The sequence below is a fragment of the Ammodytes marinus genome, assembly GCF_949987685.1.
Source record: "Ammodytes marinus genome assembly, chromosome: 9".
NCBI lineage: Eukaryota > Metazoa > Chordata > Actinopteri > Uranoscopiformes > Ammodytidae > Ammodytes > Ammodytes marinus.
The window spans coordinates 24,628,137-24,873,228 of NC_137213.1; the positions used below are offsets into that span (position 1 = coordinate 24,628,137).

The following is a 245,092-nucleotide window of genomic DNA, read 5'->3' on the forward strand; positions in this document are numbered from 1 at the left end:
CAGTCATTCACTAGGATTAATGGTATCTCGTGCATGATGTAATGCATGAACAACACATTAGTTGATGCATCAGCTAAGGGTCATTCATCATGATCTTTGAGTTATTACTGATGATCATGCCTAACTAGTAACACCAATAGACAAGTGTTTTGTTAAAGTGTTGACATCATGATGAACTAAGCATAGCCTACATACATCACTTATGAAGTGCAGACCTTGAGATAGTGGTGAAATTGAATTTAATTAAATGGTTTTTAATAACACAAACCTGGTCATCACTTTATTTGAAGGGCCACAAACATGATTAAGTAATGCAAAATAAATGCTTAGTTCTTCATGATTTCAACACTTGGTATTTCAAAAAAACACATGTGAATTTGTGTGACTAAACAGACATGATCATCAGTAATAACAAGGATCATGATGATTGGTGTACCTTAGCTGATGCATCAATACATTTATTTTTCCTGTGTTAAATCATGAATGAGAAACTATTAATCCTAGTGATTTACTGATAGTTCATGAAGTACTACATGAATGAATTCATGCATTTTCAAGCATTCATTAAGACGTTAATTCATGATGATTCATGTGCCATAAATATAAAGTCTAACCACAAATACGTATAGGGGAGGACGGGGAATGTGAGACATCGGGTAATGTGAGACATCCCCTGTATCTAGGACACAGAACACATTTTTGGTCATGTGAGATATTTGTTTTCAAGCCCCTGTCATTTCCCCTTGGCCATGAAAGAGAGGACCTCATGGTAATGTTGTAAGCATGTTTTTTTCACCAAAAATGTCTTTTTTGCATGTAAAAGTAAATTTTCTTGCTGTCAACTTAATTGATTGTTGTGCCTAATCAAATTGATTCAGGTAGAAAAACTTCTATCACACATGTTGATGAACTACCAACATATGAAACCATGTGATGATGAAAACTGAAGATCAGCCTGAATTGCTGAGAGAGGTAGTTTTTTCTCAAATTGTGGCAGTGGGGATAAAGTGAGACAAATGGTGTGCGGTAAAGTGAGACAGTGTCTGTGCCCTCTTTTAATTAATCCATTATACTTTAGGTAGAAAGGAGACTAGTTTGAAAAGACAATGTGGGCTGGAGGTGGGGGTTGATGGTTGACGGGGTGTCAGCAAGGGCATGGTTTGGCACGTATGTATGTGGGGGACAGGAGAGTGACCTATAACATCAATAGACTCTGTAGAAATATGTTTTTATTCAATGAATGATCCCAATAAAACAAATGCATAAAAAAGACTCAAAAGATAAAGAAAACGACAGCTGGGTCTAGTCCTGTGTTCTGAGTTCTGATTGTTCTTTGCTCTGACCCCAAGACATTAGCTGGCTCCTCTGTTCTGACCCCCAGAGATTGTGTTTTAATCTAACTGGTTCTATCTGTCATTTGAATGTTAATTATTGAATATGAATTATATGTTGTATTTGATCAGAATTACTTTCAAGTGTTTAGAAAAATGTTTTGCTTAATTGACCAAACCCCATGATTCTGTTACTAGTAAGACATTAGTTTTGTAATATTTGGTTTTCAAGCTAGCTGTCAGGATTCTAACTGTTACAATTTGTGTTGTTATGGTAGTTTCAGAGTGGAAAAAGTAAGTGGATCAGTTTACCCCGTTGATTTTTCTGGTCTGTCTCAGTTTACCCCACAGCTGGGGTAAAGTGAGACACATGACAACTTTTTTTAAAACAATCATATTTTCACTGCCCTTTGTCTTGAATAAATTCTGGGGAAACACCCTGAATTAATGAGAAATGTGTAAATGTGAGTGATGAATCATTTTAGCTCGCTTAGAGGGGAGCAAATGTAAAAAGTTTCTCAGATTACCCCGTTCTCCCCTATTTCAGTTATAAGCTACTGTAAAAAACAACATTGGGGTTGGGTTTTGACAACTTACCCGTTCTAAAATCACTTAAATTGAAGCCTGAAGAATTATTATTAGAAACCCACCCATAGTATTTATTAAATTATTATATATTACCAAAAGTTATTACTGCATTAATACCTAATTAAAAAATGGAGGGGATTTAAAAAACTTGCCCAAAAGGGTTTTTGCACAACCTGGAGATCTGACAGTGGTTTTTAATATGGCTCATTACTGGTTTCTAAAGCATTAGGAATCTGCTTTGGTCTCTTTTACCCCTACTTCACCAGATTTAGGATTGTCCAGTCTTGATCATATTCTAAATTGACATCCTAATTCCGAATCAGAACAAACAAGTTCAAACAAACTCCTCATAGCCAGACATTCAGCCCGGTAAAGGACAGAACTGAAGAATATTTCATCACTTCCCTTTATGCATTATAAACCCAGAATAAAATGTACACCAATCTGGTATTTCTTTCCCTGAATATAAAAGAGTGACAAAATGAGATGATTAAAATTGTTTCCAAGTCTTTTTGAAATATGGTGGTTGAGCTTCAGTGTCGATCCTCCTGTCTGTATAAACCTCACACCTCTTTCGTGTGTGATTTCCATTTAAGGATGCAGATGAATCCAGCAAGAACCACAGTTTAATCTAATTCTCGGAGCTTGGATTTTTGGGGTTTTATTGTTCAAAATGTCTGATGCTGCGCGATCAAAACAAGATATGGAATTTTTGCAAAGTGAAGGGCATACTTGATGAGCAAGATATTTAATTTCTTTCCTGTTGCTGACACATAATGGCCTTGTTTTTCCTCTGCTATGCCTTCCCATTACTTTTCAACATAATAGAGTAATGAAAGTCTGTGCTGATTGCAACCACACTGGTCGTTCCTCTGCTCATAGTAACACATTAACATAGTTTGCAACAACTAGATGAGCTCTTGATGAAAGGGATCTGATTAGAGAATGGAAGGCGGTTATGAAATGAATGCTAGATCACCTCAGTTAATTTAACTTAGAAATGTTTTATTCCATATTCACTGATTGAACTTCTCCTACAAAAGCCCCTTTGAAAACTGATGACCAACAAATGAAACTCCTCGCATTACTGTCAATTTTGCAAACCTGAAAATAATGTTGGTGTTATGACAAAAATGTTAATGTAAGAAGGATGTCAACAGTCTGTGAACTTGATGGCTGATTTTTCAGGAAATGTGTTATTATAATCAATATAATATAATCCAATTGATGACACATGGACCTTGAAGAGCCGTATTCAAATGCCTTTTGAAAACCCTGAGTCCAAATACACTCATATCTGTGTGGAGAGGGGTTGAAAGTGAGATCATCTAACATTAATACCTCTAAGTGACCCTCACTGACAAAAAACAAATCAACCTTAAACACGTATTAGGAATCCGCTGATAAAGTTTGATCCTGGTTTTGAACACAACAAAGATGTATCAGGTTTTTTTTCTTCTATATCTTTAATATTTTCAATTGCGCGAATACATTAAAAAAAAAAGTGTCTCGTCAAATAATTCATCAAATGACAAGTCTGGATATAATTATTTATTTGTGTGACTGTCAACAAATCCAATAAAAAGATCAAAACCAATAATGCATTAAGCCGTCCTTAAAAGCTTTCCAACTTCCCAACCCTTTCAGCCCCGAGCCCATTGGTTCCTTCTGAAGGCGTAAACCTTTAAAAATGGGTCACAAATATATTGTTTCATTTATTAGTCACGCTAGCTTTGTGGATGGCAGTGTTGGTCTGTTGGACGTTCCAACACTTTGGCCCTGACTGAAATATTCCAACATATTATGGATGGATTACCATATCATTTTGTACTATGGCTCCCAACGGATGAAGCCTGATGACTTCAGTGATCCCTAGCACAACCATGATAAACTTTTAAAAATGGTTTACATTTCTAGGAAATTTGGTTTCCCTTCAGGATGAATTGCAACAATTTCAGCGATTCCTTAACTTTTCTTTGAAGCGCCATCATCGGGTCAAATTGAATTGTCCAATACATTTGTTACATCAAATGACCTAAATAGCTAGCATGCTGATACGCTGAACTAAGATATGAACATGGTGAGCATTGTCCCTGTCACTCACACATCGGCATGTTAGCTTTGTCAGTGTGAGCAGGTTAGCATTGCTGGCATTAGCATAAAGCACATTTTAGGCAGTGTACAGCTACGCAGAGACACTATGGCTGAAGACTTTTGTTTTATAGACTTATTTGGGCTTTTCTTAACACAAAAAGTGGCAGAAATAGTTTTGTCAAAGGTGAAAAAGGAGAATTATAGGAAGAAGTTCAGACCCTGGCTGGCTACCTTCTCACCTCTGCACAGTTGACCCAAAACGGCCTGAAGTGGGTGTGAACGTTGAATTGTCGGTTTTGGAAAGTTACAGTAATGTCGGACACAGTTCCAGCTTGGGTCAGAAAGGTGTGAGGGGGAGGGTTTTTCCGTGGCTATTCAACCATCTGACAAGCAATCCTGCGAGAGTTTACTAGCCCCTTTAGTCTTGTATCTAGAGGTTCAACGATGTTCAAAAACTGCTGGAAACTGTAGTTTTTTAGAAAATGTTACTTTAGCAAGAGAAAATAGCATTTACAGGTCAATAGCTCATGGATCTGTTTTAATGTTTTTTTGAACCATGAAGAAGGCTTGAGCTGCACATACACTAGGCTGTTAGATTTGTTAACAGAAACAAAAAAAAATTGAATATCAACACATTTATCTCTTAAGCTTGCTGAGTTTCTTATACCTAAATCCTCTTAATGATCAATATTTCTTTTTGTTCTTTGCAGGCAAAAGGCAACCTATTTTCACTCTTTCCTGAGAGTGAATTTATGATTCACCATTACTTCTTTATGAATCCCAACCGGAGACTAAAAACGCCCTCAGGGCCTGCAAACATGGAAACGGCAAGGTCAGTATATTTACTCTGCCGTTGGTAAAACATAGCTCATTTTAGCGCTGTAGTAGTGTCTCCCAATTACAGACAGAGCACTGAGCCTTTCCTTAATAGCTTCCACCGTATCTGACACTCTACGTTTGGCGTAATGAGAGTCTTCAAGATGTGAATAAAGGTATGCATATGATTTGGTACGAGGGCCCGAAAATGAGATATGCCTCGGGGCTCACTTCAAACAAGACGGGAATTACAGCTCCGGAGAAAAGTCTGTGGTCGGTTTTTAAAGCCCAGACATCTGTTCTTCGTCCCTCATTGGGGGCTGAAAGGAAGCAGCCATGGGCCTTCGGTGCCAAGGAGCCTCTTGTCTGAATCGTTGCCAACTTATTTGTTACCGTAGCCCCATTGACCAGAGAAGCAGCCAGCCACTCAGCGTAATGGCGCAGTCATCTGTCAGTTCGCTCCACAAACTCACAGCTAAACCCTTATGACACACCACATCAGAGGGCAGTGGAGGAGGGAGACAACAGGAGAGTGAAACCAAAAACCCCCTGACTGGATTCACTCCTTATACTGCTCACACCGTAAAGTCACCTAAAGTTTATTGCCCTGTCCATTTGCAGGCCCTCCAATGTGGGGGCCTTTTTTTTTACTCTCCCAGGAAGCCCCTCAGAAAGCTCTTTAACTGCCTGACCTTCCTGTGTTTTTTATTGAGCCGGCAGAGCAATTTAACATGTTTTAGTTTCTCTGCTGGACCAGCTTTAGATGCAAGCAAGTGATAGGAGGCAGGAAATCACCATTAGCTATCTGACCGGGGGAGAAGGGTGCCATTGCGAAAGCCTCCTATCTGAAACATCTCCACGTTGTTCGTCAGTCGGCTCGACCCCAGCTGGCCTTGTCTCTCGTGCATGGAAGTCTGTTCGGCTATATAGCGTTTATCATAAAACTGGCTTTACAGTGCATTATGCGATTACCTTGAGATCCGAAGGGGCCTGTAATGGAGCTGTTTAAGTGCACAATGAAGCCAAGGCTGCAAGGGGACATCTGAAGGCATAGACAATTGACAAAGAATGTATAGGGTCAGAGAAAAAGAATCCTCTAGAAAGCCAGCCGACTCCCACACAAAGAAACTGCCATCATCTTTTAATTAACATGTCATCAGCCGGGCCTAACACACACAAACAATAATGCAACATGTTGCATGCGCTACAATATCAACGTCAGATGAAACGAGCTAATTAGACGGAGGAACTGTTTTAAGCACATGTCCGCACCCCAAATGATTCAGTGAGAAAGACAAAACAAAGGGATCACGCTTAGATAGAGCCATGAGAAGAGGAGAGCAGCTGATTCCATGTGTGACTGTGGCCAAAACGGGAGGGGAGCGAGGGCCCAACATTTTGTTTGTCAGGACGAACAAATGGTGACAAACGATGGCAAATTGCAGTGAAAGCCCCCTGCTGAGCTATGGTCTAGCCACCGGGGTCCCATTGGAGCAGAGGTGCTAGCTCGGGAGAATAGACACACACACACACACACACACACACACACACACACACACACACACACACACACACACACACGTACAAAGTTATCGAAATGTAATAAAGTTCAAGGCGTGGCGTTGCATACAGAAATCTTCTAAAAGAAATAATAATAAGATGCCAGAGAATGGAGCCATTGGAAGAGCGGTGACGACACACACACATTGACACAAAAGGCTCCCCGAACTATCTAATCCAATGCCTCACATGAAGGAGTTGAGCTGAGGACTAAAACAGCATTTGGCCTAATCCTATAAATCTATATGATCGAGACAGATGGAAAGTAAGTTCTCCGTGTCTCTGCCTCTGGGAAAAAGAGGAAGAGAGAGAGAGAGAGAGAGAGAGAGAGAGAGAAATAGAGAGAGAGAAAAAAAAACACCTCTCAGCCCACACGCCTGATTTCCAGCCGGAATCCAGCAGGGGCTGAGTGAAGTGAAGGTCTCTGAGGTGAGCAGCCGAACGTAGTCCAAGTTTTCACCCACAACACTTTGCTCATAAATAGATTGCAGGGGCTAAGGCTCCAGCCATGTACAAAAAAGGTGTATTTCATTTAATTGGCTGGATAAGACAAATATTTTTTAATTTCCCCTGGGATATGGAACGCCAACTTTTGTTTTTTACACACCGCCGAGAAGAAGCGCTTGCACTCCGAGCAGTGCCAAGAATTTACAATGTTTCTTTTTTTTTCCTTCGGGCGTTGCTGTGTTTCCTTTTGCTCCGTCTCTCTTCAGAGACCTCCACAGATATTGGATTAATTATGCAGATGTTTAAATATCAAACCCCCACCCCTCCCCCCCCCCCCCACCGGATGAAAGAACGCTCTCACTAGTCTGTCAACCTTAGTGTGTCATGTGCGTCAGACCTATCGTGGCATATGCTTTGGCACAGAGGACACACACTTACAGCTTTCTCTCTCTCTCTCTCTCTCTCTCTCTCTCTCTCTCCGTGCTTCCCTTTCCCTTCCTCCCCCCTTCACACAGACAGGCCATTGTGTGCGGGCACAGATGAGATTTGCATGCATGTTAGACTGGATTACACATGCAGGCTCTGGGAACCTGGACCCCCGTGGTCTCCCTTTACTGTTTGGGCTTCGGCACGGCAAGCTCTCTTTTCAATCTGCAACTTCAAATAGATCTCACAGCTTAATTAGCTCAGGAACAAACAAACTTAAGAGGTTAAATTCCTTGATTTGGGTGAGAAGATGGGAGAGAAAAAAAGTTTTCAGAGTTTCTTCGCAGCTGCCCGCTGAAATTTGCCTCAAAATCAATCTCTCAAAAGCCGGCCCTCTAATCGAAATGTTACATCCATCAGCGGGTCAGATACATAACTTGGGGGAAGATGAGAGTGTGCGAGGGGGTTAATCCTCTAAGTGATATGTACAATGAGATGCTTAATCCTGGATCTGGAGATGCCTTGTCTTAAGAGGGTGGAGATAGCAGATAAGAGCAGCCAAATCTCCTTAAAAATAGCCGAGGAGGAGGCAGCACCAATCTGCCAGGAGATAGAACAAACAGCGGATGAATTGATGCTTATTTCATATTAATTCTTCGTCAATACATTCCTTGATCGTGTGTGTGTGTGTGTGAGAGAGCGTCTTTCGGTCAAGCCTCTCCATCATCCATCACTGTATTTATAGTGCATTTGTTGACAGCGAGAAAGTACTCAAGTGTCAGCAAACAGACAATAAAATAAAACATCTCAAAGCCTGTCATTTACATATATTCAAATGCAGCATTGAAGTAAACTGTCAGACGTCATCTTCTTTAAGCAGCTAAGTCCCGCCGAGCCCCTCTGCTCAGCAGGATAATAAATGAGATAGGATTTGATATTGATCCCCGGGCTGACCTCCTATGAAGTTCTCATCATTCTATCATATTCTCCACACCCAGCGTTAATGAGATCAATGGGCTCCCACATGCCCACGCGAGAAGATAAACCTTGACCTTAACGCTGTCAGACAACAAGGAGGAGCTGGATTTTTGTTGCCGCCATATAGGAAGACAAGGGAAGGTGAACATGAAACGTGAGGATTGGCGGAGCATAATGGACAGTGGATAAGAAGAGCTTCTTATTTCTCATCCCGTCTTCTTCTTCTTCTTCCTGCAATAGGTTGGACAGGGCCCATGTGAATATGCAGCGTGAGTTTGAACACTATTGCATTTGGGCTCCGTGGCACAATCTGCTTTGCTGAGTAACGCCACCTTCAAAGGGCCAGACCGTGAAATATTGGATAATTTTTACCTCACAGTGGAACGAAAGTAGTTGATGAGCAAATTTACTGTCAGGCTCTGAGGCTCTGTGGTGCCTGCTGTGTGGGGAAGGAGAGGGGGAGGGGGCTCTCTCTCCCTTTACAAAAGCACCACCAGGTTCATAAGCAAAGCCACATACCTAAATGAGCCTGATAATTATCTGAATATATTCCATTGCTATCACAATGGACTCCAATCAATGAGCGAGGCTGCCTCAAATTCAGCGCTCGTGTCTGTCCCCAAGCGAGGCATTCATTTCACTAAGGCTCATGTATGAGTGTGGGGGTGGGTTGGTTCGGCGTGGGTGGAGGCAATTGATTCAATGTATCTGAGGCGATGCCAGCCGCACAGAATACAAACGCACAGCCAAGGGAGCTGGAAGAAATGCAAAAAAGGGGGGCAGTCTACCTGAGTGACTGTGGCCTGGCCTATGCACATATGCATAGGCTATATACCCCCTCGAACACCTGCGTCACATGTAATAAATCAAACCATTTGCCCTCCCGCCAGCTAGTCCCAGTCCTGGAATCTAAAAGCTGCTCACGAGGGAAGGCGACTTGAAAAAAAGAAAAGAAAATGCTATTCATCGATTCATAGGCCACGAGCACACTGCGCCCCCCCCCCCCCCCTTCTCTTTTCCCACTCCCATATCAGCTCATTAGTCGCCCATCTCGATGAAGCTTAACGGTGTAAATTCAAACTGTCTGTATTGCACCTTCTGAAACACATAGTACAGCGAATTAGATAAAGAAAAAAACTTGCACATAATTGGTAGCAAATGTTTTCATATTGTGTGTGTGTGTGTGTGTGTGTGTGTGTGTGTGTGTGTGTGTGTGTGTGTGTGTGTGTGTGTGTGTGTGTGTGTGTGTGTGTGTGTGTGTGTGTGTGTGTGTGTCTGTGTCTGTGTCTGTGTCTGTGTGTGTGCGTGCGTGCCTGTGCATGTGCTTGTGCTAGTGCTTGTGTGTGCATGTGTGTCTCTGTGTGTGCTTGTCTGTGTGTGTGACAAGCAGTTCCTCTAAATCCCCCCTGCCCCCAACACCAGCACAGTGCGTTGGACTTGAGCCACACTTCAGCAATGACATCCAGAAGTCAGGTTCCCTAACTCAGCAACAATAACGGTGAAACAGTAAATCTTTAGCCAGGCTGGCTGGCAAGAGACCCAGCCCTTCACATCTATTTTAAAAGATTTTTTAATGAATGGCTTCCACCGAGGAAAGAAAATGACGTCCTGTATGGATATATTCCCGTAAAAATTAAACCTCTTAATAAATGATTTGTAGGGAGAGAGCGGAGGGGATCTTTCTGCATAGAATATGGATGGCAGTGTTGGGGCGTGGGGTTGGTTGGCAGGGAGTTGAATCATGGAAGGAATATTGCCCGGGCCTGATTTCATCCCCGCTTCGTCGTCTTTTTTTTTTTCTGACGATAAGTCATCTATCATCTGCGACTCATTAACAACCATCCTTCAATCGGCTTAATACCATCAGGAAAGAGAAGAGCCACTCTTTGGCCCTCTGCTGCCACTGACATAATTGCTATACTCTGGCTCCAGTCAAAATGCTGTTTCCATCTTTGAGACCAATTACCTTTATCTTTGCTAGATGACCGTGTCAATTTGCCTTCAATGCTGGTCGATGCAAAAGTGAAAGCAGGCTCTGGTACATTTCTCGTTGATTAAAAAAAAAATTGGATATATTATTATATTATATTAAATCTCTGCTGCCTTCATTTTGTTCTTTTGCATTCTGGTCTGGGATCAGTAGAAACATCTCTCCCATCCCACGCCCAAAATACTTCTTTGTTCCTCAAGATCAGCAATGTGTCATATGGGTAGAAGAGGGTTTGGATTTCTGTGTAACAATTTGTACAATTAGTAAACAAGAAGCACACATTTGATTTGATTTCGTATTAGAACATACATGTATGTACAACAGGATGTATTGTGGGAGATCAAGTTGTGAATCATCTCATGTATGCTGATGACCTGGTTTTACTTTGTCCATATTCTGCTGGGTTATAAGAGCTGTTGAGGATATGCACACAATATGGAAGAGAATTTGACATCAACTATAATGCCAAAAAGAGTAAGGTCGTTGTTGTGAGATCTAGAGAGGACAACAAATCCTCTTTTCCTGCTTTCCACCTCTCAGATGGTCTCTTAGAAATATCCAGGGAAATATCTAGGACATGTCTTCTCAGATGATCTCATGGATGACAGTGACATTCGTCGTCAATGGTGTAAAATATATGCACAGGCCAATATGATGATGAGGAAATTTTCCATGTGTTCCACAGACGTTAAGTGTGCTCTGTTTAGGGCTTATGTCACGCCGCTGTATACAGCTCATCTCTGGTCCTCTTACAGAGTGAAAAATATGCAGAGGCTTAGAGTGGCATATAATGATGCCATGAGGTTGTTGCTCCGTGTTCCTAGGTGGCACAGTGCTAGCCAGTTATTTGTGTCCTCTAATGTACCTACATGTCAGGCACTGTTACGAAAGTTAATGTTCAATTTCATGTGTCGATTGGATTTATCAGAAAATAGCATCATTATAGCCTTAACCAACCCTATAATGGGCTATCGGTTCACATCCAGGCTTTGAAAGCATTGGCATGATAGCTTGCACCTATTTTAGTACAGTATTTTATTGAGTAATGTATTTTAATTAATGTGTTCTATGTGTGTGTGTATGTTGGATGTGAGTGGACCATCTGAGTCTATAACAAAGATTATATATACATATGGTGCCTTGTTTTTTAATGTAATAATTCATTTCCTCAGTATAACACAATCTTTTAGTCACGAAAAAGAGATTTGAAAAAAATGTATTTTTGCTGTACTCTGCCTTTGCTGAAGAAAAACAGTGCATGTGTACAGTTGCATGTTTTTCTGTCCTTTTGAATACTAAATAGCCAATATGGATCATTTTGGTTAAAGGAGAATAAGAAACAAGAATGTGTGTATGTGTGTATTACCTTATACAGTATGTCTGGTTCCTTTCGCCCTTTAGATTGTAAAAAGTACATATGTCCATATCAGGGTTTAGAATAAAACTAGGAGATGTCTTTAAACCACCAATTAGGCCTCTAAAAATGAATGTGTATGCATGTATAATTTAGGCTGTTTATTGCATAATTTAAGTTGTGATAAGTATTGTATAGCTGTATTGCTCATTATCATAGCTAAGATACCAACAGTACAATCTTTCTAAAAATCGTGTATATTATTCATGCAACTTCTGCTCCTCATTTGATTCATCAGAAGCATGTCATCAATGTGTAAACGTATATATAATATTACAATGGAGTGGAATGGGGGAAAAGCCTTGCTGTTGTACCTCAAAGTCCAGGATGGGACTAGAAGGATGTAACAGACTATAAAATGTAGTTCACACTTTAGTTCATTGCACTGCAGAAAAACACACACACACACACACACACACACACACACACATACACACACACACACACACACACACACACACACACACACACACACACACACACACACACACACACACACACACACACAAAGTACTTAACAATAACTCCACCATAAAACAACTCCACATAGCCTCTTTGGAGACGTGGCAGGAAAACAGTTAGAACAGCAGACTCGGCCATTACAGTCACAAAGTAGTACAACATGCACATGCTTCCTGTGAAACTCTACTATGCCTTCAACTGCTCCAAAACCATTTCACCCAGTGCACCAGAGTTTCTACTCTCACATTACGTAATATTATTTTATCATGCCCCCCCCCCCCTTCTTCCAGCCCTCCCCTACCCACTAAAAAATCCATCTCCATAGCGACACATTCTCATCCATGCTTCACAGAAAATGATTGGCTACTGAATCAAATGGTTGTTCTGTGTATCTTTAACATTTTATAACTTCTGCATCCATGTCTACCTTTGGTATATCTTACATAAAAGCCCAAGGCCTCTGACTCTTCTATTTATGTCCTTATGTGATGTCTTCCGCCTCTGTAGGCTGTTACAGAGGCTGAGAGTCGAGGGATCGTTGACTACAGCGATCCAGACAGTTTTTGAAAGCAAGATTATGACAATGTAGAGCGGAAGTTCTTTGTTTTGGTTTGTTCTGCATTCTGTACAATATAAAAACCTTTTATTAGTCTAATTTCTTAAAAAACATAATGAGAGTCAATCTGTATCATGTGCAATCTCTCCAAATGCCTTAAAAAACACCTTCTCTCATTCAGTCTTTTAGCATTAGCGATGGGTTCCCACATGAACACGCTATTTTCTGCCAAGGTTTTTTTTTTTGTATTACACCATGGAGGTATGTATTGTTTGTTTTCTCTGTGCACTTCCCACTGATTTGAAGTGGGCAAGAATTGGTAAGAAAAAGGTGATGTCATTTACTTTGGTGCACCAATCACAGCATTTGAATCAGAATCTTATGGTTAATCAAATCCATCCCACACAGTTCAGAGGAAGCAGATTAACTGGGTATATAACAATTACACCCTGCATAAAGAAATGTTCGCAACATTGGTTTCTTCTCATTTTGTCATGAATATTTAATGTTATGGAGAAATACTTGAAGTCAAGTTTCCTGGGGCTTTAAGAAACCATCCATGTAATTGCAGAGGCCATCTGTGGACCCCTGCTGCGTCGCCTCTGTCCCTCATGTGCTGTCAGCTCTTTACTGTACTGTATACTTTCTGAACAGGCAGAAGAACCAAAAATCTACAAAACATCATCATCGGGGCATGTTTATGACAACGATGTATTCGCTTGGTGAGGTACGGTGTGTTTACTTCTTGTTTTATCTTTGTAATTAAACCATTGTGTGACATTTGCAAATGTCATAAAGTCAGCAGACAATGTTAGTGATATAATTTATACAGCAGTAATATCAATCAAAGGTTAGCTAACTAAAAACTAGCTTACATTGGCCATACATCACTGAACATGCCAGACCAGGTTGAAATGAGAAAAGGGTGCATTTAGTGTTTATGATTTAAAGCTATAGTGTGTAATTTGTGTTGGCCCCATGAGTAATTCTGAGTAATAACAACAACGCTGTCGGTACATCTACATGATGTAAGCCTGTTGTGATCGCGCATGGATTTTATACCTTCTGCTGTAAATCCTTTTTTTTTCTTATCAGTAAAATCTTGGATTTTTCTGATCTCCTACGCCAGTGTCGGGGGCAACACCACTTGTAAACGCTGCCATACTGAGAAATACAGATACTTATGTGGAAGTGATAAGCTTAATCAAATTTGTGTCAACTCATTTGGCGATGGCTTGAATGTAACCGACATTCATTTATATGAAAAAGCTATGCACTATAGCTTTAAGTTTTTGATTTTTGAGTTAAGTTATGTGCTATTTTTTTCCTCATGTTTGCATTTATGACCTAGAAAATGTTTCCTAAAACTCAAAGTTTGACTAATGCTTATAGAGCTACTTGTTTTCACAGGGGCTTTAAGATAATAGCAGATATTTAGTTGTGTGGTTAGCCGGGAGTTTTTTCCAGAACACAAGACAGCACAAGAACACAAGACAGCACTTATCATGCAAAAAAGTGAGTTAGTTCAAAGAGAGTAAATTCAGCCTTGACCTGATTCTAAGCACCCTGTTATCTCCCTTCAAAATGTCAAGTTACTGAACACACTGATCAGGGCATGAAAGTACTTATATGTATATTATGTCCTTCAGTCCCAGAGATTAGAATTTCCATTTTGGGCAAAAGGGCCTCTGAAAAGCCAAACAACACATACTGAGTGTAGAAAACTGTAAAGGTTACTGAGCCTTATCTGCAATTATGCAAAAAAAACACAGATTGGCCAAACCCATGTTCATTGATACAAAGGGCATCTGCAATGCCTTGATGTTGCTTCCTCTCCGACCTGCAGAAGCGTAGCATGCAGCACATCCTAGAGGAAAATATAGGCAAGAACGGCTGACTTTACACAAGTCACACCTCGACATGCATTTGAATAATGAATACAGGCAATTAAACTTTAAATCCCCCGCAATCCTAAAATAATTCAAATGGCTAATTAACGAGTCGTTTTTTTCAAATGTGGTTTTAATTCAGGAGCTTCTCATTTGCACTTAAGACATAGAGAGGAATAGTTTTGGATAACATCTTTCTGGTTTAGTCACATCCAAGACTTTGTATTTAATTTTAACACTTAAAAAAATAAGTTGTATTCCAACACTAGAAATAAATATAAAGAAATCTGTAAAGCTCCCCACTCTTTGACCCTCTCCTTCTTTCAATCAGCTCCACTGGCAGGGAGATGCTAAGATGTTGACAACCCCATTGTGTCAACCGTTTGGTTTTCAGCGACAGGTTTCTTTTTTCTTTTTTTTTTAAGAGGAAGAAAGTCTCTGGATTTGAGATGAGTATTTTGAACAGGGGTCACGAGGAGAGAAAAAAACGGTATCTCTTATCTTTTCATCGACACCTGGTCACATAAATAGTTCTGTTTAAAAAGAATGGCTTTCATCTTCAGTCCCATCTCTGAATATTTAATGTGAGAGCAATGGTGCCCCCTTGTGTAAAATGTCATTTATAGTCCGATGGTGATCTGCATGTGAAGTTGATTCTAATAGGAGTTGGATCACCTCTACACCGGGTACTGAGGTGTGTTTTAAAAAAATAAATATTATTCCACACTCATACAGTTCCCACTGCGGTACATTTCTACTGATTGTCTCAGAAGTGTAGGGCATTCCGTCTGTTGGTCTTTAGCCTCTCGTGCTCCTGAGACATAGGCCTACTGTAGCTCTATCCTCCACAGTCAGAGCTTTGGGCACACTGCACTGTCCTGGGTTCAACCAGGCGCTTGTAGGACAGCGCTGTCATAATCTGCAAAAAAATTAACAAGGTGGTATGGCTTTAAAAGAAAATACAGAGCAGCGGGGGATGAGCAGAGGTTATCAAATACATGCTGAGTGATATGGACTTTACTGGAAAATAGCTAGCCTACTGTTTTTCAATCCTATGTGGAACAAAATGTGTTTTCTTAAACCACAGCTTTTAATGTTTTTTATAATGGAGAATGTTGGCTACATACAGGTTAAGGATCAAATATGAAAAATAAAAATAAATGAGAGGCAGCACTTGTTTAAAGCAATAACCATGTCGATTCCATCTCCATGAGTAGGCCTAATTCAATTAAAAGTTAAGCTATTGGTAAACATTTTGGTCAATACATACAGTCTGTGGCCAACTGTGGTCATTTTTTTCAGCCATTTTTTTATATTCGAGAGATCATTGAGGGGCGACCTCATTTCCAGTCAAGTATGATATGATTCCAGCACCAGCAGCCGGTTAGCTTAGCTTAAGATGTAGTCTAAAGTCAAACCCTAACTAACACTCTTTTAAAATCACAAATTGTCCTCTTTACATAAAATGTAACATGTTTATTCATGAGCGTTAGATGTGCTGGTAGGTGGATTTGAAATAAGAAGCTACAGCCAGAGACACTTAGCTTAGCATAAAGACAGCGAGAAAGAGAACGATTTACAAAATCCATTACATCCATTACCTTTTGACTTAGACTAGCTGTTTCCTGTCCTTATTCAAAGCTAAACTATTTGGCTGCTGACTCTTGGTTTCATATTTAGCAGATGGATATTGGAGGAATCAATCTAAAAGAAAAACTTGATCAAGCTTAATATTTACACACATTAGCGTCCTAGGGTTAGGGTTATTCATGGGCTATATTACTTACTGAGATCATTATGAGGAGCGCTAGCATCATGCCCAGCATTATGTACAAATTATTGGTCAATCCTCCAGCCCACAATGGACCCAAGATGGTGGCCAGCCCCCCAACTGAGCGTCTGACACCTTGGCTGAATCCTTTTGGTGAAGCATCAAAAAAGTATCAAAGGTTATTTCTTTCATCTACAAACATTACAATATGGCTCAAAAGCTGAAGCATGTGTAGACTGTGTCCACGCATCACATATGCGGAGCGGCAATCTGTTGTTTTAATATGTCAAACCGTGCAAATGGCGCCAAAGTAGAAGGAGCCAACCTTGTGTTTTCTCTGCTGTGACTTTGGAGAAGAGAGACACCTGAGACACAGCCACGAATGGCAGCCCCAGCAACTGCAGAAACACTCCAATGATGAAGGCTGTCATCTCCCATCCATAACCACCTGCAAGATATAACCCTGGATTAATGCACCGCAGTTGTTTGCCCCCAAACATAAAATCAAACAATTACCTGTACTGACTGTCATTTAACACAAACGCATAACCGAAATCTATGTATATTTATCAATCTATTAGCTACCTCTTTTTTTGCCATTTCAGGGATTAAAAGTGTGCAACAGATCGTTAGCAATCTCTATTTATCCCGTTTCCTTCAATTCCTTCCACAAATGGGTTGGCACCACCAGAGATACCTCTCTCTCTCTCTCTGAAAACCAAACCACCGCCAAGCTGGCAGCCGCTACATTTTTGTTCTCTGCTGCCTTGCATCATGCACATGTTGGTGTGAATTTGTGCCCACTCAAACTGTTGGATGTTCCTGTTTAGGCTGAAATAGCTCTGTAATCCTAAAATCTAAATAAAATATCAAATATGTTTCTTAGTAGTGGTTTCAGAAGAAAAATAAGACAGATATTTCTTCAGGTATGTGCCTTCAGATTTATTTCTTTGTTCGGTTGCTTGAACCGTAACTCTAACAAATGGCAAACAAATGTAGGGTATTGCCTTAACGAACAGCATGTTTACCCAATTAGATTACTGTAATCCTTTTATATGTACTCAGCCCACCCCCAGCACCTGTCACTTGCAATCAGAGCGATAAACGCGGCAAGATGCAACAGACGCAGGCCAACATGAGAGGAACCAGTTTGCCTGTATATGATCTCCCGCTGGCCTGCCAGAGCCTTTGAGTGATATCATTTACAAAGCACATTCAATTCAGCCCAGTGTGTAACCCAGTACGGCTCAGCACACCGGCACAAGTCACACAGAGAGAACCTGCAACGGAACAGGAGGCATTTTTATAGGTAGAGTCAGCGATCCTGGAGAACGCTTGTTGTCAAAATCACTTTATTTCAGAAATCAGTGAATATTTCTTCCTGATCCGCTCCCATGTGCGCTGGAAAAATCTAGTGTTAATACACAGCGTATGCTCTGTAAACTGGTATGTAAACAAAGGGTATTTAAACAAAGGGGCACCAGAGTAGCTAGCACTGAATTTGTATTCAGTGCACACACAGTGTAGGAACAGGTAGCGGATCATGAGCAGATATTCATTGATTTAGATTTAGAGTGCTTTAAAAAACAAGCACTCTCTAGAATCGCAGAATGCACCTTTAAAGGAGAAGTAAGTGATATTTGTTTGTTAATATAGGTGTTAAATCACTCTATATTCATACAGCAATCACTTAAAAAGTATGTGCAGTTCATAACAGAGGGCTCCAAGTTATTCAGTTTTGCAGTAATTGCCAGATACATTTTTGAGTATCCCGCTCGTTTTTTATCCAACAGAGCGCTATAAAGAGGCGGGTCTCTGTGCCCGTGAACGACGACTCTACTGCTACTCTCCATTGCAGCACTATCTGACGGCTGCACGTTCATGTGGTGGTGACGTAGGGACAAAGGAGAGGACTGCTAACTGCAGTCGCTGACAGGAAGTTAGCTAAAACGACCATATCACTTACTTCTCCTTTAAGTATGTACTTGCCTTTTTGCATGTGTGTGTGTCTTTGGCATGTGTGTTTGTGTATGTTTGCTTTTTTTCCCAGACAGGTTATAGCACCTCGGGGGTTGCTGAGGAAGGCCAGGCACCATACACAGGCGGTGCAGCAGATGCCAAGGCCCACAGCTAGCACGGCGCGGTCAGCCACCTTCCTGCTCAGCCAGCGCACGAAGAAGAAGCCCAGGATGACCTCCACCCCGCACAGGCTGTACATCAGGCTGTTGCCCAGCTCACCAAAGCTGAAGTAGCGCTGGGTCATAGGAGTCACCATGGTCTGGGGAGTTTTTTTTTATTTTTTTTAAGAAAAGATGTTTTTCGCAAGGTCAGTGAGTCAGACAAAAAAATGATTCAGACACAGCTGGAGGTGGAGATTTCTTATTAGAGGTGAACCGAGGAACCTTTTAAGTCCTGCAAAAGGCATTTCGTTTAGTCCCAGCTCAAAAGAAAAATCGTTCTGTTTTGATATTAAAATGATTATACGGGGTCAGGTGGTCAGCACAGTGTGTGACTACAGTTTAATGAGAGAGAGAGAGAGAGGAGGGCCCTCTTCATAATTCAGCTCACAATGTTGATTAGGTGCACCTGTTCTATCACTTTTACTTAGAGCGATAAGCGACACTTGATTATTTTCTCGAAGTGAGAGAGGGCCAGGTCTTTCCAGGTAAGGTTGAGATTGATGCAGTTTGGACGAAGACCCGGGGTAAAATAGTGTGACATTGTGTTGAAATGCTTGGGAAAACTCGGGCTGATGGATCTCAACGGTAGCTGCTCTCACCTCCAGCGCTGTCTGATTGAAGAGAGTGATGAACTGAGCCGTAAGGAGAACAACCACCTCTTCTCGCAGGAACTCTGCAGAGTGAAAAACAGACAGATAAACGGAGAGGGGGCAAAAAAAAAAAAAAACAGGCAAACCAAAGAGAGATAGTCATAAAACAGGCTCAAGTGGTGCCATCGAATTGAAAGTTTCGACTGGCAAGTTAGGCTGTGGGAAAAAGTAAGTTTAGAGAGAAAAAGAAAATTTAGGACTATCTGAAATAATGCTAAGAATCCTGGCTGGTCGGTCATATGTTGATCCTCCAGACCAACAAACTGTCTATTTCTATTTCTATTTCAACATAGTTAAGTGAGAGCTTTGTTTTTTGTTTTTTTGTCATTATCATCAAAACATACAAGAAGAACATTTTATTAGAATACATTTTGAGACCAGCTTTTCCTGGAACAGAAACTCCCTCATGGTCTTGGAGAGGATGCAAAATGAATTGGGCTTGCTGCTAAATTTGGAGGAACGTGCCAGATGGCTTGAGGAATGGCTTGATATTACAATGTGTGATCTACTGTGGTCCAGTTCCCTCTGTTCAGTGTTTTCTCGATTATTTATCTGATTTCCTTTTTGTGCATGTTGTGTATGTGTACTGAACGGTATGGTGGATATTGTCTTTGATAACAACTATGTTATAATGTAATATAAAACATTAATTCCAAGACATTTAGGGGGAAATGGGATTATTCCCTGCCTTGGTGATGGATAAAACATTGATACAACTTTCTTGTCTTTACATTCAATATAAAGCTAAGGCCAGAAACTAGTTAGCATAGCTCCGCATAAAGACTACAAACAGGTTTTATATGTATTGTATTAATAAGTGAGCTTTAGAGGTGTTGTAAGGCATCTCTTTGAATCTCTTTGAGGCAGACTAGCTGTTTCCCTTTTCTTTCATTCTCTATGCTTTGTCAAGTTAACCAGCCGCATGCTGTAGCTACATATTTAGCACACAAACATAAGAACGATATACATTTTCTCATCTAACTTTCAGCAAAAAAGTGTTCAAGCGTATTTCCCAAACTATTCCTCCTAACCCTTATTCATTGTTTATATACTGCTTATCAATTTTAAATAGTTAACTCTCTCCAAAAGCTTAAGCTTCCACAGGGTTACTCTGGCCGTTTGTGATGCACAACCCCAACCAGAAATCAAAAGACTTGATGAAACAATGTGAAAGGTCTGCCTGAGTTTCAAAGATTCCTTGCTCATACACAAAAAGTCAGGGGAGGATCAATAATTCAGGGGAGCGGCGAACACTAACACTCCTGCGGTATGTGCAGGAGCTGCACACATCCTCCAGTTTTGCTCCCCCACTTTCTGCCGTTGTAGATTTTCTTCTTCAAAACAAAAAAATAAATCAATAAGAAGAATGTTGGCCACGTTTCCAATTCTGTCTCCATTTCATCCACAAGTCAACCACAGCAAACCAGTCAATAAAAAAGGAAGTCTGCTATCCATCCCTTTGCCACATCTTCAAAGAGTGAGAGAATCGATGCAGAGGTTTGACACACACACACACACACACACACACACACACACACACACACACACACACACATACACTCACAGACTAGCAAAGTACAGAAAAAGGTAATCGATAGCGACACACAATCACTGCTTGCATCCTATGTAAACGTACTATGACACTGATCCAATAGGACACCCAACATCATTTATATACATTCACACATACACCCTCTGACATGAAGCAGGCACATACCCACGCAAGTCCAATCAATACACAGTGAATTTGAACCGACATGTCACAAATAATTCCTCAGAGACACCTGGAGAGTGTGTGTAGTTATGTTGTTAGTAATTTGTGTGTGTGTGTGCACGCTTCAGATACCAAACAAGGGGCATTGGCAGTGACACCTCTTCCTACCTGAACCCACCACAAGCTAGGGGCAAAGGGAGCATTGACTATCATTGCTAGGGACAGACAGGCACTCAAAAGCTGCTCCGCTCACCGTTGCTGGCGCTGAAGTTTTTGAAGGGGTTGGAGACAGCTGCCTGTGCACTGTTGACTTGCAGCACCTCGGAGGCGGTGGAGGAAGCTGTCTCCGATTGGTCAGAGTTGACGGCTCTGTAGGTGTGAACTGGCTCCTCGTCAAACCCCACCAGCGGTACCTCCTCCTCATCGCTACCTTCCTCTTGCTTCATCTCCACCATCACTGCCCCCCCCTCCGAACTGATGGGCGGTACATCCCAGTACATCGTCAGGACAACAAACTGGACCAGCACCCACAACAGGCACATGAAGATCTGAGAATATACGGATATAAAAAAGAATATCCTGATATGTGTTATGCATACCCTCATTTTCAGGTTCAAGTTGGGTTATCTACTAGAAACTCTTTTCATAGTGTAGTGTCCGGTCTCCTCTTTTCAGCCTTTGTCTGAAATGCTCCGTTTTATAGCCTGTCATAGCTTCTCCCTTTATGACATCATAAGAGGAAAAGCCACTGGGGTTTTTGAACACAGGTTTTCAGAAAGGTAAAGAAAAAGAAACAGAGCTTTTTTCTCATACTTTGGGAGTCTTTCATCGCAACCGGGGCCCCAAATAAATGTTGAAAAAAAAATTTTTGAAGTGCATTTTGCATAATAGGTGACCTTTAACTGCCAAATTATATTCTTCTGCCAGCATCAAGATGCTTGAAAACCATCAGGAGAGATTAAGTATTTGACATGCGGAGGAGAGCGATCAAAACACAAAGCATGTCTGGCACGCTGAAATAAAGGGAGATGTGCTGTCGAATTATGTGGAAAAATGGATGTGGGCGTATGGAGCTTTGTTATATCTCACTTAAGCTGCATCCATTCTACAGGTGTTTAATTCAGAGACTCTTGAGACGGAAATAGATCGATACGGGTTGTTACAGGCCTGAGTTTCGCTGCAAGCGTTTTGTATTCTCCAACCTCAGAGGAGAACAAAGCAGGCAAGAAAAAAAAAACTTGCGAGCCAGTAGGAATGCACAATGTTAGAGCCACTATTTCTCAAGATTGTTTCTGTATTCATGAGTTTTTTTTTCTGGTGGAGCTTAGATTACTCATTATTCCGAATGCTGTTACCCCGGGAGACGTGTATTTGTTCACAACGAAGGGCCCCAGTTTGAAATCACACAGTCGCAGGAACAGGTTGAACGCCGGGCCTGGAGAGAGACAGGGAGGAAGAGATGGAATAAAAAAATAGAGGATGTTTGGAGACAGCAGCAGCCTACACCTCAGTGTTTCCAGTGGGAGACTGACCGACAAGGAGGCCAGCTTGACGACAGGCCATGATGGCTGCAAAGATGCCGGCGCGCTCCTCAGGCCGAGTGCTCCGAGTCAGGAAACCAAAGATGGAGGAGCCGGCTCCTGCACCGACACCTGAGAGGAAGACAGCCTCCTTCTGTTACGTCTCCACAACGCACACACATACACACACTCACACTCACACACACACACACACACACACACACACCTGCTGATACAGTCTAAATGCTTTGGGTGTTATTTCATAACACGCATGCATGTGTGTGTGTGAGTGAGTGTGTTACCTGCTACAAGTCGACTGCTTAACAACAGCCACTTTGAATATCCAATGAAGTACATAAAGTTGCCTGAGAACATAAACAAATATATGAATTAATTAATAATTATAATAGAAAATCATGCTTGGCAACCAAAAGCTCATATCTAGTGTGAAACAAATGCTTTACATGGAGGTTGTGTCCAAAACATTGCTAGCAACATAGTCAAGACTGAAATAGTTTAACAATTTGATTGATTAATGGTTCCCGGAGGATGAAACCTATTTACCTTTGTAATACCTGACTTTACCTGAAGAACCAACACCAGGTTGATATTTCTGATTTTGTGTAAAATTAAATATGATAGGGTACTAGCGAATGTTAGCATTCTAACTTGCTAAGCTGAAGAGTGAGCATTGTTGCATTGTCACTGCGAGCATGTTAGCATGCTGGCATTCATTTTAGCTATTGTGTAGTAGTGGGCGAGTATTTTTTAAACATTGTTAGCCTAGTCACTAGGCTAACAATGTTTAAAAAATAGAATAGAATATTTAATTAATTAATAGAAGGCTGATTACACTAGGCCCTAGTGTAATCAGCCTTCTATTAATCCAACTACATTGGAGGAGTGGAGGGGTACACTATGGACAAGTCGCCATGCATACACATGAAGAGAGACAACCATTCATGCTCAAATTAATTTTCTAATTACCAGTCTAACTACCGAACCAGCCAGCATTATATCCTATACATATAGTCAAATTATCCTCACAATAGGCTACATTGTAAAATGGTAGTGCACAACTTTTGTTTGCTAACTGAGAGTTAACAATCATGCATTGTGCAGACGGGGAAATACTCATTCAAATGGCTTCCAAATTAAAGGAATGACTTAAGAGACATTGTCCTCTAGTATATCCTTTACAGAGTGTATGGTCCAGTGGCTTCTTAAATCTGACTCTCTTTTTTAATCATGTGATTTGTCTCGTGTTTTGATGACTCACCAGCAATCTCAAAAAGATTGGAGAAAAGGATGATGGACTTTGTAGTTTTGCTCCGGTCTGACCAAAACCCAAAGAGCGGGCCTGTGAGCAGCCCCGACAGACTGAAGGCAGACAGACCCAGACCCAGGAAGTAAGGAGGGGCCTCTAAAATCTGGAGGTACCTCCATATCGTAGGCAAAATGACGGCTACCACCACCAGAGATGGATATTCGAGTAGGCATGTGGAGGAAAAGGACGGAGACATGTAAAGCTCTATTGCAGGGGTGGCCAACCAGTCAGAGACAAAGAGCCACATTTTTTACTGTGTTACTGCAAAGAGCCACATCGTACACACGGGTACACACAGTGGCGATTCCAGGACATTTTGACTGGGGGTGGCCAAGGTGGGCCACAGAGTTAGAGTGGGGTGGCCATCGCACCCCTGAATGAATAGCATGTGATATGCTGTACAACCAATTCAAAGATGATTTATAATCCCAAATGCCCAAATCATGTTAGTATCCATTGTAATGTTTGTCAGAAAACTAAACCCCTGAAGGGGGGTCTGGGGGCATCCCCCTCAGAAGATTTTTTTGTGTTTTTAACATGTAATCTAAGCATTCTGGTGCATTCTGGCGAAGATAATAAAGGAAAAAGTCAATATTTATTTCAGCTCAGATGAATAGTAAAATTAGCAAGACAACATAACTTGCTAGCAGACAGATGCCTAACAACTGCACAGAGGGACGGATGACCACTAGCTTTTGACCAAATATCTTGCTAAAAAAATAAACCTTTATTTATGAAAGTCTGCCCTTGCTAAGAACATGTTACACTCGCTAACTACAAACTTTAATTTTTGTATTCAGATTTAAAAAATCTGTGCCTATACACATGCATGCGTGGCGCGCATGTCACAAGCACACTTATGCTGTTTTCAAGACCTTTGCTGACCAGAGACCAGTTCTAGTGGCCACAGTCCTACCATTAATTTAGTAATTGAAAATTGCAAACTGATCTCATATCAGTGGATTGGAGTGTTTGTGTGATGAACTACCTATCAAAAAAAGTTAAGAAAGAAAAAAAATACACATCATCTCTGAACTAGGATACATATCAGGAAAAAAATGTAATTAAAAAAATAAAATTAAAATAAAAAATAATTAAGATTTCAAGGGGGGGGGGGGCGTTTTTTTTTCGCGGGGAGCTTGCACATGCATGCACAAGCATTATTTATTAAAAAAAAAAAAAAAAAAAAAAAAAAACAGGGGGCCCCACACTAGGACTTAAAACGGGCCCCCAGATCGTTAAAGCCGCCCCTGTGATAATGACAGGACTGGACTCCTACAGTACTAAAGACGACAGGGCAGTCATTTTCAACAATGAACATTGTGTGCACTGCCTCACACACAAACTCTCAGTTCAACCAAGTCCACAAACAAAAATATAACAATTTAAAATAGCGTTTTTCTCTTACTATGCATGTTGCTTTGTGGGACTTACTTTTAGCATGGAGAGAGCTGAAGTGGCGCCGAAGATTTGAAGCCTTGAAATGCGCAAATGACACCTGGCATATAAGGCAGAATGGCCTGCCATAACGTTCAACAAAAAATATGAACTCTAGTTTACTCACGGAAAACCTCCCTCCAAGCTGAGCGGGCAGTTTTATGTTGCGTCCGCACCAAACGTTTGCGAACGTTATGTTGCGTTGCGAACAGGCATACACATAGGGCCTACACATTAATAAAATAAAAAATGAAATAATAGACAACATGTAAAACGAACGTAAGAGCCGCATGAAACGTTTGCGAACATGCACACACATAGGCCCACACAAAAAAAAAGTATAAAAAAAAAAAAAATTATAATCACATAATTTGATATGAACTGAAGAGCCGCACGAAGCTGGGCAAAGAGCCGCATGCGGCTCGCGAGCCGCGGGTTGGCCACCCCTGCTCTATTGACACCATTACCACATGTATTCAAGTCCATAAAGCATGTCATAATGACCTTACCGTACTCAATGCCGCTCAACATAAATATCAGTCCAAGGGTAAAAAAAGTTAGATTTCTCTTTTGGTGGTTATCCATAGTGGTCGTTGACTTGCTGCCTTTTTTATATGGCGACCTCTGTCAGCGTATGTTGTCCAGAAATGTTGTTCAGTGGCATAATCACATAACAGGAGACGCTGTGATTCCAATTTACAACTGCTGGCCAGGATAATCAAAAGGAATTCGACAAAGAGTTGTATGGGGTCATTTCAGAACTTTCTCAGAGACAGAAAGCAGGGCCCGTATGAGGTTTTAGGAGAGACTCAAACGGGGGCCCAGACCATGCAGGAGAGAATATATCAAAATCATCAAGCAAAAAAATCCAGTTTGAAATGTTTGTAGTAGTCCATTTCCATTATGCCCTTATGTTAAAGATGGAATTCTCTCTGAGACCCATCTGAAGTGCAGCACCAAACTGTGAGCCTCATGGTCAAGGCAATGTCTCGTGTTACCCGGTGAGGTAAAGTACACCGAGCCTGCTTTATACATTTTTAATCTTGTTTTCTTCAGTTTCATCAAAAGCACTTCATTCTCCCCCAACTATGTGAAGAAATGGGCCCTCTTGTAGCATATGGATATAAATAACTTTGCTGTGTTTCAGACGTTTATTTGCCAGCTCGCAAATACAATACAACCCCACACAGTAATAAAAACACATACAGGTGATGTACAATATATCACATAAAGCACATCTACATCCCAGAATATGAACGATTACCAACAGAGCGTGTGAAAATAGGGTTGAGGAAAATATCCCACCAAATAACACTCCATTATGTTCAATACTGACTAAATTAGGTATGACAATGCTGCGTGTTACATTGAATAGTTGGCCCCATTTTCAAGCTGCCGTGGTGTTCCTGGCCTTGGGCTTGTTATATTAAACAGAACTGTCACCAAGTTAATACCTCCATATGTTTTTCCAGAAACTCATGAATAATACAATGAGTTCTGATTGTTTGAATAACACATATAAACTTGGTCAGTGTCATGCAGTCAAAGCACACAGAGTTGGAGACAATCCGGTGGGTTTCGAGACCGTCAGGCCTACAGGACAATGAAAGGTCGCAGGACACATGTGTTTGGGTCAGGAGCTCTTCTGTGTTTGTGTTCACATGTGGGTAAAGGTGGGTGATCTGGCATATAATCGTATCTTCATGCCTTTTCTTTCCTGCTCTCAAACATGACCTCATGGAGAGTGTGTACTCAACGGTGCAGTGTTGCCGTGCTGTTTCTTTCTGTGTAAAAAGGGGAATAATCAATAAGGGATTCATTCAGCTCTTGCATGACAAATTGCTGCATCCAGCTGAGCCACACGGGCCCACCGAGAGGCCATTAGCATCCTACCTGCCTTACCTGTGGTGGTTTCTATAGAAACACACATGAGAGTGGAAGGTGTTGCCGCACTCACCTTTGAGCCTTGGCAAACAACAGGGGGGTTCCCCGGTGAATAAACGGCAATCTCTTCCACTCAGTGACTCAGGCAGCGCACTGCATCAGAGCCTGTTGGAGCCGCCAGATGATCAGCAGAACATTTGACTTTCAGATACAGGGGCGCTTGTTAGGTGGATAAAGATACTTAGAGGCTGGGAGGTGGCAGAGGCTGAGATAGGAGTGGGCATGTTCTTGAGCACAGCCGCTCCCCGGAGGTCGCTCAGCATCCCCATCAACATCAACCTGCAGGGTGCTCGCAGGCGGCAGACGCGGTAAGGGCCAAGCAGCAAGGCTTCGAAAACACTGTTAGGAGTTCATTATGCGGGTAAACACAGGTGAAGTTGTCTAAAACTACATATTCAGACTTCCACCTCTGGAACTGGGCATATAAATACACAAAGGTTGAATAGCTGGTTGCAAAGATCTGATAGGTTTGAATTGACTGAAACGTATTAATGTTGCATTAAAGGGGTACCCGTGTAATTTCTCATTTCTAGGACAGTTTACAAGGAGTTCTATTCATCCTTTATAAACACTTGAATGATGCCCTATGTGGCTATGGAGGAGCTATCAGACAAAATAACGCTTGATGAGGTCTTCAATGTTCTGTACCACAATGCCTGTTAAGAACTAGGGGTGTGACTTTAAAAGACATTGGTTTTTACAGGCTTACAATGCTATTATATTGTATTTCAGTGTATGATACGTGTTTGTAGAACGAACAGGATATCTCAACCTCTGATGTCAAAATGTTGATAGTAAGGGTTTGGTACACACATTCATGTCCCTGTTACGTTGGACTATTATGACTTGATTGGTGATTCCCTGACTTGTCATCATGAGTTCAAACTAGCATGGTCAACAATCTACATGGTAAGCAAAATGTATCTTGTCATTGAAACATTAACTACAGACTTTGTTTATATAGATATAGATGTAGTTGAAGCACTAAATCTTTATGAGCTTTGCGTGTGTGTGTGTGTGTGTGTGTGTGTGTGTGTGTGCGTGCGTGCGTGCGTGCGTGCGTGCGTGCGTGCGTGCGTGCGTGCGTGTGTGTGTGTGTGTGTGTGTGTGTGTGTGTGTGGGACACAGGGAGATTTTCCACACAGCGACGGATCAAAAGCAGGAGTGGGGCAGAGGGGTGGATGGGCGTGGAGAGCAGCGAGCTCGGAGCCAAATGACAGTGCCTAGTGTTGGGGAGGACAGAGCCACCCTGCTGGGCTTCACCATGATGGCCTTCTCGGTGCTCATGTTCTTTGTGGTCGGCATCACTGTGGTCAAACCCTATGTTAACAGGTACACTGTCGCTGGTTGATGGTAAAAGATAATATCACATATTGCTTTAGTGTGTTTGCATGCTAACGTTTGCTAATTAGTGTGAGAAACCCTCTTAATCCAAAATCTGGAGAATATTTAAAAAAATCAGCCAAGGGATTACAATTCACCATTAAAGTTGGATGTGTCTATAAAAGGTTGTGGAAGGGGGCGCCCTTAGCTCAGTTGGTAGGGCGTCCCAGCCCATGGGCCTCGGCCAGCAGCGGACCCGGGTTCGATTCCAGCCCGCGGTCGTTCTCTGCATGTCACTCCCCTCTCTGCCCCATTTCAACTCTGTCTCTACACTATCAATAAAGCATAAAAATGCCAAAAAAAAATATATCTTTGAAAGGTTGTGGCAAATCAGCTCCATGGTTGTCAAGACATTTTACTCTGAATCAAAGATGTTAACACGGGGGATCAACTTGGTCATGAAGATCCATCCTGGGTAGGCCTACTATAAACATCTGAAGAAAGCTAACGGCAAATCATCCAGTCATTGAGCTGTCTCAGTCTGGAACAAAGTGATACTTACGGTATATTCAAATTTTGACTCACAAGTCAAGTTAACAAAATCAGTAGGATATCTCATAATTTTTTAAATCTTGATTTGAATCATGCATTTCATTTATTTTTTTCTTGTTCTGGAAGAAATGGTCTTCCATAGGCCTACTACCCTCTGCAACGTGAAGGGAAAAAAGTTCAAAAGGGGTCTACTCCCCTCTCACATCAGAGATCTAATAGGAAGCTATATTAATGATTGTAGTAACGTGTGTTGGAAGGCCTGGCTTGTGTATACGCCAACATTTTCCTCTCGTTTTTCCAGTAACTGGGAGGAGGCCAGCTGTGTTCTGTTGCAGACTGAAATCCTGGAGGAGTGGGTGGACTGCAGAGGCGTGAGCACTGTGCCTTGCCTGGTGGTGAAGGTTAACCTCACGGGCTCCAATCAGACGTTTTTTCTACACTTTGATGAGGAATCAGTCTTCCTCGCTCCCCAGGTAAGGATTTAAAGCAGTAAATTTCAGGTTTGAAGTACATCCTTCAAGCTTTTTTCAGCCTCGATTTGGTTCAGACACAAACCAAGTGTGTCTTGTCAACTGTAAGGGAGGAACACCTGCGGGATACTGGCCCTCGAGGGGGTTGGATTTGAACATTAGAGCTTAATGTCTGTGTACTACATCTGACATGAAGGACCAGTCTTTGTAAAATATCTTAATTTAGCTTCTAAGGACTCAAGAGTTATTGTAGTTTTCATTGAAGCCATCTAGGCAGGGAGTTGAGAAAGCACCTGAGGAAGTGGTAGAAGCAAAAACAAGAAAAAAGAAAGCGTGCTGAATAAGCTGACAGGATGGAACAACTAGCACTCCCCTAAATGCTGGACCCTTGTGGATAAGCCAGAAGACATCATTAGGAGATGCTCTCACGCTGCACTTCTGCTCTATTCACAGGAATTGTATGAAATATCTTTCAGTACAAGTGTGGCACTTGGAGGCAAGAAAATATATACTCTTTTTTGTTTTTTACCAACACAAAACTGAATAAAAAAAATAACTTTGCAGTGCTTCTTCTACAGTATCTGATCGTAGTCAGCCCTGCCAACTCCACCAAGCAGGTTACATTTTAATGTCTTTTCTTTTCCCAGTGTTTCTACATACCCAAATGTCTGATGGACAGAATAGAACTTCAGGAGGAAGCAGAGAAAGTGAAAAGCAACTTGGATCCTCGGCTGGGGACTTCCTCTTTGTGCCTCACCGATCGAAAGAGGCATCCCGGCGACGCCATTTTGAACAGGAAGTACACCCATAAGAAGGCCCTGTTTGGACTGCTGTGGCCCGGGCTGCTGCTGGCTGGGGGAGCTCTACTGGTGGGCCTGGTGAAGCTGACTCAGTACTTAGCCCATCTCTCCTCCGAGGTGTGCAGAGAGACCGCAGAGGGCAGGCTCACAACAAGACACACTCAGGACAAACTGTACAGTCTTCTCCGCAGTTCCAGCTTGCGCTCTCCTTCATGACATCCAGTTTTCACGCTGCAGGTCACATGCCAAACATATCATCTGTAAACATGGCGATGATGGTGCATTATGTGAACAGATCAAAGTAAATTGTTGTCATATCAAGTGCCATGCAGAAACCTCCTTTTTTTTCTCCAGTGTAGCTCCCAAATTATTTATCAGGACTCAAGAGGCCTCAGTCTGAACCCAAATTGTGACAAGCAGATGGCTGTGGTTCAGAGTGTGTTAAAGTATTGATGGCAATTTAAAAAGAAGTACATAAAGTGTCCCTTGTGCTGTTTTTTTTTTCTTTTTAATATTTAACACAAAAATCTCACCCAGATGGTTTTAACCTCAGCCTGCTACATCCTTCTTGTTGTGACATCTTTTCAGAGCAACTTAACACCATCTGACAGTCTTGTTCCGCTAACCGCCAGCAGTTTAACTTTTCACCTTGCCGCAGCGATTCAGAGTGTACCCCTGGGTGCTTCAGTTCCCTGTCACATCACTGTAGGGTGTGCTCAGAGATACAACAGAGCACCTTTTTGAACAACTTTCAACCAGAGAGGGCTGTTTAAAACTCTGCTTTCTTTAGCCACGTTCACTGACTATATTTACTGTATGAAAACCGCTGATTGGCTGATTCCGTGCCTGAGGGACGGCAGTTTGATTGATGATTGCAATACTTTACATCACTTAAAGGAGCCCCTGCAGTCATCACTTAAAAAATCACTCTTTGACTTGTTAAATGGTCATTTTTTTCTCAATTTTCCTGCTTCTTTTTTTCATAGTTTAGTAGACTATTAATTCAAAGAACTCAAATGTATATTTAGCAGTCGGGTTCATCCGGAAAGCTTTGTGCAAAGTGCCTTGTAAAGAACACATATGAATGAAAACCTCTTAAGAATAGAATTTATTTAGATAGGGAGAAATGTTTTTATTTGACAGTACAATAAATGAATGCATACAGTTTTCTTATCAGACATGGTCATATGAGGATGACTAAAACAAGTATTTGAAGAGGTTTTTTTATGATATATATATATATATATACAGATGAATAGATAACTAACATGAGTCTGGTTCTTTTTAAAACATGCAGGGTAGCTTCTTCCTCCTTATTGTGCTTACAGACTTCCCCTTAGGGCAAGAGATCTCCACTTGACATGAAGGCTGCGCTCCGACAAACAGCATCAAGTCCTTGTCCTTCATTCTACAATGCACCTCTGCTCCGTCATTCATATCGTTTCAACAACTAGAAGCTGTCTACTGGGTTTCATTTTTGAGGATGGTTGCACGACGTTGTGCATTATCCCTCCCTCCCTCCCTCCCTTTTTTTTTTTTTTTTTTTTTGGTTAGCAGTTACATATATACTTGTTTGCTTACATTTAAAAATACAAAAATATATTACCTCTGTAGTTATTCAAGGAAAGCGTTTGCACATGTAGTAGCAGTTATCAGTATCTGTTACCTTCATTGTGACTATGTTGTACCTCACACAAGTAACAAGGTCATTTCTATACATGAAATTCAAGTAAACATCATCAGGTCAAAGTAAAAACAAAAAAATAAGTAGATATTGGAGGACCTCATGCATAATGCAGTTGCGAGAAATAGAAGAAGAAAAAAAAAACATAAAGTACAAAGGGAAAGCAGCATCATTTAGATAGCTCTTCCATAACGTATATGAGCTTTAGTTTTCTCAAGTTTGGGTCCGGCCCACTGCTCTGTGCACTGTAGCCTGTACAGAAGCACATGCATCTCAGTAGGATCGGTTTCCTGAGCATTTTGCAAGTCCTAACCCATGTACAGAAAACAAAGATTGGGACTCGAGTGTCCAGGAAACCGCCCTGTATGGTGTATCATTTGGTAAAGCTGGAACATTAACTGACTTCTTACGTATGTGTGTCTGTGCAGCGAGCGAACCTGCAAAGACCTTTTTTTTTTTTAACTTCCACACATAAGGGTGACAATCATAGGGGAGGAGGAGGAGGAGGAGGAGGAGGAGGAGGAGGAGGAGGGGAAGAAGACACTTGGAAGGTTCAAAAGAAATTCACTTCGGATACTTTCTCTTTACCTGGATGTCACAATCTGGGACCATATGGCAAACCGCGAGAGAAGATAGAAGAGAGTCTTAAAATGATCCGGCGACGGTGTCATCGAGAACGAGAGGAGAAGAGCTAAAAAAAACTCCCTAACAGCTCAAACATTTTACAGATGGCTTAGATTGGAGCTAAGAATAGAAACCTGGTAAGAAGAAGAAGAAGAAGCGAAAAAGGCAGGGTCCAAAGGCAGTGTCTCTCACAGTTCTTTTTGTAGGGAAGAAGCAGACAATTTCTGTTACAGTGCAGCTTGGGGTTTTTTTTTTTCTTCCATGTACTCTGTACAAAGGTCCATTGATGCACCTCCTCTGTGTGAGAATGTCGGGGGAGATGTACTTCTCTCTTTCCGCCTACGTCTGACATCAACTTTTTTTTTCTTTTTTTTTGTTGCAGTATACAGTACATATTAGGACCACAACTTTGCATAGTGTAACAGCACAGCACACACAAAAAGGGAACACGGCACATCCTTTTCCCCTGCGTGTCTCGCCCTTTATCAGCTGAATAACAAAAACCGATTCATAACATCTCATACAGCTGACAATCAGGGAAAGTGTTTCCTCCGGTCCATCTGTGTTCCGAATGCGTTAGGAGGAAGAGGAGGAGGAGGAGGAGGGACACTTGTGCCTCAACATCTGACAGAATAATACTGATAGACAAAACAAAAACAAATACTGCAGAGATCAGTGCTATGTGTACACATGAAACATGGAATAGTAGTGACTCTTTTTCTTCTCTTTTTTTTATAACGATAAGACTGCTGAGTAGTGGGGTTTACACAATCTAGTACTTTGGCTCAGTAGAAAATAGACTAAAAAAAAAAAGGAATATGTGCACCGAATGCATACAAGTCTATGGATATCATATATCGCTGTACAAAAAGTCAGTTCATCAGACGCGACATGAGTTCTAAAATGAGGACACGTCATCGGTAAGGGCTACAAATAAGTTGTTATTTCAGTTTCTCCAAAAGAGTTCAATGCTAGCTAAGTGTTCAATAACACATACAGTATGTCCTCTGTCAGTCCTGCATCATGGGGTGTTGATGATAGTTTTTTTTTTTCTATGACCTTAAGGGGGTAAACGTGATTTCTGCGCACAAGCCTGGGTTCTAAATTGTCTATTCCATTTTGTCTCGGCTGCCCCTGGTCATGTGCAGCGAGCGACCTCTCCCCGCAGTCTTTACAAGTTCAAAATAGGTAGTGAAAATAATGTAGTAACGCTGACAGTTCATCATTAGAAAAAAAAGCCAGCTGTGCTAACGGTATATAACTTCATGATGTCCCTTTTCTTAATGCTGATGGTAGATGGACTGAAAGGATTTCTTTTAAAAAGACAAGAAAATAAAAATGTTGTCAATAGTTTGTTCACAGGCCAAGTCGAAGTCCATTCCACTTGTTTTTAGTTCCTATGAAGAAGACTGATGAGATATAACTCCACCCTGCCTCCTTAATGGTGGTAAGTGCAGGGAGGACAAAATGGAGGAAAAAAATCTGGAGGAAAAACAGAAGCATTTCAGGCATCAGGTCCCTGAAACAGGCCCTTCTGAGCAGCATTATATTTTATAGTTGCACTGGCAGGTTGAGGGTTTCAGAAGCACACGCTGGCAGACCAGTCCTTCTAACCAGGGCCTTAAGTGTGAAGAGAACACTTTGCTCTCTTCTCACCATTCTTTTGGTTCTGAGAGTGTGCTGTCGTTTCCACAGTCTCTCTCTCTCTCTCTCTTCCTCTCTTCTTCACATGTCTTCCTTTCAGTTCATGGCGTGCTGGCGGATTGTGTGGAAGATCCAGTCCATCTTGGTGGTCCAGCCGCCGTGGTGAGCGTCGTTCATCTGCTTCATGAAGTAGTCCAGGGCCTCCTGCTCCGTCTTGTCCAGGGCCAGGGTCTTCCGGATGTACGCGATGTCATCAAAGGACTGCAGCTCGGGCATCCCGGAGCCCAGCATCATGGAGAAGAGGTTGATGAAGAGGTTGGCGTGCTGTCGGATGGCCAGGTACGCCTTGTAACACATCTCCTGGAACCTAAGGAATTCAAATTAGACACAAGCGAGGAAGAAAAGTGGAGGAAAGAAGTACAGGATTTTTTTTTTTTTGATTTTATGCAGAGAATAGTTAAAGCTCAGTCGACCATAGAAACAGCTCATGGTGGTAGTAATTGCTTTTTTTTTTTGAACACTGAACTGGTACGACGTGAGTATGTTTCATTACAGTTGCAATGGACGATGTTCTGACTGCAGCATACTAGTTTTTGTACTTGAGCAATAGAAGCATTTCTAAATCGATAAAACCAAGTGAACCTTCCAAGTGGTAGTTCTCTGCATGTCATTCCCCTCTCTGACCAATTTCTTCTCTGTCTCTCCACAACTGTCTAATAAAGTATAAAATGCCAAAAAATTATATGTATATATATTAAAAAAAATAAGTTAATAGCCGTGCAATAAGCACTGCTCATCCAGCTACTGTTTCACGTTGTCGGCCTTAATTTCTCAAGAGTGACCCGATCCCTTGAAACAAACTGCTGGCGTTACCTTTCAAACTCCCTTGTCTTGGTGCACTCTTGAGTTCCTTTGCTAATAACGATCAGGAAGTCCTGCGTGAGCACAAAGGGCACGCGTTCTCTCTTGTACCCAAACTTCTTCTTCTTGTGGTCGAGGAAATGGCCAAAGTCTATGTGGAACAGCTGCAAAAACACAAGAAATTATTTAGAAATTAAACGATTATTTCAGAAATAAACATATATAGCAGAGAGAGCATTTTCAAAATGTAATGTTTACCTGTCCATCATCTTTAACCATAATGTTGCTATTGTGTCTGTCCCCTATGCCCAGGATAAATGTGGCTACACAGTAGCCTGCACACGACCGTGTGAACAGATCTATGGCCTGGTCATACCTAGGGAAATCATACAAATGGAAAAAAGGCTTTTCATTTCAGGGTGGATTCAGTGATTGTGTGCAACTATTACCTAAAAATGTAGAAAAGGTCATTGTAAACGTCATAATAGTATTCATATTATCACACACACCACACCACCTCTATACCCTAAAGAAGACTAGAGAAGCTGTATAAATGCCACTCACATCTCTCCCTTGTTCTTATCCTTGAGCCACTGGTGCAGTGTGTGGCTGTTGAACTGCAGTGCCCCCTTCAGGCCGCCTTTGCACTGGATCTGCATGATGGTGTGAGAGTTCCTCACCACCTCGATCAAACCCACGCAGTCACCGATGGACAGACAACCGTACGGCAGCATCCTGCGAGAGGAAGGATGCGACACATAAGGTGAGGCGGTAAAAAACTGAGGACAGCAGTGATGGGGCTTCATATTAAAATAGCTTGAGGTGGCTGGCAGGGGTTGCCACTAATCTGCATTCAGGTACGGAGGGGCCAAAACATGAAAGTATCCAGCGCCTGTTAGCGTGCACCTGCATCCTTGCTGTCATGGTGACGCTGAGGAGCCTACCTGAGATCAAGGCCTTGGTTCTGCCAGATGTTCTCCATTATCCTAATGATCTGCAACGTCAGCATGTCCTGCCTCAGATCTGCAGAGGGAGGGAGGGGAGGGGTGGAGAGAGAGAGAGAGAGAGAGAGAGAGAGAGAGGAGGTGGATGACAGTCAGGTGATTATTAGCTGCTCGGCTGCTCTTTGATCAACTCCACGATGCATTATGGAGCAGAGCTGTCAAAGTCTCTTTGGTCACAGATGGCACAGCAAAATGCCCAGGTAGCTGCAGTAAAGTGTGATTCAAATGACGTGACTTGTTCTCTTTGAATTCAGTGTGCCATGATAAGTCCCGCAGGCTTAAAATGAATTACGCTGCATGCATGCATTGCTCAGTAAGAGTATTTTAAAGTGTGTGTGTGTGTGTGTGTGTGTGTGTGTGTGTGTGTGTACAGCTATTTTTGTCTGAACCAATTAGAGTTTTAGACCTCTGAGTGAGGACACTTTTGGAAAATGAGGACATTTTGGCCGGTTCTCACTTTGGGACAGGCGTTCAAAGGGCAGTTTAAGGGTTAAGACTAGGTTTTAAGGTTCAGGTATGAATTTGGTTTAGGATAGGGTTGATTTAAGGGTTGGGATTAGGCATTTATTTTTGATGTTTAGGGTAAGGGGCTAAAGAATGTATTATGTCAACGAGTGTCCTCACAAGTATAGACGTACGAAAATGTGTGTGTGTCTGCTGATACACAGAGGCAAGGATGGACAAATTAAACAGAAGATGGAGCTATAGAGATATAAGTGACAAAACTCACCGTCTCCATTTTTGAAAATGATTTCGTTGTTCTGAAAGAGCAGCTCTGACATCATATCTGGGTTTTCCCAGTTCAGCCACAGCGGTCGCTTTGCTGATGACATCATCCTGCATTCCTCCAGGCTGGAACAGAGACGGAGATAAGTTTAAAGATGGAAGAAAAACTACATTTCTAGGAAAAAGACACCAAGTTCTAAGCTAAAAGTGCCTGTGCCAACTTGCCCTCACTCAAAATAATACATGCAGTGTTTCATCTCAACCGAGAGCAGTGCGTGTAGTACAATACGTCCCTTTAGTGACTTCCAGGGACATATTGTGCTAAACACTGACATGTCTTAACATAAAATATTGATTTAAGCCTTGAAGAGGGAAAGGCAAAAAGCCCAGTCATTTCAGAGGAGAGGGTTAGATAAGGGGAGTGCTGCAGTACCGGAGGTTTCCCAGCTGATGTGCTGGATTCAGAGGGGAGGTGAAGCTCTGCAGGGCGTCCATGTAATCAGGCCGTCTCATCTGCTCCACCAGGAACTTCATTTGAACCTTGAAGCGGAGAGACATGTTTTATCAGTTGATAAAACACTAGGCACGGCACAGTCTGCTTCCCTCAGTAACTCTATTTACATTCACAGTGAGATAATAAATGCAGCCATTTTTGTTCCGTGTGGCTGATCACTGGTAATTTCATCAAGAATAGTGGGCAATTACTGTTAATCATTTTACGTTTCTTAGGAGCCAGATCACGCAGTACATAAATATATAGTACTGGGATAACTACAAATAAGACTGTTTACCATGTCACACGTTTAGACGTTGTAGTGGCCTTTTTAAATTAGTTTGTAGATTTTAGAGTGAAGACATTTATTTGAGCACAATTATAAGTGATGGTCTTTTTTCTTTCTGTTAATGCTTTTTTTAAATCATTAGACAGTATGGAGAGACAGAGATGAAATGGGGCAGAGAGTGGAATGACATGCAGAGAACGACCACGGACCGGATTCTAACCTTTGGTCTGCTGCTTCTGAGGACTGAGCCTCTATGAGCGGGCGCTCCTAACCACTACACCACGGGCGACCCTGTGATGGTCTTTTTTTTCAAGTTGACCTTGTATAATAATTCATCCGACTGTAGTAAGGAAAACCCCCTGCACTCTTCATCTGCATTCATTTGAAATCTTAGAGCAACGATTCTGATACTGATTAATAATGTTGTGGAAATATTGCCTTTGTTTGGTACCGACATTCATTTAAAGTACCAGCTGTTATTGAAGAATGGTCTTCATCAATCTATGGCTGTTATTGTAAGGAATATCTCAGTAGTCTCTTAGAAATGTCTCTTCACATCTAGCCCTGCTGAAATATATACAGTATATATATATATATAGCTAAAAGCAGACTAAAGAAAAGAAACTGTCCAAACTGTCACTCTAACTGTATCGTGGCATCTCTATGAAGCAGATTGGCACAGATGTTGTCAAGATTAAACGCTACCATCCGGGCAGATTGCTATCAACAGCTGTCAACTGTCGGATTACCTTCTGCGCCTCATCCTTTTTCTCCTGTTTGAGAAGGTCGGTGAGATTGATGAGCTTCTCCATGGCCTCCACCTGTCTGCTCAGGTGCTTCAGATACATGCCACACGCCCGGCAGTACGACTCCAGCAGCAGGCCAAAGCGCTGGCTCACCGTCTTGTTGTGCATCTCGGACCTGCAAAAGAAACACACAGAGATTGTGTACGTCCTAAGGGGAAATGATTCTGGTAAAATACACATACACACAGTATCTCCGAAACATGGGAGCTGTTTTGACAGAACTGTCTTGAATTAAACATGCTTTGGGGACAGAACAGTTTAGGTGGCACACACAATAGTTTGACCTTTTCTAGTCACATCCAAACAGCATCAAATTTCTGAAGAAAAAAAAAAAGACCTTGCTCAATGAACTCACTTTAAATGCCAGAAGAAGAAATGTCCTATCCTCTGATTGGTTAACGCCTTTTTCAGCAGGAAGCGCGCAAGTGGGTTGTCAAGGTACTGCTCATACTTTAGAACCTGGACACAGGCACAGAAATCGTTAGAAAAAAGAAAAAAAACGTATAATACAGTATAAAAACTTGAACATCTACTGTATTTGTTTCTTATCGGAATAGCATGCCACGATGAAAAGCTGCTCACACAGTTTATTGCTTAAATTATATTTAGAGCCAGGTGAAGGATGAAACGCACCTGAACCAGTTGAATGAGGTACTGTGAGAGTTTGTCATCAGTTAGGTATTTCTCAAGGCACTTTACAGCAAACTCTCTGATCGAAGGATCTGGGAAGTTACAGTCAAGCAACTCCATGGCTTGTTCTGGCTTGATAGTCGGCCAGTCCTTCAGCAGGCAATACATCTAGAAAAAAATAATAATTAAAAAAATTCATTAAATGGAATGAAAAATGAAAATCATACACTGAGCACAGATATGTATTTACTAATTTATTTATTTTGAGCCATTTTTAACAATCCTACAATGGATGAGACAATGCGTTAGCGTGTGCATTATCTGTTAAAAAAAATCATCTTGGTTAGCATTAGTATAACGATTAAGCTAAGCTATGCACATTCCTGTTTTCTCACGGGAAGTCCTTCAAAATGAAAAGGTGTGTCAGCAGTAGAAACCTGAGCTTACCTGGGCTATCTCATCTCGGGAGTTCCATTTCACAGCAAGGAGCATCTTGGGTAGGATCTCTGGAATACTGACACAGTCTTGTCTAAAATAGTTTGAGGGGAGAGAACAATATACAGTATTTGTTATGACTATTAGGACTTTAATATAACATTTCATCATTTTGAACCTGTTTGCACATTACCTGTGTCTCCATACAAAGTCTTTCTCCTGCTCAGTGATTTCAGACAGCGGGTCTCTGTTGCACACCTGACGAAGCTGCTCACGAAGCGCCTCATTGTCGATGTCGGTCAGGGCGTTGTCACGCGCCAGTCTGTTACTCTATGACAAATGGAGTAATAAAATAAAGCCAACAACTTACAGCAGGGTCTATGGGGAGTTCTTCCACATAAAGCTGGTATTAGGTTTCTGTTCACACGTGGCAGCTGCTCTGAATGGAAATGAGCTCTCATGATTAGGGCTGGGTTTCGAGGGTCAATACTTGTTGAAAACTATTGATTCATTGTATTGTTTCCATTTTGTTTTGTTTTTTCCCGTATATTTTGTTGGAACTGCAGAGGCTCAGGAGATGGGACTTTGTGCTAATTTGAAGGCAGATACAGTAGTTCCATTTTAGCTTATTTAAAGTTTTATTTATTAAAAAAAAATTACCATTTATGTGTAATGTCATCTTGTTCAAAAAGGATTTCATAATGCTTAAATGCAATCGAAAAAAAAGCATTGTTCAATAACTGGTTTAGAAGTCAGGGTATTCAGTATCTGTAACAATATCGAAATATTTTGAACGATTCCCAGCCCTACTCATAATGAATATGAAACAAAACCCCTAGCAAAATGAAGTAAATAAATAAAACATTTGCTTGTTATCTTACCAAACCGGTGTGGCAGTAATTGAAGCCCAGCTCTCTGGATATATTCCAGGTTGCATGTTCCTCAATGACGGTCATTTCTGGGTACTTGACAGGGCAACTGAAATGGTCAAACTCCAGCTCCAGACAAGGGGTTTCCTGGGTGCATAGAAGATGAAGGAGGAAGAGGAAGAGGAAAGGTCATTCAAGGTGTTTGTTTACTGTAATAAAAGAAAGGTGTCTGTGACAATGAGTCATTTTTTCAGTCGGATGAAAGGCTTGGTTGATTAAGTCATGGCGGCTTTAATCCAGCTCTGAAACGTCTACAGCATGTCACCAGCTCCATTTAAACCGGGTCATAAGGGCTTAGAGGTCACTCGCACACATAAGCATAATATCTATTTGAAAAGCTTAACATTTTTGGAAAAAGATGATGTTCTTTGCCACGTTATTTTATCTTCTTAGTGTTTCTATATTATCTTTGCTATTTAATACAAGAAATCTGCTTCGACAACCGGTTCACTTAAAAAAGAAAATTCAGCTCTGTATTGTCTTGTATTTAAGCATACTTCCTTTTTCAGTAAAAAAAAAAACATTGCATTGACAAACAGTGAGCATTATGTTGTTGTTCACCTTGTTGGGGTTAGAGCCTGTGACTCCGATGGCATTGAGCAGGTCTTCCAAGCCATGTGGGACAGGCCATAGGTTGAGTGCCATCTTCCCTGCTACTAGTGTGTGGGTGTAGTCAAACAGGTTGATGTTGCCCCAGGCAAGAGGACAGTGCTCCTACAAGGAAAATACCAGTAAGATGATACATAGGAAAATGATTAGCGAGACAACACCCCGGAGCTATGGAACAGACAGGTGCCGTGCAGAACAAAGGGAAGTCATTTATTTCCCATGCCTACACTAACCGACCTTTGTTTACTGCTTTGACTGTAGTAATAAATCAACAACTACAGTTTTGAATATGAATTTGAGCACATTTGAATATGAATTTGACATAACATAAAATACAAGTTATTATATTTACTGTTTGACTTCCTTATTTAAACAATGCATCTTTGTTCAGCTGCACTGTAAGTAGATGCAACGGTTGTCCCTTTGATATGTTTCTGACTAGAGGTGTTTGCCGAAGGATTTAAACACACAAAGCATCAAGGCTGAAATCGTAAGCATTATAGCTTTGATGTAGCATTCACTGCTAACCTCTTTAGCTCCCTTCCTTCCCTTCACAGAGCAGATGGAGAGGCAGAGTCGGGCAGCACGGGGGATGTCTGGAATGTACATGTCATAGTTCAGCCACTCGTTCCACCTGGAGTCAAACAGGGAATAGAACCATTGACGTAAACAGTCACGTTAGTGAGTCAGGTCACAGAGTGCTACTCTTCAACGGTTACTACCTGCAAAATCTAAATCAAACACTTTGTTAAAGGCCATTGAACGGTTACTACCTGGGGTTGGAGCAGGGCACGCGCTGGGTGTTGACATTGTCACACAACTGCTCACCACCGTGGTATATCCCAGTCCTGACGTAGATCTAGAGTAGCCACGGAAGAACAACAGGTTTTTATACTAACCATCGAGTGATAAAGACAATCTTTTACTGCATTTCTGGCTGCATGAAGTGAGAGACACCGTGAACCATCCTTTAATAACATCCAAAAGGTACTGGAGATGAAAGCTTGCAGTCAGAATATATTTTAGTCAAACCAGAACAAAGCAGACAGAAGAAAGAAAAAGAACACAGTGAAGTCGTCACAGCACCGCACCAGTGTAATGTACCTTGTCAATGTCTCTGATGTTGACGTTGACGTAAGTAGCGCACAGTATCCTGATCCTCAGCGTTCCGTTGATAGTCCAGAGAGACTTGGTGGCTGTCTCCCCGTTCATGTAGGGCGTAGCCGTGGATATTCGCCTCGCATAGGACGGCATGGTGAAGTTGTCTATGGGGAGCTGGGAATACAGGCTGTCTTTGGCCATTAGCATCAGGTTGGGCATCCGTCCCAGCATGATACAGCTGCGCACGTACTGTCGAAGACAAAGTGACATTTTGAAGAAAAATGACAGTGACATTTTGAAAGCTATTCATACCATTTGACATTTTGAAGCAAAAGAATATTTCTCCGTTTTATCAACATGCGCATGTTTGGATTTTACAAATCACAGCAGCAATAACTGAAACATTCAGTCCTCTATTCTTATGGACAGTGATGTATTGAATCAGTGCATTTTAAAAAGGCAGCATATTAACTGGTAAATTTCATTTCATGCCATAAATGCCAAACCCATTTGTGGCGGATGGTAATTTGATGTGAAGTGGATCTGTGGCCCTCTAAAAACAATAACTTCAGATGCAGCCAGCCTGGGATGAAATTAGATTACCTTGTACTGACTCAGAGGGTATTTCTCCAGTAAGTACTCGTCACAGCCGCAGACTTTGAGGATGTATTTTCCCTGATACTCCTGCACACACATCTTCAACTGCTCCTGAGAGAGCAGCATGCTACGCGTCTTCTTACGGATGGCTTCGGCTATCACCTGCTCCGGCACATAGTCGTGGTTGATCTTCAGGGTGTACTTCTGCTTGTCATTGCTGGGTGACACAATAACCCATATGACCACAATGATTTGCCCTGAGAAAAGAAAAAAACGAGAGATGAAATTGAAGAATTATAGCATCGTTTTTTTAGAGCTTTTGCATGAAATATTTGTGTTTAGTTTTTTGAAACTGAACTAATGTAAAAAAAAAGAGGTCTTACCTTTATCTAACTTGTTATAGATGTGCTTGGGGAGTTCTGCACAGGATTCTACATTGGGGGGATATACATACAAAGCTCTACTGATGGCTCCATTACTGTCTCTGAGGTCCACAGCCTCTTTGCAAACATTTAAAATGTTCCTTCTGAAGTCCTGCACTTCTGGGTCTTTCACCAAATCGAACTCACATATAGGCATTCCAATAGCAAAACCTAAAAGGAAAAAAGTAGGAGCTTAGTAATAATTGTGTCATGTGCTTAAACAATATCTTGTTATGTTCTATTTTGTATTTGAATAACCTGAAACGTGAGTCTTGGCATTATAAAGCACTGCAACACATGACACAATATATATACAGTCAAGTGCGAAAGTTTGTGAACCCCTTGAACATTTTGGAATTTTATTTATTGTAACCATCATTAATTCATTTTTATCAATACCAGTATTTTTTATATGAAATAACAGATGTTTGTTTATCAATTCAACATTTTTCTTTTCCAGAAATCAATTGTTAAAACAGATAAAACAAATTATTTGACGAATGTTGTATGTGCAAAAGTTTGTGAACCCTGAGCTGCATTGCTTAAATGGAGCAGGTAAACACAATCAGATGGGCCAAATTGAGTCATGAAATGGACCAATGTAGTGAGAGATCTTTAGGGAAGAAATTGGGCGGCACTAGATACAACAGAGATAAAACCAGGTCAGTTTAGGCTCACCAAAGTGAACCCATACAGGTCAGACATGCTAAAAGGGGAAACAATCTCAGAGGATCTCAGGAATAGAGTTGTGATGCTGCACATTTGTCTGGGGACAGCTATAAATTATTTAAAAAAAAGTTTGAGCTCCATCGGTCCACCGTGAGGCAAATCATCTACAAATGAAGAGCTTTAAGAGTGACTGAACATCTGCCTAGAAGTGGACTTCCTTCAAAAATATCCACAAGCGCCACAAGATAAGTGATTTTTCAGTTAAAAGCCAACCCAAACATTACATCTGGTGATTTGCAGACCTCTCTTGCAGCATCTGGGACAGATGTGCATGGTTCCACAATAAGAAGAAAACTCAGTCAACATGGCTTTCATGGGATGGTTGCTGAAGAAGCCTCTGCTCTCAAAAAAGAACAAAACTGCTTGTCACAACTTTGCCAGAGAGCACCTGGAGATACCTGAAGTCTTATTCTGTGGACAGATTAGTCAAAAATTGAACTGTTTGGTCATAACCAAAACCGCCATGTTTGGGCAAAAACGCAATTCTGCCTACCACCTAGAGAACCTTCTCCCAAGTGAATAATGGTGGTTTCAAATTGTCTGCAAATCTCCAGGTGTAATGTTTGGGTTGGCTTTTACCTGAAAAATCACTTTTCTTGTGGCGCTTGAGGATATTTTTGAAGGAAGTCCACTTCTAGGCAGATGTTAAGTCACTCTTAAAGCTCTCCATTTGTAGATGATTTGCCTCACGGTGGACCGATTGAGCTCAAATTTTTTTTTATGAATTTATAACTGTCCCCAGACAAATGTGTAACATCAAAACTCTATTCCTGAGATCCTCTGAGATTTGTTTCCCTTTTAGCATGTCTGACCTGTATGGGTTCACTTTGGTGAGCCTAAACTGACCTGGTTTTATCTCTGTTTTATCTAGTGCCACCCAATTTCTTTCCTAAAGATCTCTCATTACATTGGTCTATTTCATCAACCAATTTGGCCAACCTGATTGTGTTTACCTTGCTCGATTTAAGCAATGCAGCTCAGGGTTCACAAACTTTTGCACATACAACATTCGTCAAATAATTTGTTTTATCTGTTTTAACAATTGATTTCTGGAAAATAAAAATGTTGAATTGATAAACAAACATCTGTTATTTCATATAAAAAATACTGGTATTGATAAAAATGAATTAATAATGGTTAAAATAAATAAAATTCCAAAAGGCTCAAGGGGTTCACAAACTTTCGCACTTGACTGTATGTATAGAAAACATTGCTGGGGCCAACCATGGTTGTTTGTTGTAACTGCATAGTATTTCAAGAACCATACCTATCTCTCTGTTGAGAATCTTTTCTTCTCTGTTGCCTACTGGCTCGATAACTTTGAGGAACGCCTGGAAGAGCCTGAGATCACACAGCCTCCTGGTCTCGTCGTAGAACTCCTCGCGCTCTGCGTCCTGGGTGACACTGACAAAGATGTAGGAGCTCTCCTCCTGCAGCAGATTGTACAGCGGGTACTTCCTGGCCTCTTTGAAGAGCTCATGCTTGACTGTGATCAGCGTGGCCTCCCGGAGGCACTCCAACGTGAGAATCATTCCGTTTGGCAGAAGGCAGTCCACTAGGATGCTGGGGGGCATCAAGTGCATCCCCCATAGTTCTCCTGAGGAGGGCCTGGGAGGCATGGTCGTGCCAGAAAAGCCGCTCTTTTCAGAGCCTGGTAATTATCAGATGAGTGTGTCAACCAACTGTGTGAAAGGAGGAAACAGGATTATATAAAGAACCGCTGACCTGTGCGCAATTGTAAAAAACGCTTGTGGTATATGTGGGTTAAGTAAGCAAATGTCCTTGCTTAGTGACAGTTTATAAAAATGCTTAATACTCACTCCTTGGGGATTCAATTCACATGAATAATTTATATTTACATAACTGTGTAATACATACAGGAACACTGTATATGGCTTCAGTGTTTTGGAGATCACCATATTGCACATAATCATAATGTAAAGTGAGTTCAGTTTGACGGACGAGTGGTAACAACACATTTAAGACTAACTAGCTTTCTAACTTTAACAATTAAGCACGCAGTAATTACAGATGTTGATTTACTCTTAAGTTGACAATGTAACTAGCGATACAATATCTCGGCATCAGATACTTAGAATCTAACAAGGAAAAACTCTTATATTTGCGGTGTAAAAATAAGTCATGCAAACTGAAAGAGGGCAGCAGTGTCCCGATGCATATCAAGTGGTGTCGAATGAAAGGACTTCCAAAACCATGTCAACAAACTTAGCCTATTAGATACCGAGTATTACTAACACATTAGTCATGTGTAGCCAACACTGCTAACGTTTAGCTTTTAGCCTGGGCTTGACAGTCACCTCGACTAGTTGTGTTGTGTAGCTGCTTGTTGGGTTAACGTTAGGTGTTGTTTCTTAGCTCGCTAGCTAACCATGGTAGCCAGGTTCATCAATGTCATTTACAACATGAAAACCTCGACTGATACCTTAGTCTGACTGTACTACATTAAAGGGATGCGACCAGAACATGTTTCGTGTGAGTAGCTGTGTGGCTTTTGTGATTAACAGTCAAAGCGAACATACAACAAAACAGGAAAAAACAAACACAAAGCTACCTGAGTCAGATAGCTAACGCCGACCGGGTAGCCGCGAAGCTAGTCATTAGCAGCGGCTAGCGGAGTGAGTCCCATTCGTGCCTGTTCGGGAAGTCTCAAGCAGCGGCTGCTAGCTCTAGCGTAAGTCCATCCAAACAATGACACTGCGGGGTCGTCACAGACCCGCTATAGTGAAGAAAAGACGCCCCTAGCTCCAGGCGATGTTGTCAATACGCTGTATTGAAATAAGTCTATAATACTTCATGATGTTCTTCATCGTGCTGCCCCGAAAATAAACGGCACAGGTTGGTAGCACACTAGCTCCACACACAGCTAGCCTGCTCGAGGGCTGCTAGCACAGCTGTCTCATCATCGTGGACCGCCCTCCCACACAGAGTTGCTGCTGCCTGGGAGCAGTTTGTCATCAGATAAAGTTTGAGAATTCAGGGAAAAGCCGCTTGTTTACTGTTTTATTGGATAGGACATAACATGCCTTCCAAAGAACACACGATAACAACAGTGCCAAAGTGGTTTTATTTTCTATGAGCAGAGCCCACAGCAGATTCTTTCAGCAGCATGTGCGTGGATGGAGCCCCGAGAGAAAACTTAAGAGTGAAGAAAAGTATGACTCATTAATTCCCCATTTCATATTGCCGTGTATTTCCTCGCTTATTGAGTATGTTTTAAACTGTAATTGAACATGTCAGTGCTACTCAGAGGAATACATCATTGCACAACATTTTATTTATTTATTCCATTGTTGAGTGCTTACAGTCAGAAACAAAAATTGTGCACACACCATAGATCAGGGGTCTCCAACAGGTCGATCGCGAGCTACCGGTAGCTCGCGGGCGGGCTTTCAGTAGCTCGCCTGATAGGTTGACCGACTTGTAAAAAAAAAAAAAAAAATTTTTTTTTTTTTTTTTTTTACAAGTTAAAAATCTGATGAAGGTAAATGCACCTCTTCCCATGGTCAAAACTTGCGATTTGCGGTAAATACATGTTCATGTGTCTCAAAGCGTTTCTCTATCAGCTGGTGTGTGTGCTGCTCTGCGGCTCTGCATGCGGCCATGCATGACTACGGCATGCACTGTCTTTGACCTTTGCATAAATGTATTTAATAATTTTAAGGGGAAAAGACATTGTATTTATTATTTCAACTATTGAGTTATTTGTAAAACAGCCTGCTAGTGCAGCCATACAAGATTTATTTTCTGAATGTTCAATGCTGCTTTATTTTTATGTTTTAAATTGGGAAATACATGTTCCAAAACGACCAATAACCTCTGTATTTAAAAAGAAATCAAGCAAGTAGGCTAATAATAACCATTAATGAATTATAAGCTATCGCATCACAGTAGGCCTAATTGTCCACAATAATCTCACAACAGCCCCTATCTAAAAAGGAACTTTAAAAATGTACAACTGTAAGGTCAGTTGTCTGTTTTATTCAAATAAGCAGTTGTTTATTTCTGTAGTGCGTATTGGCATCTTTGAGCAAAATACCCCCAACATTTTCGGCGCGCCGCGTTGCGCCGCGCCTCCTCCACACCTGCGTGGTGACCACCTTGACTAAGACATTTCCTGGGGGAAACACTGTTGCGTCACAAATAAGAAGTGTAGTAGACATTGATGTCAATTTTCAGTGATATGTGGCCCACAAAAAGTGTAAAGTAATGTGTTGGACCTTTGATGGGAAATTATTTATGATAAGCATTGGGTATTGCAATTTCACACGTGTACAAACAGAAGCTTGATTCATTTGATGTGTGCTATGTAAACAAATATAAGCGATTTGATACAAGTAGCTCTTGGCCACTTTAATTTTTTCAAAGTAGCTCTCAGTTGAAAAAAGGTTGGAGACCCCTGCCATAGATAGTGGCACACACCTATCATTTTACAAAGAGACATTTTGTGAGACTGGGATAGCCTATGCTCCATAAAGCATGGCCACCCTCAGCCCACTCGCATTATCTGGTTGCAGGTCTGGAAGTATGAGGGGAACAAAGTAAAACCTTCGCTATATTAAAAATTATTAAATAACCTGGAGGATGATAAAGCATGCAATGAATAGTTGTTGAGTTGAAGAGTGATTTTGTGATCCTGGAATTTGGAACTGCGTTTTTCATTTTCTGAATAATTTTCCCACAATCATAACAGTCCAAAATATATTATGTCATCATGTTATGTTATGTTATTTTCATTCATGAAAAAATTATTATGAGAGATCTACACTTATGCCTAGTATATGGTCCCTGAGATAGCATAGTGAATATCAAATGAGAACATATTATCCTTTCAGAAAACAATCCCATAGGATTATCAATAATAAAAGGAAAGTTCTCAAAATAGCAACATCCATAGCGTATAGCCTAGCCTACCATTTAATATTACATATTTTTTTTAAAACATATAAAAAAAAACTCTTGTAAACCAACAATCCATAAATCATTTTACAATGTAACACCATGCATCAAGTCACAGTTTTCCTTGTGCGACAGCCAGTTTGTACAGTTTCCGGCTTGGAACATTCTGTTCACTTGTATAAACAGTCACATCCTTGATCCAGAGTCAGCTGTGCCAAATGTCTCAGCCGAGGAGGAGGAAAGTTTGCGAGAGGTCACGGCAAGGTCGTTTTTTTTGGTTCAAACGCTAACCCTCTCTTCGTCGTGACATATGTCCATCATCACCATACCAGCCGCATGCTTTGGCTCACAGCTGCTGCTTTGTGTGTACTTTCACCTCTTGATCTTCCCTATCTCCTCGCACAGCTGGGAGAGGTACTGTGTGAGCCTCACCATGACGATGATGAGGGCCCCTCCGCTCAGCATGCAGGAGGGCCACAGCAGCGAGTGGAAGACTACTCTGTGGTCGTACAGCCGCGTCAGGAGAATGGTCTCGTGCTGCTCGCTGGGGTCGTAGAAACAGGCCACTTGCTGGTTGACTTTGAGGCGCTCGGAGATGTTCATAATCATGACGTGCATGGCCCCGCTGTCCTTCTGGCACCGGGGCACATAGAAACACTGCAGGAAAGAGAGGGATTTAAGTCATCCCTGTAAGAAGAAGTCATCTTAATCAGTCACATATAGGCTACTTTTTGTTATATGACGCTGTGGGAAGTTTCATCTAGCCTTAAAGGCAGCTATAGTGTGTCATTTCTGTCGCCCCCGTGAGGAGTTCTGAGTAATTACAACACCACTGTAACCCTTCAGTCATCACGCACGGATTTAATTCCTTCTGCTTGGATTTTTCCGAGCGGTAGAATACAACATCTGAAACATTTCTTTGGCGCTTCTTGGGATTTTTCCGAGTGCTTGCACAAGTGTCAGGGTGAAACCCGTTTGGAAACACTGCCATACGAGAAGCAGTAGCGGCCATAGCTATGTTTCAACCCATTCAATTGAATGGGGCCCCGCTCTCTGGGGGCATGTGTAAATGATATGCTGTTCATAAAAAGTAGCTATCCACCCTGTATCTGTTGAAATGAGTCTCTCCATCATAGAACATGAGTTTGCAGACCAATCTACTGTACTGTTTTTACAGTTGAAGAGTAAAGAGTGCTGCCTGATTAAGAAAAATCTGAAAAATAATGTTCCTTCTGCATCTCAGGATTTGATATAGCCTCTAAATGTTCCCCCCAAAGTGCACCAGATTGATGCATTTTAATTCAAAAGGCACCCCCCAACAAGGACCAGGGTCCCTCCCCACAGTATCCCTAAATCATGTGGGAAACACTGACTTCCTTAATATGTTTTTACCATTAATTGTATATGTGCGGAAAAGCAGTGTACCTGACTGGATAGGTAGGAGTGGGGCGGCCCTTTAAGAGTCTGCACCCAGTGGCCCATCATCTCATAAACCGTCTACGAACCAACTGGATTATACTGTACAATCTGTTTTCTTTTTGCGGGCAGCATGCAGATCGTTAAGGCCGCCACTGCTGAGAAGTATAGAGTTTTGTGGCGCTGATAGGCTTAATCAACTTTGAGTTAGTACATTTAGCGATGACTTGAATGCAACCCAACTTTCATTCATATGAAAAAGTTACGCACTGTAGCTTTAGCAATTTTGAGTACATCGCCCTTCATTTATCCTCTTTCAGCTTGACCGGGAAATATTCCAAATATCCTTTTGACTAACAACTTTTTTTGTTGTTGATTTAGTTGCAGAGTAACTCTATGATCATGCCAACATCTGACAGCCTGCTGTAAACATTTGAAACAGTTCGGTAATTCTCAGTATTTTCCCCCCTGGCACCGTACTCACGTCAGAGCTGATGTCCTGGGTCTCTTCATTGTGAGATAAGCGGCTGACCCGGCCCGTGTTATTGACGCTCACGTAGACCTGCAGACAGGGGTATTTGGAGACTCTCCAGCACTCTGAGCCACAGTTGTAGGAACAGTTCATGTCTGCTGTGACCGTGGAGTTGAGCACAACACACACACCCTCTTCTGTCCACACACTGTGTTGACATTTAGATGGAGATCCAATTGAATTGCAAGGAAGGCAGAAAACATTTCGGGGATATCATGGTATGAAATCAACTTGGCCTAGGGGGTACAATTTCATAAAGTATTCATGTTTGCAATTTTCAGGCTGAGAGAGCACTGAAGCAACAAGCATATCTTATGAATAAAACATGTTCCTGACAGAAATATCACTTCACTACTTTTTTGAGGGTTTAAAAAAAAAGACAATTCTACCAACAGACCTGCATGTACCTGTCTGCATAGGAGCGCAATATAGTGATGCCAAGGACAAAGTACATCATGACGGAGGAGAGGATCATTCCCAGGCCCAGGAACATGGCGCGATCTTCACCCGGCTTTAGCGCTGTCACTGTCTTCTTCTTGTCCAATACATCTACATTACGGAATTTCTGGTAGATGGACCTTGACGATTGTAAAACAAGGTGCATGGAGTCATTATTTCAAGCTACAGTGAAAATAGTTCACGTAAAAATCCAAAGACATAGGTAAGATTGTCCCTGGCCTGGATTTGAAGTTTTTTTTTAACCCTGGTTTGGTATGAGCTTCATACTTCTTCTCATTGCCTCCGCCTGATCTCGCTGTGTTCTTAGCCCCAGCCACAAAGAACATCTTCCCCGATGAAGTGCGTCCTCCTTTGCTCGCCGAAGTGGAACGGAAAGATTGCTGAAAAGACCTGTGAGGTACGGACAGATTTGCATGTTTGTTCAGCTTTTCTGAAGCATAACAAAAAGCATATAACGACAATTTCAGGATCATAAAAACATAAACGTAAGTCACTGACTACGAAGAAAAAATGTGTCAAGCACCAAACACAGTACTACCTTTGTTGCATATTTTCTTTCAGACTCACTACTTTAGTACATGTGTCCACAGTTTGTATAAAATGTTGAGTGTATGCCTCTCCTAACAACCCTGCAAATGACAGTCCCTGATTATCCCAATGCTGTATAGTACACACACAGCGTTGGGACAGGAAGCCCCTGTGATATATAGTTGACTCCACCAGGTAAACATCATGGTGAACACAAAGAAAGGCCACAAAGGGTAATCAAGTTGACAGGTAGCCACAGATGAAAGGTGTTAATGCTGATGAGGCACTCGTGAAAAACCTACCTGCCTTATCCTGAGGACTTCTGCTGTCAACACAAAGTCATTAGGTCCTCAACAACACCTTGCATGGGGCTCTTCTTACTCTCTGCTCCTGTTTTTTGCAGAAAAGACAGCATTCAATAAATGCAGGCAGCTCTGGTTTCCTAAATAACATTATCCTTGATTCAGATGTAAATGAATGGGCAAGGGAGACATTATGAGTTACTAGATGGGTCGCCCAAGGGGTGAGGGTCGATGCAAACCCACTCTTGAGATGACAATATTTATTCAAAGAGGCAACAAATGTGTATACATGGCTGCTTTATCTATTATAAGTAGTCATTTGCTGTGTTGTCAATGCCTTGTCAAACTCGGTGTTCCAGCACAAGTAAAAAAAAACAAGAGAAAAACTGACTGATCAAGTTGCAAAAATCAACAATTGAATCATATTTTTCATTCTTCTCAGAAATGTAAGCACAATAGCCAGGCTGTTTTCATTTTGCGGAGGGATCGCAGTGAAATGAGCAGAATAGAAGAGAAACCAGCCAACAAGTTCCTTTTGGATGAGTAATTTCCTCATTGTGTTACATTCCCAGCTGCTTAAGGGAAATGTTGCTGAGAGACAACCCCAGGGTGACCAACCAAATCTGAAGGAAACCAAAAATGTTAATGTTTTTTCTCAAAAACACTCCACACAGTTTGGCATGCATACCCACGGCAGCGGGTCCCACTTACATGAATCTTTATGCTCTGTCTGTCTGACAATGTCTTCTCCTTGTGAAAAGCACGCTTAACATTGCCTCACCAGTGCCTTAAGTTCCAAACATAACTGTATTGATTTCAGCTAAACATGGACACACACACACACTTTCAGAAAGGCTGCCTTACTCCTAGTAACTTTACAGCCAGACTGGAGCTTCTAACGGGGGGTTTGGAGAGCAGTGTATTTGTTGGTAGCTGGGTCTTGTGCTCCTGGAATAACAGTGGCAGGTGACTTCCTACCTAATAACTTACAAGGAATGGACACTGCCCCGCCCGCTATGACATACGGTACAGGCAGTGTCTGGGTGTTGAGTTGACCTTGCAGGGCCTTCCAAGCAGGATTAAATCAAGGAAACAAATTGTGAAAGGAAATGTTTAAAATGTAAAACACATATTTTCCATTTCCCGCAGAGTGTTTTACTGTGATTTTCTTACAGAATAAAATGGATAAATGGGCAGAATGATCCGAATTGACCAAGGTGAACACATTGTATCTACTCGAAGGCAACAAATGAAGTAGGTTCAACCCAGTGTTGTGTAAAAGAGACCATCTGAAACTATAGAAGAGAAATGGTTTACAACCTACCTTGAAAAAGAAATAATGTCATAGTTTTTGTGTGATTCTGAATGACAATCACTGACTTGAAAGATTTATCTGTGACACATTTGCGTCCTGCTGAGTATGTAATGTCACCACCACATGAAACACTGTAGGTAGGCCGTGAATAAGTCTGTCTGAGGGGGTGCTCTAACCACCAAAGTCAAACTACTAATTGTTCAAATGTTCCTATTATCAGTATAATGAACTACATGTCCTGAGCCAGAGGCAGATAGTGCCTGCTGACCTCACCATATAGTCCTTAGGTGGGTTTGTCCGATTGGGTAATATTTCTCCCAGCTGCCACTCTCCCATCTTGTGAGACTGAAGACATGACTGAAAAATGAGTGATGAACCGAAGTGACATGCGGTGGAAGACTTTGAGCAGGTGTGATCTTTTACATGCATGGATTAGGCCACTGAACAGGCTTACTGGTAGCAGGCCCTGGTGCCCTGTACAAGTCACAGAGATACACATACTGAGATACAAGAGAGGTGAAACAACCCAAAATCAAAACAAACTAACGGCATGCACTGATTCTTTAAGGTGCAATGGCTAAAAATGAAAAAAGGGCATCTCCTCGATTACCCCTTTTCCACCAAGGCAGTTTGAGGGCTGGTTCAGAGCTGGTGACAAATTGCGAACCAGTCCTTTGTGTTATCACTGTGTGAAAAAACTGAAAATCTGCAGTAAAACTGTTCCAGAGCGGCACCATATCTTTGCTGGTCTAGAACCAAGAACCGCTTATGTCACTGGTTGGGATTATCATGACAGACCAGACCAACTAAAACTTTGTGACCAACATAAAAAAGAGAGATATGAGATGTAACTGAAACATAATCGCCATAGTAAATATAGCAACGAGCAGCACAAATACGCTGGACCGTGTTTAGATGCCAATGTAGGCAATTGCCAGAAGCAACACTACTAAAAAATAGGATTTTACATGTCAGTGCCTAGGGGCCCATAATCCCATTTGATCTTATATGACTATTTGTGACTGCCAGGATATGTATTGAGCTCCTATTGCATGATAGAAGCGTAATTATGTTTAGAGGAACACACAGGGACCAGGTCGGAAGGCTCAGCTTTGATCCATAAAATTTAGTAGGTGTTTACTCAACTTGCATGTTTCACTGCTCTGGGGAATTCAAAGCCTGTCCTGCTGTCAACACGCTCTTTGGAGGAGAATGTCTCACGCTGTATTTTCTGCTTCGTCCTTCCAGTGATTATTGCTGCTTCTCTTTCATGCGTCCTGTAGTGTTTGGTTCCTTTAAAAAAGTCACATGCTTCACTTGCACAGCCGCCCACAGAGGCAAAACGGAGCAGTAAACACTCACCTGAGTCGCACACTGAGGCAACTGGTCTGGAAAGTGTGAAACAGTGAGAGGCATCATCAACTTCTCAAGAATATTGTAGGCCACATGCACATCATCCATTCGGAATTGTATGGAGTGTGCAGTTGTTTACTGCTCTTCCAACACAGCGTGCTCCTATCATGACTGTCCAGTTAGGATGAATGCTTGATAAAGAGGAGGCTGTATGCGGTGACATTTCCTAACCCTATAACCCTAACCTGTATATCAGTCTAAAAAGCCTGCATTACCCCTCATCGTGAGCCCTTAGAAATACATTTCACATGTATGAGATTTCATTTGTTCTGTATTCCCAGCTGCAACAACTTGTATATTTTGTACTATATTTTGTTATATTTTATAAGTTTAGTCTTGTGTGTAAGATAAACATAGTTTTACTGTACACATGAAGATACATATCTTGAATCTTGACGACCATAGTGGGCTGGATGGCTTTTGAGCACATGGGTCTGTGCTTTCCCTGTTCACAGCAGTCTCGAGTGTTTCTCCGCGTTGCCTATTCTAATCTCTCGTCTTTGCACATTCAAATTACAATAAGCCCCAGCTTGTGCGTGTGCCTAGCCGTGTGCTAGGGGTGAAATAGCAGTGGTAATGTGTGCAGTCAATGAGGACCTACCTCTGGTCGCGGTGGTGTTATGATAATCCAGACTTTGGGCTACAACTGTCAGCAGTGGCTCTCCGACATGGTGTGGGCTCCCAGGGACGGCAGCTGCCTACCTCTCTTACTCTTAAACTCTTACCCCAAGTGAACAGAATGCCTGCCATACCTGTGCCCGTAACATGAGTTGCCTATACAATGCCGTCATGCTTAAAATGAGTTGGTGGGACACAATGACTCCAAATAACTGTGTCTGACTGTCTGCACTGTGGGCCCGTCGCTATGTTTGTCACAGGTTTTTGCTGGAAATCCATAGGGAAATTCAGGAGCAGTTATTTCAAACACCCCTGCCATTCCATGTTACAAATATGTGGTCAACTTGAAGGCCATCCGCTTCAAACCTTTGCCGACTCCTGCCACAAGGTGTCTCTGCAACATCAGAAACTGCAGAAAGATACATTTGGGGTGGTTTCCTCTGACTGATAACCAGCAACAGATCACATGGGTGCCTGTGATTTGTATTGGAGGGATGCTTTTATTTTGGTAAAAAAAAAAATTTACCAAAATAAAATAAAAGTGAAAATGGTTGGAATGTATGAACAAATACTGCTGAGGACCGGTTTAATCAGTGAGTTGGTAATACACATGTAAAGTTGTATTACATTTATTTATGTACAGTATTTGCTTCTTCTGTGAACTACAAACAGCTATTTCTGATTCATGTTTTCCCCTTCAAGATGTACATTAAAGCCTGAGAGCCATATATTGGTTCATTTTTTGAATATAAGTTATTCAATTATCATTGTTTCTTTTTTATAGGCTTTTGTACATGAAAGAATTCTGCTCAGCTCGCTAGATCCCCTCTGAAAACTGATTATTTTGAAGGCTTTTTTTCAATGTACCATGTGGATCTGCTGCAGGGTTTGCTCAAAAAGACTGCCTGTGTGTTCTGCTCGCTATACTTTCCATTCATGGCCTCTTACCAGAGAGTACAGTACTATGCTTGAAAATCTCCCCAAGAGAACCCTCGAGCTCCATTCTTTTCTCATAGCTGAGATGCTTTCCCCTTCAATTATATCCCCGGCCTTGGTTTGAGCCTTGAAAAAATAACTACCCCCCTCTGCATACAGTAGGACGGCAGGAAAACATGTGCACAAATATAGCAGGATGAGGAAAAAAAGACTCAAGGGCAATTGGGAAGGCATTTGTATGTATTTGAGGTGAGGCCTATACATAGCTGCAGTGCAGAGTGCAGACTGTCTTCAAGCGCCACATTCGGATGTGAAACAACACAGTTACAGGAGGGGGGGGATGAAAGGCGATTCTGCTTCTTTGTTTCTCAGGATCTAAATATAGCTCTTGCTGAGCAGGCAGTGGAGCTGAGCTGCAGTGAATTGTCTTGCTCCCTTTTCCTCTTTTTCCATCGCTCACTCTCTTTCAGACATAATTCACCGGTTAATGACGCATGTGTGGTAGCTATTAGGGTCCAGTGGGTCTGGTCCTATATTTGAATTTGCAGGTAGTTAACATGTAGCATATGTACTCAAATACTTGAGTGTAACCTCTGTTGTTTTGCATCCTGCTGCTTCTTTAAGAAACAACAAACATCTGTAGCTACAAAAGAAGAAAACAACAACAACAGATCAAGCGTGTCAGATTTCCTAGTAGGTATAGGCCTATAATATATGTTTAGGGCCTTGAAGGGGAAAAAATAGCTGTTGATTTCTATTGATTTATTTATAGCTTGAAATATTTTTTAAGATAAAAAGACAATTTTTCATTGTCAGTCTTTACACACACACAAACAAACAAAGAGAGGCAATGCTGCTGTTGCTAAGGCAGTCGATAAGGCCCGCTGCCACTTGTGCTGCAGTATCTAGGCAATTACACAACGCCAACAGGTCCGGCACATATTTATCAGTGTTGCCGCTGTGCTCACATCCCTAGCAACCTTGTGTTATTGTCCTGCAGAATAGCTCCCCGCCCCCACACAGACACTGTACCGCTGCTATTCCTTCTAGTCTTGCATTAATGGAGGGAATCAGGGGCTTCTGTATACTATGCAGGCACACACAGAAATTGATTCAGAGGGTTTCACAAATGTATGTCAGAATGCATTGTTTATATGTATGTACAGTATACAGCATGTGCATGTACTGTATGTAAAAGGAAGAAAAAAGTAGGATTTATAGTCACAGAAAAGACATAGGCCTAAGTCAATTCACCTTATTTTCCCGTATGAGTGAATCATACATTGCGTATATGCTTGGCATTGGAGAGGAGGAATTTGCCTCACATTTCTTCACCAGCAGCCAAAACAGCCCTCAGACAGTGGGAGTGATGGAGTACATGCTGTATTTCTGTTTCTCCTGGCTGGATCAGAAAGAAGCAAGAGGAAGAATATGAGAAAACACCAGTAAAATGACCCAATAGAGAGGAACGGCACTGAAACTGAATCCTGTTTGCATAATTTTGTTGCACAGTCTGTGTGTAGCACAAATGCAAAAAATACATTTGTGATTTTATAGGAATTTGGTACTGTCATATGTTTTTGACATTATTTAGGACAATTCTCCCAGCTTTGCCCTGTGTGTATAAAATTCCACCAAGAATCAACCATCCATATTGGGAAATGTGTGGCACAGGATATTAGACAGGGAAGTCTCTGGTGGACGTGTTGAATGGATGTTGACAATTTGCCAGATGAGAACTGAGATAATTAGGCCTATGTGGGAGGTACAGTATAGCAAAAAAAAAAGGGGGGGGGGGGGGGGGATCAGTGGACTGTAATATGCAGTGTCTTCTGCAGCCAAGTTCATCACTCAACATGACATCAGATATACAAATAAATACTTATCTTTTAGACATTAACCATCTGATTCAGTATAAATGCTGGACCTCTGTCATATTACCACTATTGAAGATTAGTCATATTTGCAAAGATGACTTATTTGTGACACACGTATTATGACACCTTCATTTAAAATTGCGGTTGTAAATTGATTTCCTAGTGTTAGTGAGGAGGAGGCACAGAGTGTGAAAAAGGAAGGAGGAGTGTTGAACGTGAATTTGTGTTCCCAGCGGAGAGGAGTACATTTGTGGTAACGAGAAGAAGAAAAAAACGCAACAAAGGATGTACTGAATATGCTGATCTTTGTTGCCATAATTGTATGGTTCCCAATTCAGTATTTCATGATATGTCATCATCTCACCTATGTTTAAAAAAGGCAGAGGCATTGCAGCCACTTTAAAGGGGAAAGCCACTAATTACAGTCAAACAAGCTACTTAGTGATACAAGATACATTATTCTGAATTATGAAGGTCAGGACCCAATTTCTTACCCTTTAATACATCTTAAATGATTAGGGTATAGCATGGCAGGCTTTCCTCCTCGTTGGGGACATTGGGGAAATTGATATTATTAAGGATTATGTATACAGACAAAAAAAAAAATTAAAACACAGATTGCAACGATGATGTAAGCTTGTTGTTGACTTTCCCAGTCTGAATGACTGAGCAAAGGATAGGGGGTGGGGTGTCATTAATCCAAGGCTAGTGATGACCCGACAGGCGGAAAAGAGGCGTAGTGGGGGATGGGCGAGGACACCGTTGTTATGACTGGTGCTTGGCTGCGGGACAAACTTCCAGAGGCCTCGGCATTTTTTCTAGTTTCATCTCATTGGTCAGTTTCAACGAGGAAACGTGGCTCCATTTTGCCGTGGACCTGTCAAACGGACCGAGAGGTGGCCGAATGTTTGATCAACGCTTGAGGACCGACCTTCAGCTTTCGAAAGCCACGAGGTGTTGTTTGATGCTTATGGAAAATAGGTTAGTTGCATTATATCGTCGTTATACATTTAGTAACACAAGACTGTTGATAGGCCTACATATTTCTTATGCGTTAACGTGTAGGCTATTCTTATATAAATAACCCACCCAACGTTGCCGTATTGGATCGAGGAGACGGTGAATATGAGTTTACAGCCGTCGTCGTCACGGGTTAATCGTTATATTGAGCTTTAGAGAGTGGCTCTTTTAAACAACAGTAGTTACAGCAGCTCATTTTTGCATGTCGGGTCACTCCGCTGTGTCGAGTGTCTGAAGCCGTTGCTGGCCCCTTACCGCCTGGCTGTAGTTTAAATATTATAACCTAAGTAAAGCTAATATAAGTGTGCGAAAACGGCCTTTATTGCCAAAGAAATAACACGGTCTGAACTTGGCCACCCGAGCTGTGGAAGATCTCGCCAATTGAACGGTTTAATCCAAGTAGGTACGAGATAACAGCAACACTGTCATTAGCATAGCACGCTAGTGTTAGCCACCTAGCTAGCATGTTAGCAGGTTCGGAGGGATCGCGAGCTGACGGTCTGCGCTACTCTTCCGAGAATTCCATTTCAGAGGGGCTAATATTACGTTATCGGTCTCAAGTGACAATTAAAAACAACGCCAACATATAAAGTGTGAGCCGCATTGGTCTGATATCTTACATTTGGTGACCTGCGTCAAATTAATCAAACGTTAGACTGGTATGTGTGGTGACGGGTATGGCGAGGCTAAACTAATGTTAACTCGCATGTTAGCCGGCGAGCTAACGTGACCTAGCTCATGGCAATGCAGGTTGTGCACTGCTTTAAAAGAGGCTGCAATTCATAAACTGCAATTGCATTAGTGAGCGAGGTCAATTAAAAGAAGGCGTAAGTAATATTTACTTGGCAAGTACGTTAAAATGTAGCGACTCTAAAGCCCCGTTTCCATTTCCCCCGCACATCCACTTACTGACCCATGACATGTGGACAATTGTCAGCCTTTACATTACAACAGCAATGAGTTAAATAGTTACTCATTAGGAATATGGTGCTACAATATGTTTTAGCTTTAAACCGGAGATCGACGGAGCTTGCCTTATTATAAAAAAGTGCATTTTTAATCATTTATTGGCACAGATTGGTGACTTTCAGCCTCACACAGCGTGTCGGTTTAACGTACACACTGTATTTCATTCAGCCGCGTGTGAGCGGGGGGGGGGGGGATTTCCGCTAGTAGTCTGCCACGCTATCTTGTTAGTTTAGCCACCGGCAGATTAGCACGGTGACATAACTTGGATGTTGAACTTGCACGAAAACAGTCTGACTCTTCACCTGAGCAGGAGCAGCTGGACAAGGCCCAATTGTTACACACAGTGCTGTACTTCTGAAATGGCGGCAAAACAAAACCTGAACTGCGCAGTTGAATGTAGAAACACGCAATTCATTAAAACACAATAGTTTTTGGCCCTAGAAATGAGATGCTGGTTAACGTTGACTGCATGTTTATATTAAAAATGAAATGTCAATGTCTTTGGTTCATATACATTCGCGTCCATCCCCAGTTGGACCACATATTCACTGGTTGTTTGGGCTCTTTACATTGCCGACCCAGTTTCTCTCATTGTTTGGTGACACACCCCTCGATCATAAGACTTTCTTCTGGCTGCCTTTTTTCCCCACTCTGTCACACTGCTGCGAAAATGCCCAGTCTAATTATGTAATTTTTCACAGCAATGATAGAAAAACACAATTATCTCTGAGTATCTGGCCTGGCTGCGTTTGCTGTTAACCAAGCTGCAAACACATAAGAATGAACAGTACATTTAAAAGAAGGCATCTCCTGGAAGGGTTGCACATTACTCCAAAACACTTGAATTAATTAACCATTGTTTGTGGAATGAATGATAGTAATACTACCATTGACGTGCTTCACACTGAAGATTTTTTTAAAGCCAAGGGATAGTTCAGTATTTTTGAAGTGGGGTTGTATGAGGCATAGTTTGTGTGCAGAAGTAATCATTGTACTGTTGCAGAGCGGGCCAGCTGAAAAACGGGTTTTCTCCACATACAGAAATGCCTACATAACAAATTAATATCCGTTCAATTGGACAATAAATTTAGGATTTGTTTACTGCTGATTTGTGGACTTATAGCCTACGCTGAACCAGTAGACAGCAGTTTATTTTTGCACTTTTTTTCAAGCGTAGTTGGGCCATGAATTAATACGCCCACTCGCACCAGTGCAGTGCAGCATATCAGTCCGCAAACCTCAGTGAAAATATCCTACATTAATAGTACAAATGAAGGGATATTTATTTTGTTGGTAAGCATTAATATATACGAATTTTTTTAATTAAAAAAAAACTTGGTCTGGCCTCATCTGCTACGGCGACGTCTCTCCAAAACTCCTTATAGTGGCTGTGCTGACTGACTGCCATCTCCATTAGGTAACAGTCAGACTAACTATGGATAAGCACTTCATACAACCCCACTTCAAAAATACCGAACTATTCCTTTAATATGATGTAGATTTGATGTTGCTTGAATGTGTAATTCACGAAGTTGTAAAGGGACATTTCATTTATTTTCTTTTTTTCCTTTCAGGGGCTGAGAATTCTTGCTGAGGACAACGCTATGATGCGCATCTAAAGACTTCTCGATCTCATGGGTATTGTATATCTCACTATTTATTGGTACCATTGTTTTTTCCCCACATGTGTGGATTTTTATGCTTCTTCTTTCTATTTCTCCACGCCTATTTTGTGTTCTTTAACATGGCATTGCTAAATGACAGGAGTCATATAAAGAATGGCTTGGCTGTAATTAAGCTTTGTAACCTGTGGGAAGATATAACACAGGAATGATTCATTCAAGACAAACATTTGGTATAAGACATGACACCAAAAAGCACCATAACATGCATAACTACTACTGACAAAAATTTGAACCTCAAAAAATGAATATAACCTGCTTGTTTACATAACTCTTGCGGTAATTGAGGGCTTTATTTGGTGAAACAGTAAGAGAAGTGGTCGTTGTGGTTTCAGTAAGGAGAGGGGGAACTCTTTGAAAGAATGGTTTGTGTGTTCAGTACTCTGGTTTTCTGTTCACATGGGATACTGTTCCAAACAATGTATGTTGGTTAAGGAATGTTTTTTAATTTTAATTTAATTTTGATATAAATATTCATGAATCTTTTAGCTGCTGTTGAAAACTAGTGAAGCTTTGTTTTCTACTGCTAACTCCTTTTTGTATGTTTTTATTTTACACCTGTTTTGAACTATTTAGAAATATTTGGCAAGTGGTCATTGTAACTCAAAGTCCAAATGTGAATGTTTGATTGAACATTAAATATTAGTTTTTAGGACTGCGATTTATAATTTCATAGAACACCGTACCTAGAGCTGCAAGTTTATGGTTTTTCCATGGTTTTCCAAAATTCCTGCTGCTGGCAAAATCACATATTGAAATGTTAAATGTAAAAAATTAATTCATATTCACACGTTCAAATAAAAATGTAAAACTATTATGAGACTTGACGCTTAAACATGACCGTAAAAAAGTGGGTTTCTAAGTCAGTTGTACAAGAACTGCAGACTCATTTAGTGGGAGGCCTACACTGACACACTAATGAATGCAGTCTGGACTTCTCGGGTAATGTCAGTTAGTGTAAATGGCTTTATATGTCTTCAGAGCAATCCACTCTAGCTGCTTGAGCCAATCTTAGTTTGACTGATTTGCCACTTCATAGCCCTAAATGATACGGAACTATAATGTTTGTAAAGCTATGAATGTTATCTTGAAAATTAACTGAGAATTTCTGATTACAATTTGGGTTGTTGATTAGGCCCAACTGGTACTTCGCTATCTGCTATTTAAGCTGTCAATGGCATTTTTACCACATCTACAACTGAACATAACATGATTCACTGAGGCAAGGAAGATACGTCATTTGCAAGTGTATCTCCTGTTATCAGTTTGCCGTTGTTTGTCTTTCCTGAGAGGCAATAACGATCTAGATATCGAATCGATGGCCTCTTTATTGAGCTATTGTTCATAAAACAAATATTATACGCCATGTCATCCGGTTGAATTGGGCCGGCCTATTCTCGTGAAGGGAGCTCTGACCCCGTTCACTGCTCCTGCGTCACTAACACGGTGATGACATTTACCGGCACCCTTTGAAAAACAGACTCGTGTCAGATATGCAAGAGTGTTAGATCAACAATTTTTTGCACAAGATGTAATGGAAAAACACAACACACTGTAGGAACACGAATACAGTACTGGTGCAGCGAAGCCGATTTCTTTGAAAGATTCTTATTTTATCAAGCCATTTTTTTTTTGGGCTGTTGCTGTGTTACAGTTGTGTAGTGCTTCAGTGTGAGACACGTCAGCCATGGAGACTTTGTGACCACCTTGTTAGGGGGAGAGCTGAAGGGCTTCTACCAGGTTCCAGGCCTCTGGGTTCAGTTGCTCTTGGATCTGGGATGCGGCAGGGAGGCGTGTTGACTTTTTTTTCGGCACGGCAAGCATGATGGAAACAGTAGATGTTCTGTGCCCCGCTCCAGACCCCCTTGTTTATTTCCACAGTCCCCCGTTTAAACAGTGCGGGTTCTGCATGAATAAATACGGAGCCAGGAACTTAAGCGCTGTAAGGATCTGTTTTTTTGCTGGTGGTTTAAAAGCTCTCTATTCCAGACATTTTCAGGCCAAAGTATCCCGCCTGCGTTCTCGTGAACACGGCCACTAATTATTTCCAGTTGTAGGTTAATGAATGGAAACTGGTTCCCTGCCTAGAGCCACAGACGTAGGGAGGAAAGAAACATGGTTATTTATCAAATGGCAGATCGCGGCGTGCCTTTGCCTTTACTCTCTTTGTTGTGAAGTTGCAAAATATCTAGGTCAATCGAGGTGATGTTTTTTTTAACCTCTTCCTCTTCTCAGTTTTCAGCGTGTGTGTGTCAGTCTGGTAGTGAGCCATGTAGTTAAACTCTAGTGTAACACCATCCACGGTGTGTGTGTCGGTGTGGGTGCGCGTGCATGTGTGTGCTTCTTCGACGGCTCTATTTTCTTCCTGGCACAGTGCCCCTTAATGTCATCTCTCCTTTAACTATCCATTTATGTTATGGGATGTTTATGCATTTGAGTGACACAGATGTGACTAAAACCTCCTTCCAGCTCGGTTATGTGGTGTGTGTGTGGAAAAACTCTTAGTGAAACAAGACTCTCTATCGTGTGGTTTTACTTTTCCAGGCTCCTATCCTGTGCTGACCCAATGGTTTAATCACCACCAGGACTAAAAATGAGCATAAGCAGTGATGAGGTTAATTTCCTGGTGTACAGATACCTGCAAGAGTCAGGTAAGTCCAACAAAGAATTTGTATTGGTAAATACCTGTTCTGCATGCATTTGCTTTGAAAAGCACTTTTTTTCATACGTATGAAAGCAATATTTTAAAGTAATATTATACCTGGCTGCTCTCTGCGATTGAACTTTGACCTCTTTGCAAATGATCCATGCCCCTTCCAGGCTTCTCCCACTCAGCGTTCACCTTTGGCATAGAGAGCCACATCAGCCAGTCCAACATCAATGGAGCCCTGGTGCCCCCTGCTGCCCTCATCTCCATCATCCAGAAGGGCCTACAGTATGTGGAGGCTGAAGTCAGCATCAATGAGGTCAGGCACCACCTTTTTAACTGTCAACCACTGCTTTGCTTGACTCAACTTAAAGCAGTTCGGATGGATTTGAGTTTGAGCATTTCAGCACAATCATAATATCCCGCCTTCCTCCAATGCAGCCCCACCCCCTCATTCCTATCCCCGTTGTTTTTGTTTTGTTTTTGAAGAAACTTAATTTAGGCTACACAAGCAGACTTACTTGCTTAATACTGTCTCCGTGCACAAAGTGAGTTATATTGTGGCTGAAGAAACTGGTGGCTGTAGTAGGCTACCGGTACCGCGCTGATCTGCTTGTATCACTGGTTTCACTTCAGATATGTCGGCCAGAACACCACTTATGCTTATAATGACACTAGGAGAGGAGGAGTAGGGTTTTATCCGCTCTTTATTTTCCTTCTTTCACAGGCACAGCCGCATATAGATCGCGGAAAAAGAACAAAGGCTTAAACTCCGCTCGTGAGGAGACGTTTGAACAGCTGTTGCGACTCGCGAATCGCAGCCGCTAATAACATGCACAAACTATAACTTATAACAGCGATCGGGACTACATGTACATACTCACACACGGGTGATTCACATTTACACTCAGATAAACACGAATGATGGCTTACTGTGGCAACTTGCTCACACACATCTCACCGAGGGAGAAGCGAAAGGAAACTTACTGAACTGGCTCTCTGGCCGACTGACGTCACGGCCCAACACTAAAACACAGCTTAACACACTGTAAAAAATAACAAGAAATAACAACACTGTAACCTTTTCTACAATGGTCGCTACTCGCTAGGCTACTGTCTGCCGTGGAATCAAAACAAACCCTTTCGTTGAGGACGCGCGTGCACGAATGCGCGGTACACAAGCAGACGGCAAACAGACAGGTCTGTCGGCCAATTAAATCGTTCGGTTCCGAACGATTTGATTGGTTGTAGTTTTCACCTAATATTATGAGACTGAAATAATTGTTTCTTTTTATTCCTGGTGGGTCTACCATGCATTTTAGAGTGTAAAAACCTTATTTATACCATTTTAAAGTCATTTAAAATAAGTGTAAAAACTCTACAAAGGTAAGAATAGCTTTAATAGGAATAGTTAAAACATTTTTTTTTTACCATGTTAACTTGGCCTCACTCTCAGGTTCAACACTAGGCGACAAAAACCATTCATTTAACTGTGCGTGTACTTATGAAGAAGAAATAAGCAACTGTTGCTCATCGCTTATTATCCTTTCACAAATACTGGTAGTCAATGGGAAACATTATCCTGTCTCCACCTACAGTCAGAAGATACCCTTTACACTAAACACTCCTGTGTGGTTGTTGTTTATTTAACACGTTATGTTGCGCTCTTTATTTTTGCACTTTATGTCATTTTAGAATCAATTACATACTGGGAGGAAACAGCACAGGGCAAATGTGCAAACCACCATGGATGTGTTTGTCAGTGGGTTAACAACACAAAACGTCTGTGTTTACAAGTATATGAGCAACATGGAGAACATAGCGTGGTAAATAAAAAAGTCCCAAAAGCACACAGGGCCATTTAGTGATGTTGTAAAGTTTATCTTTATCTTCTGACTTTCTGCGCAAGCAGGCTAACGCTACCCATTGACTACCAGTATTTGTGCTCAGCTAACTAGCGATTAGCGACCTTTCAGGATTTCTTCTTGAAAAATGCACACACAGTTAAAGGAATGGTTTCTGTCGCCTTGTCTTGAACCCGAGGGTGAGGCAACATGTTGAGAATAAAAGATGTTGGAACAATTCCTTTAATGCTGAAAGTGCACTTATTCTCTTCTGTTGGTTTATGCATTTCAGTGAATTTTGGAGATTGTTTTGAAGGATATGAAGTGAACATATGAATTTGCTGTGTTGTCCCTGTAGGACGGCACTCTGTTTGACGGGCGGCCCATCGAGTCTCTGTCCCTGATCGATGCGGTGATGCCAGACGTGGTCCAGACGAGGCAGCAGGCCTACAGGGAGAAGCTGGCCCAGCAGCAGCAGCAGCAGGCAGCGGGCAGTGGCAGCAGCTCAGGCCTCCAGGGAAACACCAAGAACGGAGAGGGTGCCGCCAACGGGGAGGAAAATGGATCCCACGCCTTAGCCAGTAAGACAGCTCATGGATGTAAACATATTCTTAATCAACTCCTTTTGCAAACACATGTCAGGGTTCCTCTTGAAAGTTTATGAATTGGTGGGGGGAAAAAGAAATCGATAGTTTTTAAAACATATGCGGAAATAGACATGGGTCATGAAAAGTGCTTGAAATGATATATTGTTTGCAAAAATAGAAGATTTCGCTTCTTTTTATTGTGTAATTTATTTAACGGTTAGTGAATAGACTACATTCCGCTCTTGGCATGAGGCCGTCTGCGTCCTTGTTTCATTCGCAACCTGCCTCGAGCCGTCACGTGTGTGCATGAGAGATTGAAGTTAAATGATGTAATCTCTGAGCATCTGTACAGCTGCTAATTCTCAATTGAAAAATTCTCAGTGTTGTGACAGTAATCAACTTCGATCCATGTCGCACACTGTCATGTTTGATACTTTATTTGAGAGAATATGGCCTGCAAAGTCCTTGTTCATTTGTTGACTTTGATGTTTTAAGAAGAACCTTGAGATGCGTTTTCTTGTGCTTTGGTGATAATTATGTTCACCCCAAATATCTCAAGATATTTTCATATGCCTCGACATCCATTCATTTTTATCTGGTTCTTGATTTATCACTGTATGTTTGTCCCGTGTGTGTGTGTGTCATGTGAATTTGGATTAATGGTGCAGACAGATAGATAAAAGGTGTGAGGTTAGATAATACCCCACACCTTTTTTATCTAGGTTGAAAATATGAGTATTGCTGGGCGGTATGACCTGAATGTACTAGATCTATGTTTTGGTAAGGGCAGGATTCCATTTTCTTTTTTTAAATAATCCCTTATCCCAAAGCTACTTCTCTCTTTGAATTCTTCGTTTTGTTTTTAATGGCTCAACTCAATATAGGCCCTTGATCTGCGTTGCCCCAAACAATGTTATTTAAAAATAATAATAATAATAAATTATCTTCATAGGCCAAAAATAATGTGATTTCTTTCCTTTTTCTTTACTGGCTCATGATAGGCCCCTGATCTCCGTACCCCCTCCCCCCCCCCCCCCCCCCGCCCCCTACGAAGATTAGGGGCCTATCATGAGCCAGTGAATAATGTATTGTTTTAAATGACAATGTTCGGGGCCTTCTTAGATCAGGGGCCTATATTGAGCCAGTAAAAAAAAATTATCTATTTTTTTTACATTTTGACAGGCCCCTTTGTAGGCCCTGGGGCTTCAGCCGAGGTACGCCCGTGCATTAAGGCGGCCCAGGGTAAGGGGTGTCTGGCTTGTTTGACATACATAGAGCTACTCTGTTGTTTTCCTCACATCCGCTCATGTGTCCTTGTGGTGTTGCACCGTCTCTCTTTACTCACCATTGTCTGTTTTAGTGTAAAAGGTCAAATGTGTTGTCTTCCCTCAAAACCTTTTAATTTTTCCAACTCGAGGGCTTGATTTCAGGTTCTTCCATGGGGCCCGACAACTCGTGATTAGCACAGGGCCTACATTCGGACAAGCTGTGGTTTTTGCTCCAAACCCCATTGGTCATTCAACAGCAGCACAGCCCTGTTCCTTAATTCCACAGCTGTCAGCTGTTCAGGCTGGTGTTTATCCAGTGCAGCACAGTTGACTCGGGTCGTGTCGAGAAAACAGCGGCGTTGCCATTCAGTTTGAATTAACAAGATCAGACGGTGACGTCAATGTGCACTGCTGTGGGACGGGTCTGGTTTCATAGAGAATTAGATGATGTCAGGCTGTCCCCAGGAACCTCTTCCATTATCAAACGGAGGTAGTTTGCTTTGTCTAGTTGTGTCACTAGAATTAGTTTGGGGTTTGCTTTCTTAACTAGAAGCAGTAGTGTAGTTGGAATTGTGACATTAGTTAATAAATCTTGTTGTGTGAACTTGTAGTAAAGTTGTGTGTGTCACTGCTTCCTGTAGATCACAACTCTGAGATGATGGAGGTGGACAGAGATGTGGAGATCCCCCAGAGTAAAGCCATGGTTCTTCGGGGCCATGAATCAGAAGTCTTTATCTGTGCCTGGAACCCAGTCAACGATCTCCTCGCCTCAGGGTTAGTATCTCCTCTTCTTCTCTCTCTTCCCATTGGCTGTCTCTGGTCTTACAGTGTCTGGAATAGCCTGAAAAAGCATTGCTCTTACAAGGACTATAAATCAATAAATCACATTTTTGGTGCAATTATTCATGATTTCAACGTACACAGCAGCAACTGTTTTTAAGTTGACCCTCCGGTCCTGTTTTGGGACAAAAGAAGGTCTAGTTGTTTAACCTACATTCATTTAAATTAGTTATATTTAAGTAAAATCAATATTTCTTATTGGTCAGCTATCTAATCGTCAAAACAGGTTAATAAAACAAGTTTTTCATAAGGTTAAAAAAACAGAATTACCTGGGTAATACATATTTGTTTTACTTCAACTGTAGCCTTTTTGTTTTAGCTTCTAGACTCACACTACTGATCTTTTCATCACTGTAGTTATAGGAATATCGGCGGTCGACGTCAGTTTGTGTTTATTATAAGGCAAATCATATTTTACAGTATTACTGCGATTCTGTGACAGATATTCTAGAAATAACCACTAAAGTAAAACTGATCAAGTGGTCAGTTATAAGTCAACCAAGACTCTGATAATTGATGAGTTGACTAACGCCTCAAACACACTGGATGGGAAGCGCAGGCAGTTTGACTTGGGCGCCCTCTTGACAGATCTGTCCGGTCAGACCAGACGAGCAGCACCGATCGTTTTGGCGTCTGGTCTATTTTGTCTGCTTGCCACGAGCCAATCGGACAGAAACCACATTGAAAACCCCATTCTACTGGATACAAAAAGACGTTATTAAGCTTTTTATGTGTTTATTGAAGCAGGGAGAGAGCAGGGGCTCTCCTCCTCTCCTCCAACTCTCACTGGGAGACGCTGAGAAAAAAAAAACGATTAAAAAATATCACAACTAGGTGCTATGGGTGTGGACATACATGCACAGTAGTTAGAAATACATACACACATGGTATATATATATATTAATGAGGTTGTTACTAACACATGGTAAGACTCGCTCTTTCAGAGCAGACCGGCACAGGGAGAGTCACTCCTGGCCTGGTCAAACAAATGATTCTCGGCTCGCGGCGCGCAGCTCTGCGCTTGGGGGCAATTCAGTGTCCTGTGTGTTTGAGGTGTAAGGAGACTGCCTCAGAGTTATGCCGGTTGTTCATAGCGACCTCATCTTCTCATCCACCAACTTGGTATGTTAATGCTGGGCTTGAACTGATATATGTCTGTTGCCTTTTCACCAGCTTTAGCAGTCTGCACAACTTGTTTCCTGTCTTTACGGAAAACCAGAGAGATAGCCTCAAGAGTAGGGTTGGGTTCTTTTAACACTTTGCAACTCTTACATGATTGGGCCAAAACCACAAGCATTGCATTTCACTGTGTTCTCATTATGAGGGCCAGAGAAAGCAAAACCCACAGCTGTGTTTGCCTCCACCTCAAACAAGTCCTCTCATTGAAACAACTGTCTCCTCCAACGATGTCATACATCCACGTCCAACTGTACTTCCCAGTGTGTTTGGTTAACATGGCTCAGGGGAGCTCCCCTAATATCTGAGCAGTCAGGCTGATAGAAAAGAAGCAAGATACATGTGATTGGACAAGATACCCAAGCTATTTGACCTTTAAGACAATTAGATCTCACAGAAATAAAGTTTTAGATTTGTGGGATATTTGTCTAACTGAAAGGGCCCTTACACATAATAACAGTTGAGTGAAACTCCATTGCAATAATGTCCTTCACAGCACATAGGTGGAAAGCCTTTTGTCAGTAGCAAAATGTGATTTAACTTTACTTAGGCATAACAAAATGAAGGACCAGCAACAATTTCTCATTTGTCAAGTGTCTTTACGCCTCCTTCTGCCTAAATCAACAGTTTAGTTCTCATTTAGAAGTAGGCAGCCCCAACAGAGGTGAGTGGACAACAGCTTACATGAAGTGTATACTCAGTAGTCGTCTTCCTGAGCATGGGCAAACCTCTCAAAATGGAAATGTAGAAAAATCCAATTACTTGTGGTGGCAAAGTCCTGTCATTTTAAAGAGGGGCGGCATAAAGGGGCAAAATGTCCTCGCAAACCACTTAAAGTTAATGAGTTTTGTGCCTGTCAAATTTCTGTTTACTCTTTCCCCTCACCAGATGATGTGAAAAAGTTTGATAGGGATTTATAAAGATTTTGGATTTGATACTGGGTTCAGGTTCCATAAAATTATTTCAAAAGCCCGACCCTACTCAAGAGCAGCGATGGTCAGTTTTATTCCATTTTCAGTACCGATTTTATCAATGGAAACTGTCTGACGTGCCTAATGCTAGATGTTGTGTGTTTTTGTTTGTGTGTGTGTGTATTTGCTCGGGCAGATCTGGGGACTCGACAGCACGGATCTGGAACCTGAGTGAGAACAGCACAAGCGGATCCACCCAGCTGGTTCTGAGGCATTGCATACGAGAAGGGGGCCAGGACGTACCCAGCAACAAAGACGTCACCTCACTAGACTGGAATGTGAGTGTGTGTGTGTGTGTGTGTGTGTGTCTGAGTTTGTATTTGAACGCTATGATATGTGTGTCTGTTCCACTGAGTGTGGTTTTTAGTAATCTAATCTAATCTAGTGTGTGTGTGTGTGTGTGTGTGTGTGTGTGTGTGTGTGTGTGTGTGTGTGTGTGTGTGTGTGTGTGTGTGTGTGTGTGTGTGTGTGTGTGTGTGTGTGTGTGTGTGTGTGTGTGTGTGTGTGTGTGTGTGTGTGTGTGTGTGTGTGTGTGTGTGTGTGTGTGTGTGTGTCATGTGAATACTACTTCTGCTATAGGCATTCCTTCCAAACAGATATACGAGGCCTAGTCCCTCCCACAGAGGCAAAGGCCTTTTATGCTGCTCGGCTGCAAACAATTTTTTCCCCTGAGTAGTAGTAATCAGTGCACAACGTCAAATCAGCACAAACATTTTAGCTGTCATCAACGTTAGCATCTTTGATAAACAAAGATGCATTTGCCTTTTTAAAATCAGGCACATATTTGCATATTCTTAGTCGGGTAGAATAACTGACTAAGAATATGCAATACTATAATGAGATTGAATTCAACTGACTTTAAACTAACAACAATCTTCTTTCTCTTTCTTCAGAGTGAGGGAACATTGCTAGCAACGGGCTCATATGATGGCTTTGCTAGAATATGGACAAAAGACGGTAAGATTCTCACCTTGTACCACATCATGGCTTTGCAGGGATGCAGGGACGGTGAACTGTTTCTACTCTTCCTCTAAATTGGGTATTGTATGTTTTTCAGGTAACCTGGCCAGTACTCTGGGTCAGCATAAAGGTCCTATATTTGCACTCAAGTGGAATAAGAAAGGAAACTTCATCCTCAGTGCTGGTGTAGACAAGGTAAGGCCCATTGATTTTTCAAGTTTGTTAAATGCCTGGGAGAGAGACCTTGCAAGCATCGCAGCTTAGTCCTCATTCACAGTTGCCGTATTAAAGCTTCCATCTAATGAAATGTGACATTTAAAAGCACACGATATGGCCGGCATGCATGGAGCTCTGTGCTGATATTGTTCACTGTCCCTCAGTATATATCTCTCTGTCAGGTTGTGCTTAACACTTACCAAAGGACTGACTGAAGAGAGAGTCACACAGTCATGTACTCTCCCGCCACAAAGTGACAAACAGAATTGGTGGATATTGTTCAACACTGCCACCTAGCGTACTGAAGTATAATGACACACACAGTCATCTTCAACATACAAAGGCTTTAGGTGCCCGTAAGAAATGAACTGTATATTTCCTCCTTCACTTTTGCTAAGTATTCAGGTCATCCGAGCGTGAGCTAAATTTCCTGTGACGCTTTTATTGATTTCCTAACAGACCACAATTATTTGGGACGCTCACACGGGAGAGGCAAAGCAGCAATTTCCTTTCCACTCGGGTGAGTGACAGTCTTTGTCTTTTTAGAGAGATGTCATATTTTCAAAATGTTTCTGTCATCAAGTACTTTTACACATTGTGACATCCTAGACCGCCTTGTTCAACAAAACCTCTCTTTGCAATTAGAAATATTACACCCCAAATGAACGTGATACGTGATGATATATTAAAAGCATTGTTTAAATGAATTATCAGATCCAATGTTGCTATTGTGAATACATATATAGAGCATCTGTTCATACTATCTTGGCCCTAAGCTCTGTCTCTGCCTCCCTACAGCACCTGCTCTGGACGTGGACTGGCAGAGTAACAACACGTTTGCCTCCTGCAGCACAGACATGTGCATCCATGTGTGTAAGCTGGGACAGGACAGACCTGTCAAGACCTTCCAGGGACACACGGTGAGACGGGACTGCTTTCTGACTGGCAGGGAAATACAAAACCCTTCCGATACACAATGTGCCTAAAGCGCTGGAGTATAGCCGATTGCTATTCTGGCTCGGAATCACTGTAGCTCCTGATAAAAGTTAGCATCCACAACTCTTAAAAGGACTTATTTTGAGGCCTTGAGATAAATTGGCCTTGACATTAAAGCTATAGTGTGTAACTTCTGTTGTCTGCATGTGGAATTCTGAGTTATTACACTGTTAGCACACCTACATGAGGTGATCAAGCATGGATGTTATTCCTTCTGCTGTACATCCAGGTTTTTTCTGAGCAGTAGGATCAGTAACTGAAACATTTCGTGGACGCTTGTTGAGCTCCTGCGCCTGTGTCGGGGTGACACCAGTTTGTAAACATTGCCATACCGAGAGATTCAGAGTTTTGTGGAGCTCATGTGGAGGTTTAATCAACTATGTGTCAACTCATTTGGGCAATGGCTTGAATGTAACAGACATTCATTAATATGAAAAAGTTGTGCACTATAGCTTTAAGTATATATTACTTCTATTTTGTACCTGGTTTCCCATACATCCTTCAAGTATGCATTGTGTTTGTGTTGTTCTCTAACACTCCTCTTATTTTGTGTAGAATGAGGTGAACGCCATCAAGTGGGATCCCACTGGCAGCTTGCTGGCCTCCTGCTCGGATGACATGACACTGAAGGTCAGTCCACAATAACACACAGATGTGGTGCATGTCACTTAATGAGTGCCTTCATCAGACAGGATCCTGGTGGAATGTGTTGATGTACTTGCGTGTGATAACAGTCCATATTAACAGCAGGATGCTTCTTTTTCTTCTTCTTCTTCTATGGTATAGATCTGGAGTATGAAGCAGGACACGTGCGTCCATGACCTCCAGGCTCACAGTAAAGAAATCTACACCATCAAGTGGAGCCCCACAGGCCCCGGGACCAACAACCCTAGCGCCAACCTCATGCTGGCCAGGTCAGACCACACACTCTCTGCACATTATCATTCGTCATTTGATCCCATGTTTGAATTTCCCTGATTGGTTCAAAATACTTATTGTGTCATAAGAGCCAGAGCACAGCCCGTCTCACCTAAACCAAATCTCTGTCAAGTTTATCAATCTCGTACAACAATATCTTTCATTTAGATCGATAAATATGCCAAACTCTTTTCAGATGCTCACTATCATGCAACTAACTCCCCAAATGACATAGGCCCTCATTTATCAAACTTGCGTGGAAACTGGTGCAGATTCTGGCGCAAATACCTCCCTACGCCAGGTATCCCGTGGGATTTATCAAACAGTCGTATCTCGCCAATCTCAGTGTACGCCAGGCCATTATTGATAAATGCGGCGGCTGAAAACAATCGTATCACGCCCCTATATTTTCTCAGTTTAGAGGCCTCGCCCAGAGGTTTTACGACATGGATATGCGCATTACTGCACAGAAGAGGGACTTCTCTGAAGTAGAAATTGACAGAATAACAGCGAAAGTAGAAGAAAAAAAAGAGTTTCATTTCGGAGCATTACAAGAGGCATCAAAGAACGACAGAAGGCAGCAGTTGGGAAGGAAATAACTGCTGCGGTCAACAGCGTTGGTGTTGACAACAAACGATCTCCAGCTGAGGATTTTGCATTTGAGGTTTACATCAGTAGGCTACTATCGCTCAAATGCTATAAAACAGCATGTATATGTCGCCATTTCTTTACATGAAAAAGTGGTCTGACTCAAAAATCGGCACTAAAAAAAGCGTGTTGCTGTTCTGAAATGAAACCAACTGGGGGTGCGGGCATAATATAGCCTAAGTGGTAGAGGAGAAAAAGACGCACCAACTGTCCGATAATAGTTCCCATAAAAGAAATACACGTCTGCAGAGATTAGAATGTATTGGCCCTTTTAGATAGCACTAGCATACTCAAAAGGGTTTTAAAAGCTAAAAATAACACATTTTGCGTTTTACTGTATGACAGCATGCGCTTGGCACGAGTGGTCAGCCCGGCCGTCAGCTGCACAAGCCGACCCGGAAACGATCAGCTGTGAGAGCGCCCACTGTCCTGCTCCACCAGCAGATCGAAAAAACGTGCCGGTTAACGGTGGAAATAAATCGCTCGCTTAAGCGATCAATGACACATTAAAAGAGGAACTAACATCTAAAAAGTGCGTCAAATAAATAAAATGTTAAGCTGAATGTTGTGCCGTGTATTTTTTATCATAAAGAGCAGTGTAGGCTTACTACATATTTAATACTTAGGCTAACATTTTGAATGAATGCAGCCCCCGTGCCTCAGTGTCCCCCCAGCTGCTCCAAGACGGAGACAACTGCCCTTACGCAGTCCCATTCAGCGCTCCTAAGTGGCCGGTGTGTGCACTATTGAATCAGCTCTCCTACTCAGTTGCACACCATAAGCTGCACATTTTTAAGTGATTAATATCTTTATTTCGGTCTGAGCAAACACTGCATTTGTATTATCTTCTAATAATTGGCCAACTAAGTCATCGGCTACCCGGCACAGCCTGCACTGCGAGTCCATGCTGTTTACAAACTTGCGTACACGAGCTGAGAGCTGGCGTGGGATTTGAGCGTATCCTACGCTCACGTCCATATTGATAAATGCCGAGATTTGCGTGGAAATGTGCGTACACCCACTTTTCTGGTCTACGCACGGTTGATAAATGAGGGCCATTGAGAGAAGGATTTTGTGGTTTGAATTCCCAAAATGATGATGAGATATCAGGATACCAAGATAATCTCGATACATCTGTATTTGCTAAATTGTTAATAACTTGCACAAGTTATCTGTCCAGTTTGCTGATTGGCTCTTGGTAGCTGTCCCATTACTTGATAGAACCTCATTAATAAAATATTTGACAGTGACCTCAGGGATGCTGCTGCTCATATAACATTCAGGTTGTTTTTGCCATAATAAGTTTGACTTGGATGCAGATGCTAACATCTGTAGGGCCAATTCTGCCTCAGTAAGACTCTGTTATGTCTTCAGCTATTGGCGACTGTTGTGAGTCATCACCACACAGCCATGTTGATTGCTTTTCAGATGTACCTGTGAAAGATGCCACCGTGGCTCAGCTGGCCCTGTGGAAATAACACGGAATCAAGCAGCGCATTTTCCAAACCAACATCCACAATATATTAATGAAAGACAGTAGTATCTCTAGATAAATCAGGAGGAAATGGCACTTTTGGATTTTTTTATAAGCAGTACTCAGACTTTACAAATCTGTGAATGTGAGTTTATAATGTTTTTTTATATAAAATAAACGTTATGTGCATACAGATTTTCCATTAGGGGAGAACGGGGTAACCTGAGCCACTTTTTACATTTGCTCCCCTCTAAGCGAGCTAAAAGGATTTATCACTCAAATTTACACATTTCACATTAATTCGGGATGTTTCCTAGAAATGGGCATTAGCAGATTTTTTTCAAGACAAAGGGCAGTGAAAATATGAAAGCTTAAATTTTACTTGGAAATTCCTTGCTCACTTTTTTTTTGTCTCCCCCTCTCTCCCTGCAGCGCATCATTTGACTCAACGGTTCGCCTGTGGGACGTGGAGCGCGGGGTGTGTATCCACACTCTGACACGCCACCAGGAGCCCGTCTACAGCGTGGCCTTCAGCCCCGACGGCAGGCACCTCGCCAGTGGCTCCTTCGACAAGTGTGTCCACATCTGGAACACTCAGGTCGGGGCACAATATTTGAAAATTACAACAACGATACATGTGCCATTAATATTGGACGTGGATGACAATAATATATGATAATACACAGGATGAAAATGTTGACTGTGTGTGTGTGTGTGTGTGTGTGTGTGTGTGTGTGTGTGTGTGTGTGTGTGTGTGTGTGTGTGTGTGTGTGTGTGTGTGTGTGTTGGTTCCTCCAGACTGGTGCTTTAGTCCACAGCTACCGGGGGACAGGGGGAATCTTTGAGGTGTGCTGGAATGCCACAGGGGACAAAGTAGGAGCCAGTGCATCAGATGGATCGGTGAGTTTCCCCGCCTGCGTCACACCCATCATACACTGAAACACTTAAGCCTGTTACTTCCAGACTCTGACTAAGCTCCAGGATGTTTGCTGGTGAGCCGTGGGTATATAAGGCTGATTCCTGATGTTCTTCTTTTGACAGAAGTTGTTTGACGTGGTTGGGTGTCCTTGTTTAATATATCGGGCGTGTGGGAGGAGCGCGCCTACTCACATGAGCTTTGTTGCACAATGCAGGCAACAGTGTGTTTTGGTGTAGCTAACAAGGTTGACCGATTTAGCATTATAACTCAGCTGGGATGACCGTGGGAAATGAACGCGAGCTTGACGGTTTGAAACTGTGGCCTCAAAAATGTGAGACGACAGTTGATGTTGCAGTGCCGTTAGTTGACTAGATAGATTATTACATTATTATTATTTCTATTTAATTACAGGCTCTGTGATTAATTAATCTAAATTAATCGCATTCCTAAATGAGAATTTTATGCCTGTTTATAAACAGCGGTGTAGCCTACCGTTTGTGTGTGTCTCTCTCTCTCTCTCTTTCTCTGCGCTATCATCGCACCCCTTTTGCACCGGGTCAAAGGGCACTATAGAAGCGCGATTAGTCTGCGTTCATTTATATATAATATATCACATGTTTTTCTACTTAAAAATCCACATTGACTCAGCCTACCAAACTCTTAACAACGGTTTCCAAGCTGGTGCAAGACAAATATGAAAGACTGGTTCATTAATCCCTTGGAACAGGTTTGAAGAATTAACCTGAGGAGTGACACAACGCAGTAGACAGACAAGAAGGGCCGCGATCAGGGAGGTGACTTCAGCACTCTGGTGTTTATAGTTTTAAAGAGATATTAAAAGTCATCTGGTTATGTGCCAAGTAATATTAAATATCTGTGTAAAGGGGAACTTGAGGGACATAATTGAACCTGATGTGACAAAAATTTAAAATTTTGGCCTTAACGTTCCTGAAAGTAAAAAGCCTGAGGTGAAAAGGAAAAACCAAATAGTTATTACTGACTGACTGGTTAATTAGATACCATTGAGAATAGTTTGCTACCAGAATGTTTTTTTTTAGCATCAGGGACTAAGAGACCGGCCAGGATGAGAGAATGAATCACCCTTGGAAAAAAAACATACAATTAAATCACAACAGCACACAGCCAAGGCACGCCGAGATGCTAGGACAAGCATCTGAATGGCATTAGGCCTGTTGAAGCCCACGGACCAAGCCCCAGAGGTTTTGAAATGGAAAATTCGGGGAAAATGTGTGTAACCAATATAAAAGTAATCTCCCCAAGAGGAGTCCACACTGAACTCACTGCCTGCCTCCTTTCTCTCTTCCAATGGGCTGTGGACATCCAAAAGAACAGAATGTAGTTAGGTTTATAACACGTCAAAATGGCTGGCAAAGCCATAAGGATTTAATACTATGTTAAACCATTGGGAGGTGCGAGCCGAGGCCTGGTAGCTGTGGGTCTGGTGTTCGAATGTTAAAACTCTGCTCTGCCAAAACACATTTTCCATGAGATGGCCCTGCGCATTTGTGCTAAACCCAGTAACCTCCTCTCTTTTGTTCACACTAGCGTTAAGCAGGAACGATAGCAATCATTTCACCTGGCCCAAAATGAACTTTTCTTGATGGTTTAAATGGTAGTGGAAATTGACGTGTGACTCACAATTCAGAATTTCCTGCAGGTGCCAGAAAGAGGCCAGTCCTGGTTGAAAGTGAAACTTGAGGCGGAGAAAGTAGAATTGGGTCTTAACCGTCACTGCCTTCCTGTGTTTTCTTTTTTTACAGGTTTGTGTATTAGACCTGAGGAAATGACCCTCGTCTGGGGGGAGCCATGGACCGACTACGAATGTGTACATAGCCAAAATGACTGACTGTCCCTGCCTGTCCGCCACACTGCTGTAGTCCCATCAGCCGCCATGGCCCGCCGCTCCAGCCAAACGGAGCGCTCCCATCCATTCATATGTGCACACATGGACCACACCTTCGCCACTCACTGTTTGTCACGCACACGCGTCAGACATACAACAGGTCTGTACGGAGACTTCGCAGGAAGAAACATTTCACTGTCATCACACAGTTAAAAAAAAAAAACTCTTTGGACCCATCACATCCGAACGAAAACCGCGGGATTCTTCTTGTTTTCCTCTTTTAATCCTTTGAACCAGAATTCTAAAGAATTTTTTGTTTTTCGTTAGCGTGTGCATATTGCATATGTCAGCATTTGCTGTCCTGTGGACATTTGTTGTTTTTGAATTTGGATTTTACTGATCTCTGTGGGTTTTATATACATGTTGGGTGGGAGAGAGGGAGAGGGGGGTTGAAGAAGTAGTCTTGTTTTTTACAATGGGTGTTCAAAGCTGTTCATTGGGAGATCCTTTCATCCAGGTCTAGGCACTCTTTAAGGGTTAAAAAGAAAATGCAGATGTATAGCTTAGAAGGTGAAATCGGTGCATCATTTTGTCAACTCTATTTTTATCCAATAGGTTTTTTCCATTCTTGCCATGTTTTAACAAAGTATGAAGCAGTTAATCAAAGGACGAAGTATTCTTTGTTTTTGCAACTTTTATCCTCAGAAATGGTTTTCAGGTGTTCACGGTTCATCAGGTTAATATAGAGCTCTAAAGAATTCAAAACCTCTAGGCTGAAAGATAATCTCTGTAGCTGTTAAAACACCGTGTCCATCCCATGTTCTAACCGTGTGTTGTGCAGAAAAGACGTCAACGCTGATGGCCGCTCGGCTTCGGATCTCCGTCAGCGTTGATCTGTGTCTGAAGCGGCTGTGCTTAAAGCCTGGTTTCCACTGAGTGGTTTGGTTCGGCACGCTCTTATTTGCATTTCCACTGTCAAAAGTTGTGAACGTTCCCAAAATAGGCGAGTCGAGCTGCACCTCTTTTTGTTGGGGTATCAATCCGTCCCAAAGGGCTGGAGCTACACACTGCAGTCTAATGATTGGTCGATAAACGGTGCGCACCCGAACCGCACCGCTCAGTGTAAGCGAGGCATTAGTGTCAGCAGTAAAGTAACGTGGCACAGGAATAGCTCACTCTCTGCCGGCGGCGCAGCGTCTGGGATCTGTCGCGGGGGAGCGAGAGAGAGATACGGGAAAACAGGCCCATGACCGCTCGCATGCACCTGACGTAAACAATTAATAGTCATAATCGTGCTTGTTTCCTCAATTAATGGCTGGTTGCTATCCAATGCTGAATGATAATCAGACTAAGCCGTTGTAATTGTGTCCTGTTTCCCCTGCTCGGTCATTAAACATCAGGAAATCGTCTGGAGTATCACTTCCTCTGCGGGCACAGAGCCGTTTTATCACGCTATTATAAAAACATGTCTCAACATACACAAACGCAACCCAAACAGCTAATTGACGATGCCTGAGATCATATCAGTTTTTGTGTTGTTTTGTCTGCTAAAGAGATCCTGACTTTCACTTTGTAACTTGTGCAGCTTTTCATGTCCAGCACTGACCTGAGTACACAGTACAGTCCCTGCTTGGTTTGCTGTTGTCAGGCAGTTGTTGTTGTTGTCCAGCATTAACACACACACACACACAGTCTCTAGAGACGGGCTCTGTTCAGGCCTATGCACCGATAGCTGGCGCTTTTGTTTGTAGTGTTCAGAGTTGGCGTTTTGAGACAAGTCCGTGCTTGTTGTTAAAAAGCAGACTCGCAGCGTATGATTTGATTTAACATGGTATCTGCATATAATATATAAATATATATATATATAAATATATATCTGTGCTATCACAGGGGATTCTTTGCTATGCCACTCGTACGCTAAGGGTGGATTTTAAAGTTACTTTTTTGAAGACGCTTGAAATACAGTTATGTGATGTTCTTGTACATCACCACAGGTCTTGACCATGAGAAATGTTTTTTTTTTTTTAAATAAAATACCATGAAACAGTCATAGCTAAATAAAAAGAGCAGTCCCTTGTTTTTTTGTTTTTTTCACTTGCTACTCTTTGGACAAAAAAAGTTGAGAAACGGGGATGTGTGTTTATTCAAGCCATCATCAAAGACATCTAATTTTTTAATCGGAATTTCTGCAGAAAGTGTGCAGTGTACACTGGGCCAATAGTGTCCCATCTGACTCCTCGATGGATACGTCAAACCAAGCCAACTTCATGGCATTCCAGATCTCATCTCGCTAACGGATTGATTCTCACAAACACAAGTCGTCGGACATTTCAGAGGTTTAGTACTGAATTTGTACTGAAGCTAAAGACTATTTTGAAGTTTGCTTTAATACAGTCGGCAGTGATTGGACTGTACGACAAAGACACTATTTCGAATGATGTCTATGACAGTGGAATGGTATTTTATAATGTTTCGTTTTTAGATGATAAGCTTTATACACTGCATTCAAGTGTTTTTTTTTTTTGTTCCTACCGAAAGTACTAACGTTAATTCTATCTTTGCTATGTCGGAGAGCCCTTGAAGGTTTTGTACTTCTCAAAACTTTTGTAATTCTGAATTATTTGTAGCTATACGTACACAAATTGAACAAAAAAATACATAAAATTTGAATTTAATTTTTGATGTATTGTAACACAACCTGTAAATACCAGTTTGCATTTTTTTTTTTTTGTCTTTGCCCTCACATATGTTGTACTCTCTTTCTCTCTCACTCACATGGCTGCAGTCCGCAGCCTCCTGATCTGACTGTTGTAATATCACTCAGATTTCAAGGTCTAGAATAAAATCTATTTTGATAATATCAACGTGTTTGTGTTTAATTTCCACGCCGCTGCACTGACGCTGTACACACAATGATAACACAATTAATGTTTTGTGTGGAAAGCATAAAGAGGTGATAAGTTATGCAAACACAGAAGAACAACCCAAAGCACAAATCACTTTGAAGGATTTAACCTTCATTAAAAAGTGTAACGCATATTTGAAAGTTCAGTGGTTTGAAAAGCACAGGTCTTAAGAGGTTAGGAGACGAGGCCAGATGAGTCATGCATCACCATGTTATCCACAAGTGATAGAGTGCATGTGGGGTTACTCCAAATCCACTGGAAACGTGGTCTTAAATAGTCAAATTCAGTGTATAATATCAAAGTTGGGTGTCTCAATAAGCTGTTGCAAAAATCGTATTGAAAATGAATGTTCATAAATATTATAAAACGTTTTTTACTGTCTATATAGTTTGACAGGAAAGTGTGGGCATGGCCGCATCAGATCGTCTCCATGGCAACAGTCATTGTTTTTATAGAACATTCGGGCAAAAAACTATTCCAAACACTCATTGTGTAATAAGAAAGAAAGAATTACATTTTCGCTTCAGGAAAAGGTAGGGAAAACAGTTTTTTGAGGTTTATTTGAAAATAATTTACATGAAGTGCGTCATCATTGTGCAACCGGAACATATCTGGCAGCCGAACAATCTGGTAGCCTACTCACATCCTCATCTTTGCCGAAATTATGTAATGATTATCCAACTCAAATGACAATAATTTTGTATTTGGTTTGATGAATATGCCTAACTCTTTTCTACGGTGGCGCTGAGCATTCAACAAATAAAAAAAAGTTTCACAGCAGGATCTCGTAATTACGAGATAAGTATCTCGTAATTACGAGATAAAGATCTCGTAATTACGAGATAAGGATCTCGTAATTACGAGATAAGGATCACCCTCTCATTCATCAATAACGATGTGTGTGTGTGTGTGTGTGTGTGTGTGTGTGTGTGTGTGTGTGTGTGTGTGTGTGTGTGTGTGTGTGTGTGTGTGTGTGTGTGTGTGTGTGTGTGTGTGTGTGTGTGTGTGTGTGTGTGTGTGTGTGCGTGTGCAGACGAGGTGAACCTAGCCATAGGAAAACGTAGGCAATAGCCTTGGTTTCCGGACTACAATGGGCCCCATAATCAATAAACTTATTTTAAATATTTGTTTACTGTTCATTCATTAATCAGCGATCGCATCGGGTACTGAGGGACACACTTTCGGCTTTACGCCCGTGATCAGCTGCTGAGGTCCGACTGGGCTTTTCTCCTGAATAGTCCCAGTGACTGCATATCTGCACAAAGTTGACATGGCTATACTCATTGTCATGCCCTCCTTGTAGAAAGTTCTTATGTGTTTGTATGAGTCAAGGATTACACCGAGTTTAACGACTGCATTTAATCAAAGCATTCAATAAAACTGCGTTCCGGTACAGTAACAAACAGGAGGTAAAAGTGAACTAGCCCACCGGGCATTCTGATTGGATGAGGCAACACAGTACGGTGGCTCCGGTGGCTCATAATGAACAAACTGCATATAAAAAGTGAAAGTGTGTCCCTCATTTCCCGATGCGATCGCTGATTAATGAATGAACAGTAAACAAATATTTAAAATAATTGTATTGATTATGGGGCCCATTGTAGTCCGGAAACCAAGGCTATTGCCTACGTTTTCCTATGGCTAGGTTCACCTCGTCTGCACACAAACACACACACACACACACACACACACACACACACACACACACACACACACACACACACACACACACAGACAGACATCGTTATTGATGAATGAGAGGGTGATCCTTATCTCGTAATGACGAGATCCTTATCTCGTCATGACGAGATCCTTATCTCGTCATGACGAGATCCTTATCTCGTAATTACGAGATCCTGCTGTGAAACTTTTTTTTATTTGGTGAATGCTCAGCGCCACCGTACTTTTCAGATGCTTACTATCATGCAACTAACTCCCCAAATTACATAAATGGAAGAATGTTGTGGTTTTGGGTTTTCAGAGGCTTTTAGAGAACCCCCAGTTTAGGACAGACTGTTGGACCCATTCAGGAAGTTCGTCTGGTCGCTCTGTTATGCTGTGCGGAGCCTTTTGCTGCCATGTCTTGGATTCACTTGTCTCCTTAGAGGGCAGACAATCAATTCAAAATCATTCTGAGTGACATCTGTGTTGGCTGAAGGTAGCATCTAATAACATGGTGAACATTATGCCTGCATGTTGGCATTGCCACTGTAAACATGTGGAAACGCTGATGTCATCATTTTGCTCAAAGCCATGCTGGGCCCTGCGTTCAGCCTCACAGAGTTGCTAGCGTGGCTGTAGAATTTTAGTTTTATTCAAATGATGTGGAACTGGCAACAACAACATGGTGTGCTGGTAAACACCGTGGCATGAGCTGCTGACAAGGTTCGGTGGGATAATGGAGGAGCTTTTAGCAAGCCTTTTTCGAAAGTCATTCAGATTATAAAGCATTTAGAAGAGAGATATTGGAGAGGAGGTCATTTCCCTTTATCGCACGTTCCCCCCAGATTTCTCACTTGACCGCACATTACTGCTGCTGCTGTCCCTCTCCAGAGATTAGGAATTTCTGCGTGGATAGTTAGCCCCAGGAAGGCTCTCCCTTACTTTAAATAGAAAGCCCGCTGGTACCATGGTTCACAAGGAGTAGCCTATATTTATCATGGGAGACTGAGAGGCCGGTTTAAAGAGGAAACCCCACAGCAATCCGCTGAGTTCGCACAATCCTTTTGAGCAATTCTGAGTCTGAATGTGCCACATGTTTTCATAAGTTCATGTAGGCTACACTATGCAAGATGAACAAAGGTTTCATATCCAAACGCTGTTATTTCTGTCTCTTTCAGCTGTGCCGTGGAGCATTAATGTAATAACACTAATAAAAGATGGAGTCCGTGATTCTGGAGGATGCTTGTTGTCAAAATCAATTTGTCAAAATCTATGAATATAGATCTTCACAATCCGCTACCTGTCTGTGTGTGCTAAAAACAAACACGTTAATACACAGTCCGGCTCTGTAAATGGGTATGTAAACAAAAGGGGCCCACCATATCAACATGCCCATTTATGGAGCCTAGGATGTCTATTTATTTACACTGGATTTTTCCCCCAGCGCACACACACACACACACACAGTAGGCCTAGGCTACGGGTAGCAGATCGTGAGGAGATATTCGCTGATTCCTCCAGAATCTTTCTATGTATTTGGTATCTTGGGAAAGTTTGGGACATTCCCCTATAGTAAGACAGATGATAGGTAACATTTCTCCTAAGTATAAATTTTACCTTATTTGCTGACTTGTGGAACCCCCTTTAGGTCTGTAGGCTACGTGCGGCCAATAGGTTTCATTAGTGACCCGTGCATGGAAACTACGCTACTTTCACTATCAAAACAGTTCTGTTGGTGTGTTCGCAGTGGAAAAAATGCAGTGTGTCCTCCTGATTTACATGTCATGGTGGATCAAATGGAGGAAGAGCTGAACATGCATTTTGTTAATTTCTGGGAAGTGTTGGAATCTGACAGTTAAACTGTAGCTTTGAGGTCTGAGGTTTTCAGTAGTGCAAAAAAAAACAGTTGTAATCAACGGTTCTGCTTTTGAGACAAAGAAGTATGTGTAGTATTTTTTGTAAAAAGTATGAGACAGTGTGCGCACAAGCTTCACAGTCCTCTTCTTTTTTCCTTAACAATTTCCTTGAAACATCCCATGATCCATCATGTCATGTGCTCAGCATGACCCGACTGTGTTGTACTGTAGTTTTTTTTGTGTGACCTCCTGACAAGCATTTATTCAAATCAGGTCATTAAGTGTATTTTTAGAAATCCATCTACTGTACAAGTCAGTTGCTAAACTCTCAGGTGAAAACCCTAGGCAGCAGCATTGAATGAGGTTTGATTGTTTGGAGACTTGCTTGTGTGTCTCTCCGTCTGCACTGAAGGGACAACCATTTCTGATGCAAACCAATTACCCCAGTTGATCTTTGGAGGGAACATTGTAAACCACTGTTTGAATCTGAAAGCAGCCTCTGTCAGGTGATGAAAACATTCACAAGTTAAAATGGAAATAGTTACTTATAGATGGAATATAGTTTGTTGTGTTCATTTTGGTATGTTTATAGTTGTTTTCCTTTTTTTTTGAAAAATGCTTACTTGCTATCGTTTCGTCACATTTCATGCTGACATGATGTCTATAACCACGTTATGGCATACAAATGCATTAACTGGGTTGACGGGTCAGTGCACAGATGGTCAGCAGAACATGCAAAAAAGTCAAATGTAAAAATAAGCCCTAGAGTCTACAACCATAATAGCTAACCTATATGGGGCTGTTCTTTGTGCTAAATGCCAACACCCTCTTGCTTTACATGCTCACAATGAGAATGCTAACAAGATGTTGTTTAGAAGGTAATATGTTTACCGTGGTCACCATCTTCAGTTTGGCATGTTTGCTTGCTAACATTTGCCAATTATCATTAAACACAATATCTGAGCATGATCTAAATATTTTTCATTTAATAAGTATTTGCTCATGAACAAAAACACTGGACTAATAAATAAAAAATGTATGACGGGGCATGAAAGTGTGAAAATATCATGCTGAGACATTCTAAAGTTTTAGAGATGTTTCACTTAGAACCGCAAACTTCAACCACCTTATGATGGCATTTGAAATGACAATCAATCTTGATTGTTGTTGCGCTAATTTTCAATCTGAACCAAAATGGAAGACCGTTAGACCAATTTTTGTCTTTATATAATTTCCTTGTTGTTTCTCAAACACTAGAAATTAATATATGAGCATGTTCTCAGTTGAATCTTGTTGACGAAATCTATCTCTCTATGATTGTATAACATATTAATGCTAGTCATTGTATTCACCTCACATTGAACTATGGTGTACAATGCTGTGGTAAACATGTTTTTCACAAAGCAAGATATGAGAACACACATTATGTTCAGTACAATTGTATCACTCATCCCACAATCTTTTCCAGACACTCAGATAAGGGTCATCAGCACCTGGTCAGACAAATACGTGCCAGTATGGGTATAAAAGTTGTAACATCCCTCCTGACTTTAGTCATTTCTCTGTTATGCTACATGTGTGTACATGATAACTGACTCAACTTGCAAGTTTTTAACTAAAGTCTCTGCGGATGATGAAATCTGACTCCTGACTCTTTGTGCATTATTTCATACTTATATTGAAATTAGAAAAGTTTAGTAACAAACCTATAGTTGCACAAAGTTCCCCAGTTCTTACAGGAATGTTTGAAATTAAGTATTTCCTAATAAATATTAATCATTTTATTAAAAGAAAAATGAAACAGAGCATGTCCATTCACAATACTTCCTGTACCAAAACAATCTCTCATGAAGCGTCAAACTAAACCATATCAGTTACAGGAAAGGGAGATTTTGGCCAGCTTTTATAACTAAAAGTGTCCAAGGTGAGCTTAATCAGCTAACGACTCTCCCATTCCAGCCAATCTGTGGAGAGGACAACCTCCAGGACAAAACAAGGAAGTTCAGTACAGGGAAGTGAAGAATGCTTTAAAAATCTATGCTGCCATCTAAGGAAGTCACATTTTTGTTTTGTAGAAAGGCTATGATTTGAACAGAGAAAAAAAGGGGCTGTTGCAGAGAGATAGGATTGCATACTGCTGTACCACACTACGAACACCGCTTTGTGGATCGTTCGGAAAAAGTAATTCTTCTCAGACAGACTTTTTGATTGGGTCTGATATCCCCTCTGTCTATTCTGCCATCAACTTCAAATTTACTCACAAGAAAACACAGATAAACAGGACAAGATACATACAAAAAAGTCAGTCTGTCACCGAGGCAGTTCACACATATGAGGCCTTCTTCCTGCTCATTATTCCCTCCCACCTCCTCTCTTTAACACTACCACCCACATGTGCTGCTGGCCACCCCCACAGTGGAACAGAGAGGGTGGGGAGAAGCCAAGGCAACCAACACTTTTTACAAGCACCTACAGTCTACACACCAAGAGGGCAGGGGGAGGAGGGACCAGGGGGGAAAAAAACACTCACTCATACATATTGCTCACACAGACATGAGACAGAGAGCGCCGGGTGTCTGTTTAACTAAGGATGGACGCCTGTGTCTGAAAAGCCCTTCCAACGCCGGCCGTCTAAGGGGAAAAGTAAACGTGAAGTAGATTAAGAACATCTGTGCAGTAGCAGAAGACGGCTCAGTGGGGAGGAGACTGTTGCTACTGCCTCTGGCTTGGATTCCACACACAGATCTTTTCCTTTGCCGGTGAGTTTTGAAAGGGACTAGTCCAGCAATGGTGTGTTTTTTTTTACCACACCCTTTGCTCCCTCTTTGTATGTAGGCCTATATAATCTATTTATACAAACGGTGACTTTGGTGACTTGTTTTAGAAGCAGCCTAGACGAGGAGTGAGGATCAACACTTTTTTTTTTTTTTTTTTTTTTGTGCTCGGTAAAAGGATCTCATTGCTGTGTATAGAGCACAGTACCACACCCGGATAGAGAGTGAAAGGAGAACAGCAGTCACTAGTAGAACTACCGGTTTCAAGGACAAGACTTATTGATTTAACACCTTAATTAGTCAATAAACAAAACAAAAAAAAAGTAACTCAAAGTAAACATTGTGCACTGCAGCTATGACTAGACCACTGAAAAAACATCAACTCTGTGGAAAACTGTAAAGGAGTTTTACAAATAGGGCAATGATCCAAGAAGTAAAGAGCGTCCCACATTATCCTATGCTGAGAAAATATTATATATTATAATGAATGAATTAATCACAGTCACATTGTTGGACATGCCCATAGGACATGCCCCTTTCACTCTAGCGTTGTCTCTTTTCAGTTTTCTATCTATTGTTGTTTTTTTTTATTCTCTTATTCAGCAAATAAGAGTGTGGGCCTTTTGCAGTTATTTTTAGGAAGTTCCATTTCTTCTCCCCCAGACCATGGTTTTTTTTTTTTGTAAGTGTTGTATTATTGAAAAATTAATGGACAATATGTGATTTTTCTACAATGCTTATAGCTGGCGCTTACAGGTGCATCTCAAGAAATTTGAATATCATGGAAAAGTTCATTCAAAATGTGAAACTTTCATATATTCTAGATTCATTACACAAAGTGAAATATGTCAGTACTTCCTTTTGTTTTAATTTTGATGATTATACGGCTTACAGCTCCTGGAATAAAAAAATCAAGTAGGCCTATCTTCAAATATATGAACATTACATTAAGACCAATCAGAAAATAGGATTTATAATTCAGAAATGTCTACCATCTGAAAAGTATGTTTATTCTAGAATATATGAAAGCTTTACTTTTTTAATTAAATTACGGGAGAAAAATTAACTTTTCATTGATTTTCAAACTTTTTTTAGATGCTCTTGTATATGAAAAAAATATGTAATTTTTTTTAATATATATATAAATATATGTATATTGTATGTACTTTGAGCGGTATTTCACCATTCTGATCGTGTTGGGTTTCATTTACCCTAGATTTGGGGATGTTTGTCTACTGAGGTTTCTACCGCAACCCCGATACAATAAAGGTCAATACGACATGTGCTTAAAAGCTATTCACATTCACATATTAAACATTCCACAGTGACTGGTTTATCAAGAGGTAATGTCTCTGTGAACAGCTTTGGACTACTTTCCAAACGCACCATGTCCCTAGAAAAAGGTGTTGCCATTGAATGCTTTTTAAATGTATTGTATAAGTCTTTAACATTGTGTTGAGGAAGAGGTAGACATCTCTTGAGCAGATATCTCAAAATCTATACATAAATAAAAAACACAAATATATGTTTGTTTTTTATGTGGGTGAGTTAATGAGCAGTTGTCTCGTTCCATTCCATGCCAAGCAATCCTCCCTTATACTTTGACATTCAAATGTAACACGTGTAGTCCACAGTTTAGCTTTTTAATCTTATCTCCTAAAACCACAACGCTCTGCAAAACCCCTGTAGAGTATGATCAAATATATCTGACATGTGCTTTACAACAGGCAGGTTGTACATTAAGCCAGGCAAAGTGTTTTATAACAAAACTAGTTTGGTGCCACAGTAAGTTTCTTATGTGAGCCAGAGGTGAAGTAGAGTTTCTCATTACCAGGCAGAGAGAAAAGAGAGCCATTCTGAGCCAGTGACCCCATTAGGCACAGGCCATCCAATGATGTTTAAAAAGCTCTTGGGGTGCGTTGGGAGTCCCAGGCCCCCTGGCCCATCATGATCCCCCCCTTGGTTTCAGCCCAGGCCCGGCCGGAAGCACACTATTCTCGTCCCGCATTCTGCTGCCGAGCTATTCTGACGCCGTCCATTGTGTCAGAATGCTTTCCATGACTCTCAGCGATTTCGATGGGGCTGCACCGTAAACCCCTCCATTATGGACCGGCTTGCATTGCCACATTTGCTGTGTTGGCTTTTGCATTCAGTGCCCCCCCTCCCCAATAACAACCCCTTCACAACACCACCACTACCTTTGACTTTTCAGCTAACGTTACTGCTCTTGCACAGAAACACTGCATACACAGTTACGACAAAGTCTCTCACAGTTTAACCTACTCTTTATTCTTGCTGTTTTGAAACACTGTCAAAAAACAGGAAGTGCCAAAAGAAGTTAAAGCTAAAAAGGATACATTTATTTGCAATAACCCAAAAACTCAACATGCAATGGCGTATGGAATCAGGAAGTCAGTAGTGTTTCATGTGGGGGTCAGGTGACAGGGATAAATAGTGAATAAGTGTTTTGTGGGAAAGGAAAAGCCAAATAAGGTTGTGGCTGGGGCATGGATAGCAGAGAGTCCACTTCCTCTATGTCTCTCTCAAACAGAAGCCTTAATGCTATCGGGAAACACCGGGCCCAGGTGTTCCCGATAGCCTAACGACCCCGACCACACCGTCTGGGTCTTTGCAATGCAAAAACATACAAGGCAAACAACCAGACAATATGGGTGGGGTCATAACACCTTTTACTTCTTTAAACGCACTGCCTTCAATTCCAATCAAAATGTTCATCGTATCTATCTGGTATTGACATAGTAAGGGGATTATTAGCCGGAATGGATGGTAGTTTATCAAAAAACCGCTCACGCAAACACATCATGAAGAAATAAGTGAATACGTGCTTCTAAAATATGACACTGGAACAGAACAGTGTCACACTCCCAAATAGGGAACATGTTGACCAAGCAGTTATTGAGAAAACTTGGTATTTTTACATTTCAAACTCATCATTTTGAAACAAAGAGGAAGCAACAAGTTTTGAGTTTCTGTTTCAACAAATTATTCGTCAAACTCTCACCGTGGTATATAACTATTCTCTCTGTGCTTTAGGACGGCAGCTTCATGGATGAATGATGACGAGTCACTGTTCCGCGACGAAGAGCGTCTTCCAGCAGACTCAGTGACCCACCACCCCCAATCGCTGCCTATGTGGAACGCCTAGGATGGAAGACCCACCAATTGCTGCTCTGAGGCACCGGAACGACACTCTCATCCTCCCCAACCTCAACCTTCTCACCTCCTCCTCCTCCTCTTCCTCCTCCTCTTCCTCCTCCTCCTCCTCCTCCTCCTCCTCCTCCACACACACTAGCTGCTTCGCCGCCACCCACACAGGGACCACAGCCGGTTGACAAGTTTCCAGGATGTTTGTGAATTTCCGCCGGATACGAAAATGCCAGTGCGTGCAGCTGATGACCACCTGCCTGGTGCTGTCGGTGGTGATGGTTTGCTGGGAGCAGCTAGACAACAGCGTCGTCAGCCACGTCAAGTCCTACTCCTACCGCTACCTGGTCAACCGCTTCTCCTACATCAACAAGAGCCTCACCATCCCGCGCGAGCAGGCCAGGAGCTTCAGCAACTTCCGCTATCTGCTGGACCATCCCGATAAGTGCTCAGGTAAGGACGTCCTCCTCCTCCTCTTTGTCAAGACGTCCCCCGAGAACATTGAGAGGCGAAATGCCATCAGGTCCACCTGGGGCAATGAGACCTACATCCAAGGTGCCCTGGGAGTGACAGTCAAAGTGGTGTTCGCCTTAGGAGCGCTTCAAACTAACAGTGAGGAGCCCTCATGGAGCAAGAGGAGCAGGGTCGGTTTTCAGGCAGAGCTTATCCAAGAGGACCGTCTCCACGGAGATTTGATCCAACAGGACTTTCTAGACTCCTTCCACAACCTGACCCTGAAGCTGATCATGCAGTTCCGCTGGACGCACAGCCACTGCGCACACGCACGCTTCTTCATGACCGCCGACGACGACATCTTTGTCCACATGCCCAACCTGGTGAGCTACCTGCTGGACCTGAGCAGCAGGGGCATTACAGACTTTTGGATCGGTCGGGTGCACAGGGGGGCGCCGCCCATCCGCAGCAAAGACAGCAAGTACTATGTGTCCCACGAGATGTACCAGTGGTTATCGTACCCGGACTACACAGCTGGGGCCGGGTACGTTGTCTCCGGAGACGTGGCGGACAAAATCTACCACGCCACACTGACCCTGAACGCCTCCATTTACATAGACGATGTGTTCATGGGCATCTGCGCCAACGCCATTGGCGTGTCGCCCCAGGAGCATGTCTATTTCTCAGGTGAGGGCAAAGCGCCTTACCACTGGTGTATCTATGAGCGGATGATGACCTCACATGGTCATGTAGAGGATATCCACGACCTTTGGGAGGCAGCGACCAATCCGGAGGTGAAACAGAGTGCCTCTGGACTCATGGGGAGGCTTTACTGCACAGCTGTGAAGATGGCTCTCCTTTGTAAACCTTACTCTTACAACACCTACCCTTGCAAAGCTGCCTTTTCTTAGTATGACTTCAGGTTTTTGTGTGTGTGTGTCAGCGTGCTACAGAGAGAGAGAGAGGGAGAGAGAGTGAGCGTGTTATCGCTCATAATGAAAGGAGGATCATCGCTGCAAATATTACCTCAGTCCTTTCAGTCGGACACCCATGATAAAACACTGAAGTCTGCGTTCTGTGTTCTGAGCGGTTTGTCATTAAGTGTGTGATCACCAACATGTAAGTGACCTCTAGTCTTGAAAGTTTACTAATGTGAAAATACTGGTTCGAGGTCCTCAAGAGGTGTCGCTGACCCACCTCAAACCCACTGTGCTCACAAATGGGATTTCAATTGATGAACACATCTCATGACCATCTCAGCCGGTTGATATTGAGAGTACTCCCCTCCTGTCTTGCATTTCACACCCTTCCACTGCTGTGATACAGACATTGGTTGCCAAAATACTTTAACGTCTACCCAATTCAATACCAAAATAGAAAAAAGGTCCAAATCTTTTCCAACTTTTAGATCTAAAGTAAGTCAGTGTTCTCTAAAATAACAAAGTGAAGCAGAAGCAGCACATGTGGGATTTCCTGATGTGTGAGTCAATGTACGAGAAATGCAAAGTAGGTCAGTGATATGTCAGAGCATGGAATGTCTCTGTGACTTGAAGTGCAAACTCTTCACACTACAGTGAAACAAATGTGTAACTTCATAGACTATACAAACCTGTGTTTCTATGCAGCAAATAATGATGAAGAAACTATGAGCTAGAAAGTGGGGGTTCTAAATTGACTATTTTCTTGCTTTTTTGTAATTAAATTTGTGAAAAAAAAAAAGTTTTTCAAAGAAATAAAACCTAAAAAGTGTTTTATTAATGTTGTTAGAAGAGGTCATGCATAAGATCAGTTTGTTGTTCCGAAAACATCTACAAGGAACACAATGGAACATTTTTGGATTTCAATGGTTTGACTGCACCCCTTTTACCTGTTACACCTGTTACAACAAGGGCACCAGTACAGTTCAGAGCAACTACAATACATTTTGGTACAAGAGAAAACTTGTTGTGAAGCCTGGCCCAGATTTTTTAAAAGGTTTATCATAATTATAAACTAAATTTGATAAACAAAATGGTTCAACATAGGCAACGCAATGTTTTTACGGTCTCCCTTGGTTAAAGGTGCAGTGTGTAATATGACATCATCAAGAAAGTTCTACAAAGTTCTAGAATGCAATGCTCCCTGGGTAACCCCAACCCTTTCGAATAATAACACAAGCTACAGTGGCCTTCAAGGACAAGAACAATTCTAAATGTTAAACAATGCACCTGATGACATTCCAACTATGCCACTTTCAAGATGGCGGCACTAGGCCTTGGTCCAAAATATGCAGAAATATGGACATATATGAGACCCTTTCTAAGGGGGAAAAAAATAATTAAAACATTTTTTTTCAGCTATTATGCACTAAATTAAATGTACTTATGGATATTATAATTACTTTCTACAAAATCTGCTAGGAAATAAAACCCAAAATTCTACACACTGCAGGTTTAATTATGTCCATTTGTGCCTGAAGAATATGTGAGGTTACAGTCAGGGGGAAGTAAGCTAAGCTTGGAAGCAAACTCTTGAATCAGGGGGAAACAGCTATCCTCACCCTGTCCAAAGATAACAAAGTCCAACTAGCAGCCTCCAAGCCCCTAAAGCTCAATATTCAAAAGGTTTGATCTTATCTTTACAATACCTACAAAGTCCGAAGCATATAAGTGTAGGCTTATTTAGCAGGAAAGTTCACTTTTTTCTAGGTGAAAAAAAGAAGAGTGATATCATAATGAGTCATAATCAGTTCAGTTTAAAAATGATTCAATTTGTCGAACAGGTTCAGTGCTCTTGTGACACCTGTGACATTTACCACATTCTGGTTCAGGCAGGAAGTATTTAACCACAATGCAACAAAGAATAGTCATGCAAAAAGAGCAATACATCGAAACCATGTGTGTAAGGCGCCAACACAGACTACTACTACTCAAATGTGCCAAAGGCCTCAGCCCTCCATGTGTTTCCCATATCTCTCTCCATAGCAACAAGTAGGGGCAGGTGTATTAGGTGCTGCACAGAGGCCATAAGAGACCAAGTGCAAACATTTAGCGGGAAAGTATAGGCCTACTCCAACTATCACAAGCCACGTCTTGTTGCCGTGAAGGAATGCACTTTTTTTCTGAGCGTGCGCTTGGCAATGTGTGTGTACTATGATTTTGATATGGACATTTTTTCCGTCTGACATTTGATACGTTGAGCCAAAAATACCCCCCCCCCCCCCCCCCCTCCCCGGCACCGGCCCAGAAAGCCATCAGTGTGCTCACTGCGTCTGATCCAGGGAGACATCTGGCAAACTGCTAACAGTGATAAATGAGGCTGGCCCTGGTGTCAGTGCTCAGCAGACACCAGATAAACATCATAAACCTTCCCACACAAACAAAACATGGAGGCCATTTTTCCGTTGTTTGACTGAAAGAATTACGCTGGCAAAGAAACTCAACCTGAACCACCGTCTCAGAGTTAAAACTTGAGGCTGAAGGTTTGTGATGAAGTAGCCTAGTTATTTATATCCACTGAATTATTCTAAATTTAAGACGAGACATTGCATGTGAATAGGCTAACATTTTAAACTTGTATATATCATCATGAAACTTTTCAAGTTGATAACTTACATTGTATTATTTTATGTATTACATATTACAATTGTTTCAGAAATCTTTAAATAAATATGCAAATTTGGCCATATCTAACTAATTATGCATACAGTTGCATCTCTTTACCAAAACAAATCTAGATGTTGGATGAAACCAGGGTTAAAATCTTATTTCTTTTTTAAAACATAATAGTGTCCAAAGTTGTGAAAGAACAGACTTTGGGTAGCCCTACAGCCTTTTTTTCATTGTATACATCTATGCACAGGTCTTCAAAATACATTTTTCCTTTAATATTACTGAGTATAGGCCTCTACATCTCAGTGTAAGCAAAATGTCGCCCTATCCTCGTGTCATGTCTATATGTTTATATATATGGCAGCACATCCTGAAATGTGATGTTGCTTGGATTAGCTGTACTCCAAACAGCTGCTCTGTTCCCACGGCAACGCATACAGAAGAATAATTCACACAGAGGATTAAGCTGGGGCCTAAAAACACATCCAGCTGCCCAGATCCGTTTTACCAAACTGCTGAGACTGACTGGTGTTCATATTAAGGCATGGACTTAAAAACATTAAACATGCAGTTATCTTCATTCAGAGGTGTTAGCTGTTTGGTCTGATGTTCTGGGAAATAGAACTGGTTTATTATTGTTAGATTTACTCAATTTATCATTACAAGGTGTCGGCCCATGAGGAATCAGACTACTTTAGTCATCTGAAAAATAAAGCTTGTCTATTGTCACTTCCCAAGAAGTGTCTTTGCAAAATAACTGTGCTGACAAAGTTGTTTTCCAAATATAGCTTAGTTTAAAAAATGCATCGAAGCGGATTGAAAAACGTTAGGAAATCTGTCCGTTCTTTGGTTGGGGTGAACAAGCTTGCTCAATATGAACATGCTTCCTTCTTTGTTGTACCGTTTGCCCATGTTGCCAAATTTTCATTTGCCAATTCCAGCATGGTGTTGACACAATTGTAATCTGTAAAGGTAAAGTAACGTCCCAAAGGTCAACCTGGGTGACTTAAATCAGTTTGACCTTTTGGGAAATGCCCTTCGTCAAGTAAAGTAGATAAATTAGACAGATTAGACGAGAAGAGTGATGCCAATCTCCAGGTGGTATTATTGGTAAACTAACTGTTAGTTTACAAAAAAAAAAAAATCCAAACTGTTGGCAATATGTTTTGAACCTGTGGAGCCTTGCTAGCTTTTCCCCCCATATACAGCCGTTATGCTAAACTAAGCTAATACGATATGAGAGAGGTATTGTCCTTGTACTCCAACTCAAGAAAGCAAATAGGCTAAGTGTTTAAGGATGAACAGGGGTTTGGACCAGCTCCATCAACACTATGACATAGGCCTATGTTTAGGGTTTGAAGAGTAGGTTTTTTTCCAACCACTTGCAAATAGACCAAGTATTCAATAACACTTATGGATTCAAACATATCATTCTTAAAATAAAAATTCACAGCAACTAGATGTACTTGTTGATTTTTCTAGAGATCACAGTAAGAAGAAACACAAATTAAAACACTAGACAGGCTGCTCTCTTCAGCAAGGCACAAAGCTCAAACAAGAAGACACCGTGCAGGTGAAGAAATACTGGATTAAGTTTCTGGATGTGCGCAGTGTGTGTTCTCGCAGATCAAATTTCCTTTATTCATAGAATCCTAACAATACGGAAGAAACACAACACCAATTTAAACCAGGTAATACAGGCTGTCCACTGACACTACCAAGGGAAATGTGTCATTTCAGAACTGATCAAGATACTTTTTTTTAAAACAAGTAGTAGGCCTACAGCTGTTTGAAAGGTTGAAGGATACTACTTGAGATTTATATGTTAAATATGCATAAAACAACATTAGTATGTAAAACCTCATCAATTCGCCACATCTTGCTTCACAAGCTTAAAAGCCACCCTTGTAAGGTGTGATGGCCTTGCACGTACTGCCACGTACTGGTGAAACAATTTGCACCTGTATCCTAACCTTTATTATACTATCTATGATCCTAACTTACATTCTTTGAAAACATTTGTCAAGACAACAGGTTCGTGAGAGATAGTTAAATTTGCTTTAATTTCAGCTCCGGTTGATAAACCTTTTGCTCTCAGCATATCCGCTGTGTGTATCGATGCAACTATAAATAATGAAACAGACAACTTCCCCAGGACTTCAACGCAGGTGTGAACAAAAACAGCCACACAATAACAAGACATAGGCATACAAATACTACAAACTTTGATTCACACGAAAACACCTCATGTAAGCTGAAAGTAGCTTTGGGTCTGAAAATATTAGGCTATGTTTTGCCAAAGCTGATGATATAGTTCCGGGTGGATGGTACTGGAAACAGCAGAGGACTAGAGTTTACACAATGTTTCTGGGAACACACTGGTGGTGATGAGGTCATACTCATTCTCCCATAGACTTGAATGCCATCTTTTGCTGACCATTTTTCATATTTCCATCCTGCTTAAAGGGGAACTCCACCAATTTCACACATAAAGCATTTTCAACTCCAGTGGGTTATGAAAAGTGAAAATTAAATTGTGAAAATAAGAAAATAAATATGGGTGTGTGGAGTTAGATATAAATGAGCTCTGCCACTGCTACAATATCCGACAGAGCTGTTGGCAGTCGAGTGGAGTTGTGGGTAACGTAGGAGTCGGGGAGAAACCGCTTTATCTATTAAAGGTGGAGTCAGCAACTCTGGAAAAAGCTTGTAAAAATCACTTTGTCAAAATCAGTGAATATCTCCTCATGATCTGGACAGCTCCACAAAGTCCAGACTATCATGAATTCTGAGGAATATTGTAATATCCTGGAACAGAACCTCAAGCCATCAGTTATGAAGTTAAAGCTTGTCTGAAAATGGATCATGTAACATGATAATAATCTGAAGCATTCCAGCAAAACAAAAGTAGGCTAGAAGAAGATAATTGATTGGATTTGTATAGTGCTTTTCAAGGTACTCAAAGTGCTTTACAGGGTTCCAGGTTCAATTCGTTCACACACAGTCATACCGGTGGTGGTAAACTACGATAGTAGCCACAGTTGCCCTGGGGCAGACTGACAGAAGCGAGGCTGCCATTCCGCGCCATCGGCCCCTCCGACCACCACCTCAAACATACAGCAGTCAGTCATACACATTCACACGAGGCAAGGTGGGTGAAGTGTCTTGCCCAGGGACACAACGACCATGACACAAGTGGCCGGGCGGGGAACGAACCGCCAACCCTAGGATCGTTGGCCAACCACCTGAGCCACAGTCGCCCCTACGTTATACGTTTTTTGGATTGGCCAAGTGAAAGTCAAGATCTTAATCCAATTGAAATGCTGTTGCTGGCCCTGAAGCAGGCAGTTCATGACAGAATCCCATCCAACTGGCTGCATTTTGTAAGGAGGGCAAAAATCCCCCAAAAACAGATGTGAGACTGATTAGTCGTTACAGAAACCGTTTGGTTGAGGTTATTGCAGCAAGGAGGCAAAATATCATATTAACTGAAGGGGTTCACATACTTTTGCACCCATGAAATTTGACTTCGTATTGATCTTTCATAAAATTAATGACAATTTTTTGTACATGATTCCATTACACAGTAATATGCAATTGTATGCTCAGTAGAGTAGCCTATATTTAGACAGCTGGATTGCCAGTAGGTGGTGCTGTAAGCAAATTTGACCAACTATATTCAGACTACCCCTGCTGCTTCATGCCCTACACACCATGTTAAGGCATACTAGTCTATCAATTCTGGTAAATGTTTGACAAAGGGCATGTAACCAGTTTAGTCTAGTCTCAGACTTTTTTGTTAGGAGATATTCACTGATTTTGACAGGGTCCAGAATTACCTAGTATATGCGTGTACACAACTAAAGCTGGCTTGTCCATGCCTACCTCTTTTGATTGCATTTTTCAAAATGGCAGGTTCATTTATGCCCACCAAAACTGCAACCCATCTTATGATGACCTGATTAATATTAGGACTTCTTCAAAATAAACACAATTTTCTTTTACAGCAAGTTTATTAAGATATTCGTACAATCCTGGGGGGTGGGGGGAATCTGAACAATAGTGTGGAGGGAGGGTAATAATAGCAATATACTCTGAAAAGGGTAACATAACATGTCAGCACATTATAGCCAGTGAGGAATTCTGAAAGTGAACAAGTGGGATAAAAAAAAAAGCACATTTAAATGAACACTCATAAAAGATCTACATTTTAACATGAAGTGCCTCCATTAAGGAGGCCCACAATACGTCGCACATATGTTAGCATAACATAATTTGCAGACTTAATACAGCACTTATACCTTTTAGTCCACAAGTAAGTTACTAAACGGTGGAGTACATCAAATACACACATCTCAATAGAACATGGAAAGTAATACCTGATAAGGACTTTTATGTTAACAGACCCCATAGCTTTGTAGCTCCAACCAGCTGACTGTCAAGGTTAGAATCTACAGCTGTCCGATAGGGCCCAATGTAGAAGTCACCTCACTTTTAACACGCACCAAAATTCTGATCCAAGGTTTAGCATTGAGAAATGTTCTCCCTCGAATAATATAAGCAAAATGCAAGTGGAAGATAGCTATCACTGCGTTTTTTTTTAAAGAAATAATCTCAGGCCTCAAATCAGATCAGCCACATTCATAGGCATCTCATCCACGGTTGTATTGTAAAACGTCTCAATGTCCCGAAGAATCCTCTTGTCCTCCTCAGTGACGAAGTTGATAGCAACTCCTTTTCTGCCAAAACGGCCACCACGTCCAATTCTGAAAGTAAGATTAGACATGTTAGACCCACAGGAGACTGAAGTGCATTATACCGTGCTATATTATATACATGTATGAGGCAACTTACCTATGGATGTAGTTCTCTCGGTTTGTAGGAAGGTCATAGTTAATTACCAGGGAAACCTGCTGGACGTCAATCCCACGAGCCTGAGATAACAGGGGGGGGGGGGGGGGGATGTTACATTTAAAATATATACACAAACGATGATGATGCATATTTCTATAACACTGCACATGTTCTTGTCGCTCGTGTTAAAAGTAATAAATTCCTACTGGAGAGGTACCCATTGTGGAGACAGAGCCATTTATCTCCCAAAAGATTTGACTGCTTGGTCATTTCAGGACTGTTGCAGGATAATCATCATTTGGGTTTTCAATTGACAGATCATTTGACATTTCATACTAACCAGAAGATCAGTAGTGATCAAGACTCTGCTTGAGCCAGATCGGAATTCCCTCATAATGACATCACGCTCCTTCTGGTCCATATCACCATGCTGTGAAAGGGACAATTCATTTAGGAATATGTACAACATTTACACTGATGAGCCTTTAGGTATACAGTTGCCTACTGATCTAAAACGACATTTGCCAAATACAACATATCATACCAGAGCAGAGACAGTGAAGTCTCGAGCATGCATCTTCTCGGTCAACCAGTCGACTTTTCTTCTAGTGTTGAGGAAGATGACAGCCTGGGTGATAGTCAGTGTTTCATACAGATCACACAAGGTATCCAGTTTCCACTCCTAGAGACGTTAAAGAAAAAAAAAAAGTTCCATCAATGCAATGTCTTCTGAACAAAGTTAGTCTAACAAGTCATAATGCAAGCCGACAACCAGCCATTTATGAATCTCCATATTAGGAGATCAGCTTATGTGTAACACAGCATCTTGAGACAAGGACACTGGACATTAAGAAAGAGGTCCCTCCGAGCCTCATTTCAGATACTGTGCCTTCAATATCCTTCCCTGGTGTACCCATGCTTACACGGCCACATGCGCTAAACCTGAGAGGCTTGGCTCTTGCAGTTCTAGCAGGGTGCTTTAATGAGAAGGGGCAATTCAAATATGTAGCAGCTTTAATGTTACTGAATAGAATGCTTTAGTGTCAGGGATAAGAAGACCAACCTCTCGCTCCACATTTATGTAGAACTGCTTGATACCCTCAAGGGTAAGCTCTTCTTTCTTCACCAATATGCGAATGGGCTCTCGCATGAACTTCTTGGTGACCTCCAGAACCTCTGCTGGCATAGTGGCAGAGAGCAGGACCACCTGAAGAAGTCACATAACATGTTACCATAGGTTCAAACAATTGAGTCAAAAGAAAAACCATCTATTGCAGCGCTAATTGTAGCAATGCACCTTGAGACAGAGGCCAATGAACATTAAGAAAGCGGTTCGACAACATCTCATTTTCAGTACAATGCAAAAATAATCTGCTTCCACGCAATAGTCTGCTAGCATTATTACATGAACCAAATAGAATCTGGATCACACAATTATAGCAGACTTCTGTTAATGCAGAAGGGTGCCATATTAAAACGTATTGGTTGTCAGTGTAGTGCCTGTACCCGGAGGATACTTACTTGAATGTTTGTGCTGAGTTTCTGGAAGATCTCATAGATCTGATCTTTGAACCCCCGACTCAACATCTCATCAGCTTCATCCAGAACAAACATCTTGATCAACTTTGCAGCTGTGCAGAAAGGTGGCATTAACGATCAGGCCTTATATGCGAGATACATCTCAACAGTATGAGAAGAAGGACCTGCGACACTTACACAGGTGTCCCCTGTTAAGCATGTCAAACACACGTCCTGGTGTGCCCACCACTATGTGAGGAGCCTCAGCCTGGAGCTTCTGTATTTCACTACGGAGATTTGTCCCTCCGATGCAGGCATGGCAGGCTGCCCCCATGTAGTCACCCAACGCCAGAATGACCTTCTGGATCTAATAAGGGGAGTCAGAAGAAAACAAAAACAACTCATTTAGATTAATGTAGTACAGATGACGTAGGAAATTAACACAAATGTAGAATAACTGTTCAATGTGATCAGTGAAATAAAAAGGAAGTCTCCATTGCATGAGTCAGTCCCGAAAGATGGTATGCCATCATATCACCCAGTCTTCCACAGCAACATGAATATGTACACAATCAATTTAGCCAGATCACCTTTAAGACCAATGCAGCCATGGACAGAGACTACACCAATCTTAGGAGGATATTTTGGGTTCACATTTTCAGAATTTTGAAAGGAATTAAAAAAATGGTACCTTTGTACTTGAATCAGTGTCCTCAATGTGCTGTCTAGGTCTGAGATACTGAGGTTATCTTGACCTCAGAAACAGCATACCTGCTGAGCCAGCTCTCTGGTGGGAGCCAGCACCAGAGCCTGAGTCTCCTTCTGTTCAATGTCCAGCTGCTGCAAGATAGAGATGGCAAACGTGGCCGTCTTGCCAGTGCCTGACTGGGCCTGGGCAATGACATCATAGCCTAGTGGCAAGGACACAGGTATTTTAGGTAAGCGCGTATTTCTTCCAATTTTCAAAAATAAATCTAACAAGATTGTGTTAACTGCGGTTACTTACTGCAGTTTACACAATACATTTGAGTGATCAGTAAGAAAAAAGTTATCACCATGATTTGGTAAGCCCCGAAAGATGGTAAGCATCACTTCACTCAATTAAAAAACGAACTTATCAGTTATAGTTAATGTACCTTTGATGCAAGGGATGATTGCCCTTTGTTGAATGGCAGATGGCTTTTCAAAGCCATATGCATATATTCCCCTGAGAAGAGTCTCCTTCAGGCTCATATCGTCAAAGTTGTCCGTGATCTCGGTCCAGTTGCTCTGAATTTAAAAAGAAAATTGATATTAGTGAAAAGAAATTTACACAAACCCCATGCTGAGTCATTTAAAAGAAACCAATTGTCCTTTGGTCATTCCCCCACCTCGATGACACCATCAGGCTCCATTCCATCGGGTCCCCCATTGTCCCTCTCGTTTGAGCTGTTAAAAATAAGTGCGACAGAAGTCAAATTAGTACTCAAAATCAACTTTTACGTCACCTGAACAAAGGATAACTAGAGGAAACAATGCCAAACAGGCTACTTCAACGAGAAGGCTTTCCGAACACGTGACATGTAGCTGCTAATGTAAAACCGAATTAAATTCGTCAACTTGAGACAAGAAAACTAAAATAGGTAACCGGCTGCGTCAGATGTGAAGCAATAGGGACTTTTGTTGTTTGGGTTACGCCCAGAGCGTCTCATTACATGGTCCGGGGCTTCGCCATGCGCACGTGTCAAATTCCACCACCAAAGTTCCCGCTAATGTAACCGATAAAAGGTTCCGGCCATCTCACACGCAATTTGTGGTTTCTTTAAGTCCATGGTTTGTTTGTACTAATTGAGTGCATCAAAGGCGATTAAGCAATGCATGTAGACGCTTTGCATATTTCAATATGGAGCTCTACTTTCACTCAATGATCGCGAACATGTCGGCCAGTTAGGCCTTTGCTGACAACCGTGGCTTCTGCTGCAGAACAAGGCCCAAGCTGTAGCCTGCCCCACGGCTCATGTCACCGGGCAAGACATGAATTGCTTTAATAATACACACCTTTCTGCACGCGTTTTGTATTACACATTATAAAAACAGCAGCTTTGAGCCACATTGCCTTTAACGGTACTGTGGAACTGTTGTGTAACTGGACAGCTAGTTTTAGAAATGCTAACGGCTAACAACCACGTCGCTTTCACAGTGGTTGGGGCCAAAATAACTATATAATTACTAATTCGGTATGATAGAGCGTACCCTGCATTGTAGCATCCTTCAGGAAAAGTTAAAAATGGAGTAATATCTACCAGAAGGTGACCGAATCTATGAGTTTACCTTTTGTAATCAGGAGAATCGCTAGACATGGTCCGTTCCCAACTTCAGCATGCGAATGGAAAGATCGCTGATGGCGATGCCAGCTGAATATATGCAGCCGGACTACTTTCGCTAAAGAACCTAATGCTCACTTTGGTTGACAGTATAGTCTCAGCCGACTAACCTAATGTTCGGATTACAGTACATTGTATTTATTATATTCTATATACAAAGATATAAGTCAATAACCGATAAAAATTTGAGATTATACTACACTACATTTCTAAGCGGAAGGATATTGCAGTAATAGGTTGTACTTGGGCTTCTATGGCGTCCCTGACAGGTCAAAATACGCAAGACAAGAATGCGCAACATTTTTGGATAAGCTTTGCATGAGGCCTAAATGCAATTTATTTCATTTAACCGTTATATACTCGTGGGATCAATTGAGGGGTGACCACAATAAATAAATGTAATTATTTAGTCCATCGCTAAATTAGCTCACAAGTTGTTGTGCTAAGTCTGTACTGTTCTTTAACACTTAAATAGTTTAAATCTGTATTGCTCAGTGTTCTCTGTGTCTGGTATAGTCTCTCTCCCTTAGCCTATACCTCGCCTCTGTTGCCATCATTTGTCAACATGTTTGTATAAAGGACTATTAATCATGATACTTAGAGGACCTGCACCGTGGTCTGTTTTAAAACCGACAGCCAATTTTCACTCCTGTTTATTTTACCCCTACTTGTGGATGTGCTTGATTTAAAAGTTTGCACACTAGAGCCTTTTGGATCTGAGCATTGTATTTAATGAATACCAAAACATTCTGGCTGTATCACCGTCTGGTACGGCAGCACTTCTGCTTTGGACCACAGACGACTGCAGAGAGTGGTAAAAAGATCATCAGAACTCCATGGAGAGCACCATACCACCGCAGAGTCCACAGGAGAGCTGCCTCCTCAAGGACGCCACCCAGCATGGACTGTTTACACTCAGGACGGAGGTACAAATGTGAAGTCCAAAACAACCAGACTAAAGAACTCTTTCTTCCCCACTGCCCTCAGACTCCTAAACAACAGATAGGAGTCTGTTGTTACAGTTGTTATTGTTATTATTCTACCTCAGGACTGCCACCACTGTTTACATTTTGGCTATGCACAACGGCACACCTTCTTGGATTTGCACTATTCCGTTTTATTTTATTTTAACTTAAATGTGTTGTTTTACCTAGTCGCTGCTCTTCTATTTGCCGTGTAAACAGTATATTCTGTATTGTTGCTGCTTTTCTCTATTTTACTTGTATATTGCATATTTTCATGTTTCTTTCTTGGCATTCAGCCTGTGGAAAACAAAGGAATAATTTCATTGTATGACTGAGCACGTTTCTAATTGTGCACATGACAATAAACACTTTGAATCATGAATCTTCTAAAACCAGCAAACGTAAATGTAGGACCTTAGCTTTTTTTTTAAGATTATTTTTGCCATTTTCAAGCTTTATTAGACAGTCCAGAGGTGAAATGGGGAGACAGAGAGACCTGCAGTAAAGGTCCACAGGTCGGACTTGAACCTGCGACCACTGCAACGAAGGCCGGAGCCAATATGGTACGCGCTATATCCACTACGCCACCGGAGCGCCCGAGGACCTTAGCTTTTAATGGAGTGGCTAGCTTTAAATTTGTTGATTGCTACTTTTAAAGTAAAAGCAAAGGCCTCTTCCACTTATAAAAGGTCCATGCTTCCACCTCTATCCTCGGGTTTTAACGTGCAGATCCTATAAGGCCTGTTTCACCTTGTCCATCTTGGATCTTTCTGAGCATTCCTGCAAACAGCAACACACATCAGATAAGCAGTTTTGTTTATTACAAAATAGGCTACAATACAAGATATGTTTTGCCTTTATTCCAGTGCACTGCTGACTGAGACTGCTGTCTTTTTGGAAGACAGGCAAAAACATTGAACGAACTTGGAGGGGAAAAAGTACGTTTCTTTAGTTCTGAAACCAAAGCAGAACAGTGGAGTGCACTTTGACTCTAATGCACAATGGTGAAGTAGTTGGAGAAGAGTTCCTCCCCTGCTGTGATGTCTCTGAGTGATACAAGGACAACACAGCGTAGAGGTCTCTGTGTGGCCATGCTGTAGTTGACATTGGGCAGAAACTGGCGGAGCTCAATGGGAAATTTTTCCGGCACGTCGTATTCCTGGTAGCACACGTTAGCAGGCCAGTCGTTGGAGCAGTTGTTCACGTACTGACCAACAGCAAGAGGGTTTTGTGGAGTGGCATTACTAGTAAGCCAGCTGGTGTCACTCATCATGAAAGGCCCTACTATGTCCCTGCCACTGCATGACCTGAACACCATTTTGGAGATGCCTTTGTCATTTCCATCGATCAAAACGCCATCAATACACCTAAATACAAAAGGGTTTCTGATGGACTGGAGGAGAATTGGCTCATAGGCTTGATAGACTGTACCAGGGTACATGGCAACTGTTGTTCCTTTGGGCACAACCCCCTTGGTGACAAACACTCCAGTTCCTGCAAAGGGCAAAGTGCTAGGCTTCCTGTCAACACAGAATCCCAGAGACTGTAACATGGCATCATCTCCACACATTGGAATACCTCCACATTGGTCTTCTTCACTTGTGTCCTGTCTGAGAAAGGGCAGTTGTGCGGCTCGGAGCTCCCCATGGTTAGCCCAGTGCATCCTTAGCAGGACTCTGAAGAGCTTCAGCAGACTCTGTGAAACCTCGGAATCAGGAACTAGTTTGTCTTTCGACCGCTCCGTCACCTTCCGCAGAGTTTTCTCATTTTTAGACAGGTTAAGTGCAACCCAAGGCACAAACCTGTGTCGGTACGATTTCCATATGGCCTGATATCGTTTTAGAGCAGTTTTCAACATCCAGAGCGACGTCTGTGAGGTCTGGCATGGGCGAAATGAGCTTATTTCGAGCAAATCTCAAGTTTCTTCCGACAAGCTGCTTCAAAATAAAAGGCACGCACGTTAATATTTTCACATTCGTATCTGAACTCTCGAACTTTAATGCAGTGTTTTTCAATTAGGCTAATGATTAATGGGTATAATATTTTGGTTAATTACTCAAAAATGTAAACATTTAGGACGTGTCATAAAATAACGCTGTACTTTAATTTTGAATTGGCGATGTTTCAACCGGAAAAAGTTTTGACGTGACTTGTGAAAACCAACTTGACACGCATTAGCAGCTGGATGGGAGGAGAGGGAGTCTGGAAAAGACAAACATGGTAAGAAATGACTCTTTTTATCTTGGTGCCGTGATGTAAACATAAACCGTGATCGCACACATCATGTATTACTTCGGGGTGATTAATACAGATTAAATGATGCGACAATTACCTTATATACCCGTTATATTACGAAAACAAACGTAGCCCTCGACGTTAGCATTAGCTAACTAGCTCACGGTGGGACTAGCCTAGTTAGCTAGTTAAGCTGTCTAGCTTTTAAGCAAACTGAACAAAAAAATGATTCACACACTGCGACAATGAATTCTTGTGAACAGGATTTTTGGACTAAATTACTTGCTCCGTGTTTTTTTTAAAACGTTATAAGATCTGCTAGCTGACAGTCAACACAGTCACTGCTGTCAGGATAGCAGCATGTTGTTGCTAGATTTCTTCTTGCTGTAATTCAGCAAAGTGTTTTAACCTTCTACCACAGTTCACAACTAGCCTACCGTTCCTGGTGTGAATGTTAGGAGTCCATCTGTAATATGATGTGATGATGAAGAAATTAGTTTCTGACAGTTGAGAAATGTACTTTTTTTCAGTACAGTAACATTGTGGGCGATTTCACTATTCCTGTTTTCCTATATTGATCTAATCATGTATTTACTGCAACACCAGGTGTTTTGTCTGTTTTTGGGGTCTTTGTGCAGAACAAGCTGAAGTCCTCACAGAAGGATAAAGTTCGTCAGTTCATGATTTTCACGCAGTCCAACGAGAAGACCGCACTGACCTGTCTGTCACAGAACGACTGGAAACTAGATGTTGCCACCGACAAGTTTTTCCAAAATCCAGAGCTGTACGTTTCAAATCTAAAGGGCGCCCTAGACCGGAAGAAGCTTGACCAGCTATACAACAGATACAGAGGTATGAATGCAAAAAAATAAAGCACCATTACATTACTTAATGCAATATTCAGCTTGTTACTGATTTTAGAGACAGTAGCGAATAAATCAGCTGGAAAATCAGAACATATTTTTAGTTAATCCCTGAAAACTTTTTTTAAAACTTTTTTTCTTACTTGGTTGTGACTTGATATTTCATAAATAAACTCTTGGCATTCTTATGCTAAGATCCTCATGATGACAACAAGATTGGCATTGACGGGATCCAGCAGTTCTGTGACGACCTGGGTCTGGATCCAGCCAGTATAAGTGTCCTCCTCATAGCCTGGAAGTTCAGGGCAGCCACGCAGTGCGAGTTCTCAAAACAGGAGTTCATGGATGGCATGGCAGAACAGGGGTGAGAATGTATTTCCAGATGGTACAAACAATCCATAAAATTCTAAAAAGCCCTTTTTTTAATTCTGTTTGTAAAATTGGAAGACCTCACTTGCATTAATTACAAAATTAGGGATGGGCACGATAAGTGTAATTCAAGATCGAGGGATCAAATTATTTTTCAGAGGATCGATCGAGTAATCTTTTATCTATTATCTATTTTGAGAACCCAAAGCATCTGTCTTCAACAATAACGATGCACAGCACTATTGCGTACTCAAGGCTTCATGCTTGTTCTCAACCGAAACAGTTGCAGTTAACAAACTATATTAAGGATGTATTTTTCACAAGTTCAAAACACTGTTTTCCAACAAAGAAGTTAATAAATAGGCGATTCACAATTTACCAGACTTAGCGTCGAACAAAGGGTGTAGGTGTATTGATAAAAAAGCAATGGTATTTCTTTGTATTTATTCATGCATTTTTATTTCCTCTGGGACTAATGAGAACAGTGTATCTTTTAAAAAGACCTCACTCCATTGCAATCTAAATATAGGCATCTACCAAACGGTTTACTGAACATGAAATGATTAATGTGACATCAATGCTGCCTTTGTAGATATACAGTGCTGCTTGAAAGTATGTGAACCCCTTGAGCCTTTTGGAATTTTATTTAGTTACAACCATCATTATTTCATTTTGATCATTACCAGTATTTTTTTTATATTAAATAACAGGTGTTTGTTTATCAATTCAAAACTATTTTTTTCCGGAAATCAATTGTGTAGTCAAAAGACTCAAATAAAACAAACTATTTGCCAACTTTTGTACGTGCAAAAGTTTGTGAACCCTGAGCTGCATTGCTTAAATCGAGCAGTTAAACACAATCAGGTGGGCCAAATTGAGTGATGAAATGGAATGAGAAACCTTTAGGGAAGAAATTGGGCGGCACTAGATAAAATAGAGATCAAACCAGGTAAATTTAGGCTCACCAAAGTGAACCTATTCAGGTCAGACATGCCAAGATGAAGGACATCTCAGGAAGAGAGTTGTAATGTTGCACATTTGTCTGGGGACAGCTACTGTATAAATTCATTTAAAAAAAGTTTGAGTTTCATCGGTTCACCATGAGGCAAATTATCTACAAATGGAGAGCTCTAATGCCTCGTTTCCACCGAGTAGATCGGAGCGGTTCGGTCCGGGTAGTTTGGCTTTTCATTTGCCAAAAGTTGGGTAGGGTACGGTTTAAGCGCACCTAACCGCTCTGAGCCGCTCCAAATCTCAGTACTCCTCCGTAGGGGTACTAGCCGCCTGAAAGGGTGCCGAAAATGCGGAGCTACACACTGCCATCATTTGATTGGCCGAAAGAATCATTTCCGCCATGTGTAGGCCTAATCATCTCAGCAAGATTGAAGAGGGTATTGTGTTTTGGCGAAAATGTGAGCACAGCACTGTTTATTGTGTGGTGTTTTTCCTCATCAATAAATTAATCAGTTGGTTACACTGTGTCCCACTGCTAGTCACGGAGCTGCCGCAGCGAGCACTGTTTGCTCACTGTCTCTGAGTTGCACCGAGCCGTCTCTGTGTGTTTACGCCATATCCTAGATAGTAGTAAATACACGCTCACAACAACACGGGGGGAATAAATAAAAAAGCGGCTGGTTTGACCGAGCAAAAACGAGAGACCGCTGGCTTGACCACAGTTGGTCGAAAGAATCATTTCCGCCTTGTGTAGTCACCTCGGCTAGAGTGAAGAGAGTCAGTGTGTTTTGGCGAAAATGTGAGCGCGGCACTGTTTATTGTGTGGTGTTTTTCCTCGTCATTAAAAGAATCAGTTGGCTACACTGTGTCCCACTGCTACGATGTCACGTAGCTGCCGCAGCCAGCGCTGTTCGCTCACTGTCTCTATCAGTTGCACCGAGCCGTCTCTGTGCTCACAACAACACGGGGGGAATAAATAAAGAAGCGGCTGGTTTGACCATGCAAAAACAAGAGACCGCTGGCTTGACTACAGTTGTTCCACAGCCCGATAGTTTGACCCACATTCTGGCGGCGGCTATCGCAGTTCAGCCTAAACCCCGCCCTAAGAGTAAGGGTAGGATCGGCGGTGGAAACAACACCGAGATTCTTAAAAGTGAGCTGTCCCGCTCTGAGCCGCTCCGACCCGCTCTACTCGGTGGAAACGAGGCATAAGAGTGACTGAACATCTGCCTAGAAGTGGACTTCCTTTATAAATGTCCACAAGCGCCAAAAGAAAAGTGATTTTTCAGGTAAAAGCCAACCCAAACATTACATCTGGAGATTTGCAATAAAATTCCAAAAGGCTCAAGGGGTTCACATACTTCAAGCAGCACTGTAGTTGCTCTACGCTGCCTGCTTATCAGTGCAGTGGTTCCAGGCTCTGTTTGGAAGATGTCAAATCCAGTTAGTTTTCTGTTTGACAAAGTTACTGTTATACAGTTCTCTGTGATCTCATTAGTTGGTTGGTTTGACAACAAACGCAGATGAATGTAGGTCATTGAAGAAAACCTTTCTCTTGTCCTCTTTGCTTTATGTTTCCCCAGTTGTGACAACATAGACAAGCTAAAAGCTCAGCTGCCAAAGATGGAGCAAGAGCTTAAGGACCAAGGGAAATTTAAGGACTTTTACCAGTTTACATTTAATTTTGCAAAGAATCCTGGCCAGAAAGGTTTGGGTAAGAACCCCTTCATGCTCATCCTATCAACTGTTTTTGTGTGTTGAATGTGAATTGACCGATTTCTGGTTTTCTTACAGATTTAGAAATGGCAATTGCATATTGGAATTTAGTACTGAGTGGAAGGTTCAAGTTCCTGGGCCTGTGGAACAAATTTTTAGTTGTAAGTTGATAGTCACTCAAAATAACAATTATTATAATTTGAAATTCTATTGCTTTAACTTTGCCCAACGTCTTTTGCAGGAGCACCACAAACGATCCATTCCTAAGGACACTTGGAACCTCTTACTAGACTTCAGCACAATGATCACAGATGACATGTCCAATTATGATGAGGAAGGTTTGTACAGTGTTTAAACTCGGAACTACAACCTGTCCCTTCAGAATCTGTTTGAGGAATCGTATCATCATCACCCATGGTGGAGTCAATGCATTGAGTTAGTTCTGTTTTGTTTGTTCAACAGGAGCATGGCCTGTCCTTATTGATGACTTTGTGGAGTTTGCACGGCCACACATCGGGACCAAGAGCACGGCAGTTTAAGTGCTGCTCTCGCCTGAAGGAACGTCAATTGTGAGGTTTCTACACAAACAGAGAGCGCAGTGAACGGAGGACAAGGGGACCGCACTGAGCTGAGAACTATGTTGCCTTTTCAACCCTCAGGACTGAAATATTTTACACAGCAGAGACTTTATATATGTGTGTGTGTATTTACATATATAAAAAAAGGCATATCTCTTTGTTGGTCAACTTGTGGTGGTTTGGAACTTTTATCTAAAGTATTGGGCTTTTTTGTGTGCGCTCAAGCCAACTAGAGAGGAGTCACCATCTTGGCCCACATGGTTCATTGATGTGGTTGGGCTCCACTCGAAAGCGGGTAGATAGACACACTTTTGAATTGTAATCTGAACACGAGGGGTTCGCCAGGGGGAGGACGTTCTTTAAATATGGAATTTTAATACTTTTGTGTGCATTGCTGATTTTGTTTCTGTTTTATGACACATTTGTGTGACAAGTCAGTACAAAACATTGATTGTAATTTTTTTTAGGCATAATACTGTTTGTTTAAACACAAATGTATAAAGATAAAATAAATGTTTCAATTTGGTATCTTTAAAGCTGCCAGTCCTCTGTGCATATCTATCTGGGTTATGTTTTATATATTTAAAAAGAATAGTTCAACCAAAGTAATTCTCAATACAACCCTGGTTAGTTAATACTGTAGATTGAATTGTATGCGGTCAAATTGAAGAGGTGAATGTTCCCCTCAGTCTGATACAAATGCTCTTTTGATTTATAGTAAAGCTCATGGTTTATGATTGGCAGGTCATTTGTCCTTATCTATTACTATCACATATCTGGCATAGAAAGCAGCTATGTAAAGATAGTACACAGTGTATATCCTTTGAAGGATACACTAAACTTGAGTTTACTTGGGTTCGTTATAGATGAAGATTCAGTAAAAATTCAGTTAAGTTAGGTAAGGATAAAGGAATGGAAATGTCAAACTAAATTAAATGTTTGAAAAAAATACAACAGATTGATTTATACTTTTAGGGAGTTACCTTGCAAACAAGTTGAGATGAGTGACATTCTTTTCAACATAGTCCTGCGTCTTTGGCTAATATTCACTAACATCTGTTTTCTTGTAATGTAATGTTTCGGTCAAAAGCTCCCATTGCATGTTGAAATGTGTTATGTACATTGAGATGTAGCACAATGTAGCCTACATTACTCTATTGTTTGCATAATTTCTGTCCCTGCCTCGCGCTGCCTCCCCTGTGGTGACCATGGACATATAACCAAAGGTGGTGACGGCAGATAAGAGTCACGTGCTGTTGCTAAGGGCGACTGACAACAGACAGCGGTCGCAACAGTTACAGCAAACTGGAGAAAGAAACACTTGGCATTTTATTATAACGAAGCAGAAAATATATTTTTTAACTGAATTATTCTTTAGGTACTTTGTAGGGACCTCGTAGAGCAGTGCTGGAACATGTCGAACATGATTAATACAGTTTTATTGGACGTAGGCTGGGACGAGCGCTTTGCTATCCCCGAACCAAACGCTGAAAACAAGGCTTTGATAGAAGAGGTGAGTGTGGGAAAGTTAGCCTATATTTATCAATTTAAAAAAAAAAAAATTTTATTTAGTAAAAATAATTGAGTAACTGATAAAGCTGTTAATTAACATCCGTGGTCAAAGGGTCAAACTAGTTTCATCTTTGACATTTGAGAGACAGACTCAAACGATGACGTAAGGAAGCCTACGTAGCCTTCATAAATTACACATGCGCCTCAAAGCAGAACCGGGTTGTATGAATGTTTTTATTTATTAAAAATGAATAAATATTAATAGTCATGGGGCAGAATAAATGCTAGATAGTAGGCCTACGCATGCTTAATGTTAACATATTTGCCAAGTGATTTTCTCTTTTCTCAGTCTACTAATGACATGGTAAGAAATGTTTCTTTTTAATTATGGATTTATAGATCCAAGGTCATGTGCCCATAGGTATTATTCAAAGCTTTACTATTTATTACACTTGATTTTTTATTTCACAAAAACCTGCACCCCACCATGTTTCAATTGTTTTTGTTAGTCAGCATCTAGACCACAGTGCCCAAATACCATGATGGGCAACTGACAGTGTTCTAGGTAAATAATCGGTCCATCACAACGCAAGTGTTTACAACTGCATGTAGCCTACCGACCAAAGCATTCGAGACAGCTCCCAAGAACAAAATGCTTTGTATGTCCTACATTGTTGTCTTTTTAATCTGTCGACTTACCCAACAACAGATTCGTAAAAAAGAGTCTCAGTCAGTGCATCTGGAAAACAACCTCGAGAGAAACAAGGATCAGAAGCAGTTGATGCTTGAATTCATCAAAAATGCTCAACAAGAGCTGGAATATTCTGAGGTAGGTGTATCGGAATACAATGTTAATGATATGTGGCAGAGAGGTGTTGGGGTTCGTTGACTTTCTGATTTTTAAAATATTTTTCTGCACATAGGCTTTGTGCAAGGCAAAGGAAAGAGACGAAGAGATGGAGAAACACCTCACAGCCCTGGCAGAAAGGGAGAGCGGTCGCCTTGGGCAGGACATTGCCAAGATGGAGAACGAGCATAGGTCTTTAGCAGAGAGGAGGAACATGCTAGAGGTCTATACCACCCATAACATGTACACCTTTAACCTAGAAAAAACTATAGCTTTCTTTAGGTTAAAATGTGTAACTCATCTTTTGTCCATATCACCAGAACCATATCTTCAAGGCAACCCAGAAGCTAGAGGAGTTTAGGAACCAGATGAACTGGGACCAGCAGACCTTGGAGGCCTTTTTAGAGGAGTCGGCACGCAAAGATGAGGACACAATGGCCATCATCAAGTACGCCCAGCAAGATGAGCAGAGGATCAAGGTAAGGAGAAAAAGGCTGTGAGAAATATACCTCAATGGCTTGTACATGTGTTTGGTTTTTTTCAGCAGCAGTCACATCTCAACTAAACTGCTGTTCGAAACTGTGAATCATCCCGAGCTAAACGCTTTATAATCTCTCCTGATAACAGTCACTCACTCTGGCTATCGAGAAGAAGACACTGGAGGCAAATGAAAAGCGCAAAGCACTTGACAAAGAATTGACTGAGACTATATCTGCACAGGTACTGTAAGAAAACACTACACACACCCTGTTTATATGGCTTAATATGGTTTTTGCCATCATGTGACAAATGATCTTTGCCAGAAAGGACATTACAGACACCATACTGGTAACCATACAGACCAAGTCCATTTGGGTTTTTAGTTTGAGAGATGGAGCACATCATGGATATTTTACAGAAGGCCATTCTACTATGTTCAGAGAGAAAAGGGAAGAGGAAAACATGGTCATCCTGTATAGTGAGCAGAACAAAGAAGTGAAAAAACGGCATGATTGTGAGGTACATCACAGAAATCGATGTTTAAAACTGAAACCAAAAGTTCCCTCGGGATGCCATACACCAATCAGAATTGGGGCGACTGTGGCTCAGTTGGCAGAGCTGGTCGGCCGATGATCAAAGGGTTGGAGGTTCGATCCCCGCCCTGCCACCTGTATCAGAGTTGTTGTGTCCTTGGGCAAGACACTTCACCCACCTTGCCTCGTGTGAATGTCGATAGTTAGCCTGCTATCGGTGTATGAATGTGTGTGTGAATGGTAACGTGGGAAAGGAAAACAGGTCTCCCTTGCAAAAGAGTCTTCGGTCTCAATGGGATTTACCTGTATAAATAAAGGTTAAAAAAAAAAAAATGCCATTGGCCCCTGGCAGATGGTTGTTTATGAAGAAAAAGACTTTAAAGTTTGTGTTTGCATGTCTCTGATCATGTAAGATAATCCTTAAGTATTAAATATAACTCCCATTGGATCTTTAAGCTACAGACTGTCACAGTTTATTTGCTAAAAGAAAAAAATAAGTTTTCTTCCACTTTCCGAACAGATTGCTTTGGATAAAACTACAGGAAATCTGCAGCAGGCCCACCTGGAGACACAGCAGCTCATCCACCAATGGGAAAACACGATTAAGCAGATGAAGCAACGAGACACTGAGATGCAGCAGTGTGCACAGGTAATAGATAGATAGATAGATAGATAGATAGATAGATAGATAGATAGATAGATAGATAGATAGATAGATAGATAGATAGATAGATAGATAGATAGATAGATAGAAACACTGATATTATACAATACTATAAAATTATGAATTAAATGTAAAATGCACATTGCCAATCAGAGGAGGAGTGTCCTCTCTAAGCACATACATTTCTGAGCACAAAAAGCCAACAGAATGTGAACACAAACTGATTGGTACACTGGAGTAACAAGTGTTTGTGTTCCTGTCTTACTCCTTAATCCATCCAGCAACTTGCCCAAGCCAACCAGGACATCAGGGAACGGAACGCCACCATTACAGAGAGGAAGCACTTGCTGGACACTCAGAGGAACAACAACAAGGAAACCGAGAGGAAGATATCCGAAGCCAAGCACCATGCTGTAAGACTGCGTCAGGATTTGAAGGAGCAGGAGAATAACTGCAGAAGGCTACAGGATGAGGTCAGCCTTCCTTCAAAGCAGTGTGACATAGAACAAAATAAGTTTATCCTGTTGACAAATATTTTCAGTTGTGGGCACAGCTGAATGTGACAGCTCAAAGAATGTGACATTTGTATCAGAAACATCATCTGTATTCTAGCCTCATATTTGTAAGAGCCAACGAAATGATTCTAATGTGTCCTGCAGCTGGATACCTGCAAAGGCACAATGGACAAAGCAACCTCCGACGTGGTCTCTGAGACGTCCCACATATCCAGAATAAGGAAAAATATCCAGCATAACAATGAGAAGTCAGTGAAATCTCATAGCACAAATGACTATTCCAGCTTTAGTACACAAACTCTGTCTGTATCATGTGTCTGGGTTGTTGCTGTAGACTCAAGGAGGCCAAGGCCCTCAGTGCTGCGCTGGAAGAGAAGCTGAGAGTTGTGAGACAGACTGCCCTTAGCGAGGAGGAGAAGGCTGCACAGATGGACCAGTACCTTAAAGATGAGGAAGAGGAAATCAAGGTAAGCAGTGTCGAGAAGTGGTGTTGTGCATGTTATAACTGAGCCTTTTTGTATCTCAACACGTTTTATGTCATTTTTGCTGATTTTTGCTTTTGGACACAATCAAAATATCAAGGACTGTATGTTGGTGTTGTCTCACACCACACAGGAACAGCAACATGCATGGCAAAACAATAACAGTGAGGTTGTTAGGGCTGCACATGACACCACAAAAAGAGCCACAGACACTGCTATACAAACACAAATAAACAGACCATTTCATTTATTTAACAATTAACAGTTTATATTCTCCTAAACAGCAGTATAGGACTAAACTAGGACAGAACAAACTGACACTCAATGCAAATACGACTGGTGATAGTCATATTCATTATATACAATAGCAATTGTGATTACCACAGATCATGTGTGAGCTGTGATTTATGAAAAATAGCAGCTTATTTTTTGTTGGCTCCAAATGAATACAGTTTTGTGTTTTAGGAATCAGTGTACGTTGCATTTAAAAAAAAAGTGTGTTGTTGCTGTAACCCTGTTTTGGTCTTTGATGTAGGAGTTGGACATCCAGCTACGCGACTGCAGGCACCAGCTGTTTTGTCGTAAAGAGCATTTGCATGCAGTCAACACAAAGGAGAAGGATTATATCGCCGAGGTTGCCAGGACCAAATCCTCCATCGTCTCTATGGAAAGCCAGCTCAGAAAGCTGGAGAAGGAATTGATGAAACAGCGGATGACCATGAACGAACAGGCACGCTTACACACACACACACACACACACACACACACACACACACACACACACACACACACACACACACACACACACACACGACCTTCCACAATCACACTGCCTAGCTTTTCCTAGTCTGGTGTTGGAGTGTGTCAAACCAACACATATATTAATTTTTTCCTTTTCATTTCCTGCGTTGTGTAGGACTCCATGATTGTCACCCTGGGCAGAAAACTGGCAAAGCTGCAAGGCGACATTAGCGCAGATGAAAAGGAAGCGCTGGAAACCAAGATCGCCGATCTGACCGAAACACTAGAGAAGAAGAAAAAGACAGCGAACATGCTAACCAGCACGCTCAAGGACTCCGAGGTCAGTCTGAATGTCTTTTTTTAACCTCGCCATGGCTATTCAGGCATTTTCAGGCACCACAGAACACAGTGAAATAAATTCACCTCACACATGTCTTTGTCTGTGACAGGATGATATTCGCTATTTGAGGAAGGAGATGGAGAAGTCAGAAGTTCAAAAGAGAGATCTGACCGACAAGGTAGAGACGCTCATGCTGCTCCGGAACACAAATGAAAAGGAGCTGAAGAGACTCCGGCTCAGGAAACAGGTAACAGACTGATAGGCTAGAGTTTATATAAAAAAATAAATAAATTTGACATTCAAAACAGCCATCATTACGCTAAGTCATTGATCCAGAGGAATGTCCAAACTTTTATTAATTACAACTTTTCAACTGTGAAAATCTGTTTTGGTCAACTGGTTGCAGACTTCAACATGATATTTAGTGTACAACTTGTGAATGGAATCCAACATCTCATTTAACTCTGGATAAGCCGAAAAGCACTTTTCTCAAAATGAGTAGTCATTGTCATCCATCTGAAAAGTAGAACCATCCGCATGCATTATGTGGTTGACCTCATGTGTTTCTCACCAGGACAACATGGTGGAGCACAACGTCATTAAGATGGAGGTGAAGCGCATGAGGGATCTGCTGTACAACAAGGCGGACAGCGTGCTGTCTCTAGAGAAGAGGAGGCTGGATCTACAGAAAGCCATAAAGGAGCGAGAGGATGAGATCAAAGTCTACAGAGAAATGGTCGGCCAGCAGATCAAGATCAGTGAGCAGGAGAGACAGAGACTCAGGTAGAAAAAAAGAAAAAAAAAACATAGCTGTGACCCCAAAAATCTCACTTTCCTGCAGCCTTTTGCTCATCTAGCTGGTTATTGTCTATTGGGTCAAACAGATTGCTGTACTTGTATTATTTTATACCTAGCTACATTAGCAACCCTTTTTACCAATAGAGATCACCTTAATGTAGTGATTGATTCTGTTGCAGTGCCGAACTCAATGAGAAACTGTCCAAAGTTGACATGATGAAGAAACGCTATGAGGTTGTGACTCTTTCAACGGCCGCTCCTGAGGGAGAAGAGGAAAGGTCGCAGGCTTATTACATCACAAAGGTGAGAGGTCTTTAAGCACACCGTCGTGTTCACTTCTGTTTCTTTATCATCTTACCGACTTACAGCAAATAACAATGCAACAATGATGAATAAAAACTAAAAGTCTCATGATACTTACAAGTGTTCTGTTGAATGTTAAGGTTAGACTTGCTCCCGCAGTGCACCCTCAACACTTTGAATCACTGCTGTGTCCTTTTTAACCAGGCCGCACAAGAGAAGGAGGAGCTGAAGCGGAAGGGAGACGGTCTGGATGCTAAAATCCGCAAGATGGAGCTGGAGAATCGAGCTCTGGACAACACCATTCAATTGTTCAATAACAGTAACTCATCGTTTCGCAAATCCCTCAGCAAAGCCAATGAATCCAGTACGTATGAGCAGGTAGACTGAGTGAAACTAAACCAACTCTTTTACCAGGGATAATCAGCAGGGCGTTATGTGGTTTTGTCTATATCTAGTTGTGTTTATTAAAATCACCAGGGCAACCATAACCGATTCACAAAGCAATTTAGACTGTCTTTTGTGTTTAGGTCCAGAGTACCAGGAAAGACTGAAGCTGGCTGAGCAGCTCAGGGCGGCAGAAAAGACGCTGAGGTATAAGAAAAAACAGGTCCATGAGTTCCAACAGGACATACAGGTTAGTCCTCTTTATAGCATGTGAATACCCAATTCATTATCCTTAATCAGCAACATATCCCATTACAATTCCCACAGAGGTAACTTGTTTGTGTTTCATTCACAAAAACAGCCTCCAAAAGTCTGCCTATATTTTAAACATGCTATTGTCAAACAATTTGTATGTGAAATGTGTTGCCTATTCCCCATTTAAGACTAGTATATTATATTCAACACGCTGATGCTCATTATATTTATTAATTAAAATATTAATAATAAAAGATTATAAAGGGCTTATATGTAGGGAACACAAAGTCTATAAGAATTATAATTAAGTCAATAATAATAATAATTGCTGTGTTTATGTCCATGACGAAGAACCCTACTTGTGTAACGTTGTATTATTGTGTGTGTGTGTGTGTGTGTGTGTGTGTGTGTGTGTTTGTGTGTGTGTGTGTGTGTGTGTGTGTGTGTGTGTGTGTGTGTGTGTGTGTGTGTGTGTGTGTGTGTGTGTGTGTGTGTGTGTGTGTGTGTGTGTGTGTGTGTGTGTGTGTGTGTGTGTGTGTGTGTGTGTGTGTGTGTGTGTGTGTGTTGGTGTATCGTTCCACATTTCCAGGACATGAACGATACCGTGGAGAGTCTGCTGCAAGAAGAGCAGGCGGAGAAAGAAAAGATAGAGCTCAAACAATCATCTATCAGTAAACTGAACAAAGACATCGCTTCCCAGCAAGAGAAGATCGACAGAGCCACCAAGCAGGTCCGATGTCTCTGTGTATCCCTTTCTCTAAACTCGTTCAAACATCTTTCACCTACACAAAGCTGTGTACAATATCCACTGGGAGTGAACAGCAAACAAAGTGGGAATGTTGTGTGTGTGTATATATATATATATACACTCACCGGCCACTTTATTAGGTACAGCAGTTCATTTTCTTGTTAACACATATAACTAATCAGCCAATCACATGTCAGCAACTCAATGCATTTAGGCATGTAGGCAACTTATTGAGGTTGAAACCGAGCAACAAAATAGGGAAGAAAGGGGTGAAAAGTGACTTTGAACATGGCAATGTTGAGGGTGCCAGGAGGGCTGGTATGAGTATTTCAGAAACTGCTGATCTACTGGGATTTTCACTCTAAACCATCTCTAGGGTTTACAGAGAATGGTCTGAAAAAGAAAAAATATCCAGTGAGCGGCATTTGTGTGGACGTAAAATGCCTTGTTGAAGTCAGAGGTCAGTGAAGGATGGGCATACTGGTTCGAGATGATAGAAAGGCACCAGTAACTCAAATAACCACTCGTTAAAACCAGGGTAGGAGAGAGTGACCTAAGTTGTGCAACTTTTTACTCAAAGTGATTTTAAAGTGAGGCCTTGACAGTTATGTCTCCAACTCCAATATGTACATATATTTCAGGATGTTGTGCATCCCTGGCAATAAAAACTTTGGATCTGGAATAAACTGTTTAAGAAATATAGCTTTCGGAAAAAAAGTTGTCTTGTGGCACAACTTGCCCCCGGTGTGGTGTACGTTGTGCCACAAGAGAGAATAGAATACCATGGGGTAAATTGTGCCATTGATATATATCTCATAAACTGTAATGCAAGACAAATCCATAAGACAATCACTTATTTAAGGTTTATTTAAAGTAAATATTTTACAAAGATTGAAGGTCAATTTTCTTTAACAAGGCCTAGCAGATCTAGGTGGTTTTGCCTGCAAAGCTCACAATGACAAAGTCACCATTATCATCTTTCTGGCCATCTGAACTCTCATCAGTGTTGTCGTTACGTGGAATGGAGATGTCAGTCTCTTCTGAGCTACTGTAGACAATCACTTTCTTTTTGGTGACCAGCGTATACAGCCATGCCACTGGCACAACTCTCAGAAATGTACTTCGCACTAGTTGCTCCGTGCTTGTGACTGCCACCTGACAAATGTGATTCCCCCTCCATTTTTGCCTTTAAATCAAGGCTCAAAACCCATGTTTATATTTGTGGATGTATGGGCTTTATGTCTTTTTATTTTTGTTTTTGTTATTTTACCTCCATTGTTTATCTAACTGAATGCACTATGTACAGCACTTTGGACAGTGCAAACTGTCATAAATGTGCTTTTATAAGTATATTTTACTTACTTACTTACTTATAACTCACATAGGCCCTTTGGCACAAATCACCCCAACCCCAGAATTTTGGATAATAGGCATGATGCAGCAGTTTAGGGCTGACATTGTGCTAACTGTATAGACACAAAGTGTAGCATACTAAAGCACTAAAACATGTGTCAAACGTTTTCAAACGTGTCTATAATTGTTCATACACAATAATCAAAAAACCATGATCATGGAAATTTTACTTTGAAAAGCAAAACACAGTTTTTTGAGCTTAAATGTGCTTATATCTTATTCCATGGTTCTCCCTTCTTTACAGGATGAGTCAAATGGATGGCTCTTCTTAAATATGTGGTCACATTTCCAATTTCTTCTATGGTTTTCTAGAAACAAGGGATGGCACACTTCCCCAACCGCACAACTTAGGCCACTCTCCCCTATACAGAATACCATCGCTGAACACAAAACACGACCAACCTTGAAGAAGATGGGCTACAGCAGCAGAAGACCCCACCGGGTGCCACTCCGGTCAGCTAAAAACAGGAAAATTAGGCTACAATTCTCGCAGGATCACCAATATTGGACATTAGAAGATTGAAAAATCATGCCTGGTCTGATGAGTCTCGATTTCAGTTGCGACATTCAGATGGCAGGTTCAGAATTTGGCGTAAACAACATGAAAGTATGGATCCATCCTGCCGTTAACCATCAACCATGCCATGTTCAAAGTCACCTAAACCCCTTTCTTCCCCATTCTTTTTGACTTCAGTACATTGACTTGACTTCCCCATTCATTTTGACTTCAGTACATTGACTTGACCACGTCTAAATGCCTTAATGCTTTAAATTGCTGCCATGTGATTGGCTGATTAGCTTTGTTTTTATAAGCCATTGAACAGGTGTACCTAATAAAGTGGCCGGTGAGTGTATACAGTGCAGGTATCCTGAAATTAAAAACATACACACCATATTAATATGTATAATTTTTCCTGCTGGTTGCTAGTGCGCTAGGCTAACCAGAGACATCCGCGCAGCACAAAACACCAGGACAGAGACTTTTGAGGAGAAGGACATCAAGCTGAGGGAGCTGAAAGAATTCAACAAGACTATCAACAAGATGCTGAATGAGGCCATGGAGGACAGAGCTGACCTCAGATCAGCCTTGGAGAAATACTTCCTGCAGGTATAAAAACAATTGACACTGTTGCACATTAATGAATAATTAGGTCATGATAAGCTGTGTTGTCTTTGTTGTGGTTAACTTAACATTCATATTTTTCCCACTTTCTTTCTCTCAGGCCAATCTGCCTCTTCCGTCTCCGTCTTCCACTCCTACCAGCCAACAAAGCTCCAGGACTAGCTCTGCCCGCAGCTAGCTCGGCTTCTCTCAGGTCAGACTAACTGATCAATCTTTTTCCCCCAGTGAAGGTGATAGTAGAGGTTGAATAGTGAAAGACTGTGCCCGAACTAAGATGTTCACTTGTCTTTATTATGACATTGTTATGTTTATACAGTCCCCACAAATATAACAATGTTGTCGCCCTATCATTCAAGAGATCGTTGTCCTTTTTTTTCTTTAAAGACCCCGTAAAAACCTAAATCCACAAAATCGTTCTAACTATGTAATTTGGGAAATTAGTTGCATGATGGTAAGCACCTGAAAAGAGTTAGGCATATTTATCATTCCAAATGAAAGATATTGTTATTGAAGCTTGGTACACTACAGGAATTCGGTTAAGATAAAGGCGGGCTATGGCCTGGTTCTTATTACACAATAAGTATTTTTCTTCTCTGCCCAAATGGTTCTATAAAAACAATGACTGTTGCCATGTTTACCTTTTATACGGTCCACGGTCCTGTCAAACGGTCTAGACAGTAAAAAGGTTTTATAATATTTATGAAAATGTATTTTCAATAATATTTTTGCAAAAGCTTATTGAGACACTCAACTTTCATATCATATATTGAATTTTAATATTTAAGACCAGGTTTCCAAAGGCTTTAAGATTTGAATATGCTGCTCTCCCTCTGTATATTTATGTTTTTCTCTCTTTGTTCCGTAGGTCTCCTGCGTCCTCAGCCAGCGGCAGCCCCAGGGCCTCATCACTTGTCTCCCCCGTACTGAAGACTCTGGAACTGGGCTTGGATCTGAGTGTGACCTCCCCTCCTCCCACTGTCTCCAGCAGGTCCAGCTCTAGGAGCAGCAGCAGCAGCAACAGCAGCAGAAAGTTAAAGAACCCATAGTCTGCTGCTGTTATCAATCTTTATATACATCTCTTTCAACAAGAGAAAGAGGGTTATGGTTATTCATATCTAGTTATAGTTGCACAGCGTAACTGTTTCATCACATGCTGGATATGAAAGTGTTTCAGCCAGGATATTTAGTGTGCTGTGTTTATGTCTGCTGTTATTGTTATTATCCATGTTATTCTAATGTAGCCTAAAGGAAGTCTTGATTATCACACAAAGATATTGGATATTCCCACACGGTGTAGACAGACAGACTTTACTTTGACAAAAAACTAAGAGATTGAACTTTATTTTCTTTTAATTAAAAAAAGGATAAATATGATCCTTGTTTTTCCTTTACTCTTCTTGTTTGTATGGGTCTTATTTTTGTCTCAAAAATGTTACTGAGTAAAAGACATCTCAATAAAAATTGCCAGAGAAATCTCAGAGCCATTATTTGCAGACATCAGAATTCACTGCAGCAATTAGTTTTTGGTAGTTTAAAGTTACCAAATGGATGATCTTTGGATACACATTCACAGGGTTGGGAATTATTTGGCTTTTTCCAAAGTTATATTTTATGAATAGGGATAGGGATCAGCATCTTGAACGATAAAGCAAATCACAACCTTAGACAATCGCATACAGGATACATTCTCCTCCCAATGTTTCTTTGTACAGTTTAAGTTTTGTTTTGTTCTCTGTTACCTGTTTGAGTTAATATTCGGCCAGGTCACTTCCTCGTGGAGTTTAGCTATTGTTGCCCATTGCCCCGCCCTCTTCATGAGGGTGTGACTTCCAGGTACACAACAAAAGCAACTAGTCACCTGTCAGAGCAGAAGGAGCTGTTTCCACTCTGTGTCCGTCTCTCTGGATCAACCTCTTAACAATGCTGCTGCTGATCCTGTTTGCCGGATGTTTGGCCTCGTGTGCTGCACAGACAAGTGAGTACTCTGGCAGAAACCAGTGAAAGACTTACAGGAGAGATATGCTTTTAAAATGTGTATACATACTGTGCTGTGCGTTTATTGAGTTGAGTTGAGTAGTCAACCACTATACGATACTGTGACGAAATATGGCCCCTCGAAAAACGATTTTTGCAATGATCGAAAAAACGATTTTTGCAATGATCGAAATATTGTGTTCAATTTCATCTACGATACATCGCAATATCTGTGTAACTGAACAAGGAAAAAAAATACCCTTAAAAAGGCAGGAATTATGTATTTTTTCACAGAACTGACTTTAGATAAAGCTTATTAGATTCATTAGTGCACAATCTGTGCATCACAAACCGGCCAAACGCACATAAAACATTGTACAACAAATTACATTGTGCACCTTTCAGTAGTGACTTTCAAAATAGCAAAAGGGAGAAATCTGTTTCATAGAACACCTACATGCATGTTGTAATAAAATATCACTGTTTGGCGCCAGTGTATCGATAATGTGTGACAAGAGAAATTACAACAATATCTCTTAGTATTGAATTTTTGTCCCACCCTTAGTTTGTAGTAAGAAGCTCAGCGGTCTAAATTCAAAATGTGTTTCCTTAGCATCTGACCCGAGGACGACAACCACTTTTCCCAGCTCCCTTCCACAACAAATCCCTTCCACAACACCAGTCCTTCTCACTCCTGATTCAACAGGCAATGGTTGGTTCACTTTGAGCTGTCTGGATATCACTAAGCTTGAAATCTAACATAGTTAGACAGATATTGAATTTGTTTTTTTGCATCCCATAGTTGTGGCAATCCTTCAGACAGCTGTCCAGTCCCGGCTTGAGCAAAATGAAACAACAATTGGTCCAGTGCTGACTGAGGTAACCTTGTCCACCGTCTTCACAAATGTACATTTAATGTCCAATTATGTATCCTAATCTTTGACTTCTATCATAAAACATTCTTAAAACCGAGTCAGTTTATTCACTCTGAAATAATCTGTGCAGTAGACAAATTCGAGTTATTGTCTCTCAAGTGGACACCTACCTGAGTATAATGAATTCCAAGAAACGTTTATGTCTTTCAGCTGGCCTCTATTATCAAGTTGCTGAACCCTGAGCTGAACTTCAGTCTAACGCTAAAGAACATCACCAAAGTCTGAATCCTCACCTCATGATGTACTGTGTGCTGTGTGCTGTCACTTGTTTAGGAATACCAATGTGCAGTTTTAAATGTGTTAGTTTTGTTTTCTCTATGAAGCCTGCAGATCTTAAAAGGAAATTCCTTCCCACAACTGACGAAGAATTGTGAGTCAAAATGAAATGCAGTAAGGCATGATTGGGTCTAAAATGTTAATTATTACAAAGTTACTGCATTTTGCTTTGATTTGATCACAGAAAGGTGTGTGGGAAAGGATAATGCTGAAATGACTCAAAACTCTATTATAATGATTAATTATATGAACCCTATACCCCAACTGTTCTGTGCTGCGACTCGAAAGTGAGACATGAGTGTGTATAATAAGTAATGTAGCAGCCCAATATAAACCAAACGACACTAAGGTTGATTATCGTTTGACATGCTTTATTTTTATGCTTAAAAATGCATAAATGTAAAGACTTGTTTATCAATTTCCTTCCTGTTTTGTGTGTGTCCCATTGCAAATATATTCCTGATACTTTGCAGTCTGTCATCAAATAAAATAAATGTATATATTAGTAATGTATTTCTAGTACATACTAAGTCACCTTTTAATCACCAATGCCCATGTTTGACAACATTTGATGGAGAGATTTTCACTACATACACAACACGTGACAACTGTTACAACTGCACAGAATAAATAAATCCGTAACTTCATAGCCAGACTGAATCGTAATAATTTAGTTTCATTTTTACTGATTGAATTGCTGAACATAAAAGTGAAGTGGGCAGGGAATCAGAGGCTTCAAAAAAGGCTAAGAATTTAGATGAAAGATTTAACAAACAAGTAATGTTTTTGTGAGGTTTTCTGGCGAATCCAAGGTTGTTGTTTTTTGTATAGTTTATTTGGCTTAAAAAGTAGTAGAATTTTCTCAAGCCATAAAGGACACTTCTCCATCAGTTTATCAGATGTGATTCTAACTGGCAAACATATGGAAAACTACTGTATCTAAGAAGTCAGAGAAATGTAGTAGACTAGAAGTATGAAGTTGCACATATAAATCCAAAAAGTTAGATGGTTTTGACTCAGGAGCAGGAAGTGTAAAAGAGTGACAGTAGTTAATCTATCAGGAGAATCGCTGTCTAAAGCAGAGACTGAGGGAGCGGTCAAAAGGGACAATGCTGACAAGGGGCCTCCCAGGGAGATTATCTTACATATGACAAGTTGGACAAAAACAAAAACGGGGTCAAATCCTCTGTATTAAAAAAACAATGGATTGGAAGTTGTATGAAGTTTTAAAGGAAGAGATACTTTTGCAAGGAAAATGACATTCATCTGATGATCAACATGGTCATTTTAAATATATATAATATATAAAAGATGTAAACTGTTCATATCTGCAGGCATGTTCTTGCTGCAGTTCCACTTTCAGCCAGCAGAGGGCAACATCGATCAACCCTCCTCTCACACAGCTTCTCATCCTGCTCAGTACCTTTAGTATTAAAAAGGGTTGCAACATTTTCTTTTCATTTTTTAATATTCCACCTGTGCACCTGAAAATGTCTTGTCACTTCAGAGGATACAATGGAACCTTTCAACAGATTTGGAATATAGCCTTTTTTAATTTTATAAATCTGAGAATAAATTTCCTTTTTTTTAAGAACAAAATGTATTGTAAATCAGACAATTAAAACCATATGAACAAATCCTTCTGCGATATCTTTCGGAGTATTGAGGTAATATGAAAAAACTAATGTGGCCGTTAAAGTTGGTTGTATCGGAGAAATATACAGACGCAAACAGACAAAGTTTAAAAAAATATATAAACCCAAATGTACACATGTTGGACCTTTTATTTACAGTAGTATGAAAGAAGACATGTTATTGAAGAAAAATAGATAAAATCTCAAAATGGACCTTTGTCGACAATGTTTTTGCCTGCAGTGTCTCTCTTCACCCGATGTCATGTTTTTAGTGCAGTCAGTGTGAGAGCACAAAACCTCCTGTGTGGTGTGTTAAATGAATGCGCCGCACTGTTTGATAGTGTTGCTGTCACTAATGGTTCAAGTATACACTTCACACTCCAAGTACAATCTAGAGTTCTGATAATGTCTTAAACAGAGACTATTAGGAGATCATGTTCTAGAGACACATCTTTCACTAGTTCAAGAACTGTGTTCAAGGCTGAGGTGAGGTTAACCTCCGTAATCAATTATGCAAAAGTTTCAAATTTAAGTTGTACAAACATGTTTGTACAGCAGCTAAAATGCAGAAATATTTCCCTTAATTGGAGGAGATTGATGTTTTTTGTTTTTGTTTTGTTTGCTTGGTTTTGGTAATTGTTTTCTTTATATATATATATATATATATATATATATATATATATATATATATATATATATATATATATATATATATATTTTTTTTTTTATATATATATTTTTTTTGTTTATATGTAACTTGGAGAGGTCACTCGATAAGCCCATTCGGGTTTCTGACCTCTCCAGCACATACTCTTTTAATCTTTACATGTGTTAATGTATTTGTTGAGTGTGTTGAGTGTGTGCAAATAAAAGAAAAAAAAAGAGACCAAATTAGAGCAAAAATGAGAGAGAATATTGGCTTCACGCTCAATAGGCGGATCCTCAACATCCACTGTTAAAAAGGCAACACAAGCAAACAAACTACCTAAGAAAGGCTTTTTTCAAAACACCAATTTTACACATGCCAATGTCAACCTCAAAGCATCTTAAAGATTTACAAATAAATAAGATTTAACTTGTTCTACATTACTGTGTAGGCCTATTAGTCTGTTCTCAGATATAGATAAACAAAAGGTTATCTTGTGTCTTTAATGGAGTCCTTAATAAGCTGTCCACAGTGCATTCTGTGGCTTATCCAGAGGAACAGGGGCACTGTTTGTAAAAAGAATCGTTGATGATATGGTCCTGGCGGGTGTCAGCAAGTTCAAGTCCATTGGAAAACAACGTCTGCAGAAGGTATGCCATTTTTATATAAAAACTTGTGACACTGGCTTCGAAAGCTGTTCAGCCAAATTGTAGATGGTTCCACAAGTCGTAGCGAATGGGGTAAAATATACACAGTCACCTGCTTATTTAATGTAAACGACACGAATAAACAATACTGAGCGTGTTAACTTTCTCTGTGTGTCGCTTGAAATCATCAGTTTCCTCCACTCTGTCCCACGCTCTATCACTAATCAATGTTTGACTCTACTCTTTTCCACATGACCCGTGTTGTGCCGCCCTTTTTAAGCCATGGGGACCATGGTTGGGACAGACCCAGGCTGTCATTAACAGGACGTCAATGCACTGTGCATACACAGGACCTGAACCCCAAACTGCCTTCAGGATGGACCGGAGATTCCTGTTTCTAGCCTCTGCTCTCCTTCTGGGGACCACACTCACCATCTCACTGGCAGATCGCACCACACAGTGCAAAGTCAAATGGTAACGTTGATATTCATTTAATTTTTTTTATTTGAGTATACAGGTGCATCTAAAAAATATATATCATGGAAAATATTCTAGATTTATTATACATGAACTGAAAGTTGTTTTATTTATTTTTTATTTGACATATTTTATTACATTGTTCACAGGTGGTAAGAGGCATCCAACACATAACTCATACATTCATACATTTCATATCCAGCATCTCAAAATATTACAATATAAGACCAATCAAAAAACAGAATATTGTAATATGTAAAAAGAAGTCTGGATTTTGGATTTCCATGCGCTGTAAGCCGTAATCACTTAATTAAAACAATAGAAAGGCTAGAAATATTTCACTTTATGTTTAAAAAGCGAAGATGTCCACGATATATATATATATATATATATATATATATATATATATATATATATATATATATATATATTTCTTTTGATGCACCTGTAGTGTAAAGTCAGCAATAATAGAGAGAGTGCAGATATGTATTGAACTTGGGTTGAATCAGACTGTATATGAGCATCCTGTGGGTGTGTTTATATCTGTGAATTATCTGTATTGTTATAACTTCATAACTATTTTGTTTGATTATCAATGTCATGCCGTGACTGTATTAATGTCCACAGAGCAGACATTCAATCATGTGACCAGTTAGACACGGATAATGCTTTATGATGCTCCCTGGGTTGCATGACATCCACTGCTGTAAAGGGGCTGAATGCATGTTAGACAAGCTACTCATGAATACTACGTTTTGTGGTGTCTATGTTTGTCATACATGTTATCTTGGACATGGGTAGACTACGGGACTCACAAGACTCACATTGCCCATAACTGGGCACAGAGAAAAAAAATCTTTTGGTAATTATATTGAAGAGACTGGGTTGGTTTAACAGAATCTCTACTGCGATACGTAAAGTTTTGATTTTTTCTGATGTGTTAAATAAATAAATAAATGGAACCCTCGCTGCTCTGCTCTTCAGGTTGTTTAACATCTCGTGTGAAGGCATCCAGGGAACGCTGGTGGAGCAGATCAAGGCGTGGCAGATCAGCCAAAGCTGTCTCTACACAGGAGAGAGGTGCTCGTATGAGGTGGGGAAACATCTTGGTCAGCTAATATATTGACTGAATCATGATTAATAAGGAGTTAAACGAACAGGTCCTTTTTTTGTTCAAAAAAGAATCCCCGTGGGCGGCATTAATTTCAATGAGAACCAAAATACAGATGGGTAACACTTTACAATAAGGTACACAAAATTGTAGTACCTACTACATAGATATGTGTTACCTACTACATAGGTTTTTTTTGTGTTACCTACTACATAGGGTTTTTTTTGTGCTACCTAATACATAGGTTTTTTTGTTGGTGTGTTACCTACTACATACGTTTTTTGTGTGCTACCTAACACATAGGTTTTTTTTTGTGCTACCTAACACATTGTTTTTTTTGTGCTACCTAACACATAGGGTTTTTTTTTGGTGTGTTACCTACTACATAAGTTTTTTTTGTGCTACCTAACACATAAATCAGGATGGTGAATCTTATGTTCATCTTATGTTAGGTAGCACACAAAAAAAACCTATGTAGTAGGTAACACAACAGAAAAAAAACCCTATGTGTTAGGTAGCACACAAAAAACCCTATGTGTAGGTAGCACAAAAAAAACCTATGTGTTAGGTAGCACAAAAAAACTTATGTAGTAGGTAACACACCAAAAAAAAAAAAACCTATGTGTTAGGTAGCACACAAAAAACCCTATGTGTAGGTAGCACAAAAAAAACCTATGTGTTAGGTAGCACAAAAAAAAACTTATGTAGTAGGTAACACCAAAAAAAACCTATGTAGTAGGTAACACATATCTATGTAGTAGGTACTACAATCTGGTGTACCTTATCGTAAAGTGTTACCCAGATGGGATTAAACATGTTTCCTGTCAGAGATAATGTATTCCTGTCAGACGTGACTCAATGTGAAATGTTCTGCAGCTTGTGTCCACAGCTCCTTACGTGCTCACCGCCTCACACACGTCCCCAACCACCAAGGCTGTGAACGACCTGCAGTTTCTCTTCGAGCAGTCCACCGTTTGCAAAGTGACTGTAAGTGTGTGTGTGTGTGTGTGTGTGTGTGTGTGTGTGTGTGTGTGTGTGTGTGTGTGTGTGTGTGTGTGTGTGTGTGCGTGGGGGGTAGGGGGGGTGTTTCTGCACGAGCAAACAGACTGATGCTAAAAAAAACTCCATAAAAAAACGTGTCTTGACCTCTACTGCTGGACTCACGACGCGCTTCGTTTCGAGATCCCAATATTTCATTTAAATCAAGTGAATCCCAGACTTCCTTATCGTGAATATTTCAATTTAGATTTGGTTGTAAACACGTAAACGATAACGTAAAATGATATCATCTACAGTATATGTGAGAGAAAAATCCTGGGTTGAGAGGGGTTAATCAGCTTGGACATGCTGTGTCTGAACTATGTGGTGTGTCTGATGTGCAGGGAGAGGCCGTGTCCGAGTTCCTCAAAGATCCAGTGGATAACAGCACAAACTACTGCAGCCTCCAGAACCTGATGGATGGTAAATGTTTAACAGGGGCTCTCAAGTCAACTAGAGTGCGTTTGGTTGTGTTGTGTTGTGTTTGTTTTTTTTCAACCGACAGTGTAGACTTGAATCATTATTGACTCATTTACCTCAGTGTGTTAATGAGCTATGATGATGGGTGTCTGTGTGCTTTTCCTTGTCCAGGAAGTGACCTGATCAATGCTGAGGGATACAAACAGTTCAGCAACAAGTGGATCTGTCCTGGGTTCGATACAGCCGAATGCACCCTCTCCTAGGGGGGGAAACCTGGTTATCACCGCTGTAGTTTTTCCTCATAGCTTATTCCTCTGTGCATGATATATGATTTTTGGTAGTAATTCACTAAGTGCTTTTTTAAAGTTGCTCCGAGGAACTTTCAGTATGTGTTTATTCTTGCACCCCCTTTGGACAAAAGCGGTAGTTTTTATACTACGCATGCTGTAGTTCCTGGGTGAGCGTACCCATGACAACGGCATCAAGACAAACTATACAAATATAGCATTCTTTGCACCGATGGCCTCGTTTGCTGTTACATGTCATTTATTATCATCAGAGGAAAAATGAGGCAGTTTCAGAAATATTTAAAAGTTCCTCGTAGCACCTTTAATTGCAGCTTGAAATTGTTTAAATTAGCTGGTAGTTTTACATGAATGAAAAGCTATGAAACTGCAGGATATTTTAACCGCTGATGCACAGAGACATCCCAGGTTTTAAATGTGGTATGACTAAAATGATTATTACAATAAAGGAAAACAATACAAGTAATAATAAAATGAGTGTCCTGTGTGATTGAGTTGTATTTAGGCTTCACCATTTCAAATTATGAGTGAGGTTCCATCAAAACAACTGTTTTCTAATTTGTGCTTTTTTTTGGATGACTCAGAGAATACATTTTGGTTTATTATGTGTTACAATGTGAATGCATACAGTGACTTTTATACAATGGTACTTTGAACACAAGTGCAGTGACCAAAAACAGGGTTTGTTAAAAGGATTGTTTTAGAAAAAAAAAAAGATTTACAATTTGATGACAACAAATATACACAAATTAAAACATCACTACTTTTTTTTTTTTTTACAGACAAATGACAAACTACATTCTGTAACCTATACATGAGTGATGCCTGGTGGAGCGGTTTTATTGAGGATAAGCAGGCACTTGAGAAAAGAGGGTAGGCAAGGCAGCAAAGGCAGCAAACAGTGTATAGCAGAGATATGAGTGATGAAAACAGCGCCCCCCTGTGGAGAAGCTGCAACCTGCTCAAGGCCAATGAGTGAGTCAGTTGCAGGAAGTGTGCTTTGATTTTGAAAAAAAATACACAACAACAATGACGCAGCGACTCAGTGCCAAAATGTATTGAAATGGTAAAAAAAAACAAAAAAAAACAGCAACACTATGGCGCTCTCTTACGTGTTTATGGAGTTAGGTTCATGAAACATTCAAACTCTTCATATTAAAGTGAAGAAGAGCAGCCCTTAAACAAGGTGCTGGCCTGACACTATAAGTCACAGTTAAGATCTTCAGGAACCGGCAGGAGAATATTGGTTCAAATGTACAATTTAACAGATTCTGATGGTATTTGCATTTTAAAGCTGGGTTAGGTGGGTCAGCTTTAATATGGAATCAAACTGTCGGACTAAATCTCCCTGGATAAATTAGAACATTACACATTCTTCAGTAAATGGAGAACCATCACATGATAGAATTCCAGCAAGTTATTTGATGTACTTTTTTTCTTTGAAGAATATCCGACAAAAGCAAAAACAACCATTCACACAATTCTTAAAAAATTAAATCTGAGCTTGAGCTACATATTTTTTTCCATAGTTTTATTAAATCCTCATAGAAGATATCCCTCCATCTGTGTAGAACAGTAAATCACATTTTCAGAGGAAAGCAACACTTTGCTGTTTCTCGAGTGCCTGCTCCTTGGCAATGACTCATTTGAGATGTCAGGCCTTTTATAACTTGACCTGGCAGAAGCCATCCTCCCAAATGTTATATGTGTGTCTCGCCACTCTGTCCATGCAGGGCCTGGATGTCAACATGAGGACAAAACAGGAAGCTGGCTGCTGCGCGACAAGGTGGTGGTGGCAACCTTCCAATGGAGGTCAATGTGTTTTAGCGCCTGCCTGTGTCTCTGTCGGTATGTCACATTCAGTCAGGCAGCAGTTGAGCAGCATCTGGGTGAATCTAGTGGCATAGGCTGCGAAGGGGAATGGAGAGGTCAGCTAGTATCTGGGTGAAGGGTGTAAAATTGTGTAATGACAAGCATGGTAATCTCACACTTCATGCTCTGGATGTTTATTTGACACATGGCTAAACAAACACAGGACAGTAACTCACTGTCGATCTTGAGTTACAACTGAGACAAACATCCGACCTACGTCATTCAAATGAATATGACTTTTTGGTAAATGGTAAACTTACCATTGAACTTGTGCAGGAATTGTGGCCGCCTCTCCTCGGGTAGGTAAATGGCCACATAGTAGACTGGCACCCCAGACACTGCAATGCCAATCCCTATGAGAGAGTTGATGGTGTCGCCGTACAGAGGGACAATGACTAAGAACAGGCTGCACAGGCAGTAGATGAAGGGGAAGAACAAGGTCAACTGTGGAGAGAAGAACACACAAACATGTAGTTGGTTGGCTTGTAAAGTAATGGATGGTAAAGTAATATCTGTAGAGCAATGTTTCCAGCCAAAACGCAAGCTGTGGATCGTCAGTGCTTCATATTAGGTTCATATTCAGAGAAAGCGCAACATGAATGGACCCTTGAGGTCACTGAGTTTGGGCTGTGCACAAAGACAAGCTCAGCCAGGTAGGAAAAAGCTTCCTGCCTCTCTCTACTCTCTGACTTCTGACCTCTCTTTTTAGCCTTTACTTTGTGTAGCAGCACATCTTCCTCTGGGAATACCATGCACTGCTCTGCACATTTGCGTTCCAGTTCATGCAATATTTTATTGAACAATTTGCCTCCTGTTAACTAAAATCCCCTAAATGTCTACCCATGTAAGTTGCATGATAGCACCTTCTGAGAAGAGTTGTATTTATCAATCCAAATGAAAGTTTTTGTCATTTAAGTTTGATAAACTGTACAGGAATTTGGTTTAGATGAGGCGGGCTATGCTCTGGTTCTTAGTATTTGGACCAACCATGGCAGTTCTCTGCCTGAACGTTCCTAAAAAACAACGACTGTTATTGCGGAGACCGTTTGATACGGCCACGCCCACACAGTCCTGTCAAAATGTCTAGACAGTAAAAATGCTGTTTTTTTAAACTAAGTTTTATAATATTTAATTTCAATCAGACATTTGTAAAACTTCACCCAACTTTGACATCATATATTGATTTTTTTTTAACTATCTTGGACTTTACATTATTCTATACAGATACATTTGCACAGTCAACATGGAGAAAGCAGCACCTTCACAGGCCTGTGTCTGTCTGGCTGAGTGAATCGTAGGTAGATGAGACCGGCAACAGAGAGACCCAGGAAGAGCCAGTAACTGAAGCTGAAATAGTTGATGAGCTGGAACACGTCCTCCACACACAGGAATATCAGACCCATTAACCCCTGCAGTGCCAAGGAAACAGAACATGAAGCAATAACTGAATCGTTAATTGTTTTGATGAATCTGATGCTCCCTTGAATTTAGGAGTGAGATGGAATGGTCCTCACATTGAAGAGCAGAGCAGGTATGGGTGTGTAGCGCTCCAGATGAATCAGACACAGACTGTCGGGAAGGTGGCCCTCTCTGGCCCCGACAAAGAACAACCTGCACAAGGCAACAAAGATTCAGCATGATTGGCCAAAATACCAATTGTGATATATGAGGCTAAAAGCACAGCCTGTTTGTTACTTCCTGGTTACCGTGAGGCAGCAATGATAGAAGTGTTGAGTCCTCCATAGCATGACATTGCCACTGAAACAGGAATAATCCAGTTGAACGGTCCCAGGACTGCATTGCCAAATGTCTGTGGGGTCAGAGTGACTTGGTTTATTACAAACTGAACACTCGTGGTGTAGCATTCTGATCAGATAGGTTTTCACAAGAGCCTATCAGTTCTTCAGACCGTTTTACTTTACATTACAGAGTACACAGTGTTTAGGGTCAACAATTTCTGAGCATAGCGCGACTATATTTAGCAGTTGGTCACTTACTACAGCTACGGCGTCACTGGCCAGCAGAGACGGCATGTCCAGAACTACGTAGTACGCCACATTGACGAGAAGGTAGATGATGGTCACTATGGGCATGGAAATGGCAATGGCCAGGGGCAGATTCCTACAACAACAGCAAAAAACAACACACATCAGCCTCGAAAGTTGCAATAAACACTTTGCATAGGGTTTATATGATGCCAAAAGCCCCTATCCATTTGCTCAGGTACAGAGTCTACATGTGTTGACAATAAAATCCTGGGATTTAACAACCAAGCTAGTTCTGTCAAATAAGCCAAAACAGTACAGCCAATGAAAAAGGACAATTCGAAAAGTATAAAAGTTGTATCTTTTTTTAGCTCTGTTTTTGGTCTCCAACAACTCCTGAGGGAAATATCTAGCACTTTAGCTGCTTCATGCTCATCGATGTTTACCAGCAAGTTGCCAACCTTATGTAACAGTCGTTTGGTGCTGGGATGGTATGAGAGAGTTGCGAGGCTGAATAAAATCATTAAAGATCACATGGTATGCAAAATTACAGGTTAGAAATTGGTATTTGGATTTATACTAGAAACTGTTTTCATGTTCTAGTGTCCAGAAAGAACCTTTATATTTCTCACAGTGCCCTTGTTGAATCTCCTCGCTTAGCCTCTCTCTAAAAACTGTCTGTTTTGGAACCTGTCTTTTTAGGCCCGCCTTCCAAAAAGCCCAATCTGCTCTGATTGGTCCTGAATCTAACGGCTGGTTCGAAATCTAACTGCCAGTTCGACTAATGGGTATCTAGGAGTGTGCTTATTACAGGTGGAGGTGGTGCTTAGTGAGGTCTGAAATGGGGATCGGGGATCTGAATGGGGGTTTTGAACATTGGGAGTATCTAGACACACTGGTGACCTTTTAGCCATTCAACCGTAGCTATTTCCCCATAATGCTCAAAGTCAAAAATGTGAGCAGATTTCTCACCAGAGTGCCAAATCACAGAGTAAAATTAAGTCTTTTAAAGATCTCCTATTATACTACTTTTTTGATCATAATTTCTCATTAATGACTCCTGTAGAGCAACCTGACACGAATCACAGCACGAAAAACCATGTAGATTTTCGGGAAACTCTTCCTCTCATCTGGGTGCATTCAGCAGTCTCTGTCCACACTCGGCTTTGTGCTTCTCTGCACAGCCACCCCAGACGGTCAGCAGGGAATACGTTTAAATGCATGTAAGTCATTATTTGATACTTTAGTATGGTTAAATATGACTATAAATCATTATAACAACGTTTATAGGTCATAAAAGTCGAAAAAGTATAATAGGTCCTCTTTAAAGTGTGTGTGCGTTAGTTACCTTTCTGGGTTCTCAATCTCCTCAGTGACAAAGTTGAGTGTGTCCCAGCCAGAGTAGGAGAAGAGAGCCGCGTAGAGGGCCAGAGCAATGGCCCCAGGATCTGTGGAGGAGCCTTCGAACGAATCCTCAAAGCTCTTTGTTTCTCCTTCACAAAGACACGTCTAATGTTTATTTGTTTTTCTTTTAACATGGTCTCCTCTGCTGTTATTGTTCTTCTAATGTAGTCTTACCAGCAGATATTTTCAGAAGTCCTATTAGTATGATGAGGATGAGCGACATGAGTTTAGCGTAGGTGAAAATGTCCGAGACAAAGGTCCCCCACTTCACACAGGCACAGTTGATGAAGATGAGAATACCTGGAGGAACCAGAAGAATTACGTAACCCTTTTTTTGTGCGAATGAGATGTTAATGCATAAAACAAGGTGGACTTACGCTTTCAATACCGCTTGTTAGGTTGCATTTGCAAAGCAGACAAGGGAAAAATCATTCAGGAAACGTTTAGTGTGAGGGTACAGACACCCACTTCATGACGTATGGCACTGCTGCTCTCTAACCTAAATACCTCTCCTGCTAACATCTTCACAGCACAAAGCCAGTCTGATAACCATGTTGGTATTTGTGCGAGGACTGTCTGGCGGTTCTTTATATATCTATATACTGTATCCATATCTATTTATAACTATAGCTGATCCCCCCCCCCACACACACACAGGGTTACTGAGTTTGTTACGCTATGAATGGACAGCTAAAGGTGCAGTACGCTATGCATATAAAACCACTCCAACGCCTGTTATATGGTCCCATGTCATCCTTACTAGGAAGTACAAAAGCTTTTTTGTTAATCTGTTTTCCTGGGTAGCAAAAAATAACCCTAACTCGTAGCAATTCAAATGGGTGTTTCTGTGACAGCTTAACCAATAAAAGCCAATCTGCTAAAAGTGTTGTTTTTCTTTATTTAAACCAGCTACATTGGATTAGATGTGGGAGCTTTGACAAAAACGATTTACGGCAGGCAGAAGGGAACATCCTGTGTTTCATGAACAGTACTTAAAGCGGCTACGAGTAACATTTAAATATCTTTTAAACAGCCTCATGTTTCCTCTGATAATCATAAATTACCTTTAACAGCAAACGAGACCCTCAGTGCAAAGAAAGACGTTTTTAAATAGTTTTTATTACTGCTTTTGGTCTGGTCGCACACCCAGTCCGATTTTCGGTTCGCTCGTGCAGGCTCTATGGTCACATATCCGTATTGGTCGCAGATTTCAGTGTGGCGCAGCAACGTGAATTGAGAAGCCTATCCCAGGTGAGGGAAGGGGAGCGGGAGCTTTGTTTGAGACAGTTATTTGTCGTCATAATGACTGATAACGGGGCTGAACCATCAAAGAAAAAATGCAATGAAGAAAAGCTAAAAGGGAGAGTGATATAGGCTACGGGCGGGACCAGGGCGTTGCCAAGCAACGTGTATACAATTTCACGAGAGCGAAACTAGACTGCAGTGTTTACTCCTAAATGAATGAGCGGTTGGTACTAACACAAAGTTTGCTTTGCTTCACCATCATCAGATAACCATTATCTGAAATAGTCATTATTTACAACAACATAAACACATTACCTCATCGTGATCCATACTAACTGCCGTCTCTGGTCTCATCTGCTTCGTGATGAGGTAATGTATTTATATGTGACTGTAAGATAATGGTAATCTGACGATGTTGAAGCAAAGTAAACTTGATTTAGTACCATTAGCGGAACCATTAGTTGGGGATTTCATGGCAGTAGTAGTAGTAGTAGTTTCATAGTAGACAATGCACACATTTAGTCAAAAGAACACAGAGTATACAGATAAAACCACAGAAAGTACATTGTTAGTTACAATTTGCTGAACCTCACTCACTCAGAAACAGGTATGTGTTTTCTTACAGATGCAGGCTGCAGCGATGAGGCGCACGGCGTCGTATGGAGGCTGACATGTTGGGTAGAAAGCCTCCACCAGGTAATTGGCGAAGGTGAGGGAAATGACCGCCTGGCTGGCCGGCTCGATCAGCAGGATGGAAGTCCACAGGCGGATGAAAGCCAGGAAGCCTCCAAAGGACTCCAGGATGTAAGCGTAGCTGGCTCCCGACTTTGTGATGGTGGTGCCCAGCTCCGCGTAGCACAGGGCCCCAAACACCGAGAAGATGCCGCCGATGGCCCAGATGAGCAGTGACAGCCCATAAGAGCCACTGTGCATGAGAACGCCCTTAGGTGAGACAAAGATCCCAGAGCCAATCATGTTGCCGACAATGAGGCAGATTCCATTCATGAGAGAGATTTCTCTCTTCAACTGCATTTTCTCTCTTCCATTGTTCTGGGCCTTTAAGTCGTCGTCAGACGGAACCCGGGATCTCGGGCATATCGTCTGTGTCACCACCCCAATCTTCTGCCTCAGGTCCCCCATAGGTCTGGTTGCTGATATGGAGGTGACAGGGCAAGAATGAAAAGGGGATTGTTCCAATTTAACAGTCAAAACTCAATGGTATTCCACATGATTATGACACGATTTCCTAAACTATACTTTTCAATTACAGTCTCACCACTCATCTCAAGATTGAAAGATTAAAATGTAATAGCTGTCATTGTCCAGTACAAAAAGAAAGGCTAATGCATGTAGCCATTCCCCCCTTGTAGTGAACTCTTTACACACAGGGACAAAACATACTTAAGACAGCGCTACCTTTTTGGTGGCAACTTTGCAAAAAAGGACAAAAAGTGAGCTTACCTTATGTCCTTTCTTCTCGAAAAATCAACAGGTCTATATTAGTTCCTCAGAACAGAGAGTCCCCGAGGTATGGCACTGAGACATTGGTGAGATCACATCTAAGAGGCAGCAACAGGACGGTCGATGTTGAAATCCCTGCAGCCCAGAACTACGGGTGTTTTTCCAGCACTGGGCGAACCACACTCTCGTGTTCCCCCCCTGTGCTATTTTCAGAGACTAGCAGACCCTGTCCCTGCCCCCCAGGGAGCCTTCCAATGTAAAGACAGTTGTTGCTTCTGGGTCAATCTGCAGGGTGAACTGATTAGATTATATGATGTAAAATACATTGTGACGTGCACTGTCTTTTTAAAATAATCTCTTACTGCACTGTGATTAGTTCAACAGCTGCTTCTGACGGACAGGTTGTAAAAGGCCCCCCAACCTCCTCCGACATAGGAGCAAGACATCCAAACGGAAAGAAATAGTGGTTGTTATTTTGTCCTATAATGGTGATTTGGTATCTCTTAGTGGTTGATTTGTGTCTTCTTGCGTCTCTTTGTGTCAAACCAGCAATTAGATTAATCAGAGCCAATCAGAGCAAACTGGGCTTTTTGGAAGGCGGGGCTTAAAGAGACAGGTTTTAGAATAGACCTTTTCAAAGAGAGGCTCAGAAGATGAGATTCAACAATTGCACTGTGAGAAAACTAAAAGTTTTTTTGAACACTACACATTGAGAACAGTTTGTAGTAGAAACCCAAATAACAATTTTTGAAACTGAAAATGAGCATAAAATGTGACCTTTAATGTTACATGAATGCAAAGAAAGAGGAAAGAAGAAAAACAGGCAGGAGTAAAAACAGTGTACCCATTTTAATGAAGAGATTGATACAACATGTGAAAAACCCTAGTTTCAGGTGAACACAGATGAGTTGAGAATTGAACCTTATGTGACAGAATATTATTGTTTACTCAAATGACACTGAGAATGACATGGCCACTAAACCAGGCCAGTACTTTGCAGAAGGCAATTCTACAAATAATATCAAATCATCACTTAACTGAAAACAATGCATGAGTTTTTAAACCAGAGATCACAAATGAAAATATATATATTTATATAAAAAAGATGAAACTATCATCTACACTACAGTACAAAATATGTCAAATTTGTAGCATTTTTACTCAACTTGGCTTGATATGTGTGTAAAAGGCTTTTTGCACATTACTATATAGGCCAAAAGCAGAACATTAGGCACAGTTATCAAAGACAAGGCAATACTAGTCCAACATTAGGGAAGCTAATCAGCATGGCTTGGCCTTCATACTGTCATTTAAATTATATCGTATTATCGTGTACGATTTCCTGTAACATTATGTCCAGCTAAAGCCTCTTTCACACATGCACTGTGACTCTTGTGAAATTATCCCGAGTTTATCCGGGTGAGCTGTATGTGTGAAGGTTTGTTCCACCCTGACATTACCCTGACTTTACCCAGTTGGCCCCATAGTACTAGGTCAGGTTCCCGGGTCAAATCGGGGGATGGGCGTAATGTATGTGAATGTGTTTCGCATCTGCAACATCTGCATGTGTAAAAGGGTAGATCCGGACATTCCCAGGGTCAGATTCACCGGATAATGTGCGGAGTTCATGTGTGAAAGGGGCTTTGGAGAGACCTGCTGCGGCTCATCACTGTGTTTTTCATATTATTTTCTCTATTCAGCCTTAATTTAATCCGGCCCTAATGACGGGGAACCTGTGCATCCCCATTGCTAAAGGATTAAGTGCATTTAACTGAATTAAAACAAAAACGTATACTGAGGGGAATTCATGGACAGTAGAGACAGTAAACAATCTAATTGAAACGTCCATTTTAGGAAGTGAAGGCAGACAACAATAAGTTGATTTGTCACTTGGGAAGAAAATCATCTGAAATTATTTTGCTAATCAAATTTACCAGTGACTAACTTTTAAACAGAAAGCACCACACATTCACTGGTTCCAGCTTTTCCAATGTGAATATTTGTCGTTTTCCTTGGAATCTCTTCAGATTTTGGACAAATTATAAATAATTAGAAAAACTTAACTTTGTTCTCTGGGTAACAATGAAGTGCATTATTAATATTACTTTAAACATTACATGACTTTTAGGAGGACTGAAAGTAACAACTGTGTCATGAAATCAGACAACATTTTTTTCACAGTGCATTTTGGCACGAAGAATGTATTATGCTGTAAGTATGAATGTAACAACGGAAAAGGTTTACTCTTGAACAGAATAACTGGTGCTACTGTCTTCATGATGTAGGTGTATTTCCCTGCATTTAGGGGATTACGCCTTGCTCATATCTCTCCACGAGAAACGGAGAGAAAACTATTTTATAACGGTCAGTTTGAGCAGTTTAGGAAGCACAGCTACAGTAGAAAAGGTTTTGTATGAGTCAAGAGTGATTAAATAAGTGCTTTGACAAATTCTGCTTAAAGCAGGTAGACTAATGGCTTGCTACAAGAAAAGCAGATTTGATCTTCCCTGTTCACTCATACTTCTGAAGAGCAGCTCAGTAGGATCAAACATGTGGAACTGGTCTTTAGTCCTTGGAGAAAAGGTAAAAGTGGAAATATCCAGCGGAGTTGGAAGTGTCTCAAGTAAACATTACCAGGAATACTGAAAGGTGAGAGTCCCCAACGGAGAAGAGAGCAGATCACTTGGGTCCACTTGTAATATTGACACCGACAGACACAGACACGCATCTCCCTCTCATTCTGGGTGCTATATTACAATCTCAACTTCCTCTTTACTCCACGGCCCAGCGGCTCCCTTTAGCTCACCAGTAAAAAGATAGGGGGGCATGGGGAAAAAACACTTTCAACACTGATGACCACAGTCACACAAAATTCACAGTTCATTCCAGTGTTTCAGTGGAGTTACGTTCACACCACATATCAAAGTTGATACAATTAGCTCTGAAAGTGGCCCACACTTCACTGTGTATTCACTTTGCTGCAATACAGGATCATAAATATCAGGACAATGAACCAAGGAATAATACATGACACGTTATGATCAAGACTGCTATAATAGTAATAAACCTCCTCCCGTCACCCACTCAGATCATCTGAGCGTAAAGAAGACATTTGAAATCTGCAAAATGTTGCCACACACAACACAGGGCTACATAATTATGCTTTCACATAATCATAAGTGAGCTTCGGAGTCAAGAGCTTAACCTACCAAAAAGAGAGAAACCCTGCAATATATCCACTCAGAACACAGGGACCATAGATAAACGCCCTTACTAAATCCATAACATTGTTAAATAAAAACACCGCTTCAGTCAAATTCTTCTTACTCGGATTATACTGAATGAGGGGATGACTGGATAATAACCTCCAGGACAGTAACTTTGTTTTGGACTCTTTTTTTCTCCAACGGCCGTGTCTTAGTCCTTTTTGAGGGACAGACCGACAGGAAACACTTTGACCAGTTAAGCGTAGTGTATCATCGGCACAGTCTATAATCTGGATAGTTTTTTTTTTTCTCAGTTTTTTTTGGTCGCCGTGACTTGCTGCTACATGTTCCTGGGGCTAGTATAGCACATGGAGAGGGGCGGTGGTGCACTGGGGAGGGAGGCTGCTGTTGGGGAGCTGATCTCCACGGGGTACGGCTTCAGGCCCGTCTGCTTGTTGTCGTGCAGCTTGCGCACGACCACGCGGCAGAAGTCCTCGTTGTGCCGGTGACAGTAGTCCAGCAGCTTGCGGACCTTGGCGGTGCGCGTGGCCTGGTTGATCACCAGCTCGTAGTCCTCCCGCATCAGCATGGAGCGGGCCAGCAGCGCGTCCAGGCTCTGGTTCAGACAGGCCTCCGTCATCTGGGACACGATCTCCTCCCGCCGCGTAGAGATCCACTGAGCCACCGGGCCGTGTGGGGGAGGGGAGTGCCTCAACGGAGGAGAGTCATCAGCTGCTGAGGAGAGATTCCAATTTATATTATAAGTATTGGTAAAACATTTATTTTTTTAATTATCATTCATGTCATTTAGTATGCTTATAGGGTCACATATTATGCACATTTTCAGGTTCTACTTAATGAAACAGTGTTCACGGTGTAGTGTCCAAGAAACCTTTTTTTTTTTATATTTCTCACAGTGCCATTGCTTAATCTCCTCTTTTTCATCATCTCTCTGAAACAATCCGTTTTTAGGGCCTGTCTCTCTAAGCCCCGCCTTCCAAAAAGCCCATATTGGCTCTGAATCTAACTGCCAGTTTGAATATAACTGTCAGTAGTTAGTCACAGGTGGAGGTAGTGCTAGGTTGGGTTGGTAATGAAAGTGGCATGGCTTCTCCCATTATGACATCATGAGAGGCGAGAAATCTGACTGGGGGTTTTTGATCACAGGTTTTCAGAAAGATGGAGGTCTCTAGTCACACACTATCTAGTAATATTGGTGAAACAACATGAAAGAGTGCATTTTGCATAACAGGTGAACTTTATATTTTGTACCTTTTGGCTGAGGCTCAGGATGATTCTGAGGCTTGAGGGTGAGGTTATCCAGCCGTGTCTCGTACTCACTGACGGGTATGTTCAACTCGTGCAGAGGCCTTGCACTCTGGTAGCCGTTGAGATTGTTCTCTGAACAGTGGTCCCTCAAAGACTCTGGAGGCTCTAGATTATGAGCTAAGAATGACGATGGAAGACCTTCTGCATCAGAAAGAAGAAAACGAGGTGTTGTGTACAAACAAACAAAGCTTATCGTGCATACAGATTTTTTTTACATAACACCTGATTCTTATTTATGTAACTGATCTTGTCTTTGCTCTTGCAATCTGGTCACTGCCCTGCCTTTACTGTTTTATATTAATAGATACTCATACAGCAGAGCTTCGGCTCGCAGAAACCAAGCCACTCCCTAAATGACACCATTACATAAAGTGCTGGTTCTGTTCTTATTACCTCTAGAGGGGGCAACATTGCTGCTGGTGAGAGCGCCTGGTAGAGATATGTCTGTGTCCTGGGAGGAGCAGGAGCCTGAGCCTGAGCCTGAGCCTGAGGTGGAGCTCTCCTACGGCACAACAAACAAAGATGTTTAGTTCAGTCAGTGAATATCTCCTAATAATTTGTCCTTAATTTGTGTGCGCTGGAAAAAAGAAATTGTGTTAATACACAGCCTAGGCTCTGTAAACGGGGATGTAGAAAAAGCGTTTGTAAAACAAAGGCGGCCCACCATAGCTAGCAACATGCCCATTTACCGAGCTTAGGCTGTGTATTAACACTGGATTCTTTTTCAGTGCACACGCAGTAAGACAGGTAGTGAATGCTGATGAAATATTCAATGATTTTGACAAAAAGTGATTTGGACATCAAGCATTCTCCAGAATCGATGGCTCCACCTTTAGGCAAGGCAAGGTAAGTTTATTTATATAGCACAATTCAGATGGAAATCCAGACCTGCCGCTAGGCGCTGGCAAATCAAATTTGCTGCGTCTGTTGGTCTGTACACTCTCCATCGAAGCTCATTTAACCCATTGATGACTATGGCAATCTAGGATGCATGTCCTTAATGCCTGAGGGTTTTCTGAAAAAATTGTACGAATTGTCAAGTCTACCAAAACCTTAATATCTAAGCCTGTGTAGCACATAGAAACATGAAATAAAATACATTTAAAAGTTAAGGTTCACAGGTTTTATTTAAACATGCTCCCTTAGCGCTTACAAACCAACAAATATTTCTATAAATCGTCAAAATTAAATGAATTAGAAAATTATTAAATATTGTTAATAAATAGATGCAATGTGTTGTGTGATTTTCGTCAGTAGTCTATAGTAGACCTTGATTCTGAGCAACAAACGCCACTAACTGTTCTGTCGCCGACATAGCTGGTGTATTTTTTTTATTATTTTGTTTTATTTTTTTATTTTTTATTTTTTTGATTGACATGATTTTCGGCAAACCACACAACTTTTGGGTGGTCACGTGGTCTTAAAAAAATCAACAAAACCCACCTCATGTGTATTTGAACCAATGACGGTGCATTCTATACTGGGAATGCCATGAAAATTAGATAAAGTAATAATGCTGCGCGACGCAGCATCAGGCAGGAGAGCCAATGTGGCATCGCGCAGCAGCCGTCATCAATGGGTTAATATGTCAAGAAATCCTGAGCTACCAATCAAATCGTTTGATATGGGCGGGCCAGAGCCCTATGTATGGTGCTCTGGGGCGGATATAACCGGATGACGACAGTGCGCCGCCGAAGCCGTGATAGTAAATAACAAACATTAAGATTAGACATTCAAAATTGCATTTAAGAAATAGTAAAAACAAAGAAAAGCTGAAAATGTAAAACCATCAGTGAATTCTTCCTCATCATATGAGCTACTGACCGGCCAGGGGTTGGGCCTGTCCTTCAGCATGGTCAGTGTTCCCTCGTCACTGCTCTTTCCACACTCTGAGCGAGCCGAGCAGCAGCCCGTTTTCCTCATCAACTGTGGAGGAACAAGGAGGAAGAGAAGAATGAGTCATACTGAAAGGAAACTAAATACACCAAAGAAGACAGTCATTCTGCTGTTAACCCTTTTTCACTCACCTTAACCTTCATATACTGTTCTGTCATATGTCTGACCACACAGGTAAATATTCCCTTAAACCCTGGTGGACATTTTGTTGCCTTTGAGATTCTGAGGGGTCCTTCTGTCATACAAGCTGAATAACCAATCACCACTTGCTGTGTATCACATTCTTATCAGCGATAAGAATGTATGTAATGATGTATGTGTTTTCATCATCAATGTTTATAAAACAGTATTTTCATCAATGATCAGCTGAGAATATGTATTTTGCGAAAGTACTTTACTTGGGTCTCACAGAGTTTGGTAGAAGGGAAAACCCGAGAGGATGGGGGGGGGGGTCTATAAATATGACGCTAACTTGCACTGTTTCATGGACATGGCTTTCTCTTTCTGGTATTTCCTGACCAAGAAAACAAGAGACTGATTCCACTTTTTTGGATTTAACAGATAATTTTTGTTTTCTCTCTCTCTCTCCAGATAGCCACAGTTAACTTCTGGGCTTTGATCCAACTTAAAACGAAAAAAAAATAGTTATTTTGAAAACTGTTTGTTCAATCGGAAACAATGGTCTCCCACACGCATGCACGCACACACACACACACGCACACACACACACACACACGCGCACACATACACACACATAAAAAAGAGGAAGGATATGTGAAGAGGAAATAATAAGTAGAAGTAAAGCTTTTGACCAGTCATCCTCTCTTAGTCACAGTACAAGTTCAAACTGTCACACAAAATTGAACATTTAAGTCCACTTCTTTGTGTGATGATAGTATGTAACTATATATAACTGAACAAGGGAGGGGGGGGGGGGGTTCCTTTATGATGTCGTGATTATTTGTTTTTGAATACATTACAGGGAGAACCACCAGAGCACATGTGTGTTTAAGTTGTCATTGTACAGTTCAGCCTCATTCTCTGAATTACAAATATTGACAGCTGTGACAGACAGTGACAGTCACACACTGCTCTGGAGCAGGGGAAATCTACAGTATACAAGCTGAAAGATACAGTGACATAATGGTTAGTTGGTTTATTGTCAAAGAGAAGCCATGGTACTAAGCAGCATTTGTTTTTTTGTTAATTTCCCTGGTAAAGACATTGCTCACTTTGACTCTTTAAAGATTTTTTAAGATATTTTTGTTGTTTTTGTTTTTCAGTCAAAAAGGAAGTTAGCAAAATATCATAATTTTAGGCTCTATTAACGTGTAACAAATTTCAAAAAAATCGCCTTTATTTAAGCACCCAGACGTTCCTTTCCATTTAAAAATGATGAGGTTTGGAGTATGACGCCGTTTATTTCACTAGTTACTTCAGTAAGTTACTGGTGCCCCTCTTCTGTTATTAATTCCCTTTCTGTTCCCATTTTCATATTAAACAGTTCAGATAAACAGAATTGTGAGAACTAGCTGAGGTATTTGAGGCACCAACAGTCAACCTTTGCAGCATGTCGTTCCCTATGCAACTTTATTCATGTTGTCTATTGTTTTCTCTCTAATAATAATAATAATAATAATAATAATAATAATAATAATAATAATAATAATAATAATAATAATAATAATAATAACAATAATAATAATAATAATAATAATAATAATAATAATAATAACAGACTGAGAGAACTCTGGACTGACCTTTGACCTCTTTATCTCCAGCACGGCCTCCAGGAAGTCGATTTCATCAAACTTCCTCACCATGGGTTCCAGCTCGATCAAACACTCTGAAACGGCGGGAAACAAATCACACATTTACTGTGTATCACACTTCAAAATAAACCCACACAAAAAAAAACATACAAACTTATTGTTCAAACTGGTTCAAATTGATAACAATTGTTTTCTCTAGTCATGTGCTCCGTCCCCCCCAAACCACAGCTCCCTCAGGTGCGGGTGTGGTCAGAAACTCCCCAACATTCATTGGTGATGTTCACTGAAAGAACTCAGCAAGATTATTGTCTAGACACGTCAGAAAGTAATGACTGTCTAAGTCAATAGACATCTAAATGGCAAAATAACTCTTCAAACTCTCTGCTCCAAGTTCTGATTATCAAAAAGGGGCTTTACTTATTTCAGTTTCAGTCACAAAGAGTAAAAAAGGATTGCAATGCAGACGTGCCATGCAGACACCTGGACAGTTACATATTATTTTGGCTCTGAACATTTATCATATTGTAAATGCATTTGGTCTAAAATACATGGATGATTAAAAATGTTCAAATGAATGAATGTTTTCACTGGCTTTCTATCAATCTCACAACATTTATCAAAGGCTGGTGGCCTCTATTAATGTTTATATAATAGGGTAATTTCATCAAAGCCAAGAGACCAACATATTCGTTTTGAATCCGATCTTGAGCATTCTTCTGCACTGAGCATGGCTTGAGGGACAGGGCAGGTTTTTCTTGTTTACCCAAGATAGAGAAATGCGTGGCGTCTCAGTGAAGATGTCAGTGACAATTGCTATGACGTGACAGGAGGCCGATTTAAACTGCTCTGTCAGGGTGGAATTCAACACTGGCCTGTTAGACAACACGAAGAGAGATGTTTTTTGCCACAATGTACGGATCTTTCGGAATAATGGGCCATCGGAATTATGGGCAGTTTGAGATGATGGAATCTGTAAACTACTGACAAAAATAAATAGCTGCAGTGCGTATGTATTTGTGTGAGCTTACTGAGGAAGGAAGGTCGTTCGTCTGGGTTAGACGTCCAGCCGCACGTCATTAAACCGATGAGGGTTTCTCTGCTGGGGATGCTGGCAGGCAGGCTGTCTGGACTGGTATCAGGACGCGTCCCACGCAACACACTGAACATTATCTGCATGGGGTTGGTCACCTCTGAGCACACAAGCACACAGATCAGTCAATGAGAGAGAGACAAATCAAACCTGCATATCTATTTTAAAGATAGGAGCGCGATATCGTTTAAAAATAAAATGAGTTACCTTCAAATGGAATCTGCCTGGACAGCACCTCCCACATTATGATGGCATAGCTACAATGTGAACATTAAGCAGAGGAAAGGTTAGGGGAAATTAGAGCTACGTCATCTTTTCGGTTGGCATTCCCCTCTACAACCGAGGGACTTTACGTCATGCTAAGCAGAGAGTCTGTTTTGAGGAAGAGCAGTGGCTCATTGACTAGTTACAGCAATCCAAAGCTATTGCCCAAAAGCTTTAGAAACTGCATCAGATTCATAATTTTACCAGTGTTGCAACAGTCACCACTCCCTCTCTCTCTGACACATTCTCTGGCATGAATCCCTGCACTGTTCTGCTTTGGTATCATAACGATTCAACTCCACCATATTGGCAGGTTGTCTCTCCCTGCCAGTATCAGAGTGCTAAATATTAATCAAGAGTTCAACCATTAACAAATTCTGCCCAATGGTTTGACCACTGAACAATAGATGAAACTAATGAATAATACATCCAGACAAAGATTAAAAATATAGTGTGTAACTTTTTCACATAAATGAATGTCCATTGCATTCAAGCCATTGCCAAATCGAGTCGACACAAAGTTGATTAAGCCTATCAGCTCCACGAAACTCTCTCTGTATTTCTCAGTATGGCGGTGTTTACAAACTGTTGTCTTCAAGAAGTGTCTTACCTGTACATATCGTGTTTCACATCGGCGCGCCGGCTCTTGGATGGTTCGTACTTCTCAGGGGGCATGTAGATCACTGTGCCCCCCATCTCTGTGGGCTTGGACCCCGAGCCTTTACTGACTGAAAGCTGCCGCCATTTTGAGAGGCCGAAGTCTGCAATCTGGACAGAAAGACAGAAGGACATGAGCATGAGTTACAGACACATTTACTGACACTTACAATTATCAAAATAGTTGCTGATATATTTCATGTCAATTGATTAGACAATAGAATTGCTTTGGTTCTAAATAGAATGAATTTGAGGGTCTGTGGGGTCAACATTCTCAGTGAGCATGTGATGTACAGAGAAGTTGACCACACCAAGGGAAGTTATCAAACGTTTCTTCTCGTTTCGTCACACACACACACACACACACACACACACACACACACACACACACACACACACACACACACACACACACACACACACACACACACACACACACACACACACACACACACACACACACACACACACACACACACACACACACACACACACACACACACACACACACACACACACACACACACACACACACACACACACACACACACACACACACACACACACACACACACACACACACACAGTTCACACGGTAACGGACCCACGCACCTTAACGTGGAATTCTCCATCCAGCAGTATGTTCTGTGTCTTTAAGTCATGATGTAAGAGGGGTGGGTTCATGTTATGGAGGAAGTTAACACCGAGGGCAATCTCGTACAGAATCCTGAGTCGCAGAGGCCATCCGAGCACAGGGTACATGTCCTTCTGTGGGCAGACACGACAGAACAGGCATCAGAAAAATATCTAGAAAAGTAAGTGAAACCTGTGTGTAGGCATGTGCAGAGAGACCGGAAGTGTTATACTGCTTTTAGATGACAACCCAAAGCAATATGGAGGCACTGAATGAAGGCAGAGAAGATTTACTTCACCAATTTGGGAATTTCCCTCAATTATTTAAGTCTCTCCCCCTGCTTGTTTCACTTTTTCTTGCCGTCTCACAGGAAGCAATGCAGTAGAGTAGCATATGTGTGCCTGATGAGTGCAAGAAAGAATTTTGCCAAAAAGAACAAAGAAACACTTTCACTTCAGCCATTTTGGCAACAAGAGTTGTCCTCTGAGCCTGTGTCATTTGACTGATTACAAGACTAAAACCTGCAGAAATGGTTTTATGTGGTTAGGATCATCACACCACTTTTTGTTTCAGTTTGGTTGTGTGTATTACTACTGCTTTCTTGACTGAAAGAGGAAAACTACATAGATGTCTGATAGCCAGGTAAAGCCAGTGTCTTTTTCATTCTAAATACATATGTATTCTCCAAGACTAAGCATTGAAAGAACTATATGCAGACTTAGTTTCAGCTTTTAGTGTTTTGAATTGACTTTCCCACATAAATGGTAAATGGACGCTTTTCCCTGGTTTTTCACAGACTCAAAGCGCAGTGTCTTGCCCGAGGACACTTCGACATGTGGGGGGGGGGGGGGGGGGGGAGACGGGGAATCGAACCACCGACCCTGCACTCCAGTGGACGAGGACCCTACCCACTTGGCCACTGCCGCCCCATACATACATACTGTATAGCTACCTCGTGGAGCAGCAGGTCCAGAGAGCCATTGCTCATAAACTCTGTGACTATGCAGAAGAACTCGGGCTCATTGCAGATGCCAAAGATCTGGATGATGTAGTTGAACCTGGCTTTGTGGAGCACCTCGGCCTCCTTCAGCAGGCACTTCCTCTCTCTGAAACACAGCCCACAATAACAGAGTCAGCCTTCGCGCTCAGACGGAAGTGAAAAAAGAATGCCGATACAGTGACACACATCTGTGGTTGTTGTTGACTTTCACAGAGATACGGGAAGAATGCCAAAGGAATGATTCCAGGAAGACTGCCATAAAGGCTGGACTTTTCAAATCATTACAAATTAACCTTGATAGTTAATGATATAAATATATATATCAATATGGAAAATGTATAAAAATGATCAGAATTACGTTCATAAGCCATGACCCGTGTGTCCAACCATTATTATGTGTTACGTGAGGCCAAATTCTTTGTATGTGTCAAATATAAAGAGTTTAAGAACTAGTTAAGCAGGTACAGTTAGATCAGAATCATTCATTTTGGACTACAGGAATGTGTGGAACGATACTATTAATGAACCATATCCTCATAATAACATAAGAGTTATTGCCCATAAATGATATTGCATACACACAAGGTGGTAAAAGGCCACAGCACTCAAAAATATTTAAGCCTTAATGGACTTGTGAGCCCCTCAGCTTATGATGTGCGGATATTACCAAGGCTCTGTTAAAGGTCCTCTGCACTGAGGCAGAGTGATTATGTCATCCAGAGAGACAGAGCTGGCAGCGTGTCCAAAGAGAAAGCACTGAACTGAATGAAACCTATTAGAGCCGGAGTGATTTATGGACTGCATGTTTAATTTAGAAAGGGTGTCTTTATTACACAGCCGGAGAGAGCACACACACATGATGACTTCTGAAAGTTTGTTTTGTAGGTCAGACTAATGGTGAGTTCTTAAATACTGGCTGTTTGTCTTATAATATCATCTAATCTAATTTAAGATATTGTTTTTATTCCATACCGTTTTTACATCACTCCAATTACTCTGAGAGGTCATTGAGTTTATTGAAGAACTATTGACTTGAATTACTAAGGGATCATTCCTGAAAGAGACTACTCCCAAGATTAATATGTAGCTTCCCTAAAAGAACAAAACATATGTAGGCTAAATAAATATATTTGTCCAGGTTTAAATGTGTAAATTTGAGTTTTCCCTCCATCTGAACTGCATTATGGAGTGAGTCCCCAGACAGAAACCCTATTCAGCACAGAAACAACACATGGGAAACTGAATAAGATCCGATTAAAATGTACCTGCAGGCCTTACCTTTCTATTAAAACAGACACTAATTCTAGTCCTGAAACTCTGAGTCTGTGGCTGTACAGAGTATTTTCTTTCCCTCCACTACGATAACACTTTTTGGAGTGTATTTCTCTCACAGGAAAAATCCCTTTCAAACAGTGCTCTGTTAGAAGAAGTAGCCTATCGAGCCGAGTTACCTTTCTCCAACAGGAGCGTCCAGTTTGAGGCACTTGATGGCCACGGTGGTCCTCCAGTCAGAGTGCTGCGCCTTGAAGACGGTGCCGAAGCCCCCCCTGCTCAGGTAGTACAGGTCGGTCAGCTTCTGGTAGGGAATCACCGGCAAGGTGCTGGTCAGACTGCCAATGTTCACACAGCCCGTGGCCGCGTGCGGCTCCATCGCACAGAGTGAGCCTGTCACACGAGAGCCTTTGGGGATTTATCGTCCACCGAAAGCAGAACTGATCCTTCTGGTAAAGGCAAAGAGGAAGAGCTCTCTCTCTCTCTATCTCATTTAAAAGCTTGCCAGGATGCCGCTGGCTGCTAGCAGGCTTAGCTAACTCAAATGCAGCAGATGAAGGGGACTAGAGGAGGTGGGCGGACGGATGAAAAAGCGCGACCAAAAACGGTTCGCTCCGTTTGCCGACGGAAAGCGCTGAGTACCCAACGACCAGAGTTAAACGTGTGCTCTTTCACGTGGCCGTTTATTCATGTTGTGAGCTGTCTCTAACCAGCTGAGCTGTCACGGGCTGCGTGAAGGAAGACAACAACAGCGAGCCGCGCTGTCAGGTGGGTTGGTTGGTTTGTTGTTGCTAATGACGACACGCTTCCGGGTTTCTGACGAGATGCGTTCACGCCAATAGGTTTCCAGGGTTTTCAGACAGCTGACTTGAATTTTCTTTTTGTTATGGGACTGATTTTACATCAACGTCCTCTGAACACATACACACAGACAGGGGCAAGTCCAAATATGACGGGGGAGTGTTTTCATACGTTTTCTTTAGGTGTAGGATTCAATTTCACATTTTTGTTTCAGTTTCGTTGAAAGCTCTGTTGACATCTGTGGGGAGGGGGGTTTCTTAACACGGTGGAATTTCCCAAAACTGGGATTTTCCTCACTACTTGTTGTCCATGCAATGTGTGTGGGGAAAAAATCAATAGGGCTACTATTGGTCTTGCAAGGACGATGGAGCCTCAGTGTTTGACTTATTATAGCATACCTGCTAGAACCAGATAGACAACACGTCAAATCAACAGATAGATAGATAGATAGATAGATAGATAGATAGATAGATAGATAGATAGATAGATAGATAGATAGATAGATAGATAGATAGATAGGCCTAGATAGCCTACATATCGATTATAAATCAATATCTTAGTAAATCAGAAGTAGAAAGCTAATATTGCGTATAAAAAACTATAACTATAATAATATAGTAAGCATACATCAAAGAAGAAAACACTCTTAAATAGGGCCTACAATCTTATTGTTTGAAATTATGTAATTAAGGGCAGTCATAATGACTTTAATGGGTTATCAAATCATTGATAATATCATTTAAAAAATCCAATTGACTAGCCTATATTTCCAATTAGTTCTATCATTTTGACTCAACATTAATGTTAGCGTCAACAAGGTTTACGTGTTCATTGTGATGTTTTGTAGAAGTGCTCTTCGTGTCTTGTGGGAGGGGACACATGCTGAAGCTCATGATTCATTGGAGCACATGGTTGCGCTGTCCCCTTGAAATCTGAAACCCCTGTGAAACAGAGGGTGTCAACAAATCAGTCACCAAGGTATTACATGCTGTCTACGTGAATCGTACACACACCACGTGCCAAGTTTTTGTTGATGATCCAGCAAGATTATCAACAAGGCGGCCCCTGCATAGCTCAGGCAAGAGGCAATTTCTGCTGAACTGATAGAGGTATAGGCTACTACTCTATGTCTCCTTTTGCGTTCCTGTGTTTGTATAAATTAACTCTCTATGCTTACCACCACAAATGGCTGCCCCATTTGTTCCAGTCCCATTCCCAGTGGACTGGACTGGAGCGTGCAGATCATTGACCAAGTATGGGTCGCTCACACATGCTACTCTGTCCATAAACGGTGAGCCCTCCACAACTCTGGGAAGTGTCTCTTTAGTGAAAGGAGTTGGACCCTGGGGTGCTGCTGCAGTCAGGGCTCCCACCCTAGAAGACTCCTGGAGTAAACCCAGAGGAGGCATGCTGGATGGCTCATCCACACAGCTAGAGGGTGAGAGGAACCTCGGGGAAGGCTGGGTGGAGAGACCCAACACCCCAACACTACTGGGGTACGAGATCCTGGAGGAGAGGGCAAAGTTCACGGTAAGGATTGAACAGGTCAAACTCCATTGTACATCGATCAGTGAAAGAAAACGTATGAGCTCAGACTTAAGGTGTTTGCAATGCTGTATGACACTTTTGATTTTAAGGTAAAGTCCTCTTCAGATGATGGACACTATTTTGGTGATGATTGGAAGTATGTAACTCTTAAAAATACATGGAGTTTGTCTGACAATGTGTGTGATGTCGCACAGGCATCATATGACCTGCTCGCTTGTAAAAGCTTACCAAACGTGTGTGTGTGTGTGTGTGTGTGTGTGTGTGTGTGTGTGGGTTGACTGCATAAAGTCATAAGTGTCAGTTCATATTGCAACAGAATCTGCACTTCAAATGACCCCATTTTCATAGAACTGTTGAGATATTGTTCTAATTTTGTCTGTGGACATGACTGTGTAAGGCGCAAACACACACACACACACACACACACACACACACACACACACACACACACACACACACACACACACACACACACACACACACACACACACACACTTGACTTGTTGACTCAGCTCATTTGTTGCAGGTTTATAGGATCCTGGTGACGGGGGGTCAAGGAGACAGCTGGGTGATATTCAGGAGATACAGCGACTTCTGCAGGCTCAGCGACAAGGTGAGTCCAGTGGCAACTATTAGTTTTGTCTGGGTGTTTGATGTCAAAATAGGCTGTTTTTCTTAATGCGAAACTTTAATGATCTTGAGGGGCAAATACATCCTCCTTTTTATATATCCCTTTTTCCACATGTAGTTTAGAGCACAGCATTAAAAGTAGAGCCAGAAGTTCTGAATTAGGATTTCTTTTCAACCCACACACAGAACAAACAGGTGAGCCGATTGTGAGGAGAAATTCTCTGATTTTGACAAAAAAATGATTTTGACTACAAGCGTTCTCCAGAATCACTGAATCCACCTTTAAAAGGCCTGGTCTGAACTGCAGGATGATACAGTTTGCTGCCTCTAAACATTGTATTTAATCCAGCGCACATTAGCAGTCACTCAGCTTTACTCCACTTGCTTTTGTCCCTATGTGATTGTGAACCACTGACGCTTTGGACTCTCCCCGAAACGATATTGTTGCAAACACTTATTTTTTCTATTGTTGATGTGCAGCTTAAAGAGCTGTTTCCCAGCGTTGGGCTATCCCTGCCTCCTAAGCGCTGGCTGAAAGACAACTACGAGGAGGAGTTCTTAAAGGAGAGGCTCATCGGGCTGCAGACATTTCTGCAGAACTTGACATCACACAAACACATTTTCTGGAGGTGAGTGTTGCGTTGATCTGATACTTCTCCTGCCTTTGCATTTGTTGTTTGGAGTTTTTAATCTATTTGCTATCCTCAGTGAGGCCGTCAGACACTTTCTGTGTTTGGTTTACCCGCCGGGTCCTTTTGACAGTCCGGAGGAAAGTAGGGTGAGGTCACTCTATTCACTAAAATATTGCCTCAAGTGCTCTATGTCAAAAACTGTTGTCAGTTAACCCATTGGGTACATTTCGTTCCGAGGCGCAGGCTTTTTGCGAGACCCTGGAGGAGACCAACCATCGTCTTCTAAGGGACCTCTTGGAAAATCAGAGAGAAGTGGACTCTCTGAAGGAACTCCTAGAGGAGAAGGAAAACCAAATCAACCTCCTGGTGAAGAAAGTCAAGTAAGGAAGGCTCTTTGGCACAGAAACAGGAGAGGAGTTGTATGTATTGTACACCATATTGAAATGGTTTCCTCTTACACTGAGCCCTGTCACTTTCCAGTGAGAGCTTGGAGGGTCCTTGCCAGCTAACAGCACAACAGACAGACCCCAACGCATGCAGAGGGAAGGAGACACAGATGGGAATAAATCATCATAAAAGAAAATCATTCATCATCTGAAGATGCACAAGCCCAGCAACAGAACAATAGTGGAGAATAATGGACGGACCCACACTTCGCTTTATTGTAAAACATCACAGACTCCAACCTGTGTGTGTGTGTGTGCAATGCATGCAGTGTAGTGTATAATTTATTTTGGGATAAAAATAGTTACATTTCCATGTTTCATTCACAAGTACCTCCAAATATCCAGCTGTGTTTTCACACACAGAAACGTGCCCGTGATTATTGTCTTGGTTTGAAAAGGAAAAAAGTAATCTGCTCATTCCCTCAATGTGATGAATACACCTTGTTATCACTAATTTTTCGAGGAGATTTGTTTATAAGGAGTTTTTGAAGCCAAACACAATTATGACCAGAAGGTGGCAGTGTATTTCCAAAGCTAAAGCCAAAGCACACCTGAATGACAGGGACTGCAGGGAACTTGATGTTCTGTTCTATTCTCGTCTCCACACAAGAGCCTCTCTCTCTCTCTCTCTCTCTCTCTCTCTCTCTCTCTCTCTCTCTCTCTCTCTCTCTCTCTCTCTCTCTCTCTCTCTCTCTTCACCTTGAACACAGTGTTCCTTCATACAGGCCTGAGTGAGCACAGAGGAGGAGGATGTTTTCCCATCAAAATGTGAACAACGGTTGTACAATCAATGAATAATACTTGTGTGTGTGTGTGTGTGAGAGTGAATTTGTGTGTGTCTCATAGCTGCAGTTCAGTCCAAGTGAGAAACATGCAAGCCTATTTATCAGACCGAAGATAAGTTTTGTTTCACTATATTCACTCTATTGAATAAACACTGAAAAGCAGATGTATGATTCAGCGGTGAACGCATTTGTACATCATTTTATTTTTCAACACACGCAAGACCAAAGTAGGTCATTGAAATATGAAAACAAAAATACAAGAATATTAAATAACGTTCATTGTTCAGGGTAAAGAATGACAAAAAAAAAGATGCTATTTTGAGTTTCCAAGCCATGGTACAGTGGGACAGTGATTCAGCACGCACAACAATACAAACCCTCTGAAACTGAAGCAGCTGAATGGCATTAATTACATTTTTGAAAAGCAGTCATTAATCTGAAATGTTTTGAAAGTCGTAATATGCAGACGACATATGCAGACGACAGATCTACTTAGTACCTAACAATGACGTTTTGTTTTGTGTCTATCCAAATAATGGGACAGTGCGTTTGTTATTCATTGGTGACGCAAATGGAAAGCAACGCAAATAGCCGATATCACCAGACATCAGTGTTTTAAAGAAGAAGATTTGATCATGAACCTGCACTAGCACATGGCCAGACCCTCAGAAACTCATTATCTGCCAATGGGCAACGATATCGTATCAGTGAGATTTGAAAATCTTAGTGGTTCATCATGGAAAAAGCAAAGCTTTATGTGTGCTAATAATGTGCGTTGGACTTAATACAATGTTTGGAGGCAACAGACGCTATAATCCTGCAGATCTGTCCTCGAACAAAGACATTTCAGACCAGGCATCCCATTGTGCACAAGGGATAAGCCACCATCAATGTGGAGTCATACTCAACCTCAGTTTAAAATCTGCTAAAGTTGCCATGAGAAGTTTGTCTAATATTCCACTCTCTCTGAGGTCAAGACACATTTGACCATACATACACAGTAGGTGGTCAACGGGGAAACAAGTGCAACATTTATCAAAAGACCAGATTTCCAAGAGTTTGAAAGATTCCTCCACAGGGTTCCATCTTTTCATGATGAACTCCAGATTTTTCAGCACATGCTTTGCAAAAAACACAGTACTCTTTGTTCAAGCCTGAATAATTGTGGGACACAAATCTTGGACCATCAATCGCCTTTTTTTTCTTCTTTCTTGGGCAACATGCTTCACGCCACTCAGGGGGATTGCTGTTGTGAGGAGGGAAGTCTCCGAGCGAGAATACCTTGTCCAGCTGTTAGTCCAACCCACAACACAACAACAGCCAAGTTTTCACATGGACCTTACAAGGTGTGGTGTTTTTCTGCTGGTAAAAAAACTTTGCTTGGGTAGTTTACGGGCCTATTTTGACTCGATTGACTTGGACACTCTTTGCATTAAGAGTGGGTGTCCTGTTTCCCTTTAAATATCAGATATGTGTTCAAACTATACCCATAGCAGACTATACATGCTGGTTTCATTATCCAACCCCAAGGTTTGCTGTTTTTAAAAATAAGTGTGTGGTAATATAATTAAACAGTACTGTATTCCATATGGTCCAAGGTAACACAATATTCACTTATATGATTTTGAGCCATGATTAGGTTAAACAAAAAATTCCAACTTTTATCATTTCGTCTTAAATCTTTCTGAATTTTTGCACGATGTCAAATGTACAAATTAAATTAACACAAATTGAGGTTTGGGGCCCTGGGGAAAGTTTGTAATCCAACCTTGCTATGGTTTGCAAAGCTGTTAAGCTTCCATGTTGACAATCAGTGACTCTTGGCTGAGACCAGTCGCACCAAATGGCAAGTGTTGAATTTAACATTGCAGCTGGGTAGTTACAGCTCCAAAGGCCTGCTGGGAAGAGATCTTCAATGAAACGTATTGAATCTTGCATTAAAGTGTGTTATTGTATCTTCACCTTTCAAAGGATCCAGATGGCAAGGGATCCCCATCTGTAGGTCTACTCAGCAGCGCCAGCAAACACATTTATGTCAAATATGGCATCATCATTTTACAGACTTTTAACATAAATCATATATTTCCTATGAGAGAAAGAGGCCATTCAGGCTATTTTATGATTCGCCTGTCATTTCAGCCTTTAAACACATTGTTGGATTCCATGAAATAATCTTAACAGTCTTGGACACATAACATTTACCCTCGGGTAAAATATTAACCTGAACCACTTGTGAATGAACTCCTTTCATCTCTTGCATGCACTGGCTTTTTAATATTTGTATTTAATATTTACACGGTTTTGTACTGCACTGCATGTGCCCTCGGTTATTAAAAAGGCTTCTCAGACGGAATGGCAATTTTTTTACTGCTTCGAATGATTTGATTAGAAGCAATTAAGACGTCTGGAACCTGGAAATACTGATTAGGCCTGGTTTGAGGACAGTGTGGGTGCACGGGTACAGACTGTTTCAAGCCCACCGGGTCCAAAAAAAGGACAAGGCTAGCCATGGAAACTGTAGGTAACCATAGCAACAGCAGTGATGCTTCAAGCTGCAATGGTAGCTGTGTGTGTGGCAAATCAAAATAAACTTCAAAAGTTGCTTATATTACTAACCATCGTATTTCTAATTTCTTTGTTCTTCTCGGTTTTATATTAAAATTGTTGGAAACATTTTGTATGTTTATCAGATGTCATGTTAAAGCACAGTCTGTTCTCAGGTCTTAACGAGAAAGACGTGAGCTTACTGTGGGTACGTCAGCACTGGGTTGAATGCATGAAACTAAAATAAGCCTTCTGGTTCTGCTGCACCGATATTTTCTCTGTCCATCATGAATCCAAAAATGTTAATGTCAGATTCACTAAAAAGGCTAAATTTGTGGAATATGGAAGCTGAGAATGGCCATAGGGCCTACCTGAGAAAATGTTAACCCAAAAAAATGCTTACCAAGCACTGTAGCCTTGGCTAGGCGTAGGGCCTAGCCTATGCCTACACATTTCAATAACCTATAGTGTGAGTTAGGCTGCTGTGTGAATCTGCTGGTGTTAATTGTCAATAAAGACCTTTACTTAAAGGTGGAGTCAGCGATTCTGAATAATGCTTCTTGTCAACATCCGTGAATAGGCTATCTCCTTGTGATTTATGTTTCAACAAGTTTTCCCCACAGTCGCTGACCCACCTTTAAAAGTTACTTCCTACCTTTGAAGTTGTCTGTTGCCAGGGCGACCGTCTTTCACCAGCATCTCTCTCTGCCTGCATGGTCTCGAGCCCGTCAGGTGGGGGCGGCGCGTCTCGGTCTTCTTCTTCGTCCGTTGACCATTCTGCGCTGAGGCAGAGATATCATATAACTAGCTCCTCACACAGACACAGGCAGACCTGGCTGAGGGAGCTAAATGTGAGTCTTGGACCGCTTTTTGTTTCCCGTTGCGCCTGGCAGTCCGTCCGGGATTCATTTAATGAACTTGAGGCTGATTTTTTATTTCATCGACAGATCTCGTCATCACTTTCACCATGAGGAAGATCACCGGCATACACTTGTTGTTCCTCTTCCTTCTCGCCTTCCCGCTGGCCTGGGCAGAGATCACGAAGAAAGGTGCGAGGAAGCCTGAGAATAACACAGGTGAGGAGCCCCCCTTTTAAATTGATGTTTACAAACTCATTAAAACTGATTTTTGCATTATTTTGAGCCTTTTAGAAGGTAGGTTAGATGTCAAAAATGTGCAATGATATTGATTTGAATGCATTTTTATATTTTTTTATATCTAAGATTTAAAAAAAAAATCACTTTGAATTGATATAGATAAAAATAACATGAATGTATTTTTCCACCAATTTTTTTTTATAACTTTCTTTTTCAACTCGAGTCCTCACCATACAAACCATATTCATCTTTTTGAGTGGGATTAGAAGAGTGTAATAGATGTCAAGAATTAACAATAATATTGAATTGAATGCATTTCTATTCTTTTTGCTATTTAAGATTTAAAACGTGCCCTCCATTAAGGGCCATTGTACGGCACACAGAATTATATTAAAACCAAATTTTTTGACCCTGCTGCCAAAAGATGAGAGAAACTGATTTTTTTTATTCTTCTTTTTGTTCCTTGTACTAATGTTTTGACATTTTCCATTGTTTGTGTTTTTTACTAGTTGTTGCTAATTTCACACATATGCCAGTGTTTCAACTACAGGCTAAAATGTAATTTTGCACTCCCTTGCTACTTAGGCCACTGCAGGCCACATGAATAAATTATTTGAGATAACATGCTCTGTCTGGGTTCTTCATAATAGCATAGAGTAGTGTATATGTGTATTTCAACAAATACGTATTTGTGAATATGTGTGCCTGTGTGTGTATCCAATAACAGATAGTGCAATTCACATAGAAATACAGCTCAATGTAAATCCATGAAAACAGCATGTTTTGATCCCATGGTTAATTGAGGATAAGTTTGTGAATGTGGTATTACACATTCATCCTGCTCTTATAATCTTTTTATGATTTTTTCAGATGTTTTATGAATTAAGTCCTGCCTATAGCCTTTACAACTAATAACAATACAAAATGAATCACAGTTCCCTCGTTTCCACTAGGGGTATCTTTGCTCCTCAGGCCTATAAGGATGAAATTCACGCATCAGCTGTAAAATAGTAAAAATGTAAAATTTCAAGGTAGAAGAACAGGATGAATGTCTAATATTACCAAATTCATGTATTTAACCTCAATTGACCATGGGATCAAAACATGCAGTTTTTATGGATTCAAACGGAACTATTTTTCTCTATGTGAATTTGAGTGTCCGTGTTTGGATACACACACAGACACGCACACACACTTATTTGTCGAAAAACACATCTATACTACTATGCCATCACTAAGAATACAGAGAGAGCATTTTAGCTGAAACAATGTATTCATGTGGCCTACAGTGGCTAGTAGCAGAGGAGAGCAATATTAAATCTCAGCCTGTAATTAAAACCAATGGTATATGAGAGAAAACCAATGCAATTTCTAAAAAAACACAAAAAATTTAAATTTTCAAGACATTGGTGCAAGGAAATAAAACAAAACAAAAAAAATCTGGTTTCTATCAGCTATTGGCAGCAGGGTCAAAAAATGTTGTTTGAATGGGAGTCAATGAGGCGGAGCCGTGAACTCTGAACTCTGTTTTGCCCTCTCACTCCCATTAACTGGTACAACATAAATACCTCGCTTCAATTCACCTCAAAATTGTAATATAACCAGCATGGTATTTATTTATTTATTTAATTGATTGCACTTTATATTTCTGTCATATTTGACACATTTTACACTTGTAAGAGTCAGTTCTCCATTTATAAACATGCATTTTGCATATTTTATACATATTTATATATATTTGTGTATTTGTAGACACCTGTGCTTGTGTGTATTGTCTGCCAGTAGCAACGCTGTATTTTTGTTTGTTTTATGTTTGGACATGGCCTTGTCCTTTGTAATGCAGCTGCTCTATGTGCCTTCAATTGCCCCTTGGGGACAAATAAAGTTTTTTGAAATTGAAATTGAAATTGAAAGGAGGCTGAGTGTGAGGAAAATTAATATACAGTGCATTATAGTGTAAATCAATGAATTGAGGTTAAAATTCATAAATTGGTCAGAAAACATTAGCCTTGACCAAATATGAAGCCATTTGCATGAACACACAGCCTCAGCAGTTGTGAAATTAAAAACCAAAATGTACCAAAAAAGGCCTAAGATGCACTGAAGGTTAAAATGCTTTACTCTGTTCACCATGGTTGGCAACTAGCCTGTTCGCATATTTGTGCCCAGCAGGTATATTATTTAATGCAAAAAATAAAATAAGAAATAAATAAATCTCCTTTCAAATTTCAAAGAATCATATATTTTACCCCAGTTGTTGGTTTAAAGGTAATGATTGGTGTAACCACCTCTAAAGTTCCCAGCAGCTTAAGTGTACTCAGTCAGTGCGTTTACATGCAGACTCATAATCGGGTAACTAAACGAATAAGACTTCAACAGGACTTTTAAACTGCATGTAAACACCTTTATCCGATCTACTTCGCACACAAATCGGCACGATAACGGACAAGAGATGTCGGATAAGAACACCTAGATAAGTCGTTCGTTGTCGGCATTCTCTCTGCATGTAAACAGGGATCGGACATCTCATATCGGACTTCTCGTTCTGTGCTTGTGTGCCTGCGCGTAATAGGCTACACCATGGGTTGTTGCCGGAAGAGAACCGGACGTGGCTCTTTCAACACTTGTTGAAAGCATGGTTGAAAGGGCTACAGCGCCACCTAGCATAGTGGAGACAGCCATGCATTGGACATTTATCCGATATCTTAAAGGCCATGTATACTCAGACAAGTGACACGGTCCGTTCGAGTGTCTAGTTCGATATATGTGATAATCTAATCTAGTTGTGCCATGGAAACGCACTGACTGTTTCATCGGTCATTGAGTGTTGTTACAGGGGCCACAGAGCACCCTTCTCATCTCACAAAACAGTCCTCTGGGTCAGAGGTCCTTGTGAAAAGTTTGGTCGCGGACCAGCATGAGGGCCAGAGATCACAGTAATAAAAGATTTAATTGTGCTAGGCTGTGTGTGAAATTTGTTTTCAGTGTACACACAACAGGTAGTGCTTCTTGAAGAGATATTCACTGAATTTGACGAAAAGTGATTTTGACAACAAACATTCACCAGAATTGCGTACTGCACCTTTAATGGCTAGAAGGCAAGTTGGAAAAAAAGAACGGGTAAACAAAGGTACTCTAAGAAAGCATAATCGAGTAAAGCGCTCAGTCTCCATTCAACAAAGAAACAGCAATAACAATAACAAATATACAGTATAACTTATTCAAATAATGCATCACAGGGAGGGGGAGGGGGAGGAGAGAGGGGTTTGGGTGTTGTGTATGTATTGTATGTGTTTACTTATTCTGTTTTTTTTGTCCATATGTCCACACTAAAATAAAAATTTCAAAATAATGCATCACATTTGAACTGCCATGTGTAAGGTAGCCTTGAATGCTATAAAGGCGCCTATAGATAAAATGCTTTATTACTTGTTTATTATGAGCAGCAAACAAAGGGAAAGACTGAGCAGGGCCTTATCAATGCCTCTTATTAGTTCAGTCCTGCCCCCTAACACTATCCTGTAGACTTCATCATCCGCCATCATAAGTGTCGTTCCAGTTGTCTGGAAACTGAAGTGAACTTGGTGATATAGACCCTCGGAGGGCTGAGTGATCGAGTGAACATCCATGGTCACTCCGAGGTGGATATCACCCACAGTGCATTGCAGTTCGTCTTCTTCTTCTTCTCCTTTTATTTTCCGGTAGACTGTATGCTTTTAGGGACATCGCGGCCACCCACACAAATATATATAAATAATCCAAAATGCCTCAATTAGCCTATCCTATTTCCATAGGAACAATCCAGTGAATGTATTGCAGTTACACATTGCTGCTATAAGACAGATGGCTGCCAATTACAGGACTTTTTAAAACAAATGTTTTTGGTTGAAACTAACAGAAATAAGAAAATAGGCAAGTGGGTTCTATTTAAATACCCCGCTCCTCCCCCGCCCACTCTCCCTCCGCGCTCCAAGTTCCCTCCGTGCAACGTATGCTGGTACGTCATTCCAAGGGCTGAGGGTAAATGAACGAGGGGAAGTGCAACTACTAATGGAATGCAGCTTCTGTTTTCCATATTTTGACCAACAGTTCGAAAAACTCATCAGATTTTCTTTTTCAAGTTGTTAGTTTGAAAATATTGAAAGTTCAGGCAGATTTAAGTTTTCACTTGCTTTTGTAAGGGTTATGGTTATAGGGGATTACCGCGTGCGCATCCTTCTGACCTCACCTCACCCAACAGTTGTGCTGGGTCAGAGTTCTTGAAGACTTCAGCTTTCATCCAGAAGAGGTCAGTAAAACAAAGCGTTAAAAAACATATTTGCTGTGTGATTGGTAGGAGCAAGACACAGAAAACCAATCAAACCATGAATATTTATTCTAAAGGGAAGACCCTTTAGGATGCAAAATCTCGACAGGATGGGAGAACACGAGGGGAAATAAATTTCCAGAAATGGAGGATTTGGGATTTGTTGCCCCTGTGAACTTGCATAGCACCAAGGTTTTAAAAGACATAATTGTGATAAAAGCTTGAGAAAGAGTTGCAGGGCCAATGACCATCTGAGCTGCTATTTATTTCAGTAAATAGTACTACAACGCCAGAACCCTTTGGAAACATTTGTTCATGGGAACATTGCTGCAATTATATTAAACTACATCCATCTGTACACGTGTATAGAGAATTCACTTAGTAGGAACAACGTCTAAGGTTGTCAGAATTGTTGGACCAGTGAACCTACAAATAGTATGAAATAAAGCCATTGAGGAACATCGATTTTTAAATGTACTGATGGCCCATGATCTAAATGCCCCAATTGAAGCGTCAAAATATGTCCCAACATCACAAATACCACAAACTTTGCCTCAAGGGGCTTTACAATGTGTACAGCATACAACGCCCTGTCTTTACACCCTCGCTTTGGATAAGGAATAACTCCGGATAAAAACTTTATATGGGGGACCATGAAAGAAACCTCAGGAGGATCAGCAGAGGCAGGCAGTAGAAGGTGTGAAAGACCGAAGAATGTGAAGAATATGTATCCAATTTGCCACCAAATAGGTATGTTGTTGTGGTCACAGCAGGCCGCTGTGTTTTCCTCGTCTGTATCTGCCACTCCCCCTGTCTGTCTCACTTCGCACCTGGTCCTCATCTGCAATCACGCTCACCTGGTCTTCACCTCCAATCAACTCCCCTTCATAACCCGTGGATTCCTTGCTGTTGGCGCCAGATCGTCCTATGCGCTACCGTGTATCCGGATCACTCTCTCCAGCTTCCCGGCTTTGGTCACCCCCTGGCTCCCTCATCCACTACCTGCTTCCCCACACCATATATAAATAAACCTTTTTTATATAAATCCTACTTCGTCTCTGTCTGCTCTTGGGTCCAGCATCGTAACCATAACATATGTCCTACATTACAGTATAGTCACAAAACCTCCTCTCCACATGGAGACCAGGATCAGGAAGATCCAATTCCAAATCTTTGGAATGAGGCACCAACAGTGAGGGAAGAGAGTGGTCCAGCACAGAGAGCTTAGATTTAAAGGCTTCAACAGCTAATGGCCGCGTTTCCCAGATTCGTTAAGAGCCTCTTTGGAGCTAAGTACTTCTTTGGAGCGCTCTTAAGAACGCTGTGAAAGAAGAATGCGTTTCCCAGATTCGTTCTTAGCTAAAGAAGCTCTTTCACTAAGATGGAACTGTACGATGGAGCTGACCCACTCTTACAACCTTCTTAGCGACCAAATCGTCAGTGATCATGCCACGTCAGGGAAATGTATTTCCTCCACTTTTCGAAATAATAAAACAATGCTCAATGCGGACCACTGGCGCAATAAACATAGACTAATAGTAGAGAAAAAAAATTGTCTTAATGAATTTTCCACACACACTTAAGTTTATAGTACTACTACACATACAAAAAAAATATCAACAACCCTGTGGCATTTCACAGATATCAAATTAACAGATTTAATTGAACTCAGCTGAACCTCATCCAGAGCAGCTCCACCTGCTATAAAGGCGTTGCCAGAGTCCGCGCGTGTGAGAAACTATGGCTGCAATACAACACCTTCTGGCTGCGAACCAACAGCCTCGCCGTGCGCGAAGCCAGACGGTTTACATAAATGCATATGTGCGTCGGCACTTCTCCCCACTGGACGTGCTATCAGACCAGGCCGTCCAGGCAAAGTACCGGCTGCCCCGTGCGGAGATCCAACGGCTGATCACTCTGGTGTCTCCACACATCCAGAGCAACCCGCTGCAATTTTGCCTTCAGCCCGGAGATGCAGCTCCTGGCGTTTTTAGGAACATATCAACCTCTTCTGAGGTCCAACAACCCCCAGCCCCTACTCCTTTACCACCAGTCACCAAGCAAGCACTGATCACTAAACCATAAACCCACAACCACCACATCACCAACACCATATCAACTCTCAGGCCTGAAGGCTGAAATAAATAAACAGAACCAGCAGATGTAGGCTACATGTAACGTACTGCACACTATGATTATTGCTGCAGTGTCCGGGTGCTTTACCTGAAAGTCTGGCACTGGAATGCTGTTGAAAGGGCGCACAATACGCACACGTCATTAACCTACGCTTAGATAAATTACAAATTGCCTGGGACTTTTTGTTGCTAGTTTTGACACCCTCATTTCATTGCAAAATGATCCACACAATACATGGTTGAAAAGAAACCAAAATAGTTTATTGAAACCATATGGGGGAGGGGTTACTCCGCGCTGTCTTTACTGGGCGTCTGCATCACCTGCACCGAAGGGAGATTGATTAGTGAAACCTTCTCACTCTTCCTTTTTGTTTGGTTCTAGAACTCCTGCCACTTCTTCCTCACAGCACGCCAGTCACGCAGGCCATGGGCTGGAGGGGGACATATTTTCGGCTATGGCCTGCCTAACACGGTTCTTCACCGTGATGTTCTTTTTGCCCCTTGTTCCCCCGAATAAAGCTCCCCGGTGCTGCCAGACCTCGTCCACTAAGACGCCCATCTCCTCCGCGGTAAACGACGGTGCCCGCTTGTTTCTTTTGCTGCCGCTTTCTTCCACTCTCACATGTGTGCCTATTTCCACGGGGTATGCGCTAATGGGCTTGATTACTACTTGGATACACTTGTTGCCACACACACACCCGCACCCCCACACACACACGATACATGCGTAGCCTAATTCCACCTGTGTGGGGGAAACCACGGGGCGCTGTGTGTGACTTATGCACTGATAAAGAGGTGGGTGATCGATTCGCCTGGCATCGATTTATTCAGTTTCAGCACCACCGCGGTGGACAGCTCCCACTAAGAATCTTCTTTCGCTTCATCTTACGCGTTCTCCAAAGAAGGCACTTAAGATGGCATCTGGGAAACACCCGTATCTTAGCGCTCCTTCTTAGGCGAACCCTTCTTTCAACCCTTCTTTGGTCCCAAAGAACGATCGAATCTGGGAAACGCGGCCATTGCTTCTTCATTCCCCTAACCTCTTGTACATCTTTTAACAGAGCCATCAATCACATGGGCCCTCATTTATCAAACCTGCGTGGAAACTGGTGCAGATTCTGGCACAAATACCTCCCTACGCCAGGTATCGCGTGGGATTTATCAAACAGTCGTATCTCGCCAATCTCGGCGTACGCCAGGCCATTATTGATAAATGCGGCAGCTGAAAACAATCGTATCACGCCCCTATATTTTCTCAGTTTACAGGCCTCGCCCAGAGGTTTTACGACATGGATACGCGCATTACGGCACAGAAGAGGAACTTCTCTGAAGTAGAAATTGACAGAATAACAGCGAAAGTAGAAAAAAAAAGAGTTTCATTTCGGAGCATTACAGCAGCATCAAAGAACGACAGAAGGCAGCATTTAGGAAGGAAATAACTGCTGCGGTCAACAGCGTTGGTGTTGACAACAAACGATCTCCAGCTGAGGATTTTGCATTTGAAGTTTACATCAGTAGGCTACTATCGCTCAAATGCTATAAAACAGCATGTATATGTCGCCATTTCTTTACGTAGATGAAGAAAAAGTGGTCTGACTCAAAAATCGGCACTAAAAAAAGCGTGTTGCTGTTCTGAAAGGCAAACAACTGGGGGTGCGGGCATAATATTTATAGTGGTAGAGGAGAAAAAGACGCACCAACTGTCCGATAATGGTCCCCATAAAAGAAATACACGTCTGCAGAGATTTGAATGATTAGAATGTATTGGCCCTTTTAGATAGCACTAGCATACTCAAAAGGGTTTTAAAAGCTAAAAATAACACATTTTGCGTTTTACTGTATGACAGCATGCGCTTGGCACGAGTGGTCAGCCCGGCCGTCAGCTGCACAAGCCGACCCGGCAACGATCAGCTGTGAGAGCGCCCACTGTCCTGCTCCACCAGCAGATCGAAAAAACGTGCCCGTTAACGGTGGAAATAAATCGCTCGCTTAAGCGATCAATGACACATTAAAAGGGGAACTAACATCTAAAAAGTGCGTCAAATAAATAAAATGTTAAGCTGAATGTTGTGCCGTGTATTTTTTATCAGAAAGAGCAGTGTAGGCCTACTACATATTTAATACTTAGGCTAACATTTTGAATGAATGCAGCCCCCGTGCCTCAGTGTCCCCCCAGCTGCTCCAGACAGACAACTGCCCTTACGCAGTCCCATTCAGCGCTCCTAAGTGGCCGGTGTGCGCACTATTGAATCAGCTCTCCTACTCAGTTGCACACCACAAGCTGCACATTTTTATGTGATTAATATCTTTATTTCGGTCTGAGAAAACACTGCATTTGTATTATCTTCTAATAATTGTCCAGCAAAGTCATCGGCTACCCGGCACAGCCTGCACTGCGAGTCCATGCTGTTTACAAACTTGCGTACACGAGCTGAGAGCTGGCGTGGGATTTGAGCGTATCCTACACTCACTTCCAAATTGATAAATGCCGAGGTTTGCTTGGAAATGTGCGTACACCCACTTTTCTGGTCTACGCACGGTTGATAAATGAGGGCCAGTGTGCCTACCAGAGCACATGATTTACTGGTTAACCCCTCAAACTATTTGATATTCTAACACCATATGGTCAAGACACAGGACACTCTGACGAAGCGACTTTACAATTTCTCTTTGGGATGACCCCAACCTTGCCCCAGGGATGCTAGCAAGGACAACAGCTCCCAACTCAGACTCTGGCTCCATCTTTGGTTTGAAGTTAATTCCGTGCATTTTTTTGGCTGATCGGTTTATGTTTTATAACAGAAAATGATGATTGTTCTATCATTTCCTACCCTAGTTTGGAGCCAAGGGAAGACCAGACGACTGTTTGCGAGGCGAAAACTTGCTCCAACACAGGAATGGCACGTTCCTGTAAGCTTTCTTTGTTTTTCTTAAGCTGCATTTAAATATCAAGTGAAACCATATGTTTTCTAAGTTTTAAACTCTTTAAGGTACAATCCTTTAAGGTATCCTACACTCACTTCCAAATTGATAAATGCCGAGGTTTGCTTGGAAATGTGCGTACACCCACTTTTCTGGTCTACGCACGGTTGATAAATGAGGGCCAGTGTGCCTACCAGAGCACATGATTTACTGGTTAACCCCTCAAACTATTTGATATTCTAACACCATATGGTCAAGACACAGGACACTCTGACGAAAAAAATAAACACATTTTGGCATAACTGAGGCTTAAAGGAATGTCATTAGTGTTATAGGTGTTTGCTCATACACAAAAGTATTACAGAGTACTGGTCAAAATAAACATTTGACCTGATTGTATTTCTTATCCTAGATACCAAAGTCTGAACCAAAGTGGTGGGGCAACTGACAGAACCACACTGCTGACAACTGAAAATATAACCCTTTTCACATACTAAAAAAACACTTGTCAAATTTTCCAAAACAAATTCGATTCGCCTTTTAATGGGACCCACGTTTCTTCCCTTTTAATAAAACATAGTGAATATTTGGATCAACCGCCAAGAATGAAAGGGTAGAGATGAAGACTTCCAGTTGGACAGCAAAAGAACCTTCTGCCAGCTGGCTGAGAAGGAATGCAGAAAGGGAGGCTAAAGGAGGGATCCTAAAGAAAAAAAAACAACAGTCTCTGTTAGTATAGTGATATAGTGTTGAAAACTCTTTCCACTAGCAACATAAGGATAGACTTAACTAATTGAGGCTTTTGTGTACTCGCCTTGTTTGGGCAATTAATTCCACATACCAAAACCAAAACCAAACGACAGCAGGGTTTTTATGGTTTTTTATGCCCTCTTCATGTGCTGTGAGCCCATATGACAGCGACTTTACAATTTCTCTTTGGGATGACCCCAACCTTGCCCCAGGGATGCTAGCAAGGACAACAGTTCCCAACTCAGACTCTGGCTCCATCTTTGGTTTGAAGTTAATTCCGTGCATTTTTTTGGCTGATCGGTTTATGTTTTATAACAGAAAATGATGATTGTTCTATCATTTCCTACCCTAGTTTGGAGCCAAGGGAAGACCAGACGACTGTTTGCGAGGCGAAAACTTGCTCCAACACAGGAATGGCACGTTCCTGTAAGCTTTCTTTGTTTTTCTTAAGCTGCATTTAAATATCAAGTGAAACCATATGTTTTCTAAGTTTTAAACTCTTTAAGGTACAATATAAGGGGAAATGTTCAACGCATGTGAAACAAATACAAAATTCACTATTTACATTCAAACACAGCCTTGAGTCAAGCAAGCAGCAATAGAGAGACTGCACCAAATTTCCTCCAGCATTGTTTTACAAAAGATATACTCATGCTAGCACGATCATTTTACAAATGCTTTAGATCCAGTGGCTTCAAAGTAAAGTTGTATTTCTTTCAACTTCGATCATTGCTTTTTTTGCCACTTGGGGATCAGTGCAGCAGACTGAGAAAGGAACATATAATCAGTATATAACAAGCTGTCACGTTGAATTTCGCAAACTATCTATTCATTCCAGACACAGAGCAGCTCATTAGTTTGATTTGTTAGTTTGTTTTGTTTCCGGCCTCAAAAAAATGTAAGTTAAGTACTCACATTCCTTTGACCTCTTTTTTGGGGTCCACCAACATCTGGCTCGTGTGAACATACCTGAAAATACAACTTATTCTGATTCAGATACAGATGCTTCACTATGTTCACCAGATTTAAAAAATGAATAAGTTGACCCTACTTAAAAAGATCTAGTAAACAGATTGCCTTGAAATAATTAAGTAAATGTAACTATATGTCCTAAGTTTTATTTACTCAATATCTTCCATTTATGTTTACTTAAAAGTTTAGTTTTAGTTTTACTTAATTTTGTGTGGTTCTGTCTAGATTGAGTTGAGTTCCACTGATCATTTTTCACAAAGCATGAGCCATGGGGATTTTTTGGGGGAGACAGTTTCTATAAATTCTCTCTGTCTGGTTTGTTTTAGAAGAAGAAGTCAAATCTAATGACCCCTGCAAGACGCTGCGGCCGCCTGATGGAGAGCTGCTCCTCCCACATGCCATGCTGTGACCCCTGTGCGTTCTGCCGCTGTCGACTCTTTGACACCATATGCCACTGCTGGAGGGTGAACCCCATGTGCTTAAAGAGGACATAGATTAAGCACAAATAGCACACATGCACAGACACAGCCTAGCACATAAGGCAAGGCAAGGCAAGGCAAGGCAAGGCAAGGCAAGGCAAGGCAAGGCAAGGCAAGGCAAGGCAAGGCAAGGCAAGGCAAGGCAAGGCAAGGCAAGGCAAGGCAAGGCAAGGCAAGGCAAGTTTATTTATATAGCACAATTCAGACACAAGGCCACTCAAAGTGCTTTTGTGCTGCCTTAAATTTAAGTCAGTAGGTTTGCTATGTAGGAGTTTTGTAAATTAGAACAAGTGTTGGTATTTGCTTTGTATTTTGGGTTTGGGAAAAACGGCAGAGTGAGCCCTCACGAATAGAGGATCTTCGCGTCAAATCTCCGGTCTTTGCTCGGACTTTCTTTTGATCACAGTTTATGTAGACACGTCAGAAGGAAGAGCATAGAGATGAATGCTGCCGAGTATTTCTGTTAAATCGCCGTGCCTTGGATACTATTTGTCTGTGAGTAGTGTTTGTGTGGTTAAGTCTAGCTTATTCATATATTCATGTAAAGTTAGCTACTTATTGTATGTTTGTTTAATGTGGCTAATGTGGATTGGTTAGCTAGCAGCCTGCAACAGTATTGTGTTCTTAGCTAGCTCTCCTTTATTTTGCATTTGTTAGCTAGCTTTGTGTATTATTCATGTCATACTTACCGTCTATACTTACCGTGTATTGTACTTAATGTTTGTATGGATCTGTTGATGTCTGTATATTGATTTATGTTTTTGTGTATGTTACAGTTTTACAAATTGATAAAGCGACCAGTGGAGATACACTGAAGATAAAAGAAAAGCAAGCCTTGGTTCTTCATTTCAATATTGGACTTTATCTATGTTAGCTGGCTGTCAAGCCGTGCTCCAGGATACGCGCTGCCAGGGCAGTACAGCTTTACAGGGGCAAGATTAGAATACATAAAACACATTATAAAACATTTAAAAGCGAATAAAAGAAGCAAATAAAAATTAAAACTCGATTTAAAAACATAATAAAAGAAGCAAATAAAATAAAATTGCAAGTTAAAAAGGAAACAAAAAAGTCTTCAGACTCGATTTAAAAGAACTGAGAGTTGCAGCAGACCTCAAGTTCTCTGGGAGTTTGTTCCAGATTGTTGGTGCATAAAAACTAAAAGCTGCTTCTCCTCGTTTAGTCCTAACTCTAGGGACTGTAAGTAGACCTGTCCCAGACGACCTAAGGGCTCTGGACGGTTCATAACTTATCAGCATATCAGTAATGTATTTTGGCCCTAAACCATTTAGTGCTTTATAAACCAACATCAGAATTTTGAAATCAATTCTTTGAGTGACTGGAAGCCAATGTAAAGACCTCAGAACTGGGGTAATGTGATCCACCTTTTTGGTCCTAGTGAGGACTCAAGCAGCAGCGTTCTGAATTAGCTGAAGCTGTCTGATTGATTTTTTTGGAAGGCCAGCAAGGACACTGTTACAGTAGTCAAATCTACTAAAGATAAATGCATGGACAAGTTTTTCTAAATCTTGCTGAGACATAAGCCCTTTAATTCTTGATATGTTTTTTAGGTGGTAGTAGGCTGATTTATTGATTGATTTTATGTGTTTCTTGAAATTCAAGTCAGAGTCTACAACAACAGTCTACAACATAAGCATACACAGTGACAGACATATACACAGAGAAATGTGCGCACACACAAATACGCTGCCTCCTGGCTGTCGAGGTTTCCTCTTTTACAGCTGAGTATTTATGAGAATATTTTTACTGTTTAACAGCAAAAGCTTTCCATTGTTTTTTGGCTTCAAAACCTCAGTTGGGAATGAATGGCCGAGGGAAGGCTGTGTCAGGAATAAGTAAACACTCACATGTTAACAGAATATCCAAATATGGAATATATGAAGGTGTAACAGATTAAGAGTGACACATGCTGTTTTCATGTATGTAGACAATCGTGTTAACTGTGTGTTGTGCCTTGGGTATTTCCCACACTATGGAAGATCTTTATAATTTCTGTCCTTCCATGATAAACATGTGGGAACTTATCTGAGCAAGATCTTGTGTTTTTTTAAACCCACAGACCCACAGACTAAATATGGGGGAATTTTTTTTTTAAAGGCACATTACAGTATGTAATATCGGAGTATTTAACAGCATCTAGATTGCAACACTCCCTTGCTAACCCTTCCCTTTCTGAGAATTTACAGAAGCTATGGTGGCCTTAAAGGACAAGAAGCTAGTTAATAAAGTCGGCATTTTCCACCACTGCCTCAAGTATTTCAACAATATATAAGTTATGAGGTGGAAATTTATTTAGTTATTTACTCTATAGAACTACTTCTTCGTCTTCCAACAGATGCATTTCTGGTGGACACCCACTATAAAAACGCGTAACGCCTCAAACACCCTGGCCGTGAGCCAAAAATAATTTGTTTGACCACACCAAGAGTGAATCTCCCCGCGCCTTTCTGCTCTGAAAGCGCTGGTCTTACCAGGTCCATGTGTTATTAATAACCTCATGAATAATCAATGTCGTAGTTAGAAATACAGTACATACACGTATTTCTAACTACTGTGCATGTGTGTCCACAGTACACCCGTGGCACCTAGTTGTGATATTTTTTAATCAGTTATTTTTTCTTACCCTCTAACAGTGGAATTTTGGATAAGAGGAGGAGAGCCCCTGCTCTTTCCCTGCTTCAATAAAAAACATAAAAACCTTAATAACGTGTTTTTTTATCCAGTTAAATGGGGATTTTAATGTGGTTTCTGTCCGATTTGCTCGCGGAAAAAATAGAGCAGATGGCGAAACGATGGGTTGCGCATGTGAGGAGGGCGCAGCGGATCGGCTGGTGTGCCCGGGCAGATCTGTCAAGAAGGGCGCCAAAATGAAACTGCCTGCACTTCGCGGCGCTTCGGGGCAAATCCGGGCGCTTCCACGTCCAGTGTGTTTGAGGCGTAAGGCCGTTTAGTTGGTCCATTTTGTGCTACTGTAGAAAAATAGTGGTGCAATATGGCAGCCTCCGCTCCTATGTAGATATAAAGCACCCATCCTAAGGTGTAAAAAAAAAAAATTCAAGCGATTAAACAATAATTCAAATATGAAAATGTTATTCCAATTCTACCGAGTCTGTTCCGAGAAAGGCCAATAAATTCCACACACTGCACCTTTAAGTCAGGGCTTGGAGAAGACATCCATTTGAGTAAAAAAGTTACCAAATATTATGAGTTAGTTTATATTTTTGCTATTGAATAAAAGTGTTGTAAGCCTTTATTTTCAATGTGTTTGTGTCTCATATTTTTTTATAGGGGAGAACGGGGTAATGTGAGACACTTTTTACATTTACTTCCCTCTAAGGGAGCTAAAATAATTTATCAGTCAAATTTACACATTTCCCATTAATTCAGGATGTTTCCTAGAAAAGGGCATTAGCAGAATCTATTCATGACAAAGGGCAGTGGAAATATGATTGTTTAAAAAAAAGTTGTCTTGTGTCTCAGTTTACCCCAGCTGTGGGGTAAACTGAGACAAACCAGAGAAATCAAGGGTGTAAACTGATCCACTTTTTCCACTCTGAAACTACCATAACAACAAATCTTGTAACAGTTACAATCCTGACAGCTATCTTGAAAACCAAATATTCCAAAACTAATGTTGGACGAGTAACAGAATCATGGGGTTTGGTCAATTAACAAAAACATTTTCGAAACACTCGAAAGTAACTCTGATCAAATACACCATATAATTCATATTCAATAACCAGTTAGATTAAAACACAGTCTGGGACCCTTAGAGACAGCTAGTGTCTGGGGGTCAGAGCAAATAACAATCAGAACCAGCTAGAACAGCCTGGGACTCAGAACACAGGACTAGACCCAGCTGTCATTTTCCATCTTTTGAGTCTTTGATTAATATTTTTCTGCATTTATTTTATTGGGATGATTCATTCATTCAAGTAGACATACTTAGAGTCTATTGGTGTTAAAGGTCACTCTCCTGTCCCCCACATACATATGTGCCAAACCATGCCCTTGCTGACACCCCTTCAACCATCAACCCCCACCTCCAGCCCACATTGTCTTTTGTCTTATTCAAACTAGTCTCCTTGCTACCTCAAATATAATGGATTCATTAAAAGAGGGCACAGACACTAGCCCCTTTTACACAGAGATTGCCTTTAGTACCTTTACTCCTAGTGGGGCCTCTTTGACCAGATCAATATTGTAAATAAGAAACTGTTCTTAATGTTTTATCTGGAAAAATAAAGGTTTAAATAAAAAGAAATAAATAAATTGCGGCATATTGACGGAACAACATCACTCCAATATGCCGGCTTTGCTTGCTTCTGTGTTATTTACACAGAACCAAGCAACGCTGGCCTGCCGGCGCATCAGTAGCCCCTTTTACACAGCGTTCCGGAATGGAAGAGGTGCTTGTAAACAGCGTCAGGTGTGACGTAAACATTTAGCGCCGCGCCGGTCAGCTGCTTTACAACAACAACACTGGCCGGTGAATTGAGAGCAGAAGTGCTGGAGCTTGCAGTAAGAGGGCCGTATTTGACTGTCCCCACGATGTGCCGGTTGATCTCGCTACGCGCTGAGTCCAACATCACTGGGACTGTTAACCAAACTGACAAAATCAATCCGCTCACTGCTTCACCTCTGTGTGTGTGTGTGTGTGTGTGTGTGTGTGTGTGTGTGTGTGTGTGTGTGTGTGTGTGTGTGTTTGTGTGACAGGTTGGCTGTGAGCGAGTCCCTTTGTGAGGGCAGAGATCTGCCAATCAGACATACACATACACACAGTGTGTGAAGTCACGTTACTGTAGGCAGAAATAAAGTGTTGATGTACGCTCAGACGTAGGAGGATAATAATAGCGGCGGCGATCCGGTCGCAGCCTAGCTTAGCCTAGCCTAGCTTAGCCTAGCCTAGCTTTCCCATTTTACAACTTCCCCTGGGCAGAAATAGACTCATAAACTCTGCAAAATGAAGCGCGGGGGTTTGGATTGAGCAGCGGACCTTATGACCAGCTAGATTATACGCCGTTCCTTTTATTTGGTGATTTCTACGGGACATCAGGCCGCCGTGATTAATGTTAAACACACGTCCTTCAACTGCTAACATGGTCGCATGTTTAGAACGTAGGCTATGGAACGTCAAACGCCCCCTGTTCCGCAACAACAAGCTGGCCGCATTTATACAGATAGGCGGAACTGATTGTGTCGGCAATCTTACTACCCCCCGAGGTAGTAAAATTCCCGGAACAATCTCTCGCACCTTTCTTCCCTCTTCCGCAACGGTCGCATTTATACAGCAGGGCGGAGGGCCGAAATTCCGGCATATTCCCGGCTTTCATTGGCTGTGTAAAAGGGGCTACTCTCACTTTACCCCCACAGCATTTGTCTCACTTTACCCCACTACCACGATTTGAGAAAAAACTACCTCTCTCAGCAAATCAGGCTAATCTTCAGTCATCATCATCACATGGTTTACTATGTTGGTAGTTCATCAACATGTATGATAGATGTTGTTCTACCTGAATCAATTTGCGTTGGCACAACAACCGATTAAGTTGACAGCAAGAAAATTAACTTTTACATGCAAAAAGACATTTTTGTGCAAAAAACATGCTTACAACATCACCATGAGGTCCTCTCTTTCATGGCCAAGGGGAAATGAGAGGGGCTTGAAAACATATATCTCACATGACCAAAAATGATGGCTCACATTCCCCCGTTCTCCCCTAGCTTGCAGCTATCTTGTGGATAAACAGGGACTTAAACGTCCCTGTATCCTTTCCAGGACAATCATTTTGAAAGCAGAAAGATAGCTTACCGACCATTATGCCTAGGGGGCCAGTGTGTAGAAGGACGTGTGCATCGTCACGTGTCAATGTTATTGTCATGTGTGAATTCCATAATAAAGCTTTTAAACCCCATCCTGGCTATCTGTGGTCCTCATACAGTTTTGTCTGCTCAAACCAAAATCAGTCCTGCATGGAGGGAGATAGACAAGAAGTCATATTAACGATTATAACTGAAGTTTGTCTGCAAGGAACACGATGAATGGAAAACGTGTTATCTCCTTTCAGTACATCATAAACCATCTGGTTTGCTGCTTCTGATTTGAACACATCTGTTCCGACAGCTAATACAATTTATCTTTTTCAAACAAGCAACACAGCTTCGTTCCTTTTTCTCCTGCTAATTTCCTGCCCAAGAGCACCATGTTCTTTTGATTTAATAACATATTTTAAAATGATTAGTTCTCTGGGCACAGAGAAAAAAAGAATGATAATGAAAAGAGCGATTAACTTGAATAACCAGACTGAATGCACAAACTAAGACAGGTCGCTTTAACCGACCTTTAGGGCAGAAATGGGTTTCCATGGTGTCAAAGAGGAAGGGAAAATAACCGCATGGATCTTAGTCAGAGGGGGGAATAATGCAGAAGTTACTACATAAAAAGAAAAGAGACACATATGCACGAGGAAACAGCTCATTTTAGCTGCAGCCAGAGCTTGTTGAGAGCTCAGTTGACATCATGACAGAGCTGAGTTTTAATGTGGATCATGGCTATCTGGAGGGTCTGGTTCGAGGAATGAGGGCAGGGATTCTGACTCGCACCGACTATCACAATCTGGCCCAATGTGATACACTTGAGGGTAAGAATATTGTTTCACACTGTTATTTTTGGACATGTTTTAGTTTTGCAAATACAGCCCTTAAATGTATAGCACCCCTTTTGTGCGTGTGTGTGTGTGTGTATTTCAAAAGTTATTGCAGTGGAGGAGTGACACACATCCATATATATGTCTTCATCTTGTTCCCATTTTTCCCAATGAATAAGAAAATGGGCATTTATTTCTGTCAGTTAAGATGATGAAATACCTGTAAGATGTTAGGTCTAAGTGCAGTAAATATTTGCAGGAATGTTTGTACTCCCACTTATCCATCGTGCTAGTAGTTTGTCGACAATCTGGAAAAAAGTTCTTGAAAAGCGTCTTCCAAAAGATTCACGATCCTTAAGGCAGACGCCAAAACTGCCTGTGTGTGATGTGTGTGTCTTAATGCTTTGTCGTTATCAGCTTTAATGTGTTTAACAAGCGGTAAAGAAGTCAGAAGTGCGTAAATTATATGCTGTTTTATGGTTCACCTCATGCAGTTTTATAGTGTAAGTGCTGAAGTGCAACGGGAGCATGTCCATGTTCCATATTACCATGATAGCACTGCTACCAGCAGCTTGCCACTATTGCCTCCGATGTCCAGCTGGGTGAAAATAGTAGCCAGCCGAGGTCACGACCCTGCTAGGGAGGTCTGGGGGTATGCCCCCCCCGGGAGATTTGTTTTACCTTTTTAAAGTGAAATGCATGAATTTGGTGCACTTTGAGAGGAAAATTAAGAGGCGAAACCTGAGGAATTTTGTGTTAACAAATAATTTGGAGACACTGGGTCGGATGAATTAGAAGCTATTGAAGAAAGACACATGGATTTTCTATAAAAATATAAATTTTAAATAAAATATTATGCAGGGTCCTCTGGGTTGGGCTTGGTGCTCTTTTTCTTTTACGGGACATATTTTTCTGTAATATAATGAATTAATTGAAATGCAGTGAGAGGAACGAAGCAGAAGAACTCTGTTGTCCAGTTATCTTTTTTTCCACAGACGAGGCTGAAATAGGCTATAGACTATACACAGTGCATGGGCAACTGAGGGCAGACCCATTTTCAAATATTTTTAATTAAACTCAATACACACTGTGCATGCCATGGACGTGAACGTGACGTGATCAGTTAACCTCGGATTACCCCCCAGATGAACTGATTAAATTATTAAGCTATTAACTATCTACCAAAACATTGTATTTCTTTTTTTTTGGGGGGAGGGGGGCCCTGGCAGTCGGGTCCCTAAGCAACCGCTTATTTCGCTTATGCCTCGGGCAGGCTCTGCTGACCAGTGACTATAAGCGGTTGGGTAACTTGGAGGCAGGCTGTCCTGCCCACCCAATAATACAATTAGAAGCATTGCATGGCAATGGTATATTCTTTAGTATCAATTAATTGTCTGAGTTTTATTTGATATTTTCTTGGACAGCGAACAAACAGGTCCGTCCGATAGTGGGTCTGCCCACCCTTGCCCCTGGCTACCGCCGGCCCTGACACACACACACACACACACACACACTCTATGTGCATTCTGCAAGGAACTGCCCTGATGCTGGGGGAATGGTAGGCCTGAGTGGGGACATGGGGGGGAATATTTTAACATAGGGATGAACCCAGAGCAACCTATCAGGAAGGAGCTCTGGAAAACCTCTGAATTGTGAAGATGCCTCTGATGCACTGAAGTTGAACAGAAGAGGAGTAGAGGACAGAACATTTAGGCAATGTCTTTCCCCTCCTCAGACATGAAGCTGCACCTGCAGAGCACAGACTACGGTAAGCTGCTGTCCACGTCTGAAGAGGACCTGACTGTGTCTCTGGTGGACAGCAGGCTGAGGGAGAACCTGGTGACTGAGTTCAGCTGCCTTCGCACCAACGCCCTGCCTCCACTATCTACCTTCCTCGACTATATAACGTAGGCTACGACTCTCTATGTCCAAAATGATACATTTATAATAAGCCCATTCATTTATTTCCTGTTTTCACCCAGTCTATTATAATGTGTGTGTGTGAGTGTGTGTGTGTATATACAGTAGATAAGTAAAACATGTGCACAGGGTCGTTATAACTGTAACAACAAAACTGTCAGGAAAAAACCCTACACTGGAGGTAAACACTTCTCTATACAAAATCAAATAGTGTCAACCACCTAAAAACAGTTGATATTCTAAAAATAAAGAGTTTAGAAAAATCTTCAAAATTCCAGGTGTTTTAAAGTGGCAGAATTCAGTGGCAGTTAGTAGTTCTGCCGCGGCGTTCCTTTGTAGGGCTTGAATCCACCCACGTTGCCAGCACTGGGAACAGAGTTGTTGGTGATCTGTACAATTTGGTTCATATATATATATATATATATATATATATATTATATATATATATATATATATATATATATATATACTCAACAAAAATATAAATGCAACACTTTTGTTTTTGTTCCCATTTTTCATGAGATGGACTTAAAGATCTAAAATTCATTCCAGATACACAATTGTACCATTTCTCTCAAACATTGTTCACAAATCTGTCTAAATGTGTGATAGTGAGCACTTCTGCTTTGCTGAGATAATCCATCCCACCTCACAGGTGTGCCACATCAAGATGCTGATCTGACATCATGATTAGTGCACAGGTGTGCCTTAGACTGTCCACAATAAAAGGCCACCCTGAAAACCTTGAGCTCTGTCAATGTTTTGATTTCTGATGGTAGTGTATTCCACATTTTAGTGCCTATTGCTACAAAGGATGATTGTCTGAATGTGGTTTTGCGCTTCGCTGTTCTACAATTTAATAAGAGAGATGGAATACACAATCAATACACACAATCAAATAAAGGGACATCCATTCACCCTGTTCTCTGTGTCGCCATAGCTACAGCTACATGATTGACAACGTGGTGATGCTGATCAGCGGGGCCCTGAAGCAGAGGGACATAGAGGAGCTGCTCCCACGGTGTCACCCACTGGGAGCTTTCCAACAAATGGCAGCGGTGGGCATCGCCCGTACCCCCACTGAGCTTTACTCAGCCATCCTGGTGGACACACCACTAGGTAGATTCCTAAAATAATCTGTGTTTAATCACCAAAAATGATTGATTTTTATTTCAATAGTACTTTGTGAGTCAATAGAGATCATTATACATGATTAATTAAAGTTAATGGTGGAGAGTAAACAGGATGAAACAACAAGATGTAAAGTTAGACATGATGAAAATAGATAATACTCATGTTTAGTCAACTTGAAATTTCAAAATGCAACGTCAAAATGTTTCGATTTATCATAATGTTTTTACTTTTACGTAAAAAAGTTAACTTATGGCAGGTGACAGAAGGAAGGGTTGAAATTAATTGTGTTCTGTTAAATACAAAAGTGATCTACGACACAGACCTATGACCAAGCTGATTTCCAACTGTGTTGTTATGTCATAGCTCAGTTTTTCCAGGATGCTGTGTCTGAGTCCAATCTGGATGAAATGGGAGCAGAGATTCTTAGAAACAAGCTCTATAAGGTGACTACAGTGGGACATTAGAGGATAATTTACCATGAAGTTCAATGTATGTGTGTTTGTGTGTGTCTGTGGTGTCCTGGATGGATGAAATGGGAGCGGAGATTCTTGAAAGCTCTTTTAGTTTACTACAGGGAGACATGAGAGGATATGACTATCATAATTTACCATGAAGTTGTATATACACTCAACAAAAATATAAATGCAACACTTTTGTTTTTGCTCCCATTTTTCATGAGATGGACTTAAAGATCTAAAATTCATTCCAGATACACAATTGTACCATTTCTCTCAAACATTGTTCACAAATCTGTCTAAATGTGTGATAGTGAGCACTTCTGCTTTGCTGAGATAATCCATCCCACCTCACAGGTGTGCCACATCAAGATGCTGATCTGACATCATGATTAGTGCACAGGTGTGCCTTAGACTGTCCACAATATAAGGCCACTCTGAAATGTGCATTTCTTTGCTTTATGGGGGTCTGGGGACTCAGAACCAGTCAGTATCTGGTGTGACCACCATTTGCCTCATGCAGTGCAACACATCTTCTTCGCATAGAGTTTATCAGATTGTCAATTGTGGCCTGTGGAATGTTGGTCCACTCCTCTTCAATGGCTGTGCGAAGTTGCTGGAGACGGCTTATGGTGGAGAAATGAACATTCAATGCACAAGCAACAGATCTGGTTGACATTCCTGCTGTCAGCATGCCAATTGCACGCTCCCTCAATGCTTGTGGCATCTGTGGCATTTTGCTGTGAGACAAAACTGCATATTTCAGGGTGGCCTTTTATTGTGGACAGTCTAAGGCACACCTGTGCACTAATCATGATGTCAGATCAGCATCTTGATGTGGCACACCTGTGAGGTGGGATGGATTATCTCAGCAAAGCAGAAGTGCTCACTATCACACATTTAGACAGATTTGTGAACAATGTTTGAGAGAAATGGTACAATTGTGTATCTGGAATGAATTTTAGATCTTTAAGTCCATCTCATGAAAAATGGGAGCAAAAACAAAAGTGTTGCGTTTATATTTTTGTTGAGTGTATATGTGTGTGTGTGTGTGCGTGTGTGTGTGGACGGTGGGGGTTCTACTGTGTCAAACTGGTTTACTACACAGCAGCACAAGTTTTAGGACCATGTGCAACAGGGCCGGAGTGGGACTCATTTTCAGCCCTGGAGTTTCATGCCTCAGATCAGCCCACTTTCACGCCGACATTATTAATGTAATGTAATAACAACCTTAATATGTACGTCTGCTCTAGGTTTTGCAGTGCACTGTTCTCTGCACCCTTGTAATTCTGTGTTTTTAGACTGTGTGGACTCAAATGCTCCTGTTTAGCCTATAGCCTACTCAGGTGCCTGCCATGGTGCTACTATGTGCAGTAGGAGTGTAAGGAGACGTCATTATCTGTAGGCTATCTGTTCAACAAACACAATTAGCCTATCTATATGTAGGCTACCTGTATTCGGATATGAAACCGGAAGTGGCTGGGGCTTATGGGCTTATGTGTGAAAAAAACAACAATTATTGTCCCTTCAGAGCCTCAAATTGATTTAATATTGGCATATTATCAATAATGAGATAGGCATATTTTCCTCATACTGTACTCATCTGTTTCTCTCTCTCATTATAACTGTCTAAGCCCCTACACGTTTGACTGGGGGACATTGAACATTCAGAGTCTGAAACAGTAGGCCTATTACATCACAGTAAATCATAAACTTGCCCAATTTATTTTATTTTTTCATCTCTGTCCCTTTTTATTTTTAACTAAACTAAGTTGTATCATCGATCTAGATAAGATTTATTTTGCCCGTTTATTTCCCTCTTCTCTCTCACTCTCTCTCTCTCCCTCTGTCTCTCATAGGCCTATCTCTGTCTCGCTATCTCTCTCTCCCTCTCTTTTTTAATTTCTAACTTAGTTCAATGAATAATTACTTTAGACTAGGAAACAGCGTTTTATAATCTAGTGGTCTAATTGATCAACGCACAAAAACGAAACTTTTTTTGAGCAAATCTCTTAGTTATAAACAGATTGTATGAACTAAACAAGCGAAGTGTTTGCAGATCGAATATTTAAAGATCGATTTTATTAAATGAAGAGACGTGGTTCACGTTCAGAGATTTGAAATAAATAAAAGTCAGGAGGGACTGAAGGTGACTCGGGGTCACAAACATCCAGCGGAATGGAGAGACCGCAGCTCACGGGGCCATGCATAAACGCAGCTGGTCTAGGCCTATCTCTTTTCTGCCACGGCAGCGGAGATGAACAGCTGATAGGTGCCACTCAAGTTAAGGCAGAACGCGCCGCGTCAATTTAGTGCATGATAGGCAAAATAAATAAATAGTTGTTTCCTGAATAATAACGAGATTATTCGCGAAATAAACATATTCGGATCGATCATCTCATTATCCGTGCTCATCCGAATAGGCCTACATGTTCGGATTCTGGCTCATCCCAGTGCAGCCGACGCTCCAGTCGCCATTGTCCCGAGCATGCATTGAACATATATGACTGGGGGCTGTGACTAACTTTCATAAAGCCTTTGGTATGAGCGCAGAATTACAAGTTATCTTTCACCTCGTAGTCCGACATGCTGCTAGAGAGAGACACGCAGCAGGGCTAGGAGGCCCTAAATTCTGCTTCAAAATAAAAGTAATCTCACGTTACGCCAGTTAGATGCTTTTAATGTGAAACTGAAGCTGTAGGAAATGGTCAGTTTCCATTAGCAGTAACTTAACTGCGGACTAATAATATGATTTTTAATGCACCAATAGGTAAAATGATATTTTAACCCAGTGCCATGACTGGGCCGGCCCTCGCAGCCCAAAAACCAGAGCGGCCCACCGGGAATGCTCCCGGTTCTCCCGATTAGCCACTCCGGGCCTGATGTGCAATAAGTCTTTAGTTCCATTATATGGTTAAGGTCAAAGTTTTAAACAAGGACACTTCTGAACATTTTGAGTTTGTTTTCCCCTTACAGGCATATCTAGAGTCTTTTCACTCTTTCTGTGAAAACATTGGGGGTGCCACAAAAGACATTATGTGTCCTATCCTGGAGGTACTGTGCCTATTTACACTTGCATAACAGGATTTTTTTTTTATAAATTTGTTCTCATGCTGAAAAGAATGTTTGTTTGTGTGTGTGTGTGTGTGTGTGTGTGTGTGTGTGTGTGTGTGTGTGTGTGTGTGTGTGTGTGTGTGTGTGTGTGCGTGTGTGTGTGTGTGTGTGTGTGTGTGACACAGTTTGAAGCTGACAGGCGGGCGTTCATCATCACAGTCAACTCCTTTGGGACGGATCTCAGCGGTGCAGACAGGAGTGCGTTGTATCCTTCTTGTGGCAAACTTAACCCCGAAGGTCTGCGGCTGCTGGCCCAGGCAGAGGATCACGAGCAAATCAAAGCCGTCGCCATCTGTTTCCCAGTAAGTCTTACGTTTACCTGAGTGTAGTTTAATTGAGAGCAGCTGTGTTGTTGCTGCACTTTGTTTTTCACGTCAGACATATGGTTAACTTTAACCCCTGCATGCCCCCCTGCAGGAGTATCAAATCATATTCGATGAACGCGAGCCAGGATCCGATTTTAAGACTCTGGAGGACAGATTTTTTGAACAAGAGGTAATACTTTAACGTCTTCAGTTAGAGTGTATCCCCATAACATTTCATCATTTTAAAAAATGGAAAGCAATATGTTTTCTTTAAAAAATGGGAGGTTTGGTGACTATTCTGACAAGTCGACCAGTGGGGTTTTTTTTTGCACGGCTATTTCTTGCAGAGCTGAAAACAGTAAACCTGTCAAACAAATTGCAAACTGCAAACCCGTACAATTTTATTTGTACTTAAATCTGCCTTTCTGTGTCTCTCTGTGCGGCTCTCGTCCTCCACGGGTCCTCAGGTGAAGCTGAACACACTGGCTTTCCTGCAGCAGTTCCACTTGGGAGTGTTTTACTCCTACGTCAGACTGAAGGAGCAGGAGAGCCGCAACATCGTCTGGATCTCAGAGTGTGTCACACAGAGACAGAAGTCCAAGATACACAACTACATACCCATCTTCCAGGGAACTCATTAGGAATACATCCCATTTGTATTGAACACAAAGTTGTCAGATTGAATACAACACAGTAATAAATGCACTTTATCCCAACAAAATGTTTGTTGATATCTTTATAATCCATGTTTGGTCGTGAGTTACTTTGGTTGCACTGAAGTCAGTCACAAATATGTTCAGTGTTTTGTACTACAGCGCACAGGAAATACAAAAATAAGCCTTGTTATTAGAAAAAAATAAACTAGCTATAGTTAGTGTTTTCTCATTTACAGTACTAGCACAATATCTCCAGGACATAATTATGTTTATAATTATAAACAAGGAGGTCAAAAAATGTATAACTATACAGTGGAGTATAAAATGTAATACACAAGTGAATAAGTAATGTGGCACAAACAGTGGTATAAAGTAGTTTTAGCAGCTAACAGAGGTCATGAATCACCTTTGCTCTTCATTAGCTCGTTCTTCCTTCATACTTTCACTGAAACGAAACAGAAGGGGGGGAATAGATGAAGGCAACGTTTGCACTGATAATGTAGACACATAATGATAAATCATGAAGTGTGTGAGTGTGATGGTGCACATGCTGTTTGTATAGTGGTCTTATCTTACAGCAGCGGACAGGGACTTCCAGAGGTATGTAGTTCTGCTGGCAGAGATGAACAAAAGCAGATGCTAATCTGCACGGGGCTCTAGAGGAGCTCAGATGGCACACCGACAGGAACTGACCAGGATCCACCTGATGACACAGATACCATATTAAAAATGAAGCACGCACACAAACGCTTAAAGTGAGAGCAGAGATTCAACTTGAGCTGCATATTTATTTGGCCCTGAGTTCACCTTCCACTTCACATGCTTGTTTTCATGCTCGTGACAGGCCTTTCACAAACCTTAAATCATTTGATTACACTTTATGTAGGCTTACACAATTGTAAGTCTATTTTGCAATTTTACGGTTTGGCAGAGCTAAGATGTTTTGATTTTGATATTTCTTCATGGACTGTTGAGCATTTGATTTAAGTGATGTACATATACAGTATGGCTACATCTTGTACATTGTTATTTTTTCATGGTCAAGAAATCCATCATGGCCTGGGGCTCTGAAAAGACACATGTTTTCACAGCACACTGTATCCACATACGATTCGCAACGGGTGGTTGTGAAGGTTGCGTGGTATTTGTTTTTCCTACTCACCACCCTGAAACAGTAACTGAGCGGAGAATCGGGTGAAGAGAACAGAGAGCTGCAGCTCACGGGGCTCCTGGCTGCTTCAGGAAGGGGCTCTGCTGCACCTGGCGTTTCAGTACACCCAGGTTTCATCTGAAGACACAGACAAATGACCAATGTGCAGGTGAGCGCTGGGTACATTTAGGTCAACAAAGCCAATATGAATGTGCAGATATCAAAGCTATAGTGCATAACTTCTGTCGCCCCCATGAGGAATTCTGAGTATTTAAAACGATACATCTACATGAGGAGTACATCTACATGAGGAGTGTCTACCAATGTGCATGGGATTTTATTACTTCTGCTGTGCGTCCAGGTTTTAACTCTGTGTCAACTCATTTAGCGATGGCTTGAATGTAACCAAAATTCATTTATATGAAAAAGTTACGCACTATAGCTTTAAAGAAACAAAAACTTAGGATTTGACGGTCGCTTGTCCCACCTGCCAACTGTGGAGAAAACGCTCCATGTCCTCAGCTTGAGATCCATCAGGCAAAGGAAAATCGTTCCCTGCTTCATTGTCATTGGTGCCCATTAGACCAGTGGATGTGCCTGTGTAGTAGATCAACAAAGTGTAAAAATAGCCTCGACAAATATTGACACATTGAGAGATTACTTTATCCTAAGTCGTACTGAATGTTCCATTTTCCTACCATGCAACCGTCCATCCAGAGTGAAGCTGCACACCTCTAGCAACAGGTCACATGACACTGATGCTCCGTTCTGATTGGACACGTGCACAATGTTTGTCCCACTTCTGACAGCCACTCCACTGTCACTGTGAAACGTGTGCGTGAGAGTTTTGTTGCAGTTGGCCTTCACCTATAAGACAAACATTTCCTTATTTATTATTGTTCAGACATATTGGAAGAGGCCTGTCTGCTGCAATGCTCACTTTGTTTTCCAACAAAACTGCTGGAAGTCATGACACTCAACCTCCCTAATTTATGTTTTTTTTAATGTTAAAGGTGCAGTGTGTAATATCTGAAAATTGAGTGGCACCAAGTGGTGAATGTTCTAGAATGCAACGCTCCCTGGGCAACCCCCACCGCTTTTGAATGATATCATAAGCTACAGTGGTCTTCAAGAACAAGAAGTTACTAAAGATGGCATCATCCACAACTGCCTAAAGTTTTTTCCACAATATCAGGTGATGAGGTGAAGATGTATTTAGTCATTTATTCTATAGTACTTCTTCTTCGTCTTCCAACAGGTGCATTTCCCCCAGGACACCCACTTTAAAAATCCATATGGCAATAAAGTTTGTCCATTCTGTGCTACTGTAGAATCAACTTTTATTTTTAAGCGATTATACATTATTTAAAACACACTTATGAATATTATATTCCATTTCTACCGAGTTCTGTTCTGAAAAATGCCAATAAAATCTGCGAACTGCACCTTTAAGTGAGACAAGCTTTGTCACAGGTCTTTACACATACCTGTCCGTCGCGCTGAATTTCTATGGTGCTGTTATTCACTGCTACCAGTAGGAGGCTGCGTGAGTCTGAAGGGCGCAGCAGTGTGAATGAAGGCCGGGAGCTGACGTCCTGCGCTAGAAGCAGCGGACAGGAGCCTGGAAGCTCATACACGTGTCCGTCAAACGTCACCACAAACTGATCTGCCACCAGCAGAGCTTGGTCTTCAGGAGAGAAAACAAAATGATAAGGTCTCATTGCCATTTGGTAAAGTCCCTCTGTTTTATAGTGGCAACGTCAAGCAGCTAGCCTCACGTATAAACGGGCTGTCCATGATCTTCCTTTTGAGCCGGTATAGTTCAGCTGTTGGCCTGACTGAAGCGAGGGTCTGCAGGGGCCTCAGGAGCCACTCCTCCAGAAGGATCTCCACCAATCCAGCCTGGGCCACCCTGGACCAAGGGAGAGGTGGCAGAGGCAGCGATGCACTCACTGAACACTCACTGGAGAGAAGCAAAGAACACCCAATTCAAAACGGGTGGTGGGATGGCCTAGACTAGAGGAAAGGTGGCCGACCAGTAACCGTGAGGTCGCTGGTTCGATTCTTGGCACCGGACAGGAGGGTGTTATTTGTAAAACTATAGTGTTGGCTGGTATTACATGTACAGTGTCCACCATCTCTACCATTGTGTCCTTGAGCAAGGCACTTAACACCAAACTACTCCAGGGGCGCCATGGCTGATTTCGATACACCTTGTAAATTGACCCTGGGCTCTGAGCCCCTCAGAAGTGTGGTAACTTGAGAGGGGATATGCGAAGAACAAATTTCGATATACCTTGTGTAAATTGACAAATAAATAAATGTAAGTTAAATTAAATGCCTTACTGTCATAATGAGCTTACTTCTGCTTTTGTCAAAATTTGCCAATTGGGTAATAAATGTTCATAACAGTGATTTACCGTTGAAAGATAGTTGTGAGCAACCTAGACATCCTAATCCCCCAAGTCATGTTCCAACATAAATCTCTTGGCCTTGTTCATACTGGGTGGGATGCGCTTATTATACCATAATGAAGAATACTGTATGTCCCTTCTGTGACCTCTTTTTCTAATTTAAAAGAAGGCAAAGCTTTTCTTGGTGTAGGTCTCAGTACCTGGGGGAGAATTTGTAGATAGAGGCCAGTCTTTTCCTGATTCCAGACAGAGCCATGGCCAGCCTGCCATCCACCCAGTGGTAGGTATGCTGACCTGCCTGATGCACACAGAACACTGACCATTAATCACTAGTGTGCTTTCATGCAAATTGCTTGGCTGGTTATTAAATCCCTGTGTACACAAGTCTCACATCAGGGCCCCTACGTCACTTTGGGATAGTTTTTGATTTATTTTTATTGTTAAGTAGACAAAAAAATACATCTACACAAAGATAAAAGCTCAGACAATTTTTGAAAACATGCGCAAAACATACATAGGCCTACCTGGGATACTTGTTTGCACATATACGCTTTTATTGAAACGGAATCAGACAAGACCAAACTCATAATATCTGCACAAGGCTTTAAATTAGCTAATGAATGAAATAAATGAATCTATATAATATTATCAATGGTCCGACACAAAGTAGAAAAAGGCCCCAGGGTGCACATTTCTCACCACATCCAGGGTGACGCTGAGTGCAGCAACACTAGTCTGAGCCAGCGGCCTCAGCTGAGGGTTCTCCAACAGAGCAGGCAGCACCTCCTCCAGCACCTCAGTCAAAGAGGAGACAGTCTCCCTCCACATCACCTCTGGTCTCTGGCCCTTAACATCCTGGTACACACCAGCCAGAGTGGCCAGTGGTCCTGCGAAACCAAGCAAAACACCGTGTCAGGGCTTTTGCCTCCTCACACATCATACATTAATATTTATGAGAGTCAGCTTAAGTTGTTACAGTAAAAGTCACAATAAAAAGTATACGATTACGTAATAAAAACAAGATGTGAGAGAGGGAGAGGCTTATCATGCCTCAGACAGTTATGTAACAGGGGAGAGGATTACAGCTTTCTTTACATGTACTTCACAATTTGCATTGTTATAACACTTGTATTTGTTTACAATACTTTTGATATTCAATATTTCACTCATTCTGTATTCTTTGTTTTGTTTCTGAAATGTTAGAACAACCTGGCAATAGAATGTCTTTCGGGATGAGTTAAGTTCCATCTTATCTAATATTGTAAATTCATGATTTAGAGATTAGATTACTGCCTGTGAGGAAAGCCAGTGAGTGCCATCCTGTCATGTCTCAAGAAATAAAGGGAATATCTGTATTCACAGCAACCAAATGTATGTATGTAATGTATGTGTTTTGATGACCTAAAGCGTTATTTTAACTCATTTACCCATAATTATGTACGTACATTAAAAAATTATTTCATATGAGGAATTTGTAGCTGGACTCACTCCTCAGTTCTTGTTGCCCCAGCAGTGAGGCGTGCTGCAGCAGGCCCAGTAAGCGCGGCAGGCTGTGGGTGGCGATGCGGCGCAGGGGTCCGCTCTGCCACAGGGCCAACAGACCGCCTCCGTCTCTGTCTCTGTGCCCCAGCAGAGCCTCCGATCGCTGGGACACGTGAAGGGGCACAGCGCTCAGATCCTGGAACAACTGGCTGTCTCTGGACTGTGGGGAATGTTTTGAAGAGAGTATGTTACCATGTAAGAAAACTGCATGATCGAAAACCTTTCAAAGGGTCACATATTGTGCTCATTTTCAGGTCCCAAAATTGTAATTTGGGTTTCCACTAGAAACTGTTTTAATGGTGCAGTGTCCAAAAAAAGCCCTTTTATATTTCTCACAGTGCCACACAGCGCCACATGCATTTGTTCACATTAAGTATCCCACGGCCGTGTGTTGCATTGTGGTCACCTGCCGTCTGAATTCAACAAGGAGAAGCTGTAACGTCTTTATCCTCTCCAACAACTTATTACGAATCTTGGAGCTCAAATATTGAATCCGTGCCTGTGAAAACAACAACACAAAGTATTTGAACTCGTCATACTGTACTGTGGTAACAATGTGACTATTTTTTATACATTTACTATTGGTCAATACCTCCACTGCAGTGAGGCTTTCCAAACAGCCGCTCGCTCTCAGCATCAGCCTTTGATTGGCTGAACCCACAAACACGCTGGCCACAGTGTCAGGTTTGCTGCTGTTTCTGCCACCTCTTCTCTGCACATCCAACAGCAAACTGCCATTTGCTCCCACACACGCCACCACAGTGACATCCTCGTTCAGGTCTGTTCCTGGACATAAACAAGTCAAATCATTCATACTCATAGTTTTGTTTATTTTTAATTTTTTGTGTTTTTCTTGTTTTTTGCAAGCACTGCAGAGTAGATTCTGTATTTACCGTTCATATAACCGGCTGTGGCCTGAACACATGGCCCCTCCACCGTGCCATTCAGCCAGATCTTCTCTCTGCGGTCCAGTCTGGCCTGCACCTGGATACCAGACCCCCGGGGCCAAGACAGGGCACTGCCCCCCAACTCCACACTCCAATTACCTATTCTAGACTGTGTGCACACAAACATCCACACATTTAGTACACACTATTTCCCGGTTTGAGATTTAGATAAGATGGGAGCAGCGCTTACACCCACTGTTTACAGAGTGCTATTTGATCCAATTTTAAAGCTATAGTGCGTAACCTCTGTCGCCTCCATTAGGAATTATTTTTTTTTAATTTATTTTTTTTAAGATATTTTTTGGGCATTTTTATGCTTTATTGATAGTGCAGAGAGACAGAGGTGAAATGGGGCAGAGAGGGGAGTGACATGCAGAGAACGACCGCGGGCTGGAATCGAACCCGGGTCTGCTGCTGGGCCCGGCCCGGGAGGGGGACGCCTTACCGACTGAGCTAAAGGCGGCCCCACCATTAGGAATTCTGAGTAATAACAACAACAACACTGTCGAAGAATCTACATATGGTAAGCCTTTCGGTGATCGTGCATGGATTTGCTTCCTTCTGCAGTAGGCCCAGGTTTTTTTTTCTTAGCAGTACAATAAACAACTTTCTTAGGCTCTTTTTGTGATATTTCTGTGTCAGGGCAGACACCAGTTTATAAACACTGCCATACTGAGAAATACAGAGTGAGTTTTATGGAGCTGATAGGCTCAATCCAACTTTGTCTCAACTCATTTGGTAATGGCCTGAATGTGAAAAAACAATAATTTGTTTAAAAAAGTTACGCACTACTGTATAGCTTTAATAATGCTATCCTGTGAAAAAGTCCTATCGTACATGTAATACTACTATTATACCTGTCCTCAACTGAGATACATTACTATTAACCAGAGGGTCGTTGTTTACCTCAGAGAACAGGGACACGTTGGAACCCTGTGCAGCAGTGGAGTTGGTCAGGGCGAAGGTGAGGCTGCACTGTTGGGGCCGTCCTGACACCGACAGGCGAGACTGTGTGTAAAGCAGTTCCTCTCCTGAGTTCACTCTGTGGGACCCGGACCACGACAAAGTCTATGAGAGACAGAGAGTGAGAAGCACAGCTGATGAGAGGACAGCAGCACAGGGGAGTCCTCTTAAGTCTGAAAGCTTTGGATAAGAAGGACATGCATGTTACAAGAAGAAATACATTAAAAAAGGAATATTCAGTTATGAGAAATGAATGAGACATTTTCCTGAGGGGGTGAATATGATGGAGCTTGGCAGGAGTTATGTATTTTTATTAAAAAAAAATGTAACCTTTATTTATACAGGTAAATCCCATTAAGACCAAAGACTCTTTTTCAAGGGAGACCTGTTTTCCTTTCCCACGTTACCATTCACACACAGATAGCAGGCTAACTATCGACATTCACACGAGGCAAAGTGGGTGAAGTGTCTTGCCCAAGGACACAACAACTATGACACAGGTGGCAGGGCGGGGATCGAACCTCCAACCCTTTGATCATCAGCCGACCCGCTCTACCAACTGAGCCACAGTCGCCCCATGTATGTTCTCATCAGCCACTTATATTGAAGTAGCTTAAATCGAGTACTAATGGTTTGTTTTTGTGCCTTCAAACAAGCTTTATTCAAGACTATTTCATCTATATCTTGTCTCAAAGTTAACCCCGTAAGGGTAACCACAAAGAGTGATTGGATGGGAAGGTCAAAACTGTGAAAACAGACACACACAGGCCGACCACCCTGGCAGACTAGCGCCAAAGGAAAACACAAAGGACCCCTGAGTCTATCACGCGGACAAATGCTTGTGATGCTTCTGCAAACACACACACGTCTGCAATTTAGAGCAATGGAACAGATTGATGCTCTCACTGTCTCAGAAGGTGAGACATTGTCCCAATTCCAATCCGGCCTCACTCTACATCCAAACCCTCCCTCCCTTTGCAATTCACACACAGGGACTGCTATAAATGTCGTTTTAAACCTACTGTACGAGGTCAAAGTGGAAGAGGGCCTTTCATCACAGATTCTGCATCGACAGAGCCACACCACCTACACTCAGTGCACACAGACAGATCAGATTGGGCCAGGATGGAGGAAACGCCACTCACTTACAAATGTGTGTTGACTTTTTTATGATTATGACAACGGTTTTAGGAGCCCATAATAAAGAGAGACGCCTTCATTGCTATATTTAGGACCCCATCTTTCCCCCCATGTTTCCGCTTTACAATCATAAATACTAGCCTTCACTTCCCTTCTGGCAAGACGCTGTACTTTACTTATGTGGAAATCCCCTAAATCCCCTGGCCATCAATTTCAATCTGGCTCAAGGACGTTATGTTCTTTCTCAAATTTGAAAAAATAAGCTTAACAATAAAAGGCTGTTCTAAAAACCCGGACTATATATATATATATATATAAATATATATATATATATATATATATATATATATATATATATATATATATATATATATATATATATATATATATATATATATATATATATATATAAATATATATATATATATATATATATATATATATATATATATATATATATATATATATATATATATATATATATATATATATATATCTATATATATATCTATCTATCTATCTATCTATCTATCTATCTATCTATCTATCTATCTATCTATCTATCTATCTATCTATCTATCTATCTATCTATATATATATATATATATACAGTATATATCTATCTATCTATCTATCTATCTATCTATCTATCTATCTATCTATATATATATATATATATATATATATCTATCTATCTATCTATCTATCTATCTATCTATCTATCTATCTATATATATATATATATAAATATAAATATATATATATATATATATATATATATATATCTATCTATCTATCTATCTATCTATCTATCTATCTATCTATCTATCTATCTATCTATCTATCTATCTATCTATCTATCTATATATATATATATATATATATATATATATATATATATATATATATATATATATATATATATATATATATATTAGAGGTGGGCATAGATTAATTTTTTTAATCTAGATTAATCTAGATTAATTTTGGAATTAATCTATATTAATCTAGATTAAAATGTCTCATTTGAATTCAATCATAATATGTGTGTGCTCCTAAATAATGACTCAAAGTAAGTCTTTGAGAACGTGTTTCTCAAACCAGGTGGCGCATCAGACCAGGGGCTCATCTCCTGTGCAGGTGCACACCTAATGCATCAAGTTAACTTGCGTGCAGAAAGAGGATGTCACGGAACTCATGTCCGTTAGCTTTTCAATATAAGACTGTCAAAATAAAAGTCCCGCAAAACAATCGTTATTTTGGGGATTAACTTCTCCGCGTGAGAAATTTGAGTTGTAGGCTAGCGTGTGAGAGTGTGAGCTGGTTGATATGAGTGTGTCTCACGGCCAAAAGGGTGAGACTTGGCAGCTCTGTCAGTTGTCAAACAAAGCGGACGGACGTGGTCTCTATAGCAACGAGATCAGCTGAGCTATCACTGATAAAAAAAAATATTGTTTCCATAATGATTTCCATAGCCTTAAGCCATAGGCTAGCCTACATGTTGTGTAATTCAGTGATTTTCAACCTTTAATGAGTCGAGGCTATGCATTGGCTTTGGCGATTTCCCTTGCCTCTTTTTTTTCTCTCCACACAAAGCTCTCCCATTGCACACACGCATGCCCCGGCCGCTTCCGAGAGCACAGACTGTTAGAACTCCTACAGTAAACCAATTCCGCATTGCACAAGGTGCAAACAACCTTGGTCTTGTCGAGGTTTCCATTGGGAAGCTTCTTAAAAATACATTTTCCCTGAAGCAAACCCGGCGGCTTCCTAGCTGCATCCATGTCAGCACGTTACGTTTGATGTGGTAGGCTACACAGGTGCGAAGTCGGACTCGTTCTGACTCGTGCACTACAGTGCAATTCGGCCAGGTATATATCCGCGCTAAAATAAGAGGAACAAGAGATTAACGGCGATATTTTTTTTATCGCCGATAAGAGTCTGGCGTTAACGCAGCACGTTAACGCCGTTATCGGCCCACCACTAATCTATATATATATATATATATATATATATATATATAGATAGATAGATAGATAGATAGATAGATAGATAGATAGATAGATAGATAGATAGATAGATAGATAGATAGATAGATAGATAGATATATATATATATATATATATATATATATATATATCTATCTATCTATCTATCTATCTATATATATATATATATATATATATAGATTAGTGGTGGGCCGATAACGGCGTTAACGTGCTGCGTTAACGCCAGACTCTTATCGGCGATAAAAAAAATATCGCCGTTAATCTCTTGTTCCTCTTATTTTAGCGCGGATATATCTATCTATACATATATACATTTTGACCTTCCCATACATATATACATTTGACCTTCCCATCCAATCACTATATATATATATATATATATATATATATATATATATATATATATATATATATATATATATATATATATATATATATATCTATCTATCTATCTATCTATCTATATATATATATATATATATATATATAGTGATTGGATGGGAAGGTCAAATGTATATATGTATGGGAAGGTCAAAATGTATATATGTATATACATACAGTATATATACATTATTATTTTTTACTTTATTGAAGAAAGTATGTACATGTCATGTTGGTGTGAAAGCTTTTTATCATGTTTTGTATTGTGTATTTCTATTTAATTTGATTTCAGAGACAGTTGTTGTGGATGTTTTTGCTGTGTTTTTAAAAACGGTCTTTTTGACCCAAATAAAAAAATGAAACAAAAAAACAAAAAACAGGGCGCTTATAAAATTAAGAATGAGAAACTAATAAAAAATTGTATAAAAAAAAATTAGGCTAAAGAAGCGTGGGAGAGAGTTTGTTTTTATTCAATTAAATTAAATTCTGTCACGGGCTTATTGTGCACTGAATGTAGTAATTAAGCAGGGATAGAAAGGGATAAGAGTAAAGACGGTTAGGAATGTTTGGGAACGTTTATATAACTATGTAGTTTCTATCTAGCAATGTGACTTATTGGGCTCTGAATACCAGGGTCAGATAAAGGCTGTAGTCCCAGACCTGCATCACGCCCCCCCCCCTCCCTTTAAAGATAAATAACAAACCAATCTTGATGGCCATAAGTAAGCCACAGACAGCCAGACAGAAAGACCGTTATTCACATATACTAACAAAGCAGCCACAATCTCAACGTCAAAAGAATGTCTTCAATGTGGGAGCAAGAGAAAGTGTAAATCACTGCACGAGAAAGGAAGCAATAAGGCAATGCAGAGGTGTGGACTCACAGGCTGTGGGGGGCAGAGGCCCAGCAGCACCGTGTGCTCCAAGTGATCCCGCAGGTTGGTCTGAATCTTAGTCAGGAGGGTGTGTGAAGGACAAGGTGCGCTAGACACTTTGTCCAGGGCCACATTCACCTGGAGGCTGTGAACTCCCCGTGGACCTCTCTGCAGAGAACACACAGTGAGAATTATTTTCTTCTCCATTTACACAAAGACAGAGAATGACTAATAGAAACATTTAAGTTATTTTTTCATTCAGGCTACTAGCATACATTACCTGGTACTTCATGCCTTGCTTGACACTCTTGTTGTCCCATCGTAGCTCTGCATTTTGGGAATATGAGTTTCCCTCCTGACCCACTGACACACAGCCTTTAACAGAAGACACTGCCATCTACACGCACACACACGCACGCACGCACACACACACACACACACACACACACACACACAAACACACACACACACACACACACACACACACACAACAATTAAGTAATAGGACATTCAGTACTTACACACATCCATGAGAGGTTTTGGAGAGGCTCCCCCAACCTGCTGTGTTGAGAACAGGGCACATGCCTGCCCCCTGCTAGAGTTGTCCTGCCACTGTTTGTTCAGACTGAGGGAGATGTTGACGGGGACTGTGCTGTCCCACGACAGATGTGTCTGCATGCACAAAAAATAAATTGTAGTGAAACTCCACACAATAATCTCTGTTTTAATACAGTATATAAATAAGATATAAGGAATACCGGCTTAAGGAGAGTTTCATAATTTAGTTTGAAGTTCAAGTAAACACCATCACAGTGTCCATTACAGTAGACATATTCCATGGGTCGCATTCTGTACTGAAAAAAACGATAACTATGTATACTATATTTACAGTACATTAGGTCGTGTTGAGACTGAAGTGATTTTACGATTTATGAATGAAAGGGTTATAAAAAAAAACTGGTTGTCAACGTGTGGCCTCCTGCTACCTGGTGGCTGCTGCGTTGTTCCCTGTGTGAGCGCTGTGACAGTGTGTGAAGGGAGGCCCGCCTCAGTGCGGAGGAGAAGGGCTGCTTCAGCTCCAGCTTGGTCTCGTTCATCTCCTCTGATAGACTCCAGGAACTAAGAGCTGCCACCTTAACATTAACCAACGTTTGTGACCGAAGAAATTAGAGGACAAACATCACCCCAAATAGATCGTGACTACTGTTTTATTTGACAAATTAATGTTCACTTTTATTTTTAAAGGGCAAGACATGTCTCTCCATATAAACCTCATACGTTGTCAAATTAAGCACCGGATTTAAAAAAAAAAGGTAATCAAAATTCTTGTTCCATTCTCACAATTTAAAATGACAATTTCATATTGAATTTGACTTGGACAGTCTTACCTGCTCCAGGCGGCCGTGCCTCATCCAGCCCAGTAAGACACTGTCTTGTCGGCCCTGTAAGGAACGCTCAAGTGTCGCTTCCAAACTTGTCCAACGGGGAATGCAGCTGATTTTAACTATAGTCAGGGAGAAGAGAAATACGTCAACCATCTGCAGTCAGGCAAAATCTTACTGTAAGTGGTCACTCAGTAAAAGCTTCATCTATTCTTTAGCCCTGATTTAGGCACCCGTTTGAAAGTGCAGTGTAATAAAGGGTTATTTTGGCATCATCTAATAGGGAAAGTTCTAGATTACAACTCTCTCCCGCTCTACCCCACTCGTTCGGATAATTTACAGAAGCTACGGAGGCCTTCAAGTACAATAATCTTAGTTACTCAAGAATTGCATCATCCACCTCTGCCTCAAGCCTTTCCACAGTATCAAGTGATGAGGTGAAGATGTATTTAGTTGTTTTTTTCTATAGTACTTCTACTTCATCTTCCAACAGGTGCATTTCTGGCATACCACTATACAACCACTATACTGTATATAAAAACATGTAAGGCTGTTAAATTTGCCTGTTCTGTGCTACTGTAGAAACATGGCTGTGCAACATTGCGACCCGGGCCTATATACTGTAGATATAAAAACACTCAGCCGAAAGGTTCTTAAAAGAAACTACAGAAACATGTATTTGTTTACATACCAATTAAAACATACTTATTAATATTATATCCAATTTCTACCGAGTCTGTACTGAAAAACGCCAATTCCCTTTCCACACTGTGCCTTTAAATAGTGATAGAAATGGAAAGAAAACGTCGTCCCTGTGACTTTACCCTTCAAGGTCTGGTTCCCCATGTCCAGCGCTGGAGGAGCAGAGTAGAGAGCAGACAGGCTGAACTCCTGGCTGCCCCACACGGCTCCATGTTGAACCTGGTAGCTCCAGTCGCGGGCCTCGTACACTGTCCTCACTGCCACGGTCCTGGGGAGCGGCTTCAACTGGACAGGGTTGGTGTGATGTGAGAGAGAGAGGCATTAGAAGATTTACATCTTTGGGTATGACAGAGGTCAGAGAAGGAGTTATAAATATGTCTTGTCAGGCATAAGTTAAATATCTTTGACTCATGACACGCTTAAATCAATCAATCTTAAATCTAAAACTAAATATTTTAGCCCATATATACCGTTGGATGCGAGTGTTTGATCTCTAGAGCCTGTCTGTATCCACTCTCTATAGTGGCCAGTTCCCCCAGGGCCCAGAGCCTCCTCCTGCCTGACAACACCTCCACCAAAGCAGCCACACTGGACTCAGACTGGTTCAGCTGGAGAGAGAGGAAAGGAGATGGTGACCTGTGATTAACACTCTTAAAGGCGAGACACCACATAAGGTAACATGTATAGATTTATAGATCATGATACTTCTTTGCCAGTTGAATACTTCAATAAAAACAATTGTTTTTTGTATTAAAATCGTATTCAGAAATGTTTTGAATATACATGCAAGTTTGGTAATATCTAGAGTTAAAAATTGTTATTTCATTTTTACAAAATATTAGTACCCATAGTATTTACTATTTGGATTTGATTACCCTTTTTAAATAAATCAAAAATGACTATGCACAGGTCTTACAAATGCATTTGCAGCATATCTTTTGAGAACAAAATGTATCATGGTTCAGAAAATTAACATCATATGAACAAATCCTTCTGTAATAACCTTCAGAATAGTGCTAAGAATCATGGCGCTGTAAGTGCTTTAGAAGTTTAGATTTTTAGTTCAGCGAATCGGGGAAAAAAAACATTGAAATAGTATTGATAGTTGTATAGGAGAAATATACAGACGCAAACAGACAAGGTTTGGTTTAATAAACACCTACGTAAATGTGCATTAGTATGCATATGAAAGAAAACATGTTATGGAAGCAAAATAGACTAAATCTAAAAATTGAGCAGTGCTTTAAAAAAAACAGTCTTGTCTGCAGTTTCTCTGCCTTCAATTACTTGTGCAAATTCATAATACACATATCATACATACAGAATGTAATATGAACCCACCTGAGAGCGGACATTTAGCTGAGGGGGCAGGTAAACCAACATCCTGGGAATATTCTGCACCACCTTCACCATTATGTCCTTGCTGGACAAAAGACCACCCGTCACTTAAAGTATGTACTGTATGTGCATGCATTTGATTGAGGGATGACAGGAGACTTGGTTTGGATTGGGTCATTTTGTTATAAACGGATGACGTTTTCTGTGTCTTGCGTTTACAGCACCTATGAGGCAGATGGTGTCCCTGCATGATGAGCGCCAGTGAGGAGCTGAGTTCAGGGTTGACGGCTATGGAGCACCTCAGCTGTGAGTCAGTCAGTCTCCCCCAGGCCTCCACCTACATCCACAGACACACAGAGACGTTGAGCACAGCAGAGCAAAAACTCTGGGAATTCATGCGTGTGTATTTTTGATTTTGTACCTGTAAGGCAGGGCTGTTTAGTCTCTGGACAGTGTGTTTCAGTGTGACTCTGGCCTCCTTGGACCCTCCGTGTGCCCCCCAGCCTCCTAAGTCCCCCACCGCCACCACTCTCCAGTCTTCACGGTGAATGTCTACAGAGGCGCTCCACAGAGGACCTGCAGAGAGGATCAGCACTGGAATGTTTAAGGTTAAAGTCACAATGCTTCAAATAGGCTAGCCACACATCATGAGATGAAAAAGTTTGTCTAAAAGCTTCTATTGTTTTTGCAAGTCAAATGGTGCCATCTACTGTTCAGACATTGATACTGCACCCGAATGGTTGGCTTCAAGGCAAAACTTGAATCAAGATTTGCATGCTCCTTTCATATTTGAATACAAAAATAAAAACGGGGGCGCTCGTGGTGCAGTGGTTAGAACGCCCGCCCATAGAGGCTCAGTCATCACAAGCAGCAGACCACAAGTTTGAATCCGGGGCGTGGTCGTTCTCTGCATGTCATTTCCCTCTCTGCCCCATTTTACCACAGTTTCTCCAAACTGTCTAATAAATGCCAAAAAATTATCTTAGAAAAATAAAAATAAAACAGACGTGAAATAAAACAGAGCAAAGAAAAACATGACACTAGTTCGTCCGATTTACCTTCAAAAGGAGAAACAACCGCAGACATATTCAGACATTTTCATCAAAACTCAAAAAACAATCTAAATCTAAAAAATATCCGCACACACCACACACACTTGTTAAATCCAACTGTTGGGGGTAATCTGACCTTTAAACTGAGCCGTCAGGGTAGTGTTCAGACCGTGCCCTGGCCCTGTGTGATTAGAGGCTGCTGGAGAGTAGGAGAACAGCAGGGCCAGACGTCCATCGGCCGCACTGACATTCAAGCCAGAGGCGAGCAGCTTGTGTCCGTCTACAGTGAGCTGAGCCTGGGACCGAAGGCGAGAATACACCCCCTGGATGGAACACTGGCCCTTTGGAGGAGAAAATCATAAGAGGGATCTTTGTTATGCTATTAAGGTCTAAACCAGTTAAATCGACCATTATATTGTGAAGAATGAAAAAAATACCTCCATATTAAGTGGAAGCCCCCTGTCCTGTAGCCACGAATAACTGTGCCATACAGTTCCTTGTATCTCTTTGGTCAGTGGGAGACATTTCAGCCTTAGTCTCACTCCCGCCTGCTGACCTCCGAACTGGGACTGTAAGTTCAAGGCCTTCCCCTCAGCAGCACCCAGCTCCACCTGCACACACAATCACAGTCGTATTAACCATATGAGAGATTTTACACCCCCAAATAAGCCAGCCGGTAATCAACTGTCAGTTGTTGATTGCTTGGATCTAATTGGGTTTCTAACCTGGAGAATGTTGTTTGCAGGGACGCCCAGTTTCCTCAGATGGTTCACTGTGTGTCTAAAATGACTCCTCACTCTGACGGTTTCAGACATCTTTGACACTGTCATCTCTTGAGTTAGCTGCAAAACATTCAGAAAGCGCTCATTATTAGAAGAAATGAAGGAAACAGTGCAGCAGTGGAAATTTCCTGCCATATGGTTTCCATCAGTGGACCAAAGAACCACAAAGTTGGAAATAGATTTCTTCTTTGTGCATGTTTTTTTTCTGCCAGCAAAAAATGATCTGTCTGGTCCTAGGCTTCAGGAGAGAGTATTTTAGCCCAACAAACGGTGTCATAGATGGCTGGTGCTGCCTCCTACCTTTTGGTTTCCTGCACTGCCGTGTAATAGGTAATAGTACGAGCCATTGCCATGACTCCCACAATTCATTGTTATTGCTGCCACAGCAGGGAGACCCAACTTCTTCAACATGGGCACAGAGTGGTTTAGATGGAGTGACGCTTCATTCTCATCCTGAAAAAAACAACAACACTGATGAATTAATAATGACAATATATTAATTAAGGTATAAAGTATATGCTACAAGTTGTGTAAATGAAAATTTGATTGCATTGCAAAGGGCAGTAATTGATGTTTTTGAAATGGTAAAAATGAGAAATAACACTTGATTCCATGTGTATATCCACACCTTCATGTTCTTAAGAGCCACTGACGCCTGTAACTCTGTATCATCTATCCCCATGGAGACCTGAGCTTTGGCTAGAGTTGTGGAGACAACCAACGAGCCGGAAGAATGCATCCTGTCTGGACTACCCCACTCCTACAAACATGATAGAAACCATCAAGTGAGGTTACAATACATTGAATAGGCACTTAGACAGTCATGAATTTAAAAAATGCATTACCAGTGTGCTTTATTACCTGGATCACTGTGCAGTTGTTGTGATACACCAGCGACCCCTGCAGGCCTGGCTGTGACATTACAACTCCACTGGCTCTGACGCTACACTCCTCCAGCTGCACCAGAGCCTCTGTTTCATATCGTTGTTTCCCAGCCCTACCGGTAACACTCAGTTTGCTGTGCCGCGGTATGATTTCGAGGGCAGGTAGGTTGTGACTGAGCTCGCCCTCCACACTCAGCTCTGGCCAGGCCCTTGCATTCAGCCTCAGGAAACCCCTTTTCCCCTCCAGAGCAGTGTCCACAGTGGCTGACCAGATACCCCGGGAGTCCTGCCACACTGAGCCATTCATATGAGCCTAGAATGAACAGACAATATCAGTTAATATGACTGCTAGTTGTAAAAAATCATACAAAAGAACATATCATCCATAAACACTGAACCACTCAAATGTATTTGAAGTATCAGATGATTCTTAAAAGGACCATGATCAGAATCAGAAGTTACTTTTTGAGGGTGGATGGGTAAAATAATCTCAGCCAGGGGGAAGATCGGAGTCAGATATAAAAATGTATATTGTTATACTTCATCCTTTAGTTGATGATTGAGATAAAGCATTTTATTTTATTCATAATAAATAAGATCAGTTAGAAATCAATTTTGATGAATGAATTAACTGTATCATCCTAAAGTATAAGTGCGTTTCCATTGTTTCAAAAAGAACACAATAATAACACACAGCCCATGTAACACCAGACCGTTCGGACAAGAGAAAACCATACAATCACATTGACCTGCAGTGCTAGTTCAAGTTTGAAAGTTGTACTGTTAGCATAGGTGCATGAAAAACACGAAAGAAAAGTAGTACCAACTGCATATCGTTAGCCTCATAGCATAATTGCCTAATTCATATTTACTCTACTCTACTTTCACTCTGCTTCTACTCTACTCTACTCTACATCTACTTTTCGTTAGCCTAATAGCATAATTGCCTGAGTCATATTTTGAAGGGTTATAGAGTAGGGTACAGTAGATGTAGAGTAGAGTAGATGTAGAATAGAGTAGATGTAGCGTAAAAGTAGAGTTGAGTAAATATGATTTAGGCAATTATGCTATGAGGCTAACGATATATACTATACAGCGCCCGATAGTGGTACTAATAAGACTACAACAGTTCAATATGAAAACTAAAATTGGCAGTAAGGCAATAGGGTACCTGAACTGTAACTAATGTTTGTCTGTTTAAATGTAAATGTTTAAAGACTTTTAACTATGTCATAGCTACAGCAATAATCAACAGAAAAACCTAGAGTACCTGTGACATTGGGCACTTTGACTCCAGAGCCCACAGCCACACTGTCTTTCCATTGGCCTCTGTGACTCTGTTGGCTCTAATGGAACATGTCCCAGCTTTAATGTGCAGGGTCCCTGGCTGCTCTGGGCCTCCAGGAGCAGAGGCCTCTAGTGTGATCATGTGTGGCAGACCTCGGCTCCTCAGCCCGGGGAAGGAGTGTGAGAGGATCCCGGAGAGACGCGGAGGCCTGCAGGACTGACTGAATTCCAGGGAGAGGTCCTGGTTGTCTGCCCTCAGAGCTGACGTCATGGTAAGCTGGCAGGGGACGACCGACAGCAGCCCCTGAAGAGACAGGGACACTGGGAGGACCGTTCCCTGTAGCACGCGCGGGCAATACGTAGAGGATGTTAATCTGTGTTGATGATACTTGTAATAACTAGTTCCATGATTTGTTGTTTAAGTGGTTAAAGGTTTCACTACTGTATGTAACTTTGGGCGTTTCAGAGAAGTGAAGATTTTCTAAGATATTTTCTTAGAAACGGAATAAACAAACTTTTCCTCGCAGGAAAATTGGATCCCTGGAACACTGTTTGAAGTTAGAAAGCTTCCTGAAAAGTTACTGTTCCACTGTTGTTGTAAATAGCTGCAGGGCCCTTTTGTTTACAAGCATATTCTAGTCTTACGTTTGGTTCCAGGTTCCTCAAAATATTTTTGTTTTGATTTATGATGATAGAAATTCAATACTAAGAATGACATGTATAGAAAATATGTTTTTTAAACTAACTGCAAGCTCTGCAAATCCCCCTCCCCTGAAACTGCATAGCGCACCTTTAAGCTGTTAAAGCTTCCGGAAACCTGGTCTCAAAAAGTAAACATCAATATATATTTTTCTGTTTGGACCGTATGACGGGACTTTGCGGGTGTGGCCGAATCAAGTAGTCTCTCGATGGCAAGTTTACTGCAGTGATTGGTTCAAAATAATTATTGTGTAACAAGAACCAGAGCATAGCCCGCCTCATCTAAACCGAATTTCTTCCTAACTCCTTTTTACAGGTGCTCACTATAATGCAACTAACTCCCCAAATGACATAGTTAAAAGGATCTTGTGGATGTGGGTTTACAGGGGCTTTCACACATGCACACACTTCATTCCTATGGAGATTTCCATCAATAGTAAAAAAAAAACTAAAAAATCATGTTTTTTTGGGGTTGAAACTGGAGTCAGAAGCCAGCCAACTAGTTTGGCAATAGCTGACTCCAACTTGTTCAATGATGTCACACCCTAGATACCGAAGTAGTGAAAGGAGAGTTGGCTCTCTGTGTCTCTCTCTACAGTGGTAGCAAGTCCAATGGGGGTGATAGTAATCAAGCCAAGCTGCTGTTTCATCTTTTGTGCCGTTCTGCTCCCCTGCTATGGTAAATAAGCTGTGGGCTTGGTCCCCTAATGGTCTGGAAACTGTGAATCATGCACAAAAAAAATCCCAGTTCTTACTGTGATGAAAGACAAGACAATATTTTTTCCACAGTCAGAAGTAACAGTAATATTTACAACCTAAACATATTTTGTTTATTCAAGTTTCTACAAGGGATATTACACAGTGTTAGATATTCTTACCTGTAGAGCAGGACAGTAGTTAGTCACATTAACAGCGTAGGAAGACAGCCCCCCCTCTGTCTGTGAAGCCTTGGTTTCCCCCAAACTACTCCTGAAATAACAATGTCCCAGCTCCAGGCCAACCTCAACACCAGGCAGATGTGCAGTTGAAACGTATAAGATCAGTGCACCGTGGGTAGGAAATCCCAGCCTCTGCATTGTCTCTATAGAGTGCTGTACAGATGTTTTCAGACCAAGGTGTGGGTGACAAGTTAAATGCAGATTAAAGCTGCCTTTCTGTTTGCCCTCAGCATGGAGAATAGTACTGAGGTGTGTGGAGCAGCCGGAGCGGGAGATGGTGATGTTGGCTGAAGTCTGCGATGGCAGAGGAGTCTATAGAGGGAAAGAGAAAGATTAGAACCAAAACTATTCTTCATTCCCTTTCAAACAAATGACATACAAGTACTTACTGTATAAAGTGGTGTGGTTAAAAGCAGACACATGTACACTGCTACAGATATAGCTTTTTAACATTTCTTAATCATCTGTTTTGCATAAACAAGACCTTTGCTGAAAAGGTTAACAGCCTGTTTTTCACTGCATTACATTTTACAGGAGCTGAACTGTATTCTGAGTTGGTACCGTTTGGAGAAGAAAACAGCTTTAATATACACTGTGTGCACAATTATTAGGCAAGTGAGTATTTTGGCCATATTATAATTTTGATGCATATTTTCCAACTTCAAGCTGTATAAACTTGAGTGCTTATTGGATTCAAGCATACCAGGTGATGTGTATTTGTGTAATGAGTGAGGGTGTGGCCTAAGGAGATCAACACTCTATATCAAGGTGTGAATAATTATTAGGCAGCTTCTCTTTCTCAGGCAAAATGGGCCAAAAAAGAGATTTAACGGACTCTAAAAAGTCAAAAATTGTAAAAAGTATTTCAGAGGGATGCAGTACTCTTGAAATTGCTAAGATATTGGGGCGTGACCACAAAACGTTTTGTTGCAAATAGCCAACAGGGTCGCAAGAAACGTATTGAGAAAAAAAGACGCAAATGAACTGCCAAAGATTTGAGAAGAATCAAACGTGAAGCTACCAGGAACCCATTATCCTCCAGTTCTGCCATATTCCAGAACTGCAACATACCTGGAGTGCTCAGAAGGACAAGGTGTTCAGTACTTAGAGACATGGCCAAGGTAAGGAAGGCTGAAACCCGACCACCACTTAACAAAACACACAAGTTGAAACGTCAAGACTGGGCCAAGAAATATCTGAAGACAGGTGGCTATATTGGTCACTGATTTTTTTTTTTTTGACATGTCAGAAATGTTTATTTGTAAATTGAGTTGTTTTATTATTCTCACTTTAACAGATGAAAATAAACAAGTGAGATGGGAAAATGTTAGTTTTTTAATTTAGTTGCATAATAATTCTGCATACTAATAGTTGCCTAATAATTGTGCAGATATGTATATTCTCTTAAGAAAGACAAAACCTCACTTTTACTGTCTTAATCATTCAGGTTTAGGTTCATTAACATTTTGGATTGAACGAGAGCACTGTAGTTGTTCAATAATAAAATTAATCCTCCAAAATACAACTTGCCTAATAATTGTGCACACAGTGTATAAAAATGTTTGGTTGCCTTATGGTAGATAATGGTATGATGAGGTCATTTTTCTCTGTAATGCAATGGCACACAATGGAAAATGTGAAAGCACATTGTGTACTGTAGGGAAAGACAAGAGTCATCTCCAAGGTGAAGATGTTTCTTTTGTTTTCCATCTGATGGGAAACAAGTTTCCTGGTACTTTCTTGTTTCCTCTCTAACCTTTAGTAAGACACATCGCTGATGGACAAAAAAAGTCCAGCTGGTCCTCCTGTCCTCTCCTCTCTTGTGTTGGTTTGCCAGGAGTAGCATTGAGCACACATCACTTTCTCCATCCACTAAAGCTTGGCCAACCGTGGATGACATGTTAGCAGTTAGCCACCAGGGTACACCTGTAGGGCCTAGGCTTTGCTGAATCGTGACCCTCAAGGAGTTGGAGGGCTCCCAGGCAGCAGTCATGTTGATCTGAGCAGAGCTGGTGTTGAAAGAGACTTGAGCACTTCCGGACAGGGAGGTGTCACTGCGCTGACCTGACCCCTGAAGGTGCACTCTTTTTGGGATGATGGGGACCAGAGAGGCCCAGTGATGCCGGAGCGTCCATCCAACTTCAGCCTTTTGGTCCTTTAGCAGTACAGACAAGAGGCACTGGAAGGAGTCTTGCACATTTTCCAAACCCAAATAACCTTTAATTCCATCTTTGCCTGCTTGTCCACGTACTGTTAGAGAGGTTTTATGTGCTACACCCCCCTCAACTCTCCCAACCTGCACCCACACCAGCCTCGCCACCCCTTTACAACGCACAGACACCAACAGACTGGAGGTGATTGAGTCCCATGCTAAACTAATGTCTGCCCAGATGTGACACCAGCTTTCCAACCTCATACGCCCCGTCACCTCTGCCTTCTTCTTAACAGCGCGGGTCCCAAACTCAATCAGCCCGTGCCAGCCATATAGGCCAGGCCTCTCCAACCTCAGTCCCACATTCAAGTCCATTCCCCAAGGGCCAACAACCAACCCAATCCCCAGGGCCCATCTCTGAGGACCAGGCCGCAACAGGAGCCTGAGACTAGATTTGGCGGGCACGCCCAGATACGTCAGCAGTGGCATGGAAGAATGAGTGAGGTTAGCTCTGAGCTCCCTCTGGCCATTGTAGCTGTAGCAGCCTTTGGCTTGAGCACTGAGACTGAAGTGAGCGAGCGAAAAGCCATAGCAGAGCCTGTTGTGTGGTCTATAGGAGCGAAAGATTCGTACCTCCACAGGGCGGCCTGCCACATTTCCATAGCACTGGGCTGAGAGTCGGTCTGCGGTGGCGTCCCCTGTGCAGTTCATCTGTGAAAACAAAACCCCTGTCGGTAAGGTTTGTTTTTTGAAGAACAAATCGAAGGAAGAGATGGAAGAATTTCTAAAGATTTACTGAGCTTTAGACAAGCCACATAACATGTCTGTGGTACACCAGCATGCTAATTTGAGCCCTTATTATGAAAAATGTGTATAATGTTGAAACAGTATTTCTGTTTTATTCTTAATGCTTCATTTGACGCTAGTGACCATGATGTGCTGTTGGATGTGCTGGACAAATGGGTCAACTTCTATAAGGAATATTTTGACATTTTGCCCGCACTGCACTGTAAATATAAAGCTGCAGCCAGCAATCTTAGCTTAGCATAGAGTGTGGAAACAGAGGGAAACAGCTAGCCTTGTTCTATCCAAAGTTTAAAAATGAAAATACCATATATGTTATCATAGTTATACTGGTTACGTACAACTGTTCAGATCGTTCCGCCAGTAATTCAGGCCCTTTGGATTAACTGATAACTCGATGTACTAATGACTCAAACAAGATTCTCCACCAGATGACTAAAAACACAGTTAAGTTCTGATTTTCAGTCAAAGGCAGAAATCTACAAATGAATGTGTGAAAGTCATTTAGAATGTACCTGTAAAGAGTTAGGTATGAGTCCCTCGAGCAGGCTCATCTGTTGCCATAGAGATGCCACCAGAATGACTGTGCTGTTTTTTGATCCAACATGAAAAAGGATGTCAACCATTCTCTCGCTTTCCATGTGAAGAACCAAGCCTGTGTCCAGTCCTTCTGTTTCTAACTAGAAGAACACAACAATTAAAATATATGAGCTTGCATGTATCCTGAGAAAGATGACGCACTGATGCTTTTGACATCTTTGATCAAATATGAACTATCTAGGAATAGAAAAATAGATGATAGTCCTGCACCTGGTAGTGTGCTTTGGCTTGTATGGAGCTTAATACGCCTCTTTCCAGCAGGGCTTTGACTTGATGCTGCAGCCTGGAGGAGAACTCCCAACGTGGGATAACCTGCTCCATCTTTCCTCCAGTAAACTCAGCTCTCAGATGCTCAGGTCCAGCATGCAGCTCTGCTAGGACTGACAGCCGCCCGCCTTCCTGGGCCCACTTCACCTGGGCGCTACTAGTGGCTGCTACACCTGTATCCAGGAGACAAGGAGACTAAGAAACCAGGAGAGATTATAATGCATGAGATAAAAAAAAAACATATTCTGTATAAATGAATGATTACCTGTAGCATTGAGTGGGTGGAGGGAGTGAGATAGTGTGGTGAAGACCTCACCCGTCCCTCCATCCCCAAGTCGACGGCTCACATTCACACACAGATGCTCCGCCCCCGACCAAACACACAGCCAATCCCGGGCCACATTGAATTTCTTTCCCATCGTGCCCTCTTCATCTTCTCCGTCCAAAGAATCTCTGGGATTCTCTTCCTGATGTCTCAGCTCCACCCTGTACAAGGTCTCCATCACTCTCACTCTCAGCTGTCCTGCAATTAAATCAAGTCGAAAATAATCCTCATTGCTCTGAGGCGGTTAAGAGAAAGGCGAATGTCCCTGATGTAATATTAAATCGCTATTATTAGTATTTTCAAAAGAACCTCTACCTTCCATAAGGTTGTCGGACTGCGCCAGCGTCCCATCCAATCCGAGGACTGGAGGCAAGATAGCGAGGTTGACCATGGTATGCCTCAGGTCCCCCGACACAGCCAGCTGGAGACCCATAGTGTTATTTAGAGAGCCTTTGACCTGGGCCAGCACAGTCTCACGCCCCTGTGTGTAGGAACTGTGTAGAGACACACTGGAGGAAGACAGGAGGTGGTTGTCACTGTGTATCTGACAAAGACAAGATGATAAACGTAGTCCTTTCCGTCGAGTCAATTTACAGGTGGATGTACACACCTGTCTGAGGACATGTTGGCGGCCATGTTTAGAAAGAGGTCGGTGGCAGAAGGCAGTAGGCTCTGGGATACGTTCAACATCAGCCCCACAGCTCTGTCTCCTCTCTGGAGGGAGTGGGAGATCTGGGCCCCTACTCTCACCTTGTCCTTCCCATCAGCCCTCACATGCACCGAGGTAGTTCCTCTACCAGCTACTGTTGAGATGTCTGCAGTGGCCTTCACCTTAACATGAAAAACAGCTAAATGATACCATAGCTCCGAAGCTAAAAGACGGACTACTTTTATCATTTCCAGTAACCTGAATTTGTTGTAAGACTTCAAACTTAAGAAACTATCGGGACCTCTAAATGGAATAATTTGACAATACACAGAAGCGGCCCACCTCTAATGTTTTGGGAATCTTTGATTTGAAGGGGTGACTGATAGAGGAATACAGGCCCACTCTGCCTGACGTTCCATTGAGCTGAACCGAGAGCTAAGAGAGAAAAAAAAAACACAAATTCATCAGAGAGGCTGCTGATCAAACAAAAGCAATAGTGAAACAATGCTGAATTAGTTTTTACTCACGTGGCAATCCTGTCGCTCTATTCTCAGTTTCCCTCCGGCCTGATAATCAAAGTCAGTGTTGCTTTTGGGGTTCCATCTTACATTTCCCTCCATTATAGCGGAGGAGGGGAGCTGCAGCTGTCACAACAACACCAACAGTAAACTGGTCACGAGCTTGGCCCATTTCAACTGTAAACTATACTGTACGGTACGCAGTTGAAAGGACTGCGATCGCCACACATCATACAAATCAGCACAAAGCATAAAATATTCAAGCATTAGACAGGCCAGTTTACCTCGAGATGATGGCTGAAGTTGGCTCTAACTTTCACCGCTTGCTGACTTGAGTGCAAAGGGTTCAACTGAATCTGTCCGAAGAAAGTCAGTCTCTCCTTGGTACCGACGCGTAACCTTCCGTGTATGTCCTTCTGGGTCTGAAAAGGAGTGTTCCATGTATAAAGTACATACATAAAGTGTGTTATTTACATGTTTAATATATTAAGAATCATTTAGAATGTATATTTTTGTCTGTGCCACGTGAATATATTAATGTAGACGTCTATAAACGCACAGATGTTGGATTAAGATTAGTCGTCATTCACTTTTTTGTTCAAAGGGAAATGAACGTCTCTTTAAATTCATTGTTCGGTTCAGAGTTTCGGATGCCGGCAGTTCACCTGGTTGCTTGTCATGGTCACACAGATTTCCGAGTCTGGGGGAATAGTGTCGGAGTTGAAAGGATGGACCAACGCAGTACAAACCTAAACCAATGTGTTTTTTTATAAATCATTCAATAATCCCTCACTTTCGGTTTCAAGTATTGATAATAATAATAATAATAATAATAATAATAATAATCAATAATGATAATAAACTATTATGGACTAAACCTACAAAAGGGCTCGGTGGACGGTAACCGAGGGTGAGGGTGTGGATGACTTCTCTGTTGCCATGGAAAGCAGCTTTGGACTCCAAGATGTAGAGGCCTTTGAGGAGGTCGATGGTGAAGGTCTCCCGCAGGAGCAGGGTCTGAGGGAAGGACTGGAGTGGCTGTCTGTGCAATATGGTGTTGTTATTAAAGTCGCCATTGTCTTCCATTTTCCTGTTTTCGTAATGAAATTGTACCCATCCAATAATAAAACACATAACACGATTTGTTTAAATAGATTGTGGCACAGACCTGAGCTGGAGCATTGCTGTTTTCTGATACATCTTTTTGTCCTTCCTCAGCTCCTCTACGACGCCCTCGAACTCCAGTTCCGTGGACGGACTCTTCGGCTTCGAGAAGGTCAACTTCAGTATAAATTGCCTCTTTTTCAAATTCTTAAAGCAGGGCATAGATCGAAGATTGTTAGAACGTCAGAAATACGATTAAAAAAAAAAACACAAATTGACTAATCTTTATTCTCGTGATCATTTCACTAAACCCATCCCACCCACCTTCTCCATAGTGTTAAGGGCAGCGGTGAGGCTGACATTGTGCTTGCCATAGGTGGAGGCCATCTGCAGGGTGTGGCTTAATTTTGATGCTTCCATAGAGACGTCTGCACTCATGAGCGGAGTCCACAACGAGCTGAAGGAGCCGGAAGCCTTCACACTGCGCTTCCCCACCACGCCCCACCCTCCTGCCTGGGGGGGGGGGGGGGGGGGGGGTAGAATTGGAGGAACAGTGGGCCATGCAAGTTTATATTGTGTGTAGTACAATTTCCCTCGTTCAACATGATATTGAAAATGATATCATCTTTAAACATGTAACCATCTGTAAAAAAAAATCAGCATAAAAAATGTCTACATAACATTTCCCTTAGTTAAATTCAATGATACCTTGAGTGATCAGATAGAGCAGCCTCCCCTCTCCTTACTTTGACATAGGTGACAGCTGGGGTGTATAGCTCCATACGGGCCTCCCTCTCTCTGCCTCTGTCCCTGTAGTAACCCTCCAGGACCAGGTTACGGATGGTCAGCCACTTGCTGGCAGTCAGCTCAGAGCTGAGTTGGAGCGTATGGCGCTGCTGCTGGCTCAATGTGTGTGCAGTGTAGATGTACAGCCACGGTGAGTCCATGTTAAATGTGCCTGGAGGATAAGAAGAGTCGCATGATGCTGACCAGTGTCTGGTAGAGACTCCAATAAATATGTATGACTCTTATAATTTGTGATTTGGGCAGATAAATTATTGCAAGGTTAAATATTCCACATTTATGCAATTATTTATTCATAATGTATTTTAATGTGTAAAAATTAATCTGTGCAAAATTTAAATGACAAATTATTATTACGATGTTACGTCACTGTTATAGTGATATTGATCAATATCTGTACATATAACATATTTCTAAGGTCAGTATGTGTACATATTACATATTTTATATACTCTTGTTATTCCCAATGCTTACACTGTGTGCATATTGTAGTATAATGTTCATATTTATTGACCTCTTATTCTTATATTTATATTATTATTATTATATTTTTTATTGTTAGCTTTATACTTAGTTATATTATTAGGCTTTGGATAGTGGCATAAAGCACATTATTTTTTTCTTTATTGTTTACACAAGAATACTTATTTTCAATATATTTTTATTTTAAATTGACCCAACTGTCACAACACCAAATTTCCACTCGGGGATCAAAAAAGTTTTTCTGATCCTGATTATTATTATATTATTAGCATTCAAATTTCATTGAATGAATAGAAGCAAACAAAACCATATTAGGTATTAAGGCTTTGTTTTTACCTTCCCATTTCTTCTGCGTGCTGTCTTTAGGAGGGCTTTTCCAGTGTAATCCGGCCACTAGTGGCATAAGGTTGTTGTAGTGTATTTTGAGGTGAGTGCTGCTCTCAGACCCGGGCTGTCTCATGTGAGAGTGCAGAAGCTGGGTCCTGTAGTTTAAATTCTTCTCTGGCACCTGGAGACCGAACTGCAATAACACAAGACAGAATCGTTCATTTCACTTCGGACAAACCGGGATTAAATGCTTAGAAAAAATAAATACACGGGGTTATCTCGCAGTAGGAAATGCCTTTGTTAATGTTTGTGTTTACCTCCAGTGTGTAGCTGGTGTGGTTCGGTGTGGATTGGTTTTTGAAAGACTGGCTCAGAAGAAGCGTGCGTTTGTTGTTGATTTCGTCCCAGTGTTTGCCGTAGCTCATGTCCAGGGATGATTTAATATGGCTGGGGCTTTCCTCGTGCCTGAGGTGAATCTGAGCACAGAAGTAACAGCTTCTGCTAAGTCACCTTTTCAACCCAGTTAGTAATGAATGACTCTCAAAGGCTGCAGACCAAGCAGCATACACATGCATAGAAGATAGAACAAAGTAACTGAATTGAATTTTTATCAAATTAAGATTCATATTATTTTCTTAGGTGAAATAAATCAAATGTGCGTATTCCCCCCCCCCTCCCCCGTGGGTCTATGTCTCCAGTTATACCTTGTGGTTAATGGGTGCAGTGTTGGAGCAGTAGAACTCGTGATCTGCTCTCATGATGTAAGTGAGGTTGGAGTCCCTGTCACTCCTTAGTCTCTGGGACGTGTAGCACTCCTGACCCAGGTGGCGGGCATCACCTGTATGGGGGGGTCAAAGGTCAAGACAGACTGATGATTGGTTGACAACTTTCACGCTGAAGAAGCCGTTACATTACACTAAAAAAAATCTTTGATCAACAATCCGTGTCAAGTGACCTCAGTAAATGACACGTGCAGCTTTTCATACCAAAGTACATCAATGCAACAAAGCTTGTCATATTGACATGTCCCTTCTTTGTTGGCTGCCACTTGTGTATGGTGGAACCAACTTCTTTCATTTTAGTTATTGGGGCAAACATTAGAGGGCGTAGGATTCTCCACATTTTGAAAAAACAGCAACATCATCCTTTTTTTAAATAGAAGGAAATTGTTATTCCAAGAAATCTGAAAACCTTGTTACACAGTCTACGCTATAAAGAGGATCTGGGATAGACGGTCGGTCTTAGTAAGTTAATTGTGTATTTGGATGAACTACTCCTTTACTCTGTTAGTTTACTTGAATTACGAGCAGCTAAAACTGTCGTGCGTATATCAAAACTGTACATTTTGTATAAAGTGGCTCACCTCCCAGACCGTATTTGAGCCTGAGCACGGAGCTCCACAGTGAGCCCTTCTGCTCCACCAGTCCCAGCATCCTGGTTCCGGCCACGCCAGGTAACAGCAGCTCTGCCTCCACAGAGTACTGTCTGCTGCTGCCATCCCGCCTGCGCTCCAGGGCCACTGATGTGGGTGATGATGCGTACAGCAAAAAACGTATATGTCAAGCGAAAAAGTATAGTTTGGCCATGAATGTGTGTTATTTGGTCAGGTGTGTTGGATATACCTGACACTGATGCAGTTTCTCTGAACACATTCTTCACAGTGGCAGAGAAGCTGGTCTTCCTGCCCAGTCCACGAGTGACGTTGGCAGAGAGGATCATGGGGTGTCCATCGGAGGCCATTTTGGCTTCGAGGTGATAGCGAGTTCTGTGCTCTGACAGGAGCGTCTGAGCGTCGACCAAACCCTATAAAGATTACAAAGGAATCAACATATTTAATGACACAGCGATTCCAACGGAAATATCGCGTCACAGAAAATCTCAATACCCACCATGATATAATATTGAACGCCATCCACCAACATCTCCAGCTTTCCTGACTTTATATTCCTCTCTTGTTCAATTTGCCCTGAGAAAACACCACGTTCACCATTAAACTCTGACATACTTCTTTTTTTTTTGGTGTTGTTTTGTGACCAACCTTGTATGTGGATTTTCTTCAGAGGATGGCTGATCCTCAGCAGCAGCCTGTGAGGACTGAAGGCGAGGTCCAGAGACATGTCCCTGGGGATGGTTGACTGAGGAGTGGCCAGGAGGAGGTGGATGGAGGCCTCTCTTGGGAGCAAGGTGCCTCTCTAAAAGTTGGGACAACTTTGGGAGTTAGCAACTCTGAGGTTGGATGAAGCAAAATCATTAAAGCTATAGCGCGTAACTTCTGTCGCCCCCAAGAGGAATTCTAAGTAATTACAACAATACTCTTGGCGCATTCATGAGATAAGCCTTTGGTGATCACATATGGATTTTATACCTTCTGCTTGTACGTCTAGGTTTTTTCTTAGCAGTAGAATCAACATCAAGTGAAACATTGTTTTGTTGCTTCTTGGGATTTTTCTGAACTCCTCCACCAGTTTGTACACTGCCATACTAAGAAACACAGAGAGTGTTGTGGAGCTGATGGGCTTAATCAACTTTGTGTCAGCTCATTTTTCAATGGCTTGAATGTAACCGACATTCATTTATATGAAAAGGTTTTGCAACAGTTATTGCTTAAAATGTACACCATATTGCGGTCATGTAGATATCACACATGGAAATGCTCAGAGCTAATAGATAAAGGTTTTCAAAGAGTGAAACTCATCACTGATTCTTGGTATTTCCTTGCACCTGAGGAAGAAGGGAGTAGGCTGACTCCAGCAGGTAGTACTGGAGGCCTCTGTCCAGCTTCAGCAGCCTGAGGGAGAGGTGGACTGGTCCCGGAGTGGGGAGGGAAATACCTGTGGCAGCTAATGGGTAGGAGGCGTTTGAGCACAGCTGCCAGCCCACCATCTTGGACCCTGCAAGGATTAGATTTGATTAGATTGACTTTATTGTCCCAACTCGGTGGAAATCTGTCTTTGGCCTCTCCCAGTGAACACAAATACACACATTACACCTAGCACAATAAATTAAAACACAAATACACACCAGAAATAGAAAAGTGTCGTAAGGAATCTATTATAAAGTGACCAGAGCAGAAAATATGCTACACACACACACACAAAAAACACACACACACACACTGGCAGTCAGTAACAGTTAATAATATCATAGCAAATCTTAAGCACTGTGTAAAGTGGCTTAATATAGGATTCACAGTTATTCTAATCTATGCCACAAAATTATCCAACGACTTCTGTGTATCTTGTATAGCACCCTGCAGAGTGTATATATATATATGAGGACTCACATGTCTTTGGTGTGCAGGTGGTCTTCTGGACTCGACTCTTTGACCCCTTAATCTCCTCTCTGTGGTCTCCACTGAGCTGAAATACTCTGGAGCTGGTGAGCACAAAAATGATACACACTTTTTAGGGAAACACATTATTTGAAAATAACTCTCAAACTGTAACATTACATAATATGTGTTGTGGAATTCTTTATTACAGTCATAATAATTATGTGTTTATATAAGACTAATGCCATCTTGACTCTAAATAAACGGAAGTTAATCAACAAAAGTTCTGACCTGACCTTATGGTGAAGGTTGTTATGTCTCACTATTCCAACCCTGAAAGCTATTTACGTAGGATGAGGTTCGTGCGTAATTAGATTTTGCTATAACTTCTCTGTCTGACTGCCTATCGGTGGTCATTTCACACAATCCCATTGCTTGATTGTTGTCTTGACTCATGTTTGCAAACATTAAAGATCTGTTCTATTTTTGTATTTAAACATTGTGTCACCTCGTATTAATTGACTATATTCTCATCTTTTAAAGGTTGGTATTTCAATTCCATGACAATTTGGGGGCTCGTGTCCGGGATGTCTAACTCGAGGATTCCCTGAAGCACCCTCTGACAGGTTAACTGTGCACAGCCGGAGACTGGGTCCCGGAGCCTAAACCTCTCCCCACGGAGGACCGTAACTGACCTCAGGAGATGCAGGTTGGCGCCTAAATCAGATGTGCTTCAGGGGATCTCCCGATACGGCATCCAAGAACTCAAAGAGACTAAAAAGGTGAGAACACAATGTTTAATTAAAGTTTTAAAGGCCAGGGGTCAATAAACTATAAACTATAAAAGTAAGCTTGGGGTATGTTGGACGACTAGCTTTAGTTACAAGTTGGTTTAGGACAGCTGCTGATTAGTTGAACTAAAAACTAAAGACCAGGGGTCTTTAATTCGCATTAGCTGACGAGCTTTTACGAAATAAAATAGATTTAACCGGGTTAAGCTATTTTATCTAGTGCCGGGCACTAGGGTCAGGGACCAAAATTATACAGGCCAGGGGCCAAACTCGAGAAATAGGATAGATTTAACTAGGTTAAACTATTTTATCTAGCGCCAGGGGCACTAGGGTCAGGGACCAAACTCGAGAAATAAGATAGATTTAACTAGGTTAGACTATTTTATCTAGCGCCAGGGGCACTAGGGTCAGGGACCAAAATTATACTGGCCAGGGGCCAGGCTCGAGAAATAGGATAGATTTAACTAAGTTAAACTATTTTATCTAGCGCCAGGGGCACTAGGGTCAGGGACCAAACTCGAGGAATAGGATAGATTTAACCGGGTTAAACTATTCTATCTAGTGCCGGGCACTAGGTGGTCCGGGACCACAAATATATCTTTACTGTCAGGGACAGTGCGCAGGATCCATAAAAAATATTTGGCTAAAATAAATCTAAAATTAAGAACGTTCTAAAATAGTTAAAATATTTTCAAGTACTAATTGTGTGTGGTTTATTTAAGGTCTCTGTGTTTTCTGTTGGATCTGTCCTCCACTGCATTCTCTAAAATTCAATATTATTGTAAAAAGGGAACAGTCCGTTTAAACAAAAGGAGTTGGAAGTTGAATTTGAATGTTGTGCAAAGAATGTGTGATAAGAATGGGGACTCACTATACATGTGCATTGGTAAATTTATGGGAGGAATATGGTCTTTCCAGGAAATGTGAGCTTTAGGCTCATTAAGATAGAAAAACTAAGTTAGAAATTATTTAAATTTTAGAGAAATAAAAGTTTTTTTGTTAGGCCTTTGTTGCAAAGTGAACAGAGACAGTGATTAGCTTAAAGGTAAAATAACTTTAACCAAAGTGTGCTAAGCTCCTCACAGGACAATTATCCCAGACCTGGGGCCTATCCGAAAACTTTTTTTTGCATAGGAAATTTCCTTTCCTATCGAGATGAACCGGAAGTACTCGGCAGATAGGTGATCCGAATTCCCAAAATGCTTAGGAAAGGCATAGGAAAGGAGCCTCGATTCATCCTTTAACCCTCCTTTAGCATAGGTTACTCCTGACCAACCTATGCTAAAGGAAAGGAGATAGTGGTATCCCATAATCCTTTACGGCGTCAAGATTTAAAGCAACAGGCCACCGCCGGAGTTTACCGACTCTACACGAATACAAACGAGAGGTAAAACAGAAGAGAGGAGAGGAGAAGAGAAGAGAAGAGAGGAAGATTTAACTCGGCTAAAACAAAATACCCCCCTCCCCTCTCCCCCATTAAGATAATAAAGAACTCATAAAAGACCAACATCATAATAGTTATTTTCGTAGCACATAATTTACACCATAAGAAAAGAAAATACCAACTTCACATTTAATGAAGTTACTGGGGGCAGTTCATTTCAACATCAACATAAGTGTAGCCTCTTTTTATTCCACATGTGAATTGGGATATATGGGAGTGATTCTCACTCTGTTGGCGACAACCTGATTAAAATCAATATGAAAAGAACGCATGGATCAAACGAGCGCTTGTTGTAGTCCATTTTCGGAGAATAGTGTAGTTTCATGCTAGACTCACGTCAGCAATACTCGCCGTCGCGCAATGACGTCGGTTAGGAAAAGTGGAGTCGAATTCATTTGAAACAGCGCTGTCCTTTCCTATGTTCGATAGGAAGCACCTTTCATCTCTCCTTAACCCCGATGACGTTTAGGGGTTAAGGCATAGGAAAGGAGGCTTATAGGTTAGGAGATTGGACTTTTCGGATAGGCCCCTGGTCTCTCGTCTCTGGCCTAGCAGAATCTCCTCTCTCACACCTCCGGTTGCAGACCAAAACCAGCTCAACGAACTAAAGCTGTATCCACATCTACACCTGAATCCAGCCCTGCATCTGCCAGATGAGTATTTTCCAACTACCACCTTATTCCATTTCAAATGGGGTCCAGTTCAACATGACTGGCCTAAAGAAGAGATCCTTTTATGACAGAACTAATGTGAACTCTGTGACAAGGACAACCTCTGTATGGCCCAGCTGAATGCCTATGGACACATGGAAAAGGCGGTTAAAGAGGACCAGGAAGACGGGGCAGAGGCAGAGCCAGCAGATGTGGCTAAAACACCAGGAACATCAACATGGCTGATTCTGTGTTGGGACAACTTGCACTGGGCAGGGAATGTCCTGAACAACAACCAGAGAATGGACTGCAGTTGCAGTCCCAGGAGCAGAGAGGCAGTGGGAGAGTGGGAGACTGACTGGCCGGAGAGGAGAGACAGAGAGGGGTCCACAGGAGGGTGAGGTGCACCAAACATGCAGTGACTCTCACTGTCCAGTAATATTATTATTATATGCTCAATTTTCCCATCTGAATTGTCTACACCAGAATTGTTAGTGTCACGCTAGGTGATTACATTTTTGGCTAATTATGGTATAGTATATCTAATTTGTTTTGATAGACAACTGAGTATTGTACTGTATCCAGGTCTCTATGTTTACATACCTATCTTTGCAGGTGAAAACATTTACCCAAAACACGGCTATAGGCCGAGCAAGTGACTGCAGTGACTAAAGTAGTGTTGGTTTAACCACAAGAGCATGTTTCCTTTATACACACACAATTACGAAACAATTATTTAATGATAGAAAAGTACTTCTAATATTGCGCTATAGCATCATTTGTGAGTAGAATTTTCTAAAAATAACAGTGTGTAAGACGGGATGTTATTATTCCCAAGCCACACAATTTCCAAAAAGGGATAATCATTTTTAAATGACTTCAGAATTTTCAAAATTAGTTAAGCCTCTGCAGAGCAAACTTTATACATGATCATGGACTGACTGATGACTAAGACTGACTGTTTAATTATTTTACAACCTTTTCCTAATTCACTGCGTTCTCCTTACAGACAGAAAAAGGCAATAGATAAGTCTTTTCTCCCTCTCAGCAGAGCTGATAAGAGCTCAGGAGGATGTTCCCAAAACAACGTTTGTTTCTAGACAAGAAGGGCACCCGTGTTTTGACCAAATTTAGTTTATCTTACACATAAATGTGACTTGGGTAAAACTTTGAGAACATACAAACAATATGTAACTTGCAGCACAACACAGAAAAATACCACCATTGATCTCTGCTATGGTTCAATAGGTGGAGCTTATCGTTCCATACCCATGCCTGCCCTTGGGGCCACTTATCACAACAGTGTTTACCTCATGCCAGTGTATAAACCGTCCTTCAGACGCTTAGAACACAAGGAGAGACAGGTGGAAAGTGGCCCATGGAGGGGTCCTTTGCCTCAGATACGCTTGCTAGTTCAACTGTATATGGCCCACATGGAGATCCAGCTTGGGATTTTGGTAAAATAAGAAGATGTGTGGCAATATGGTTTGACACCGCAGAACTGTATGGAAGTGGGAATGAATGTACTGAACGTGCAAATGTGTGCAAAGGAAAGGATGATCGAGTTCCTGAAGAACTTAAAGAATTGATTAATAGATGTGTTGCATTATGTAAGTGCACGTCATGTGCCACTGCTTGAAACTATGTTGAAAACTAGAGCTGAGGAAATGGTTAAGATAAAACAGTGTCATGGATCAAACCCCACACAAAATGCTAAAGCCATGATATTCAAATGGGTGAAACGGCAGAGTACCCCCCCCCCCCCCCCCCCCTCACCACAAAGTCTGGTGGCCACTCTGATAGAGGCCGGCCTACCGCTCCTGTCTTCCATGATTGATGTGCCTATTGTTTCCTCATACCCAAAAGTAACTCAGAAGATAGAAGAAGCTACAATACAACATGTAAGTAGAAATAAAGAGGATGAATTACTTTTCATAGCAGCTGCAGTTCAAGCACTAAGGGAGATAGACTTGCATGCAGCAGGAGGGTCAGGGATCAAAAAGGGAGGAGTGAGTGCGATAGAACCAAAGTACATCAGCCGGCAGAGCAAAGCACACACTTCCCCACACTACTCACAAAACAATAACTTCAGAAACAATTGGAGAAAAGGACAGTGTAACTTCTGCGGGAAAAAATTGTCAGACCATACAAATTTAATTCAAGCAGCTACAATTAAACTTTCTTCTTCCCCTATTGAAGACCCACTAATGCCAGTAGAAATAAATGGGTCCACAGTGTCCATTTTGGTTGATAGTACCCCTTCAAAGAGTATATGCTGTTTGATGTTGAAATTGAACACTCTTATTTGCAGTGATAATATAAGACAACTGTGAGATATGACTAGCAAGATGTTACCACCAGAGTCAGAATTGATTATCTTTGTTGAATGTTGACTATAGTTTTTGATTTTGTAAATCCAAAAGTTAAAAAGTTAATTGCCGAAATCAATTGTTGTGCAAATTAGCTGTAATGTTGAGATCTATTATATTTTCTTGTTCCTGCTGCCTATGCAGTGGCTCAGACACAGAGATTCTATAGAGAGCTGTTGCTGAGATACAGAGAAGCATTTACATACAATACAGTGCCTAAAATTATGAGAGGAGATTGACCCTTGGACTCCTTCTGGAAAGTATCCTAAAACTATTTACGTTGCTAAGTAAGTTGCATGATCTTGAGATATTATCAATGTTGTTTTCCTTCATTTCAACTTGGTTGTAATAAACGTTTCCTTTTGATTCAGATAATTAGCTTATTGACTATTAGACATTTAAATGCACATGATTAGTGAAAGAAGCAAGGAACATTTACTTTATGATTCTACAATGTGTGTTTTATCAGTTAAATAGTCTCACACACAGGAGAGAGTAACTCATTCTAAGGTTTCTTTCTACATGCAGTCACAGACGGCAGTGAGTAAAAACAATAGATAAGGTGGCAGACCTTGAGAGCAGCCATAGCAGCCTCTCAAACAGACAAGCACACAAGCTACATCTGAGTAAACACATTTCGCCACAAAATATATTTATATCAAAGAAGCTACCTTTTCAAGTTCACTTCAGATTATTTTCAGAAAGTTCTTGAGTCCAGCCATTAATGCACCACAAAGTCATGGTTTAGGTTCAACAGTGTTGTCTTTTTAATTTGCATCCAGAGAGCCAGTATCTGTTTGCATTTAGAGCTTAAGGTAAACAAATTAAGAATGAAATCATGTCTCTGGTTATTGGAAAACTTGACCCATTACAGTTTGCTTATCAAACTGGAAAAAGTGTAGATGATGCAAAGCTCTTTATTATAGATACAATGTATAAACATTTAGAAAAGCCTGGATCTCATGTTAGACTGTTATTTGCAGACTTTTCTTCTGCTTTTAATAAGATGCAGCCGCATATTTTAATTGAGAGACTAGCTGCAGAGTTTGAGTTACCCCATCAGATTCTGCTGTTGCTTTAAATTTCTAGAATAGAAATGAATTATTTACAAATAGCACCAATTTGTTTTAACTAGGCTTCAAAAAACTATTTTAAACTATTGTTTAAAGTATGTATTGTGTCCCTAACAGTGTTAAACATTGGATTCCTTTCAGAGAGAGAGACAGAGAGAGAGAGAAAGGGAGTGTGTGGGTATGAGTGAGTATGTGTGCTGGTGTGGTTGAGTGACCATGGGACACCAAAATTGAGTGCCTGTGTGTGTGTGTGTGTGTGTCCGAGAGAGAGCGTGCAAGGATGAACGTGCATGTGTGTCTGATTGCGTTTGACAGCCTGCATGTTTTTGTGAGAGAAGGAACGGGAAAATGTGTGTGTGTGTGTGTGTGTGTGTGTCTGACTGACTGCATGCATGTGTGTGAGAGGAGGGAGAGATTGGTGGTCGCTCTTTCGGCGGGTTTGGCGCCTCTGACCGCCGGAGGAGGGAGGATCTACATTGGTGGAGTGTTTGGATTTGGTGGGGTCCTGCGACCTGGAAGCCACCATAGCGATACACAATAATACCCATTGTATTGTTTTTTTTTCTTTAGCTCACTTCACCTTTTATCTGGTTAAAATGTGTTCACACATTTGTTTAGAAAACTTTGATCTAAAATATGATGATTTTGTTTTAGTTTTCCCTTTTGATTTTAACAGGTACTGGTACACAACAGGCCTCAATACTTACTCACAGAGTTTTTTGTTCAAAGTGCCTAATTTGTCTCAGGAACAATGGTTGCAGGACAGGCTAGGCCCATGGGGAGCAGTTGCCCTTCAAGTTCTTTTTCCATTCCTAATCATGTTTGGTGCCTTCTTGTGTCTCTGTACTTGTACCCTTACCTGCATGAGAGCCTTGCTACACAGATGGATAGCCAGTGTGGTTGGAGGAAAGGTGGAGCAATATGCTCTCCTCCGTTCTCCCAGACGAGAATCCTTTGATCCCTGGGATGTGGCCGACTCACTCCCAGACATTGAGCAGCTGCACTTCTTGACCGAAGGAAGCTCGTAGGCCTCCACTCTACCGAATGTGCATGCTTCAAGCCTAGGGTTGAGGCAGACCCACGACTACAGGACTAAAGAAATCCCGGAAGGATGACAACAAGGGCACACGGTAAAGGTGTTCGCCCCTACGAAGGGTCATGTTCTAGAACCTCTGACCCAGGTACGTATACCCACAGGTAGCATGCTGACTCCTGAGCCCGAAGAAACATCCTGCCATGTGGGTGTTCCTCTGCATCCCACGATGAGAATGGCTACAATGAAATAATGACACCTGAACACCAGGCCTTTGATTTATGCTAACCTTTAATTATATCCTGCAACTTAACATTACCCTTACGGTATATTAATCTACATTTAATAGTTAACATTAATTCTTTCTTACAACATTTTATTTAGTTTTGTTTAGAATTATACTGCCATATAACATTACTTTTGATTTAAATATTTTAAGCATAGCTGTTTAATTTTTTGTTAAACAGAACTGTCTGAAAATTTTTTTTTCCTCTCTAACGATCTATGAGGTTTTTTTCCAAATGATAAGTTCTGTTATAGTAAGTATAGTTAGTGCATAGAATTCTTTTGACCTCCTTTTGCCAATTGTGAGGGGGTGGATTTGCTTCTATGTGTATAGGTGATGATGACCTGTGATTTCTGTCCGTCTATTTTGAATACACTGGTCAAGGGGATAAAACACCTGAAAGGCCACTCAGGCCTTGGCGGACAATCTCACAGGCCATCATGTAGAATTTTAATACGCTTTTGTTTTTCCATATAAACTTGTTTATCCTTTAATTATTAGACCATTTTTTAGAATAATTATATTTGTTATTTATTTATTTTAAAGAGAAGGGAATGTTGTGGAATTCTTTATTACAGTCATAATAATTATGTGTTTATATAAGACTAATGCCATCTTGACTCTAAATAAACGGAAGTTAATCAACAAAAGTTCTGACCTGACCTTATGGTGAAGGTTGTTATGTCTCACTATTCCAACCCTGAAAGCTATTTACGTAGGATGAGGTTCGTGCGTAATTAGATTTTGCTATAACTTCTCTGTCTGACTGCCTATCGGTGGTCATTTCACACAATCCCATTGCTTGATTGTTGTCTTGACTCATGTTTGCAAACATTAAAGATCTGTTCTATTTTTGTATTTAAACATTGTGTCACCTCGTATTAATTGACTATATTCTCATCTTTTAAAGGTTGGTATTTCAATTCCATGACATATGCAATAATATATTTAAAGGAAAAGTAAGTGATATATTTTTGTAAATATACGTGTTAAGTCACTTTATATCAATACAGCGATCACTTAAACAGTATGCGCAGTTTATAACATAGGACTCCGAGTCATATATTTGATTTATCCAATCAGGAGACAGAGCGCTATAAAGAGGCGGGTCTCTGTGCCTGTGAACAATAACTCGCTGCTCTCCAAATTTTCACCAAAACACAGGATTCCTCCAGGGATATCTTTGACAATTCTGTGATTGATTTAAACTTACCACTTACCTGACAGATATGATGTCCATGAAGTCCTCCGGGGTGTTTAGTGTAACTCTGAGATCCTGGCCCTCCTGCAGCTGAACACTGCCATCCAGACTGGCGGAGCTCCTCAGCACAGATACCCAGTCCACCGCAGCCCGACCCAAAGCACCGTCCACCCCCATCCTGACAGACAGCCCCACATGGGCACTGAGAACAAGAGACATCAGTTAACACTTTACTGGGAACAGTTATGTGTCCAAATGTCAAAGTTCTAAGCCCCTGTTACGGGTAGTTGGTTATGTTAAAGTACTCGGGTTTGATGTATCCACTCAGGGAGAAGTGGGAAGTATCCCTGTAGTTGACATTGCCCTTGAGACGCAGCGTTAGGAGAGAGGTCATGTTGATGCCCAGTTTGATGGGCAAACCGGACAGAGACGGTAAAACCAGCTCATCTGTCATCAGCATGGCCCTGTGGCTCAGCTGAACCTCAAGACCCTGCAAGACAAAGAGGAAATGAAGGGGTAGACAAACAGAAAAACAAAGGCAGTATGACAGAGTGAGTGACTGTGATTACAATCTCCCCTCCGGTATTACCTTGAGCAGTTTGACGGCCAGTCCCGCAGTGCTCAGCGACAGTTGGTTCATTTGATCGTACAGATCATCACACGTAAACACGCTGAGCTCATTGCCAAACACCTTCACACCAACCCAACACTTGGGTCTGTTCTCATCCGTCTTCCTCCTCCCGAACAACTGAGAGAGGCAAAGCAAAAGACAGGTTTAGGGAAATCACACAGAGGGATTATCACTGAATGAAAAAAAGCTTCCCTGCAACTACAAAACTTTAATTGTTTTTCTACATGAACAGAAATCTTAAAGCTACACACATAAATACACATTTTATTAAACTGATAATGAAGTTGTTATATTTTCATTTGTCCCTAAAAGAAGCCCGACATTTCATGATACTGGCTGCTCTCTTGTAAACTGGATATCTTGTTTGTTCTTTTTGACCCCCCCCCCCCAAAATGCAATATGTATCCAGTCTTTTTTCCAGGTTTTTTGTGTAGTTTTTTTGTTGTTGTTGCTATTTTCTGACCTTTTATAGATCAGTAGCACCAATCAAGGCTTTTACATTAGCAATATTGGTATCTTACAAATGCACTGACAGGAAGTTAGTCAACAAAAACAACAGTTAAAAAATTTAAAATCTAAAATGCAATTTGTTCATGAACCTCCCCACCTGTCATACAGCAGTACTGATTTTTTTGTCAGCTCTTGTCCCACGTGACCAAGCTTACATGTGAGACCTGCTGCCCTAACTTTTCCCTCAATACCAGCCCAGTAGAGATGACTTCCTTACAACAATCACAATGACCTCACCAAGGCCCGGGCCTGCTCCAGATAACCTTTGGTGCTGGATAAACACGTTTTCTTTTCTTCTCTCTGGCCATTGTCTTTTTTCCTTCTTGTCCTACTAGCCTCTTTGGATTGCCCTTGTTTTGGACTCTGAGCATCAGACTCTCCGTTTGAGTCGCCACTCTGGTAACCGAAAATGTTCTTCAAAAGCGGTTCCGCATTTTCAACATGAAGGTCCACCTTAGTCAAGGGGAAAAAAATGCATGCGTTCAACATCATTTTGTAGGACAGTTATACAGTTTACGTTTAGGAATATAAATCTAATGCATATCAATCTCACCTCCAGGAGGTTGTGGGCTCTGCCGTGGAAATACATGGTCAGGTTGACGGTGGCAGATCTTGGTAGAAATGATTTGGGAGAGAAAACCAAAGATGTTTCCACATTTGTGATTCCCATGCCTGAAACAAACAAAGCAGCAGAAGAGAAATAGAGTTGCTCATAGTTCACATGTTGCACCTTTAAATACAGCGTCACCTTCTATTTTTGGATTTAGTAACATTAAAAACTACATAGTTTATTTCTATTTAATGTGTAAATGTACATTTTAATTGTAATGTACGTTTAAAAAATATATATATTTAAATGGGGCAAAGATGCAGAGAACGACCACGGACGCTCTAACCAATACACCACGAGCGCCCCCTGTGCAAATGCATGTTAGGTAGAAAATTCTGTCATGAAACCTGATTGGTATTTTGCTCATTTGAAGCTGAAGTGAAGCCATCATTACCTGATGAAACACTGTAGTCTGAGTAAGACGAGTATTTGGAAAACTCAGCTTCAAAGTCTCTGCTGATGATGTCATCAGGCAGAGACATGATTAGGGCCTGCTTCATGGGGTCCTCGCTCCTCAAGATATTAGTCAGGTGAGTCCAAACATATGAGCCCACTAGAGAAGCATAGGAGCAAAAAGGTTATGTCAAAGATGATGAACAAGATAGGTGAGTTTCCCCATGCCATTTGTAACATGGGGTGAAGTTAACTTAGACAATTAGTACTAATAAACACTATCACTGTGAAGTATTTACTTTATTTTGTCTACCCATACGGTATCCTTTTGCTGTTTGAGTTTGACTTTTATCTGCACAGGTTAAAATCAACTAGAAAAAAATAAATATGGAAATTAACATGCAGAGGGAAAAAAAGCCATGTAACTGTTTGGTCTTAATAAAAGTTATAGGGATGTCTTAAAGGAATTCAGAAATGGAATTAAGTGAATGAGAATCCTTTTATATACAATCTTTTCAAGTATTTTGGAAAACCGTGGTATAATAATTGAAATTGGTCAAAAAAACATCAAGGATCATCAGCTGTGTATAAAGGAACAACTGTAACACGTTTTAAGTTTAGAGCTAGAGAGATAAAGAAGAAATATGTCAAAGTGGCTCCAATAAAAGATGCTTCACCTGTTTGAACATGAAAACAGAATGTGTGCATCAATAATATGAATAGCTAAACGTTTTCACCCAGATAATATTTTCCCATCTACAAACAACAGCAGTTTAAATCCGACCTTGGCTGGAGGTCTCACTCCTCAGTGTAGTCTTCACTGCTTCGAACACGTCCTGATCTGGGCAGCGCATGAGCTGCTGGTATGCAGCGATTCTGACCTCGGGATCCTCCTGGGAGGAGCGGTACAGCTGCAACAGCACAGACCTCTGAGGGAAGGAAACGGCTGTCATTAACTGATATAACATTGCCGCGCATCTCTCACCTCCACCTCAACTCACAGTGAATCAATTAGCATGTCATTCAGACTTTCAGTCCGTTACAGTTGAATGAAGACTAGTGTCGAAACATTAAAACATCCTAAAAGTGATCATAGGCTTTACCATTTCGCTGATGACTTAAGTATTAGTTTTCAGAACCGACTCACATCAGCTGAGCACGGAAAGCGTCTGAAGGCTTGGATGGAAGCAAGTCTCAGCTCCAGCCCAGTAGATTGGCCGAGCATGATGCGGTTTAGCAGGGGAATGAAGGCAGGAGCACTCACACCGGTGTTTCCCACTGATTTCAGTGCATACAAAAGCTGTCGGGCGACAAAATATACGCATATTAGACGGTTAATTCAAATCACATGGTTTAGTAACAGTTTAGTCAGAGCACCGAATGTACGTCTCTGTCTGAAAGTACCTTAATTTGAGTGGGTTGTTCTCCTTCGTAGTCCTCCTTCAGGGCTTCCTCAAGTGTCTGTATAAAGGTCTGTACCTGAGGAAGTTCACTGCAGGAGGTTTGAGACCTTTGGCATAATTGATAGACCAGCGATGATCCAGCTAACAGGGCCTTGGACCGCAGTTCTGGGACCTGCAGTAAGGCCTAACATAGACAGCAGAGGTACATTATGTGCAGTCTCTAGCCACATGGATTGTATGGATTTGTGCTACATGTGTTTATTTTCATATGTTTTTGCACAATATATCTCTAGAGTGAACACAGAAAGAAGCATTTGACGATAGATATAAGTCATCATTCATGTCACCCAGAGGTCCCTACATTGATGGAATGGATGATCTGTGGTGATGGATGAGGGATGAGGGCTATGGTGGTGAGAAAAGTGTGAGCCTGCTCCTCCTCCAGCTCTTTGCTCCTCATGAGGCCAGTCAGTAGCAAGATACAGTTTTCAGTTCCACAGGCAGGTAAGGCATCCAACAAAGGTTGCCTGTGCAAACAGTTCAATCGACAACAACACTATCAACCTCTGCTGTACGTTTCATGTAACCTTGTGTCGTACCATATAATGTAGTGTTGTGAAAAGCGATAAGTCATTCACTTTCTTGCTGAGAGTTAGATGAGAAGATGGACCACTGTAATGTGTGTACAGTAAATATGAGGCTACAGATGATTAGCTTAAAAGTTAGCATAATGACTAGAAAAATATTTAGTCTGGCTCTGTCCAAAGCAAGCTAAAGTAGTTTCCGATTAAGTTGTCCAATGCCTCACACAGACTGTCCTCTGTTTACTTGTTGACTTGGCCCAGTAGCTGTGTATTCTTTCTCATCATAAGCCATACACAAGAGACCTTTCAGCTTTAATCTAATTTACTGCTAGCTAAGAACAAGATATGTTACTAACTTGACGAAGAGAGTGGAAACGTGCAACTTAAACAGTCATAAGACATTGATGTAGAACCGCTGGACTTGACAGAGGATACTACTAATATAAGAAAAACTGAAGAAATACTGACCAGTCATTGCGGCACTTGAAAGACGCTTCGTGCCAAAGTGTCTTGAGTTGAGAGAGAGACAGATCTCTCAGCTGGAAAGCCAGTTGAAGGAACTCTTGTGATATCTAGGAGCAAATAAAATCCAAACGCATATTTGCTATTACATTGTAGGAACAAACCATTTCATCACATCACTCTTATATCCCACATAGTTATATCAGAGTATGTCAGTTTATGCGGCTGACGGCCCTCTTTTTAACTTCTCCCATGTAAACAGACTATGATGAAGGTTGCCAGATTAGGTATGACTGGCCTACTGTGTATGAGAGGCATTCAAAAAATATTGACTCATAAACCGGAAAATGACTTACAAACACAAACAGTGGTCTGGCAGGGCGCATGCTACTTAAAAGTGATACATATTATTTGCTGCAGGACAGTAGCAGCTACAGTGTGAGACCTACAGCAAGTGTATAAAAGACAGAACACACAGTTAAAAAGCTACCAGGACCTACCAGTTGTGGGTCGGAGGTGAGGCTACATAACATCCTAACACTTTGACTGGCTTGCTGAAGTGTTGACGCTTTGGCTTTCCCTGGCCTTGCAGCCCCCTCATCCTCAAACTGCAGGTCAGTCAGCACACCAGGACCTAAAGAGTCTGCATGAGCGTTGAGGAGAAAAGGTATCAGTGTCCATGTTTGTAAAACAGTATTAGTTGCTAAGAGTAACTGCAAAAGGTGTAAAAACTATGCTCCTGACCAGCTCCTGAAGGAGTCCCCGGCTGGGCTCTGAGCAGGAGCAAGGTAGAAACTGTTTGGGTCTTCACCAGCCCCGCAGTCCCGGACCACGTTGCCATAGAAAGGGCTTCTGTACAGTTGACCCGTTCCATCACTGTAGTCCCATGCCTCTGAACGCAAAGCAGCTCCGACTGAACTGACTAGCAAAACAAGAGATGAAATAAAACAAAAACAAAAGAAATCTCCTATCATAAAAATCATAAAAACCAAAGTACTGATTCAATACTGATATTAGTGGCCTAAAATGGTGTGGTGTATCTCAAGTGACAACCATTGTCATCAACTACTTTAAACTTTCACTTTTCTTAAATTCAGATACCAGAAAAAAAAGTGAATCTACAAGCATTATGTAGCCTAAACCACCAGATCCACATCTAGGATTTTAGGAGAACTGCAGTTGTGGTTTAAAGGCCAACGATGCAAACCAGCATGCTTACTGTGCATTAAGTGCATTTGACTAAAAAATTGTTTCAATTCCTTTTTACAAAATGGTGGCCTAAAAAATCTTTAAAAGATCCACCTTGCAAGCAACAACATTCAACTGGAGAAATATTAAATCATTTGTATATGTATGTATCTCAAAGTAGTCAAACTGAGTCTAAAAATATTGGGATCGCATTACATAATTGCCATCTGTATATTTTCAATGGAAAAATGTAAACTGCTCCCAAGTTACTAAAACCCCTCAAAATTCCCTGAAGAAACCAGAAAAAGTGCATGGCCTCAGTGGCATACACATTTTAGACAGAGACAAGAAAAGCCAGAGGCAAACTCACGGTATCTTCAGTGAAAGACACTGAATGGGGCCAGAAGTTTGCCAGCCTGGACTGGTGGCACTGTGTTAGATCCCTGCTCTTAAGCAGTAAAGCTCCTCTCCTCTCATACCTGCTGGCGCACGTCCCGTACACATCCGTCTGAGAAAGGAGGCATTAGGGTAAAGAAAATAATCACCCTGTGAATCATGGCATAAGGATGTTAACGATAGTTGTTTGTAGCAGCAGTAGAGGTGGGACACCAGATGAAGTTGTCGTTGCACTTTTTTTCCGTAATCTTTATAGATTTGGAGCAGCTGTGGTATGTATACAATACATCTCAAAATAATTGTGCACTTATTACATAGAACAAAGCCATCTTCTTCCCTCACCTCCTTTTCTAATTCCTGTTTGGAGGCTGTGCGGGAGGTCTGGAGCATGCTCAGTAGAGCTCTTTTAATGTTGAGGGCCCACACCTGCTCCCCCTCCTGGAGACAGAGGGCCGTGACCTTTCCCCCCTGGAGGGAGAACTTGAGGCGCGCTCTCTCCAGTGACTCTCTGAGAAACAAAAACACCAGATGAGCCCCCCGAGAGCCCACAAACACAGACAAGTGAACAGAGTATCACATTCAGAAGAAAAACATGGTGTAGCCTTCCCCCAAAAGATCTGGACTGAGAACAGAGAGAACCACATGCATGTAAACTAAATGCAGAGATGAAGGGTAAATCATGCATTTATTTAATGTTCTTTGTTTTAAAAAATAATATGAAAACTATACTGTTCATTACCTCAAGCTCTTTAAGCGCTGCACAGAGTGCTCCTTCTGAGGGGAGAGCCTCTTTATCTGTGGATTCCTTATCTGAAACGCATGGATGTATAGACAGTTGACTTTTTGCAATACGTAACATGATTATTATTTTTTTCAACAAATTAAAGCTATCTGACCTGCATCATTAGGTGACACTTGGAAACCACGTCAATATCAACCACACAGTCCAGAGCCAGTCCATTCCTGCCAGCATTGGAGCCATGAAGGGTTGTGGTAATTGTTGTGCTATACCTGTATGTATATCTCACCCCTCTCTGAAAGGACAAATCAGGGGTAGAGAACCCTATGGACAAGAATGAATAATCATAAGATTACAAGATAAGTGTTTCACTGAAGCAAATCTAGTAGTAGAAATAATTGTAAGTATTTGTCAGCATCATATATCACATCATCATATACAGGGAAAAAAAGCAACAAACTGAAATCTCACCAACACAACTTGAATCACAGAGATCTGGTACCGTCTGAAAGCATTCACCTACTGCATAAAAAGCAGGTGTGAAAAATCACAAACATGACAAAAAAGAACATCTTTTCTCTCCACTGAACACTCTAAAAAGTCATGTCATCTGGACTCTTCAGTCAACTCTAAAATCAAACACTAACAATGAACACATAGCTCACAATAAAGGCCATAAAACTCACCATGCGTCAGGAGAAAAAGTAGTGCAACATGCACACAATTGAACTGTAACAAGGACACAGCCATAGCGACCCCAAGTCACTGTAGGGTCTGACTGCTTCCAAGCTTCCACATGTAAGCGAGATGAAAACCAAGCAGTGTTCACAGCCACTGAATGACCAGGCTTGTAAGGGGGCTTCCACAGTGACCCATAGTGCTCACAGCGACCAATCAGGAAATACCTTCCAAGCTGGAGCTACAAACACTAAACTGAGCCAATCACTTGACCGGACACTGGGCTTCATAAGAAGTGAGGTTGACTTAGAAAGACAGGAACCACATATAAGGAGGGAAAAGTCACTTTATTGCAGGAATGTTTACAGTATGTTTTCTGGTTCAGAATGAAAGCTGGCAGCATCCTTTTTTTTCATTTGAGACAGTTATCAGACAGGCTTTCTGCAGGGATAAGTGTATTGTAGCCTAGGTGTATTGTAAATATGTGGACAAAACAACAAGGACACTTTGTAGTTGGATGGAACAACATTTTTTAAAAATCCTACCTTTAAAGCCTACCTACTCATTCAACAATAAACTAAAGTTCATCTGAGGACACTCCTACACACATCATGTCCAAAAAATCAATAAGCCACACAACCAGTCTGGACTCGAAATCCAGCATGGAAGAGAAATCCAGCATGGAAGAGGAGAGACATCAAGGGTCTTTGACTAATGAAAGAGGAGAGAGAGACATCTAGGGTCTTTGACAAATGGATAAATAAATAACATTCGAAAAAGTATCATATATATTCGGACAGCTATGGTGGCTTTTTGTCGAACTAGCCTGGGTCTACGTTAGACATGAGAAGTATACACCCTCCGCCGCTCAGCCACGTTCTTCTGCCTCCGACTGAGCTCAAACTAATTTATCCAACACGCCCTCCATCCCCATCTCCTTCCCCCATCGTTACCCAAGCTGCCTGCCACCTACTTTCCACGATGCACCCGCGGTCCACACCCGTGCTGCGACGTCAGTAACTGCGCGCTGCTGGCTTACGCTGCATTCAAATACATAGAAAATAATGTATTTTATATCCTCTTTTGAAAAATACCGTTTACCCGAATTCCCCCCAACTTTCAGATCATGAAGCGGCAGTAAAAGTGCACTTTGTAACAATAATTATGCCAATGCATGCTATAGGTTGCTGAAATGTAAGCATGTATACTTGTGATTCGGAAGGAATATAAAATACGCTAGAATAACACATATAAAGGCTATATCTTCAGTTTGAGTATGGTAATACCATCTATAATTTGCTGTGGGACAATGAGTCAGATGTATCACTTATTAAATGATATATTGGAGTAATCGTAGTGACAAAAACAGTACAAAGTGTGGCCGTTATACAACATTTAAACACATGAACACCTCCATTGTGGTTTTACCCGACGGGTCCTGAACGCACCGTTAGTCGGGACTAGGGGGCGTAGGTTTGACCGGCTTCTCGGAGGCTCAGACACAATGAACCGTCAGACAGTGAGGGGCACGCATGTTGGACGCGAGGCACTGATACAGTTTTAGCACATTATTATTCTCAAGTGTGCCTTTTCTTTGGTTAACTTTATTGTTTTCAAAGTACTGACACACTATATGGCAGAAACAGGGCTCGGCTGGAAGCGGTTGGTACGTCGAGTTTGATGAAAACGAGGTCGGTATCAGTCTACCGTTAGCCCCTCCTGGCGGATATTTTCTTTTCTTTTCGAAGACCAACAAAACAAGGCAGATAACAATGTCGTTGACTGCTTCGTCTGATTATTTCGCTGCCGAATGTCTGGTGTCGATATCCAGCGGTCCCGTGTTGCACCGACCCACCCCGGTGCTGGCCCCCACCAGGCAGCCGACCACGATGGGCCTTCTCCCGGGGGAGCCCGACGGGTCGAGCGAGGACAGGGAAGTGCGGGAGACGCTGAGGCTGGAGGGGGCCAACATGATGGCGGTGGCCGGTATCCTCACCGACCTGCACGGCAAGTTCCGCCCCATGTCGGCCTACTCGGAGAGCAGCAACTCCTCGTGCGGTGGCGAGAGCGGTTACACCACGTTGTCCGACCCCACCACCCCTACCATGACCCCCTCCGCCACCCCGGTCCCCGGACAGCAGCTGAGGGGGGGAGGAGGCGCGGGGGCCCCGCGCTCCCCGGTCAAGCGACATCAGTGCACTTTTGACGGTTGCGACAGGGTTTACGGGAAATCGTCCCACCTGAAGGCACACATCCGGACACACACAGGTATGGAGGCAGCAGCCGTTTGGCCTGCATCAGCAGTTCACATGTTGTGTACATTCCACATACATGAAGAAGAAAAAACTTTAATATAACTTGTGTCTTTCATGTTTTGTCATCATCATACCAGATACATATAGGAAGTGTTGGTGCTACTTTGTCCTTCGTGGGGATTAGCTAATAATAGCGTGGTGATGACAACATTTTATTTCCCATTTACCCTCTACTTGGTGCAATAACGTGGCCAAACAAAGAGGAACGGAGAGAAAACTCCCCTTCACAGAGTCTGACAAAGAAGTAAACTAACAAAAGAACTGGGCTGGCCGTTAAAACCGGTGACGGAGGTCTTCCTCCCGCCTGGATTTGCATATGAAATGGACGTAAGATGAAACCTTAACGTCGATATAGAGTTCATTGTCGGTCATAGCCTACCCTGCCCTGTTGATGGTGCTTGGTTGTTTAGTTTTTGCTGCGGGCGTTACCCCATGTCCTTGGCGTTCGGATCGTCGTTATTGTCTGCAATGTGTAAAATATTGATAAAACGTTTGAAGGGGGGAGGCTGCAGGAGGAGGCGCGTCCGATATTGGATGCGTCGCCCCCTATGTTTGATGATCAATTAATCCACACTTTAATTGGGTTTCGTGTGCTTGCTCAGGAAACATCATTCAGTAGTAGTTTGTTTGCACCTCGATTACAACTTTAGCCCTTGCCCCGTATTGTCACTATACGCTAAAAAAGCTTCACGTAGCTGGAAAATGGCCAGCCTGTTGGCGTTGCTGTTCCATTCTAGAGTTAAAACGTGCATGTGATTTTTCGCGAAATGAGTGGAATCGGAGTGTTCTGGGTCACTGAGCAGGCGCAGGGGGATTAAGGACAGGAAACGGCTCAAAGAAACTGTGGTGGGGAACGCCCACAAAGAGTCCTGCAACAACAACGTGGCCTGGCTTTGTGATCTTGAAAATGGCACCCAGCATCCTACTCGCTCATCCTGGTTTTACTCATGTTGCCTGCAGGAGATTAGGGCTAGTAGAAGTTTAGGAAGACTAATCTGGGGAATCTAAATCCTCTATATGTTTTGTATGTAGAGATAAATATTTGTGTCCACGTATAATGGCAATAATGAAGGCAGTATAGTTGTAGCACAATCTCGGTATTTAATGAGCACAGTAAGAACTTAAATTTGCTCCAGGGTGCAGCAGACACAGATTTCCTAGCATTTTTAGTATTTGTGAAGTGACAAAAAATAAATAAATGGGCAACCAAAACCAATTATTTTTTTGGGTGCTCTTTGTGTTATGAAATTGGCAAATTGAACATTTTGCAATACATTTTTGGACTGTCTTCGGGCAAAACCAGCTATTTGAAGCACCGGCCGCCCCGGTTTTAGGGAGTTGCTGTAGACATTTCTTATCTTTTCACATTTTAAAAACAATCAAAGTCTACAAATAAACGAATGATAAAAACATTTATAACATAATTAATTGATGTACTGCTTTGGTGCAACACTTGGTTGTAATAGTTGCATAGCATGCAAGTGGGACTGGGCAAAAGGACAAATCTATTTTTGTCCCTAAATTCTGATGTAATGATATTTAGTCATCAAAAGTAATCCAATGTGTGCTTGGTGTGTCTAAATGCTATATGATGTGGTGCTAAATTGCTCTCCCCTCTCTTTTCTGTTGCAGGCGAGAGGCCCTTCCCATGCACTTGGCCCGACTGTGAAAAGAAGTTTGCCCGCTCTGATGAGCTGGCCCGCCACACCCGCACCCACACAGGGGAGAAACGCTTCCTGTGCCCACTGTGTGATAAACGCTTCATGCGCAGCGACCACCTGATCAAGCACGCCCGCCGCCATCCTGACTTCCAACCTTCCATGTTGGGACGCAACAAGGGCACCTACTCCTCCTCCAGCCCCACCATGCACCACTAGGATGGTTTGGAAGGAGCAGAGAAGGTCACGGTGCTTTCAAGTTGACCAGCTACAATCAGGTCCACTGATAAGCGATTTAGCATCGTTGTGTTGTACTCAAAAATGTGCACATAACACAAATACACAAGCTAACATACACAGTAGCGGATGTGAGAGGGAACTCTTCTTGTCTCTCTCTCCGTCCACACAGATGAGTCATGTGACCACTATCAACCTGCTCAACAAAACTAGGGTTGGGTATCGAACATTCCAAAACTTTAAGAAAGTTTGGGTTCGATAAGAAATGTGCTTTTTCGATTCCACATATCGTTTCCTGAAAGCAAAGTTCGGAGCTACCGCACGTCATTTACATCGCCGCTTACACGTGTGTCAGAGCATGTGTACAACTGTTAACAGTGTGACTGAGTACAGCGTCGAGTTTCCAAAAGTGTGGCTATGCTTCCCTTAAGACAGTAATGATAAAGTAAAATGTAAACACTGCATTACAATAAATACATGCAGGGGAATAAAAGTCTAATATGATGGCACATTTACTATAAAATAGTATAAGAATGCCGCTTTTTTGATGTCCTGTACCATTCAAAAATAAAAAAATTAAATGTGAGACATTTTTATAGATCCTATTACAAAATAGGAATGTCGGTTAATCAACTGAAATAAATACAGGACAAATTAAAGTACTTTATCACATTGATGCAAAAAAATCAACAAAACTGATTGGCCAAAAAGCGGTTTCTTAATGCAACAGTGATATAAGGCTTTAATAAAACTAATGTAAAACCCAGTCAAGTTTTGTTTGGCACAACAGAGAGATTATATTTTAAATTTTTAACAAAAAGCAATTAACTAAGTACTTTTTCATGTATAACATGTTAATGGCAGCCTAAACCTTATGGAAATAAATGTGGTTTCGACGTACTTTGTTTTCTTTTCTCACTCGGGATTCGATTAGAATGGGAATCATTAAGCAGATTTGAATCGATAATATGAACCCAACCCTAAATAAATAACCTCAATTTCTCAAACCGAAACACTTTCACAAGTTGCAGGGATTTTTTTTTCACATTTTCTGTATTAATCTACAAATTCATCATCATCAGCCAAATCTTCTCTCTCTAGATCGTTGTTGTGCGGTTCAGTACCATTTCTTTACCATGAATAGCACAATGTTTTGATGTTAGGTAGCGAAGAAGCAGCTAGACGTCTTTTTAGCTTTGTTTTCTGTTTTGTTTTTTAGCTTTGCTGATTCCATCTAAAAGTTTTAAGTGATGGCACATTCCTTCTTATTTTTTATTGCATTAGTTACCATCATTGAGGAGTTCTTTTTAATTTTTTTAAATTGTATATCCAATTCAACTATAGATCAAATATTAATTTTTACCAGAAAGTGGATCAAATTCACTATAGAAGAGCTGTTTGCACGCCATCCAAAAGTTATCATAAAATGCTGACACATAATACAAAGTAGTATTATGTTTAAACTGATACGAGTGTATATAAGCTTTAATGTAGAACATTGGTAATGCTACTAGCAGAATAATTAACACGTGATGAATTGTAGTCCTTATATTAGGGGTAACAGTATACGCTTGATAGGAAGGCATTGCCTCTTGAGTGTCAGTTTGTGTGTGTGTGTTTTTATTTACATTTTTTTGTTAGCGACAGAACTGGGAAAAGTGTGTATGCAATGGTATAAAAAAATATTTTGGGGGGGAGGGGGAAATAAGATGACACAAATTGAGCTTGACTTTCAGCCTGCTGCCTTCAAAGTAAAAGCATTCAACTCACTCATCAGGACGGAAAATGCAATTCAGGATCAGGGGTGCCAGGTGTTCTTTACACCACCTGAGTTTCAAAAGCAGATAAACTATAAGGTATTGAATGAAAGCGTTAAAACAGTTATACATGTTTTGTGGGAATCAATTTGCATAAAACAAAGTGAAAATAACTTGGCCAGTCACTTCCCATTCAGGGAAGCTAATACCTTTTCGATCTTTTATTTTGGTGGACATTTTGACTTGTGGAAGTAGCAACAGTACAGGGGCAACTAGCAAGGATGGCTCTGTTCTATATGGTTTTGGCTATGGGGGTTTAGGCCATTGTAAATAGGATGCAGTCATTTATAATGTAATTAGTAACACCTGTGTCAAAATGTCAACGTGACAAAGACATTTTTCTAAGTTGGAAGAATGAGGATTTGTGAAGAATGTCTTTGTTACATTTGAGAAAAGAACTGGCATCTAAATATACCTGTATACAAAACAAGCAAGGCTCATGTTGAACCGAAGCAAGCAAACCTTAAGCAATATAGATGTTTGCGATCTGTTGGAGTACATACAGTGTCCATGTCTGATTGTAGAGAGGTTGAATCTTCCTTTTTCTATGTTTCCACACTGTTTGTCCAACTCATGGACACATTCCTTTTTATCTCAGAGAACAACACTTCTTCAGGAAAATCTGAAAGCCTTAAACTATGTCATAACTACTTTGCACCATGTTTACAGTTGGATCATTGTATAGGTATATATACCGTCTTGTGGGCCCATTACAGATACTCATTATGCAATATGGCACTTACAGGTGTGTTTGGCTGAATAGTGTAATGGCTTGCACTGTTACTATGCTTTTGCAAGAAGGCACTGTGGAACTTTGCTAGTGTGTCTGTTGATTACCAATGGTTTGTATAAAAAAGAAAAAATGCCTTTTTTTGTCCAAGTGCTTTAGAGAGCGTGATAAAAGAACTGGTTAGTCATTGTCTATATTTTTTTTCTTTTTAGTTTTTTGCTAGTCATCCATCTCTTGTTGTAGAATCTTTTTGGATTTTTTTATTTTTTATCAGTGGAACACGCCTCATTTGTGTTGACTCGGTCTCCTCCACACTAGAATCAAAGAGACAGACTTGCAGATGTTTTCCTCACTCATCTGTCAAACCATCTTCTTAACAACCACTTCACTGTTGTTCCCATTCACTCATTTGAATGGGAAGCTGTTGTTGTCGAAAGGCAATGCGACGCTTTTTGACATTTTTGTAAACATTTCTCCTTCAGGGGTTTCAAACTGTTGACGGTTTTCGGTCGCTGCTGGCAGTGACCTTGAACAAATGGACTTTTTAAACAAAGGGTTACACACCATATACTTTTTTTTTTTTTTTCTTTTTTTACATCTTTGAATGGACATATTCCCTCCTGTTATTCCTCACAGATGGGAGTGTCATCTCACACAGAATGTGTCCGTTCCTCAAAGCTACTATACTATACTAGTATAGTACTATACTATCACAATAACAACATACCTCACTGATTTTTTTTTTTTTTTTTTTTTGCAGTTTGTACAAAATCCATCCATAGCTAGATGGTTCTGTTGTGTACCCTTCGCTTTATCTTGTCTTTATATGCAAAATCACTACTACCTGTGCAGCAGAATTTCCTTTTCCCTGCCTCAGTGAACTTCTGTTGTTAACAAACGAATGAATCTACTGGATCAATCCTGCACCAACAACCCCCTGCCCTTGAAGCCCAGCAGGAGTTCACTCACTGCTGGCTCAGGCTTTAGAAGGGGAATTCAAATGGAAAGCAAAAGATACCTGTAGCCCTGTTACTTCTCTGCAGATTTCAATTGAAAGAGCTCAGTCCAAATCTATTTTGTCCATATCGCTGAATGCTTGATGACAGTTATTATCCATTTTGGATTGAATCTGCGCTGCCTCGCTGAGAAAAACAAAAAGATAGAAAACTGCGCTCATTTCTATTGTCACCACACTAATTCAGATATGCACATTGTACAGAAATGGATGTTTTTTAAATTGATGCCTAATTTTTACATTAATGTATTTTTAAAAGATTCCTCTTTATCAAAGCTTTAGTTGAAGTAAAATGGGAGGAACTGTGGAACTAAATAATTGCTGCACCAAGCTTTTTTGATATTTATATTCTCAGGTGTCTTAAATTTCTTTGAGCATTGGAGTTTAATATTTTCCTGTTCAACACCTAAGTACAAGCATGTTTATTTCTTTTGTTATGCTGATTAATTTATTCCAAAAAATAAGTATCATTTGTGTGGTTTAATTATTCTTTTCATAACTCATTTTGTGATATGGAACAATACTTATATAAAATGGTTCCATTGTTTGCTTGACATGAGAATACCATTGCGTTTTTTTTTCTTTCGTTTTTTTTAAAATAAAAATCCATAAGTTGATTACTGTGCTTTTCGTGTTTTTCTTCTGGTCAACAAATACAGGCATAAAAAAAGACAGCCATAGTAAAATGTCAACAGAAAGGACTTTATTTGAAGAGAACCGATTGGATTAGCTGAATCTCAATTAAAGGTATAATTCTACACTTTAATAACATGATATTGTTGCATCTGATCTGGGCTACTACTAAAACTTAGTCTGATGTTGAACAGTTATAACATGGAATCTATTCTTCCATGAAGACGATCTTTATTATAACTTTGAAAAAGACGAATGTTAAAGTAACACTAAAAAATAGTTCAATTTAACCATATAGAATTTATGTTCAATTAACTCTTTCCACAGTGTTAAAATTTTAGAGTTAAATGATCTATTAACAGAGTTTAAAAAAAGTAAAGTAGTAAAGAAAATGGCGGTTTGAAGATTCAGGGTTGGTTTTGAAATGAGAATGGGTGGGCGAGGGGCTTTATAGAGGTTTTTTAATTCCAGAAATGTTAACCAACACTATGGGACATTCTACTTCAACTGATGTT

General features: G+C 41.3%; 16 protein-coding genes and 2 long non-coding RNA genes across 21 annotated transcripts; 10 read left to right on the top strand and 8 right to left on the bottom strand.

Annotated features, from left to right (window-relative positions):
* Window positions 1-15,389: 15,389 nt before the first annotated feature.
* mfsd8l2 (major facilitator superfamily domain containing 8-like 2) lies at window positions 15,390-25,735 on the bottom strand (the record flags this gene model as incomplete). The annotated part of the gene is made up of 11 exons (XM_080033691.1): window positions 15,390-15,470; window positions 16,339-16,469; window positions 16,648-16,770; window positions 18,387-18,600; window positions 19,102-19,175; window positions 21,120-21,414; window positions 22,222-22,301; window positions 22,399-22,518; window positions 22,689-22,751; window positions 23,666-23,851; window positions 25,660-25,735. The coding sequence occupies 11 exons, from the start codon at window positions 25,733-25,735 to the stop codon at window positions 15,390-15,392; spliced, it is 1,443 nt and encodes a 480-aa protein (XP_079889817.1).
* A 1,581-nt stretch (window positions 25,736-27,316) lies between these two features.
* Window positions 27,317-30,455, top strand: kcnmb3 (potassium calcium-activated channel subfamily M regulatory beta subunit 3; the record flags this gene model as incomplete). Its single annotated transcript, XM_080034259.1, has 4 exons — window positions 27,317-27,402; window positions 28,223-28,426; window positions 29,271-29,442; window positions 30,087-30,455. 4 exons carry the CDS (start codon window positions 27,317-27,319, stop codon window positions 30,453-30,455), a joined length of 831 nt encoding a protein of 276 aa, XP_079890385.1.
* A 1,599-nt stretch (window positions 30,456-32,054) lies between these two features.
* LOC307255876 (phosphatidylinositol 4,5-bisphosphate 3-kinase catalytic subunit alpha isoform) lies at window positions 32,055-46,679 on the bottom strand. The gene is made up of 21 exons (XM_080034688.1): window positions 46,395-46,679; window positions 45,090-45,504; window positions 43,055-43,264; window positions 42,678-42,928; window positions 42,078-42,323; window positions 41,747-41,832; window positions 41,502-41,607; window positions 40,926-41,078; window positions 40,317-40,451; window positions 39,629-39,765; window positions 39,448-39,529; window positions 39,004-39,168; window positions 38,726-38,829; window positions 38,314-38,485; window positions 37,216-37,322; window positions 36,787-36,908; window positions 35,997-36,075; window positions 35,617-35,787; window positions 35,311-35,428; window positions 35,065-35,216; window positions 32,055-34,558 (listed from the first exon to the last, which is right to left on the bottom strand). The coding sequence occupies exons 2-21, from the start codon at window positions 45,439-45,441 to the stop codon at window positions 34,288-34,290; spliced, it is 3,219 nt and encodes a 1,072-aa protein (XP_079890814.1). The 5' UTR covers window positions 45,442-45,504; window positions 46,395-46,679; the 3' UTR covers window positions 32,055-34,287.
* Window positions 46,680-49,111: 2,432 nt separating this feature from the next.
* kcnmb2a (potassium large conductance calcium-activated channel, subfamily M, beta member 2a) lies at window positions 49,112-51,472 on the bottom strand (the record flags this gene model as incomplete). Its single annotated transcript, XM_080033775.1, has 4 exons — window positions 49,112-49,396; window positions 50,640-50,835; window positions 51,095-51,265; window positions 51,414-51,472. The coding sequence occupies 4 exons, from the start codon at window positions 51,470-51,472 to the stop codon at window positions 49,112-49,114; spliced, it is 711 nt and encodes a 236-aa protein (XP_079889901.1).
* Window positions 51,473-58,981: 7,509 nt separating this feature from the next.
* Window positions 58,982-81,211, top strand: tbl1xr1b (TBL1X/Y related 1b). 3 transcript variants are annotated; one of them, XM_080033625.1, is made up of 16 exons: window positions 58,982-59,116; window positions 61,699-61,762; window positions 64,351-64,457; window positions 64,627-64,772; window positions 66,656-66,878; window positions 68,794-68,926; window positions 71,276-71,417; window positions 72,033-72,096; window positions 72,197-72,294; window positions 72,775-72,835; window positions 73,114-73,235; window positions 73,867-73,941; window positions 74,098-74,225; window positions 76,784-76,949; window positions 77,150-77,251; window positions 79,052-81,211. In XM_080033625.1, exons 3-16 carry the CDS (start codon window positions 64,400-64,402, stop codon window positions 79,076-79,078), a joined length of 1,545 nt encoding a protein of 514 aa, XP_079889751.1. In that variant the 5' UTR covers window positions 58,982-59,116; window positions 61,699-61,762; window positions 64,351-64,399; the 3' UTR covers window positions 79,079-81,211. The 3 variants fall into 3 exon arrangements, with proteins under 3 accessions (XP_079889751.1, XP_079889752.1, XP_079889750.1); XM_080033626.1 differs by lacking the exon at window positions 58,982-59,116 and adding an exon at window positions 59,391-59,558; XM_080033624.1 differs by lacking the exon at window positions 58,982-59,116 and adding an exon at window positions 59,391-59,554.
* A 6,850-nt stretch (window positions 81,212-88,061) lies between these two features.
* On the top strand, window positions 88,062-93,704 carry b3gnt5b (UDP-GlcNAc:betaGal beta-1,3-N-acetylglucosaminyltransferase 5b). Its single transcript, XM_080033619.1, has 2 exons — window positions 88,062-88,317; window positions 91,387-93,704. Exon 2 carries the CDS (start codon window positions 91,698-91,700, stop codon window positions 92,859-92,861), a length of 1,164 nt encoding a protein of 387 aa, XP_079889745.1. The 5' UTR covers window positions 88,062-88,317; window positions 91,387-91,697; the 3' UTR covers window positions 92,862-93,704.
* A 5,830-nt stretch (window positions 93,705-99,534) lies between these two features.
* Window positions 99,535-104,274, bottom strand: eif4a2 (eukaryotic translation initiation factor 4A2). Its single transcript, XM_080034778.1, has 11 exons — window positions 104,223-104,274; window positions 103,283-103,340; window positions 103,049-103,181; window positions 102,684-102,823; window positions 102,111-102,279; window positions 101,916-102,025; window positions 101,458-101,601; window positions 100,939-101,076; window positions 100,735-100,824; window positions 100,395-100,474; window positions 99,535-100,306 (listed from the first exon to the last, which is right to left on the bottom strand). The coding sequence occupies exons 1-11, from the start codon at window positions 104,249-104,251 to the stop codon at window positions 100,162-100,164; spliced, it is 1,236 nt and encodes a 411-aa protein (XP_079890904.1). The 5' UTR covers window positions 104,252-104,274; the 3' UTR covers window positions 99,535-100,161.
* A 1,844-nt stretch (window positions 104,275-106,118) lies between these two features.
* On the bottom strand, window positions 106,119-107,109 carry setd9 (SET domain containing 9). Its single transcript, XM_080034815.1, has one exon. The coding sequence runs from the start codon at window positions 107,096-107,098 to the stop codon at window positions 106,232-106,234; it is 867 nt and encodes a 288-aa protein (XP_079890941.1). The 5' UTR covers window positions 107,099-107,109; the 3' UTR covers window positions 106,119-106,231.
* Window positions 107,110-107,400: 291 nt separating this feature from the next.
* On the top strand, window positions 107,401-112,554 carry dcun1d1 (DCN1, defective in cullin neddylation 1, domain containing 1). Its single transcript, XM_080034730.1, has 7 exons — window positions 107,401-107,460; window positions 108,114-108,327; window positions 108,534-108,702; window positions 111,245-111,375; window positions 111,456-111,538; window positions 111,619-111,715; window positions 111,840-112,554. The coding sequence occupies exons 1-7, from the start codon at window positions 107,458-107,460 to the stop codon at window positions 111,914-111,916; spliced, it is 774 nt and encodes a 257-aa protein (XP_079890856.1). The 5' UTR covers window positions 107,401-107,457; the 3' UTR covers window positions 111,917-112,554.
* Window positions 112,555-113,373: 819 nt separating this feature from the next.
* ccdc39 (coiled-coil domain 39 molecular ruler complex subunit) lies at window positions 113,374-124,139 on the top strand (the record flags this gene model as incomplete). The annotated part of the gene is given in 21 exon segments (XM_080034113.1): window positions 113,374-113,468; window positions 114,177-114,296; window positions 114,391-114,537; window positions 114,635-114,793; window positions 114,942-115,034; window positions 115,848-115,976; window positions 116,273-116,464; window positions 116,651-116,754; window positions 116,841-116,973; window positions 117,524-117,718; window positions 117,905-118,069; window positions 118,179-118,316; window positions 118,644-118,852; window positions 119,047-119,170; window positions 119,375-119,534; window positions 119,698-119,804; window positions 120,399-120,539; window positions 122,899-123,078; window positions 123,194-123,259; window positions 123,261-123,286; window positions 123,959-124,139. Coding segments are annotated over 21 exon segments (2,859 nt in total). The 5' UTR covers window positions 113,374-113,378.
* An 829-nt stretch (window positions 124,140-124,968) lies between these two features.
* LOC307255943 lies at window positions 124,969-126,912 on the top strand. The gene is made up of 4 exons (XR_013845048.1): window positions 124,969-125,068; window positions 125,681-125,779; window positions 125,870-125,946; window positions 126,153-126,912. It is a non-coding gene; the product is annotated as an uncharacterized lncRNA (long non-coding RNA).
* Window positions 126,913-134,369: 7,457 nt separating this feature from the next.
* On the bottom strand, window positions 134,370-140,202 carry LOC307255432 (Y+L amino acid transporter 2; the record flags this gene model as incomplete). Its single annotated transcript, XM_080034114.1, has 9 exons — window positions 134,370-134,464; window positions 134,689-134,872; window positions 135,688-135,837; window positions 135,943-136,039; window positions 136,135-136,238; window positions 136,426-136,549; window positions 137,762-137,906; window positions 137,992-138,117; window positions 139,686-140,202. 9 exons carry the CDS (start codon window positions 140,200-140,202, stop codon window positions 134,370-134,372), a joined length of 1,542 nt encoding a protein of 513 aa, XP_079890240.1.
* A 1,155-nt stretch (window positions 140,203-141,357) lies between these two features.
* Window positions 141,358-154,329, bottom strand: ripk2 (receptor-interacting serine-threonine kinase 2). Of its 2 annotated transcripts, none has more exons than XM_080033966.1 (11): window positions 153,823-154,329; window positions 152,324-152,477; window positions 151,350-151,505; window positions 150,691-150,848; window positions 150,024-150,073; window positions 149,755-149,916; window positions 148,715-148,800; window positions 146,883-146,984; window positions 145,452-145,560; window positions 145,002-145,199; window positions 141,358-144,461 (listed from the first exon to the last, which is right to left on the bottom strand). In XM_080033966.1, the coding sequence occupies exons 1-11, from the start codon at window positions 154,020-154,022 to the stop codon at window positions 144,070-144,072; spliced, it is 1,767 nt and encodes a 588-aa protein (XP_079890092.1). In that variant the 5' UTR covers window positions 154,023-154,329; the 3' UTR covers window positions 141,358-144,069. The 2 variants fall into 2 exon arrangements, with proteins under 2 accessions (XP_079890092.1, XP_079890091.1); XM_080033965.1 differs by having other exon boundaries at window positions 141,358-144,464.
* Window positions 154,330-155,629: 1,300 nt separating this feature from the next.
* LOC307255433 (sorting nexin-16-like) lies at window positions 155,630-157,638 on the top strand (the record flags this gene model as incomplete). Its single annotated transcript, XM_080034115.1, has 5 exons — window positions 155,630-155,974; window positions 156,519-156,605; window positions 157,103-157,251; window positions 157,331-157,400; window positions 157,498-157,638. 5 exons carry the CDS (start codon window positions 155,630-155,632, stop codon window positions 157,636-157,638), a joined length of 792 nt encoding a protein of 263 aa, XP_079890241.1.
* Window positions 157,639-161,996: 4,358 nt separating this feature from the next.
* asip2b (agouti signaling protein, nonagouti homolog (mouse) 2b) lies at window positions 161,997-173,705 on the top strand (the record flags this gene model as incomplete). The annotated part of the gene is made up of 3 exons (XM_080034116.1): window positions 161,997-162,105; window positions 172,592-172,665; window positions 173,538-173,705. The coding sequence occupies 3 exons, from the start codon at window positions 161,997-161,999 to the stop codon at window positions 173,703-173,705; spliced, it is 351 nt and encodes a 116-aa protein (XP_079890242.1).
* Window positions 173,706-180,218: 6,513 nt separating this feature from the next.
* Window positions 180,219-187,927, top strand: LOC307255435 (V-type proton ATPase subunit d 1-like; the record flags this gene model as incomplete). Its single annotated transcript, XM_080034117.1, has 8 exons — window positions 180,219-180,352; window positions 182,094-182,265; window positions 183,219-183,397; window positions 183,776-183,855; window positions 186,844-186,921; window positions 187,107-187,283; window positions 187,399-187,476; window positions 187,754-187,927. Exons 1-8 carry the CDS (start codon window positions 180,232-180,234, stop codon window positions 187,925-187,927), a joined length of 1,059 nt encoding a protein of 352 aa, XP_079890243.1. The 5' UTR covers window positions 180,219-180,231.
* A 36,416-nt stretch (window positions 187,928-224,343) lies between these two features.
* Window positions 224,344-228,201, bottom strand: LOC307255769. The gene is made up of 2 exons (XR_013845039.1): window positions 224,432-228,201; window positions 224,344-224,387 (listed from the first exon to the last, which is right to left on the bottom strand). It is a non-coding gene; the product is annotated as an uncharacterized lncRNA (long non-coding RNA).
* Window positions 228,202-237,692: 9,491 nt separating this feature from the next.
* Window positions 237,693-241,173, top strand: LOC307255958 (Krueppel-like factor 9). The gene is made up of 2 exons (XM_080034792.1): window positions 237,693-238,440; window positions 240,120-241,173. The coding sequence occupies exons 1-2, from the start codon at window positions 237,945-237,947 to the stop codon at window positions 240,362-240,364; spliced, it is 741 nt and encodes a 246-aa protein (XP_079890918.1). The 5' UTR covers window positions 237,693-237,944; the 3' UTR covers window positions 240,365-241,173.
* The last annotated feature ends 3,919 nt before the right edge of the window (window positions 241,174-245,092 follow it).

Coding starts and splice junctions, on each gene's coding strand:
- LOC307255876 (XM_080034688.1), bottom strand. CDS start 45,441: ATGCCTCCCAGGCCCTCCTCAGGAGAACTATGGGGGATGCACTTGATG. Junction 35,788..35,996: donor AACCAAGGCCTTGATCTCAG/GTAGGCTCCTCA, acceptor TTCCTCTCGCAG/GATGCTGCCGTACGGTTGTC. Junction 34,559..35,064: donor AAGACAAGGGAGTTTGAAAG/GTAACGCCAGCA, acceptor TGAATTCCTTAG/GTTCCAGGAGATGTGTTACA.
- tbl1xr1b (XM_080033625.1), top strand. CDS start 64,400: ATGAGCATAAGCAGTGATGAGGTTAATTTCCTGGTGTACAGATACCTG. Junction 64,773..66,655: donor CTGAAGTCAGCATCAATGAG/GTCAGGCACCAC, acceptor TTGTCCCTGTAG/GACGGCACTCTGTTTGACGG. Junction 71,418..72,032: donor TCACCTCACTAGACTGGAAT/GTGAGTGTGTGT, acceptor CTCTTTCTTCAG/AGTGAGGGAACATTGCTAGC.
- b3gnt5b (XM_080033619.1), top strand. CDS start 91,698: ATGTTTGTGAATTTCCGCCGGATACGAAAATGCCAGTGCGTGCAGCTG.
- eif4a2 (XM_080034778.1), bottom strand. CDS start 104,251: ATGTCTAGCGATTCTCCTGATTACAAAAG. Junction 102,824..103,048: donor AATCATCCCTTGCATCAAAG/GTACATTAACTA, acceptor CCTTGCCACTAG/GCTATGATGTCATTGCCCAG. Junction 102,280..102,683: donor CCAGAGAGCTGGCTCAGCAG/GTATGCTGTTTC, acceptor TCCCCTTATTAG/ATCCAGAAGGTCATTCTGGC.
- setd9 (XM_080034815.1), bottom strand. CDS start 107,098: ATGTTGAAAACTGCTCTAAAACGATATCAGGCCATATGGAAATCGTAC.
- dcun1d1 (XM_080034730.1), top strand. Junction 108,328..108,533: donor GCTATACAACAGATACAGAG/GTATGAATGCAA, acceptor TCTTATGCTAAG/ATCCTCATGATGACAACAAG. Junction 111,376..111,455: donor TCCTGGCCAGAAAGGTTTGG/GTAAGAACCCCT, acceptor GTTTTCTTACAG/ATTTAGAAATGGCAATTGCA.
- ripk2 (XM_080033965.1), bottom strand. CDS start 154,022: ATGGAGCCGCACGCGGCCACGGGCTGTGTGAACATTGGCAGTCTGACC. Junction 146,985..148,714: donor TGGAGATAAAGAGGTCAAAG/GTCAGTCCAGAG, acceptor GTTCCTCCACAG/TTGATGAGGAAAACGGGCTG. Junction 145,561..146,882: donor ACAGGCCCAACCCCTGGCCG/GTCAGTAGCTCA, acceptor GTTGTGCCGTAG/GAGAGCTCCACCTCAGGCTC.
- LOC307255958 (XM_080034792.1), top strand. CDS start 237,945: ATGTCGTTGACTGCTTCGTCTGATTATTTCGCTGCCGAATGTCTGGTG. Junction 238,441..240,119: donor ACACATCCGGACACACACAG/GTATGGAGGCAG, acceptor TTTCTGTTGCAG/GCGAGAGGCCCTTCCCATGC.